This window comes from Falco punctatus (assembly GCF_963210335.1).
Source record: "Falco punctatus genome assembly, chromosome: 5".
NCBI lineage: Eukaryota > Metazoa > Chordata > Aves > Falconiformes > Falconidae > Falco > Falco punctatus.
The window spans coordinates 9,571,750-9,860,107 of record NC_137584.1 but is presented as its reverse complement, the minus strand read 5'-3'; the positions used below and the strand labels follow the sequence as shown (position 1 = coordinate 9,860,107).

Here is a 288,358-nt window from a genome sequence, read left to right as displayed (position 1 = left end):
TTCCAATGCTTTTCTGACTGTACACATCTCCATATGCCCAACATCAGCGGTAAATAAACAGCCAGCTTGCATCACACCTGAGACATGATGAGTGTCTTTTTCTTTTCTGTAGGTTTCCATTATTAATGAAGACCGAAAAGAAACACGGAGTCTTACAAACTTCTTGCACTTTTAGTACAGAGGAGGTGCTCCACTTACTATTGATAGCTCTTTGTCAAGTGTGATACCAAACAGGGAGTTCAGTGCTGGAGCTGTTATTACTCACAGAAACTTAAGATAAGATTTTTTAATGTGGGCAGCTAACTTTTTAGATCCCCACTTCTTCACTTTTTCAAACACAGCTCTAGATTAATTACCAGCAATGCTAGTCCAGTCCTGCACTGAGTGGGATGAAGAGCAGGAGCTTATCCCTTAGCACATTGCAGAAACAGTTCCAAACTTTTCAGTTTCTTACCGATGCCGTGAGCTGGAAAAATCAATCTCTGAGCTAACATACAGATGAGCACAGCAAGCAATTTATTTTTCTGTAGTGCTTTTGTAATAAGAGAAGATTCATAGGAACAAAAAAATTTTAAACTGGATAAGAGATTAAACAGTTCGAGCAAACGATTATTCACCAGGGAGTACCTGGGTGACAGGAATAAGTACCTTACACCTGTCCTGGCCATAGCATGCAAACCACACTGCCTAAGAAGGTCTTAATAGTTTTTAGCTTGCAGCCATTACATTCAGGTGTTTCAGGGTGAAGACCAGGATTAAACTTAACTGGGACTTGTCTTTCAGCTCCTCACTTGGTGTAATTGCTCTTTTTCTTGTTGTAATGGCAGCCTAAGAAACCACTATTGGAAAAAGACTTAATCAGGAAAGACAACATGGAACAGCCCATAAGGCTTGATTAATTTCAGCAGCTGAGAGTATTATTTGTGTTCACTCTTTGAACTGGCTGCAGTATGAATGGCAATGGGGGAAGAGAGACAAACTCTGTTGTGTCACCTCAAAGGAGCTCCAGCTACTCCACTTCCCCAGACAGGTGGCATGACTAACCCAGTAAAGGAAAGGCAGAAGGTGGGGAAAAATGTTGCTCAGAGGCAGCATCAGTCACACAGATGTGACTGTAACTCAGACTGGGGACATAAATTAAGAAGCATGAATGATAAATGCTTCCCTTTTAGGATTCTCTTAAAGATTCGTTTCTTCCTTGCCAGTGATTCATTGGTTTCGACCTTGATTCTCAGGTTATCTTAATAAGCATCTGAAAAACTTTTATTCGGTAATAAAAGGAAATAAGGCTTGAAGTCTCATTTAATAAATCATATTTGACATTCAAAATATGCTGAAGTATCAGGCTTGGTTTTGCAGCAGCTTTTGGAAGAAAACATGTCCTGTGGATCATGCAGCTTCTGCTTCACACTCTCGGAGCTCATCTCAATCAAATTTCTGAGGGCCTGAGAAACAAGTGTGATGGCTGTCACAGACCTTATGGCCATTGTCCACACCTTGTCCCCTTCCCTTTCTTCTGCTGCCCTGTGCACATCCCGGCCTTGTGACAGGAAGAGTGGATTCATTCTTCAGCATTTAGCCACAAGCCTCCGTATCACAGATCACAGATGGATTAAGCATATTTGATCTACCCTCTATGCAAATTAAATTCTGAAGAATTTAAATTTAATAACAAAAATAATCTAAATTCTGTAGAATTTAAACTCCCTTTTAACTAAACCTAGGCCAGAGCTATAACGTAGCTCCACGGAGGCAAATAGAGAGGGAGCTACTCTGATCTATGCATGTTCCAGCCTGGCCCGGTGTATCCTCTTTTTTGCAGGACACACTTTCAGGAGTAACTATACAACTGGCAAAATAACGTAAGTCGGTACAGCTTGTACCAAACCCTACTCTTGTTGCCCTGCTGAGCCACAGAAGGTCTCAGAGAAAAATAAAGTACTTCAGTAGCTGTTGTTTTCCCAGTCGACCCAGTCACACCTCAACACCAGCAGTAACTTCGGAGATTCATTTGCTTTGATGAAAGTTCCCATGGCAGAAAGGAAATTTTAAAAGACTGGAAAGATAGCTCTTGTTATTCATCTGCATGAATATTACTTGTTTGTTAAGAGTGAAATACCTACACAGAAACTACTGTTTATCAGGGCACAAGTCTGAGGCAACCGGGGTGGTTTAGTCTGGAGAAAAGGAGCCTCAGGGGAGACCTTACTGCCACCTCTGCAGCCGCCTGACAGGAGGCTGTGTGCAGGTGGGGGTCGGTCTCTTCAACAGAACAAGAGGAAAAGGCCTCAAGTTGCACCAGGGGAGGTGTAGATTAGATATTCGGGAAAAAACCTTCACAGAAAGGTTGACAAGCATTGGAACTGGCTGCCCAGGGAGTCAGTGGAAGCACCATCCCTGGAAGTGTTTAAAACACTTGTAGGTGCTGTGCTCAGTGACGTGGTTTAGTGGTGGACTTGGCGGTCCTGGGTTATCAGTTGGACTTTATAATCTTAAAGGTCTTTTCCAACTTAAATGATTCCACGATTTTGCCAAAAGTTGTGAGAACATTTCCAGCTGTGAAGGATCGCGCAGAACCTCCACTTGCCTAAATACCTCAGAAAACCCATGTGTAATACATTTTTATTGGCAATAATGTCGGTATGGCCTAGCAGGTGTTTCAGCTCTTCCACTCATATCCCGTGTCTTTCCCTGGCCACTTCAGTACCTTGAGGCATTCCTGCACCAACTTCTCCTCATGACACTACATAGTCAGCACTTCCATCATCCAAGATTAAGCATACAAACTCAAAAATGCTCTGTTGCAAGACAAGTGGGGGGGGGGGGGGGGGGGGGGGAAGGGGGGGGCATTTATAAGGATGTATTTGGATGTATTTTCCAATTTATTCAATTACTCAGACGGAGTTGCCATAGTCATTACCAAGGTCAGGAATTCTTACAGGTATTTTCTGCAGGTATTTAAAAAGGGAAGAAGCTGCTATATGAAACAAGAATTTATAAATGTTGCCTTTCTTGGAATGAAAACCCAGTTACTTGTAGAAGACCATGTTTTGATTTTTTCTCCTCGAGAGTCAGAGGTTGATTGATAATGTGGCAATATTTGTCCCATCAAGGCCAAAATAATTAGCAATAGCATCTCAGTTGTATGAAAAGGTCAAAATGCAGCGAGCTATGCAGCCCCAAGAACTTTTAGGGATTACATTTCCAACATGATAACCCAATAGTGATGCTAAGGTCCAGGAGCAACAGTGAGAGTGAAGTCTTGAGGTGAGAAGCATCCAACTGGCACAGCTTGATGGTGGCAATGACAGTGACAATGCAGTGACAGCAGGTCCATAATCAGTCCAGCACCCACACTTGGTACTCTCAGGGAAAACAGCAGGGTTAAAAAATGACAATTCAGCTTCCACACAGCAAAATGCTGCTTATTCATAGCACCTCCAGGCAAGTACCCATCTGCTGCACAGGGATCAGGGTGCACACAGACCTGTGCACCTGCCGTTCCCCCTCTCTGCTATAGGCCAATCCAGCCACTTTGCATAGGTTTAGGTCTTATAACTCCAGTTTTGGACCAGGTAGAACTAATCTGAACTGGAATTTGTTACCTACATTTTTTTTCAAAGTGGAGCTATACATTAAGCAATAAAAATTGTCTTTTAGATCCATTTCCTCGAGATTACAGCCATACCATGCCTATAAACATATATACCGCATTTATAATGCCAATTTAACAATGTCTTCCTGTTCTGTCATTCCACAAATGCTTCTGCCACAATGGGTAAAATTCAGTAATATTTCCATGTTGGTAATCAAAGGTGCAAAAATAACCCACAGAAAATATAACATTTCAGATCTCTTAAACTATCTGGAGTGTACAACTGTATGTATTGCTTCTGGGATTCCAACTGGTTGTGTTCTCAAATAAACATGTGGATACTCCCATCCTTTTAAAAAAACTTTCTGAAAACATCAAGACCCAGAAAAACCCTTGTAAGTTTATGTTTTGAACTGAAGTTCCAGCTAAACACCAAGGTGGAACTCTGCAAACTTTGTGGAAACTGTCATATCGCTATAAAGAGCTCTCAAAATCAAACTGATTTATCACATCAAAAACCTGAGCAGCCTTAAAAATATGCATTGGTACTTTGTTGACATTTTTTAAAATGTTAGCTGATTTCAGAGTACTATGAACACAGAATATTAAACACCAAAATTCCCTGTAAAGCTGCTTACTCTTTAAAAAGTAGAGGGTTAAAATTTACTCATTTTAGAAGAAGTATTGCATGGGGGTTTGTTTTTTAATAAATATCCAAAATGACTACCTACCACAGGCGCTATAAATATTTTTCTTTATGGATTTGTGGTAGAAATTTAAAATGCATCCTGTACTGGAGGAGCCAGAAAAATAGCTATGAAGCCATAGATAGGAGTAACTCTTCACCAGCAACACCAGTGTCCACAATGACTTTGAGAATCCATAGGATCTGATCTTCTTTCTGTTAGGTCATATTTGCATCACATTAATGCTACCGATGGAAGTAAGGGAAAACACAGTCTTTAATAGCTTGTTAATACACTGTGGTGGTGAGTTGTATTTTCTTTCTCCTGTTCTTAATAGATATGCTCTCAGACATCTCTGAGATGCAGACCACATCCTGAAAGCAATACCAGGCTCCACTCATCGCATCACAGACTCAGGATGAACAGGATTGAGCTCTTAGTGTTGAGGTATTTTTAGATAAGATCAAAAAACATAACAAGGAATATAGTTAGATCATCCTGTTATTTCTCAAAGCTGGACCATGGCTTCTCAGGACAAAATTAATTGGGACGGAACAACAGAGCAGCAGAACAGAAGAGGGCCAGGTTAAAGGAGGGGGCTCAGTGCATTTTGTGTGTGAGACAGGTAGAGGACAGGGATCTCTCTCCTCTCATCAACTGAAAAATCTCATCTAGGCTACAGACTCCATTTTCCTAGCAGGAGTCTTTGCCTCCTTAGCCCTCATGTCTCCTTCAAGAGCAAGTCTGGTTCCTCAAGGCTCCAGCCCCGGCAAAGTCATCAGCAGGATGCTGTCTTTCCTTTGTCATCACCATTTTAGCACCACTTACAGCCCGTTACCACAAACAGCTGCCTGTCTGCCTATGCTTAAATTGGTCCCACTGTTTTGATTTACTGTGTATACTGGGACTGTCAAACAACAGAGTGGTAATGGGTGGCCAGGGAATAAAAGAAAAGATAATCCCTTATTGTTAGCATGAATAAGAAGAAAAAATAGCTCAGCATGTTTTTATCTGTGTTTATAAAAAGTAAACCTGTAAGTGAGTATAAGCCAAGTTTGGCAAGTAGTGAGTTTTCTGATTAGGAATTTCTCTGAAGTAATCACAGTGAACCAAAAAGGAATACTTATATGCAGGCAGCCAGGTAGCACAGAGACCACAAAGAGAGCCTCAGACATGAACCAGCCTGGTTTCAGCAACACGGAGCTCTGTGGGTATCACTTCACCCTCCCAAATAAAAGGAGACCACAGTGACATGTGCCCTGCCATCGTCTACCTGCTTCAAGTATTTTGGTCCCTTGGTGCAAGCTCTGCAGGCTAACTGCACACCAGGCTGCCGACAGCCACAGCGGCGTACATGGGGACCACTCCTAGTAAAACATCAGTGGGCATTTGCCTCCCTGTCAACATCAGGAGCCTGATAGCAAAAGCACTCGAGTTGTGGGAAATTTAGCTTCCACCTTCTGCTCCACCTAGTTCATATCAAATATTGGGGTACAGCTCTGCCACCTCCCAGAGAGGATCGCACCAAGCAGCAGGCTTCTCTTCCTCCCTCTGCACTACTGTCTATAAAGTGATGTATAAATTGTGTATAAGCACTAATCTGAGCAGGCATGGGGACCCTCGGTGTAGTCTCAGCCCAGAACTTGCAATCAGGTTACAAGTTCTGGCCTGACCTCTGCCTAACCATAATAAAATTGGTACTTTTTTCTCCACCCTATCAGTGAGTAACAGGAAGGAAGCTTGCATTGCACCAGAGCAGAAGGTCAGCAGTAACACAAGGGGAACAAAGGGTGTTCCATTTCTCTTTCTGCTTTCCATCAGGCTCTGTGTTTACCCCTCAGCAGGGGTGAACACACAACTTTTATCACATCTTGAGCCAGCTGGACAAAACCAGTCATGCAACATCCACCAGAGAGCTTGCAGCACAAAGTGACAAGTGATGTCAATGGGCCTCTGTGATGCTGGTGCTAAAGTAACAGCTGGCAGATCTTACTCCTTTTTGGTGAAAGAAGAGTCATAAATGTGAAAGAGCTATTGCTTGAAAAGTTGCAGAAAAAGCTACATTCATCCGTGAGTTTGCATCCAAAATCTCAGGACACAAAATGGGAATGTTAGCACATAAAATCTGCAGAGCAAACCCATGATCTCTCTCCATCTCTAGCTGAAACAAGCTCTGTGTGAAGCCAGCCAAGCCCAAGTGCTTGCTAGCATTTTTCAATATGTCAGATCTCTTGGCTGCTGCTTCTGGGATCAGTCTTAGGGGCATCTGAACTCCAAGCACCAGCTGGGCTGCCACTGCTAGTCTGGCCGTTTTCTGTTGAGATAGTAGTGCCAAGGAAGTTGGTTGTATGGTTTGGAGCTGAGTGAGTTCTCAGTCACAAATATCTTCTGCATTGCTGTTGTTTACCCCAGTTTTCAGATCAAAAACTTCACGTAGGTCATATTCAGTCTCCTCCCATTCTATTATGCCATGAGACTTGCCAGTAAGCTCTGTTTGTTAAACAAAGCTGACTGACATTTCTGAAAACTTTTCTTAATGGACCAGCTTCATCATCATAACCTCAGCAGCTGGATGCACAAAGCTCAGAGGGATTTGGGAGCAGTGATCAAGCTACTCGTTCTCTTCTGCAGAAATCCTTCCATCTTTCTCGTTCCCAGAATGTCAATATCCCTTCTGCTACTGCATTAAGCAACACACTGGTTGGTGTTTGTTCACCCTTACTCCAGGCAGAAGGCAAAACTGTGGGGCTAATGCGATTATTAACTGTGCATGTAGAGCACATAATAGACCTCACATGAGGACAAGGAAAAAGCTAGCAAAGGAGCTGTTCCCTCCGCAGGCGCTAAAGCGCTAACGGAACCGTGCTCCCACCTACATTTCATTTGTTATGTTCACAGTCTTTCAAATCAGCTTAAGCCCAAGCTTGAGAGGCACTTTTAAAGAAAAGGCTCAAGATTTTGGTAAAGATTTGGTATATAGAAGAAGTCACAGTGAAGATACTGGACCTCCCCACAATGTGCTAAGCCAGTATGTTTGTTAAATCACTACAGCAAGAACCCTTGAGTCTGCAGTCTGCAGGAAAGAAAAAAAAAAAGGCTTATTGAGGTCAATAGGAGTGTTCTTCTACTGTCAAACCATGGTTCAAATTTGGCTTCTCAAATGGGACAGATGCAAGTATAACTTAGATTAAGATTAGGCACTAAGGATATATTGTAGGCACTATCTAGCCTTACAGTAACTCCTTCTAGTTCCACTCTAGCAGATAAATAATGAATGATTTTCGTGTTTTGATAAATCCATGGTATAGCCATTTATTTTCCTCCAGAGCCTGAATCTATAGCCATGGATGCACATCAGCACCAGGCGGCTGAGACTACTGTCACCACATTGATAGTTACCCCAAAACCCCAATTACTGAAATACCTAGGAGTTTCAGCATTGCATTTAATGGGGGAAGTTTTAGATCTCATAACACAGAAAATTGTTACTAGAACAATGTAAAAAGGTAAATTTAAATATAAACCTCAGTAAAAAAAAAAAAAAATCAAGTGAGGCCGATAAACAATTCTTAGAAGAAGGAAAAAACACCTATCAGCCATTAAGAGAAAAAAGTTTAAAATTATGTGGTTTTTTGCTATATATATATTTGAATTAATCATTCATTATACAAAAGCCCAAGAAGTAAATAGCATGCTTGCTAAACTGCTGCACCATTGATTTCTGAACAGCCTCAAGTCATGGCCACCTTCACCTTTGAATCACCTATTGAAATAACTGATATGACAAATATAGGGACATCATTCCACATTCAGAATTGTGCTTCACTTAGCATTTAAATGAGTTATGTTTCTGTTCTTGAGGTGCCTGAGTTTACTTTCTGTTTCACTTTATATAGATGCTATTGAATTTTCCTAGAGGGGCTGTATTCAAAGAAGTGAAAGATAGCATCACACAGATATCTCTGTTACCATGCTTCTGAAACACACAAAAAAATTAAGCACATGATTGAGTAGAATACCCCTGGGAAACAAACTATAGATCCCTTCTGACTTAATGTTTGATTGCACTTAATACTTCAGGGGCAACTCTGCCAGAAACAACAGTCCGCACTTTGCTGTGTCAGCTTTTGTCCGCAGAACTGAGCCAGCCTCAGATCAGAGCTGCAGAGCAGGAAGACCTCTTTCCCCAGGGTGTCCCCCCAAGGCATTTGGTCTTTCATTGCCCATCAGCCTCAGAGTTGACTGATGGCTCTTTGGGAGCATTAAGCCATTCGCTTCATCCTAGCTGAGAAGCAAAGGAATTAAATGAGCAGAGTACCAAGGTGGAGGGAAGGAAGAGGGAACTGAGTCAGAGTTAAAAGTGACTCTGCTCTGCAAAAAGAGCTCCCAGAAAGGTCCCAGGCAATTTGGAAGTTTTAAGTTCTCCTCAGGGGAAAAGGGAAGCTGAGCTGAAGTTATGATTCTCACCAGGAAGCTTTGCTGTGCATGTATCATAGGTGTGGAAAAACTGGTGGGATGTTCACACTTATTTAACGCTGAGTGAAAGGCTGCAGGAGCTCATTCAGCAGCTACCTTGTGAACTTCAAGGAAGGAAGAATCAGACAAAAAATGTTCTTTTCCTTCTCTCTGATTGTCAGATCTTTTCTCATTCCATCTTTGATGGGATGGGCATGAGGCTGTGGTTGCTACTGTTTGTGATATCCAACCTAATGATTCAAACTGAAGCATAGGAGAAATTTTTGCTTATCCCATACAGAGATAGTTCTGTTACCAACTACCAGCTGACACCATAAATGACAACACTTTGTTTCTAGTTTAGGCAGCTTCTGACTTTACCTAATGTTTGGAGTTAGAAGAATTAAGAGCAAAGGTTTGCTTGCCACTAGTCAGTAAGTGAGCAACTCACCTTCTGGTCTAGAATATTCACCACATTTTACTAAAGCTATGGAAAAAGTAACTGTTCTATTAGGAATATACAGGTCACAGTTGAGATTCACAGATAATATTCATCATTTCAGGACTCAGGATAGCAAGGCAAGCGGCTACCATTTGATGCTGTACCGCTGAAAGATTTATGTACCAAATAAAACTTCTGCACATTTACTGCAGCTATGTACATACAAAAGAATTCAGTTATGTTTCCAACCAGTATCTCGTGCTCCATGTTTTGGACAATAAACTTTCCTTTCTGTCTATTAGCAGCTTTTTATTCCAAGAAAAACCAATTCTGAGTAAGGTTCTTTTGAATAATTCACTGTGAATGAATCTGACACATTTAGCCATTATCCTGTTAAAGGAAAAATTCACACAGACGTGGGTACCACTGGGCTTGTTTTAGTCACAACTCAGAGTTGGGCCACCATTCCAGTGAGTGGCAGAGGACAAAGGGATACAGCACAGCTTATATACACTTATCGAACCATTACTCAATGTCCAAAGTTTTTAGAAGTTTCCTTTGGTCTTGTCAGTTCTGCGAATCCATCACCTGACTCTGTCCCAGCTGATTCACCTATTCGGTTCCAGTCTCTGCCTGGGTTCCAAGGTCCTCCTCGGATCATGATCTTCTTTCTGCTGCTTTAACTCACACAATCCTTCAAACACACTTAGTCTTTGAACAAGCAAATCCTATTCACATGTACTAGCTTTTCTAATAATACCTGGGTTTCTGAGAGCACCTGTGTACAGTTTTTCTATTCTCCTACTGATTAACTTGACTAAGTTTTAAACCGGCCTTGGATTAGGGATATACAAGGGACAAGACCTGGTTCTGCCATTTACCAGCTTCAGCACTTAAAATTTCTTAATTCAAAATACATTTTCTTTAACAATCCTCTTTGCAAACAATCCTGTCTTGTATGAAAGTGTCAGTCATCCCTGAAAATAAGAGGAGAAACCTAATACATAAAGAAATGTCTGCTTCAGGTAATCTATAAATAAGTAGCTAATCTCTTTTTGGCATGTGACTGGCTACATCTCACGTCATACTGTTTCCTCTCCTCAGACAGATCTTTTCAGAGATTCAAGCATAACAACAGTGGACAAATAGGAACCATCTAAAACCGACCAGCATTTTTGTTCTTCTGCAGCTACAACTTTTTCAACACAAATGTAAGTATTCAGGCATAGAAAAGATGTTTTTTTGCAAACACCCTTTCACTGAAATGTTTAGTAAAGAAATACTTTGTATGAGCAACCATTTGAAATTCTAAGAGATGGTCACAGTATTTTCCCTACACTTCTACTACTGAGCATTTTAAATTGCTACCATATTAGCCTGTGCATTTGCATCTCTGCTCCTGTGTAATAAGGTAGGAAAGGATGTCAGGTGTCTTTTCAGTCTGATCAATAGGCTGCTAGTGCTGAGAAGTGACAAGGGTGCAAGTATGTGCCATGCCAAGGAGAGTGCTGAACTCCTCAAGTCCCTGCACTCTCATCCTGATGAACCATGAAGGAACCTAATACATATTTAAGATGCAAAAAACACTTATATGTGGAGCTTTCTTGGCTAAGCCTTCTCAATGCATCCAGGTTTCAAAATACTACAGAAAACACACCTTGACTCCAAGAATTTAAGAGATGATTTATCTCTTCCAGTGCATGTTTTGCTAGGCTCAGACAAAGTGTTCTAAAATTTTTGGATGTTTAATTTAGGGTGCTATGATGAACTGAATACTATCAGCCACTTACCAGTTTGAGTAGTGTTGAATGGCCTTTATTATGTTCTGCTGTCCTCTACATTCAAGCATCATCTTCTTTTACAGAAGTCCTTTTACTCTATAAAGTGGGGAAAGACAATATGTTTTCAAAACTTTTTCAGAACACACAAGTCAGGTGCCTTTAACACAATCATACTATTTTTAAAACTGCTGATTTTAGAAAGGATGAGCAATTCTCCATTTTCTTTCTAGGGTGATTGACATGTTCATTTTCACTCACATGCATGTGAACTTTGATAAGCATTATGATATAACAATACTTTCCCACATTACAGCAGCACTTTCACATGGGAATAAATGCAGTACTTTGCTTAAAATACTAATAATTACACTGTAGCTAAAAGGTAAGCAGCATTAGTACCTGATATAGCATTGCTGCTGCATGTTATTGAACAGCCACTTAACCACTGTTATGTTTGACAACTGTAGGCTATAATTATATGTTACTTCAAAATGTTTCTTTTGCAAAGTGCCACTACAAAAAGTCTTTTTTTATTATTTTACAAAGACTAAAACAGCTCAAAAAAAAAAAAAAAAAAAGTGCCCTGCTGAGCTGAATGCTGCATTACAATCAAGAGTAAATCTGTCATTAATTGAATGATTATACAGGGGTTGAATTTAGAGAGGATACCTAATGTCCGTTTTTCACCATTCTCCAAGTGGATGTGGTGGGACAAAGAAAACAGGATACGAAGAGGGAGGCAGCAGGCTCTGCAGGGATAAGCTCAGGGCTGGAGGCAGAAGAGACAGGCTGTAATTCAAACCCTCCCACTAAATCCCCGTACGCCTTTGGAGAAAGTTTAACCTCACTGCTCCGACTTCGACATTTCTGGAATGGAAAGAAAAGCTCCTTCTTAGAAAGATGTTAGGAGGAAGAGCTGACTAATCCTGCACTTGCACAATCACCCACTTTTCCCAGTTTCAACCCCAAAATGTAGTTTGTGAATCATTTGAGTCAGGACTGCCTGCAGACTTTACCCATAGCTTTGAGCACCAGCCTGTTTGCATGACGTTTTGCCCAGGGCCAAGCTTGCTCTGCCTCCCTTCCCAGTGACGGTGTTGCAGGCCAGCTGTGCCAGTTCTCCTTCCTCTCAGCCTAAAGAACCCTAGAGACAGAGCTTATCTGCATTCGGCATTTGCTAATGATGAACAAAAATAGAGGAGGCTTTCTGGATACTATGTAAACCCACTGGTAGAGCTCAGAAAAACAAAGTCTAAACATGTTATTGTGAATTTCCCTGATCTTTCACTCCAGACCTCTTGCTGCAGGGCTATTTGCAGGTTTTCTTCACCATCTGGTATCAACCATTGTGTCCGCTGGTTTCCAGAATCTCTGGCTCCCCCTGATGCTGAGCGCAGCTAGTGCCTGTGACAAAACATTGGACTAAATGTCCTGCTTTTATCCAGAAACAGAATTTTTGTGACCCCTCCTAGAAGTAAAATGATAGCAATATCTAAGTTCTTAAGGCACTGAATTACAGCCTTGCTTACAGACACACACAGCCTGGAGCCCACGAACTAACTAGACTACCCATAAACAAAGAGTACCAGTCTCATGTTTATTTGATTGGAAAGCCCTCACCAAGAATACAACACAATAAACTTCAGGTCTTAGAAACCAGGTTATTATGTAGCAGCACTCCCTCTTATTGTACATCCTAATTGAGTTTAACATCACGCTGCATTGCTATAGAGAAAGACATTGACAAATTTTATTTTGCTACAGAATACTCAGAAACATATCTGCAAGATCACAACTAGATTACCCTCTTGACAGCAGTGATAAATGATTGTCATTTTCATCCTCTAAAGAACTTTTAAAGTAATAAACTAGTGATCCTAGTGCTCCAGTAAATAAGTGCACATTTTGTTAGCCCTCTGTCAAAGCCAACAAAACAGCCACACTGTGATTGCCTTTACTAGAGACACAGCCAAGCAGGAAACACAACTGCACTGGTTGCCACTTTACAGGCCACATCTGTCCTAGGAAATTTAATTAGTTATATGTTTTCTAGACACTCTGACACTGAGGCCAATTGGTACAGAATACCTTGTTACCATGCTATATAATTCTCTTTCCCTTATAAACAAGGTGGCAGCATCCAAACTGCTTATTGGGAATGACTTAGGCTAATTCCCAAGTGACACCCGGGGATGGTTCAGAAGACTTATACTTGCCTCAGCCTAAACCCATTCAAAGGACCATTATGACAATTTAAGAATACAGACAATCACAAAACCATAGAAATATTGTTTGAAGATGACTTAATCCAACTTCTTGCTTGAAACTGGACCATGGCCATCACTAGTTCAGGTCTGCCGTGTCTTTGTCCAGCCACGTCTTGCAAAGATCCAAGGTTGGAGATCTGACAGTGCCTATGAGCCACTTCACTATGCTTCTGGTGAAGCAATTTTTCTTACAGTCCAACCTGATCTTCTGAACCACAGCCTATGGCTGTTTCCCCTTGCTGTACTGTCTGGAACTATTGGTAAGAGTTAATTGGTGGCTGTAACATGATTTCTCTTACCTATCTATTTATTGTAAGAACTAAGAAGGAGCTCTGGGCCTGGGCTTCAGAAGATGGATGGGGAAGAGATGGAGCCACGGCAGAAAAATGTGCACAAATTGGAGAAGGAGGTGCCTTGAAAAGGAGCCCAAAATACCTCACCTTCAAAAACCTCCCTCTGAAAACACCACCTAGAGTGACTGCAACCACTGGAGATTTGAATAGAGATGCCTCTCAGACTATGCTATGGTCTTCTCAAAGCACACCTACAAGCCTGTCAACATATTGCTTGCCCTTCTCCCATCTTTGGTGCAGGAGGTCTTATGTCAGGAGAGAAAAGTTGGGGAAAAAAAGTTTGTCAGTATCAGAGCCAGCAACTGCAACAACTCCAGAACAAACTGCAAGCTACTGTTTAGACTGGCAAAGCTGTGCATTTGATGTTGCCCAGTAGATTTGACTGACAGATTATGGAACATTGGCAGATTATGGAGCACGACTGAGGCTGCCGTGCAAACCAATGGTGGCAAAACTATTACAAAACAGAGTGTAGTTTCATGGCAGTCAGGTATGTCCACAGGGAGACACAAGTCAGGATGCACAGATTTGCCAGGTTCAGGGCATAGATGGTGTTAACAGTTTCTCCATCAGTCACGGGTTTTGGCATTAACCCTTTTAGCTCAGAGCTTTTTTCATGCATATGAACTATTGCATCAAATTGACAAGATGAAGAAGAGAGGTAGGACAGAGCATGCAGTGAGAGGCTGCTGGTACACACTGCTGCAAAGCGTGCCAGCATTGCTGAGAGGAAAGAATAAATCACAGTGCTGTCTGGCATGGAGCCTGCTATGGTAGAAATACTCCTTCCCTGCCATGCCGAGAGGTGAGTACCAAATGTTGAGTCAGTTCCTGGTCTTCATATTCAGCATTTTGGCTTGAAACTGTTCCAGACTCTGCGACTTCAGGTTCAGGAGTCTCACATGCATCTGCAGCCCTCCTGCCCATACTGAACAGGGAGTTCTCAGAGTCTGCTGGCACCGGGTGTGCCACCACCTCTCCTCTGCAGCTCCTCCTCCAAGCAAACCCAATACACTCCAAACTGCACCAGTCCCCCCTGTGCCTATCCATCAGTCATCATCTCAAAGAAGATTTTGACACCTTAGAACAGAGGAGGGGGAGAAAGCGGGGGGGGGTGGGGGGTGCGGGGGGGTGGAACCCTGTGAAAATAAGGGGTCAGCAAGTCAATGTTTTTAAGAGCACTGGTGAAATGTGCTGTTGCTGCTCTTCTCTGTGAGATGTTTACACTACAAAGTATCAGTCACTACTGTCAAGCCTTAGGTAAACATGTCAAATTTCCCCATATGTATATACTCAGTTACTATATGAATGCACTTTGATATTGTGCAAGTCCCTCTAAATTTAGCTCAACCTGGATAATTCAAAAAATATATAACAGGAAAAGTAACATCTCATCACCCTAAATTCCTTTAAAAAAAACCTTATATCTGCAATCTGACATTGGTGCTCTTGCTGCAAGCTAATTCTACACATCAGTCAGTTGGGCATCAGAAATAATGCCATGTGATTTGTAGAATTAAACACTATAGTACATTTCATTTTGACAATACCTTATAAATACTCTTTGGATATTTCAGGCCCAGTGGAGACTCACAAATAATCTGACAAATACAGAGGAAAGGTTCATAGGAGATTTTTTTCCCAGCCCTTTGGGAACATAAGGAAGAGACAGCCATCAGCTTTTAACCTGAATTTACCTTGTTCTGCCCAGCCGCATCAATAAGCTACCTGATTTCAGCCCAATGCTAGCATGAATGATACCAGCCTCATATCTTGCAATAATCAGATTCACCCACAGAATGCTGAACTCAGATGACACAATACTCACAGCCATGTCTTAATCCAAAATAATTTATAAAAAAAAAAAAAAAAAGAAGCTATTGGTTTGGTTTTCTTTTCTCTTATTTCTAGAAAACCTGTCCATCAAATTTCAGCTGCTGCTCAGTGTTGTCTTCACCACGGGATGAGCAGCACAACATGGGAGGTGTCATTCGTCTGTCATTTCTAGACTGTATTACAGATGTTATGTGATTACAGGAGATCAAGTGGGTGAAATCCTGTTCCATTTCCCTGGAGGCTGCGGATCATCCTTATATAAGTTGTCACAGCTTCTAAGTTCTTCTCCTGCTTCTGGCTTTCCTCCTGTGCTGTACATGAACATTCCGTGTCCCCGGGATGAGGCTGCCCAGGGGTACCTTGTGCAAGGACACTGTGCTGGCATATGTCCCCTGCAGCCATAAGACATCAGGGGGAACAATTTGTGGTTTGTTGTCCAGATTCAGATTTCAGACATCTTGCACAGTGTTTCCAACACTGCAGAAATTCAGTGAGATTCTGGTGCTCTGCAGGTTCTCAGCAAGCCTTTATTAAGCCTATTCAAAAAACACCTTTAAGCATGACAAATCTGAGCCAAGGAAAAACAAAAGCCAAACAGAAAAACTGTTTCTCCCTTCATGAGCTCTCACTAGGAGCAGTTTCAGTTGTTCATGAAGTCATCCCAACAGAAGACAGAGAACACTAAGCTTTGGAAACCGGTCCAGCTCATCGCCTGAAATCCAGATATGTCCAGTGCCCATGGCCACCTGTACAGCTCCTGGCCCTGCTCCTCAGCTCACTTTCTTTTTCCAGTTGCATGGTGTAAGCCAACAAGCAACTTAAATTGGGGTAGATGCAGGTAATAGCCTGTGTCTCCCCACAACACACTCACATGTGTTTGCCTCCTGGTAAAACTAACCTGTCCCACAGCAGGTGGCAGGGATGTGGCCCTAATTTTGGGACAGTTCTCACATTGCTGTACCTGCCCTGAGTCCAACCAGCCCTGGCAGCAGATCACTGGGACCCTTTGCATAACTCCATCTGCGTGTAAATCACAGCCACCTACTGACATCTGCCCAGCTTGAACTAGCCAAGGGCAATTAAATCTGTGCAAAAAACAGAAACAAGGAAAGAAATAACAGCCTTTACACAAAACAGTAAATTTGAACTTGATCAAAGAACCATTAGTATGAAATCATTTCCACAGGAGTTATCTGAATTTGGGTCTGAAAAGACAGTAGGACCAGCCTGACAGACACCCATTTATGAAGGATGACACCTTTTTTACATATACATATATAAATACTTATATTTAATAATTAGCATAGCACCACAGAAGCAGTCTCAAGTGGAAAGTCATCATTGTTTAACTAATTTCTTGAAAAAAGTCCTTTCTGAAGCATACGAAAAAAAACAAGGAATACGAGGAAATGAGGAATATGGGTACGAGGAAATGAGGAATATGGGTACTTCATATTCTTTCTCCCCCAACATCAATTAGAGGATAATCCTGCCCATTCCCTTTAGTATCTGTTATGGACCCGCAGCCATATTCATTTTTGCCTAGTCCCTTTTCGAAGCTGCTGATACCTTCTGCCTGCATTAACTCCCACAGCAATGGGTTCCAGGTTACTACTCACTACATAAAAACACCATTTCTCTTATGTGCTTCAGACTGGTTGCTCATCAGTTTCAATGTCTTCCCCTAGTTCTTGTATTGAAGGAGAATAACAGTTCTGCATTCACCTTAACCACCACCTCCCTGATTTTGTAAACCTCAGCCATATGCCCCAAGACCTCCCCAAACCGAAGTCACAAGCTAGTCTGCAGCTTCTTCATCCCCTTACTCATTTTAGTGACCTCCCCTGTACTTTTTTTAAAGCCCACACTGTCCTTTTGGAGATGCAAACATGAAAACTGCCCACAGTACTCAAATTATAGGTGCTTAAAGATTCTGTATAGCTGCAAAAAGAGGGTTTTCCTTTTGGAGTCAGTACCTGATGATACTCAGTCTTTTAGGGTAAGACAGGAAGGGTCCTTTCTTCTGTCTTCATACCTACAACAGAAAACTTGAAAACAGCTCTGTAAGTCTTAATTACTCATTCTACAATTTTTTTGTGTGTGTTTCATGATCTAGAAGCACATAAGGTGTAGTGTCTTTTAGCAGTACCTGTTTGTTGCCACTTTACAGGAATCTATCCTGCTTAGGAGTTTCTGAGGAGTTTCTGAACCCCTGTCACCCTGAATCAAACTGAAGTTTGGAAATAAAGCTTGTCTTCTTGTCCTGTGTTTTCACCACATTTGTGGTTATTTAGGCTAATATGCTTGACTTTGCAAATTAAATGATCTAAGAAACATGGCTCAGTAGACAGGTGGTAGCCTAGCGTGCCTCAACAACCCAGCCCCTCTGGCTCCAAACCTGGCCACATTTGGAGAGCTTGTCAGTGACAGAGAAAAGAATTAGTCACTTGCTATGCTTTACACACAGCCCATCGTGCAAAGAAACAGTCATCTTTTGTATTTTTGGCTCTAAAATGTTCAGATTCCTTTGAGCTAAACCTAAGATGTACTGAATAAGTATTTCTAGCTGATGCCTTTGTTGCACAGGAAGAAAAATTCAAGAAAACTAAAAGCATGTCAAAAAAGATTTAAGGGGTTGTATGTATGCATATATGCATGAATATGCAAATTCAAGGGGTGCAAAACTTTGAAAATGTGGATTTTAAGACCGCATTTTGCTTTGCAGCAAAAATATTTGTGTTTGCAGGTCCAAAAGGATGCGCATCATTGAAAGTCACAGTAGCAATGAGAAGCCTAGGATCAACAATGGATCAGCCTTGAAGGAAAATAAAGTTATTCTCAAGCAAATGAAACAGTTAAGCTAGCATTTGATGTACAAATCTTCGAAGGTGTTTTTTCTTTCCTTCAGATTCCACCATAATTGGAGAACTAGGCATTAAAACCCACAATACACATTTCTATTCCTATCTAATCTTTTGAGAAATTAGTTAAGCAATGATGGCTTTTCACTTGAGACTGCTTCTGTAGTGCTACATGAGTTATCAAATATATGTAGGCATGGAGCATTCCCCCCCATAAATATTGATACTGAAGTCAGGGTGAAAAAAATTGCCGGTTTGTGCCTTGTGTTTCGTAAACAAATGCATTCACACTTGCCTCACGATTCTTGTTTTGCACTCTGTGGCTGAAGGCCAGGTATAAATAAGTTAATCAGATTATTAACTTGGCCTGCACTATGAATTACAACTGCACACAGCAAGCAGAACATCTGAAACTTGCCCTTCTGACCTGCAGAACGGCTAGAGAATTGGCACAGAAACTCAGAGGCAGGGGTACACTTTACGAGAGCTTTGAAAGTCAGCCAACACAGCAGTGCAGAGCACATACCTGAATCCAGTCAAGTCAAAATATTTTATCAGAAGCCCCTCAGGAAAGGCCTTCACTCCTCCTCTGACCTTTATCTCTTAGATGGGAACTGTCTCCAATCACTGATCCCTTTGATCTGTAAGAAGCAGCCATGACTATCATCATAGAAATAATGGAAGTATCACCTGGTGTGTCAGATGCTTTTGGTGAAGGCAAAGTAAGGGAGGATGTTTCAGGCAATTATGCATTGTCAAAACATAATGAACATGTTTGAAAAGCAGACCTGAAAATAAGGCACTTGAAATAAGCCTGCCAAAAGAGTCAAAGGTTTAGTCTGAATTAATCATATTTGGCATCCCAGCAGCAAGACCGGCACATGGACTTGCTCAACCTGTAGCTGTGGGCTTAGTAGTGGCACCTGAACAAAAGCTGCAAGAGAATGGAGTGTGGTGCTGGGACTGACCACTCTGTCATCATAGAGAAAATGCAACAGGTGGACTGAACAATACAGCAAAACGGTCGTGATAATACACCACCCATTCAGCAGGTGGAGAAGAAGTAATACAGAGAAGACCAAGGAAGTCCAGAGTGTTCCTTCTCAGTACTTGGTCACTGGTCAACATGCAAGAGGGCTTAGCCACAGGGTCTTCTGCATCTCCTGTCCTCCTTCCTTGCTGCAGGGTGAGTGCTGGGAAGCAGTCATGGTGCAGCAGGTGCTTGGCATACAGCTTGCCACTTTGCCAGTGGAAAAGGAAGTTACAGTTTGGTCCACACTGGTGGAAGTACTTATTTGCAAAGAGGGGCAGGAGCTAAAACTGGAGTCTAGAAGCATCTCATGGAGTCTGGAGATCATTAAAGCGTGAGGGAAGACAAAATGGCTGTGAAGAATAATGGAACATTATTACAGCACATTTCAGCTTATTTTGTCTTTTCTTTCTGTGTGCAAGTTCTGAAAGACTTTACACTCTATGCTAGTCAAAATCACAGGACCTTGAGTGTCTGATTTACCACAGAGCCAAAACACAAGTTCAGTAGTCTTAAATGATAACTTTCAATTAGTTTGAAACTGAAGTAGGTTAGACTCCAGCTTTAAATAGTTTGCCATATACAAGCAAATATATAAGTGATTTACTGTGTATTGCTTTTATGATATAGCGCAATAGTTGTGCATAGCACTTCGATATATTAAGTGAACAGTTCCTGCCTTATAATTTCATGCTGTAAAATGAAATATGTGTATATATAAATAAATATATGTATGCGTATACTTTTAAACACATAGATTCTAGTGCTGACAGCACAGAAGTAATGAAGTTGGTTTCCCACCTGCTTAAAACAGCTGTCAGCTTTGGCTGGTCTGAAAAAATCAAGAAAAATGCTGAAAAATCAGAGGCAAATTGACGACAAACCGGAATCTACACTGGAGGAAGCAAATATGCCAGCTGAAAAGAATAGTTTCTGAATTCTTGTGAATGAGTTGCTAAATACAATCTTAGTCAATTAACAAGCCATTCTTCAGTTGCACAACAGAGAGCACAGTCACAGCTTGCCTTGGCCCTCACATTACGGTGCAGTCTGTTTCCCAACACACTGCACGTGCAAACACACATGGTTTCTATCAGCTGCCTTCACTAAATGAATACAAATAGGCAAAGACACCAAAAAGGCCAGGGGAACCTGATCAGAAATTAATAGCTTAGGTCAAGTTACCTTCCAGCTTTCTTTCCAACATGCAATACAGGAAATTTATGTATTCCCTCACAGAAGAAAATTGCCTTTGATGGGTGAAATACACTCTATGGCCTGGTTGATTGCCTCCTAGCTGGACTCTTATTACGCTATTGTGAAGAATAGCCCAGTCCTGGGTTCCTCCTACAAGTCCCTTTGCACCAGAAGTGTGTGGTGGGCTGTTTGCCCCATTAGAACCATAGCATCATCTAGGTTGGAAAAGACCCTTAAGATCATTGAGTCCAACCATTAACCTAACACTGCCAAGTCCACCATTAAACCAAGTCCCCTTGCAAACTCCCTGAGTAGCTGCACCTCCTCTGACACCACAAAATGGGCAGACCTACAATCAGTATTTCTTCTGGGATGAGAACATCTGTGGTAGTTCACGTCCTCCTTCTAATGGATGAGCAAACTTCACACCACTCACCCAGGCCAGTCCTTCAGGGAGCAGCTCAGATCCTTTCTCTGGATCACAATATCCCATATCCCACGATGTGACTGTGACTCTATCCTGGTATGTTCCCAAGAGACAAGCTTAGCAAGCCCACTGCAAGGGCCAGGGAGAGCAAGACTTCTTTAGAGAGTCTTCTCAGAGTTTTCAAGGTTTTGGCCAGAGGTAGGACCCTCTGCTGTTCACAGTCTGGTAGAGCAAAGGAAAGATCAAACTAAAGTAGATTTGCCCTCTGACAGCTGTCAGACTTTTCAACATCTCCAAGCTATGCAGCAGTTGAACAGAAGTTTTCAGAAGGCTAGTATGGATGTAAACATCTAATTATGATCAACACTTCTGAGCATTTCATCTCTGTATCCTCAGATCACGTTCTTATTTCAGAGAGGTATGTGCTAGGTTTCACAACAAACAAACTGATGTCTAGTAGGAACTTTTCTTTTAAAATTAAGAACTCATGAAAGGAGGAGGACACGGCATAAACAATTTAGTAGCAACAAAGGAGTAAAGAGAATAAAAATTAAAAGTTCTGTTCAAGGTTCTCATCCTGCAGACCTGTACAAATGTAAACAACAAGCAACCTGAATCAAAATTAATTCCAGACTTATTGAAGGCCAGCACCTGGGCAGTCCTCAGAAGATGCCATTTAGAGGAAAATGTAACGTTCAGGAAATGCTAGTCTTTTCAAAGGAAGACTTCATCTCCCACCTAGCCTAACATTAATTGGACTTTCCTAATGAGGTCATGCCCAACAGTCCATAACCTTCTATCCTCAATATAGTTTAAACGTTCATTTGTATTTCAGTTCTGGCAGTGCCACAGAAACTTCTGCAAGCCTTTAACCCAAACTTGTGAACAGTTTTACAGTATAATTGTACCCATATGTTGTTCAGAACATGCTGGTAATACTTTTAAAACAAAATATGGAGTCCATACAGTTTTTGACATAATATGTGGCTATGCAACAGGCAATGTACAAGTTCCAAACTTCTGTCTGCTGGATTTTTAAGAGATACAGAGAAGAAAGCTAATAGATATGTATTTTAGGTTTTAAAAGGACTCCAATTCATAGACACATGAGAGAGGAGTTCAGGATTGCAGAATGGAAAAGAAATGTAAGTTCTGCCAGATTCCCTTAATGTAAGTAAAAACTAAATATCCTTTTGAAGACTAGAGGACTTCCCTGACCTCTGGATGCCTAACTACAAAAGCGTTTGGTTAATCAGTTATGTTGCACTTTTCTACTCAGCCGCATAATGATTCCTGTGCTTAGCAGAACAAATGGAGTATTTGCACTGCTTGAGACAGCACAAGCAGCAGGCTCACAAGCATGCAGGACTGATCCCTGTCTTACATATTCCTGTCACTATATCAAAAAAAAAAAAGATGCAGGAGAGACCCTGCACACTGAGCTTACTGCTTTGACATAATTTCTTATTCAGCAACTCTTGTAAGGTATATGAAGTGAGTTCCAGTAACTCACTTCCCTCTGATTCCTGAGCTTTTCCAAACTAGCCTTTTCAACAGGTTTTTCTCAGCAGCAAATCTGGATTTAGGCTTAGAAAATTAATTTAGTACCTGAATTATGAATGACAAGGCCAAGGATTACTGCATTAGCAGCAGTTCTAGCAGACAGTCTACCTACAAAGAAAGCATGTTGACATAAAGGGGAGAAAGGCGCAGTTCCTAACCTGCAGCTTCCCACTGAGGTTGAAGGCTGGTTAAGGCAAAGCTTAGGCTAAGTTTCTTCTACAGGTGCTTCTGAATGATGATTCAGAGAACCTAAATTAGGCTCCAGGTTTGAATTACCTTCAGAGGATGCTCATTGCTCCACCTAACACAGCTGGAGTTTTGGGAGACTGTCCTCCTAAACCTCACACCTGGGCATGACTCCTCAGTCTGGTAGTTGTAAAGAGCTCCAGCAGTTTCAATCATTCTCCACACGTGCTTTGCTTGGGTCTAGGGCAGTACTGTACTAGTACTACAGACAGTACTCCTTTCTCTAATGTGGGGAAGGAAAACACTCTTTGGCTCAGTAATTTGGACCCATGTATTTTATGCTGTTCATAATCTCTCTTGCCTCCCCGGAAACAGTGGAATTCCAAAGAAACTGAACTTCATTAATAAAGCCAGAATATTTTTTTCAGAACTGTCACTGGAGTGCATGCAGTAGGAATTGCAAATCATCTGTTACATGTCAGGAGATCTTGCCAAAATATTTTCAAAAATAATCATTTCATGGTGCCTGATTAAGGAACACAGTTTGAACATCCCTTTCCAAACACATGCTGTGCCTTTTTAGATATATTTTTTCAGCCAACTGACACGAGCTCCTCAGCTCTTCTAAGAAACTTCTCTACGCAAAATTATCCACCCTTTCTTCATTGGGCATGTGCACTTATTGCGTACGTATTAGCTCTACCAATCTGTGTGCATGACGCAATGCAGTGCCACACAGAGCAACCCAGACCAGTTCCAAAGAAATCGGAGAGATGCCCAGAGCTGCAATAGCTTGTTCTTTCCTCAAGATTAAGGCATGCAGCCTTGCAAGTGTCCTCAACGCTTTGCACCAGGGCTGCCACTCTGGCTGTGGTTCCCAAAGTAGATTATTCATTAAATCCTGTTGCATACATACCCTCTCCCCCTAAATTTCAAAGCAATGTTTTTTCTTGGGTGGAAACAAAATAGGTGGGAGCTGCCAGAATTCTGCAAAAAATATTAGGTCGATACTCATTTTGAGAAAGTGGTGAGACAAGAAATCCCATGGAAACAGCCTCCATTTAAATGTGGTAACTGGTGTCTCTATGCCCCTGGGGTAGTGAAAGCTTCTTCCTTTCCCACATTTAGAGGCTCAGATGAGGGAGCCAGGCAGTGACATGATACTTGGAGCTGTGCTGCAAGAAGGAAATGTGATAGTGAGGCATAAATTAACACTAGAGTGAATAACATTAAATTATATTGAGAAATACTAACTTTAGCAGGCTGAAAGTTTAAGGCTGACATTTAGTCTAAGCTAGGAAGCTCCCTCTTACGCAGGGACGGTTGGGTTCCTTAAAGCTTAATACTCATCTCAAAGTAAGTTTCTAAAGTAAATGCAATGAATCACTGCCTATCTCTACATCAGCTAGAAAAAGAGCCTAGAAGCTACCAAAGCTGGTAGCAGATGTCTAAGGGGCTGGAGTTACACAAGATGGACATACTGGGGGAGACAAGCTCCATAGATCGACTATTCTCTTTTTCTTCCCTGATAAGGACTGCCACATCTTTCAGATCTCTATAACATGGGTTCTCCTCTAAGACCCAAGACAGAGAAAAAGTCTGCCTACAGGTACCCTTCTGCACTGGAAAGCATCACACCTAAAGTCACTTCTTATTCAAAAGCCTTTCACTGAAGCTTCCTTCTGTCTTCTCTCGAGATGTGGACTGGACAAAGATTATATTTTATTTTCTATTTGCTTCCACCTGATTTCTATTCCCCACTGGTAAAATTTTACAACAAGGCCATTAATCAAATCAAAATTTAAATAAAAATCCAATTGCATTATCTTTTATTGTTTGTACTATTGCTCTCATAATGCTGAATAACTTTAATGATGTGCTTGTGTGCCACCAAAGGATACATTAAAAAACATCTCATGCGTGGAACTTCTTGTTTCACATTGAGCCTAGGACAGATTTTGCTGGATTAGGTATGGTCTGGTCTATTTTATTGCAGAATATTTCAATTTATTTTTTTTTATTTGCTAGAAAGGTTACTGATAAACAATTATTTTATGCAGAATACCAAACAACTATAGCCTTATACGTATCTATATAACCCAGTTATTAACACATTCATGAGGCAGGTAGAACACTTATGCATATCAATCTTTTTGCCAGTAATTTATACATTTTGAACAGCAGTGTTGCATTTTTCAATGCAAAGTCTAATTCTAAGGACTAACATCTCGTATCAGTGCCGACAGAATTTTGACAGTCTGGTCCTTTTACCTCTTTGCTTTCATCCACTTCTACATTCCTTTTGTCTTTCTGTTTGATACTATTAGCACTGAGATCAATCACAAAATTCCTGCTGAGAGCAGAAGGAGATGCTATCTTTGTGATGTCTAAATCCAATATTTGTCACCATTCTTCTCTAGACACCAGATGCAAGGAGGTGTCTGCTCTTCTAACTTGTCACTTTTAGACCTTTCACTGTTTAGGTCTTTTCATCTTTTCAAACAAAGAAGATAAGAATATAAACATGAAAAACTTTTCAAATAATGCTAACTTTTATTAATATCCTAGAATTTTTGTACAGTTTCTTTTTTACTCCAGATGCGTACATACAAGGTCGCATTATCGGTTTAGCTATACAAACTCCACAAGACAGAAGGTCAATTTCTCTATGGTTTTCACAAGAGCTGAGCAAGCGAAGTTCATGTTCCCTGGATATCTGTGGGTTTTCAGAGCGTATAAAATGCATCAACATAAAAATACATCAATATGGCTATAAAAAGATATCCAATTTCAACCCCTCAGTTGAGGAAAACCAACTTGAAGATTTGCTGATTTTAATTTGGTCTATCTCAAAACTCTTTCTGCCAAACAGCTCCTTTGTTACGATACTATGATGATTCCTCTTGAGAAATAGATTTCTCATAGTCTTCACACAGGACAGAAAAAATTACATTTTTTTCCTTTTAATACCAGCTCACTAGTAAAAGGGAAGTAATTAACAATCATGTATTCTTATACCATTTTTTACTGTTAAAGATGGCATGGTACACGTACAATTGCTTATCTCACTAAACATACTTGGAAAATCATTTTAATAATGAATACTTGCCACTGGGAGTTGGTTTTAACCCAGTTAAGAATGATAGTGGATGAAAGAGCAGCAATGTAAATACCATTTTAATCAAAACAACAGTTATAACTGACCTCTGCTATTTCACTGCTGCCATCCTCTTCCATGATATAGAAAAATAAGACTATTTCTCTGGTATTCTCACACCTAAATTTCAAGACCATCACTTCTAAAAGATAAAACAGAAATCTTTTCATTTGCTATTTTTTAAGTCAGCATTAACTCTCATTGTAAAACTGATGCTGCAGGAAATATGAAATTTTAAGCTGTCTTTTCTGTTGAACTAGTAAATTAGCACACAGTCCACTGAAGTCTTAAGTTCCTATGTTACCAGAGTTTAAGATACTTCTGAACATGGCAATCCATTTGTATGCATCCAAACAGCCCCATCTTCCAGGTACATAATCTCATTTTGCAGAGTTAAACAGAGGTTTTCTACAGATTTTGTTAGGTTTACTTAGACCAGGACTTCTGTTGCATCCAAACAAATGTCAAAGAACCAGCCATGAAGCTGGTCTATGGATATGAATTTGATATAATTTGGATCACTGGAGGACTTTCCAGGAGACTGGAAAATTGCTAAGTGTACACCATTATCCCAAAGAGTAATCAGAAATAGAGGAATAATGTGATACTCAGCAAAAAGATGGGATCATTTAGGAATATATCAAACAATCTAAAACTAGAAGCAGAAGTAATGCCCGTCAAGATGGTTTTAAGGTAAACAGCTCTTTATTAAAACCAGTTTTACTTCTCTGATGACTTACAAGATTGTAGATAGAAGTAATTACATAGACACAATATGTTTACATTTTATTATTGTCTGTGATTTACTATTATCTTCAGAGGGAAAAAAAAAAAAAACCACGATTCAGAGGGTCACTTACAACTCATTCACAAAGTCCAAGCACAGAAGATAAAGAAAGAGAAGACTGAAAGAGACTTTAAGATGTCATTTAGTCCATCCCCTGCCCAAATGCGTCGCTGTCCCAAAGTCTTTCCTGAAAGAGGTTTGTCAAACTTGTTTTTAAAACCTTTCATGATGGAGATTCCTTCAGATCTTCCACGTCATTTCTATCCAAGTATTCTCAGTCTTTTCCACAAGAGCAGATATCACCACTCTTCACCTCAGAGATCTTTTCAGTCTGTACATTTCTTTTTCTTGAATCTGGAACTTCAGCCATGTGAAATGAAACCACAGGGTTACACCAGACACAGTGTGCTTCCCTAGGAGGGACAGATGGATGAGGGGGCTAAAATGAAGACCACAATCCACAGGGAGTGTGTGGCTTTGTGTAGCACTGTCCTATCAAGATCAGCTTTATCAATTACAAATGTTCAAAGACTATAAGGCACACAAAAGACCTTATTTTATAAGTTGTGTTGGAATTCGGGCCTTAAAAAAATTAAACACTGGATTATTTTTGCTTACATTCTAATTTACCTTTGGAGTAAATCTGAGTCATGACTTCGAGTTTTTCACTGCAACCACTAAAACTAATAACTGCTTGTGGGTTGTTTTTTTTCTTTCTAAAATAAGGGAGTCATCCCCTGTAATGACTTTTTTCCAGGAGCAAAGGCTTCGACTGAAAAACCACTGCATAATTTGAAAACTATTGCTCCTCATGAAAGAGCTACCGATTTTGAAATGCAGTGCAGCTTTCCAGAAATAAGTGGGAAGCTGGAACTACATGGACATTTTATCAGACAGCATGAAAGAAAACAATAGCATCTCACACTTCTTAGCAGACGTGGGGGAGCACAGGCATCACTTGGCAGCTGAGGGACTGAAACAGCTTCCTGCGTTTCAGGGCTATCCGTTGCCTGGAGCTGCTCCAAATGTCACGGTTATTCACCAGCAGTCTGGGACCTGAGGATTTTCTAATATATCCTGGCCACCAGAAATCCAGGAACAAAGATGTGGACAGAGAGAGCCAATATCTCAGAAACAAGGGTGTATATTAAGCTCTCATCTCTATGCCTAGGGATCTCAGAAAGAGTTGGATTAAAAACAAATGGGAAGACCTCAGGAGCTCCTGCGGAAACACACAACATTTCAAAGCTTATAAAAAAGAAGACATTTAGTTGGCTGTCTATATTACTAGTTACATGTTCATACCCCTTCAAAAGAAACCAACCTCTAAACCTAACCTAATGGTCTTTTTAGTATACATAGTTTCTGAGTGTTTCTATTGTTTTACTAAATGGAACATGAGGTTTGACCAAAGCTACTGAATGGGGGGTACTGCATGAGAGTGGGGGGCGTTGTACAATTGTCACCTCCTGTGGTGATGCATCTCACTACCTTCCCTGGGGGCTTTATGATCTCAGGAATTCCTGTTAGGCCTTAGCCTCCACGTAATGAGTTGGGCAGTTAGGTGTCCCTTGACCATCCTAGCAGCTCTCACACAGCTGAAGTGGGCAACTGCACTGGCTATACCAGAAACATCCCTCATCTGTGCAATAACAACACCTGCTAGCCTTGGAGGATTCCTTATCTGGAATATAACACCCCTTACAAGCCTGAAAACGCTCTTCATTATGGCTCCAAGTGGTACAGTACCAGTGTCAGTGGAATTCTGAGAAAAAAAATCATTAATTACTAACTCGGATCGCAGCCAAGACATAAAATTGCTGATGACTAAAGAGACAATCATCTCCAAACATATAAATGAAGGTCCTAAGTGAGGCCCTTGGATCTCTCCTAGACCGCAGCGATCTGTGAAGAGCATCTCCCTCTGAGTGGGACATCTCTCAGAACTTGCAAACTCCCAAGTTTGCAATACTAGGGGGACTGCCACCAAAAGCTGATGACAGGACCTGGGCTGATATTCCTGCTTCTCGAGGCTCAATGCTCTGCCCATTGAGAAATTCAAAGACATGCTATGTGACTACTTCACTGAAGTCGAGGTGAATTTTTAATATGTATACCTTTGTAAATATACCTCTACACTTCTATTCCTTTGTGTCTGCATGTATGTGTGTGTGAACTGATTTAGTAACTTCATAATAAGTATATTACCAATTTTGAATCCACAGTTAAGACACTTTTACAAGTTAAGTAAATTTTATTTGAATCCCTTTGTAAACGATAAATTAGTCAATGATTTAAGTGCTGCTGAAATTCTATGATCAGCCTTAAACTGTGAATATTCCTTATATCCTTTAAATATAAACCGTTGTCCGAATCTGAAACTAAGACTGGATCTAGCCATATCTAAGCTCTATTAAGAGTTCAGGAAGCAAAGGGGTCCATTCTGAACCTTTTGACTCAATGAGAGGGTATCCCTTACTCTTTTACATTTTTTAGTCTCTATGTAAATCATTTCAGCTTAATTTTAATTTGATTCTTCTTTGTGTGATTTGTCTATGTAGTAAGTAATAGAGTGAACTTTGCCATTGAAGTCCTACAAATTCTGATTAAAACTTTTGCACTCATACAAGTATTCTGAAAGCAACTTACCCTAAACTACTCATTCATAACAACCCCCAGCAGCTCTACAGCACTGAGTTTCATACAAAGTCACCACGTGGGATGACTAGGAAGAGGGCAGTCACTGAGCTATTGCATTGTGGCTGTGCATGGTTTAATTCAGTTTGACTGCCGCATCAAAAATGCAGCTCATGAGAGATGATGATGACAGGCTTATGCAATTCAATACTTTCAACTACAGTTTATTAGCTTGGATGGAATCTAGTAGGGAATAAGACATTTTATCCTTTAGAATATATGGAAATAAAAGAGAAATACTGTCAGATTGCAACCATACAGTTTTTGTGACCAGTCTGGGGAGACTCCCACCTATTTAAAATGTTAATACTTTTTTTAGAGCTCTCAGCAATGCTAGTGACCAAAATATTGGAAAATGGCTCCTAGGACATAAAAAGGGCAAGGTGGACTGGTTTGTATATTATTCCAGTGCTGTGGGCATTTAGCAGCCTCCTGAAGTAATTAATTATGATGGGGAATCACTTCCTGAAGTAATTAATTATGATGGGGAACCTCAAATTCTTAAACAAGCAAATGATTAACCTCTCATCAGCTGTCCTTGGAGTGCCAGGCTTCTCCCGGTTTTCCTACGGAGCCCCACTCTCCCAGAACACAAATACATGCACACGCTGTTAGCATGACATGATTGCCACAGAACTGATTTTAAAAAGCAACATGCAACGCAGCCCACAGCAAATACTAGGAGACAGTGGGGGAAAAATCAGCCCTAGTTGAAGCCACTAATGTTAGCGAGTTCTTGATACAACACATTTGCTGAAACCGTCCACAATCAATTACCAAGACAGAAATGGGAGTGTGGAAAGCAACGGCCTTTAAATAACAGAGTGCTGATACACTTAAAACAATTCCTTACCTTTCTTCCTATGGGACAGAACCTCTTCAAAAAGGCTATATACAATTAACACTATATTTCTTACGGGATCCTGGGGGATTCTTTAACAATTATTGATCACTTTTCATACTGTGGCAGAGTCCTGGTTAAATAAAATGCCTTTAAGGAATAGAAGGGTTGATACAAAATATACCTAACATCTCCCATTCAACAAAAAGCTTGTTTAAAGAAGAACTGCTAGTGAAAGCAATGAGATGCACACAGGCAATGTCAGATTGCTCTGGCACTAACTCATGTTTGCTGTGGTTCCAGCCTCAGGGAAAAGCCCTCAAGATTTAGGAGCATTATTGAGATTTTTGGAAATGCCATGCTAGCATTTCACACCAGCTTGTTTTCCCAAGTCTCATTTTCTATAGCTAAAGCCGGAGAGATTGTGAAAGAGCGTATCTATCCCGGCCACTCGTGATGCCACCTGTTGTCCAGTTCTGCCTCCATGCATGGAGTGACACCTGGCCAAGCCCCACATTTCAGCCACTCACCAGAGTATTCCCTTGGGACTACTGACCGCTGCACAACCTAGATTCACACAACTCATTTTTCTTCCCATCACACAGCTTCTGTCATGCATCAGTTGAAACCAGTGTGCAAAACAAAGACCAAAGAAAGAAAAATATTGAGGCTTAAATTTAAATCTGTAAACAATTGCCAAGAAATCAGGCTGACTATGCAGAGTGGATAACCTTAGAAGTATGATGCCTTGTGTTCACTTCTTTGAGTTACATCTTGCTTTAATAACCTGGCAAACCAAAATATGAAGGAGATACTGGCAAATTAACAGGTTATTTAATATTAAATTAACTGATAACTAATATGATAACTGCTCCTTTTCAGATACTACTTCTCTTTATAAGCAAATTCTTTGAATTTTCAGAATATATAATATTTCCAACCCTAAACAGTTCTCTTTCATCATTCAGCAGACAGGCCAAGTGCCTTGGAGCACAAGAGCAGGAAACCAGCACTACAGAATTCCCTCTCAGAAGACATTTAAATTTTATGTAATAAGCAAGGCCTATGACAAAAGTAAGTGTAATGTAATGTAATTGTATCATTTCTCAAAGTTTTGCATAATGACTTTCTGTTTCTAAATAATACTTCATTATTGGGAGTAGGAGAATGTAATTGTTCTCTGGGTGCTGCTGTTAGCTCCTAAGGGTACGATCAATCCTGCCGAGACATATAATTCATGCACTGTTTGCTTCTGATGCAGCTACATTTACGAAGGCAATGTAGTGATTAGACTCCTCCAGAATAAATGTGTCTATAAATCCCTGTATTGCAAATATTCACAACAGCTACATCCAGTAAAGGACCTGGGCCACTGGCATGAGGCTGAGGTAGAACTAACAGACCTCCAACCACATTTAAAATATAAAGAATAAAATCCCTTCCCAGCTATTGCTTAACCCTGGACACATTTATAAGCACAAGGCACCCTCCTATCTAACTCTAGTCCATTCAATGCCTGAGGTGCTGCTCTGGCTCCTGCTCAGCAGGAACTGTCTGAGCTTCTCGAACCCTCTTCCCACTTGAGGAAAACCAGAGTCACGACGTTAAATATCCTCTGCCATGATTCTGGAAAGATAGAATCTGATAAGCATTTAGCACAGCATGAGCAGAGTTAGATGCCTTCACAAAAAGCATCCGATGACACTCATAAAAAAAAACTGGCTATTTTAGCAGTCAGCAGGTGCTCATGAGGGAAGATCACTCTCTGCAGCACTTGAAGCCAGAGAGGAATAGTGCCCTCAGCTACCTCAGGCTAAACATGATCCTAAGTAATGATCCAGGTACAAACAGAAATTACACAAACTGAACAAAGGCTAAGATTCATCTCTCCAAATTAAGACATCTGCATTGGGGCTAGCTGGAGAAAGATGAGTGTTTCAGGGCATAATTAATCTCATTTAAGGAATGTACCTAAAACTCATTATGTGCATCACTCCTTGGGATTGTTTTTCCCACACTGACTATAAAGGGAGAACTAAAAAGCTAAATCAGATACAAATGTATGCACTGCAGACTGCTAAATTTAGCTGAAATCAGTCTTGAACCAAACGTTTATTAATAATTTAACTAACAGAAACATGGATAAAAGTGAGTCAGTGCATTGTTTTAATATTATTTATGTTACGTTGGACTATGCAGAGAGCAGAAAGATTAAACAGAGATTGAAAAGGCATAAATCTTTCCTAACCATGGAGAAAATCTTATTTATGTATGTCCTTGTACACAATAATACCATCTTGATTTTCATCACATAAACCATTAATATACAGAAACTAAATTCTGAAGTCAGTAACTTAAAGAGAGTGGGAGCTTTGATAAATCTATAGGACTCCTGTAACAGTCCAAAGAGATTTTCACACGTGGCTCTGTAACCACTACAATTTTTATTGGGTTCCACGAACACTGTGAAGGAAACTTCCCAGGACACGAAGTTTGTTTCAGTACATTTCCAGATCAGTCTTGAAGAAGACTGGTATTATTTACCTTACAGAAAGGCTGATTCTCGGAGCTTTCTTCCCATTTGCAGCCAAGGGGTATAGTGCTTACAACCATACTGAGTCGCTCTTTCCACAATGGCCTGTTTCCGACATGTACGTGATTTAAGAAAAGGCGGCACATTTCCAGTATTCATGCAGTATCTAGTAGCATGGAACCTCAATCCCACATTCTCAGAACTGAAACTTAAATTTTCTGCTGGATGTTGTGGGAATTTTATACTTCAAAAGCAAATGAGAACAACATATCTACTTTAAAGAAGCACAGTATCATTGTCCCATACACAACTCCTTGTTGACAGCAGTCTTCAATTTGGAATATGTCCTCACCCACCCCATGAGTCTCACTAATACATCTTTTGCCGTCTTTGGCACATGGTCTGCCTTCTAGGAAAGCATCATTGTCTTCTGAGTGTTCAATGACCTGATACCTCAGACAGGCACATGTTGTAATTTTCATCCAAATGACCTATTTAAGGAGAGCCAAAGATGATAACAACCACAATGTCCCAGAGAAAAAAAGGCAAGAGAAACAACAAAAATCAAGGGAAACAGTCAGTAAATACCCAACTGGGTTTTGCAGTACTTATTAGAAGAAATAAAAAAGAAATCATTAATTGAAAGAAAGCAGGACTCAGAGACCAGCACTCAGTTCATCTGTTTCATCTCTGCTTTTTCCCTGAGCACAAGCCAGCTGTGACATAACTAATGTTGACTGTGTTGCCTATGGTCTTTTTTAATTACTCATATTTTAAGATTCATCTTTTCATTACCTATTTTCCCATATTAACCACAGTTTTCTACCTGTTTTTGTTTTTTTTTACTTTCATCTGCTATCTCCTCTTAAATTTAATTTTGTTAGTGGTTTTTTTTTCCTGCTCCAGCTAAGCACCACTTCATTTAGGTGTGTGCTCTTACATGTGCCCACAGCCCAAGTGGTCTCTCCAGCGTGAGAAGAATTTGATTTCACAGCAGAGGCAGACCAGGCTCACTGTTGGTGGAAGAATGGGAGATGTCAGCAGCAAGAATAAGCCTGTGGGCTTCAGGCAAGACCTTGGCACCTCTCAAAAAGCAGGAGTAGACGACTGTCCGAGCAGGAGGTGGGAATAAGCTAACAAAACTAGTCATAGAATCATAGAATCATTTAGGTCAAAGGTCAAAAGACCATTGAGATCATCAAGTCTAGCCATTAAATTAGCACTGCCAAGTCCACCACTAAACTGTGTCCCTAAGCACTGCATCTACACATTTTTAAACACCTCCAGGGATGGTGATTCCACCACCTCCCTGGGCAGCCTGTCCCAGTGCTTGACCACCCTTTCCATGAAGAATTTTTTCATAATACCCAATCTAAACCTCTCCTGGCACAATCTGAGGCTGTTTCGCCTTGTCCTGTCACTTGTTACTTGGGAGAAGAGACTGACACCCACCTGCCCACAGCCTCCTGTCAGGTTGTTGTAGAGAGCAACAAGGTCTCCCCTGAGCTGCCTCCTCTCCAGACTAAACACCCCCAGTTCCCTCAGCTGCTTCTCGTAGAACTTGTGCTCCAGACCCTTCCCCAGCCCCGTTGCCCTTCTCTGGACATGCTCCAGCACCTCAATGTCTGTCTTGCAGTGAGGGGCCCAAACCTGAACCCAGGATTCGAGGTGGGGCCTCACCAGTGCCCAGTACAGGGGGACAGTCACTGCCCTGGTCCTGCTGGCCACACTGTTGCTGATACAAGCCAGGATGCTGTTGGCTCCTTGGCCACCTGGGCACACCGATGGCTCATGTTCAGCTGGCTGACAGCCAGCACCCCCAGGTCATTTTCTGCCAGCCTAGTCCTACCTAGAAAGGCATAGACAGAGCAGGCATCTTGCCTATCCACCGTCAGACAAGATCTTCTCTTTCTGCTTGCTGTCCCTTTGCCTTTCCTGCCCCCTGAGGGTGCACCACCAGCTGAATCTCTCTGGTAGGGTCACCAAGAACACTACTTTCTCCCTAATCACAGCTGTCAAGTGCCACACTGAGCTTTGCTCTCCATTTCCCACACTCACGGCCACATAGGGCACTACCTTGGGCCCCACACCAGCCCACCCTGGGGTAGGTAGGGTATAGGAGGTATATAGTCAGCCCCCATGCCACCTTGGGAATAACTAGGCACAAGGCACCTGAGGAGCCGGCACAGCCAGCTCAGCTATTCATTTCACAGGAGGGTGGGATGCTCCTGTGCAGCCTTCAGTGCTGTCATGGCCCTGATGCATATCAAGACTTCTCCCCTTCTCTTCTTGATGTCTCACAGCCACTCTAGCTTTAAACTAAACTCCTCCACACCCAGCCATAACCTTCTCCCAGCTCCAAACATCAGTGGCACATTTGCAAAAAATTACCCAGGGAGGAGGAGGACTTAATGTATTTGACTCCCAGTTTGGCAAACTGGGCCCACTGAAAGCTCTGAGAAGTTTGCAGTAGTTATGTTGAGAGTCACCACCCACCAGCAGAAATGTAAACAAACACACTTATACAGCACTCGATAATCAAATGGCGGTAATAATTGCTCTCACCCAGCAGACAATAAAAACTAAAGATCTTGGGGGAAGACTTGTGATCCCCCAAGCTGTACTCAGTGGCGTACCCTCAAGCGTCTCGCAAACCCAACCACAGGAAGGGTAATTGCGCTGTGCTTGTCCAGATAAACGTGCTGCAGCCCCAAGCAGCACTCTGAAGATTTAGCCTCTGAGCTCCCAGGCAGTTATTGTCACTCCCCTGAAGGACAGGGAAAAGTCACGCTGGTGTCTGCAGTCCTTCCACTATCAGCAATGTACAGCAACTCCAGTACCACACCAGATGCAGACAGGGTATTTAATATAAATAAGAACCACAAAGAGACTTGAAACTTTGTCAGCCTTCCCTGTCTCTCTGTATTGTGGGACTGCAGCCTGAAGGAAGCTGAGGGTTTAACTACAGCAGGCCAGGCCCAGCCTTGAAGAAGACAGGCCAGGAGTCTTCCCCAGGTCCCTTCCATCCCTGTTTCCTATGATGGCTGACTGGCCAAAGTACAGCAACTCCTAAATGCGTGTCTAACTTCAGACTCTAACCTCTAAAAAAGCCCAATTTAAAGTAGATAAGGAAATAATATTAGCCTTCCTGTTAACTGGAATATGTCCCCCACTTTAAAAAGAAGAAAAGATCTATTCACTTAACACTTCAATGACATTCCTAAGCCAAGTTCAGACGCTACATGAGTTACACTGTTTCCTTAAAAGTTATAGCGCTCGTGCTTTTCACTAAAATTTGGTATTACTTTGTATTTTCACTGGGATTTTTTATTTCTAGATCTCAAGGCCCTTGGCAAAGGTAAATAACTGCAAAATAAACCTTTGAAGGAGCTCAGTCCTAGCAGCTATGTGTTGTATGAGAAATTGGTTATGAATGTATAATTTAGGGCTTCAAGCAAAATTTTAAAGCCAGGTATAAATTAAGGATCTAGTACTGCTCTCACTGAAGTCTGTTAGAACATGACTGGACTCTAAATGACCACTGGAGGTTACTGTTTCCCCACAGAAATTCAGTGAGTCAAGCATTATGCTAATTCTTTTCAATTATTGAAGACAGGCATCCTTAATATCAACATCTGCAAATTGCTCCCACGTATGGCAAGCTGTGTTGAGTACATTTTGGGGTGGCAGAAAGTCGGGGGCAGGAGGGGAGGGTATTTGATCATGCAAGCATAGAGATGCAGTTGGTGAAAGATTTCTTGCTGATTATTATTGTTGTTATTAGTATACGTATTATCCCAGGACCTAGAAACCCAGCGTTGACTAAGTTTCTGCCATGTGAAGTGCTCTACAGATTGGAAATGCTGCTGTAGCCACCCACAGCCTTAACAAAGAGGCAACAGGCCATTACAGGCAGATAAGAACCCATCAGACAATATTGGTTGGTGTGATAGACAACAACATCCACACACCAGCAACCTCACCATCGCCACATCCTAGCAGAAATTACAGACATGGAGGGCTATTTTAAGGGTAGATCCAAGGGGAGGTAATAAAGCTGTTTTGCACGTGTTTACACAAGTTACTCTGCAGTGCGTTGGACAGCATGGGCTTTGTTGGTATACCCCTGAAAACCAGTCAGCAGGTAATCTTGACTTTCTGGGCATCTGGGGGCGGTGGCCAACATCTTTAACATGAATGAGAGATGCCAGGCTGGCTAATATGACTGATTAACTCTGTTTTCAGATGTTAGTCACTGTGGGTACCTTGTATTACTGCTTTAATATGCCACTTCATCTCAGAGGTTGTGAGAAGGCGGTTATTTTATGATAGATGTAGCATCAGTCTCCTTTACCCATATGACTTCCGTTCAGAGCTTGCTCAAATTCTTCTGTGCAGCACTGAAGAGCTTTAAATACTTGATCCAAATTGGGGACAATAACTGCTTTTTTCTGCCTCACTTGTTCAAAGGCAAGCTCTGGGAGTCAGGTGCTGCCTTTTAATATCCATTTGTGCAACATCAGTATGACAGATCTGGACAAAGGCCCCTAGAAACTTAGTACAAGTAGTAGAAACAATAATGAGGTGATTCTACCTCTCAAAATATCTTCAAACTGTAGACACAGACCATAAGTTGTGTCAGGAAGAGCCTAATGGCGGTTTACCTACAAAAACCTGATCTTCTTCCTTAATATTGGCAGCCAGAGGCATCTAATGACATGTTAGAGGCAGCGCAACGAAAGAAGATCAATGTGACACAAAAAGGAAAAAAAAACAACCCAGTGGTGTGTGGAGAAAGTGTTCAGTCAAGCACAGGGGAAGCAGCTGCTTTGTCATCTGTAAGACTCTGTAAAATACCACAATCTGAAAAGAATAAAATAATTATAAAAATAGCACTCCATTTTCCTTTCTTTAAAGATTTGTCACCCTCACCATTTTCTCTTCTGCAAAGTTCTCCTTAACATCAAAGCCTTTTAACTTTAATATTAAAGTGACATATCACTTTTTTCCGCTTTCCTTCTGTTTGAGGAGGTGGGAGGTGTGGGTATCTGAACATTTTCTTTCATTGTTGGATTTATTTTCTTCAGTCTAAAACTGGTTTTGAAATTGTAAGCAGGTTTATAAGCTCTGGTACAATTTCAACAACGTTCTGTTTATTTAATAAAAATTAAAAATTCTGTGATTTAAATCTCTGTCATACTGTGCAAGGGCATTAACATACTATTCACAGCCGTTTCATTGAAAGCCTTTCTGCAGGTAAAGCAGGACTAGGCACAAAAGGAATCTCACCTTCCAAGGTGTTGGGACTGGTTGTCTCCCAGACACCTTCCCCCAGCACGGACTGACATCCTCAGTTTGGTAGTAGGATACAAAGAATATTTCTCCTTCTAGTTGTCACTTTGAATCTGGGTGAGTTTGGCAGTCAGTAGTAACCATCACCTCTTAAACAGGTACTGGATAAACACTGAAGGCCAGACTCTGGTTCGTATGAACCATTTTGTAAATCTTCTACCAGGACCTGAGTGGAAACCGTAACAGGTGAGTTCATATTTAAGGTCAATTCACCACTAAAGCACCGTTCAAGTCCTCACCCAGAAACCAAGGAAAATTATCCTGATGCAATGAGCAGTGCAAATGGCCCAGTGAATAAACTGTCCCCACTGGCAAATAGAAAACAAATGGCTTAACGAGGAGTATTTTTTATTAAAGGCAGAAAGACCAAATGCCTCTAACTGGCAGATAAACAGGGTAAAAATAAGCCATTCTCAAAGCATAAGTGTGATTTATAGTCTTTTCTTTCAGGGAGAGAACAGGCATGCCAGCTGGCTGCCTTTCCCCTTCTCTGCCAGCATTCACCGATAATGTGAGATATTACAGCTTTTCAATACCCCATCTCAGCTGAGCAGGCTGGTTGCACGTGGCTCCATCATCCACCACCTCCCATCGGTACTTTCCACTCCACAACCATGCGAGTGTGTTACCTGCACAGCATGGGGACACCTCTCCTCCTGCTTTTCTGGGTGGTAAAAAGGACTCAGCTTCAAGATGCCAGTTCTGCTTGCTCCTTTCTGAGCAGCCCATGAAATAAAGCAGATGTCACCCACCTCTGAGAGCAAAGACAGCTGGCAAATGGCCCTCAGAGCAGTAGGACATGCTGATGGCTTTCCCATGTCTCAAGAAAAGCAACCTCTGGGAGGGAGGCGAAGAGGAAGCAGGTGGGGGTGAAGGGAGAAATGGCACGTGGGAGTCAGTCCCCTGGCAGGACTGAGAACAAACAATCACATCCAGATGCCCAAGCAGAGTCACGATGCTGAAACTTGAAAGGAAACAAGAAAACTCAATTAGTGTCATACTTTTTCATTTTTGCAGGTCTGGGAGTTCCCAGGGGAGTGAAAATGCAGCCTACACAAAGCCTAAACAATATTGTGTTTTATCAAGGGCAGAATAAAAAATAATTTAAGGATTCCTTGTTTCCAAGGGGAAAATCATCCCTCCCTGGTACTACAAGTACATCTCAATAAAAAATGCTGTAACCGATAAAAGCTCATGCAAAATTTTGAAGAAATGATCCCCAAGATCCTTAAATATTGACTTTATAGGACTTAGTTCATTTATTTGCTGCAGAGAAATGTAAGGCTGATGGAGACAGGACTGGCAGGTTCTGAACCAGCTCTTGTAACACTAAAGAGTTCTCTAGAGTAAATAGCATCATTATCAATAAAAATGACATTTCATTTACTGCAGTTTTTGTAAGAACACCTATTCTGTTCACAGAAATTTGCTGTTGATTGGAAAAGCCAGCAGTTTTCAAAGTAGTAACAGAAATTACTTGCCCTTCTCTGTCCCTAGCATTTACTTGCCCCCTTTCATTTAGCTGCCTTGATAGCAAAATTGATTTAACTAAATTACTGCTCAGGCAGACACAGTAATAATATATTTATATGTGATATCAACTAATACATCTTGTATGTGCTTATACAGATTTAAATACATTTATACTTCTCCCACAATCACTGAGTAGAGGCAAGACTTCTGAATAAACAATAGCTATAGAAAGCATGCAAAATAGTTGGTAAACTTTCATATCAGCTTCATTTGATTGTTAAAGTTCAGATGAAAAACGTCTTCCAGGCTAATAACAGCCAGGAAAGATTTTAAGGTAAAAAATGGTGTTTTGATGATGGATTTATTTTAACTCCAGAGCTAGACAAATTTCAGACAGTTCCAAAATGACACATTCAGTGGTTCCACTTTGACTGCAACCATTACAACATTGCTTGATCCTGTCTCTCTTCTTCTAGAGATAATTTCTTTTTTTTTTTCCCCAAGCAGAACAAAAAAAAAAAAGCCTGTCTGCCTTTTTGTTCCACCTTCAGACAGCACTAAGGCAGTGGGGAATTGGCTTACAATGATGTGAAATAATCAATACACAGATTAATATATTACAGCAGAGCTGGCAATTATCAGTTGATAATGAAACTGTCAAGGGTTATCTAAGACGGAAACATTTCCGGCCAGGCAGTCCAGAGTAATCCATAACTTTTGATTATCTTGTCACCAAAGAGTTTAATATGTATCCAATATCACATTAAACTTAGATTGTAAAACAGAGGCCATATGTCAAAGCATCCTTAAAAAATTTCGTATTGAAATTTTTATAACATCTTGACAAATTATGCAGTTAATTTGGTCATATTTTCTTAAAACTGACAGCAGTGGCTGTTTGAAGCTCTAAGTGTGGAGTAACCATTCTGATCAAGATGAAAGGAGGAGCAGAGAACACAACTCACCCATTCCAGAGAATGGTTTTTCCAATTGCAATCAAAGATATCTAAGACTTCTTTGTAGAGCAGGTGAGAAACTTTTCAATTAATGGTTCCCACATACCCAGTGGCAAATCTTGACTTGCTAAAACCTTTTGTAGAAAAGACTTAGCTCTGATATATTTCTTCATATTAAAAAAAAAAAAAAAAAAAGGAAATGCAAGTTTTCAAACTGTACAGTTTTGAGAAAAAAGTAACAATTTGTGTATTCAAAGTATATTGTTTTGAAAACTAAGCAAAAAAAAGAAAAACGTTTTCACCTGAGTTATGTATTCTAAAGATTTGTAATCACAAACATTTGAAATTTTAATTTTGCATTGTAGCCAAAGGGAATATTTTTGAAACTTGAAAATTCTCCCACTTGCCTTTTCCTTTTTTTTTTCCACTCTGTCAATTAAGTTTTGAATAGTTTGGTTCAATGGGCATAGAAGTCACAGGTGGAGACCACTGTCAGTGTGATGGTTTGACACAGTCTCATCTTTTTTCTCCAAAATGAGTTTTCAGCAAAATAAATAAAATTTCAAAAGACAGTGAAGCTATGCCATCTATTTTTTCTCATCAGCTTTGAACATGTTATTTACCTTTTCTAACATACGGCCTGTTTCCTATCTCTATTTTGATCTCTTCAGGTTTGTTAAAAAAGCTTGGCTATAAAAATACTACATGAGAAAAGTCAAATATCTGAGTAAAAGCTAAACTCAGCTCATCAGTAAGTTGCTGCACAGGAGTCACAATGCTCCTCTTGCTGAATCATTTCCATGAGCAACATGTTGCAAACTTACCATTAATATCTTGACACAGAAGAAAGTAATTACTGTAGCATTTTAAAGACACAAAACTATGGAAATTGTAGATATTAAATGTTATTATCTTACTAAATCTGAGAGCATGCAGGTTTAAGGTTTGTCCAGTGCGAACCAGAGACGTGTCCCCATAAACCTGATATAGTACAGCTTTACTGCCACCTTTTTCCAAAGCACAAGTTAGGAATCTTATTACAGGAAGCACGTAAATTCATAGCTTCCTTCACTCACTTATCAAAGAATAAAGCAAGTCTTACTCTTTAACATCTTCTGCCATTTGGGAGAACACTGGCAGCCAGTAGATTTTAATCTGAGTTTTCCAGGAAGAAGACACTTACTTGATCTCTTTTGATACAGCTTTTAGTGGAAATAGATGTTATGACAACAAAATCACTTGGTTTTATCTTTGAATGATGCCTTGAAAAAGATGTGATGTTAAAGTTTTATTTCTTAGCTAAGAGGAAAAAAACAAAAAATAATGGGACTATTATTCCATAGTCAATCTGAGTCTAACTGTTACCTTCCTCTCTGGGTTATGACTTTCAGTTCTACCACCAATAAATTTCAGGTTTATTGTGGTTACAGTTGGGAACCTCACCCCTGTTATGGCTATTATCTCAATCTCACAATCCATTTGATACAACCTAATCCATTAGTAGTTATTTTCCCACTTAGGGCCACAGCCATTATTTCCCCCCTGATATGTGGACAGACATAAAAACAGACAGCAAAGAAAACACAGGCGATAGACTCCACATTGCAGAGGTCACAGTCAGAAGTTTTCTATGTAATAAGTAGCATCAACAAAACCTAAATTAATCATTACTGACAGTGCAATAAATAAATACAAGGTTCAAACACAACAATGACAAACTGGGAGTAAAGAATAATTCAATGTTTCTCCAGGGAGTGAGAATTTAAATGCCTAGCTCTGTGTGCAGCACAGCTGATGAAACTTGGTTTCCTGCAGATCCGTATCTCAGGAGTGTGCTCTCCTCTGGACTCTCTGATGCCTAAGCAACATGATTCCACATCAGCTTCTGCCCTGACGGGCATGAACCTTCTGCCTTCTCTGCCTGACCAACTACCTTCACAAAGCTTGTAGGGGTTTATTATTTTTCTTATATTTTTACCTTTCTGGTAAATTTGGATGAAATCAGCTCACGTGTTCAAAAGTTTGGGGCCAGTGTTGGCAGCACTGTGGACAACTGATCAACAGCCAGACAGACAAACGCACCATGTTTTCAGAATTCTCATTCACTCAGAAAAAAACAAGCTAAAACAAAAACCTGTCCTTGAATCAAAAATTGGACACATCTGTTACTTGCAGCATTAAATGAAGAGGGGGGCTGGGGGAAGAGACAAGCAATGAAGTGGGACTACACATAAAATGATCAAGAAGGGTCTCAGAGAGAGACAAAGACTGATAGAGATGCGATAGAGATTAGATACAGATATGGAAAAAGGGAACTAAATTCTGAGAAGACAAAGGTTGCAGTAGGAGAGGAAGAGGGTGATGAGGAAGGTAAGCTGGCTGATAAGGAGCTCAGGACCCTGTCTGGCCATCCTTGTCACAGCCTCCATCACGCCACCTTTCTTCTGATTTGACTTCAGTGCTACAAAGAGGCTACAAACCTGTCAATATCCAGAAAACAGAGCTCACAGATATCACTATACGGAACCCAGTGTGGGTCAGAAAATTACCCAAGGACAGACCGAAGCTCAAAATTGAGATATGGGAAGGGTCGTAGGAGTTATTTGTTTTTCCTGTTGTTTGCACCTGACACCTTCCAACTCGTGCTGCTTTTGATCTATTTGTGGGATGGGGAATGACTTACATGTCAGAGAAAGAGGAGAGGGAGGGAAATCCTCCACTTTCTTAAAAAACTGCAGAGCAGGAACAGCATGCCTGCGGAGGCAGAGAGCAGGAGAGCTGCTTAGCTGTGTGACATGCCATAGGAGGATACTGAGAGGGGACGGCCAGAAAACAGCAAGGGAACCACACCTGAGAGTTGGAAAAGAGGAAAAGTCCTACATCTAACGGAAAAAAAGCCCTGCCATGAGAAAACCCATTCCTTGGAAATGACAGCAGGAGTCTGCTTTCCGGCAGCCTGAAAGCAAAACTCTGACACGATCACCCCAGAAATGGTCTGAATCACATTTGCTGAGAGCAAAGGAAGAAGTCTCAGGCACAATAGGTGCTGCTTATCCCTGAGCTCTTCTGTGACTCATCTCTTGGTACAATTTTTATCTGAATGATTCTCAGAAAACTTCTGAAGCTCACTAATGAAAAAAAAAAAAAAAAAAATGAAAAGAAGCAATGGCATTTGCCATTCAAATAACATCTCTCTTTCTTTGAGCTATTCCATGCAAGAAAAGACAGAGTGAGCTATCCACTTTCACTTACTGATAAACTAATATGAGTGAAGAAAGTAACAAATTATTTTTATAAGCATCCATTCATTTGGAGTAATGGACTTTCTATGCAGGATATAAGTGTGTTTGAATGCTACCACGACTCACAGTGAGGTTAGAAGCACTGCCTCCCAGGCTGTGGTCCTCCAGAGTTTCTCTCTGGCTACTGCACTGTTCTGACCTGTGTTTGTTGCACTTGAATCAGAACAAAAGGGGAAAGTTGTGGAGGACTGGTAAATGACTGCCTCAAATCTAGCTTGTGTTAGTGTCCAGCTGCTGGCCTGTATGAAATTAATTTATCTACATAACATCTCATTATCTCTTTAATACTTAAGCTCAATCTTGTCTAGCTGGGTGTTTGAATAACATGTAAATCTGAGTACCACCCTCGTTAGAAATGGGTCAAACTAGTGCCAGATTCTGTATCACATTAAGTTTTCAGCAGGTTGAATTTTATGGCACAAATCTAGACTGGCTTCATTAGTACTTTGTAGCAGATGAGTAATTCTCTTCTACAGTGAGTCCTGATAAGCCACATCCAAATATAGGAGCCCCATTTCCACTCAGACAGAAATGTTGAATTCAGCCTGTTCTCCCATGGAGAGGGAGCATAAGAAAAAGCCCCTGCTTTCACTGTGTGATTGCTGTGGTGACAAAAAAAGCGTCCATAAACCCTTCAGCAGCCTCAGCAGACACAGGTGAAGGTAAAAAAGGCTAGATGTGAGCTCAAGCAGATCTCCTGGCTTTGCTCACAGAAAGGAATGAATGCAGTACTTACGTCTGTGTCCTCAATGATAGGTAGGCACCTGCCTTGAACTGGACTCAGCAGAAGCTACGCAGATATTTATTTACCTTTGAGACTCTAACCCCTAAAGCTGTACTCAAGAGATCCTGTAAATCAGATAAAAACACAAACCCTATTTAAAAAAACAAACAAACAAACAAAAACAACCCCAAAACCAAAAAAACACACCAAACTCCTACCTGTTCCATCCATCTGTAACCAAAATTCACTACCCTTGACCTTAAAGTCAAGGCTTTAACAGGGATTTGTAGATTGAACTAAATTAACTTTTCTTCTTCTGATGTAATCCAATGAGAACGGTGTCATTTGGTTCTGTGCAGCACACAGGTACTCCGAAAGAGTTTTTAACAGAGCTGAGAAATCAGGCTTAGCCACACAGTGTTTTCCCCTCTTAAAGTACATAAAAAACTTTGGCCTGGGTTGAGGCTTGGTGAGCTGCTGCAGACTTGCACCTCCTCAGTCCTCTGCTTGCCAGGACTGACAGCACCAACCTCCCCAGGTCACTCCCCCAACGGCAACCTGCCCCACATTATCCTGAAAAACATTCCCAGGACACACGCTGAGCAAGGAATTGTATTGCACAGTCATGTCTCGTTTACACACAGCAGCTGTCCAGAAAACTTGAGGCAACTTCTGGAGGAGTGAGCCCTTTTGTGGTTGGGTGTATGACAAACCTCTCAAGCTTTAATTTCATCCTGCTCCCAGTGCTGTGAGGCTCTGAACTTCATCAGAAAATATGCTTATTAATGACTCAGCTTTGGGAACTCCAACTGATTTAAAGGAGAAAATGTACCCTTTGAAAAAGATCTGATGGGAATCTTCTCTTTCAAATCTCTCCTCAAGGCCTGCTTTTGCTGTGACATCCATCAGCTAAATAATGATCCTTCCGCGTTAACAGCAGTCAGGGACAATCCACATTCCTCATTAAAGGTGTTCTCTAATGATTCAGAAACAGCATGCTGGGCCCACAGATAATTTATATCATCTTGTGATATCATCCTCACCTTCTTTTCTTCCTTACTGCCTCCTTCCTCTTTAAACTTCTTTGTTATGTTTTTTACAAGATCCTGTCCTCCTCTAGTGCTAGGGCAGCATGAGATGCTAGTCAGATGGCACTAATCCTGCAACTGAAATTCTGCATTGATATCTTTGGAGGTTATCTATATATACATACTTATATGCATGTATAAATGCTCACAGGCGAGTGTGTATATACATATTCATATATGTATGTACACACACCTCCACACACACCCACTCCGTTCTCAGAAAAATTACCTGGAGCTTCCTACAGCAGAGCTTCCAAACACAAAATGATTCACACTTAATTTACATTTTAAAATCTTAAAAATCAAAAGTAAACAAGCCAAAATTCTCTTAAGTAAATTTTTAATGCCTGATGGGAAGAATATTTGGTTTTCAAAGGATATGAATTAGTTCCCTTAAATATATGTAATTACACTACTTGAGAAATGAAATATACTTAGCAGGATCAAATAAGAGATTACATCTGTCAGAAGAGCTCTCTTTAAGGAAAATGTTCAAACACAAAACTTTTAATACTTTTTTCTATTGGAAGTCATACAAGATAAAACCCAACGTGTCATTGTTCTAAGTGAATTTTAAGTTACAGAATCACTTCTTGGTTTACTACCTCTACATACATTGAAGAATTGCTTACAACATGAAAGATGTTTTCCAATAAAGTGGTAGGTAAAGCATGACAAGCTAAGCTGAAAATTGCTTTGGGCTATTAGTGCTAGGGACAGGGGTTGTTTATTGCTGTGGATGACAGCTAGCCCTCTTTAAAATCAGTTAGAGCTCAGCAACCATGACTTCATCCAGGCCACTATGCTGGGACACAAACTGGGGTCTCTGATTATGTGGCTTGAGTACTTCAACCAGTAACTGGTGCACAGAAAAATTAAACATAAGCAACAGTGAAATATCAGCTCATTACCACATTTGGGACAGAAATCTTTTGGTGTCCAGGCAAGTTCGCATGAGCAGGTATGGATGGATTCTGGCCTCATTGATGCAGGTGACTCTAATAAAGGCACTGGTGTAGCTGAGAGCAGCTTTACTGGTTACGCAGCAGCTCTCAGTTCACTCACGAGCACAACACGCTGTTCCACTGGCTGCTTCCTACATAGAACCCAATGCAGTTGAGACTACAAACTTCTCCATTTGGATGCCCAACTTCACATGCTTCTTTAAGAGGCTGTCAGTGACTTTTCTCTGGTGCTGAGTACCATCTGCTGAGATTCATGCTTTGGCCACGAACAGAAAGGACAGAGCAGTGCAGCCCCAGCCCCATTAAGACCCCAGGTGGCTGCTCCCTAGGCTCCTGGTCCCAGCTTTGAACGCAGTACCACTCTTCCTCCCCACATGAAAGCTCTTTAGAGCTTTCACATCCAGCTGAATGCTACACCGATGGCAGATTATTTAGTAAGAGCAGCGGAGTGTGCCTGAGAAGCATACAGTCTGGGGGTTACAACAGAGATTTAGAAAGTCTTTCCAACTGCCTGCTCACAGCCCCGCACATGTCAGAGAAGCCTTACTGCTCACCACTTCCAAAGCCACCCCGGCACCCAGGGACTTTGCCCACCTATAGCACTTTCAGCCACCTGCCAGAAACCAGGAGGGAGGTAAAAGTAGGTGCAGTGGTTTGATACTATATGGAAGTTCCCTCAACAAAGCTGAATTCCCTAAAGCCTGAAAAAAAACCCACAAGTGAGTTTCACACTGTGCAGATAACATGAAGCTGTCTCCTACAGGACAGACCTCTGTTCTGTGCTGCTCCTCAGACTCCTAAATAGCATTTCCCTTATCAGGTAACAAGAAGCATTCTCAAAATTCACCATTATCGCAGTCCATGTGAAAGAATATCAAGGTCAGCAACAGCCTCTTTGTAAAGCTTGTAAAGTTATCCTAAACAGAACACTATACCATAAATCAGAATATTATACTAAAATCTTTGCTGCTGGAAAGCACCCAGATATCTTACTATATACATTAGATCTCAGAACTGATCTGAAGGTGAGGATTACTCGTCATCTTCTGTAAATCAGTTTAAAAAATCAGTTGTACCCAGTAAAAGGGCTTTTTTATTAGAAGACCTCGATTGTCACATAGATGGAGCAGGTGCTCAGAAGATGGTAGTTAAGCTGCTGTAGCTGAGACAATGTCATTGTCAGCTCCTGTTTCAAGCCATTTGTGGTATTCTGGAAAACACTATCAAAAGTACATAGCAGAAATTGTTGCAATATATTCAAAGATAAATAAAAACTGGAGCAGCTGCACCAAGCTGATGATTTAAAAGGTGTGGTGACACAGGTCGAGGCGGATGGAAAAACACTATAGCCCCATGGCTGGGTTCAAACAAAATGGCCAAAGTGGCGTTTATTATCTTTACATATTGCTTATGTATCTTAGATAGTACATGTGTCAGATGCTGATAGGCTTTCTGTCTTCTTCTTCTTGCTTGCTATTTGCTGTTGCTGTATGTGCCCTATGCTGTGGTTCTAAGTTCCAGTTTTTCACATCGTGTTTACATACTTGACATTTCTGTGGCTGTCTTAAAGGTACACAACTAAGTCTTTAAAGTCAACTAACTCATTTTCAGACCCCTACAAAAATATATAAAAGCTATAGAAGTCAAGCGTTAGGGAGTTAAAGTCTGGGGAGAAGCTTGTAAAAGCTGTATAGAGAAAGATCAAAGCTCACTTCTTTCCATCTGCCTTTATTCTAGTTGTCTCCTTGCTTCTTAGGCCAGGCAGTGTATTTGTGGCTGAATCTCCTGGCTAAGCTGTGGATTTTCTTAAAGAAAATGTCCCTGAATAAAATCTGAGCTGGCATCTTGGACTTCCTGCACCATAAGTCACCCAAATGCCCATTTCCATCTCTAATGACACAGAAAATAGATGCTATCCAGTAAACTAGTTACCACTGTTGCTGAACTGCAGACCAACTCCAAGTTTACATGCCTGTACTAAATATTTTGAAAAATAAAAGAGTTCAAATACTCTGTTATAATATAGTAGAAAAGCTCCTGACCAGAATTTAGACAAGCTTATTAAACCAGACTTGACATGCCTCCAGAACAACATAAACCAAGTGATATTACAAAATATGTTCTGAAAAATCACTAACAGAAATTACTTCAAAATTACATTATCAGTGCATTTAGGTTGTAACTCTACTCAAACTAAATTAGGTCCCATTGAATAGAATGGCATAGATTCACCACCTTCATCTTTTATTTGCTATCTGCTAGAGGTTGGGTATTTATTTTTAATAATCTACAGAAGGGGGCAGATGTTAGTACTGGTAACTAGCAGGCTTTCCATATATCCTAACGCCCATAATTCAGCTTCAGTACTGCTTAAGTATTGCTTATACTGTCAAAAAAAAACCCCAACTAACCAAACAAATAAACTGCCTCTGTTCTACGAACAAATTCACCTGCGGGTGAGCCAGCTTCCAACTCTTTACACCATAAGGAGGAAGAACCATCTCCTGGTCACTCAAAAGGAAAACCTCACAGATTCTCCTTTGCAAGAGGGGAATTTGATTGGTATTAGGTATTCATGAGTCACACAGACTCTCACAAAATTCTTTCACTACTATCTTGCAGTAAAGCTACGTCCCCAGAGTGCATCTGCCTGCCAAAGGAGTAAGCCATAGGAAAAGGATTTATTTTATCTCCATTTAAATACTCATGTACAATTAAATAAATATGTGCCAAGCTCTGCTGCAACCGAGTACGCAGGAAAAGCAGCACAGTGCTCCCTGGGCACATATTGCTACAGAGATGGTGAACAGCAAGCCAGAGCTGGGTTCACTGAAGTCCCTTAAACTGGGACAGGGATGAACCTGAAGTGTCCTGAAGAAGTCCCTGGGGTTCACCAGTCACCACCCTGGCTATCCTTTGTGTAGCTTATTTCACAAGGTATTCAGTTGGGGGGGGGGGGGGGGGGGAGGGAATCTATCAACTTGCAAAATCTGATTAAAGAAATCTAAAGAAAACTAAAGTTTCCACGTACCCTCTCTAAGAAAAAAAAAATGCAATAAATGCCTACCATTTGGTGCAATGCAGTGTAATCCAAGGGCAAGAACTTTTGTTCTTCAGAATTATTTTTATAATGTCCCTTCTGCCAGGAATGATTTAAGAGCTTTCAGATAAAGGGATGAATTTAATCAGAGGCAGAGAGATCACCTCGAGTCTCCCTTTAGCTTCTTGAATAAAACACTCTCCCCAGCGCTCTCCAGTCTCTCACTGCTACACTCAGAAGTGTGACTTTAAAGCAAAGAAAATAATTTGTGTCTTAGTCTGAAGAATGTCTTTAAAAAATCAGGAGAGTAAACATAATTCCATTCAGTAGAGATGAGTTTGTCGACTGAGCTTTTGACAGCTTTAAAAGTGAAACTACCTTACAACAAGTGCATCCAATCTACTCCTCTGAACAGCTATTACTACATAGCACCACCATGCCAGCAGCAAGTGAGAACAAATAGTACCCCACATTTCAAAAATTGAAGGCTGTCATATCATTTTAGGTGGTTTGCGTGTAGGAATTGCTACTTGCCATTGCCAATGGCTAATTGCAATTCGTATTTGCATGTAGGAATCCTCTCTCTAAAACTAACTTACACTTCTTCCAAGGCTAGATACAGAAGAGTATAACCTAAAAACTTAAACAAAGCCAATTTCAAAGGGATTTCAACACAAATTTCCCTCTCTGGATAGGGGAGATCCCTGCCAAGTCTCACCCACCAGGCAATTCCTTCTCCAGTTCTCAGTAAACTCAAACTTGGTAAATCTATCAGTTCTTATTAAGCTCAAATAAATAGGCAAAGGAGAACTGGAGCTCAGAAATCATCTGCAGTTCCCTCCTTCAGCCAACAGAAGCAGCTGCTACAAGCGTATGTGAATGGGATCTTCTCTCATTGTAACACTTCTGCATAGTTCCAGTGAGCAAAAGGAATCCTAAATATTGCAGGCTCCCAGCCATGAGTCACCCAAAAAAGCACTATGCTGGGTGGCCAGGGGCTGGGCGTGCACAAGTCCCTTGGATAAGAGCAAGGATGAACGTGATGTGTCTGTCCTGTGCAAGCTCCTGGGGTTCATCAAGCACCTCTAGCTATTCTTCATGTAGCTTATTTTGAACACTGAGATATTCTTTTCTGATCTACCAGGATTTTTTCACTCGGAGGTGCTTGATCTGGAAGGATATTTTGTACAAGTCTCCATAGTCATCCTACTTCTTACATACAAACAGCAGAGGAGCAGCATTGTTGGGTTAAGCTCTGATAAGGAAGGCCTCCGTTCACACAGCACTTATGTTTCCTGACAGTTTACGTTAAAGAGAGAGGAACTCGGACTGGCACGTGTTCAGCAAGTACTGGCCGGAGGACTGGAGAAATGGAGATTCATCTTATAAGGGGACCCTGTGACAGGACGTGATTGTGCTACAAATACTTCAGAGGGAAGACACAAGAGAAGAATTTTCCAAGCTCACAGACAGTGTTGGCATATGAAGAAAATGGTTACTAAGAAATGAGATTTCCAGCCATCTGGAGACCAAAGTTCTGGCACAGATTTCCAGGAAAAAAATACTAGGAACAAAATGAAAACCAAGTTTCCAAGATAGGGCTGGATGTATTTACAAAAGGGGATTATTTGGCATGGTTTCTCAGAAGAAAATCCACCTCAGTACTATACCTGCTGCTCCCAAGTTAGGAACAACCTACAAACATTTCCAGGGAATCAGAGCACCTAAAGGTTGCTCAGGTAAACTGTTGGTCATGTCAGCCTTCTCCTATGAGGTGCAATAAAGCATTATATGCAAACAGTGCAACATACTTAAGAAAAAAATGTATCTGAACTATTTAAGCATGAAGAAGCAGACAAAATGAAATCTTCAAATGTTCTTTTAGGGGAAAGAGCTATCTACAGTGCACAGCACACTGAAGGGCAAGGAATGCAATTAGTGTTTGCTGCTGTATTTCAGAAGTCCTCAGCCATTTCTTCTTAGCGCGTAATTTACATATTAGTACTGGAAATGCCCTTTGTTTGTCCATTGCATTATCGCTCTTCACTAAGCAGGTGTCATTAATACATATAAATAAGGAGCTTCCACCTGTCTGCTGGGAAACACAGCCAGAAATTATTTACTAAGGGGTCATATTCAGTCTGTTTCATACTATAATGACATCTATCCTTCCTCTGCCAAGCAGGCAGAAAAAATCCTGACAGCAGAGCTTGTACTGCTTACTGCATGCTGGGTAATAAAACACAAGACTTTTTGCTACGAGACCAACATACAGATATGCTGGAATTGTGCCCACGTGCCTCCTCAAGACATCACCTTGTACTTATGTTCTTTAGAAAGAACAAAAGTTAAAACTCAGCTTTTAAGAAAATCAAGGCTTGGGGGGCAAAAAGAAAGTCCAAGACAGTGACAGAAGCAGAAGCACTGGCGAAGCCTGATGGCAAGGTTGGGCGATGGCTCAGCAGAGCCACAACCTCCTGCTGGCAGAAGATCTGAGTCACAGCAGCCACCTGAGTCCTTGGCACAGGCCAGGCTTTGGTCACTCAGTCAACAGTGAAGAACAGGGTTAACTCCATGTAATCAACAGAGTGGATACAAGCATGAAGATTTTAAGACACTTGTCAGACTAAAGGTCCATTTGTGCCCGTAGCCAGTCTCTGGCAGAATCTATCAGCAGATGCTACTGCCAGGAAACATGGCACACAAAGCCCTGTTGACCACAGCTGATCTTCCCAGCAAGCAGGTGTTTGAGGCTGCTCTCTGCCAGAGTTTGTTCTTGATGGCCTTTCTTCTCCAAATCCATCTAATTCGCTCAACACATTTCTACTTTCACATCTGACACATCATACGGCAATGAGTTCCAGAGCTGTATTACAGGCTGTGTGGAAAAGTATTTTTTCTTGCTTGTTTTCAGCCAGATGTCGAACAGCACCATTACACTGCCCATGCTGCACAGGCTGTGAGAGGCAGGGAGTGATCATCCCCAACTGAACTGCACCCGGTGCATCTCAGTAGTCTCTTTCCCAGGCTAAAAGCCATTACTCATTTGATCTCTCCACATGCAGAAGCCATTTCGGGTCTCTGGTTAACCTTATTGTCCCTCTATATCTTTTCTAGCTCTACCGTATCTTTTTGAGATTAAGGGATCAAAAATGAGCTCCCTATTCAACATCCCATATATGTAACAGTGACAAAGTGATGATTTATCATTCATTCCTTTCCTTATAACTTCTAACATTCTATTTGCCTTTCAATTATCATCGATCATTATAATGGAGTTTTTTAAAGAATTATGTATAACTTCAAATTGTTATGGCTAGTAGGAAAATTATCATTTTGCACATATATTTGGGATTGGCTTTCCGAAGTACATTACATAAAGTATATGGTCCCCAGACTTCATCTGCTGTCTTTATTGTACAGTCAATTAATACCAAGAAATCCTACTAAAGCTCTTTGCAGCTGGTCTGAGTTCTGGCTATTCTGAAATATTCTGTCCCATCAAGCAGCAGTTGTCACCACATCACACACTCCCTTTCTCAGATCATTTATGAATATGCTAAACAGCATAGAGTCTGGGACTGTGGACGCTCCTCTCTGTTGTGAAATACAGGTCATTTACCTGTACCCTGTGGCTTCTTTCATGTAACCAATTATTGTTAGGTGACACCTTAATCTCACCAAGAGCTTTTGGTGAAAAGTATTGTTGAAAGTTGTTTGGAGATTTGTTAACTGCATCACCCTTACTCACATGTTCTTCAAAGAACTAGAATAAATTTGTGAGGAACAACTTCAGTCTAGGAAATCTTCTCTGACTCTTCTCCCTTATGTTGTATTTCACTTCTCTACTCTTTTCTGTCATTTGTTACAGCTTCCAATAATTTGTCCAGTACAAAAGTAGGAGCTACCGTCCTGTGGTTCCTTGAATTCTCTCTGAAGCCTTTTGATAAAAACTGGTGTTACATTTGCCACTTCCCAACCAGCTGAAAAAAAAAATTTAAACAACGGGGTGGAAGCAACAATTAATTTTTCAGCAAATTCAGCCCTGAGTTCAATGGGTACATACCGGGCTCATGCTGCCTGATGTCATCAGTCTGATTCTGCTCTTTCCACTGCCTTCTGTAAACACTCTTCTGGTGTCAGTTTATATTGAGAGAGTTCCTCAGACGTGCTTCCTACAAAGGAAGGCTTTATGATAGGACATCTTTCCCAATGAATGTCCATTAAAAGAATTCCTTTTAAGCTTAGTCCCCTGTTTTCACTGGGTTCCCTGTAATTCCCTTCTGCTGAGTTTGAGATGACAGTATCTTCATTTAAAATCAGCTACTCTAGTTCATACCTCTTCATTTTTAGAGTTCTATTACTGGTAGAAAAGTACTCATATTCATATGGGGTTTTCCAGTACATATGAAACAGATTGAGCTGCTTATTCCTGTGTCTTATGCTTAAATATATTTTAATTCTTTTAATAATAAGCAGTGAAAACAAGGATCTTACTTGGCCACACATGATCAGTTACACAGCCTCATGTTTTACAGTGTCCTATACCTAAGTGTAGGAAATACTCCATCACAGATCTTACAACCTCAGTGACAAAAGATAACAGCACAAAGAATAAATTCAAGACAGTTAGCACTTTTACCCTTCTGTAAATTAGTTGCTCCTCCCTCCAAAATAAACTGAATTTAAATTAGAAGGCTAGACTACATTATTTAGGCACAGTCTTAAATGCGGAAGGAAGATTTATGCTCCTGCTCTGGGTTTATCTTAGGTCTCTGAACACACAGCACATGTTCAATGTTGTATTTATATTGCCACATGCTGTGATTTGTCCTGCCTGAGAGACTTCAGGGAATATGCCCTCTGCTCATCTGCTCATCTGCAGTATTTAAGCTGCCATTTGTACAGTGAATCAGTAGAAGGGAATGAAAGCAATAAACCATCCTTTCCTTCTAAAACCACACCAAACACCTTGGCTGAAATTAACACCACCATTTCAGTGCTCACTTACATAAAGGAAACACAGTGTTATTTCTCTCCAATGGTACTTTTTCTTTCACAGATATCAACATCGGATATTGCTTTGATGATGAAGCTGACAAATGATCTCTATTCACAATTCAGCATCCCCAAATATTTGTCAGCAGCACTTCCTTCTCATTACTTGTAAGTAATTATTTTCCAGCAGCGTTATGTCTAGACCTATTAACTCTAACGTCAGTCTTATCCAGGCCTTTAAAAAAAACATGATGATGAGCTTTTCAGACGTATTTACGAGTATCTATTGAGAAACTTCTGGATCTAAACAGGCCTACATTGATATTTTACTTGATATATTGCTGTATAATACAAAGCATTTTTAATGTCCCCCACAAGAAGTCCATGTGGGACTGTTGATTCCGAGCTGCCTGCGGCGCACAACCACCAAGCTGCTTAACCACCTGGGCACCACCCAGGTATCAACAACCCACAACTACTGTTCTGCTCCTCTCTTACCCTGCACACACCCAAGCAACTGACAACAGCAGTGGGGGAAAAAAGCCTGTATAGGCACACATATATATACATGTATATGTATATGGCTCTTGCAACCCAACAACTAACATGCTGCTTGCAGGTTTGGCCTGAGCTGAATGAAGCCCTGAAGAAGATTTTCTCGATTATTACAGAGAAAACCTGTCTTGAAAGCAAGCACGGTCTGGTCACAGCTAATAACTAGTGTGTGCCTGCGTGCTTCCCAGGCAGCTCACAGGGAAAACCACAAAACAGCAGCACAACGCCAACATGAACATCAGCAAGTTTATATAGAAAGAGTGCAGTCACTTGGCATCATGAGGACACAGGTTCAAGTGCTCACTTCACCTGATGTGGGTCAGAGACATGCCGTGGGCCATACACATACCATGGTATAGTGGGCACCTCTGCTACCCAGCTGCTGGTATTTGGGAAGGAGAATCTCCTTTGCTTTATGAAGAACGCTGGTGTAACTGAGATAAACCTCCATGGGAAAGGCCAAAGGTGGGGAGAAGAAGGGCACCCATTCTCAGGGTCCCATCCTGCAGCAGCACAGGCCGACAACTGAGCTTACAAAGTTTTGAGAGGCCACAAAGTTACCACACTGACCAGCGCTGGCGAAGCAGCAGTACCAAGATGTCACACTTCAGTAAATTCTCCTGCAGATGTGGGCACCTTTTTGTGACTTACCTCAGTACAAAAGCTGCCAAAATCTATGAATCTTTCCAGCTATTCATCCCAGTGGAACTACTTAACACAATTAAAGACTAATTGCATGAGAATAGATTGCTTGATGAGGTTCTTAGACTTGCATGTTTCTGGTCAAGTCATCAACTGATGTAAATTAGCACAGCTTCAAAGAAATTAATTAAGTGATGCTGAAGGTCTGGTTCCTACTGTTTGTGTGTTTTAGAGGGAAGGTAATACAGGAAAAGAGATTTTGTATGAGAAAAATCTATCTCTACTAATATATTAGAATTCTTGTCAGCAGACTAATAGGTAAAGTAGGCTAGCAAGGTATAATTTATTTGGATTTTCATTAAATTATTTTTAAGGCTATTAAGGAAACTAATTAGTCATGGGTTAAATGTCAAACCTCTGTCCTGCGATTTGAAACTGATTAAAAGATACAAAGGTAGATAATTTAGGCATGAAAATGGTGAGAATTTTAAAAGTAGCTGTAGAGGGCCAGTATTTAAGTTATTACTAAAGAATCAGGAGATTATTTGGATGACACAAAAATGTTGCATCAAGTCTGAAAGAGGTTTGAGGAGTCAAAAAGGATGCCAGTAAATAAGCAGATAGTTATCATTTCTAAGACAAGGCGACACTGGAACACCCTACTCTTAGCATGAGCAAGCACTGTTACCAGCTGTTCTGTTGTTAATATACCTGAAGAGCAGCTTAAGCAATTTAAAACGAGACTCAGCTGCAAAGTAGAAAAGCCCATCTCCTTTCACAGAAAACATCAGTTTGTGTGGTCACTGCTAAAGCACAAGTCAACACTAGAATATCTCTCCTATGAAGAAAGGCTGACAGAGCTGGTGTTGTTCAGCCTGGAGAAGAGAAGGCTCTGGGGAGACCTTATTGCAGCCTTTCAGCACTTAAAGGAGGCTTATAAAAAAGATGGAGAAAGACTTTTTACCAGGGCCTGTAGTGATAGGACAAGAGGTAATGGGTTTAAACTGAAAGAGGGTAGATTTAGATTGGTTATAAGGAAGAAATTTTGTCCAATGAGGGTGGTGAGGCACTAGAACAGGTTGCCCAGAGAAGTTGTGGATGCCCCATCCCTGGAAGTACTTAAGGTCAGGTTGGATGGGGCTTTGAGCAACCTGATGTAGTGAAAGATGTCCCTGCCCATGGCAAGGGGAGTGGATCTTTAAGGTGATCTTTAAGGTCCCAACAAACCTCACAACAAATAGTGATGCTATAAACACTGTCATCTTGGCTTGTTTTACTTTTTAATACACAGCTGCTACCCAGGTGTTTATTCTGATAGTGTTATGTCATTATTATGCCTCTGCAGTGGTACCCTGCTGGCAAGCAGCAAAGAGACGAGTTTGCAGGGAACCATCTGAGCTAGGAGTCAGGAACGGGTCCTGTGACACACTGACTGCAGTGCATAGTGACGTCTCCTCACAAGCAGATTTCCACACAGGGGACATCCAGGTGCTTGGGTCAGAAGGAAGTCACAGTACTTTCTAGCCAGGTCCTCATGATATGGAGAAATAGTGCAAAATAGGGACAATAAACACCGATTGTGATTGTATATGTCTGCTAAAGGAGTGTAGGTGTGGTGATTGGTCACGTAACGATATAATTTTAAGGAAATACCTACTCTTCTTCATCTAACAAAGGGGTTATTTATAAAAAGGATGAAAAACATTCCAATGTTATCTAGAGATCTCCTCGCTAAAAAAAAACAGATGATCGACAAGGACATGAATTAGCTGCAAACTTGCAAGATCAGCACATTCCAGGCAAAGGACTGATAAGCTAATTAACATACAAAGTGAGAGTATGCGGGGTTTAGGTAATGAGTATGTATAGGTGTCAGTTGAACATTCATTTGTTTTATTGTATAAATGTGAGATGGTTCGTCACTTCGGGCATGCGCGCTTGTGGAGGAGCAATCCCCCGTGCATCTGTGCGCAATAAACATACCTACTTTATAACTTTCGAGTTATAGAGTTTAATTCCGCACGTCACTCAGACTGAAGATACAGGAGGCCCAAATGCATGTCCCAAAAGTAACAGTGCAAAAGGCAGTACTGGACATTTCACAGATAAGCTATTGTGGGAAAAGCTACAGAACTTAAATTATACATGAGTTACAAGTACGAAACCTCAAGTTTCTCCTTTATTTATAACTGAGCTGTAGGTAAGGATCAGGCTGTGCCTGTATGCCCACCCAGTCATGCCCAGAAGTATGCATTTGGTCAGTGACTTCCTGGGTGGTCCGTGAACTTCCCAGGTAGTCATCCACATAGATGAGATACTGGACTGGCTTTAGACAAGGGACTGACTTGAAACTGGGTGACTGACTGAACTCCCAGCACCTTCACAGTTAGGTGTTCAAGTGACTGCTGCAGAAGCCCTCCAGCTGGGGCTTTTGGACACTTCTAGAAGCAGAATTGCAAGTTCCAGGCAGCTCCTGCTCTGCCTAGTCCAATCTGTGTGCTTAATTGGACTTAAAACACTTAAAATTGTTGCTTAGTCTCCTGGATGGGGTGGCTCCATGACTACCAGGCTGTTCCTGGTGCAGAGGGATTGTACTGTCCATATGGTGAGTAATTAATAAAAACTGTTCCTGCAGATGCAGAAATGGCTAAATAGGACAGTCTCCTGTACATTGTTAAGATAACAGTGATGGATGATGCATGTGCTGGAGTGGTCATGTAGGACCGTGGCCAGCTGGGTTAGAAGAACTGAGCAGAACTGCAGTCCAGAGTCTCAGCCCATCCAGCTGAAGGCACTGTTGCAAAGACCTTTGCAGCACAGATCCCTGTCACCACTGGGCAACAACCAGCTCCTGTTTGAGAGACATCATTCTCCATGACAGCATTACCCTAATGCAAGATCCCAATAAATTAGGGAACTTTTTAACCAACTCTGTGAGTGTCTGTGCAACACAACAATACTGCTTGTCATGTTGACACCTTTTTTGTAGCTATTTATACACCAACTATAACCTTGCTCATTAATTCAGAGGTGACAACTCAATCAAATGGATTGGCCACTAAAAGTTTTCAGCTTATTCTATTTATGCTGGGCCACACTGTAACAGTATTTTCAACTCCTCACATTTTGCTTTGTTTTATTCCCTTCCAGGAACTGGTATCTCCCACTCTTACAAGAGGTAGAATACTCCAGAAAAAAAGTTGGTTTCGTTTGGTTCCAAAACCATAAATATAATAAAATTGACTGCCACATCCCAAATATATCATTAGAGCTAATGCAAGCCCACCACCAGGACACCCACAACTCCTATCTGAGATATTGTTAAGCCTTGCCGGTGTTCTCCAGAGGAACACTCCCAGCATTGCTGCTGAGAGCTTCATGTGCCCTCAGCTAGAAAAAAGAAGCAAAGTTACAAGCCAAGTGCTTGTTTCAAATCAGCCCTTGTGTAGGTCTTGAGTTTTTCTTTCCTTCCTTCCTTCCTTTTTTCTTTTTCTTTCTTTCCTTCTTCCTTTCTTCCCTTTCTTGCTTTTCTTTCATTTCTTTCCTTTCTTTCCTTCTTTCTTCCTTTTTTTCCCTTTCTTCCCTTCCTCCCTTCTTCCTTCCTCCCTTCCTCTACCTCTCTCTGCTATAAAATCTCTGTGGCCTGAACCAAAACCATTGTGCATCAGTTCAGGGAAACCCTTTGCAGCTGCAGGTGTTGATCTGGGAGAAGCAGTTGAGTGTAAAGGCAAACAATAGTTCTTTCAGCAAATTTTCTCATCACTATTTTACACTTTGGGCACAACGGCTTCAGAAGATGGAGTCTTGCATACAGCACTTACACACAAAAATTTGCTCCCACTGACCTTGAGGCATGTGTATCTGCAGGACATGTATGGCATATAATAACAGCAGTGCTGGGGGAAGTTCAGTTCAGCCAGTCACAGCTTACACATAGGTAAATGCATTTTATTAACTGTAAGTTTTCATTTTCTCTCATGGGTTCACAGGAGTCTCATATGACATTTTTCTAAGGAGAAAATGGAACTGAATAATCTTTAAAGAAAGGAACACCATATAGCTCACGATTAATTCGACTCTATAATATGCAGAACACAGGCCTGAAAGCCAATTTAAAATCTTCAACATAAGATCAAAAACCACTACAAAAGGATGCAAGTATTTTTAAAGAGGAATGTTCTCTTCAGGAGTCAAACTACTTCACAAGTTGACAGCTTTCTCTGTTCATACCCAGTAGCTTCTCTTTGAAGCAACTTTTCACATTGAGATCTGATGGAATAACTCAACATTACAAAACAGGAAAGCACTATTAATTACGCTTATTATCTTGAGGGTTACAAAAATACTGTCACAGACACAGATCTCAAGATACGCAAAACCTAAAAAAAATTACTAGTCCCTGACTTACAGAGATTACAGCTGATATATAAGAGAGCAAGTGGACAAAAATACACAGGAAAACAATGGAATAATAAGGGGAAAAAATCTATTAATTAGCATCCTGTTTCATGGGGTCATATATAAAGAAATAGCAGGTCAACCAAGTATTTGTAAAATTTCCCTCTTAAAGCAAAGTGTGGTTACATTTGGGCAGGGACATTGGAAATGGGATGCATGTGCTGTCAGTGCCTGCCAAATGCAGCCTCATCATCTGGGAACAGCTGAAGATGGAGAAGGAAGTAAAATCCCAAATTTAATCAACATCTACAAAACAAAAAGCACTGGTAAGTAAATCAGATGACTGAACCATGTGAGTATAAACATACAGTCAGCCAGTGAGGGATATCAGCAGAAGAAAACTCTTGGCGTTTTAACATCACTGTAATCTTGCATGCATTAGGTGTATTAACTTAGCTACACTGGAAACTGCAAACACATAGCAAACCGAAAGCTCAAGTTCTCCCTAAAATCAGATAAGAAGCAGTGTTTAGACTTCTCATTAGGCTGCCACACAGAAGTGAATTCATACAAAATTTGTATCGCATCCACGTATACATTTCTCTTGCTTGTTTGTACCCACTGCAGAGCACTCTGTGTATGACAGAACTTCCCAAGCAACAGGTGCTTTGCAGCCAACTCACAAAATACGATCCTAAGTTTGTGCAGAATGTGTGGTGAAATCATGGTCTTATTTCTTCGGTATTAGTTAACAACTGTCTAGAACAAAACACATGCTTGTGGTTGTTCATGACATCTATCATACCATAAGCCCTGCTCTGTGGATAAGTCAAAGGCACGAAGTCATCAAGAGACCCGTAGCAGCTATTTAGATGTTGGATAAGAAAATTTTCACACTCATCAGTTAAAAATATAAAGACAAAAATGTAAAGGAAGAGTAGTTTTTTTGACAGATAAAAAAAATGGAAACAATTGTCTGAACTTTACTTTTGTTTCTAGCACTTCTTCCTTTAGTTAAACATTAGGCTTGCGAATTTTTTTTTTTTTTTTTTAAAGGGTGCTGGTGCTTCAGAATAAAGGCATGATCTGGGGCTATCTCCATAACTCATTTGATGGTTGGAACTGAACCTTATCAGATCAGCTGCCCAGACATGGCCTTGGAAATATGGGTCCTGCGAAAGACAGCATACCTTTATCCAGGTCCAATGGCGTGATTTATTTGCTGCTTGGAAGGAAGGAATTGTTCAGTGACGCTATTGCAGTCCGACTGTGTGACACCACGTGGTACTAGGAATAAATAGAGATGAAAAACAGCACCATGAATGGAAGAACAGCTAAAAGCTTCAGCAGACACACTGAAAAAAGAGGGAGAAAAGATGTGGAAGACATCTATATAGCATCTATCTCCAAGTAACATGTGCCAGAAGAATGGAAGGATTGTCAAAGGAGAAGTTTAATTCTGGCAATCTTCAGTTGTGAAGTAGTGGAAGCGTTCCACAAGTTTTCAGTTCATTTCAGCAGATGAAACTACAGCGCGAAGGAACTCTGCCTTCTGTGCAAAAGTGACACTCCTGGCTGGCTGGCCCCAGGCTGGACACCCCAGGGGTGGGCAAGCTGGTTTGCTCTTTCCCAGGACCCCTGTCCTACAGAAACGTCTTAATGATTAAGTCAGTCCAATTCAATTTCAGACAACCTTTAAAAGAAATGTAAATAGCAGCCTTTTTCCTTCTGCCCCTCTGCCTTCTCCTCCCTTTCTTTCACATGTGCCAGAGCACTGATGCCTTGCTGTCTGGGACACTCACCTACGCGGTGGGAGGTGGTTTGAAGGTTTGAATCCTTTCAGGCGGAGAAGGGAATGGAGTTGCATCCCACGCAGAGTACTCTGCCCCCCTCAGAATTACACAATAAAGATTATATGTAAAGAAGACACTACTTTTTTTGTTTTGTTTTGTTTTGTTTTCTGGTTATGTCTTACAGGAGATGACTGCTGCTGCACTTCCGAAGAAAATTTCTGCGGCAAACAACTTACTCCAGCCTGTCTGGAGGGAGGCACCTTCCTGGAGGCACAGGTCAGATGGCTGTGAGTCCAGGCAAGGATGAAGATGTGAGACAGAAGCTTATATTCCCAGTTGCTCCTCATAGTGATTAGAGACAACTTTCCCCTCCGGGTGCTGGCCCTGAATCCCTCGTGAGGCATCCACCCCCCGGCAGGCAGAGGACCGGCACTGTAAGGCCCTCCAGTGTGGATCCCTGTGTGGCAGTAGGAACCTTAAAGCTGTGCTATACACAGAGACCCTCGGCTCTCCAGCACCCAGATCTGTTGAGGGACCAAGGCTCATGTCACTGCATTGTGTCCCCTGGAGAACCCCTCAGGCTGGCATTGACAGACGAGCAGAGCATACAGAAACCTACGTTACTGCTGCTGGTGCCACATGGGGATTGAAAGGATTTCCGTCACCGCTGGGGCCAAGCAGTTTAACATTCTTTGTGAGGTCTGTGTTTTCTTTCCTAAAAAATATTAGGATACTGACATTTGATGCTCCCTGATTTGCATAGAACTAAACTACACTGTGTGGTAATTTTTGCTTTGTTTTCTTACATATTATCTCTGTTGTTGCCCTAGTCTTTTGAGCTTTTCCATCTGTGCCCTGAGCATTAAAGAACTCACTGGGATGCCACTTATCTTCATCTTTTTTTGACATTTTTAATATACGAAGTTCCCTGCATAGTAACAGGTTCAGTATTGTTTAAAAACAGCAGGAGAAAAACCCAATTAAATTTGCAGTTTTCCATAGAGCATAGCACAGACACAACATGCCTGCCAGTTGACTTGCTCTGTCCCAGCCTGTACAGGACATATCTATGAGATTTTTCCCTGTGAGCACAACATCTCCCATTCCCTAAAATTCTGCTACCTTTCTGCTGAGAAATCTAAATAAAACATCTCCATAATGGCTTTCTTCACCTCAAATATATATACTGAATTTACATGAAGGTCTAACGCTTCAGAAGGGTTTCCAGACTTCTGAAAGCCACGTATGCTTTCCATGGCAGCTCTGTTGTACATACACAGTCACTGCTTACCACATTGTTCAGGCTATTTCTTTGTGTAACTCCTCCATACATACGTAATCATTTAATTTTCACACATGCAGGAAGAAGACTGGACAGACATTTATTTTCACAGAACTGCACTCCTCCTTTGAGATCCCATCTGCACTTCAAAATCAATTATATTAAGTAACTACTAGTGTGATTTACAGTGAACCCAAACTGATTTATAGCAGGCCTAGAGTGCAATATGTTTCCCACCACTTCAGCTGTCCACAAGCTCAACACAGGGTAAGGAAGTCTTCTCCATTCCCTCCATACTCAAAAGAGTATTTTTTCATATAGGTGTCTTTCTGTTCAGTGATTCATCAGCACCTCCTGTTTCAGGATGGGCTGAGTCATTTTCTGGCTGTCTCTCTGTCCACTGATTAACAACCTAGATCACTTTCTTACTAAACAGCTAACTTCAAAGCAAATAACATTAGGACAGATTAATCTCACCCCCAATTAAATCATTGTTCTTCAATTTAGGTACCGTTTCTGTGTCAGGAATCACACTACAACATAAATCCTAGGGAACCTGAGTAAAGCAATACTCCTCTGAGAGTCAAGAGTCCAAGTCCTAGGTGTTAAACTGTATTCCGACAATATTTATGTACTGATAACTAGAAAGCAATTAGATGAAATGTGTAAATAGTGATAGCAGTGACACCTTTCTGCGAGACTGTGGTTCTTACCACTACCCCACAGTGTCACGTCCTTTTTCCCCCGTGTCCCTGGAAGCTTCCATTCCAGTGGTCCAGCTGCACTGGAACAACTGCAGACAGCATTTGCTTAGAGTGGTTACTGAGCCAGCAGAAAGGCACCTTCCATTTTGCCTAGCTGAGAGCTGAATTATTATAAAAAGGAAAAGCATCTCTAATTACTCACCAATAAGAACATTAGTTTCCTATCCAAAGGCTCATCACCTGGTATCCATGAAATAGTTTTAGGCGGCAAATCCCACTTTCATCTAAGCATCAAGAGGATAGGGACACAGTGAGACAGTTCTCTTTGCACAGGCTGTTTCACTGTATCCCCACGGGCTGTCTATTGCTAACACCAATCATAGATGTCTCAGGGTTCCTATTACATTCAGAAGGAAATTAAGTACTTGCCATGAGCTTACAAACTGTATTTCCAGAACAGTTGCTTGACATTGGGTCCAGTGTAAACATAATACAGAATCTGGGTGCTTGGCCTGTTCCTGAATTGCTGAATATCACTTCCCTAGGAGTCTGGAGACACCTTGTGTGGAGATCACAGATAGGTACTGATGATCCCTTTTGCAGACAGTAATTGCAAAATCCATGAAGGAAGCCATAGCGACCATATTTTCAATGGATTGACTTTTATTGTTAGATACAACATTTCTTTAGATGCATTATCATGTAGGCAACTTACTGATCCTTGGATTTTTAAAGAGAAATTTCCTTTGGCCACGCTGAAGAAAAAGCATAAGCATCCAAATTGATATGGATTTGCTCACTGCCCTGCAATAGATTCATACCATATAAGTGAATTTCTTTGCTTTTTAACTTAGCATCACTATTAGAAAAGGAGTTTGGAGGGTCTGTTGACTGGAGATCTGTTGGCAGAGGGAGGAAAAATCATTTTAATCCCTCCTTCAGACAGCCTACAGGCAAAGATTCATGAGAGAGACTTAGAAAACGGTGGTAATAAACCCTCCCAACAACCAGGTGTTAGCTCATTGCAGTACAAAGGGAGATTAAGGCATAAAATAACCTTTAATATGGGTAACATCCGAGGATCCTGCTGCATCAGACACAAGGTTTTCCTCCACTCTGCCTGGTAGGCAGCACCATTCAGCACAGTGGTACCTATAGCATCAGCCTAGCCTGTTCACTGGAAACAGCGAGATCATATCATCATTACCATAACCTAGATATTCTGCTCCTCAGCAAAAACGGCTCCTGCATCGTCCCAGCTATTCTGCTCAGGAAACTGCAGTCTTTCACCCAGGCTATCTAGCACATCACTGCTTTGTGCCCCGCGCACAGACCCTGAGCGTTGTGGGACATACAGGCAGTCATAACGGAAGGAGAAAGGACACCATCCCAGAACAAGCTGTCAGCCCACCACAAAATCTCTTAGCCAACAGAAGAGAACAAGAAGTCCTGAAAAAGCTGTGCAAATCTTCCTGGAGGTATCTCCTGAACAGGCAAAGGCAGAACCAGCCAGGATTGCTTGCTGTAAATGACACAGTGCCTTACCGAGTTTTCCTTACTTGGACTTCCTCTTGCTCCTGCAAACTTGATATAATATCACCTTTATTAAACCACAGCACAGCTCAAGAATAAAATAGACCAAACACATAAACCTTTATTCAAACATCTGAATTTGACAATCTACAAATGAATACCATAAAGTATCTGAAATCAGGCACACCCACGTGGACATCGAGAAATCCCCACAGAGCAGCATTCCTCAACCTACAGTCCATAAAGGTAAAATATACATTACCAAAGAAAAAAGGATGTTTTCCATATTACGCATTCAAAAGATGAGAATTGCGTTTCAAAGGCCTGAATGCGCTCCTAGCACAAGGGAACACAGCTCCTCTCACCTTCAGAAAGTGAAACATGCATTTATGCCGAAACCTTTCTTCTATGAAGCTGCTGCTGGAGTTATATCAAACATTTGACTAAGGACACGAAAGCACATGAACCCCCATTCAATATTTGGGTGATGATGTGTGCTCACACAAATTGTATCCAGCAAACTCACTCCCAGCTTTTTTAAATGACAAGAAAAATGATGTGTGTGGGGAATTTTATAACTTTAATATTCAGAAACCTTGTTTTGCAACTTTTACTCCCAGTTATTAACCCTTACAAACCAGGTGTATTTGCATTAGTCTGAGATCCAAAATTGAGCCACCAGAGCTGGTCTTATATCTACCTCACCTGCATTAAACCACATTGCACCTGCATTAAACTAATGCCTCAGCATAACAGAGGGCCTAAAATTCTGAACAGATCAAAATTATATATATAATAGATTTTTTTAACGTATATATTCATATTTAATAACATAGTTACTGAGATTAATGAACAGCACACTTTATTTAACATGTTTGCTGAATTACTGGGGTTTATAAACCATCCAGGATCAGTTTCACTCTGTGTATTCACATTATTATTAAACTACGCAACTGCATTTCCCTTTGTGCTGGGGGTATGTGTGAGGTCTGTGTTTGAATCACGTTGTATTTGTGGTCCAAATCCATGAAGACACAGACACAAAGACAACCAGCCACAGTCGTTCTCCTTCAAACTATTTAAATCCTTTCACTGGGCACAACATGAACTACAGATTGTAGCTATACCAAAGGTAGTGTGGAAAAACCGCCCAGGAATAGATATAATTGTTTTACATACAATTATATCTAGCTTCTTTATTAAACCTAAGGAAGAAAATGTGTATGTAATTTGCAGAGTTAAGTTTCAGAAATATGTTCTTTTTTCCTTTATATTTCTCAAGTCTCAGAAAGTGCATGGATTATGGGAAACGCCTGCTCACTGAGATGAATCGGTAGCAAAAAACAACTTAAGAGAGAAGGGAAAAGATTATTTCTTCTTAATGACACATGAAACAGGATTTTAATTTTTCTCTGGCATTCTTGCTTTTGGCTGTTTCATTGTTGTACACAGATATGTTTATAAGCAACAAAGAATCATGTCAAGTTTATTCAGAACTGAGTTTATTATTCAAGCTAATCTTAAAGCTTTGGAGGTATTGGTGCAAGGATTCAAAAAGGATAATGAAAAACTGTTTTGATGATTGCCAGTCAAAATATTTTTGAAGACCAAAAATCTAGGCATTTTCTTAAGACAACAAAACAGATACAGAAAAATTTACCTTAATAAATTTTAACACTAAAGCATTCCCACAAATGCTTAAAATTCTGGCTAACCCAACAGAGAATTTCACTGAAAAGAAACGAACTTATTTTTATATTTGGCAAATGTTTTCACTAATAAGCATTTTGATTAATTAATAATAATATTTTTAAATATTTTAAAATACACATTGGACTATTTTATTGTTATATGTATTTTGTTTTCACACTTTGCTGACAGTCCATATCAACTTCAGGAAGAAGCATGGCTTCTCATGGCTTCAACAGGCATACTCTGTGCTGGGTAAAAAGTGGCTGGATGGCCGAGCCCAAAGAGTGGTGGTGAACGGAGTTACCTCCAGCTGGCGGCTGGTCACAAGTGGTGTTCCCCAGGGCTCAGCACTGGGGCCAGGCCTGTCTGATGTCTTCATCGATGATCTGGGCAAGGGGATCGAGTGCACCCTCAGTGAGTTTGCAGATGACACCAAGTTGGGGGGGAGTGTTGGTCTGCTTGAGGGCAGGAAGGCTCTGCAGGGGGGTCTGGACAGGCTGGACTGATGGACCAAGGCCAGTTCTATGAGGTTCAGCAAGGCTCAGGGCCGGGTCCTGCACCTGGGTGACCACAACCCCACACAGCACTACAGGCTTGGGGAAGAGCGGCTGGAAAGCTGCCTGGTGGGAAAGGACCTGGGGGTGCTGGTCAAAAATTGGCTAAACATGAGCCATCGGTGTGCCCAGGTGGCCAGGAGGGCAACAGCATCCTGGTTTGTGTCAGCAACAGTGTGGCCAGCAGGACCAGGGCAGTGACTGTCCCCCTGTACTGGGCACTGGTGGGGCCCCACCTCGAACCCTGGGTTCAGGTTTGGGCCCCTCACTGCCAGACAGACACTGAGGTGCTGGAGCGTGTCCAGAGAAGGGCAACGGGGCTGGGGAAGGGTCTGGAGCACAAGTTCTATGGGGAGCAGCTGAGGGAACTGGGGGTGTTTAGTCTGGAGAGGAGGAGGCTCAGGAGAGACCTTGTTGCTCTCTACAACTACTTGACAGGAGGCTGTGGACAGGTGGGTGTCAGTCTCTTCTCCCAAGTAACAAGTGACAGACAGCACACGAGGAAACAGCCTCAAATTGTGCCACGGAGGTTTAGATTGGGAATTAGGAAAAATTTCTGCCCTGAAAGGGTGGTCAAGCACTGGGACAGGCTGCCCAGGGAGGTGGTGGAATCACCACCGCTGGCAGTGTTTAAAAAACACGTAGATGCAGTGCTTAGGGACATGGTTTAGTGGCGGACTTGGCAGTCCTGGGTTAACGGTCGGACTTGATGATTTCAAAGGTCTTTTCCAACCTCAGTGATTCTATGATTCTGTGATTCTATGTCTGTACAATCGTACCAAATGCCTTACTGTATTTTTTTATAATACCCATAATTGCAGAATCAAACATTAAACATGCAACTAAAATAAAAGTAGTATTTCTCTTTGTCACAGAGCTGACCTTTTCTTAATAGATAGTACAGGTAGAATTTAATTTCACTTCCTGTAACAAAAGTGACTTTAATTTACATATCTGATTCTCGAGAAGAATCTGTCTCCATATATATTTAAACAGCTGCCGACTTCAACCTACATTATGTCCCACCATAATGTTCACAGTTATTTCATGAGCAGATCTATTTAATTTTTTTTTGCAGTGATTTCTTCTCTTTTCTTGCCTCACTGTAACACTTTGTTCTCTCACAGAGGGGGGTGGGGAAGACAGAGAGAAAAAAGTAGCTAAACCAAAGTCTGTATGTCAAGTGATGATCATTCCCAAAACAGATCATGTATGTCTTATCAGAGATGACTCCATTTGGACTGCTAATTTCATGAGAATTTTTGTTTGCAGTGAACCAGAATGTGTCACTTGAATGAAAAGATATGGTCCGCTAAAAAGAACAGAATTTCTATTCTGATCAAATATTTCGAAACTGTGTACAAAATCATAAATTAATTCAATACCGAAGTCTAAATTTTCAAAAGCATCTAAAGACTAACTATCTTAGTAGCCTAAATATATTTTCTAATTGAATTTATAAGCTTAAATGTCACAGACTACCAATGAGGCTGAGGGTCCAGTATGAAGATTTTGGTCCTTAAAAATGCAGTATTATGGAAAACCTCACTATGTAACTGCACATATTTTTAGAAGCCAAGTATTTTTAATAATCCAGCTGGTAGTAAAAAAATCTTCTTTGAAAATGTGAGAAAAATTAACTCAGACAAACTTAGTAACCAAGCTGTCTGAACAAATTAGGTCCCAGTTTTTCTCCATCATGCAGTAAATAGAGGGTATGTTTTGTTTTGAAGTGCCTTCCTTCAGCATGAATGACATAACTATACCCTGCTCTTTACAATAATATGAGGAAAGAAAATAAATTATTTCTGTATGTATTCTCCTGAATAAACACTGGGCCAGATTTCTAAAGATTTTCTAATTTCTAATTTAGAAATAAAAAGATTTCTAAAACTTTGTCAGCCTTTTATTTCAACAGGCATGCATTACTTGGACACCACCTTTAATCCAGTCTCAAGAGCAACAGATGTGATATAGGAAAATCATATCTGAATTCATGCTAACTTATTGTTAGAAAGGGTGGAAGGAATAATACGAGATATTTAAACTATTCAGGAGGAAAACAGAGGTGCTGTTGACCTTTGAGCTGTATTCTCACTGCAAGTAATCCAACTAAGGATTTTATTCAGCTGGAGTTATTACTCTTGAATCAGAAAATCCTGATTTTTCAGAGAAAGGAGAATGTATCTCAGGTAAAATTAATAGCTACCTGTTTCCTAGCTTAGACTTTCTAGAAGCATAGTATAGACATACTAGAGTACCAGAAGGTGCCTTTTCAAGCCAGCAGACCTACCTGCAATACTGTCTTAATGGCTAGGAGGAGGAAAAGGGACAGAGCGAGGAGGAGCAGTAGCAACAGCTACTTCTACAGATTCCCTTGACAGGGGTTTTCTGACTTTATCATCTAGAAGTCAGCTGCCTAAATGTCACCTAGTCCCCTGGGCTCCTTTGTAGTCAAAGGAGAGAAAGGCACCTCCAGAAGGCAATTCAACTCATCCTGAAGTAGATATCTAAGACAGGTTCAATGAATCACAATCTCATTTCTTTCTTATTCCATGAAGGGAATGTGACAAGTAACTTTTAGATGCCTGAGTTTGGTAGGATGAATCCTGCCCTACTGTCATTTTTTCATTCCACTCTGAAACTTCAATTGTGGATTTTCTTCACCTTTGTGGTCTTTGGTTCTTGGTTCCCTTTCTTGACACTGCTGCCAGCCTTCACGATGCCTGACCTGCCCTCACTCACTGGCCTGAGCTAAACCCACTGGAAGATCCTCCTTGCTGTGAATGATCTTTGGATCAGACCTTAAGGGAAAAGTAGTACAAGAGCAAAGGTGCTCATGAAGATTATCACAAAACAGCCAGCTGGTTTACTCCACTCTCTGAGGGAAAAGTTCTCCCTCGAATCTCCAATGTATTGATTAGCCCACTTCAGAAGGTTAGCAGCTTTTTGATCTCATACATAACGATGTGTCGTCATAAATAATTTGATAAACTGCACCAAAATTGCTCCACTTGGTTGTCGTTCACCTCTAGCCAGTAGAAAGACCAAGGAGAGAGAGGTGCAAGACTCTCAGAAATTTGAATTGCAAGAGTCTTTCTGCAACAGTCAGATGAAAAATAGAACCTTCAGCCTGAATTCTAGAATTCCCTCTATACTGGAATTAATTAGGATTTTATTAGATTTGGGAAATATGTAAAGATGTTGTTGTTTGAATGTGTCCATACTTGTCATCGAGACAAAATCATATGACTAATTAAGTGATATTTTCCCCTCTCCTGACAAGAGCATCAGCTGAGCATACAAACAGTCAACTGTTTCTATTATCACACAACAATATCATAAGAAAGCAACTGTAGCAGAGGCTGTGTTCAGTGCCAATGTATGAAAATTTTCTCAAATTTTCCACCCTAAGATTAATGGCAAAGATTCCTTACTGAAATAAAAAATAGTTTGTGCTGTGCATCAAAATAACTCGTATCGTTCAGAACTGTGGGGAAGAGAAGCCTGAAGATAAAACAATCTGGAAAACCTGCTATCACCAAACAGAAGCTGTCAATCATGGTGCTGTACTAAACATTACAAAAAAGGCAAAAAATTGGACCCTTTGAGAGACCATCCGTTCTCTCTGCATATATGAGAAAAACAAAGCCGTTATACAGATAATTTACAATTTCCTTTCATTAACAGAATTATCATTGGAAGGCAGCTTTTATCAGAACATGAATCTGAAATCTGGAAATTTGTAAGTTATGGTCAAAAGTGGCCCACAGCTGAAGTGAATGGGTAAAGATGGGTAAACAATAAAATCCTCAAAAACTATGGAAGCCAACCCGAGAGCATCCAACTCTGCAGATTCAAAAGGCTAAGAATAGGAATAAAAGGGGTTTATTGCACTTGAATTTGCAAAAACTTACCATATCAATAATAATAATAATAATAATAATAATAATAATAATAATTTTGTGTAGAAAACCCATCTACAGTTTAAAATAATTTCTAAGCAGACTGAAGGAAAAAAAATCACACTTTTAGTTCAGGTATATCTATCTACCAATGCATACGCTCCTATCCATCTATCTATATGAATCTATGTGAGTTAATCACACCAAGGTGAACTTCATTAAATCAAATTTTGATGTTCTTTACATAATTGAATCAAAACCCAGGGGTCTTTATCACTTTCTTATCAGAATTAACAGGATACAGCCACAGTAAAATGTACCATTATTGTAATTTTGTTATTATGCAGTGCCATGTGTTTATTATTATAATGTAAAATACCATAAATATGCAAATCTCTCAGTCCAACATGGCATTTAACACCAAATAAAAAATATTAGCAAAAGGAACTGGAAGTAATAAGTTACTTCTAAAGTTACTTTGTCTTTCTCACAAATGCAAAGTAAATGGATGATTTTAAATCTCAGACTGGACTCCATTTTTTCTACCAGTACTCTTGTAATGAACGTTTAAGTTTTAAACCTAGTCAAATAACTGTGAAGTGTTTCTTATGGTGTATTCATTGCCTTTAATTTTCTACTAATACATGTATAACTGTTAGACTACTCAGTTGCATTTTTAATATGAAGGTTCATTTTTTAGTGCAATATTGTGTCACTCCACGACATGTAGTTGAGTTTAAAAAGTCGTGTGGCTTTTGTCAATAGAATAGTCCATGTCCTTTACAATAGATTCCGTCATCCCAGGACAGTTCATCTAGTTTGAATCCGTGTCTCCAACTATGTCCCATAGCAACTGTTTAGAGAAAAGACAAAAATACAGGGCATTAATAGAGTGATTTCTCCATGCTACACCTCCCAAGCAACCAGCAGAGTGCTTGCAACTCTGCAGGAGGTCATATCCAGACCCTGTCCTCCATTAATTTATCATAAAAGGAGTTATTAACCAATTTATTAATCCATTTAACCTAGTGTAAATGTAGATAACAGGTGTGATGGATTCCATACGTTTTGTTCAACATACACTTAATTCATGTTAATACGGCACACCTCTAGAGAATGACTGGGTCACATGAATTTGTTTGGAGAAGGAGACTGATCCAGCACTGGTATGACACTGAGGGGCAGTAGACTGCAGCATGGAAGAACATGAAAGAAGAAAGGAGAAAGGAGGAGAAGGAGAATGAGAATGAAAATGAGAACAAGAATGAGAATGAGACAAGACCAAGAAGGAACAAGAGAATAACGCTCAGGAAGGGAAGCGTACCGCACAGCCGAAAGACTCAGGGCAAGTCTATGTTAGGGTGTTAATTTAGGCAGGAGTGTGCTTTTGAAGAAAATCTCAATTGTCACCACCTGGTATGCTTTGGTTTGCATCGTGGAGTGGTCTCCAAGCGTATTAACTAGATTCCTTTTGGGTAAAAATAAATTGGAAGATGCCCTCCAATACTTCAAAACCCAACCTCAAAGCAGTATTCAACCTAGAGGACCACACCAGACTTAGTTCAAAGTACCGATACATAGTGTGGGCAGAAGGTCCTCAGCAGCAACTGCTCTGCTCCACAAATGCAGCTAGTAGCTCCCACCACTTGCCTATAAAGATGTAGCCTGAAAAACACGCCAGTGAAGCAGAGGCTGGCACAGCCACCCCTCAAAAGTGACAGAGTGACCAGAAAGGGCTCTACAGACTGTGCTACAACCCGTTATGCCTCTGAGTTGACTGAAACTATGCTTGGAAGCCAGGACCTACCTTCAACACCTCATTGGGCAAGGGGAGATTTTTTTCTTAAGATATTTTTCTACTCTGCTTCACCTAGTCACTTTATTTTTATTTTTATTTTTTTTTAAAAGACCAGTTCATCTACTTTTATTCTCAAAAAACTGTCTTTTTTAAGCTTACTATATGGAAATATTCTCAGCAGATCCCTTCTGGATCTCTGGCCAGTTTCAGATCCCACTACAAAAAATTACAAAGATACTTTCAAACAACGGATCATACAGGCCAATACTCATAATATTTATGACTGCAATCCCAAGCATACAGGAGCTGAAGCCCTCCTTTTTATCACTGAAATGAGAGTATAACCCATGCTTACACTTGGCCTGTGGATTGTTGCTAGTCTTCCCTCAGGACACCGGGATGACGCTTACTACAGCCATACGCGTGACTGGCATTACTGATATAGAGCCCACAGATGGTGCATCATGGTCTACAATGCAGAGAAGCTGTCTGTGCCACACATGATCAAACACTGTACTGAAAAACATACAATAAAAGACCCACTTGACCTTCCCAGAAACATCATTGTTCAAAAAACGTTGCAATAATACCAATGGACTTTTGCTTTTTATTTCCTGAAATGTTAAACTCTTGACTGGAAGGAATCAGGTACATATGTATTACAGTGAAACAAAATCTTATACTTCAAAGATGAAAATATTCGTATCTGATGGTAATCGGCCTCCAGGCTTACGCACCAAGGCCTTCAGGGAGCAAGACAAGTCCACATCATCTTTCTAAATGCCAGTTTTGTGGTTTGACCTCTGGCTTAGATATCAGATAAAAATCACACGTAACCACCTAACTCCATAGCAATTACATTAGCACAGATGCTGAAAAGAAGCATTCTGTTGTGTGTAAGTCATCATGAAGTTAGAGAAACACAAAAACTTCTTACACATCCACTCTTCCCTGCTAAAACAAAGCTTAGGTAATATATTGCCAGTCACTTTAGAAACTATTTCTTGCTCATTGTTATTTTATGTTCATTTGTTTGATCACATAAAGCCTTTTTTGGTAAGTGATAAGTGCATTTATAAGGCACTTTCAGATCTAAGGATGAAAAGCACTAGCTAAAAACACTATCATCATTTCCACTGCAAAGGATTCAGAAAATCTTTTTTGTTTGAGAGGAACGTGAAGCGTACCCTGGGGCTATAGAACGTAGCTTTAAATACTAACATAAAGTCATTACTGAAAATGTCAACACAGATCTAATGAAATCATTGACACTGAGAAATTACACACCTAATATTTTGTAAGTAGCCCATACAGTCTTTTTTTTTAGCAATGCTTAAATTGGAGAAAACCTAAGTCTCCAGAAATACAGCCCTCTCTTTTCCTCTAGCTTCTTTTCACATAGTTATCACAAACAGCAATTATATTCATATTCAAAACTCATTTCTCTGGCCAAGAAAAGGCAGCCATGTGTCTTCAGGTCATAACCCTGGCCTGAAAGGTTACGAGAAGACCCTAGAGCCTAAGTGCCACTGGAGCACCTAACAAAACTCTCCCCAGAGCTTACCAGCTCTACCCTCCTCGGGCTAAGCACAGCACCTAGGCTTTGGCTAGATCTGCCACCACAGGTCTAGGCCCACTATCACCAGTCCTCCGTGCTGGAGTTTAGCAGTGGATGATCTTAACAGCCTCTTGTTCACATTGCCTATGCTCCTCTAGGAAGGCTGTGAAGTTGTGTGTGCATTTACTGATGTGGTTGTTTCAAACTACTCTGTTCCCGTCAGCACATGATGCCATATTTGGCTAAATTTGCTAAATTTGGCTAAATTAGCTAAAATGCTAAATTTGGAGACATTCTCATACAGCACAGATTAAAAAAGTATGAGCAGTGAATTTCAAGCACTTTCACACAGATGGCAATGCAGTGCAAAATACTATTTCATTTTCCCACACTCAGATAAGAAAGTATAAATGTCAAATAAACTGGAGGTTTTCCTCTGAGGAAAAGAAAAAAGAAAAAAAAAAAAAAGTTAGAAACTAGTACCTAGATGGAGCTCAGCAACCCCCATTTTGTCACTTGTTATATAATCGTTGTATTGCAAGCCAGTGGGTTGATTCACTGGAATGTGCCACTCCAAACCACATTATTTTGCAATCTCTTACTGCCATCTTATGCCATTTTTGGTCACTGCACAACCCACAACATACTAAAAATTATCAGAGAAATGCTTCCCCACATGGAGCATTTCCTTTTGTGTTTGTCATCGTATCAGCTCATTATCATCTGGCCCTCATTTCTGTGCCTCCTGAACACTGAATTCTCTTTGAAGTTGATGAGAACTGAGAACCCTCAGCACCTTTGAGGATTGTGTTAGAAAGGCTAATAAGAACCTCTCCCCTTCAAAACTATTTCTTCAGTTGCTCATTGCTTTTCAAACATGTGGCTTGATTCTCATTTGCACTGATGGACTCCACGTTTCCCATTCCACTACTGTGCAGGGACTACAAAGTAAATGTAGATAGGCCTGTAGTTTTTCTTCTGTAAAAGAGATGCCCATAAATGGTGGAAACAAATTCACAGTATATATACATTATTCACGCAAAAATAATTTGCAAAAATTGCTGATTTAAACAGCATTAAATGACTGAACACCAAAGGGAGTGAGGCACAGGAAAAAAATAGTGGTCCATAATGAGCTTTGCTTCTAAAATAGGATGGGAAGGGTGGGGAGGAGGGTATCTTGCAAAAACTACTCTAAATAACATTTTGGACTTCTATGGGTGTCTTCTTTCTTGAATTCCACATCAAATTTCCCATTTATGAGTAAATGAACACTGTTGGGAACCTTACCGCTTTACCAGCAAAGCATGAAAATTCAACCTAAACTCTAAGAGTTAAAGTGTTTTTTCTCCTTTTTTGGTCCCATCAACTCTAACAAATTTTCCACTAGCCGAGACATTTCCCCAGCACTGTCTGTGACAACCACTCCATTTCAGTTCTGCTCTAGACATTGATGAGAGTTTAGTAAAGTATCTTGTGGCTGACATATTAGAGCAAGCAGATTAATCTCTCTTCCATTCCCTTCTCCCACTCAGTTGTGGTTTTGCTGTTCTTGTTGCTGCACTGATGAAAATTAAAATAGAGCTCAGCTTCTCAATACAGCCAACATAAACAAACCTTCCAAATTCTCCAAACCAGCAAATTCTACAATCACATTTTATGCCACATAAACTCTGTTTTCGTAACGTTCATTGATTTCAACCATTCCCATCTATTGTAGTTCCAAAGCACAATGTTGCAAGACAACGAATGTATTGATTTTTCAATATGTGCTACAATAACTGCTTTTAAACACACTTCAGCGATCACTCCCAATGACAATGCAATCAAATGAGAGTAACGTATACACTGCAAAGCATTTCATTGTTTGGCTTTCCGCAGTGCTGGAGCAATTCCTGTATCTCAATAATACATTTACAGGAGAATCAACTAATGCAGTGAACCCTACCATCAAAAGGTAGAATTATCTTCTATGCTCAGTTTCCTAAGAGACTAATGTTACCCAAAAAAGGACAAATTGATGTGATGTTCTCCACTCTCAGATGTCATCTGGTCCTTGTCACAAGCCTCTGCTCTGTGGCATGCTCCAGTGTGGGAAATTCTAAAGAGTTATAAGTCACCACTTTCTGCTTACTTGCAAGCAGAATGAGTGCAGAATCTAACCTTGAAAACTCCCAAAACATGCCAGATTGGTGTAAACAGAACCATATGGTTAATTTTACAATTATCTATTTTCCTTAGTGTTTGTATAACTCCCTGTGGTCTGTAATTTTAAACATAAGAGACCTAATTCACCATTTCAGGTGCAGAACATGGCCCCCACTGTAAAAAAGGGATACTAGAGTCATACTCAAGGTCACTAAAAATATTCATGCCTTTTTTTTTTTTCCAAACCTAAACCTAGCTGATTTAAGATCTTATTACTAGAAAATATTTTTTAAAATATATATTTATTTATTTTATTATTTATTTTTAAAAGAGGAAGAGTAAATATAGAGAAAAGTGGTGTGGATTAACAAGGCCAACCTGTTTCTCACTGATAACACTGGTCTCCTGAAAACTGCAGGTAAGTACAGTTAGCAGATGCTAAGTTCAGCTAATATGAAATTAGAAAAAAATACCTAAATTTTTATGCAAAATGTGGTATCATAGTATCATAAAACCATAGAATGGTTTGGGTTAGAAGGAACCTTGAAAGGTCATCTAGTCCAACCCCCCCAGCAATGAGCAGGAACATCTTCAAGTAGATCAGGTTGCTCAGAGCCCCGTCCAGCCTGACCTTGAATGTTTCCGGGGATGGGTTATCTATCAGTGTTTCACCACCTTCATTGTAAAAAATTCTTTTTTTTTAGGTCTAGTCTGAAGCTACCCTCCTTTAGTTTAAAACCATTACCCCTTGTCCTGTCACTACAGACCCTACTAAAAAGTCTGTCCTCATCTTTCTTATAAGCCCCCTTTAAGTACTGGGAGGCTGCTGTAAGGTCTCCCCGGAGCCTTCTCTTCTCCAGTCTGAAGAACCCCAACTCTCTCAGCCTGATATGACATATATGACATATTTATATGTGCTACAGGGACAGAGATTATACTGAGGGGAATTGAACTTCAAGCTAGGTCCTAAAACATTACAGTACAGAGACCTACAATAAAATAACTTTCCAGCTTAACTTCAATAGCAAGCAAACACATACTTTAAATCAAAGATCATGCATTTGTAAGGCTGAAGAGTATTCTACGCATCCCTACGTATGTGTAAGTGCCCATGGAAATTTTTGATTAAAAAGTTTCATAGTACAGAGGGAAAAAAAAAAAAAAAAAGTCTCTCTATTGCACTTTAAAAAATACTATTTTATTTTTTGGGAAAAAAAAAACCAAAACCAAACACTCAAGTCTTTTCCTATGACCTTGCAAGGCTTTTGAGTTGATCCTGAATATTTGTTATTTTACGTAAGAGTTTTTAAATGTTAGTCCTTAAGGGCTACTAACTACAATGCCAGTCTGCTCCACTTCACAGCTACTTCACAACTCCTTAAAAGTTTCTTTACAAATTAGTTGCCTCTACTTCTGAACTAATGTTACACTTAATAGTAACATTGCACATCTCCAGATGTCCAAGCATGCTCACAAATGTTCTCCTGAGATACAGTTTTCAGATAAAAGACCTCTATATTGCTAGAACTATTGCCATTATACCATCTGCTTTGCCAGCTCTTCTTCTGTCATCCCTTCTTCTGGCAGTTGCTATGCATTATCCTACCGTCTCTGCAGGTCTTACCTGTTCCAATTTTTTCTCTGGCACTCAGCCTTTTTTGATTAGGGAGCCTCCAGAGCTCTTCAAAAGCATTTTTATAGGCAATTTTTCCTGTGAACATCTCTTGGCTGACCTTTGAACTGTGATTTGGCTTTTCTCCTTCTGTATCACTTACATTTCCTCTAACCCAGTTGCTGTTGCAATTGCAGTGGCTATTCTAAGACTATGTTATTGAAATATAATTTCTTTAAATCTCAGTTACTAAGCAATCTACTCTGTGCATTTAGTTACTCATTCCCAAGTTACACATTACACTACTTCTACTGTTTCAAACCCTAGAAAAGTCTTTTCCACTAACCAAAAATAAGATCAGGAGACATAGTTCCCAACTTTTCCCCCCATTGACAGTTGCACGGTTTGAGGACGGGTCAGTAGGCTGCCTGATCAAGGTGTTCCAGTGACAGTAACTGCTGTAACAAGCATTTGCACTTGGGAGCAATCCAAGTGTCTGCCTGTGCCAAAAGTCTGCTGTGGACTTAGGAACAAAAAACACCTTAGACACCCTTTGACAACAGGAACACCATCACCTCTTCATTCGCGTTGTGTAGGGTGGTACTTGGGGCAGATGCTCAGGCCGGGAGCTGTGGTCACTTGCAGAGAGCCTGTCAGTTCAGGGAGAAAAGCTTTTGGTGGCAGGCACCTAACCCTTGCATTTAGAAACCATGCTGAACTGTCTTTTCTGCCAAAGAAATCGCCTCCAACAATATACACAAAAAACATACAGGAAGATAAGTATTAGGCAGTGAACACTGGTATTATCACTCTACAGCGTTTCATTCCAAACTGCACCACTGGATATAGTCTGAGCACTATTCTAAGTCTTTAACACTCAGCTTAACTTTTCATAGGGAACAGGGTTAGGGTTTCTAGGGAAACCTCTTTTGTGGAAGGACATGAAGAAGAGAGTGGTAACATGGCAAATTTAGTCCTCCAAGAAATTCCAGAAATGTGGGGGGAATCTGTAAAAGGTAGAGGTGAAAAAAGATAAGGTAGAGGCTTGGATTGAGTAGAGTGAGCTGGGAAGCAAACCCCACAGGATATAGTCAAAACCCAGGGTCTTCAAAGGCAAGAATTTGAACTCTCATCATGGAAAATCTGAGGGATAACAAATGAAAGCTTGCCAAAAATAGAAAGAAAACATCGATTTCTGTTGACAGTTCCAGTAACAACTTATGTATGGGGAAAAAAGCCTTGGGAGAAAAGTTAGGGAGACATTTCTAACAGTTTCACTTACCCTTTTAAGGTTGTCACTGTGTCACTATCTGCTTCTTTCTAACGTTCATTCCCCTGAGTACATGAAAGCACACGCTTGCTGTCAGCTGCCCTGGTCTGAGCCTCCCACCTCTGCTTCTTCTCATCCAAATTCTTGCATGTCACATTTCAGCTAGTTTCTGAATTAGCTACTCCCGTAGCTATGCTTACCTCTCTTGCTTACAGCATCTGCAGCTTAATCTTTGGATGCGTACATTTAAAGCAAGTATCTGTTAAATGCACCTTTACAGTTGTTTTGTATGTTTATCGTTTCAGATCAATGGACATAATTAACAACAAAGTCATTAAGAAGATCCATAACAAAACCAAAGTTGCACCTTGCTGCAAATATTTAAATGATGCAATGTCACATACTGCAATTTTTTTTCTTTTAAAGAAGATGAAGATCATCCAATGACCGGCCTAGGTTTACAGTGATCAGTTCTTTACCTTTTCCTCCACCAACTGTGTAATAGAAAGATCTCATCTATGAAAAACTATTAATTGATAGTTTGGGAATGAAAGACTAAGGAAAGGAAATCTTCAGTCTGTGTATAGTCAAACTATTGATTTCCTTGATACAGGAGATTCAAATTATACAGTCAAGTCTAATAATAACCGCCTGGGTAATGTTATGAAAGCTAACATTTGTTGCATTGCATACCCGATTGACCTCGTGCTTCGAGACATTAAACTGTAATTTGCCCTGTTGAAAATTCCATGTCATGTTGTGACACTGGGATAGGTTCAGTATAGTTAAATAAATAAATAACATCTAAGGGAAAGAGTATTTTATATTTTTTTAAAAAAAAATCTAATTCAAGCTTAGATAGACATTTTTTAAGCATTGATTTTTCAGTCATCTATTTTCCATTGTGTAATTTCCATTACATTAACAAAAATGTGAGCAAGCAGACAAATTCCAGGAATAGGATGGATAAAAGCTGCCCTGAGGAAAAAACAGCCCTGGGCCCACACACTTAAGAGTTTAAGGCTTATTGACAAATCAGATCATACCCACAAGCAAAGAATAGGGTCTAAGAACCTAGCCCCAGAAAGAAATCCACTTGGAATGAAAACTCCTTTCCATGGCATTTTGAAGCTGGGACAATGGTCTCTGCAATCGGTTGTGAGAGAGGGAAGTGAAAGAGGTGGCGCATGGGGAACCCTGTCTGAAATTAAGGGACCATTCATTAGCAGTTCCTAAGCACAGCTCCTTATGCTTGGGGAAAGAGGGAGACCACAGTCTCTTAAAGCAGTGTTTCTCCGTTGTTGCTGATTATAATTAAGTCTGAATCAGTGCATTCCTTGAATCTCCTGGCAAAAAGGATATAAGCAAACAAGAGACACTGAGGACATCTAAGGCGCCAGGAAGCGAAAAATATCTCTAATATCAGAGGGTCTTTTTATAAATGGGTAGCCTAAAATCTGCTAAGGACTGCTTGAAAAAAATAGACTTCTTAATTTCTAGCCTCTTCTAATCTGCATTTTCTGGTAATCTAGGTGGCATGTAAATTCACCTTTGTTTTAGCAGTTGAAATAATTAATAAATAGCTGCCCAAGAACAGCAAGAGGCTCTCCATAACAAAGTCTTTCCATCAAGACAACTCAGTCTTTTAAAACTCTCTCAACTTCTAAACTCTGAAAGTTGTATGGCCTCTTATGGAGGTCAGGACACAGGGATTTCTTTTGGTAGTAAAATCCAGTATTCTGTAATTCTCCCCAATTATACGGCTGCCTCCACAAAGCTCCTTTAAAGTGTTCCTGATGAACATGTAATTGCTGTAATTGCCAGGTTCCTGGTGGTGAAATTACAGAGGTATACTGCCTTGCTAAAGAGGAGTATTTGTGGCCAGTCAACATTAAGATGTTTAACAGTGCTTATATATGAGAAGTATACATCTGTGTTCATTCACAGTTATTGTGAACTTCTAAGAAAATATAAAATCATAGACCGGAGAAAATATATATTATTTCCTTCATAACTCATGAAAGCTCAGATGACATTTTAACTAACAAATGGAGACTTAGTATTAAAATTGTTAAGCATGTAAATTTTAATTAAGAGATGCTTATAGTATCTTAAATTACGCTTTAATTATCAGATTCTACAGAATTACGATCTTTAAGCTATGAATTTATTTATAATTTTTTATATATTGCTTCTTTTGACACATATTTTTTTAGCAAAGATTTACTGCTTACAGAGAGTAATTCCAGGCCATTTCCTCACAAATGCAATACTGAAGACTACTTCAAGGACTCATTTAGCTTTTCTGTAATGTTCGTACTCTTGAACAGGGACTGTGACTTTTTTCACTTTTAGGTGCTGCTGAGCACAGAACATGAGATATTTCAGTGACATCTAGCACAGAAACCAGTTTTAAATCTTATTTCTACTAGTCTTAACCTAACTTTCTCTGACAGCATTATTAATATCAGTATGTTCCATGATTCAGTTGTGAAGAACCACAGTATCTTAACTAATTTCAGTAGCAACTGTATTAAGTTCTTTACAGTTTTACAAAAATGGTCAATAACAATGTTCTGATGGTTTTTGTACTGTTGGCTTTCAACCAGTACATTAAATCAACGTCAATAGGTAGCTGCAGTCAGAAAACGATTTCATTGCTCACATTATATGTTAAAGTTGACTTAGAAGAACAGAGTAAAAAAATCTCCACTTTTATTAACAGGACCAATTTAAAACTAGAAGTCCGATCACATCTGCACCCAGCCAGAGTCAGTGGTTTTGTACAGTTACCTCTAACATCACTCTATCTTGTTCAGGAGGAAGCCTGAGAGGAAAAGAATCTGTGAGATGCTGAGCTGTTTAAAGGAAAATAAGATGTGATGAATCCATCCATATTCTCCAGCAATACTGCCACTTCCCATACTTGGGCTGCAAATTCTGCTCATTGGAGTGTGTCTTTCAGCAAGCAATATCTAGAGCAGAGACTCACTGATTAACCTCCTGAGCTATGGAAATTGTTAACAGCCCTTGGAAATTCTGTAGGCAAGGTCAGAGTGAGAAGACTGGAGACATTGCTCTTTCTCTATAGACCTCTATGTTGTTACAGGGAAAACCTCGTTTTTGCTTTAAAATTCTCATCGATCTCACCTTCTGTGAGCTCTAGTATGTTCCCCTCAAGCCTCAGCAAGTCTCAGTTATTCTTACTAGTCCATGAGTGGAAAAAAGCCTCCTAAGGACACATATTTCCTTAAAACAGACTTCACAGAAATCATTTAAGTTCCACATTAGCTCCACCTTACCCAGTAAATTTTGACCTTGTAAATAAAACACCAGCAAGGGCACGGCTACTAGATTTGTTCTCTCTTTCTTCCATGCATGTTTCTTCTTAAAAAATTTAAAAAATTCAAGTAAAACTTTAGAACTCCTTGGTGATCATTATTAAGAATTCAGTAATTTAGAACTCTGACAAATTAGATTTAGATTTTGAGGAAGGATTTTCTATTTGCTCAGCTAACCTTCTCAATTTTGAGTCTCACATGGGTTTGAAAAGGTAGCAAATCTGGCTTATGGTGAGTATTTATTTGCCCTACAGAGTGGTTGTGAATGCCATGCAAGAAGTGGGTGACTGACCGACTTTGCCTAACAACGTTGTAAGGAATAACCAGGCAATACATAGATATGAATAGGGCGTCCATTCATTAAATGTTTTACAGTACGTCAGCATCTGAGACACATGACAGAAAGACACCAGTCACTATGGCTACTGCTAATTGTCCTTTCACAAAAAAGAAGCTTTAACAGATTTCTGCCTCACACACATTCCAAACCCCAGAAATCTTACCTCGCTAAATAAATCCAGCTCCATTGCTACAAATCATAAGCAATGTAGCACTTTACTGCTACCAAACAGAAATAGAACCAAACATAAAACCATCTGTTTCCTAAGGAAAAAAAAAAAAAAAACCACCAACAAATCCCACACACAATTTAGCACCTCCTCCATCTCTTCGCAGTCTGTAGTTAAGTCTTCAATATTTTAATTCAGCTGTAAGTTAGCAGAATGATATTCACAATTGAATTAGCTTTTCCAACTCTGAAACAGCAGTTTATTCCACCATTTTAAAAAATACCTCCTGGTCAAACTGTAAGTCAGAAAAAGCTTATTTTGGCTTTATATTCAAATTCTGAGTGACAGACTCTCAATATACTTAAACTGGAGCTTTGCAAATTGCCCTTAAAGAGTGCAAAGTAAATTCAATAACTTTAGCTATTTTTTATCCTTAGTGTATGATGTTCTTATAGCACATGCTAATTACTCAATAACATTTGACCTTGTTTCATAGAGAAGTATTTTTCCATAGATTAATTTGCGTCTAAGGTAATTTTATAACTGGCCTTAGAAAAGGTCTTCCAGGATTCACCCAATTAAGCTCATAATTATGATATCTTTTTGAAATATTTCTGTTTCACTGTTCCCAGAAAGTCAAAGATCATAAAGCATTGATTCATGAAGTGTATAACACATAGGAGATTTCATTGTATTTACATATATGCATGTAGCCACTCCAACAGATTTTGTTTGATACAGGCTGTCTTTCAATAAAAGGCAAATCACTTTTAATAAACAGCTAAATCAGAATAGTCTTGAACAAACAAAAACAACCTGGAGAGTACACAATTTGGCTTCATTACATTATCCAACACTTTAAAAGTTGTATTGATGACCTCCTGACAAGCAGCATTAAAAATGTGGAGGGTCTCTATTAATACTGTTACATATTTAAGGAAATCCTCTGTAAACATATTGGCTAAACTAAAAAGAGTACATACTGCTGCAACAGACTACTTTCAAAAGCATTTTTAACTCCCTATTTACTGAAAAAAAATATTTCTGAGGAATATACATTTATAATTGCCTCTACTAATTTTCCTTTTATATTTTATTTCCTAAAGTCAGCAGTGCCCAGAGTTTATTCATGTAAGCTCTCAAATTGATTTACGTTAAGTGACTAAGCACCATATTTCTGGATTCTGTTACAAGCTTCTTCTGTGTCTTCTCATATCACTTTGATCAGTTACACTCAAAATTTTAGGTGTGTCTACTTTTGGTTATTCATGCTGAGAAACACGGAGTGTCATCTCCAGAGGTAATGAATACCTATCAGGTTCAATCCATTTAATTTGAAGCTTTAAGTATTCAACAAATATGGAGAGAAAAACAGATTCAAAGGCAGAAGACTCAAAAAGTCATGAGGCATGCAGAAGTCATAGATACCTCTTAAGGCAGATGCGATATTAATGATGGGAAAGGAAGTTTGTACAGAAACTCCCTAATGATGGGACATGAAGCACGCATCACACCAAGCAGATTAATGAGGGGGAAAAAAGACAGGGCTTCAAATCACTTAATGTTTCTTTTTCCTGCCACCTCCAAGGAATTTGCATCTGACTTGTAAAATCAGGTCTTGATGTCTTTACATGTCATGTTTTTACCTAGAAGGAGATATAGCAGTATTTATCTGTACCATGTCACGCAGACTTTCTGATGTCTGCAACATGAATTCTGAAGGCTGCAAGACCTTGTATAAGCATACAGTATCATCAGCTTGAAGCCTCAGTGCCAGATTCCAGATTTCAGGTAATCAAAACATGTAACTGTTGTAACATGTTTACAAAACATGTAAACAGTGATGATGTATCCAGAGTCCTTTCCAAAAATCCTCATACAAATAAGACCTGACATACAGAGCTAGTCACTGAGCTAGCCATTTCAGTCACTCGGACAGGCTGGAGAACTGAAGTGAGAGGCATCTCGTGAAGTTCAGCAAGTGGAAATGCCAGACCCTGTGTCTGGGGAGGAACAAACCCATGCACTAGTGCACGCTATGGCCTGACTGGCTAGGAAGCAGAAAAGGACTTGGGGGTACTGACAAACAACAAGCAGATCATGCGCCCACATGGCAAAGCTGGCCAACAGCATCCTGGCCTGGATTAGAAGCGTTGCCAGCAGGTCAAGGGAGGTGATCCTTCCCCTTCTTTCAGCACTGGTGAGGCACACCTATAGTGCTGTGTCCTGTTCTGGGCTTCCCAGTACACAGGAGATATGGACATACTGGAGAGAGTTCAACAAAAAGCCATACAGATGATGAAGGGACCAAGGCATCTCTCCTGTGAGGATGGGCTGAGAGAGCTGGGACTGTATAGCCTGGAGAAAAGAAGGCTTAGGGGGAATCTTATCAAGGTATATAAATGCCCGATGGGAAGGAAAGAAGACAGGGGAGTCAGGCTCTTCTCAGTGGTGCCCAGTGACAGGATAGGACACAGACTAAAACACATGATAACTCCATATGAACAGAACAAAACTCTTACGGTGAGTGCAGTCAAACACTGGCATGGGCTGTCCAGAGAAGTTCTGGAGTCTCCATCCTTTGAAACATCAAAACTCAAGCGAACATGGTCCTGGGCAATCTGCTCTGGCTGACCCTGCTTGGGCCAGGAGCTGGAGCCCCTCTCAAGAGGTCTCCTCTCACCTCAAGCAACCTGTGATTCCCAGAGAAGCCGAACTGCAACCCTCTGCAGAGGGCATCGTTAGCAGGACCTGGCCAGCAGACATTAGCAAAGCCAACATGAGTGCTCCAAGACCCCTCCACAGAGGACCAGCAGCACTGACCTTAGAATGGGTTTTAACCACCCCTGCCACCAGCGGAAGCCACGCTGCAGCCCTCCCTCCGCAGCCAGCCACTACAGCCCTCCTCCTCACACCCGCAGGTTGGGCCAGACGTTAACATAATGGAAATATATGATAATAGGTCAAAAACGGTAGAAAAGGGACTGCTTTTCCTCAGACGACGCGCACCCACACCCCGCCTGGCCCAGCCGCCCGCCCCAGCCCCGTTCCGGCGCCGCCGCAGCCGCGCCCTCGGGGCCCGCCACGGCCGCGAGCAGCCTCGCTCTGGCAGCCGGGCGGTGGCGGTAGGGAGCTGAAGGGGGGCGTCACGTGGGCGCCTCCCAGGGTGCAACGGGCGCGCCGGCGTTGGTTGCTATGGTGCCCGGGGGGCCCGCCGCCATGGCGCTGCCCGCGCCGCCCCCCGCCCGCGTCTTCGCGGAGCTCGTCCCGGCCCCGGCAGAGGCCCCGGCCCCGGCGGGACGCAGCGGCCCACCGGCGCTGTCCGGGCGGGAGGTGCACGTAAGCGGCAGCGCGGAGCTGAGCGCTGGGCCGGACCGGGCGCGGGTGTCGCTGCGGCTGGGCAGCCGGAAAGGGGCGGCCGGGGCGGCGCGGAGCAGCGTGGCCCGCCGGCTGGAGTACATCGCCCAGAGCGCCCGCCAGCGCGGCGTCCCGGTGAGAGCCGCTGCCCCGCCTGCAGCGCCGGGCGCGGGGTCCTCTGTGGGGCCGGGCGCCGAGCGGGAAGGCGAGCGGAGGAGCGGGCGGGGCAGCTCCCCTCAGCTGCGGGGGGCGGCCGGCACCGCCCGGTCGGCGGGGGGCGGCCTGCGGGGTGAGGTGCCTTCCTGCGGCCGCGGGAGCAGGGGCGGCCGGGCGGGGCCGCCCGAGGGGACGGGCGCCTGCAGAGGGGCCCCGGCACCGCTGCGAGGGGCGCTGCGTCCCCCGGCCGGGCCGGCGGGAGGCAGGAGTGACGGGGTTTGGGCCTCCGGGCCTCCGCCCTGGGAATGCAGCGGCCGCTGCGGCACCGCTGTGGAACCCTGCCTGACTTCGGGAGGTTGCGGCTTTGCCAGCCTTGGCAGAAAAGGTGGAATGGAGTTCCTCGGGCTGACCCAAGGGTTGCTTGTTTTGCGTCTGAAAACCCTGCTTCGACTGTTTCAACCGTTCATGTAATACAGCATCCTCACGTGATGGAACTGAGCAGGGGTACACAGCAGCATAACTTAACCTATACATGTGTGTGTCAGTATAACTATGTCCTTACCATAGCTTAGTGACAAATGCCAACAGACCTTCTTCCTCTCTTTTTTTTCTTGTTCCACTTGGAGAGGTATGAAAAAACGTGAGATGTGATCAAGATAGCTGAAGTGACGGGAGCCCCTTGTGGCCTCAGAAAGTTCCTTTACCATAACAAGGTTTTTTTGGCCTCAAGAAGTCATTTTATGATGGTGAGAAAAGCATTGTCCTACCTTTAAGGTCTTGTCTACATTGTAAATGCTCCATAAGGGTGATACTTCTTCTAGCAATTGTTCTGCTGATGCTTTTTGGATTTTATAAAACAGTTTTAGACGGCGTTCCACACCTAGGACTCTTGAAAAGAGACCAAAGCTGATCTTTGGTGGAATAAGTGGTTGCTTTTGAAAAGTTACTTACCACTGAAGTTCCCTTGAAGTTTGTGCCTTTTTAGTGTGTTCACAAATGAGCTGGAAAGAAGGGAGATGACAGAGTTTGCTATCAACACTAAATTACTCAATGTAGTAAAAAAGGAGAAACTGCAGAAGGGTTTCATGATACTGCATGATGTTACAGTGCAATTCAGTGTTAGTAAGTGCAAAGTAAGAAAGTAAGCTACTTGGTGTAAACAGTAATGTGGGCATGCAACGTCACTGTAAGCACATCTCAAATGCTGCATGCATTTGAAGATAGGTGCTGACTCCAACTTTTTTTCCCCCCACAAAAAAGGATGTACGGTTTTCTTCTAGAACTGATAGTGATGATATCTCTGTTTCTGTAGTAGCTAAATAAAGCATTTGTTCAGGAATAAAGAAGGCAATAAAAAAGACCCCTTAACCCCTGGTTTAAAGTCTCATATTGCAGTTATGGGACTAGATGGCAAGGACACATGGAGGCTGCTGGATATGTGGGCTAGGTCCATGATCCTGCTCCCTATGTTTTTCCTGAATGCAGGGCTGGGTGTGTGCTTGTCACAGGGAGCACGATTCCATGGCCATCAGAATGACTTGTTCAGTCAGAAATGATGCATTTTTGTATGGGATTACAGGTTGAATGCCTTCAGTTTCTATTAAGTGAGTTAACAGGATTTTAAAGTCTTGTGGATTTTAAGAAGAGGAACGGGAGAAGAGAAGGCAACTGCTCATACATTTATTTTTATTAGTAGAGGAGACAATAAGCTTTGTACCCCATATTATGGTGAGCTATCATATCAGGGGGTATTTTCATCCTGACTACAATTAAAATAGCTCTTCAGAATGTGGATAGATTAGATAAGGTAGTTACAGATATTTACCCTACTGTGAATCTGAATAACCAACTTCCAGTTTTAGCATGAGCTTTATTGAATTAGGATAGTATGGAGCATTTGACATGGTGATGGCACACAAAAGGAGTAGGCAGGATGTTAAGTAAGTGAGCATGCGTTAGATGGGCTGTGCATGCTGCTCCAGGGTAGAAAAAAATAATTGCAAAATGAAGTATGACCTGAACAGACAAATGGTTTTATTTGGCTATATGCAGCTGGTTCTGAACTGTAATGGGAGCAAGTAAGCGGCGGTGGTGTAACCTAGGTGGAGAGTGGACTGTCTTTATGATGTGAGAGCATTCAGTGTCTTATTATAATAATTTCATAGTAATCTTTTGCTGTTTCAGAGGTGCCGTGCATTGGAGAATGGAGATGTTCTTTCTACTTATTTGAGGGACTGTGAAATGCTGCTTAAGTTGTGGGTTTCTCAGTGTTAGCAAAGTGTTAGCTCTGGGGAACTCTGGAAAAAAAAAAAAGTAACTTCATGTTGTTTTTCTCAGAGTAGTTCCCTGCGGTATAATTTTTAGTGCTTTGTTCCATCCAATTTTAAATCACTCCACTGCTGGAGCTTTTATTTGCCTTGTGGCTTTTCTACTAACAACTCTCACTGCTGACAATTTGTTCTTAACTGCATTTGCTAACATCACTTGTAGCTAACACCATTCTAGGCCACTGTAAAATTAATAACTCTTCACAATCTCCATATGGTTCTAGTTGTTGCAAGCTTATCTAAGGCCTCTTTAGAAATCAGCTGCCTAGTCTATATATTTATTTTTAATTAATCTGTAGAATAATTTCCTTAACCCTTGTTGTTGCTATTGTAGGAAGTCTGTGAGATCAGAAGTGTGTAACCTTTGCAGCAGCAGGAGCTTGCATTAGCAGCTTGTCAGGATGCCTGGGGGCAACACCTAATTTCCATATATATTTACACAGGATTTTAATCAGAAATAGATGCACATAGTAGCATTTATTTATAGAGTGCTGTAAGTATATGCAGCACTTCAGAGCACAGACTCTGCTTTGAAGGCTGCAGGGAAAGTAAAAGCAATGGGGAAACCAATCTCTTACTTGGTCCAGCTGCTCAAAAGTAATGTTTTTTTCTTTTTCTCTAGAAGAAAACTGGCTTTATATTTACCACCCATGATTTATTTGGGGAGTGGTGTGATGATGACACTTGTTTTCTTTAATCACTGTATCTAACAATTGGCATTGGCCATCTTGTTTAAAAATAACAGTGATAATATTTGTCATACTGATCAGCGTGTCATTTAACAAACTATATCCAGTGATCTCTGGCTTAGAGTTTGTACTGGGATATGTAATTTGATATATGTGCAATATTCTCCATAATTCAAAACTGTTATTTAGGAGTCACAGTTACGGATGCACATCCATACAGTTGGTGAAAAAGAGATTTTTACGTTTTGCTCACTCAGTTGCAAAATCTTGCAATTTCAATATATCCTTGAATAAGAAAGGCAGAAACCTGCGTAAGTCCTCATGGTTTTTAGACTGCCACATATTTTAAGAAATACCCCCAAAGCATCCTTACAGTTGCTGAGTACAAATCTGCTTTTTACCTTTCTTAAAATAACTGTTATGTATACTTCTGTTATTTCTTGAATGTATGTTAAGCAGCAGAAACTTCCTTACTGTAGATTTTTAGGTCATTGTTCTGTTCCTCTCATACCAAACAGAACAGGCAGAGTGAGGCGATGAAAGGCTGGAGCAGAGGTACCCGATGCCCAGCTGGGGTGTGCACTGACTGTAGGTGCTGATCATCCTTAACTGTCTGGGGATGCTACGATGGATAGACTGTTAGGAGATATGACCATATACCAAGACTCTCATTAACCATTTATTTAGTACTAAGAACAAAAAAGCTATATTCAGGTGGAAGAAGCTAATTCTTTTTGTTGTTGGAATATACTTTCCTTAATGTGAAGTTATATTGGCTATATCAGTGCAAATGTACAAGTAAATAGTAAGGTAGGTTTCCAGGTGTCTCCAGATTTTTTTACTTGTAACTACACATACCAGTGTAACTTATGACAACAGTGCATAAGTGTACATTTCCAAACTATAAACACTTTCCCTTACTAAGGCTGGTCTGGTGTTGCATAAAAAGGTCTCAGTTTTGTTAACTGCGTAACCAGGAGCAGAACATAAAACTTCATCGGCAGATAGGCTTTTCTCATACCGTATTGTTATATAGCTGTCTCCTTGAAGTGTGCTTTTGCAACTTACCTCTTTAGTTTTCTCCCTGTTCTCTTCTGGGGAAAGCAGCAGTCACTCCTGTAAACAGTGATGGTGTTGTGAGGGTGGCCACAACGGTTCTGTGAAGAAGATATGGTTCAGGAGTAGTAGATAGGTAGGAGGAAGGGATATATTGTTGAAAAGAAGGAAAATATAAGGCAAAGCACAGTTCTAGACTTGATATTATAAGCCCAATGAGATATTGATTGTCTTTTGCATTTTTTTTTTTTTTTTAGAGTACCTGCAGCAGTGATCGATGGTTTATGTCACTGTTGGCTCAGAAAATAGGCTATATAAGCAGAATGGAGGTGCGATTCTGTTAAGAACTGCTCAATGGCTTCTGGAGTAATTGAGTTATCACATAATGATAATATTATATTCATTTAATTTTCCTACTGTGATTCTTGGCCCACAGATTTAGAAAGTGGAGAAAGTTATTCCAGAAGTCCAGAATACCTGACATATCAGAAGTGTAGCTTTGCTGAAGTCACACTTGAAACTATTTTTCCTGTGGATATTGCAATCAAATGGATAGTTCCTCAGCCAAAATATGAACGCTAGACATACACAGTAGGAAAAAAAGACTTTTGCTTTTGATGTAGTTGAAGTCTGGATTCCAGTTTAAAATTCTCTTGTCACCTACCTGTCTTTTCCATTATCTTTGTCTAAACACACTCCCAAACAGGAACAAAGTATCTAACAGAAGATGTATCACAGGAGGCCACCTTGTTATGAATTCAGCAATTATTTCGTCCATTTATCTTCAATAACACATACAGCTACTGTCAAATCCGGTGAGATAAAAATCAGCTATGAGGGAAATTTTAGAATATGTGGCACAAAATGACCTTTCACTCCTATTGCATTGATCTTGCAATAGCTCCCGGAGCCACTGGGTGGCACTGTCCTTAAATACACAGGAACCTTGTGGAGGGCAAAATCAAATTGGAATACTTGGATCCACTCGGCATGAAAGAGAACTTTTTTAAAAAGGATTCACGAGTGGGGACAAGGGAAAGCAAACACATTTTTTTCTATGTTTACTCTAAAGCATAGTTATTTCTGTAAAATATGAATTGTAGAAGAAAGCTTTTCTGTGTGGTTATTTCTATAAGATATGTAAGAGCTCTAGAAAAAAAATATCTTTCTTGCCAGTTGCAATTGGATTCTATCATAAATAGTAAGATTTGCTCCATTTTGTAAATTAAATGAGTTGCTGGTGCTGGACTGACTTGATCGCTCTTTGGAAAACCTCAGCCACCCATGCTGCTGAAGTACCTCAAACCTATGACTGTAAAAGGGGAAATACAGTTTTTAGTGACTAACTGGCCCTGGTCCTCGCACTTACCAGAAGAGATTATCCAAAAATAGGACTGTTGTGCTTGAATTTGAGTACTGCCAATCAATCATAAAATTGAAATGTCAAAATTTGTTTCTTGTAGCCTGCTGTGCAATGGTAATTATGGATCTAATTTCCATATGATATTTTAAAAGGAAAATGCTTCTCATGATTAATGTAATTTATATAAAACTGATGCATGCGTGCTACATGATAAACTTGGAGATTTGAGTCTCTGTAGGAAATATTCTGACCTAAAGCATCTTTTGAAATGTGTCAATACTGAAGGAAAATACTGTTTTCTGATGCAAATACATTTAGTAAATAAAAAACTTTTTCAGTAATTAGAAGGGTTAGTATGTGCTTCCCTACAGTTTCTGTGTATTAAATGCAAAGATACATTTACAATTGTAAACTGGGGTGTGTGTGTGTGTGTTATAGTAATTTTGCAATAAATTGTTAATCCAAATTGTTTACCAAAGAGGGGAAGTGGGTGAAAGAAATGTGGTTGTTAGACTGCTAGCAAGCTGGTCAAATATTCAGATGTAACTGGAGTTATTCTGTATCTTAGTTCAGTAGCTTATATACGAGTCTTACAGGATTTGCTAGTGCTCTGTGTAGCCATCATGTTGAATAATGTAGCTGCTGTTAATGCAACAGTGTCACTGGTGGCATAGCCTCTTTTAAGGGTCACCATTGTGCCAGAACAACCACTGCTCGGTCATTGTTCACATCACCTTGCTACAAGCCACTACTGTTAAAATATCTTAACATAAGGGCCTGAAAAGCACTTTTCACATACTAACTTTCTGGAAACAATTGAAGCATCTAGTTTTTTGAACCAGGTGAATTTACAGTTACACACTGAGACACACAGCTTCTAGCTAGCAGTCACTTGTAAGACCTAATTGTTCTCTTCAAGTGAATAGCAGTGAAATTACATTATAGAGCTACTGTATAATTTACTTTAAAAAATGTCAAGAATTCTTCAACATCCAGCTAGTTTTTAACTGAAGAGGTTAGCTTAGAAAATTCCTAATTTCTGTTGCTAAGTCATAAGTAATAAGCCAAAACAGTTCAACTTTCACAGGACAAAATGTACATACATTTCCAACAGATGTTTAATTTCTGTCTTTTAAGATATTCTTGTACTTTGTTTTAGGAAGAAAATATGACTGTAACAGAGGATTTTAGTAGAGTAGAAAATACTTACCAAATGGAAGCAGAGGTATGTATTCAAATTAACCAAAAATAATAACAAATAAAAAAAACAAAACAAAGAAATGTAGCAAGGACCAATGAAAATTTGCATACTGTCTTTCCTCCTGCTGAGGAGTAGGTGCTCTCTTCATTAAAGGCAGCATAGTCCAAAGAAACTATTGGAGGACTGCAGTTTAAAGCAGAGTTCAGCGGCAGTCTTCTGTTGTGTGCAGATCTTGTGTTCTGCTACTGTAATATAGAAAGAATTCTTTTCTTCTAAGATGGATGTGTGCTTTTTAAATGTCACACGATGCTGCAGAAGGGAATATTTGCTTCTGGAGCTCCTCAGTTGTCATTCTGTGGCAGTATAAGCAAGCCCAAGATTCTGCACTCTCCTGCACCCATAACCCTTCCTGTCTTCTACTTCTTGCAAGGAGTTGTACTTAGGTGGATAGGTCAGTTCAGAAAGCTGCTCCAGTTAATAACTTCTTGTCTTTCCAGATTAGCTTTTATTTTTTCCATTATTTTAGCTCCTTGAACTGGAGGCAATGCAAGGCAGAGGACAAGACTGGATGGGAGACAACAGTGCTGTGGCAGCCCTAATCTAGATCTGCTTAAGCCACAGCTGAACAGCACCTGGACTTTGGTCTATTCTACATGACTCTGCCATCAGCTTGCTGCAAGTAAAGCAAAGCTAATTGTTTCCTAGGTAATTGACTTGGAATTCTGTAGGTAAAAAGTGCTGCTAAATAATGTGGGAATAATCCTATTTACTTCAGAAGCAGCTTAAGGGAGTATATTTTTGCACCTTTGTGCTATAGTAGGAAATAAATGTGCTGGAAACATTCACTGAGGGAAATGTTGTGTTTTCAGCCAGTGGATCTTTTTAGAGCATCAAACTTTAATCACTGCCCAGCAAATTTACAGATTCTTACTAAGTAAACTTGGAAGCCTGTCATAAACTGGTAACTGTTTCATAGAACTGTTATTTACAGTCTCCTAAAACAGGGTTCAGCCTCTTCAGTTTGCTTGCTTTAAGGCATATTCTGATCTAAATAAAACTAATAAACACAGGAATAATTCCGAATTTGGAGAACAAAATTTGGGTTTCAAAATGAGTCTTAAAATACTTAAATAGTATGTATCAATGTCATGTTTTGAGTGACTTTAACTTCGTAATGTAGACGCCTATTAAATAACCATGTTTTTTAGATGAGCTGCACTTAACAATTAATAAAATTATATTGAATTATCATTTAGGCTACAGACAAGCTTAAGGTTACAACTTCAGTCTTAAGTGGTAACTTAACCAATCATCTCCCTTCTGCTATTAATTTCAACGTACAACGTTGAAAGCCAATTACATAGATTTAGTGTTCATTTGTAGGCAGCTTGGACCAGCTGTAATTGCTGTTTAAAAATGGTATGGTTGCCTAGGACCTGAGTGTCAGAACTTGAAAAATCTAGCCATAGTACTGCTGTTTTGGCTGCCCTGTGCACTTAAGTTGGTTGCTCTTTATGCGGAGATTAGTTTCTCCTTGCTTCTCCCTTTATGTATGTACTTGTTTCATTAGTGCAGCTTCATAAACCAATGAAGTTCCATTGACCAGCATGTTTGCATACTTCAGCAATATAAATTAATTTAAAATTAACTTCTGCTTACTTCTTCACTAAAGAATTTGCCGTTATATTTGTATTATAAATGAAATCATGGAAGTCACGCATTATTTCATTCTGCAAACTCTTTGTACCATTTGTGTACTGTAAGAGTTTTTAGAGAACAGAAGAAATTCCCAGACAAATAGCTATTTTGAGGGTATAATTAAGAATTCAGGATATGCTTTCAGCTGTAAGGAGATAAACTTTAATTCATTTTATAACAAAGGAAAACATGCAGAACAAGGAAGTTGTGTATGAGATCACAAAGCTCTAATATCTTAATCATAATAAGTCATTTATTGCATGACTGTTTCATGGGATGAAGATTGTTGGTTTTGTGTATTTCTTAATACACCTGCCTCCTTATAAAGCATAACTTCTTGTCCTTTACAGCCTTATTCAAACCTCGTAATGTCCATAAGTGGTTTTGTATACCCACATATTACTTTTTCCACACTTTTTAACCTTAATCATAATTGAAGAAATTGAAACACAGCTTTGCATTTTAATGCTCAGGTATCCTCTGTAAATGTAAGTGGAATTTATTAGATAGCTCTCTAAATGAAGACTGATTTTTAGGAGGAAAATTCAAAGTTAGTTGGTTTCTGCCCCTGAGGGTACCTGATTACTTGCTGCTGCTTTAACAAAGTTCCTGAGTGCCCAGAACTGCCCCAGCCTGAGCAGCTTATCTCTTGCTTAAGACCCACAGTTCTTTTGTTTGGTCATTCTTTTGTTTCATCCCCTTGGGGGAGGTAATCTTGTAAACACAGCAATCTGGAAAACAGTATGACAGTGCTCATAGTGAGACTTTCAACTTTCCACAAAATACAACTATGACAGTTTCCTGGCAAAACAGCACAAGAAGATGTATGCTTTTTATATATGGCAAGAACTCCCACTGAAGAAAGAAATCTAGGTTTAGTTTCATCTTCAGTCTTTCAGAAAGTGATCCAGTCCCCAAGTTACCGGTAAAGGGCATGCAGGCTTGGTACAGTTTTGCACAACAGGCATGACCCTTTGTCCGTGTAGAAGATGGAATTGCCCTGCCACTCCATCTCGGTTAGTTTTGAAGGCCTTAAGCCCAGTTTTGGCTCAGCTGTGTGAAGAGCTACTGAGTCAGTGCAAGGATTCAAGCCAGGATGAGGTTGAGGCTACCAAGGGTAGCAAGGCGTGGGCGTTAATTGCTCTGTGATAACTGTCAATATCCATTTTTTTGCCTTACCCTGTGTATGAAGTAGCCCCCTCATCTCTCACTGAGAGATTCAACTTCCTTGAATTATCTCATTTTCCACAAGGTAACTCTATGGTATGCACAGAGGAAGCTACTGCACTGCAGCTGACGTGCACTAACTTGGATTTCTGTACCATATACCTTCACTCGGATGGATTGCTGCATGGACTGCAGCAATCACAGGGCTGACTGAAAGTCACAGGGGTTGGCGGTGGAATTTTCTTTACCACAGCTTTTTTAATTCCCTTCCTATTGAACCTGTATTATTTTGCAAAAAGAAAAGAGTCAGGGATAGGCGAGAAGGGGAGCCTGACTTGGCGATGGCACTGTACCGGGAAGTGAAGATGAGGGTTTAGTTCTTCTAGAAAGGATTTAGGACCCAAGATTCCTGATTCCTGAATGCCGCAGCAGCTCGGCATCATTGCTTCACTCCTGGCAGCTGCACTATGCCACAGAAAAAGACTGGCTCCTGCCTGGAAAGCTGCTGCCTGGCTGGGGAAGGCCCTAGGGCTCTGGATCCAGGGCTGGTAGTGATGCCTGCTTTGTAGCACTTGGGAAAGCACCTGAAAACCTGATGCATCTCTATTTAATGCTTATTGCCAGAGCCACAGACAACTAGATGTTCAAATCGTTTTTAATCCAAGTCTGAAGTGACCAGTTCTCTGTAGGCACTGAAGTCAATCTGTTCAGCCAACACAGTGAGCCCACTGCAAGCTGGACTGGGCTAGGCTTCATTTAATCTAATAGTTTAGGTTTCTTGAACCTGATATTTGGAATTAAAATGTAATTTTCCTTCCTGCACAATGTTTTCCACATAATTTTGCTTGGGCTTATGCATAATTACCATCTAGTAATCTAAAAAAGGAAAAACGAGGATGCATCTAGTCACATGTTCCAAAGAGCACATTCATTCTTCAAATTGTCTACATACCAAGAATGCCGAACTTCCTCACAAAAGAGCATTTCTTAATCCTCAATTTTAAACCATTTTTGTGAACTTCTTTCTGTTGCAAACCTAATGATAGTCTCTAGGGCTATATAAAAGTGTTCTAAGTAAATAAATGTTGGAATTATATACAGGACTAGTAAGTTTTATGAGCTTGTACGTTATCTGGCTTTATACTGATTTAAATACAAGTGTTGAATCATAGGGGGAAAATGAAAAAAATTACCTGTGTGATGTCTGTGTTCACTCCCAGGTCTGTATTGTATTCAGCGATTTTGGAAAAATGCAGAATGTTTGCAATCTACTCATTGAAAAGTTAGGAACCTCTGTTACCATCAGTCCACCTCATTTCTACCATACACCAGAAGCCATAGACACCCTTCGGTAAGTTCTCTCGCACCACAGATTTTACAGCCTCAGATAACAGTTGATACAAATACATTATTTATACTGTTTGTAATGGGAGCAAATAGGTTTTTTCATACCTATTAAAATTCATGTTCAAAGATTTCAGTATTTGTTTTAAATATAAATTAACGCTGTTCAGCCCAGAAGATAGAGCTTGTGTCCCTGTGCAGAATGTAATAAAAAATATTTTCCCAGTGATTTCCATTGGAAGTATAATTTGCTGTGAATGTTAGGTCAACAGAATTTGACTTTGGTTACATCAGCACATGTAGATTTAATTTGTATTTATTCATGCAGGTACAAGCATGTTACCTAAGTACCCTTGCCAATTCCCATTACTCTTAGCTGCTGACATGATCTGAAAAGAACCACGTACAGTGCTTGCTCAGCATTGAAACATGCTGCTTTGAAGCTCACAGTCTTGATATTTTAGGCATTAGCTATTCAAAGTCCTGCTTTTCCCATTGACATTAGTGGAAGGAAGAGGGAAATCTAATCTTGGCTTGGGTTTTGCCTCTTTAAAGGAAAGAATTACGCCTGGTCCAAGAAACAAGCTCAACTAGCTGCTGCTAACAGTTCTAGAGATGTCAGAAGTGTATCTCCAAGTTATCTATGCAGGAGTCTGGAAATAGACAAGTGATTTCCAGTGATCAGACCAGGTTAAACAGGTGCCAGTATGCTTTACAGCTGGGCCACCCAAACGCCTGGAGCAGAGGGTGAACTCTGGCTCAGCATCACATGCCGGATGCCTGCAACATGTAGGTGTTAGAAATGCTTGGTCGTAGCTGATGAGGATGCTGACATTTTTTCCACACGCTCCCCCCTCAAACTCCTAAACAATCACTCAGCAGCTGGGGGAAGGCGATGTATGCAGTTACAAAAGCTGAGGCATTAAAAAAAAAAAAAAAAACGCTTGGCAGGGAATACTTGTACATCAGTTGGCCCTGCTTGTTATTGTGCTGCTGTTTCTACCTCTCAGCCGTCGAGTATGTGTCACTGCTGTTGGAAACACGCGGCAGAAAGCTCAAGAAGTCTGTCGACTGTTTGGCCAGTCATTGGGAAAACCTTTATTAATAAGAGAAGAAGAAACAAAAGAATGGGGAGGCCACATAGACAGGCATCTGTTGAGCTCCCCAGATTCAATGACTCTGCAGGAAAGAATCCAGAATGCTACTGCTTATGCTTCTTGTAAAGTGTTTGCTGTCTTTGAGATAAAGGGAAAAGAAAACAGAAGAAACAAGTTCTTGTAGAAACTCTCAAATCCTACACATTTTCTTAATAAAGTTTTTATGCCTGCTTTGGTTTTTTTTTGTTGTTGTTTTTACTTTATTCTTATGGTAGCAAGTAGAGTTAAGAGAGAACATCAAGAATGAAATTTGTGTAGTGAGCCAAAGTAGGTTTCTTGATGTATCTGTCCATGTGCAAAAACTTAGATTAACTCTTCCTTTGCATGTACCATTTGAAAGCAGTGCAATGCGTGTTTTTGTAGAGAGAGCTATCAAAGTATTGAAGGATTTACTTATAACAGCTCTCCCCAGAAATATTTTAGTTCCTGTTGGCCTTTATTTAGCTCTATTCCCTAAAATTAAGGTTACAATTAATTGTAAGTACAGTTCTTAACTGTTTAGTTTCTTCCTCTGCCCTCTGTAAAAGGGCAAGATGTTTGATGTGCAGAACCTTTGCTATTCCTTGCTGAAGCCAGGCTATATTTAAACCAAATGTGGAAGGAATTTAATGCCTGCCCTGAGTTACAGTAAACTGAATGTGCAGTATGTTTGCTTATAATGAAATGAATTACTCAAAACATGCTTAGCAATGTTTTATTTCATCATAGAAAAAAAGGTACATGAGTTTTATCCTGGTATCTGTTTGCTCAAGTTTAAAAAGGAAGTATGTTTTCTAAATGTACTTTACATGTACAAACACTTAAGTACATCAGTCATGAGGCTAGATATTTTTCCCAGCCATGGCTGCATAATGTATTTTGATCCACCATATCCACTGAAATAGGCTTTCCTATCAGGGTGATGCACCTGAGACAGTATTTCAAGTTGAATAAGCACCAGAATTAGCAATTAATACAAACTGATATTTAAAAGAATCATTAAAAGTCACTACAGTTAATTTTTTGAAAGCTCCCGATTAGTTTTTAAGAGCGTTTTATACATAGAGATACTTCAGTGGGATTTTCTATGTACCTTAACCTAATTTATGTCAGCATTCCTCAAAGTACTCCACAAATCTTGAACATACCTCATGAGGTATGACACACTAGACCTATACTGGCATTGATGTTTTAAAATCAGCACTGTTTCTTACTGAAGTACTTGCCACCCATTTGTTGCTGATAGACCATTTTTGTTTTTCCAACTGGATCAGTTACCTAATCCAATTAGGCAGCAGGAACAGTAAAGAAGCAGTCAGAGAAATGGTGAAGACACACAAAGTTGATGGCCTTAGGTACCACAACGTTCAGCTTGAAGATGCAGATCCACAAAGGGCAGTCCCACTTACGTGCCTTGTCATGATGCAGAAAGCCTGCAGTGAGTGGGTTAGAACTGGCAACTGTGAAAGGGTTAGGACAAGTGTAAACATTTTCTCATCAGTCTCAACTCTTCAGGAAATTACTTTGCCTATTGTGATATAGGAAAGGCTGAGTGAAGGCAATCCACAGACCTTCTTTTGATCTTGAGGTATAGGCATGACTCACCATTTGTAACTAATCTCAACTAGACAGTTTTCAAATACCTGATTGTGTGAGCCTGTAACCATCGGTTCCCCTAATAAACTGCAGGGAGAATACCAGAAGCAAACTGGTATTAAAAGGCTAGTTTACACAACGTAAATGTTTAAGGTGAGGTATCTGTTTCTCCCCATGGACTATAAAGGTAACTGTTGGTAGCCAGCTGACTGACATAGTAGAAGGCGCATTTTTCAGACACATAAGTTAGAGTGGTCAAAACCCAATTTTAAATACTTGTGATGCTTATCTGGGACAGCATAGTTCCTGCTCCTAGGTTCAGGCACGTTAGCACATTTTATATTACAACCAGTGGCTAAAACAGAAACAAGGACTGGAACTAAGGCTTCTCCCAGAGAAAAGAGGCAAGGGTGTCATACTGTTCGGCCCCACTGATTGAGAGGATCCTTTATGTGCAATGGCACAGTTCCAAGAGAGAGCATGGAGAGTCTTCAGGCCAGCCTAACTTAGACAAGTCCTTGTGGGGTTCTCCTGAAAGGCAAAAGATGCCAATTGAATCTCCTCTGTTTGACTAGACCAAGCATCTCCTGTTAGATGAACGGTTCAGCTACTTGCTGTTACTTTCAATACAGATACTGCCACTATCCACAATTTAAAAGGCATCCACAATAGAATCATAGAATCATTTAGGTTGCAAAGGACCTTTGACATCAAGTCCAACCATTAACACAGGACTACCAAACCACATCGCTAAGCACCACATCTACACATCTTTTGAACAGCTCCAGGAATGGTGATTCCACCACCTCCCTGGGCAGCCCGTTACAAGTGCAGGACCTGGCACTGAACCTTGTCGAACCTCATACAGTTGGCTTGGCCCATCAGTCCAGCCTGACCAAATCCTTCTGCAGAGCCTTCCTGCCCTCAAGCAGATCGATAACTGCCCTCCAGCTTGGTGTTGTCTGCAAACTCACCGAGGGTGCACTCGATCCCCTCATCCAGATCATTGATAAAGACATTAAACAGGACTGGCCCCAGTGCTGAGCCCTGGGGAACACCGCTTGTGACCAGCCGCCAGCTGGAGGTAACTCCATTTACTACCACTCTTTGGGCAACCATCCAGCATTTAATGCAGTGTAGAGCAGTACTGTCCAAGCCATAAGCAGCCAGTTTTTCCAGGAGAATGCTGTGGGAGATGGTGTCAAAGGCTTTACTAAGGTCCAGGTAGACAACATCCACAGCCTTTCCCTCATCCACTAAGCAGGTCACCTTGTTTTAGAAGATCAGGTCAGTCAAGCAGGACCTGCCTTTCATAAACCCCAGCTGGCTGGGCCTGATCCCCTGGATGTCTTGCATGTGCTGTGTGATGGCGCTCGGGATGACCTGGTCCATAACCTTCCCCAGCACTGAGGTCAGGCTGACAGGGCTGTAGTTGCCTGGATCCTGCCCTTCTTGTAGATGGATGTCAGTCTGCTGGGACCTCCCTCGTTAGCCAGGACTGTTTGTAAATGATGGGGAATGGCTTGGTGAGCTCTTCCACCAGCTCTCTCAGTACCTTTGGGTGGATCCTATTGGGTCCCATAGACTTGTGCATGTCTTAAGTGGAGCAGCAGGTTTCCTCCTGGACTGTGGGGTCTTCGTCCTGCTCCTCCTTGTCACTGTCTTCCAGCTCAGGGGGCTGAGTACCCTGAGGGTAACTGGTCTTGCTGGTAAAGACTGAAGCAAAGAAGGCAATAAGTACCTGTCTTTTCCTCATCCTTTGTGGCAATGTTCCCCCACCCCCCTATCCAATAAAGAATGGAGATCGTCCTTGGCCCTCCTTTTGTTTCTGATATATTTGTTAAAACATTTTTTGTTACCTCTGAAGGCAATGGCCAACTTAAGTTCTAGCTGCGCTTTTGCCTTTCTAATTTCCTCACCGCATAACCTCACTACATCCTTATAGTCCCCCTGAGTTGGAGGACAGTACAATAGCACTGGATCCCTTGCAGAAAGCCATTTGTATGTGGCATACATGCTTGAAGGCTGTTTTCTGGATTAGTCTCTGACTAGTTTAAGAATGAGGTGCACCTTGCATAAACTAGAAGTCAAAACCTACCCAGACCATGATAAGCAAATCAGAATTTTTGGCTCCCACAGAGTTCTGTCTCCAGAGAGGAGACATTCAGTCTGGGCAGCAGCTGAGCAGGAGCTGTTTGAAACGCAGGTTTTTCAGAGTGGAATTGAAAAACCAATACACTTTGCTAGATTCAGCAGAGATTAAATGACTTGGATAGGCCAGTGAAATCCTAAAACAAAAGTCCATGTCTGCAGCAGCCTGCACATAACAGATGCCAAGTCTCTAAAACACTTACAAAATTAGGCAGTTGGATATTCTGAAGTAGGCAGTGCCTGGGTTTGGTCATTTACTGTCTTCCAAAACACATACTTGGAAGTACAGCAGTAATTTGTTTATCTGCTTTCTCTACTAGTTTTCACTAACTTTGCAAAATAGATGGTATCTATTAAGTCAAAGGTCAGCTAACTTCTAAATACAGGATAACAAACAAGTTGCAACTGAATCAAAAATAAATACTACCTCTAATCCCATAATAATTGCTATCTCTTCCTCAGGAATGTAAGCTGTAGATTTGCCAAATCCATTTGCTTTGTTAATTAGAATTCCACAGCTAAGACTGTCTTTTAGACCCTGCAAAAAGAGAAGGAAAACAAATAGCCTCAAGGGGGGATGATGACTAAAGATTACATTATATAATCAGTTAACTCTCACTAGGCTTAGAGAACCTAAATGCACTCAATCTATACATACAGCAAGTTCATTTTTATGATCTTACCAACATCAGTTTGGAAAATTAAATATAAAACAATCAAAACTGTAACACATGAAGTTCTTGGCACATCCGAAACATTTTTTGAGAGTCACGATTTTAATTAACCTTTTCTCCCATAGATCTTGCACAAAACATGACTTGGAATATCCCCGCTTCTTGTATAGAGGTTCCACAACAATTTGTTAGTCACCCTTCTTCCGTCACAAGCAGCAACAGAACACCAGAGAGAAACAGGCAAATTCAGAACACAATACCACCTCTGACAATCTTGGTCTCGATCCTGGACAGAGCTAAGGCAACTTTTATGTATATATAAAAATCTTCCAGCCAAGAAAGAAGTGTAGCTTCTTTTTTACAGTGCCTATCAAAACAAATCATGGTCCAGGGTTCTGCCATGCTCACTATTATCCATAAACGTTCCTGCCCAAGGTAGCCCACAATCTAAACACAAAGTAGCGATGGATGGATGAATACAGACAGATAACTGGAGTTTATGAAGCAGTTAGTATTGATCAATGTGACAGGCAGTGGCCTCTGCTCAGCAATTTAGTAAAGAACTGAAAGTCAGAGAAAGGCAAGGAAAAGTTGGGCTGAAAGCCTGGCTAATGCTGAGAGAGAATTTGCAAGGACCAAGCTTAGTAATTGCCTTGTAAAGGTCAGAAGGCATTTTGCATAGCTGACACATGTAACATGATAAGCAAAGGCAAGTTAAAAAAAAACAAAAACAAAAGACACACACTTAAACCACATGTCATCACTATTGAAATTAGAATAATAAAGATGAACACAAGGTCACTAGGAGAACAGAACAATATACGGTACATAAAAAGAATCAGAATGCCTGATGGGAAATTCATGGGTGTTCAGTTGGTGACAATACTGAGAGGAGAAAAGCAAGCAAGGATGCAGGTGTTTTAGAAGCTGAAGCTGAGTGGCAGGTGGATAAAATTACAGCGGGGAAGGAACAAAATGCACAAAACAGGATTGAATGTCTGCTCACAGCTGAACATGAATTCTCTGCTACAGGCAGAGTTTCTAATTTTTTCTCATTTTCAGTCCTCTTTGACTAAATGATTAGTGCCTTCCTGCCACTTAAGCAGCATGTCAGCAGCCAACCCACAGGGTATGCAGCACTGTATTATCAGACCAGCACTGTCAACAAAGATTTAGCATCTGATTTTTACATACAAGGATTTAGGCTAGAGAATTTCAAAAGCTTCAAGAATTCTAACTAAAATACGTTTTTAAATAGATTTACATTCCAGGTATACAGACGCCCCAAAACATTGCTTTCTAACTGAAACTGATTAAACACGGAGGATTACTTGCATTTCTTAGGTGCGATGAAGATTATACCATTTAGGGATGATCAAAGATTTAACAGCCTCTCACCTTTAGTAACACACCATGACAAATCCATCCAAACAGTACAGGTTGACACTGCTACTTTAAATACAACACTGCGTATTAAAAGTGAGTAATTTTAATTCGAGACATGTCTGGTACAACCCTGACCAGCGAAGCTTAACTCATCAGTGGTGCAAAAACAAAGCTCTGATGGGAGAGCAGCACAGAAACAAAGGAGGTACCACTCAGCTGCACAGGTGATACGGGATTCTTCAGTATTTTCCATTAGGTTAGCAGGCAGTCTGTCTGTAGTGTTTCTGAGGGGTTTTTTAACCTGAGTTATTCTGTGTATGTATTAATAAAGCAAGATTATAATAAATTCAAACCTGGTTTGCTGGAGGATATTTGTGTTGTAGCCATTTTTCTGGAGAGTTAGCTTTGATGTCCCATCCAACAATGATTCCTGCATAGCCAAATCTTTTGTTACCTATTACTTGTCCCACACTGATCTGAATATATTCAGGCTCTGGACTGTGAACATGAATTGATTCTAAAAGAAAGAGACTTAGCAAAGTGTTTGATCAAGTGCATTAAATGTTTAAACAGAAAATCTTCTGACTTCTGGTAGGAGAGAACTGGCAGTTAGATTAACAGGTGTGAAGTAAACAAGGGAACAGGTACTTTGCTTTTTCCCTCAGAATATTACTATGATCTCTGACAAAGCAGCATCCACTAAGGAAGGCATTTTTCTATTTGTATGCCTTCGATATGACATAGAGGTCTTAACAGAGTTTTGGAAAGCACAAACACGTGTACATACTGACAATTACTTAAGGCTTACATACAGTATTTTACAGTGCTTAAGTATGCTAACTAATTTTGCCAACAGTTTTTTCCAGTTTAGGTCACAGAATTCTTCTATTCAGTCTGATTGCAGGGAATTTTTTTCCAGCAGACTGAAAAACTCTTGCTTTCTCCTTTTATCAAGTTGATCTACGTCAGTTCATTTGAATCAGGTAAAAGCCATATGACTGTTTCATATAGCATAGGCACTCAGATCTCTTCAATAAAATAGATACACACGTACAGTATATCATATTGATACTGTTACACAACACAGGGTGAAAAGGTCTTGGGTTTTACATTTTCTGTTTTGCTTACTGAACATTATCAATAATGTTGAGAAAGCAGGAAAAAAAAAAAGACTACCATTTACAAAGTAAGTATGGAAATCCACTATGAAAGACCTTCTGACCTTATAGACAACAATATCACAAGCAAAATCCAAAAAAACACCTGCAAAACAAAAATGGGTTTCTGCTTCACTGTTGCCACTTGGAATTTTCTCTGTCAAAGCAATTCCTAAAATGTAAAACTAATAACCCGACATTCAAACAAGTTCTTTAGAAACTAAGTTTTAGGATAACTGACCTTCTGATTACTACTATTTTAAGCATTCGTATGAAAAGAGGGATACTGCAAAGCTTTTGATACAAAATTCTTCAAAATTTGAAGCCCAGATAAGAGGTTTCCATTAAAAGCACTTTTAAGGTATACACAAGACAAAGGGATTTGTTCCAACAGAAGAGTATGAATCTAATTTCTTTGGATGTGTAACTCTACAGTTGCATTAGAATTTTTATATCAGAGGAAACCTATTTATTTTATACAGGTGAGCAAATATTATTCTGAACTCTAACAGAGTGATTCTTCAGTATCTTTTGTAAAATCCTTACATATTGGTTAACACTGGTATGGCCAAGGTATCTGGCAATGAGTCCCAGCTTAAAGCTGCAGTAAGTGTAGCTTTTCCTTCTGCACTGCACTGAATTTCATCTGAATGTAAAGGGTGAAGGCTAGGAGAAGGACATCTTTAGAAAGGGGAAATGGCCTCTGTTTTTCATTGCTCTTGCAAATATGTGTAAAGAAACTAAGCAAACCGAACATTTACTGGGGGCGAGCTTTCAGATATTCCTTCTGCTGGCAACGTAACAGGAGTAGTCTATGAACAGATGTATTTGGGTTAACATTCTCCATCCGTACCAGTCAGCGGCCCATTGATGCCAAAGAACTATAGGTTGGCCTAGTCTCCTTCCTCTTTTATGGTGTTCACCGCCTTCCCTCTTTGAGTCTTACTCCCTTCAGCCTGCCTGGAAGAAAGTAAGAGCAGGTTCCACAGCTGTGCAAAGAATACTTCTTTAACAGCTCTTGGTTTTGCTCAAATCTGTAGGAAGACTTAAGGCTGACAGATACCTTTTAATGCAAACAGGAATGGGCAAATATCCTGACTTGTCAGATTACATTGTTGAAAACAGCAGCTAATAATGGTAGGTTTGGAAGCTCTCAAATGTCACTGTATTTTTAGGATAACCAATTCTTTATACTGTAAGGCACTCAGAAGACATATCAGCTCAAACTGTATACAGATAATCAAAGGATCGTTTGGTCTTTGAAGGGTTTATCTTTAGATATTCCTGGAGCTTTCCACAAAGTTGCAAAGCAATTTATAGTGAGTCTGAGAAACGCAGTTTCTGTTTCCCTTCATACACCATTACCCTGGGTTTTCTTGGGGGCAAAACTAAGTCTGAACCTTCCACAGTTCAGAGGGCCTGAGACCCTCAATTGTTGTACATGGATCAACAATAAAGGATATTTGAAGGTCCAGACAAGGTAAAACCTTTGCAGTATTTCTACTGTACAAGAATTAAATCTCACAAACAAGCCCTTTAACCTTCCCAAACAAGTCCAAGCAACAGTCTTCTTAAATTGTCATATACGTAAATGGATGTAATTTTACCTTTTCTAGACCAGCTCATTGTCAAATGTTCAATAATCGAGTTTTCCCTTCTTCCTAAACCCGCAAGTTTCCTGTCTGTGTTTTCCAGTTCAAGTTTTCTTGAACTACCACAGACAGCGTAAGATGTCCATCCCATGTTGTAGGATCTGATCCCACAAACATGTAGCTCCTCACAATCATTAATATGGTGAATTGTCCTGACTTCACAATCAGATAAATTTGAAGTAGAGGATAACATGTATAGAATTACTGCCATGATTTACATTTAGTTTTGCATGGAGTTCAAATTGCATGTTTGTGTAGAATATAGGCACACGGTTTTCTTAAAACTGGTAGAAAGTCCCAAATAATTCTCAACAAGCAAATGAGAGACACTTCATCTTCATTACTTAGTGTACCCCTACAGCATACCTTCCTGTTAAGAATAAATTTCAGACATGGCCTCAAGTGTAGACAGTATGTAACACCCTGCCTTGTCTTTGATAGCCACAGCTTTAAACGATCTGCACACATATCCAGACTCAATTAAGATTTCGTAAAGCTGCTCCAAGAGGCAATTATTCATTAGTAGTAAAAATTATCATCGCGTTGTTTTAAAAACCTTCTCTAGTATTTTTATATTCTTTTTATTATTTAAAACTTTAAGGCTTTGCTTCTGTAGCAAACAGGAAAAAAAGACTCAGTGACCAAGAACAAGTTCTCACGATTAATATCAAGACTGCAAATGAATATTCTTTCAATCATCACTTGTACCAGTAAACTGTATGTAACTTTTGGAAAATGTCATTTTTCATTACAAGGTTGCTTACTTTCTGTATTCGGACCATAGGAATTGCTAAATTGCAACAGATTCTGCAGTTTCAACTGTTACTTGAGAATAGCGAGCATGAGATGTCAAAAACGGTGCATGTAATCAAAAGACTACAGCCTAAACATTTCTGCATAACTCTAAACAGTTAGTAGTTGACTCAAACCATGAAACCTGAAAATTATTTAAATCTGGGTCTTTATGCACAAAGTCAGACTTAGCTCTGTTTTCGTCAGGCCAGTCTTTTGCTCTCATTACATCACGTATTTGAGATCTACAGATGAACCATACAACCAACATGCTACACAGGCTGCACTGCTAAAACTAAGCCACCGAAGTCTCTCTTCGCATGGTTCACCTTCAAGATACCAACATTTGGCAATGGTTACCACTATCAAACATTTAGACCTGATGCAGTATTCTCCACTTTAGATTTGGAATAGATGCGTGCAACCCTGTCAATACATAACTTTTTAATTCAGATAAAAAACAGCACTACTTACTTCATTTTGTGACTGCCTTAAGTGATTTACTAGTAATGAATCTTTGTTGGTTAAGAACTCTGTACTGACTCACACTATGCAAAAAAAAAATCTATCTCAACAGCAAGCGTCAAAAGGTAATGGAAAGTTAGAAATAATCTTACTAATCAAACATTTCATTTCTCCCTTTTTAAAGGGACATAACCCATAGCAACATATATCATAATGTCCAAAAGCAGAATGAAATTAAGGCAAAGTGGAGCCCTCGTGCAGATTATACACAGGTTTTTATGTGAAGAAAACAATTGGTGGTTGTTCAAATTTTGAAGGACATCTTTAAACGACTAAATACAGTCACATTAAGGCACAAAAAGGTATGTTGTTTTCATGTAGGAATGGCCAACGCGTCCCACCCACACTCCATCTTTCCAGGACAACGTGTTGTTGCAGATGAGAATGAACTCCCTTATCAATAAATACAGCAGGGAAGCAGAGACTTACAACTTTTCTGTTATTTGGATGCACTGCGCAGAGTCTGTTCCGTACCACTGGGATATGAAATATTGTGCAGGAAGCACAGACAGCAGCACGCAGATCCGCAGAGCTGCAGCTGCATTGATGTGAGGCATTCCAACAGGTTTCTTCAAAGAAACTTCCTGCTCTCCACTCTGAAAATAGGAAGAAAAGAAAAAAAGGAGAGACAAAAAACATAGCCATCAACTTGGCTAGCCGTGTAGTACTTAAAAGCTTCCTTCAGGTTGTTCTGTTGGTTCACAAGATGACATACGATCTGTACACGCACATTTCAATTACAGCCAGAGCACACATAAATTAGGCCAAACTGCATTAAAGTTGAGCATACTTATGCAAACTAATAGAATACTAAAGAAGGCAGCTTCACAAGACAAAACAAAAACCTGGATAAGTGTTATACAGACATCTCTTTCATCTGGAAATAAAAAAAAAAAAAAAAAAAAAGGAGGAAGCAGGAAGTTGTATGGGTCCAATTTGCAATAAAATGCTGCTTTCCATGAACAAAATTCATCATGCTGCTTTATTGTGCAATTAAGCTTATTAAACATGTCTAACGTATCAGATTGATATCTATTTAGATTCGGTGATTATTGCACATATGAGAGGACTGAAGGATTTTTCTTTCAGACCAAAGGCACGCGTAACATCATACTAAGGCAATAACAAAGCGTGCCACAGTCCCACCACTAGACTAGAAGAGGATTTGACTCCACCATTCATTCCGACAGGCACCTGCCATACCTGACCAAAGCATCAAGATATTAATTCCTCTTCCCTCCTTGACCATCAAATTAAGATACTGACCTTCAGCTAAGGAGCACACTGGCTGTCTTTCTACATCTACAAGGGTTTTTCAAAACAGAACTAAGACCTGCTGAAATTTGAGAGTTGTATCTTTTACACAAACACCCTCAGAGCGTACAGGGTTACTGCAGCGTGCAGCCCGTCACCTACAGCCACCCCTCTCTGTCCTGTAGCAGCTACTACAGCCACTGCTCTCTAGTAGAGCACTCAGCTTGCAAGCACAAGCAATCGTCTCCATTGTTTCTGAATCCCTTCTAGTTCCTGCTATCCTAGTTTACATAGTTTACAAGGTAATTTGGGTGATGTAATAAATACAGTACCTGTGTATGCAGTAAATTAATTTGTGAAAACTGCCTAGCAAAGGTAGCAGAGATCACAAGGCAGTTATGAAGGAGGCCCGAAGAATATTGCCAGGAATATGAAAAAATCTGTGTGTGCAACGAAGCATTAACACAAGCTTCATTTCTCCCTTCTGCGTTACCTGCTTTAGCGCCAACAGCAAAGAAAAAACCCTCCTCCCAATTTTAAACGTTATCAGTAGCTGTACACCAGGAGTACTTGCTGTTTACCCGTGCATAACGTGGGGTCAGGTACCACTCCGACACAGCAGCCATCCGCACCCGGCGGGGATGGGGAGCGGGGCGGCCCCGCGGAGCGATGCGCTGTGCCCCAGGCCAGCCCTGACCCCGGCCCTGACCCCAAACCGGCCCTGAGCCCAGCCCTGAGCCCAGCCCAGCCCCCACCGCAGCCCCCACCCCAGCCCTGCGCGCGTCCCTCCTGCTTCCGAGCGCGCAGCGCGCCGGGAGGATGCGGCAGCCTGGGTAGATGAGGCAGCCTGGATCAAAGCTGAAACCCCACGGAATCAAAATACTTTTGCGCATACGCTGAAGTACCCGCAACCCCCTCAGAAAGGGGCTGCGCCTTCACCCCCGCCGGGAGCCGAGCGCACGGCCGAGCCGCAGCCCGCCCCGTGCCGGCAGCGCCCATCGCAGCCGGGGGAAGCCGCCGAGCCCGCGGGCCGGTAATCCCAGCACAGAGCCGGGGGCGCGAAGCCGACCAGCGGGCAGGTGAGGCGGCGGGGCGGGCTGCCCGCTCCCAGGGGTCGGCGCGGCCCGGGACAGCCCCGCAGCCCTCCCGCCCTCAGCCCTCGCCCCGGCGCCGCCACGCTCCCGGCCCCGCCGCACCGCGCGGGCAGCCCCTCGGCGGGGCGGCGCGTCCCACTCCCCGAGCGGCGGCGGGCGGGGGCGGGGCCGAGCGCGGGGGGCGGCGCGGGGGGCGGGGCGGGGGGCGGGGCGGCGGCAGGTAGCTGTGCCGGCGGCCATCTTGTGGCGCTGAGGGGAGCGGCGGGACGGGCCGCGGGCGCCAGCAGCGCCGTAACGCCTCAAACCGGGCCCAGGGCGCCGAGGCTGCCGCCTGGGCGAGGGTGTCCCCCCTTCAGCCGGACTGGGGGCCGTCCTCCCCGTCCGTGGGTGGGGGCGGGCGTTCTCATTCTCAAAGCGCAACGAAAGAAACACCTGGGTGGACTTTGCACCCTTATCCTTTTAAAGGAGATTATCAAGAAAGAAACAAGAAGTGTGTGTGCTCGCAGGTTAAGTAAATGATATTTGAAACTCCCTTACTTATGTCTTTTTTTTTTTTTTCCTCTGAAGATGGTCAAGCACCTTTAACCTAATTCTCTAGTGCGAAGTTCACAGAAAAGGCATCACATTTTAACATAAACTCTTAACCCAGCCTCACAGCTTACCTCTAGCCACCCAACTGGTATTTCAGAGAGCGCTTACAAGTGGTCCCTGGGTCTGGTTTTGTCCCAGATGGATGAAGGTGTAGCTGAAACAACAGGCCCCTGCGTAGTTTTGAGAGCAGAGCCCTCCCTCCGGGCCTGTGGCTGCCCACCTGTTGCACCAGGGTCGAAGCCTGTCAGTGAGTCTCCTCTTTGTCAGGGATTTCTTTGGTGTAAATTCAAGGGCAATCAGATTTGTTGATGACACCCAAATGGGAGCGGGAGCAGGCAGGAGAGGCTCGAACTGCAAACGACCCAGAGACGTTAAAGCAATAGGGACGTTACAGGCAACAGGAGAAACTCAGCAGCAGCAAGACGTTGAGTCCTACTGAGCAACAGGAGATGTTCTAGCGTCTCTTCTCAATTATCAAGCACATCTCTGTAAAGGGCAGTACCATGGGGAAAAAAAAGGGGGAAATGTTACTCAACAAGGTATGGTTCAATAGCGTTGCTTATTTTTCATTTTTTTTTTTCAGTAACATGTCAAAAGTTACACTTTTCAAATGGAAAACTTCAGAAAATACTTTCTCCTGTAGGCACAAGCCAAAAGCAAAAATGGCTCAGAAACAATTTGAAAAATGCAGGAACTACAGCATGTGATGATACAGACTCCTGCTTTCTGCTGTGGATAAAATCAACAACATACAGGACAAATAGCGGCCCACTATGCAATATTATTAGCCAGCTGACAAGTCATTATGTCTCTTCTTCATTGACAAAGCCTGTAGTGATAGACAAGGGGTAAACTAAAAGAGGGTAGATTTAGTCTACATATAAGGAAAACTTTTTTTTTTTTTTTTGCGATGAGGGTGGTGAAGCACTGGAATGGGTTGCCCAGGCAGGTGATAGATGCCCCATCCCTGGAAGTGTTCAATTCAGGTTGGACGGGGCTCTGAGCAACCTGATCTAGTTGAAGATGTCCCTGCTCATTGCAGGGGGGGTTGGACTGGACGACCTGTAAAGGTCCAAAGGTCCCTTCCAACCCAAACCATCGTATAATTCTGTAGTCAAGGAAAATCATGTAGCATCTCCTACACTTGTGTCAGACAGAGCAGAGGAGTGGAGTGGTGTTGGCTTTTAAGCAGAGCACGTTGGCTGGAATACTTTGACTTGTTGCTTGAGAGCTGTCTCGAGCAGTGGTTTTGAGCCCGGGGCCCATGAAAAGCATGCGTATCAGGAGTTTACATGCAGCATCCTGGGGCATGCAGGGAGACAAGGATAATCCATTTTTCTAGTGCATAAAGTACTTTGAAGTCCTGTGCCTTGGCTAGGCAGAAGCTAAAGAAAAAACATCGGGATTTGGCACTACTGCTTTCCCTTCTCCATTGCTTGTGTTGCCACTTGATGTTCTTCCTTTCTCCTGTCATCTCAGGGTCTCCCCGGTGCCCTTTTTGCCCTGGGGACTGACTGACTTTGTCAATTTTAAGGCTGTACAAAGTTGATGAGGGGTTGGCAAAAATTACAGTAGCGATTTCAAGACAGCACTGGTGGAAAGTAAATCATGTGGGAACTAAGCGGCCAGGCTTGAGGTTTTGTTTGTTGAAGGATTTAAACCTGTGCAACATGTCAGGTATGCCCAGTTGAAAATTCACATAACTACTGACCTAGACAAGAAATACAAATTTAATCTAAGAAAAAGATATTTTTAAAACTTAACTAATCAAGTTGTTTCTCTATAGATAAAATATAGTAGAAATATAGTAGGAATAGATTTAGTTGGTAATTTAACTGTTATTCTTCAACCCAATTAAAATTTCATTATAGGGGGAACATAACAGGTTGTGTTTTCTGAAGGTGTTTAGGAATAGCCTGTCACAAAGGCCTCACAAACCATGGCCACATCAATGCAAGAGAAGGTGCCTGTTTATCCCCTACCTTGCCACTGCAATAACAGAAGAATAACTTTAGGACCTAAATAGGAAAAATGGAAAGAATTTATTTTTTTCTAGGAGCCCCACTTCCCTTCCAGCCCAGACAGCATCAAAAGGCAAAGCAACTTTGAATAATAGAAATGAAAAGACAGAAGGACAGAAAAGCACTTGGTGTCTGGAGAGCCTTCCTTCAAGTAAGTGCTTGGTGCCCAGACTGTAGTGAACAAAGTTTCTAGCATTTAAATGGGCTAGCTAGGTCTGAAGGTAACAACTCTTTGAGGAAGAAGCAATGGAGAGGTTGAGGTGGTACTTTGGCCGTTACTTGAATAGAGAGAATTTCCTGCAAGACAGCATATTCCTACCTGGTGGTCGAAAGGTTATCTGTGCAGTGGGAGAGTCTCTCCATACATTCATTACATGAAAAAGGTTTAAAGTTATCAGTGAGCTGGTGAGGAAGTTCCTCAAAAAGGAGCATTTGCAATTACTTTGCATTCTATCTGGCTCACATTCGAATTCTCTGCAGTCATCTTCTGGGCAATGAGGGTCTGTCCAGCAGGGAAGGAGCAAGGCTCCCACTATACATGTGCTTGTCTACTTTTTCCCTTAAGGAACAGGCACATCACCTCGTGTCATGGGCTGAACTGTGAAAAAACACCTGTGACCTGACAGCGTCAGTGGGGTGTCAGGTGGTTGGAAAGCAACGTAAATCCACACACTTTTCTGGGAATGTTACATGAAGTGGTGCTGAACTAGGTTTTTCTCCCTCAAGTCTTTATCTGTTCTGGGCAATGGTATGTTAAGATTGCTAAAGTCAACCTTTTTATTGTCCTGGACTAAATATGTAACTTCTCAAAAATTAGAAAACTTTTTCTTACCTTCCCCCCCCCCCCCCGCCTCCCCCATCATGGGAACAAAACACATCCTGTACCATCATAAAGATCAGATGCTGTTTTGCAGGATTCTTGTGCAGAGAAAGACTGAGGAAAACAAAATTACAATAATTTGCTGGAATAGAAACCAATCAAGTTAAAAAAAAAAAAAAAAAAAAGGCAAACCAAAACCCACCAAACCCAAACTTGTGACTCAGTGACAGCAATTCCAGCCTTACCGCTCTAGAGGCACCAGAAGCCAAGCCAGTATTGCATTTACCGTCCCTCCAGTCTCGCTTCTCTGCTGCCTGCAGTTCACAGTTGCAATTCCTGGCCAAGTTTTACAGGTTAGGCACGATACCAATTGAGCAGCAAAACAGTTTTTATGAAGACAGAGCTACAGCTTTTCTGGTGGAAGATCAAGTTCCAAAAACAGGAAGAGATATTTAAAGTATGCATTCCACACAGGCTTAGCCCCAGTAGAACAACAGTTGTCTAAAAATGCTCCAGCTGCAGCACGTAGGGAAGCTAAATCAGGGCGGATGGACAGAGCTGTGGCTGCAGCTGGAGATGAGCCTTTAGGCTTTGCTGCTGTCTCACCTTGAGTGCCTCCGTTCAGCTCTACTTCATGTAATTTTTCACCCATAAGAAGACACAAGCCAGGTAATAAAGGAGCAGAGGCTTAAGGATGCTCTTTGCATTAGTAGAATTGAAATCACATGTGCCAGAAATGTCTGGGTAATGTAATTGCTAGTGGGCCTGGCACCCAGCTGTGTCCCAAGATGTTGGCAGTTTGCTTGATTGTCATTACAGCGACACAAAGTGCAAGCTTAATGTGCTTACTCTTCACCTTTTCTTCAGCCAGCCCCGTCCCTACATCTGCCGCTTTCCCTTTTTTGTCCCGCTAGCTGGTAGGGCTGGTCTGAAGCACTTGCCCACCGATGTGAGTTGCAACCATTCTGAGATGCAGTCAATGCTGTGATTTGGTCATCTGTCAACCTTAAGGTAAAAATATTCCTGCATCCTGTCTTGCCTCTTTCTTCCTCACTTCTAGGGTTTGCATCTCAAAAAATTATTAGCTTAGATTTAAAACTCAGATATAACGTTAAGCCACGCTGAGACACTTGGATTTCTGTGGTGCCTAAGTGGGTATGAGGAATTAAGACCACTTAGAAAAATGAGCGTCGGCACCAGAGAGCTTTCAGACTGGAGCTGGCTCTCTGTTAGCTTAAGGTATGCGAAGTAAGGAACCTTTCTAGATGCCTTGTGGTCCACAGCAATTTCCTATTTGCCCCACACAGCCCACCACAAGGAGAATGGATTCTTTGCAGCCACCGTGCCTGCTTTTGCATCTCACCAGCCCCGGCTGCAGTAGAGGGACCTAACCACTCACTCCTTTGGGTGAAACCTCGGGAGCCACATAAATAGCTGGTCTCAAGGTGCGACTCAAGCAACATACTACTGAACATTAAGACATCTTCCAGAAATACAAAGTAAATCAAATTGCAAGATGCTTCTGTTACAAAGCAGGTTGCTCCCCATGTGCTTGAGCGGAGGTTTGTGGTTCAAGACCCAGACAGGAACCAACCCTGTGTGCTCTGCTGTGACAGAGCAGGTGGGCAGAGGAAAGGCCGAGATCCGCCTCATTCACTGGAGAAGCACGAGGCCTTGGTACTGGTCTGACTAAACGGATCTTCACGGTCTGATTTGCACTGGGATTCTCGACAGGATCGCAGTGGTTTCCCTTTTTACCAGGCAGCGGTTACTGCAGCAGGAGCGCTCCCCAACTCTCATGCCACAGCCGGGCCACCATGCAGCCAGTCACGCAAGAGCCCCAGGCAGGGCAAGCCCGGGCCAAGAGGCAGCCCGAACGCAACCCTGTGGTTAGTGCAGCCTGCTGGGGGGGAGAGACCTCTTCCCAAACCACTTCTGTTTCATCCTGGAGAAGCCAACACAAAACGTGTGAAGAAGTTTTGAGCACCAGCTTCACCTGCCACTAACTGGTAACTCAGACAAACACCTCTGAGGGCTGCAGTGGTTAAATATTAAATGTCTCACATTTTCCTAAGGAAAGCACGTTCTTAAAAATTCAAGGTGGAGAAGCCTGTGCAGTACAGTCTGGATAAGATCTTCCCAAAGATAAATGCCGGATGTTTTTCAAGCCCAGGGTTTTCACTGTCGCTCTGTCCCTGAAGAACTCTGGAGTTCTGTGCTGCTGAATTTCATGCAAGTTTAACCAGATACACTTGCATATCACAGCACACACCAGCCCCAGAGACTTTGTACAGACTCTTCTCTCCCCCAGAAGAGAGGCACACACAACACACCCGCTCTGCAAGGTCAGGAAGGCGTCGGCGGTCAGAACTGCTTCTGGCTTGAGCAGGCTCAAACTGAGCTCAGTGTTCCACAGAAGACCACAAAAGTGGGGCTGTGAGTGCCCTAAAAAGCGAGGGCAGCTTCAGTCTTTGCTAAAGCAGGTTGTGTCAGTGGTGTAAGAAACTCGTACAAAAATGACTTTGCCCCATTGCCTAATGACATTTTGGGTCCCAGAGTCCTGGACTTGGATGGGACCAGCTGCAACACTGCTGTACTGTGATCTCTTTAAGGAAGTAAAAGTCCTTAAAGGTCTTTTAGTTCCTAAAGGTTTTGATTTATTAGAATACCAGAGAAGAGAAAAGAAAAATCAGAAGTTTTCCTGATGTGTAAAGGGACCCTCAGGCCAACTGCTCACGAAGCAGATGGGGTTTGGATGTTTTGAACAGCTAGGGGTAGAATGACAGATGTCAAGAGCTACCATCCATTTGGGGTGCTTGGAGTTGGGGGCAGATCCCAAGTTTAGGAAACCATTTATTAAATAGATGCAGAAATTTTCTTGCATGCGAAGATTCACATGTTTTCCACCATTCTTTTTTTCCATGCAGAAACAAGAACTTCCAGATGTACAAAAGATCCAAGTTTCTCTTCCTTGATAAGACAGGCATCTTTTCACAGAGCTGTGAAATGGGGATTACCAAGCTGTAGAGAACTAGGAAAACTGGTTTCTGTCCTTTAAAAATTCTAAAGAGCCTCTTTTATGAAGATGGATTTCTCCATAGACCTGAGAGAATCAAATCACATGCACAGAGGGAAACTGGAATTCTCAACAGGTCTGTGAAACCTGAATAAGGGAAATGTTACTCAGCGCACTGTGTTTCTGCCATGAGTCTTCTCTGACAGTAACAGTTGCCGAAGGAGGAGAGAGGAGGCTTAACAGGGAGTCAAGGGCACCAAGACAAGCGCAAAATTAAGGTCCAAAGCTCACAAGAAGTTTTATAAGAATGTAAGTTTTGTAAAAAGGCTAGTGACAATGCTACGCAGACTGAAGCATTTTCTCGGGACACTTACAAAGCCAGAGGAGAATTACAACTTGATAAATTAGCGTGTAAGAAAAAAAACAACACACCACCCTGTCCCCAAAAGACAATTTCAGGTGATCTACCTTTCTTAAGACAAAGCTTCTATGACTTTTCCAATCACTTTTCTAAATAATTAAACCTCTTATTTCCCTTATAACTTTATCAGAAGAGGTTAGTATTAACACACATTTTACAACCTCAAACCCTTAACAACCAATTAAACAGAACAAAAGTTCTGAATACTAGATTTTTAATCCTTCCCAAAGTACTTGTACTTGTTCAGATTAACCGATGTCAGTGAAAGACTGCAACAGTAGAGTGCACGTACACTCAGCTTTTCGTGTTGAGATTCTAGTTGGGTAAAAAATACGTGTTGGTATGATCACTGAAATGTGACTGTTTTAAGTAATTTTGTTCTGTGAACATTCTCAAGTTAAAACCTTGGTGAATGGGAAGGTTTTGACAGCTGTATTCCATTTCTGAGCAGTTCACAGAAGCTTACACCGCACTCCTGAATAATAAAGAGAATTCAAATTTTGAATCAGGGTGCTTGAATATGAAAAAAATAACCCCACTAGACTTCTCCTCTGTAGAATGTAAATAAAGAAATTCTTTCTAGTGTTTTAGCCATAATCTAACTAGTTTTGCACTTTAAGTTACAGTCTTTATTATTTTGAATATCCTTGTTCAAAGTAAAATTCAGAGACCTGTGACAAAGGACAAGTTAAGTTAATGTCAACTTAACTTGTTAACTTGTTAACTTGATAAGGCTGGCAGGCCCTTGAATATTAACATTCAGTTTGAACTCCTACCTTCAGGAATACGCCTCTGCAGAAATTCCGTGCTGAATGATTACTTGCCCTTGCACTTGTTTCCTCTTTCTCCTGTGTTTGTGGTTTGTCTGGTTTTGGTTTTCCCCCCACCGATGTGCCTACAAGCTAAAGTCAAGTGAGAGGCAGAGGGGACCAAGTTTAGGTAAAAACTTTCCATTTCAGAGACAAGACAAGGAAGCACAAAGGAAGTCTGTATGGCTGATACCAGATTGGAAACAGCATTCCTGAATTCTCTGCCCTCTCCTCCTTTCAGGACACACAGATAATTTCAGTGGGCGAGAGAGTATTCATAAATCCTCACTACACTCCTATAAAAGAGTCAATTAAGCCTGTTGTGAATATTATCTAACACAAGATTTCTGTGAGCTAGAAAAAACATCTGACATTCTGGGCTTTGAGTTTCCTGTCCACATTAGTAAAACCCTCAAAAATTCTATTTTGCATACCAATTTTGTATACAAAACCTCAATTATCATTGTTTAAACTCCAGTCACCTTCTATGTTGCTTTGCTTGTTTTAGTTCTCTGGCACTTGCTTTATTTTTCACATGTACTTCAAACAGAAACAGTGATTAATTTTTAAGCCATTACAATTTGCTCAAGTCTTTGGGAAAAATGACAAATGCTCTTTTGCAAAGCTCACATTGACTACCAGAGCAGGAAAGAACACAGGTTTTGGTACAAGAACTTTTCACTTTGAAAACAAAATGGTCACCTTCAGCCGTCATACATAATTTCCTTCATTTAACGAGCACTATGAACTAACAGGAGTAAATGGTATTAACAAGGTAATGAAGCATTAGTCCTGGCACAGTCAGCATCTGCCAGACACCAACATTTCACAGCATCTGTCAATCCCAAGCAGTTCCTACGCAAAGTAAAATAACCACAGTAGGCCTCAAAAAGACACCTCACTCACACACGAGTGAGAACTGCCATACAACGGCACTTTAAGGACCCTGTACAAAGTTCCACAGAAAAAGATCTTTTCAAAACAAAAGTAATCATGAACTGCTTAAGACTATTCACAGTAACAAAAATAAAACCCCGGACCTGGGGTGGCTTGTTTTTGGAAGAGCGCACCATTACTGCTGGAATACGGTAATACTGAAGATGCATGTACAAACAGAACTACCACCTCTAGTACTACGCAGAAACAGGGAAGGAAATGCGTTGCATTTCGAGTATTTTAGAATTATTTCTCTCCAAGCAAACACGCCGATTACTAGAACTCACACAGATACTCTTGACACAACGGATTTTTCCTCGTATGCCAAAACATCTCTTGCTTTTGCCAGACTCCGTAGGGGACACGTCTGGAAAGCTACTGGGAACTCAATTTGTTCTGCTATGACCGTTTCCCGATCCCACTACTCAGCAGCACACATACCTGCATCTGTGAGGTGAGTTAAGGGTTTCTTCTCTCTCTCCCCTGTGATTTCAGGTAAGGTACGTAAGGAGGAAAAGATCATCTGATAAAGCAAGTAACACATGAAATTAAACAGGATCGACACGGTGCAGTATTTGAAACAGCAAACGCTTCTTTTGTTTTCTATCTTATTGAGCAGAAACACGTAGATATAAACAAACCAAATGCACACCACTGGGAAAACACATCCCGTCACTGCCTTTTCTGTGCATCACCCATTCAGGGCAACCAGACTGCAGACCTGGACCTCTACATGCAGGGAGGCGGGGGGCTTCGCTCGGCTTAGCTGCTTTTAGCTTCTGCTAGAGTTGTTGGGAAGCAGAGATTTCCACATAAACTGGACGCAGCTCTGGTACAAACAGCTGTCACCTGAACAGGGGTGGCTCCTTGGAGGATGAGGGGCACCCTGCTGCACAGGTGACAGTGAGCTAAGAGAACTGGCAACGTGGCGTCTTCAGTGCCACATGCTAGTGCCTTTACACTGCCTCCAGAACTGCGGGTTTCTGTGAAAAACCCTACAAAATAGCAAATTTTGAGCTCTATCAAGCTGTGATATCAAGGTTGTAGTTCCGCCTGTTCCCTCGTAATACACTATATACCATACTACCATGTAAAGCTATACCATATTCCACGAGGAATCAAAATGAGCCAATTTTAGGCTGTTTCGAAGAACGCATTAGCACTTGTCCCATAAACCGGTACATTACTAGATAGAAACACACACTGTTGGACAGCTTAGAAAAACATGTTTTCTATTTATTTAAAAATAAGTTTGTAGTTACTACATTGCAGTGACAGTAATTCTTACACATACATTCTAGTTTGTATAAAAGGATTCAAAGTATTATGCATCAAAACTAACATAGAAAGTGTCCACATAACAGTAAAGAAATTTCCAATCCATATGTACAAAAAGAAAGGGCACTGTTATCCTGGTGAGATACTTCAGGTTATAACATGATAATCTAGATTTCTGGAAGGAAAAAAACCTTGATAAAGCTAAAGAATTATAGTTTTCAAAACTGTTACTCATTACATACAACAGATTCGTGTTTTACATAATTCTGTACAAAATAAGCGTAATTTTAAATCTGAAAATGTGTCAGTTTCAAAATTAACCTTTCTAGGTTATTTCCTTGAAGTTGAGCTCCGTTCTATACATATTTAAACATTATGACAGAATTTAATTCACACAAGATCATTATCCAGTTGTCCACCACACTTCTGCGGTTTCAGTATGGTCCAAAAATGTAACTTCTGTACGGTCTCCGTGTACTAGCAAACCAACACACACAGCTGTAAGCACAGAGCAGGACACGTACGTCATACAGGCATGTGTACACGATAGGTACTCCAGATTTCTTTCTACTCCTAATTTGTACGACCTCGTTCTTGGTTCTTTCAGGGTAGAAATTCATAGTATAGTACTACCTTCCCTCCCTAAAATATATTGTTTGCATTATTTGAAGTTAATTTCCTGATGTATTTATCTGCATTAAAAGGATCCAAATGACTACTTGCCTCACTACCTACCTCCTAAAAGCTAAATTTATTCACCTTTATTTTATTGCAGCATATAAGGTTTCTCTATAGAGTGCCTCGAGGCTGTTATAACCTTGGGAAAAGGAGAGGAAAAAAAAAGCAGCTAATAATTTTTTTTCTGCCATTTAAGATGTCTTTTAATCTAGTCTTTCTGGTGTGTTTCCTCCTCTAACACACTGTAAAAATGACACAGTGAATTCCCACATTAAAATTAGCAAAAATGCAAGTGCACCTAGAGATTAGCTCTAGTTTAAAAGCTACCTGTTATTTCCTCCAGACACAGCAGAAAGTGTACAAGCCGTATTCCCGATTCAAAAACAGGAAACTCTGTAAGCTGTCAATACCAGATTTGTTATTGGAAACACATTGTCAAGCCTTGGCCAATTTTATGAAATTGAATACACTTTCCTCTGCATATGAACAAGGATGTATATACAGCAATTTACAGCGGAAAACTAACAGCCCTTTTATTGGTTGAATATCTAGGTCCCCTTGGAAACCAATCTGTTATAAGTACTGCAGGGATAAAAGAAAATATATAATAATTTTACACAGTTAATTTGTCTTCATTAGGTAGTAAACAGAAAATGAGCTTTTGCTGTTTCTAAGGTGACTCTACCATCTGTACCACAGCACATCTGTAGCACTGTTCCAGTTGTATTTCACTTCTTGTTAAACACTCAACTCTTAAACAACAACAAACAAACCCACCCCCACCCCCTCAAAAAAAAACCAAAACCCCAAACCTTTGAAAAAACACTGTGGATAAAATATACTACTTTAGAGTAAGGTAAGGACTTGGGACACAATGTAACTATTGTGGTATGGCTGTATCTTGATTGACCAACAATACGTTAAAATTATCTCAGCAAGATTTGCATGCTTCAAATCAAATGCGAATGCTGATGAAAGCGAGCTTAGGAACTTCTAACCTCCCATCTACTACGGAAGTGCAGGGTGAAAGGGTCCCGTCCAGTTAAGCCTATTGCTTTTATAGAACCAGCCAACCATTTAACATGTGCCTAAATTCAAATTACACGCTAAAGCATTTACTTGTAGTCCTTGATCCGACAAATGTGAGCAAAAAGATTTAACAATGTGGTGTAAAAATTGTAACAAGCTTGAAGTTACTGAATGGACAGACTATTTTTTGTTTTACATAGTCGTTTTTTTGGTAAGACAAAAGCCTCTGGGCACAGAATCAGAACTGGTCCTTGAAAAAATATTTGTACAGCAATACAGTAAGTTGTCTCTATACTACAATTTATTTTTTTATAGATATTAATATTATCCTACGTGCTGCATCAGGGTCCTTTATCAATTAAGAGTTTTACAAATATTAAGCCATAGTAATATTTAACTCAACCAACTCAATCTTACAAGTCTATCAACAGACTGGTCACATGTACAAACCGGACACTGTACAAATAAACATATGTAAATCTATATCACAGCAGTCAAATCACTGGAGGAAGACATTTTTCCGTAAAGTTGTATCACCGGTCATTGCCGAGTGACAAAGAGCTCTAGTTCAATATTGACAATAATGAACACTACAGTGGTAAAATTTAAGTTCAGTTCCCAGGGAACACACTAACAACAGAAACAAAGCGGTTAGAGAGTTGTTAAGTATGTAGGCACAGGTACAATGATTTCCGTCAAACATTTAGAGCACACTGGTATCACAGAAACAGAACTTATTTCCTCATCGGCAGTTAGGGAACACACTGCTATTAAGATACCACTCAGCGGTATATACCAATTTTAACGTTTCCCAGTATAGAGTAGAAATACCAGAACCGTATCCTCATATCCATGTCAAATAGAAATGAAGTTAATGACTTAAACTGTGTTAATTGCTGCCAGGTCTGTAAGATTGTTTGCGTGTATATGACTATGAACCTATGTTATTTACAATGCAAATGTGAAACAAGCACATGAGATTTTGATACTCCATTTTCTGAACCAGTTGTTAGGTATTTGCGATGGCATTATAAAACATGCATATAACTACAGTTCTTAAATTATTTCAGAACACTGACCAATAGTTTATTGCTCACATTAAAAAACTTAAGACTTTGTAATCAAAAGCTCTTTTTCTGTGTTGATACAGTATATTACAACAACCTCTAATAATACCTTTTTCCCCGACCAAAATGCACAGTCTGATGGTGACTAAAGTCTCATAAATAAAGTTGGCAACCTAGTGAAATTAAATTATAAAAATATAACTTTTAAATAAATCTGGTATTAATTTCTAATAATTTTCTAGCGTTGCTTCTATAAAAAAATTTGACCCAAATTATCCACTATTTATTTTAAAAGGAAAAACATTAATGTGTCTAATACGAATTAAAAAATTACTGGCTAAAGTCACCGATATTACTGGGTGGGAAGCAGTACCCATGTTCTGCAAGTAAGGCCTTCTATTCTCATAAAATTAAGATGTACAATTTTCTACTTACTGTTAAGGGAACACATATTATTTCAGGCTCCGAAACTTACATACAAGGTATTTTTGATATATAAATATATACACAAACATGCCATATAAAACATTATTACAAATGGAGTAAATACAGAAGTTCAATTTTAGGTATAATCTATTTCATATATTACAATGCAGATAACATCAGGAAATTACACATTTTCAAATGATTGCCTTCATCAGTGAGACTTGACAAAATTAACAAGTAGAATCAATTAGCTGTGAATTGTGAAGCTGCATTGCAACTGCACAACCGTAGCTTGTTATCTTATCTCATGTTTAGTGACACTGTTTTAACTGAATGATAAAGAAGTATTTGTTAGAAAAAAATAAATATATCAACAAATGAAATGCAAACTAATCCCTGCTCCCCAAATTCATATCCATAACAATTCAAAAAGGATCTGGAAAACATTTTCATCATTTTTTGTAGCAAAATGCATAATGAAAACTAGGTATGGTGGATACTAATTTGCTCTCCACAGTAGCATATTTTTATTCCCCTTGGTGCCAAATACCAATGTTTTGTGTTCAAAAATTTAAGCTTTTTTTGGTAACAGAAAATAAAGTGTGAAGAATCAGACTTCAAATAAGTATACAGAATCTGTGCAAATTTAAGGTCTTAATTCTGTATGCCCTCCCTTCCAGATATTGCAGATGATGTTTGTAAAAAAACCCAACCAAACACAAAACCAAAAACCAAACAAACACCACCCCACCCCATCCCAGAGTTATTATTAACTAAGGGTGTACAGATTTGAGGTTTCATTTCAGGTTTATTTTTTCAACTAAGTTAGGTCACACACACACACACACACACACAAAACCAAAACAAAAAAAAAAAACAACAAACAAAAAACCCCCAGAACTTTCACACTATCCAAACCTGCAAAATAATGTAAACCCACAAAATTTTGGTTACATTTTTGTACCATACCAGATCTCAGAAAATATGACTACTTCCGTATTTTTTTCCTTAAAACTGGACAATACTTTTTTTTAAGTGATAGAAAATGGTATTAAAGTTTGTTTGCAAAGGTATAAAATAACTAAATGTACCATAAACAAATAAATAACTGCTTTTCTTTTCCAGAGCAGTACATATAACAATACATTCCCCTAAGTCATATAGTTATCATTTACAATAGACAACTTAATTTTACTAAGGATGCAAGAAATAATAGAATACAAGGCACAATCATTAAATGGAATTTTTCTTTAGGGTGTATATTGACTTATGTCAGCGTGATATACCATAAAAAGTGCAGAAAAACACAATGTGCAATGAGACCACTGTATAAAACATGATTGCATAAAAAGTGATTTGGCCTTTTAACCTTAATAATTGAAAATAACCAATCTTCCCCTTAAAATTAAACTATAAAGTATGACATTTTAAAATTTATTTTCAATTCTAGTGCTATCTAAAAAATCCTGAAAAAAATTTATACCTGGGTAATATTTTATATGTATGTGTTTATGTATATACTAATATATACACATACACTCTTCTTTGTAGGTCATTTTAGCCTCTTAAGCATGTCTAAAGTTGTAGAAACAACAATCAATCTGGATCAGAAAGTAAACATCATCATTCCATACCTGTCCTGTAATTTCCTTGAATCCTTTAACCAATTATACATTTTGTCTAAAACATCTCTGTCAAAGGACCCCACCAGTGCATTATTTTCTACCAAAAGTACCAAAAAGGATACATTTCAGAACAATGTTAACAACTTACTATTTAAAACAATACACAGCTTTTATCACTGCAAATGGTATGCTGTACTGACACTCAAAAAGAAAAAAAGGCTTTCCACTGCACTGATTCTCAGTCTTTGGCACAATAAACAGAGATTTAGTGATTGATACAAGAATCAAGGTCTGAAAAATTAGACATTAGTCAAACTTTTTCCAATGTGGATATATATATATATTTTGTTTACATTTTTGCTATGTTTGGCAGAACTTGGATAAACCAACAGCCTGTGCTAGGCTCCTTTTGCAGTTGAATGTTCCATCACAACTGAAATTAAGCGTTTTGAGATTTAAGTTTGGTATTTCTGTATTTAACAGAAATGTAAGTGAATTACTGCCACTGTTTGCCAAAATCTGCCTTCCTAGGCAAGTTGACTTTACAATCAAAGTGTACCTTGCTTGGTCAAAAATAAGACTTCCGTTTTCAGTTTGTGGCATTAAAAGTTCTATCACCTTTTTTTTTAATTGTGTAGAGATACTACGCACTACTAAAACAGAGTAGTTCTCAACTCTGTACGTCAGTCAGAAATTGCTTCAATTACTCTCAACTGTGAACAAAATGACTGTTGAAATGCATAACCTATTTGGAGGGCAATAAATAGCAAAAGTTTAAAATATATATTTCTTTCAAAGAATGTTCTTTCAGTTTATTTTTTGCTAGATTTTTCTCCCCAAATCAGAACATATTCTTCTAACCCATAATAGCAGCAGGGAAGCAGAAGTCTGTTCTGCTGTTCCTTAACTGTACCTGCTTCATAGCATTCTGAAGTAAAACCCTTGGTAAAAATCACCAACCGATTAAATTAGCTTTTGCTTTTTCAGTCAACTTTCGGACTCTGCCTCGGCTAGATGTTCCAAAAGTTAAGGAGGTGTCTTCAAACAATAGCTGCCGTTGCTCTTCCTCAGAGTCATCTTCATTGTAAAAGGCTGTCCTCCTACCCTGGTTTCTAGTTCTCATGTGAGGCTCAGAATCTTTAAGCTCTTCAGACCCCTCCTCCATAGGCTCATCTATCTTTTTCCTCCTGCTTCTTGTTTGCATTTTTACATTTGCAGGAACTAAGAGGTCCGAGCCTGGCTGATGGGTCTTTATCTTCCTTTTTGGCTTTCTACCCCCACGGCCTTTTTTTTGTAACAAGTCTTCCTTCATATTATTTTCAGAAAGAGAATTGCATGCGGTAGAAGCAGAGGCTTCTTCTGGTATATCCCTTGCAGTCTGGACTGTATTCTGCTCTGCAACCTTTTGCTGTTCAACAATTTGTAGCTTTTTTGGTTTTCGGCCTCTTTTCTTGTGCACCACTTCACAGCTACTGTTAGTCGTCTCCACCTTCGGTTTCCGTCCGGGACCTCTTTTAACTGGAGGTTTCAAAGGCTGTCCCCCATGTCCGTTTACCTGGACGCTTCCTGATGCCAAAGCGTTATTCTTGCAATCTGCTGTAAAGAAATGAGAATAGATACCACATAACAGATTTGCATTTACATTAATTTTCACACTGCCTTAATAAAACTCTCACTAAAATATCTGAACGGATTCACAGTGATTGCCAACCTGTCAAAATCTAAGAAGCCCAAAGTAGAGCTCAAAAAGCTTCATTCCAGTATGCAATAAGGACTAATTTCTAGTTGAGTTTAGCTCAAGGTAGCTTGAAGGGGGGGGGGGGGGAAGAAAAAAGAAAAAAAAAAGAAGAGGAGGCAGGGGGAAAGAAAGAAGAGAGGGAAAAAGGGAAGAGCTCAAGTGTTTTTATTCACTTATATGCCACCAGTGGACAAAACCTCCGATTTGGTATCAGCAGCAGCAAAAAAAAGCAGCTCAAGAAGCACTGCTGCAAGGATCAGGAATGCTTCACAGCAGGTCTTCTCTGGAGAAATCAAAAAGTTTCTTTCAGCCTGAGGTCACATCCCTTATGGCTAGCTCATTAGACCGCGGTTGTTTCAACAATAAGTGAGGAAAAGGGTAGAAATGTGGGAGACTTTAACAACGAGGTCTGCTATTTGTACATGCTTCTGACATAAACAGATGCAGGATACGAGGTATTTGCTTGGAGACTTTTACGGGCTAAGTGAGAGGTACTCAACTGCCTCCGTGGGACACGCCACGTGGAGATGTTCTGACACCACAGCCCTGGCCTAAAACGTGACCAGTAAGAGACTCATAGCCAGCTCGACAGTCCATCCAGTCCTTTGACGGAACACTCATGGACAGCTCCTGCTGCGTTCAAGTGTGCCCTATCGCGCACTACAAGCGCAGGCCTCTACTGTCGTGTCACTGGACGTGCAGGAGAGACAGGATCACGTCAACAACCCTCAGATACCTCTGACATGACCAAACATCCAGTTTGTGGGTTTTACATGTTACATTTTATGTAACAGGTGCCTATTTAGCCATGCAATGTGGTAACAGCTGAGAAAAGCTTGAAAGGAATGGACAGATGATTTAATTTATTAGACCACAAGGTGCTTTTTCAGAAGTAAGAGAGAACAAATAATCCTCAAGGAGATGAGAAGTACAAGCAAGGAGTAACCAGATTAATTATGAGAGACCAATTTGCAGACCACTGTTTCTCCACCTTCATAGAAAAGATGTTTAGCGGATCTAGCTGCTTCACAGCAGCTTCGCAACAGTTCAAAGCTCCTTCATAAACAGGAAAGCGTTTATGACTAGATCTTATTTCAGTCTCCACAGAAGCTTTGAGTTTTAAGGCATCCAGGCATCAAAACACCAGGCAAGTTCCCATCAGAAGATTATGTGAAACTAGGTCTGGTCAATCCATACAAATATACTAAACACAAACAAGTAAACACTGCACAGTTCTATTTTGCTGAGGCAAAAAATGAAAGAACAAAAGGTGCAGCTGGGATGCTCTGATCTTTATGCTCATGGTTGTGCAGAGTGTCATTACACTCAGCATTCACTGACCCAAATATAACCCACATCAGTTTTATTAGGTAAATCCCACAGGGTTTGAAGTGTGACCCCGCAGAAGTCTATACTGGAATCTGAGCACTCATAACATGACCCTTGTAATAATTTAAATGAAGGTACAGATACGTTAACATATCAAAATTGGCTAGACAACACAGTTATCACCCCATGGAGATGGTGATAAAAGAATACTCAAAACAATTTATCAAGAAGGAAACTAACTGTGACTGAGCTGTTCCGTTAGCCTTCCCTATTCCACTAAATCATACTGCATACTGTTTCCCCACTCCCAAATTATGACAACTGAAGTGCAACACAACAGCCGCAACACCAATAACTGGGGGTAGGAAGTTCCAAAGAAACTCTGTACCTTGTTGATTAACAGTGGAAGATTTTACTTTGCGCTTGATTTGTTTCTCTTTCTCAGGATTTTCTCTTGTGGAGTTATTCCTAGTGTTATGACTGTAATCAGACTGACTAGGGATTGATACAATATTCTGGTTCTTGGAATGTTTGGTTGAATTCTCCAGTACTAGAAGGACAAAAAGAAAAAAAAATATCAAGTTAAATACTTTATACCACATTCAATCTTATCTGGCTAAAAAGGAAGTCACGTTCTACTACAATCAATTTAAATCAGCGATCTAGAAGTGAGAAAGCTTCCTGGATAAAACAACATAGCCTGACTTGTTCAGTTTTCCTCTGAAGAACCGCAAAGGCACAGCAGCTTGAACACAGAACCAGTCTTAACTGAGACAAGTTTGTTCAGATTTCCAAAAAGCTACTTTTATGTTTAAAAACATTCACAGCTTAAAAAAAAACCAAAACCAATGAAAAATCCCCAACTTGCCTGACTTTCCTGACCCTGCAGTAGTAGTAGACTTTGTAATTAAAGGCTTTATTGTTAAAGGCTTTGCTCCTGAAGAAGTAGATGGTTGCTCTGTAACAGCCACATCTGTTACCCCCCTATTGCTTCTAGTCCGCACAAGGGAAGAGGTTTCAGCTGCTTTTCCATTCATCTGAGGTGGAGCGTGTCTCGGCGCTGTTGACCGTGCAGGTGCAGAACACGAAGAGGTGGCAGAAGTTTCTGCCTTCAGATGAGGTTTTATTAATCTCCTCTTCCTTTCAGGGCTGCAAAAGGAGTAACAATTTGCATCCTGGAATGCCACTTTTTAATTTTACAAGAATAAATAAAATTAAGTGCTAGCGTCTGAGACCGTGGGAGCAAAACTATTATCATCTCTGCATGAAGTATGTTAAAAATATGACATTTGCTGTGGAAATTCATCTAGTTGTGAGCCTCTGAGAAGTGAAACTTCACAATCAATGCCACAGTTATTTGACAAAGCGTGATGCAATCACTATCCTAACGATGCTGCTTTACTGTACATGTTTAAGAGTTATTTGAATTTTAAGCACTTACACTAGGACAGCTCTAAGTAAAGTTTAAAACTCTTCCACATCATAGGAACTTGCATGTCAAAGCTATATCACTCTGCAATATAGGGAATAGTAAAGGAAGTATTAAGAAAAAAAAACCACACTATGTTCTGCTGTTTAGGTATGTCAAACTTACGCAGCATTTCATGAATACTGTAACGGAATTAAATGTACCTGGATGCCACACTACTGGAAACTGAGCTGCTTCTACTTCTTTTTTTCCTTCGTTTCTTTATTGTATTTCTTTTATGAAAGCGTAGGGCAGATTTATAATCCGATAAAATAGAACTTATGTGTTCTTCAAAGAAAGCAGAAAGGCGCAAGCTCATGCTGTAAATCTAAAAAAGACACACAAATTTTATATTTTTCCAAAGCATCATTTTTACTTTTCATTGAGCAACAGCTAGGAAAGTAAGGACAGTCTGCCTCAACAGATTTCCACTAATCCAATGTGTAGGTTTACTTTTAACTATTTTCATGGTTTTGAAAAGTTTATACGCAACCTTCAGTTGTAATATAAGGAAAAAAATAGAAAAGCCACCTAAGGTCAAGAAATATAATTTACTTCTGTATTAAGTTGCATTCTTACATCTTGTATTTGAACATCAGTCTATTCCTCTTATGGATGAACCGATACTACTGTTAAATTGGTTGCAATAGGTACAATAAATGTACCAGAATTATGCAGGTGCACTTCCCCTCCCCCTGCCCCTCTAGCCTTGGATGATTTATAGAGACTCAGCCTCAGTTTACATGACAACTAGTTACATCAGCACAGTTGCTATTAATTCTGGAAATAAAAAACACAGAAGTGAACTGTCTATAGATACTTTCAGAGGGGACACAGCACCTTCTTAGTGTATGAAATACAAAGACAATATTAAACAGTTTAAACTATCAGAGTGCCACAACAGTGTTACAGATGCCGCGTGCATTACTCAAGAGGACATCCAAAGAAATTTCACAAGAAAAATATGTAAAAAGCTATATAAAAATATACGTCTAATGTGCCAAGGAAAAAACAAGCTGACAGGTTTAGGATTAATCTTCAAGTAAGCATCAGTGATGTAAAGTAAGATGCTAAATATATCACTGAATGACAAGTCAGAGTAAAAACATCAACGTTCAACAGCTCTGCTTTACATGCACTGAAAGTACATAGGTTTCGGGGTATTAAAATTCTTCATGCCAGAACCTTCCACTTCTACGTAAAATAAAAGAGAACTACAAGTTTACTACTATACCAGCACATTTGGAAGAAACATGAAAAATTACAAAAATGACAGAAGAATCTGTGAAATCAATCACACAGAGCGAAGATACTCTCAAGCATTCTATCTTGGTTTGAGGAATCCCATCAAACCATGGAATGGGTTGGGTTGGGTTGGAAGGGATTTTCAGGATCATCTAGTTCCAACCCCCCTGCCATGGACAGGGACACAGAGATCAAGAAGAGAAAGAAGAACCACAGGAGAATCCAGACCTGCCCCAAAAGCCCTGCCCTTTGATGCAACTGAAAGACGAGAGACTGATTCTTAGGTAGCCCCAAAAGGTAGTGGGACAGTCTATTACTGACCGAGGAGAGATCAAGCACTGGTCAGTCCTTCTTGCTAGTCACCTACTAAGGAATTTGGCTGTATGTTTTAAGACAGTAAAGTCCTGACGATTAATTTGCTACTTAGAACAGCCAAACATAAAAGCTATTAATAATTCGAGTCTAACAACTTACGAAAGAAAAGCTACGCAGAAGCCTTGAACACGCTTAAGTATACGTTTATAACTTTCACTGCTAACAGATACTGCGCCTGCAAGTCAATTTGAGAGAAAATATTATTAACTCTAAACCACTGGCAGGGCGTTTCAGTAGCAGCTCAGTAAGAATGGCTTTGCAGGCTCATGCTTCACGTAAACAGTTCTGTTTCTCAGAAACCCCAAATGCTTCATTACAATCTCACTGCATACTGGTGAATAGCACAGAATTTCATTACCCTCTGCTCTCTCCACCTTGGTATTTCAGCTTTGGGCAGCCTTCAGAGTGGAAGTGTGTTGTGTTGCGTGTGTGTTTGAAAATCTAGTTTCTCAGTTAAATTCCACTATTGTACCCACAATCATGTTTCTACAGATGTCTCCTTTAACGTGGCTCTCCCTTTAGGTCCACTTTCAAATATTATCTTTGAAACACACTCGCACACATCAGACCTTTAGGCATTTAAACAGCATACATTCCTTTCCTTTAAAATACAAAGCTATACTACTTTCTCAGAAATATTAATATTTGAATATAAGAAATAATTTATTTTTAAGTAATCAATCACACGGTTTCTGTCCTTTATTTTCCAGATATAAGTATTCTTTCAGATAACAAAAAGAAGAAACTAAGTCTTACCCTTGATCTTTTACTTGGTGTATAGGCCTTGGAATTGCTGAAAATAAGTCTCACATCCTTACATAACTCCATCGGTGACTCATAGTTGCCGGCTTCCAGTGTTTCTCTAACAGTAGCAAAATCCATAGGAGTGTCAATAATATCTCTATAATCCTGTTAAGAAATAGCAAAACAACGTATTACAGATCTTTTTCCCAAGTCTTAATGTAACATTTTCATTATGATATATTTGAAAAACCTGTTTAAATCAAATGTCCTCTTTAAATAGGTATGGAAGACTGCTTAAGACATTTTGCTTTTTTCTACTCATACATGACACAACTCCTCATAGACACAGTCAACAGGATTGAAGTCTGAAAGTAAGTGATGATAACCATGATAAAGTGTGACTACAAGCTTTCTGGGTGATTTAACAGCTCAAACTTGTTACTAAGACTAATAATGATTTTACAAATTAGCTTTAAATTATGAAGTTTGGGTATTTGAATATGATGAGAGGCTTAGCACATCCCTGATGAAACTCGAGCAGTTTCCCAAATGGACGTCTGACAATTTAGGGAAGTAATATTAAAATACTCAAAACTTCACAGGCTTCAACAGGACCCTGTTCAAGCCCATGACAGTACTTTTTTTCTAGGCTATGGAAAAAACAGAGGAAGTTCTGCTGCCTGAAGTTTCAATTAAAAGAGTTGGAAAAATGGTCACAGTTATAAAAAAAAAAAAAAGCCAACCACTTAAGAACTAGATTATAACTGGCCTTCCTGTTCCAAAATACTTACTGGATATTCAAGTAGGTCCACTGGTTGTCGGAACGGTTCTGAGTCTTCGCACTGAAAAATGAGATTTAGCAGCTCCTGACATTGCTTCTTCCATGACTGAATGTCATATGACTGAGCTCTATTACGTAGCCGCCGCTTTGGCTGATGATCCTGAAATGACAATATTGTCTGTCAGCAAAAAACTAGCTGTTTTTACAGAATCTACTGGAAAAGGGACCCTGCAGGATATAAATTCAAATTAATGAATTCAGAACATGCAGCAGCACACATAAATGCTTTTACCTTGAAGAGCTCAACAGAACACATCACTAAGTTCAAAACTTGCCAAAAGCTGACATTACAGGATTAATAAAAACAATTTTCAGTTTTACATTCCTTTGTTTACAAATGCATTTCCAAGTATTTATAGCGTTATAAACCATTAAAAAAAAAATTACCTTTCTTTTTCTAGTGGAAGTTCCTGGCACGTTTGTATCTTTCTCTTCTTCCTTTGAGCAAGATAATGAGTCGCATAAAAAGGTTAAAAAAATATAAGCATACATGAGTAGGTGAGTTCTTTTACACTTCACTTATAAGTTGAGTCTTTACAGTTCTATCCCTGTCCCTCTGGGAAGCATTTCAAGTGACAGTCAGTTTTGAGAACCTCTCAGAAGTTTAAGAAGTTATCTAAATTCCCCAGCAAACAGTTAAAGCTCACTGCACTGAAGGGGAAGAGGCTGGATTTTTACCCAGCTTCCCAGCTGACAAAAAGAAACATTTCATTGACAGAAAAGTACACCCTGCTCCCTTACAGTGACTGAAAACAGCACTTTCGTATCTAGTAGGACAGACAGAGGTCCTCTTTCCCCAGCCTATCAATTCCAGTATCCAAGACACAACCGCTTACCTCCTCAGAGTCAGACAACACTTTCTTCTTCATTGCATTGTATAACGGGATTATGTCATAGCAACTCTGGTCTCTGTGTAAGAAGAAACACACGCTAACATTTATTTTCCATCTTCACCTATGGAATCAACTATTATTTTTCCAAGGATAAGGAAAATGTTTATGAAACCATTCCCAAATAAAACAATAAAGTGTTTAGTTCTATATGAATGCTAAAAGGATGGTAGTAATAAGAAAAGCTAATCTTCTGTTCAAAAAGCTGTAAAAATATTATCTGCACTCTAAAATATAGAGCATTTAATAGCGTCACTGTTTTAAAATTAAAAATTATAATCTTTTACTACGAATTTATTAGCATTAGAAAAATCTAATACTATACCACATAAAGGGTTCTGGGGCCCATCTAGCTCTGTAAGAAACACTTAGTGGATTTAGTGTACAAGAAAGCGATTTAATACATTAGTACCCACAACGCAAGACACTTGAAATGTAACGTTTATTTGTGTAAGGACTAACACTGTTGTTGTATAAACCTACATAATTATATCTGCAAAATAAACACTGATTTTCAATTGTATAACACAGCAAACCCCTACACAAAAGGAAGTCCAAAGGTTTTCTACTACGTAGCAATGCGAACCACCAGAAAAAAGGAATAAAGACTCAGCAACTCTACAGTGGAATTGTAATCCATAAATAACAGGCTACTGTGCTTATCACTGGAGCAGCTGGGGAGAAGGTAAGACAAGGTCAAGCAACACACACCTCACCCCTCATTTTCTGCTTTTTAGAAGACTGAGGTAATTTAGGTAACTAAGGCTCAGTCGTCTCTGAGCCTTAGATTCTCAGAGGCATCTAGACACTTCACTCTTGCTAGAACCATGAAGTTTGCCTTCCATGGTCTAGGTCTTCTACCCTGCAGCTAGAACCCTAAAAATCCCAAAGCCAAAAAAACCAAAACCCATCAAAACCCTCTGGGATTTATATGCATTCCTAGTTCACTTAAGTGAGTATATTAATAGACACAAGCTATAGGCCATTATTAAATAAGAATATCCATGTGTTGCGCTAATTTAGCTAAGCCAATTAAAAGCAGACACTTTGAAAAACCCTGAGCTGCTTAATTAATCAGAAAGAGAGACACGCAGGGCAAAGATGTTAAAGAGCAGTTAGTAACAGAGAAGCCCCTTTAGATACATGCCTGTTCCTAAAGGTATATTTCACCAAAACTTTTAACATCTGAAGAAGTTAAGTATTTTTCACTGTCCAGCCAGTACCAGCAATCACAGGTACTGAAGGTATCAAAGACTTAGGTATGGAGTCAAAGTCCTAGATTTCCAAATACATAATGCAATTCCAACGTTCTTAAGAATACACAAAATAAAAAACAAGATTCAATTCAACACTAAATTAGAGAAACTAAATCACTAAAAATGTTATTTTTGTTAAACTAATGAAGTATCTTGCTGTTTCTAAAAGGTGGGAACAGCAGCATTCCCTGTGTACAAGTAAATCGAAGTAATGGACACAGTAAAGTCTTTGTACAAACTTTGGGTCTGCAGATGTGTCAACTGACTCAAATCTGAAACATTTCTCACTGACTTTTTCTACAGACAATAATAAAAAAGAACATTTGAAAGACAACTACTGTTTCTGTCAGCCACAAAGCTTCCGGTTTAGATTTTGCATATCAAACACCATTTTCAATCACATTATAAAGACTTCAGAATTAAATGCCCACAATTATGTTAACACAGGCAGTATTCAAACTCAGAATTAGAATTCCTAACTTACCTATAAATATATCTATCACTTCATGAAGATACTCAGACCCATTTTTATCATTTAGCAGAAAGTCTCTAAATAAAATGCCATGCCAATCTATGCCAATCAACATATTGTAAAATTTCATCTTGTTTTGCAAACTTATTTCTTCATCAACATTAGCTTTCTTCCTTTCTGCCCCAACAGCAGACAGCAGGTTTATTCAAGCTGCAAAACTACGTCACTTTAAAATTCAGATCTGAAAAGGCTAAATACCTTGGTTAGAGACAGGAATAACAACAGACCTACTAAGCAACTCACTTTATGAAGTGTAGCAGAAGATCTGTGACAAATTTGGCAGATTTGACAATAGGACTTCCAGGTTCATTAAATGTGCGAGTATTATGTTCTATGTACCGGACTTCCCACATTAATGAAGAAAGGCGCCTGTATATGAAAGGAGGGACGGGGGGGGAGAACACGACTTCATTTCCAGCAATGTCTATGAAACAGGAGAAAAAGCCTTACATTCTTCTTCCAATGTACTACCCCATTGACCATTTTTTTACATCACATCAGAAAACACGCACACATCAATATGTTGCCCTACGCGACCAGCAGAAGGGAGCTTCCTTGGGCTTCCTGCTCTTATGTCCTGCAGTAACTTATACAAAAGGGTTTAAGGATACACAGCTGACACTCCTTGGGATAATTCAGCTGTGACACTTCAGCTTTTATTATTCCTTAACCCACCCTGTACCACCTCTGAAGTTACAGCTGAGGATTAACAAAATAGTTATAAAGATTTATTAAAAGCATACATTTTTCTGACAGATAGACAACGACCAGATTTCCTCACGCAGATCTGATTTAATCACCTAACTATAGAATAGTCACATTATGAAAAATTATGCACAAAAGCTAAAATAACTGAAAAAATCAGATCCAGATCTAAAACAAAAAAAAAAAAAAAAAAGAGATAAAGATAATAAATACTATTTCATATAAAAACTGTGACAGCACAGAAGTCACAAATGCAGTCTTTCATTTTCCTACCAGCAAAACATTATGTACAAATGTTTTGCAAAGTTAAGCCGGGGATCATTTTAACAAGTGTAGTGTAGAATAACTGTTTAGATGCAATTTAATCATGTTTATGGCCCCAGCATTTAGATCTATACAATGCCAGCGGTGACTGGGAACGCCCATACTTTTTGTCTTGTTTTGCATATTTTAAAAACACACAGGCATGCTAAGACTCCTGGTTCAGAAGAGAAAAAAAAGTATGTTTTAAGGTAAGCCTCATGAAAAGCTACCAAAATCACAAGTGATCTGAACAATCTTTCCTGCAGGAGGTAAAAAAAAAATAATTCACTGGAAACCACAACACAAAGTGGCTGCTTATTACCTAACCAGGCCTTGGCAATACCACAAACTAATAAAACCAGGTTTACTGGAAAAGTATACTGATTATCTAAAATAACCGCCTAACTTTTTTAACAAGAGGAACAATCCAGCAAAACATCCTCATCACTTCTGATTGCAAAGCAGTACATTACAGAAGTGAAAGCTGGTTTAACTTTTATCACACAATAAACATGGAACAATAAATGTGCATTACTGCATTATGATGTATAAATGGCTTTTTTGAAAATGAAAAAGTGATTTTTCATTTAGAATTCAGTCTTCAGTTAGTACGCATAAAGTCCTACAAATTAACTTTGAAATTTGGCCCAAAACAAAACGTTAGCCCTGTTTATTCAAAAGAAGTAGAAGTAATTTAAAGGAGCATACTCCTAACACTGATATTTACTGCAAAAAAATACAGCAATTACAATCATAGTTTAGGAAAATGTCGGAACAGTGTCAAAAAGTTTAAACTTATTTTTATTGCTATCCAACAATTTAGAATTTCAAGACCAGTAATTTTAGAAACTCTCTTCTGTGTAGCTTCTGAAGTGGTAATGCAAAATTTATTTATTTTTTAAAAGCACAGTAGGATAAATACACTTAATATATTTCTAAGGTTCCTCTTACTAAAAAAAACAGACTTAAAAAAAGAAAATAAGTGGAAACTTAATTCTTTTGACTAAGAGTCATTTTACTGACCTAGTCTCTGGTCCTGCAGTTTGAATCTCACATGGAACAAGCCATTTGCATAAGCAGGAATCTGAATGCCACGTAATTCTAAAATACATTTTGGAGATGTTCAATCCTTTTAAAAGTTTTACAAAAAGGAAGCCTAGCTCAAGGATAGAAGATGAGAGCACACACCTGTACCCATCTCCTAACTGGGTATTTATTACAAAACAAAGAGCTACCAAAAACTACGGTCAGCAGTATTTCACAGCAAGAACTGAGACTTGGATCTAACCTGTAAAATCTGCTTTCCAGTCTTTGTTTAATGGTACTGAGGTCTGTGGGATACGCCACAACAGTGCAATACATGGGGTAAGCCTGAAGATCCACAGGTGCCACGAATGCAGAAGCAATATCTAGACAGAATGAAAAAAAAACCCAAAATCGGTTATATACCACAAAAGCCCCTTAGCAGTTTCAAGATTCATCCCCTGCAACATATGCTCATGTTTGAAATGCATAGCACCTTCCCAAAACCACCACCAACTAGATATTCCAAACAATTTGTGATACTCTACATGTAAGTGCTTGCTGAGTTGCAAGTACAGTCACTGCAGCGACTACCCATTCTGTTGCGCATGAAACACCACATTCCTCAGATATGCAAAATATACACCTTTGAAAAGCAGATTCAAATGTATGAATTATACATATATGAAGATGTGCAATTCAGTATCATTATTTACAACACAGGGTCATTTAATTTGGTTTTGTACTGCCACTCTCCCATCTTCAAACAAAGCAATGCATTAAAATTCTTACCACGTAAGTTACAGGACTATTTCAATCTCATTAAGATATGGGGAAAGTCCACACTCCACATAAAAGTGAAACACAATCTCCTGTCCCTACCGAACTGTAAAGGAGCCTTCTAAGACCAATCCACCATAATGTTAGAAGACTGCTGAGCAACTTAAATCTCTGCACCTACACAAACTAGTTTTTGGTTTTTTTTTCCTTCCTGTGCTTAGAAGTCTGAGTGCTTAGGCACATCATTCTAACATTTCATAACTCAGGGGAAAATACTGGAATACAAAAAGACAAAAAAAACCTTTAATGTCTCTCTCAAAAGCTTTTAAGAACAGGAAATACGCTGTTGCTAAACAGACTGCTCCTCTTCTAAAAGCTGTTTACTTATGAATGTTCCAGCAACTGCTACTTTGTACCGATACGCACGACATATGCTATAGTTAAATCCCAAACTAAGCAGTATGCCATACAACATAATGCAAAATGTAAAACCATTACTCTTAGACAACACAGTGAAAATAACTAAAATTTCATTTCCTCACAAGCTTTTTAAAATGTAATTCTGTAAGCTGGATTACTGAACTGTATAGATACTTCCTTCCTTCTGGAAGCAATAGGAAGCTGCTTACGCAGCATGACACTGAAGAAGCCATAATGTGGGACACGTCAGTACCAGAAATATTTCGAGTGTTAAAGAGTTTTCTGGCTTTTTAAAAACGTGTCTTACCTTGCTTTATTTAAAAAAATCAGTTTAAAAAAAAAAACTGTCTGTGACAAATTATATATATAATTTATGACCATTGTTACCCCAGAATTTGAGTGCTGACTTAACACAGTTTGCTCATCACAAAATATACAAAAGACCTGAGATTCAGCTTGCGTTTCACTGATGGACCTCCACCTCAGACACCCATCTTTGATCATGTAAATGTGGCAGTGATGTGTTAAACGTTTTAACAATTACCTTTTCAGAAGCTGCCTGTGAAGAGCAATTGCTCTACAACCAAATAGCAAGTGCCTTTTCATACGTTAATAAACTACTTTTTCCTCAATATTTTGCACAACTATGGCAACGTGGGGGAGAAAACGAGAATTAGAAAAGGCAATTAGAAAAGGGGAAATCTACACATAGTTATCCATTCTCTAAGTATGTAAGATGCCCCCCTCCATCGGCCTGTAATATACTTAATATTCTGTTCATCATAACGTTTGCAGTTTTAGCCCCCACAAGTCATTCTGGGGGCTAAAGTAAAAAATTAAGTACTTGGTTTTAGCATGTAAAACACAAACCCCTAGCACATATATGTCAAATTATCTACCAAAACTGAACAGTTGAGAACAGGAGAAAATTTAGGTTTTATATGAACTCACTGAGAAAGTTTTGTTCCAGCTAATCAAAAGGTAAAAGATGTGTTTTATCACATTCGGTTTTGTAATTTCAGAAGTACAGATGAGCATAGTCGGAAAAATATAACAGGAAAACATTTCCCATATTATTCAGGATTTACCTAGAGTCATGAGCTGGTTTATCCCTGCAATAACTCTGTCACACTCCTCGTCTCGGGTCCTGGAACCCCACTCTCCATCCAGAGGTTTGTAGAGCAGCGTTCTACGTTCGTCATCTGTTAAAGGAACACTAGTTCCCAGTTCTTCTGGAAATACAGCTAGAATGTAACACGAAAACTAAATAAAACATAAATCTTTGTATCTTGTGTAATACATATACCCATAATTCAAAGATGTGTAACATCATTTTACTAACCAAAACAAATGCATAGTTCTTGATTTGCTCAAAGACATTTTGGACACATCCAGTATCATTTCTGTATATTGTTATATGTTAAATTTAAATCCTCACAATGTAGTTTGGTGTACAAGTCTTCCAAGAAACAAGATTTACCTTCTTCCGAATAGCTAATTGTAGAATTTATTTTAGAACCAACTAAGACACTCCTTTACCCCAGTTAGTTTGTGTTTTGGGGTGGTTTAGTTGGGGTTTTTTTGTTTATTTGTTCTTGGCTTTTTGTGTGTGTGATTGTGGTTTTTGTGGTTGCCTTTTTTTTTTTTTTTTTTTAAAACCCCAAATTCTTGGTAATATATAGTTTTGGTAACGGATGGTCAATGATTTTCAGATGGAGCTTAAATGACTTTGATATTGATGCTAAAACACTCTCCAGGCAGTGGTTCCATCTTGTCACGGTTTGTGGCACGTGAGGTCAAATGCCAAAACCAGAGCTCCTGAGCAAGCAAATTAAAAGTGCCATCACCCTAGCATTCTTCAGGACCAAGCAATTTTGCCAATTTGTAATGTAACAGCAGATTTTCAGTGTACAATGCAAAATGCTCCTCTTTAAAAAAAAAGTTAAAGGAAAGTGTAAAAGAAGTTGGTATTTGTGGATACAGCAAAAAATAAAAGCAACAGGTTCAAGTTTGGTTACCTACCTATTTTAATTATTTTAGTCATGTTATCACTTTAGTGTCCGTATTTTACTTATGAAGAGATACCCATTAAAAGATGGGTTGAACTGAACTGAAATGTTGAACACACTTACAACTTAAAAGAATTAATGATACATGGTTACTTATGAGTGACAATGTTACTGAGCGTTTCCTAGAAAACACAAGGAAAAAATGCTGGTTCTACTTCAAAAAAAACACCTAAGTGAGACCAGAAGAAATACCGCATTCTTGTCTATGAACCGTGCCCAAGCTTTGCTGTCCACTCTGCAGTAGGTCTATCTGCCACACGTGCTGGGCCAGACACGGAGTAAATCCTACTATTACCAAACTACCTCACAGGCACATGTTGCATCTTCAATGCACCGAACACCTGCAGGCGTGCTGACAGGGCTCAGAGCAGCCAGCTTCCTCAGGCTGAGGTTTATCCTCAATCCTCCCTAACTGTACAAAAAGTTAACTTTAACCGTACAGCATCTGTTACAAGTTTTTCTAACACTTCTGCCTACTTCTAACGTACACTTAGTTTGTCTAAGTATACTGTACGTTTTTCACAGTTCTTTTATCTTGATCTGCTTTTAGTTTAATAATTGATTTAAAAATGTTCTTCAAATGCGACTGGTTTGTGGGCCTTTCCCCTATTCCCCAAGAGAAACAGGATTATTTAAGGTAAAACCATACAACTTTTTCTTTTTTTCTTCTGTAAATATAATCTTAAAGCAAATTATGTTATTAATGTACCATACCATTACTTGGTATCAGCTCCATGTCCCAAGGGCTCATCTTCTCAGTATCACCGTTGTCCCAGCTTAAAAATAACCACATTTAAATTATCTACTAATACTGCTTCAACCACGTGATTATTTAATGTTCGTAACACACATAACTTATATACCACACAGTATTATAATAAACTCGACAGTGAGATGCATGACTGAATTTAATGAAAGCAAATTGCTCAGTCATACTTCAAATGAAATAACTAATGAAAATAAAAGATTGAAGATAAATTTGCTAACCAGACATTGTAGCACTGAAATAAGCTATCAGGATAATCAGGCTGAAGAGGTTCCTGGCTTTCAATTGTTCCAAACCACCAAGCATCATCTATCACTGACCTGAAACGATCACCTAGGTGAGAACATAAAATAATTTTGTCAATACAAGGCACCTTACTCCTCTCAAGAAAAGCAGATTTTACATACCTTTGGCTTGATCTTGAATACAGAAATCCTTTTGAACACTTGTAGCATCAACAGGCAAACATGAGTCATACTTAGTTTAAAAAAAATATTAAATTATTTCTGAAGGCTGCTTTTGAACCAAAATAAAAGTTAACATGGCATTAAAAAAAATTATCAATAATTTCCAAATCTATCTATATATTCTTTATATATGAGTTTATTTCTTAATTTCACATGAAAGGTAAGACACTTCCATGTTATAACATTAGGATTCAAATCTGCTTGCATTAAACACTACATGCTACCTTAAAACAACTGAGCACCATGACACTTTTGTATGGAGAGTATTTTACATGCTGCTGAGCTCCTCCTCCTTAGTTTCTGAAGGACTTTCTCAGCTACCCGAATGTAACTCAGAGGCTCATTCCCTTTACTATGCATGCAATCTGACTGATAAAAAAATAAAATTTATTAAAGCTTCTTCAAAAGGTTAGCAAAGTAATTTACTATGCCTTTAAATAGTTCCACTACTGCAAAGTGTTCACCTAGCTGAGAAAAAAGGTCAGAAGCATTATTAAAAATAAATTACACATGAGAGTATGTGTATTACATGCCACCTTAAAGTCTAACATTTTCGATAACATGCCACAGAATTTAGAAACAATTTTTAATGGAGTATTCAGTTCACTCAATACAAGAAAAAATGTAACTGAAGTCTGATATTCCAAGAACTGCATGTTTTTGCTTTCATGGATTTGAATATACACACACTTTCTCAACTGCTGCAATGTTTGTTCTATTTCAATATATCCACATTCTGGCCAAATGCTTCCTGCAGTTGTCTGAATTAATAGGAAGTAAATACATTCTCAAAAATGTTCTGCTTTCTTTACTGCACTTTTTTTAAAAAAAGTTAACGGATTGCAAGTAATTCCAGCACAATTACTTCTAGCACAAAAACTTCCATTAATAATCCTAATTGTGTTGAGCGTAATTGAACCAAGTATACAAGAAATATCTGAAATACAAGTCCAAAAATTTAAATAAGGGCCAATACTTTATTTTAAAGGACTAAATTATCCTGAAGCGCTCTTAAAGCACAGTCTCCCAGTATGGCATTCCCAAGTGATCAGTTTTACAAGGGTATGTGAGTGGGTACAAATGTGAGTGACTTCATGGGCTGAGCATTAAGCAGGTCAAAACCACTTAAAGGAGCGTATACTGGCAGCCACTTCCAATTTCTCAAGAGCCACAGTGTTCCTATGGACAGAATGCTAAAGCAGAAAACATTATTGAAAAAGCCCACAGAACAATTGCCTGAACCACCCTTTTCTAATGTGCTCTGTTACTTCATCTATGCAGACAGTAGACCAAAAATTCTTAGAGAAGGATTTAGCATAATTTTCTAGAACTGTGTATCACCAGATAACACTAGCTTGATGAAAATGTAAAATGTATGTTGAACTTGAAGTGGCTGCTGTGTAAGAGACAGGTATGTGCACCTAAGACATACAGCTAAAGCTGCAGGAATCCCACTGGAATAGCTTTTAGCCCAAGTATTAATTTTGTAGCTGAACAGTAAGACAAAAATATGCAATAAATAGTATCAGAGTAGAAATAAGAATCTGTCACTTCTCAAACTTTATAAATTTGTTCTTTCTGAAAGGATTCATATATTAATATACATTTAACACGAAGTGATGCAAATATCATAGATAAGTAACTTCCCTAAAACAAAAAACCTGAACCAAACAACAAAAACTCCACAAAAAACCCCATGAAAACACCAAGGATTGTTATTGGTTAAAAGATCAATGTTTTAATGATTTAAAGTGGAGTCAGAAAATTTAATATCCAGTAGCTCTCCAAATAGTAGCTATAAAAATATTGATTTGCAGGCTAAGTGCCAGAAATCACAAAGGAATAAAAAAAAATAATAGTAACAGTAGTCCTGAGAAGACAAACCAGCAACTGCATGACATGAAAAAATATACCAGCTTGTTGTTGATGAAGAGCTATGGTGAAAGCTCAGACGACCTGAGCATGTCAGACAAATCTTGGGGATTTCAGATTCGTATGGTTAAATACTCAGGAACAGTTTCATGTACAGTTTCTAAGGCATTTCTCCTTACCCTGGCAGAAAATATGATCAATTTTCAAAGAACACTGTTATATTGTGATCCCCACTGCAACAAAACTGTGCATGATTTGTCCCAGGTACCTAAGCATACACCAGTAATATATCCAAAGTATCAACTTAGCGGGGTAGCACTCTGGCAGGCACCTGGAAGAGCTGTTAAGAGCTCCAAGAGCAGCGTCTCTGCTATTTCTGCTTTAGCATCTCATGCAGTCCCAAAGGAGGACAGTGTTTCACCATCCAAAAGAGGAATTGAAGAATGAAGTCTAACACACACTTGTCAGTTACAGGCTGGCATTAGACACTATTGTCCTGAAACTCACGTTATTTACATTGAAGGCTTGATAAAAGGTTCTGGCACTTTCAACACCTTTTGCGTAGCTCCGACTCTTTCCACACTGCAAGTTTCTCGAAGTACAGTTACCAGCCCAGGAAGGAGATGATAACCTGCGCTCAGTCTTAAAAGCAGCGAGGGTAACATTACAAAGTCCCTCTACTCCTGGATCTCTGTCATGATGGCTGACAGACGACTTCTGGCTAGGCTGTTCACGGACAAGGTACAGCAGTCATTCTGCTGCCGTGATCTTGTAGGAAAACATGTTTGGCATGGCAAAGGAGGACAAGACCACAGATCCATAACTACCAGGAAGGAGCAAAGCTTGGTGACATATTAGTAGATGAGGACTAATCTTGTCTCTTAAGGAATCTTTAAACTGAAATCATCTTTAAAGAAGAAATGGAGGTTTACATTTCCTATTGAATCAGAAGCCTAAGGTCTTTACCGAATTCCCTACAGAATTGAAGACTAGCTGTCTTTTTGGACAACATAACAAAGTGCGATATCGAACTTATTAATTTATACATCTACTGTTAAGGCACACATCCCAAGCAAGGGTATCATGATACATCAAAGGACAGGAAACCAACTCATCTTTCCTGGCAGAAAAGTCAGGTAAGAAACAATAAACATGGTTTTTAACATCCAGCTGTGCTACTTCTTCAGGTGACTTAGTTACAATGAACTTAGGAGAGGACAGCACTTTGAAAGCAACAAATACAGACTAAGGAGGCAGTATATTTGCAGAAATGTATGTTGTATCAGTTGTTCCCTCAAGGCAATCAGATACACATCATGTTTTTGCATTGAAATCCTCCATTCTCCTATATGCCTGAAGTGGCAAGAAATGCTGGCAAGTCAACTGTGTACATGCGAGCCACAGCTCCTGATGGAAGAACCGCAGGAATCGAGCTGGTACAGTTAATCACTGTTACATTACAGAAAGAGTATTTAACATTGAGACATGCTTTAAAAAAAAAAAAAAGGAAGGCTATCCATTTCATTTTCAGGAGCATGTCACTTCACAAAACCCACTGAGATACTGGAAAGGACTTAATGGTGCCTATCATTCTGCAAACATGGCATCACATACCAATTTCTCTCTTAGGGGAACAGTGCTCATCCTGAATTCTGAAGCATCAGTAACACTTACTTAATCTTCTAAGTTTCAGGGACGATCTAAGGCTGTTCTTATGAATGAGAACATACGTATTTCTTAACCTCTTGAAACAAACCACCATATTAGAGGATCATTTTGTCATAATGCAGCTTTCTCTCCCCCTAATCAAGATTTCATTGCTGAGAGGCAATCGTTGTTATCATATGGAAAACATGACTAGGAAATAGATCTGACTGGAGGACATTCCTGTCATGGACACTCTCTGATATCCAGAATTTCAAAATAAGTAAGCACAGGGCAAAGTAAAATGAATCAGATAACACTTCCACATCATGCAGCAGTGAATTATAATTATATACACTTCAATGAAGGTAAACCATATGGGGTTTAGAACAGAATTCAAACAAGTCTAAAGAGATGGGAAGGACATTCTCTTGGTACAATCCAGAGATCAAAAATTTCAAATGGCGGGGAAAGTTCTTCCTTATTTCCAGCAGAAATTCATGGGAAAAAAATCTAGTAGCAATGCAGTTGTAAGAGGGCCTTCAGTCAAAACCAAAAAAAAAAAAAAAAAAAAAAAGACAAGCAATATATAGGCTACAATAAGTTATCAGTTACCAATAAACACCGTATTTCTAAAAAGTATTCTTTTCCTCTCTGCAAACATATAACTGAGAATTTTCTTTGCACTTTTTTTTACAGATAATATTGTTTGCTGGCTGTAGCTTCAAAGCAGAACTCCACATCTAGTGGACAGAGGTTATGATCAGATTTCAGCATAGTATTAGGATTTATTTACCGTAACCTATTCTTAATAAGTTCTCAGGAAAATAAGTAGACACTTAAACAACAAAAAAACCACACCACCACGCCCCCTGCCACAACTCACCTATATTCCATCGTCTATGTTTTGCATCATCAAACTGCTGCCTCAAAACTAGGAAATCTATGACATCTGGCATATCATGGTACCTAATTACAACAGAACACACAACTATTAAGCGGTAAAACAGCAAAAGCATAAAGTTGAGCACTTACATAAAAAAATTAACACTCCGAATTCAACACTTCAAAAGCAAAACTTTCAACCTCACCCCCTGCAAGGAAGCCCCCAATTTGAATATAATATTGATTTCCTTACTTCATGGTGAATGATCCTCCAGTTAGTTTACCCGTATCAGGGTCAAGAAAAGCTAGTTTAAGACAGCAGAGAGTAGGCAATCCTACTTCATACTTAATCCCAACAATTTTCATTAGCTCTTGCTCCTGGAATAAACAAAACGTTATATACCACCACTGAAGTTAAGCTGATAATAATAACTTTCTAAAACATGAAAATATGGGTATACTGAAAAGACATGTCAAAGTTCAGTACCCAAAAATTAATCTTTCAAAACAAGCTATTATTTCACAATGTAACTTGTCTGAAAAATATTTTTCTATGAACTGTAACCACCTCACCTGCTCAAGCAGATGCAAAAAGGAGTACAGTTTAAGGTCTGATTTCATTTGACTGTTACACTAAGTTAATATTTTAAGATCAGGAGGAAAAGCTAAGAGCACAACATTAGAAACATACTGTATCAAGAATCTTCTTTCAGTTTAGTTTTCAAATTTTCAGTATTAAGGTATAAACAAAAATGAAAAAGAAGTCATACCCGTAATTCCATTTTATGCCATGGTTGTTTCTTGGGATTAATACTATATATTTTGTTCTTCTTGGCCATTACCACATATGCTTCATGACCTTGTCGGAAATAGTAGACCTAAAAGTGAAATGTGACAGTTAGAGACTTCAATGAGCTGTAATGCTAGCATATCACCACCATGCAGTGTATGTCCTTTCTATTTTATCATTAACTTTTGCCCACTCTTAAGAACCAGTTACTTTTGCAGGAAACCAAAAATTAAACAGTGAACAGTTAAAGCAGGTATAATAGAAACATTTCCAGAAAAAGTAGGAAAGATTTAGAACAATTTTCCCTATGAGCAAAATATCCTAAATCACTCATATGAGACCAAAATCAGATCAGTAATAACATCTACTTATCATCACACTATAGAACAATTCAATGTTCTCCACATATATATACACACGCACATCTATACAGTAACATGAATTCCACTAATACACCTGGTTATTCATCACTATAGGACACACCTAAAAAGACAATGAAGTTTATCTCTAAATTCTCTGACTTATCATATCTTTTTGGAAAAAAAAAAATCCATTCTAGAGGAAAATTCAGCTGTTGTTACTGTCCTGGTAAGTTCTTGGTGTTCGGTCCCACACCACCACCAAACAAACAGTCTAAAAGACATGAGCAAACTGCAAATAGACATTTCAAGTGCTTATTAAAAATTTTCAAATCCTTCCACTATAAATTCCCATGGTTCAGACATCTAGAGTCTATTAGTTTTATTTTGATCCTGTTATATATGATACCATGTGGATGAATGGTTTTGTTATAAACCATCACTGTAATGAAGTAGTAAGCTGAAAACCTTAAACATATATTCAAGGAATGCATCTGAAATGTGAAACATTCCTTGAACTAATCAGAACAAAGACCTGATAAACAGCTGTATTCTAGGTATGACGCATTCCAAATAAATGAACCCTCTTAAAAGCGGCCAAAGCAGTAAACATGGGGTTTCCATCAAGTAGGATGAGGGAACAACAGCTTAAATATAAAGGCCTAGCAAAAAAAGCAGAGTGAAAAGCCCTCAGTAAGTTTTAAAATACATTTATAAAATTAAACACACTAATATTTATATTTCCACATGCTTTCCAAAACCGTTTTTTTTATAAAATATTATGAACAAATGTCTGTCAAATTTCTACATTAACAGTTACTGAGCTTTCTTAATGTCACATGGCAATTATTTTATTTTATTTTTAAATGAAGGACTCAGTACCATAATTTTTTTATGTTTAGGCTACTGAGAGACAGATCTAAAATAATGCAAGTTTAAATTACACTTGCAACGTTGTCATAATTGTTTCCTGTACCTTCCAGTGAATCAAAACAAAAAAATCCACTCAGTGACACAGGCTACACACAATTCCTCCTATGCTAACTGCTTCTGCTGAACCTCTGTGTAAACTCAACCCACTGTTTACAGACGTGAAACATTTTTATTTTGTAAATGGCTCTAAGCATTGCATCTTCTGTCAGAAGAACAAATTAGAAAGATATATGTGGAAAAAATAATTTATGCCTTTTCCCAGGAAATTATCTTTTTAATCTTGATAAATTCCTGCTTCTGCATGTTGTAGTTAGTACCCAGACAAAAACTGTTCTTTATTGTCTTAATGGCAGAATACTCCAATGAGTATGTACTGTATTTTGATAATCAGACAGGGAAGTTGCAGTCCCATCTCTCTGGTATGTTTCCGCTGTTCCTTAAGACGCATGACAAAGGTCTGTAAATAGCAGTATTCAGAAAGGGAAAAGGGATGGTATGTGCTATTCTTATGCACCGAGTGTAACTAAATAGAACACTACTGTTTCTTCTTGTTTGCACAGCTGTAAGAGAACAAATTTGAAATATCTCTCCTCCCAAATCTTTATAAAACGTACCAACCATCCACCAAAATGTCCAAAGGCTACACAAGACCTCTTCTCATCACATTTTTCTAATTAAACTGATCTATTTCTGTGGATCTCAAAAGTATCTTTCTAGATGAACAGGTTCTTTTCACATCTTAAGCAAATCTGGGGAGGGCAAGTATCAGAGATGGAATTTTTAGACAGAGTAGTGTGATTACAAACGTAGTCTCTATTGGTGCAACTACTCCTACCTTCTAGGCACAGGACAGAAAATTTCCTCTTCACCAATATAAAAAAAGCATTTTTCACAAAAGGATACAGCCTACTTAGATATTCCTAGTACACACTGCACATGCTATTCAGCAGGTGCCAAATCAAATACACCAGTTTATCTTACTAAACTGACACAATGTTAAAGTCTCCTGAGCAATATGGTAGAGATAAATCCTTGGCTGCTTCACTGTATCCAGATGGTATCAGGCACCAAATATATTTATTTGGACTTGATCTTTTGAACAGTATCCAAAACATGCTTTCTGGAGGGTATAAATACCTAACCATTTTCTCCAGTTGCAACTCTCAACTTGAAGTGCTCCTTCACTCCCTCATGAGCAAAGCTGATGTCATTTTTGCATAGCTGTGCTGTGAACTGCATCAGCGAAGTGATCCAGTAAAAACAGAACTGCTTGCACACGCAACCTCTGCTCCTGATCAAGTTTTGAAGGTGGTGCCTACAAACGGCTCTAGCTCAGGTCCAAATTTAATCAACTTTGCCACCATATCAAGGATTTCTCCAACTGCATTCTGAAGGTATGAGCAACACACTGCTCCCTGAAGAGCCAACAGACTGCACGTTACAGCATAAGCCAGCTATTTCCTCTTATTTAACCTGAGGAGATTTTAGGAAACATGCACAGACTCTCATTTTCAAGACTGCCTTCTATCTGATACTCCGTATTCACACAATTCACTGTAACGTTCACATGCTATATATTCCAAAGTAGGAATTGGTGGGTGTTCTTTTGTTATTGTATTTCAAGACATCTGGGCCACGTTTCCAGAGTGTTTACAGTCTAGTTCATATAAAATACACATATGCAAAACTTCTCATTGTTTCCCGTTGTGAGAGATCAGCAGAAGTTTTCTGACATCAGAAACACAAGTGAAAAGGACAGTTCTTCAGAACAAATAAGTTTCAAAAAAACCAAAAACCAAACACACACAAAAAAACACTCTCTCCCCCCAAGCTTTAATTCCTGGATTTTACTTCAATCTCCAAACTGAAGTTTTGCAGACAACTTAAATTCATATTTGATTTCTTACCTATTCTTCAGCGTACAAGATGCTCTACAACTAAGGACTATTTTCACTAGATAAAGTGTCTCACATGGCTTGTATACACATGTCATAAGGAAATTAACAAAACAAACGTAGTACAAGAAGGAACGTTACTGCAACAACATGGAATTAAAAGGAAGTCAAAGCAACACTGTGCAGAATATATTTTAAGTATGGGAAAGGCTAAAGGAAGTGAAAGCAAATTTTAGCCAGATCAATATTTTGAAGAAAATGCAACACATTCTGCTACTAAATCTCTGGAAAAAAATGCACAGATGAAAAAAGGCAAAAACAAGCTGAAAGAAGCAAGAACGCAGAGGGAAAAGCTACAATACCTCATCCCCCATCTGTGGCACAAATGGGCACCGACGAGGAACAGTGTCTGTAATCCATGCTGAAGGCAGCCATTCTTCCAGTGTCAAACCGTTTTCTGCCAGAACTCCTACAGCCAGCCTCTGAAGAAAATACATACAGAAGATTAATAGGAATAAACTAACATGTGAGGAAGCCTTGTATTTCGGGAAGCGTTTTATCAAAATCAATTGCCATTTCTTAAGTATATTTAATGTAAAAAGGAAATTATTACTAGTGTGAAGATAAATCTTACTTAACTGCTCACAGTAACACCAAGAACAAAACCATTAATAATCTGAAAAGCTAAGTGTTTTTTTTAGTTTGATGGGGTTTTTTTTAGTTTGTTGGTTTGGGGTGTGTGTGTGCATGTCTTCTAAGAAAGACTGAATTTATTAACACACTAATAACTACGCCTCATGCCCAAAAAGATAAAACTGAAATATGCCGTTTGATTTAACCAAATTCACATGGTTGCCTTGGCCCAAAGACACTACAACTATACAGCTGCCTCCAACCAAGGAATGCCACAAAATGAGGGGGAAGAGATTAACAAACATAAACAGAGGTAAAGCACGTGGAAATGACCTGGACTGGGTACATCCAGGTTACCTACTTTTGCATTTACTATAACTTGCTGTGGAACTGCATTTGCAGACTGCACATCCACATCACATATTTGTAAGTAACGAAGCTCACTGCAGTTGCCGGTCTTAGGTACATCACTGCATGTTTGTGTCTAATACGACAGATAAAGCTGGCTTCTGTACAACCACTCAAGCAAGGTTGCTTTGAAATTATCACCAGAATCTTGCGCACGTACAGAAAGCAACTCGACAGTTGTACAGAAATCCACTCCATATAGCCACTGATGGAAAAGACTCTGCATCCCGAGACTGCAAATGGGATGCTCCAAGTGTAAAGCCATTGTACAAATTCAACTTTGTTTCTGCTTTTTTTCAAAAATGGGAACTACTTTGAGCACACCACTGGAGCACCAGTGGGCACCGCACGAAAAAGCACACACACAGTTAAGAACAAAGAAACAAACAAACAAACAAAAAATCAAAACAGAATCTCTCCATTGCGATAAATCACTAACACAGAAGTACCTTGTGGATTCTGAGGTTCAGGCAGGTCTGTCTTGTGAAAAACTGATGCACTGCATCAGAGCAAAATCTGTCTAGCTTATCGGTGAATTATGGGAAGGTAGGAAGAAACAGCCTTTAAACAGAACATCTTCCCTTGTTGTAACTTCACACATTAATCATCAGTTTAAGACCCTCTGGAAGCCAAGCCTGAACTCAGCTGATCGTCAGGACGAGACTAGTCCCAGTGACTTTGTCTAGCCATTTCTGAAACTCTACTAAACCCTTTAGTAATTAGTTCCACAACCTGATCACATGCTCAGGCGGTTTGGGGTTATTGTTTGCTTTCAGAGGGTGGGGGTGGAATGCAGAAAGGGCTTTTTTTGGAGCTTTGTCAGTGTCATTGGGTGTTAGTACTCAGCATAACAAAGTAAGGAAAGGAATCATTCTGCATTTATTCATTTTTCTAAACTATTCATAGTTTTATAAAAGCTTTTTTATGATACCTCCTCCAAACTCTCTCTCTTTTAAGAATCAGCTTCTTTGTGGCTGCCCCAAAGAAAATATTCTGTACCCTTTGATCTTCCTGGCTGCTCCTTTCTTGCCCTTCTTCACTGCTGTACCATTTTTTAGATTGATTTTTTGGTGGAGGAGGGTTAGAAACGTAAGTACTGTTCAAGATCTTGACAGCCTATGCATTAATAGAGAAGAATGAAATTCTTTCTCTGCTCCCTTAATTCCTGAGGTTCTGTGCCTGGCTACAAAGATCGTCAAAACATCTTTCCTCAATGGAAAGCCGTAATTTTCATTCAGGTTCAGAAATCAGGAAGAACTTTTTACCAGTAAGGACTGAAGCTCTCTGCCCAGTAAGGAAGTAGAATCTCCACCACAATAAACTCCGAAGACAAACATGTCAAGAATGACAGGTATAATTAATCCTACCTAGGGGCAGAGGGAGGATGGATGATTTTCTGACATGCCTTCCAGCCCAATATTTTCTTGTGATTCAAGAAAGGAACAGGTCATCTTTAAAATGTGAAATATCTAAATCTGCTATTTTTGTAATTGAAGATCTCCTGCACCTTGATAACTGAAACCAAAATGGATGCAAGATTCCCAAAACACTCAGTGCAGCTTTAATCTAAGTGGAAATACTAGACTGTCAGCCAGTCTTATATTTTATAATAAAAAGCTAATGTAGAGATTTCAACCGCTGAAACGCCCTCCACCATGTATCTTCCTGATTTCCTACCTTCTTCTGGTTTAAAACTGTGTAAACACCAAGACACTATTAGTACTGACACTACAACCAATGACTGCCTACAACAAACAAAATGCCTAATCAAAGCGTAAACACTACCACCTAACATCCTGCCTATTATAGCAAAGATTCACAGCAAAGCTGATACTATGCCAACCTGCACATTAAAACAGCTATTTTGTCAGTCTACCTTCTAATGAGAGCCAAAACACTGAAATAACAAGCTTAAGAAATGCTGAAGACTTCTGATCTTATAAATAAAACAAATACAGTTATTTAGTTACTTAGATGGTACTGCAAAAATAGAAGCTACGAGCTTATAAACGCAATCTATCTGATAGACTGCTTCTGGTCTCTGTAAAGAAAGAATGAAGAAACAAAAGTTCTCTGATCTAACACTTAATTAAAAACAAAACCAAACCAAACCCCCCAAACCACACTGAAAATAACAGAAGTCACTGAAAATTTCCATGTACTGATCTAAACTGGAATAACATGGTTATATTAGAAAGCAAATAAAACACAGACAACAACTAAACCCTGATCAAGTGAAATTCCCCTTGATGGAAGTATAGCAGCAAGCATAATGCAAATATACACACGGAACTGATACAAATGAACGACACGATTGTGCAGACCTAAACGAAACTGCAATTAAGCAGGGAGACAGCACAGCTGAAGAAATACAGGCACGTGTTATACCCATACTCAACACACATTCATAGAAGGGAAGTTTCTGGTCTGAGAAAAGTTGGGTGTTAATGGCATTAAAAGTGTTCCTTAAGAGAAACACATCTTATTTAGAATGCGTATCATTACAGCAATTATTATTTGACTTACAAGAGTCAGTAATTACCATTTATGATGGGTAAAAGTCATGATGTTTTCAAATTAGACAACATTAAGTTGCATACGCAACTGAATCATTCATCTAAATCTTTCTAAGACAGCAGGAGCGAGCATTCCTGTAATAGGCAAGGAACATCTAACCTTTTGTTTTCTCTCTTTGGGTTTCCTCTTCTTTGGTGATGTTGATGGTCCATCTTTCTCCTCCATCCCTTTCTTCTTTTCCTTTTTAATCTGCTTCTTTTGTTTTTCAGGTCCTTCTTCATCCTCTGAACTACTTTCTGCTTTCTTTGTTTTAATTTTAGGAATTTTCTTTGGTGGTTGCAAATTGATTCCTGCATCTGCCGTCCAGTCAGAATAATCACTAGAGTAGTCACTACACAGGATGTAACAACGAAAAAAGAAATTCAAAACCAAAAGTTAACAAGCAATTCAGATTTAATTGGATTATATAATACAATCCAATACAAGATTACAGTCCAGATGACTACAATATTTTAATAGTTAAAACCAATGCCTGAAACCCTATATTCTATCTACAATTTAAATGGTAATAAAACAAAAGCCTTGATATCACCCAGTTTAGCAAGAAGCTTAACTCCTAGCATCACCAGAAGTAAATACACTGTTCCCTTAGTCAATTCCAGATGAGAAACTAACATTAAGAGTCTGGATACTGTTCTCAGGGCTTCTGGTTTTGAACAGCTTTGAAGAAAAGTTAGCAACGAAAAAAACCTGCTAAAGAAACAAAGGATGGGTTGAAGCTACCTCAATCTTTGCTCTCTAATTTCAAACCAAGGGTCAGCAGAGACAATCACACAGCTCAGACTGACAGTCACAATAAATTGCCACCACATGCCTAAAGCATGCACGTGCCTGTAAAACCGAATCGGAAACAATTCTGCTTCCAGCAAACAAGGATGAAACCTTCCCTAAATTTCAATTAGTAAGGTAGCTGAAAATTAACTTCCATCTCTTCTTCTAAACATGTACAAATTTTAATTATTCATTAACTGTTTATGGAGAAGATTGTTTACGATTTATCAGCAGGACTTTTCTTTGTAAGCTATACTGTCACTTACCTAGAACTGCCATCACTGTGCCATGCTCTTTCGTCATCTTCTGACGTTCCACCACTGGCAACAACTACTTCCCCTTCCTAACAAGGCAGGTGGGCAGGGGTGGTGTGCAGAGGGGGAGGCAGGGAAAAAGAAAGCATTTTCTTTGGAACTCAAAAAAGTTATAATACATGATAACGATTCTTCTAGGCTTTGTATGTGTTATAAACATATAGCACTATGAAAGCTTTATATTATTAAAAAGGCGTTTTAGTTTGCAGATACTTTAATGGACTTAATTAAATGAAAAGAAGTAAGAAACACTATGCATGGGCAGATGCACAGTGTAGAGCAATATTTTTATAACATATAGCCAGGGGAGACTTAAGTGCTTCTCAACCTCCATGTAAAAAGGCTAGCTTATCTTTTGAAAATTATTTCCAGTCCTTTTAATGTAGTATTCCCATATCTTTTAAATCAATATGAAACAAAACCCCAGTACAAACTTCATATACTCTTACTAATCTTTACTGTAGCTACAGAAGCACAGAACGGTTGAGGGTGGAAGGGACCCCTGGAGACCGTATTATCCAACCTCCCTGGTCAGGCAGGGCCACCTACAATCAGTGACCAAACTGCTACGCCATGTCAACCATACTGATTAGGCTGGTAAATATAGGGTAGATTTATGCAGATTTATTTAGATACTGCACACACATACTTTGCAAAATGCCCTTACAAACAAGCATTTCTCCCTCTTATCAATTACTTTTTAGTCAAAACTAAACACATAAACAGCATGTCAAAATGTAATTCAACATCATTCTTTTAAAGTGGCAAAAGAAAAACCACAACAAAAAATGCAACATGAGTTTCTCCTAGAAACAATGTTGAATTAGCTGACTAGAAACAATGTTCATTTAGCTGAAGCAGGAGCTTAGCAAGTAGAAACGGAATATATAAGATTGCCTCATGAATAAGGATCTTACATCTGAGGAACTATGTCCATTTTCTAACTCCTCAGCAGGCCTTGCTGTTTCTTCTACTGCATATCTCGTACGGTAGTTGTGCTGATTAGCTTGCTGTTTTCTTGAGTCACTAGTGTCTAGTAAATGATCGTGAGAATGATTCTGCGAAGACACAACAGTCAAAATACATCATTTTTTAGTATACGTTTTGTTAATACACAGACATCGTTGTCTTTAATAACAGACTTCAGGAAGCAATTTTTGCAGTAGCAAAAAGATGCAAGTTTCAACATCACAAAATTCAAAACAAGCCGCAAGTCCAAAACTAAAAGAGCTGCTGAAGAAAACACTCCACATGCATAGTTGAATATATGGACCAAGCAGTTCAGTATATTCTGAAAACAAATAAAAACATATTTCTGGATATAACAGAATTTTTTAATCTTTGACTATTTAAACTCTTAATTCTCTACAAGGTACACATCAGTTAACTACTGATAGGCTGCCAAGAGCTTGTAACAGCTCAAAATTACACTAAACATGGCCACCAGAGGAAAGGGGACTCTTACAGAGAACGCCAGACTGTGTTATTTTGGGACTGAGGGGTCAGATCTGTTAGAAGAGAGATCCATACAGTAATATATCCCTTAGCATACTGAGATGACTGTCTCCATAAAGCCCTTTAAATGGTACAATGATGCACAAAGAGTTCAAATGAATGAGTCAGTTGGAAAGAATGTGAGTTCTTGTGACGCTCAGGAGAATGAAGTCTGCAATTAAGAAACACTTCACACTCCAGCATTAAGACATTTTGTTCCTCCTGTAGAATATACGTAAAGCAAACATTTTCTCTCAACACGAAGTGTCTAATCCTGTATTAGTCCCCAGCCCCCAGCAAAAAATCAAGAGCTATGATCTCAGTTTTCTGTGTTTTGTGCTAATTTTTCTGGTTTGCGTATTCAAACTTTAGCCTAGCTCAGATCCCATGAAATAGTTTCTGGACACATTCGCAGGTGCCACAGAAAGAGGTACACTTCCCCAGTGCTCTCTTTTTTCCATAAAGGAAACCTCAGATATCTAATAGTTGCTGATACGGTTGAAGAAACAGTCTGGGAGATGAAGAAAGCAGAACTGGAACAAACCACAGAAAAATATTAATATCATCAGAGCCTTCTAGTAGGGCAGACTGCTTGTACCTATTCCTCTTGGATTTTCTTCCTTTGCAGGAAAGAGATGATCTTTCCTGTCATGTATAATGAAATTTGGTTCATGGGGTTAAATTTTTTCTCATTAAGGAAAAAAAAAACCAACACAACACACTTTTTGGTGGAAACTGCTAAAACTTGGCTAAGCAGCAGTAGGCAAGATTTGGTTTTCCTTACCACAATTTTCCTTAAAGTGCAGAACTCTGATAGCTAGAGCTTTTCTCCTGTCCTGCCTGTTAGAAGAAACACACCTTTTTCAGCCGTGACTGCAACGGTTCAGTAGGGCAGGCCAGCACGCTGCTCTGTACAACTGCATTACAGTTCTCGCCAAAGCACACAGGACCAACACGAACTGCTCTATGCTCTGTCTAGTAAGCGCTGTGTTTCTGTTGTTCTGACCAGTCATTTCAAGGTGGGGAAGCTACCACTGACAGCACTGCTACCAGAGAAACCTCTTGGGAAACTGCTCAGCAACTGGTATCTTAACATTACCCAAGGCTTTCGAGACCTGAGGCATTCCTTCCTCTGGATTCAAACTGGCAGCACATACCGGACCTCAAGCTGCTCTGACCTGACCAGAACAGCTCTGAGGCAGCCCTAGGACTAGCAGCTGAGCCCGGCACATAGCCTTCTGTGCCTCAGCCTTCTGGGGCTGCTCGCTTCTGGTCAAGCTCTCAAGATTCATTGCTGAAGCAGAGAGGTCACAAAAGCCAGCGTTACAGCAACTCTTCTGCTACTGAAATGCGACTGTCTTGTAAAGCCCATCTGCCTCTTAGCATCATACGAAACATGGTATGAGGAAGCATGGACAACAGAATGGAAACACGTAAGCCCAGTGAAACAAATTTGTCAAATACCCTTCACAATAATGAGGATGTATTTTGCAGAAGCTATATTACAGTCCAACTGTAATGCTTGTGTCTTTTCTCTATAAACAGAAGTCCTAAAAATTCACATCCCCATTTCTACTCAGAGGTGAGATTTCTCAAATGGTTATTATAAATGTAGCTTTTCCCTATTTACACCAGAATTTCAAGCAATCTGGTCTGGTGGAAGGTGTTCCTGCCCATGGCAGGGGGTTGGAACTAGATGATCTTTAAGGCCCCTTCCAACCCAAACCATTCTATGATTACTAAGGATCCTTAGAAAACTGAAGGGCTTTGCATTACTCTTTGGGTTTGGAAAGTGTTAACTCTCTTTTGGCAGTTCAAAGCTTGTGAACAAAAAAACACCCCACGACCACCACAACCACCACTCATTCCCCTACAAAACAATTAAAACAATTTTTTTTTTTTCACAGAAGCAAGGAACACCACTGTAAAACTACTGGGCCATAGTGATGCCAAAGGGTAACAAACTACTTTGGGAAAGATGCAATGCCAAAACAAGAATGAATGGAAAAAAGCCAAAAACAAAATCACAAGTAGTTATCCATAAGTAACAGAATGACAGAATGATTAGAGTTGGAAGGGACCTCTGGATGTCATCTCTGACCTCACTGCTCAAGCAGGGACCAGAAAATGGACCATGAGGTATGTATCTTCCAGATCTTGCAAAAAAATATATTTTATCATCACTCCTATTCAACACAGCTTTGCCAAAATCTGATGAGAAGCTGCAGGTCGGGCAGATCTTTATTTACCTGGGGTGGGGTGGAGTCAAGTGTGAAGGTTTGACTAAAAAGATGAAGTATTATAAACTTTTTCTGACAGAGTGGAATCTATCTATATCATGTTCAACAACAACTGAGGAAACACAGCTGATGGTCTTTGTCCCCATCCCCAACATATATCCCTAAAGAAAGAGCTTGAAATCGGACTCTCAGCTGTAATGGGAGGCTTAGAAATAAAGCAGAGATAACCTATGGTTTGATGTTCAATCCTCACTTTCTCTCTTTCTTGATACACTTTGATGAACAGTCACGTATGCTGACAAGTGCCTTGTACCATATCCACAGCTTCCAGTTAGTATCAGCACATCTATAGATACATTAGAAATTACAGCTGCTGTCAGAACAGTTTTTCTGCAAAATACAAACAATGGCATTTCCTGCATTTGAGAGGAATAGATACAAACATGTAATACGGACACTGCTGAGGGTCTTTGTAACACCATTTGTGAAAGATGAAGTGGAAACTCAGTGGTATCCTGACAACTCAGACCACTGCATTCTGCTGTCTTTATGACCCCGACTTCACTGGGAAGCACAACTTTGCTGTGCTTTCACACAGGACGGCAGCAATTTTGGAAAGCTTTGGCTGTAGAAATTTCATAGGATTTCTTCATCAGCAGCATCTACTCTTTATCTGAACATTGTTCCTCCTTCCTTAAGGTAACAGAAATTAGCCTCTACTACAAAGTTAAACAGGGGCAGGACACAAGCATACGCCCAGTATCACAACCCCAACATTAAACAGATGCTCACAGCTTCTTTAAAGACAAAGAAAGGAAAATTTGGCTTTTTTGTCTGCACATGCTTTTCACAACATTACATTTGAAATGTTATGCTGAAAAAAAATCAATCTGTCAAGTAGCCTATAACTGTTTTTATGCTTGAGTAGATACACTATTTAAATTCTTCAGCCCAATATTTACCTCTGAACTTAAGCCTGTCCTTATTCAGTTTCAGTTCTTATTTTTCTGGAGGGAAACTTTTGCCTTACCAAGGTCATTAATACATGCCTTTGTCCAAATTTAACGTTCTTCAATGATCATGAGTTCTCCCCAGACATAAGTACAACACATCCCCCAAGCTGCTAGTGTATAACACAGTTTTTATTTCACGGACTGGTTGAAGTTGGAAGGGACCTCTGGAAGTCATCTTGTCCAACCCTCTGCTCAAGCAGGGCCACCTAGAGCCAGCTGCCCAGGACCATGCCCAGACAACTTCTGAGTATCTCCAAGGTTGGAGACTCCACAGCCTGAGCACCCTGTGCCAGAGCTCAGTCACCCTCACAGCGAAGTACTTCTTTACGTTCAGGCAAAACCTCCTTTGTTTCAGCAGTTTGTGTCCACTGCCTCTAGTCTTGTCATTTTCTCTTTGGGTAAAGAGCATCCTTCCATATTCTTCTCAAGCCTGGAGCAGTGCTTGTCATTACTGTTTTTACTCTTACCACACACAAACACACAGATTTAAGATATGAGTGAGAACTGTTCCAAAAGCAGTGAAGATAACGGACACTAAGTACTCAGTACTAGTCTCTCGGGGTTTAGATTATTTTCCTCTTTAACATCTTGCCAATTTACCTGGAAGTAGCATTTAAGTAACACGTAAGTGGAAAAATTACTAATTTTGAGGAACACAATGAAGCTACCTTCAAAAAAAACCAATGCACACATTTCTTCTCACTGCTTTCTGTTAGTTTACAATACAGTCGCACCTGTCCCAACAGAGGCCTATGCTTACTTTTGTCCATTGATAACAATCTCCAATCTTAACTCTTTGAAATTACTGCTTATAATTTCCAGTAATTAGAAATATTTCCTTTTTTGTCTTTTTTACTAGATCACACACCACTTTAACCCTCTAGCATACAGAAATTTCACACTATTTAATATTTATTAAAATACTCTGTAATCCCAGTAGTTTAATAAACTAATACTCTTAATTACTTGGACTGGGAACATTTATCTAAACATGTTGTTTATCTCACTTCTCATCTCTGGCACGCTCCTGAAACAAAAACCATCTGAAATACACTTCCACTTTGAACATGCAAAAATTACAATGCCACAGTCTATTCTTTGTCACTGAGGTTTTTTGTTTTTTTTGTTGTGGGTTTTTTTTAAGCATTTCTGTTTAATAATCAGAGAAAACCCTATCCCTCACTAATGACTTTGAAAGTCAAACTGAGGTCTTCATTTGACATGCAGACCAGCGATACTGAATACTATTCAGGTCAAAATACCCAAGCTTTTGGGTTCTCCCACACAACTCTGTTAGCCCCTCAAGCAATCATGGACGAACACTTCTCAGTATGACCTGTGTCAAATAAATGTAGGTTTCCTAACTTTAAATATCAGAATGCTTACATGACTTCTTCCATCTAAGTTGCAGATATTGTTAAAGAAAAGACTGAGCTGTAATAATTCTGTACTACTTTTAACACACCCTGTAATGACCATGGACTAAAAATTAGTAACAGCACTTTGGAATCTCCTCAAAAAGTAATTACAGGTGCCCTGTGTTCTTCCTTACCAACCTACACTTTATTTAGCTTGTAATCCAAAATGCTAACATTTGCTTCTGCCCTCCTTTTCATTTTAATTCTGTATTTTTGACTCTTTTCAGTTAGAACAGAAGAAAATATTATCGTTATTATATGATCAGAAGTGATAAATTTCGTAAGTTTATACAAAAATTAGCATTTCCTACTGTTATGAATAAAACCGAATTTGCATATGAGGAAAAGGTTTTAATACAAGCCCTGTTTACTCTGTTTCCAGACCAGCTGACAGTAGAGTACAATGACACACTTTCTAGAATTCTTGATGCTTTAATCTTAGGTCTACAGATCACTAGAACACAAAGTTTTCCCCTGTATTTTGTTTGAGGATTTCCCCATCTCCTCTAGATCATAAATTCTCTCATTAAACCCTTAAGAATTCACTATACAACACAAAATAACTGCATTCTCACAACACTACTGTAACATAAATTACAAGGTATCAGTATCAAAACCAATTACATGCTCTCAAGAAAAGGAAGTTTTACACAGTACTTTCCAGTTCTATCTTCAACTGAACACAGCTTGTGTTTAAAGCCACACAGTCACTATAAAGAACAGCAACAGAAGAGCTGCTATAATTCAGTTACTAATTTCTATTTTAAAAACCACTAAATATATCACACAACAGTTTCTGGAATGCAGTCAGCCTTACTTCTCTTCCCAGGCATTTATTTGATTTTATTATGGACACTACAGAAGATGACAATTCCAACTCACCATTCTTATTGCTCAGACACTACTGAACAAAAGTGTTGCTGATGCTAACCATAAGCAACAACAAAGATCTCTGCAATCTGAGCAGTTTATTTAACTGGCAGATTCGATCACTTGGGATCAAGCACCCTTTTCTTCTTACAAATGTGCTTATTTAAAGCCCATTTGATACCTACTCATTTTTTAAACCCTCTGAGATTTATCTCAAGGGATCTGAATTAATGTACTTCTCAACAACCCAAGTACTTAAAAAAGAGACACACATATGGAAGAATATGAGGTTTTTGTGCTGAGATGACATAAAAAAGTATCCTGTCGGGTTTAAGAAGGATTTATTTAAATGTTCTGAAAGCATTACTGAATTCAGCAGTGATTTCTATTGGAAGTTTAACTGACATACTCAAGTGCAGAGACCATGACTGTCTGCTTTTGCTGTATTTCATTGGGATGAAGGTGGGAAATAACTAAAGGATTTACCAAGTTACCTCTCCCTCACATTCTGGGCATCAGAATCCATATCACAGACCCTCGATGGACTGAGATAAACAAAGGACACATTCTCTGGGTAAATAGGAAAATCTTTCTTCAGTTTCATATAAGCTAGCTGTTGATCTGAAGGATTTTAAGAGCATAAAATCCACAATGAAAATATGAGTCTCAAAAGGACCCAGTGCTACCTGTAAAGTTTGAAGACTAAAAATTCCTCCTCTGAGAAAAATTTTCGAAAACATCCATATTAAGTTTCTTTGTTCAAAGATGTAATAAAAGTAATTGCTGAAACCAAAATGCTGGACCAACTAGCCTACTCTGCTATTTTTATGTCCTAGTGGTATTTTAGGAAAACTGTAACCCAATTAGAAATGTAAGGGTAAATTGGTAGGAACTCACATTTTCAGGAAGGATGCTTTGACAAGGCTGTAGCTAAAGGAAACCGCTGCCCCCTACACCCTCAAAACAAAAAACCAACCCTTGAGCAGTGCATTTAAATAAAGTAAATGAAAGTCTATAATTCAACACTAAAATACATCCTCCCAAGACAAGAAATGTTAACATCTGAATTTGTGAGGCCCATCTTCTATTATTCCCAAGAGAAAAATAGGAGTTACCAAGATTTCTGATGTCCTGGTTATTTCATTAATGAGCCCTGTCATGACCACCTCCAAAACTCTAAGTGGCATAGAGTTTCTTCCCTCTATGTATGAGAACTGGAGATATACTGAAAAAAATACTTGTTCACTTTATCTGGGCAAACATACTTGATGTTGGTGACTGCAGCATTGAAATTAGCATTCCAGTACCATTTCTTAAGATAGCGATGCACACAATTTCAAGACAAGAAAGAGATTTAAAAAAAACCCTAAGAAATTTAATAAAGAAATTGAAAATTATTAGGGAACTGTTTGGGGGTGGGGGAGCATTTACCTCACTTCTTTTGAAAGTGTTACTTTGCTCAAGTATAAAAAAAGAAGCAAAACAGAAACCTCCAATTTAGTATCAAATAGAAACTTGCCTATCTCAAATGTATTCTTCCTACTGCATATAAATTAATCAATCATTATTAAAAATACACAAGCACTACTAAGCACCTGAAATTTGCTTATTTCAGATTGCTTTCGATCTTGGTTCCCTTCCTCCACAAGAAAGTAAATAATAAACAGCACAGGCATTAAGTATGGTATTCTGATAAAGTTAATAACTGCAGTCTTTTGTACACTTTTTCTAAATACTTCATTTCTTCATTTTTCCACCTTGAACCTCGTAAGTGATTTTTACTTTTTAGTGGACAGTTTGCCGGCATTCTTGAAGGCCTGTTACTTTACTAAGCTTCTGATTGAGGGTCGAACAGTCTCATCTAGAATAAGCATACTGCAAAACCCAAAGCATGGGTTCTCCTCTACAGTTGCTTAAAATTTACTTCCTTTATTACAAATTATAGTTATTTAGCTAGAAAAGCACAGATGAGCATGTGAGATGCATAGACAAAACTGATTTCTAACACGCAAGATATAACCCAATTTTTTTTAATACAGAATATGCAACCTTCACATTTTCTTACCAGGAAACATCAAGTCAATTATGACAATTTCATTACAACCCATTCCATTCCCTTCTTCTTCACCTACCCTGTTTTATTCTTTTCTGGAATATGTACTTCAGCTCTAGCAAAAAGCATGACTTAAAAATGCCCAGTATGATTATTAGGGTACCATAAGAGAAAATACCCAATTCTGTATTTGGAGATTGATTTAAACACGTTAAAGTTAATAACTGTGACTTGAGTTTTAACTGAACCTTTCCACGGAATAGTATATCAAACAGCAGACAGGAGTAGCAGGATGTATTGATAAACAATGACAGGCTCCCTACAACTAATCATGTCCCTAACACCAGATTTGCAGGGCTTCTCACTTAGCGGATTCTAAAACCAATCTCCGTTGTTTATTCAGAACACTGTGAAACATCAGTACAGACACGCTTCCTTGTTCTGGAGAGGTAAACAATTCCTGTACCCCTGGTTTTAAAATTCAAAACTGAGAAAAGGAATGTAGATTTACAGGGCCTAACACACTGAGTTAAATTTTACACTACTTTGTGTGATAAGGTGTAAGTGACTATTTACCTTAGCGAAAGTAGGTATTTTGTTTTCTCTTTGAATGTGACTCGTTACATGTTTTCTTTTCTCTTCCGATCGATACACCCTTACTTCTTCTTCTCCCTTTGCTGTTCTCCATTCTTCCTGCCTACTGAAAAAACGAAAATTGAGATGTTAACCTTAAAGCAAAATACAACTGAGAAGATCTATTTCAAATCAAGGAATAAATGTTCAACATTTATAACATTCTTTGAAGAACAGTTCTTCTCCTTACAGTCTAAGATTAACAAACTAAGATTTCCATCTTATTTCAGAAAGCTGGAGGAGTTCATGGTTGATTGTGGTTAGTAGGGTTTTTTGACTTAATGGATGTAAATATTCATCACAGGAGTCAATTACTGAACAAAATAAAGTTCCAGTTTGGAAATCAAAATTCATCTCAGGTACCTAATAGATTAGGTCAGTGTCCCAGCCATAAAAGGCCATATAATGACAAGAACAAATGGACCTAAAACACACTGTAACTCTTATCCTGCAAGCCAGAAAACACCGAGGCAGCTAGATCCCATTGCATATACAAGTCAAATGGTCAGTTTTTATTCACAATACTTCTGTAATTCCAAGATTTTTCAAGTTACATGCAAACAGCTGATTTCAAACTGAAACTGATATTTACAAGAAATTGAGACCACAGTATAGATAAATACCACACAAATAGTTCTACGACAGTATAAATTCCAAACCAGTTCAATTTAAGTAAGTTCACCAAACTAAAATTCACTGTAAACTTGGCCTGTGTTTACCTGGCCACACCAGAAGACAGTTCAGGCACTACAACTCTTCGACTCCAAGCCACAAGGTCCCGCTCAGTGGCTATTTCACTTCTTGGTGCGTTGCTATGCATCTGACGCACACCTTCAATTTGTCCACTACGTCTTAATCCTATATTTGGTGGTGAATGTACTTCTGAGGTAGAACTTACAGATCCTAAAAAGTCAAAAAGTAGTATTTGTACTTGATCTGAAATTCTAAGGGAACCATTCAAAAAGAAGGACTCAAAATGAAAGGAAACTAAGAAAAAAAAAATTACTTAACCTATTACTTCAAAAGAAATTAAATATTAACTGAATTTAACTACTCCAGCAGCTTCTATAGTCACCACAACACACACTTAAACAGCTACTGGGATGCAGTACTGTTTAAAAATTCACATTGAAAAAGAGCAGATGTATCAACAATCTGAAGTGAAACAAATGTTTCACTGGTTTGCTTTTGTTTAAAAATGCATTTGAAAATATTTATGCGAAGCTGACTTGCTGCTGCATTCCAGATCTGTATTATAAAACAGTGAGCAATCTCACTGAACCAGTGTATTCCTTGAACAGTCTTCTACCTTGAAAAAAAGTGAAGCCACAACACTGGAAATTGGGAATCCAAGCTGTGAAATTTACAGACAAGAACCTGAAATGGTCAAAAGATTAAAAAACCCAAACAAACCAAAGCAAACCCACCAAGTCCTTCCTCTTTTCTTCCTCCTATTTCCTCATTTGACACAATTCAGATTTCAACCAAATAGATGGCCAACTGCAGACTAAACAGTAGGGCATTTACTTCTAAAGGGAACAGTTGCTACAAGTTCCCTGACTGAGCAGACAATAACTTTAATAGATAAATTTGTAATGTCAAGAATCCTGAGACTTCGCAGAAAGATAAAAAAAGAGATGAGAAAGCTCTATTATGTCCTGTAGTTTCACATCTCCTTTTTAATAGTTCAACAAAATGCACAAATCATGCACAACAATGTGAGTTTTCCAAGTCTTGGCTACAATGCCCATTGCCCAGTAACCTACCTCTGCTTATCCGGGTGGTACTACTGGTTCCCGCCTCTCCAGAACGTCTCTGGTCCTGCTCTTGCTGAAGTCTTTGAATCATGCTATCCAACGGACTGATCTCTTGATTTGCTTGTTGACTAAGAACTTGATTCAATCCTGTGAAGTGAAATATACAAGGGAACAACACACAAACGTTGATTTGAAGAATCAGATGTTACAAACAGTTCGCTGAAGTTTTAGCTTTGAAATTTAAAAATACAGCATAAACACATGTGTGAGCATGGGCTAATGCATATTTTTGTAACAGCCGTTTTTTAAACAGGATTTTTTTTTCTTAATATCTTGAGAGCATTGTATTCGCTGAAGCAGGGTCAAGATGATTACATGTCACTCCTAATAAAAGTTTACATTTGATCAAGTGTCGGCAAGTCACACAAGCATGATACAAGTGTTGTTTGTCAGCTCAGTCAATGTAAATTGTTCAAATGCATGCTTAGCCTGCCCCAAATACATTACAAAATACTTTAGCATAAGCGCCAACAGAAGAACTACATCAAGAAGGTCTAACTGAATTAGAAAAGCATTATCTATACTGAAGAACACTAAGCAGCAAAAATGCTTGATGGAGCTCCATGTAGGCGTCAAGATGACAAAGGTTAAGTAATGCTAATTTTCTTTGGTATGTAAAACAGCCAAGAAACCCCCTCTGGGTAGGCCTCTTGAACAAAAGACAGGAAATAGTTCTCACCGAAATGACTGTAAGGTGACAGTGTTTCTGTGCAGCAAGCAAAATACACGGCATGTAAGCATGAGCAACACAAAACCTCTTTTCATACTCACAATGGTGACAAAAAATTAAGAGATGTATGGAGAAAAAGGCAAGGGTTACAGGACTGGTTTGAAAAAGAAGTCAGGTACCTCCACATGGAATAGTTAGATGGTGGAGTGGTGGGAAGCTCTGATCAAGAGAAGCAGAACTTGCAAAACTTTGTAATGAGTGATGACTATGTTCAAAGAAACAAGCTACAGAAATTATTTTTCCAGCATGATTCCAAAGAGATATCACAGTATAAACTGCACTTTGCAAGATCAAAGAGAAGATATTACAGTAATTGTGCTATGAAATGAAGAGCTTTGATTATGTGGCTAGACGGAAGCAGCTCTCTTAATAGATGATGGCATGCAGAAAGAGCATAAAAGATTTAAGATAGTGCTCTTAGGGTTTCAAGGTTATTGTAGTCAAAGTCAACTTCGCTAAAGCAGCAGAAGCTTCAAATCATGGTATGAGCTCTGGTATAACCACAGCTGGATGTTTTCTGACTCATGTAATGAGACAGTCCCGATTTGTTTGGTGACCTCACGAGCAGACATACTGCCTACTGAAAACAATGAGAAATACTACAAATAACCCAAGAATGATCTTAAATAAGGAAATTGCTACCTAAACTAAATGAATGGGGTTTTATATATCTAGATTGTGACATTTTGCCTTGGCAAGTAAGAGCAAGATTTTTAAACAATGAAATAATAAAGACACTGGTATGTATTTGATTTTTGCAAAATATCTGGTTTAAAGGAGCTTCATGTACACCTAAGCAGTAAACCAAGCATGACTATCTGTATTTCCCCTACTCTTATAAGCCCCTACAGAAAACTTGACAAGAAATAAATTGTCAGTTCTCTGAGGGAGATCTATCAAATCCCACAATAAAGTTTCAGAAAGAAATGGAGCTTCCTTAGTGGAAGGGAACACAAATACATGACCACAGTTTAGCTCTGCATAAGACTGAATATATTGTTCCTAAACTGTAAAGAGGTAGAAAAATATCTTCCCTCTATAATCTCTCTGGCTCTCTGCCAGCCTGGTTGATGGCTTCCTGCTATTAAACAAAATGCTATGGACATCTTCCTCCTACAGGTAATCATGTGTCATGCGGCCACACCATTAAATTAAATATTGTTGGGTCTGTGTGCAGAGTCTGACTTGTTGCAAGATATTATATTGGAGAATATGTCCAGGACATTTTCTAATTTGGAGAATTTCATAATGTCATAGATCCATGCTGTAACTGCAACAACAAAGTAAAATCGCATCCTTCCTTGGAAACTGAATTTAGCTTCAAGCCACTAGCTAGAAAGTTAAAGATAAAGCACAGTATACATTCACCAGAAAGATTTTTCTTCTTCTTCTTACAGTTCCTTCTCAGGTAGCATTTCTTCCTACAATTTTGGAGGAAATATAGAAATGCTCCTTAAAAATTATTGTGTAAGTATTCGGTGGCTGATAATCCTCAGGTCTACAAATGAGGATTAAGAGATCTACTGGTAACTGCACTGTCAGTTAACCCTATTGGAACATCTGACACATCACAGGCTTAAGTATGGTGTATGTATAAGCTACCGTTCACAGGCACAGTCGGTTTTTCCCAGTTTTCAAGAATATCCAAATACTTAACAATTCTTATCTTGAAAACATTTAAAGCTACTATCACCAGTTACTGTTTGCTCATTTATACTAATATTGAACTAGTGACACAAAACAAGTAGGCATCGTTTTTACACCCCCACCCACGGTGGGCCACATCCAGGCAGCTCCCAACAGCCTACCATTAGCCCAACATACGCACATTCCTCCCATGTTGTAAGCATGGAGAATACAACTTTCAAGGAACTTCCTAGATTTTGCATCCTCAGCAACTCTTTAGAGTTCTCTAATCAAACTATCAAAGCTTAAGCTGAATGACTGCTTTCATTTAAATAGGAAGAGGATTTTGCATGTTCCAGGCGTCCTCCCATTTTTCTCTTCTTGTAGGTATTACACATTCCAAGTGATCTGTGGAAGATCAGTCTGTTTCCTAGGTTTTCTGAAGTAGGAAGTCTCACTCCAAAGAGATCACCCGAAAGCTCACTCAGCATCTGTTCCAATAATTAAATGAGCTCCAAGCCAACTGGTATTGTTGCACCAACTAGTACCAATTTGGTCAATGACAATACTATTAAGTGAAAACGTCACAATCAATCAGTGCCAAGGACATCGCAATTCTTCCACACTACATGAACTACTATGCCCAGAAATGAAGAAAAAGGACGAAGCAAGAGGGAAAGTGTAGAACACCTGGAAGTAACTAGATAGGCTACTGTGTAGTGAAGTGAAATTTTCCATACCTGAAGATGTCACTCCCATCTGAGGAATAAGCTGTTCCTCCCTGCAGTTCTCACGACCAGGAACTAGTCTTTGATACCTTGCAGGATGAGGGTTGCCATCCACATCAACCAAAAATGGGGGAGGCATAAGGTGTGGAGCCTGCTGTGTCTGTTCATCCAGGACAAAGTTGTTGGCATCACGGATAAGGGGCCGATAATCACTATGAAAGAACATCTGATCTGCTATCTGTAAACAAAGTTATTTTGTAATTTTTTTAAGAACCTATTACAAAAAAGCATACAGAAGATAACTGCCAAAAGTACTTTTAACAATGTTACTTGTGGTCACTTTTGCAAAAACAAGGTTATAAAGTGATCTGTTTATCTCAGTTTAATGGGGAAAATTTAATGACTATGATTTTTCCCCCCCCCCCCAGTACTACTTTTCTTTATTATAATGCAAGGAGAATAATCCACATGTTTGAGGGTCGGGAGCATTTAAAGACCAGGGGAATGGGGCAATATTTAATTACTTGCAGACATTTGACCAAACATAGCATGGGCTTATTAAATAATTCACAAATTTTCTTCTATACTCTGAATATATTAATATATATTCTGGTAACAAAAACTGTGTCACAGACTTATGAGCTATGGGTGCAGGAACAAGAGGAGTAGGAAATATTTATCGCAGAATGTTATTGCCAAATGTTTTAACAGCAGCAGCCAAACATATATATTCCTATTACAATGCTAGATACATGAAAAAGTTCCAGTAGATAAAGCTGATCTAAAGTTGAATTCTTCAGGCTTAAAGTTGTCTTTATTATTTCAGTCCACCTGCTCATAATTTATTCTAGATGACTTTCCACAGACGCTCAAGACTGAGGAATTCCTTTATCCAAATAGTATGTGAAAGGGCTTAAGTTCCATCTCTCACTGGCACATGCACCTCAGTGTCATGCAATCAGAAAGGTACTGAACCACAAGGCAAAAAAGAGAAAGAGAACCAAAGACAAGCTGACATGACTACTACGCATCCCAACACTACCTACTTACTGGCAAGCAAACCCCTTGGCAGCTGATGTACTCAGTTTTAACTTTGAACTGAAAATATAGTCATAAAATCATCATTCATGCAGATTAGATTTCCAGTGCAATATAAAAACGATTAAACAATTGACTCAAGGCATAGATATCTCCAAAAAGTCTTGTCTTGGTGTTAAGAGACAGGTATCGGGAGCACGGACAGAGGAATGCCTAATTGTTGTAGAATTTACATTTCTGAAGAGCATGCTCTAACATGACCAATCCATAACAAGTTTGCAGTAACTTGTGATGCAGAAATCAGTAAGGCAGAGGTTATACCACCTACTCAGAGGCCTGGGCTCTCAGTGACAAAGGTCTCCTGTCCTGGACATGAGAAGAATAGGAAGGAAAGATGACAGCAAACATCTATCAATTACAATATCACAAAGTGCCTACATGTGGCCACATGAGGTAGATAATTTTTTTTAAAAAACTACTAGGTAACATGGTATCTGTACCACACAAAAATTCAGAGAAGTAACAACTGCAAGAAATTGGAAAGATGTATGGAAAGATGCAATAGCAATGATTTAACTCCAGGGATTCAAATGGTTACCCTTACGAAGTATGTATGGACAAGGTCACGTCCCACTGCAGTAAGAAACCCCGACTGGGTGAAGTCTTGTTGCCAGATTCTCTGTTAAGAGAGGCTGAATGAGAAAGATAAAAGTACTTTTGTGTGTCTGAATGACAGAATCAACGCCTGTTCAGCAACTTTGATCCTTCAGCTCAAATAGCTCAAAATGATAAAGGCATAGGTCCTAGAAGGACTTAAAATTTTCCCTAGAATCGTAACAGTAGAGTGTCCAGTACTTTCTTTCACCTACTGTAAATTTTCCTATTAAGTATTTCTCACACTGAGAAAGAAGATATTTCAATAGCATGATCATACAGACTCTGAGTTTTAATGTGCTGTGATTTGGTTGTATGTTTTTGTCTGCATCCCAGGTTTTGTAAGCAAAGGGAACATCTGAAAATTCTTTTTGAGATTCACTGACCTCTACCAGAATAGTCTCTGGTGCAGTATCATGATGGAGTGTGCAATTACCCTTTTTGTACTCTGTACTGCAATCAGATGTGGTAGAGAGAATAAACAACAATTTTCTACTCCACAAGGGAAGAATGGCATTTCATGGAAAACCCAGGCTCAGACCAGCTCTCAGATACAAGACTGGAATGTCCCTACTGGAACCTGGGGGTAGCAACCTTGTCCTCAGGCTATTGCAAGTCCTGAGAAAAATCAGAAGATTAGATGTTTCAAAGAACCTTAAATGGTTATGTTCAGTAGACACCCAGTTACAAGTAGTAACAACCAGACCTACTTCTTGATATACTATTAGAGATCAGTTTCATGACAATAAGAAGATACGACACCACCATGAGGATGAGTCCTCTGAACACATGGCTTCACAAACCCAGCCGGCAAAAGCTGTCCACAGGATCTGAGCTCTACAAATAAGACTCTCCTTCAGTAACTACACTGCACATTCAAAATCCTGTTTCTCCAAAGGGGCACACCTACACAAATGCAGAGATTTTCCCCACTACTGCACTAATCCACCACACAAGAGCTGTGAACTTGCAACAAAGAGCTGTGGTTTGGGCAGTTCTCAGGGACAAAAGCCTTTGCAAACTCAGAGATCTGGTCCAATCTAAGAAATACAATCAACAGAAAGGTACCCTCACGCTTTAGGACAGTTAGGCATTCCTGGACAAGTTTCCACGTAAGCATGAACTTCTGAAACGCACAAGCATTGTTGACAGTGAGCTCAGCTCATCTCCAATGATCTTCACACACAGAGAAATTTCAGCTGAGCTTGGCTCGAGGCCCCCTTAACTGGGTCAAATAACAAAGGAGCCCTAAAAAAGCAGCAAATGTAGTCTTCCCACACACACACTGAAGAATTACTTCACAAAAACATTTACCATCAAAAAAAGAAAGAAAGAAAAAAAAAGAAAACAAACCAAACACACCCCATCACCTTCATTGTGGCCAAGATCACACTGGGGAAAGAAAAGCCTGCCCAGTGGTTCCAGTCAAGCAGGAAACACAGATACTACCTGAACAAAACATGCAAACCATACACGTGGAAAACCAAGAGCTTGCTCTCTCAGCACATCTAACACCATCTCAAGCTGTAATCATTGTCCTGACTGCAATTCACAAATACAGCAATACAGGACAGGTTACCATACCCCTTTTTTCTGTACAAGTAATTCCCTGAGACAGATGGAAACCACTTTAAAGCCAAAAAACTGCAGCTCCTACCAGAGCATATTCTCGCAAGGTGTCTGAAAATAAACCCAAGTATTAGGGCAGTGGTGGTGGGGAAGGACAGAAAAAAAGAACACCTATTCTCCAGCACCTACCTACCTACCTGTAGTTACATTCTTCTATAGATCACGTCAGACAAAAATAAAAGAAGAGATGGAACCAGACAAGAAAGAGATCAGAAACTTCCAAACTGAGTTTTCTGAGAGCTGAAGACTGAGATTAAAGAGGTAACAAATGCAAATCCTAATTGCTCCCATTTCTTCTATGGTCAAGAATGCCAAGATTACCACTGGCACAGTAACTGCTGGAGAGGATCATTTTAAATCACCCAGTAAGTGACTAATTTTAAACATAATCTTTTCTCAGAGGCTGCAGCAACAATCCCAAGAGAACAAAGGGTCTGTAGAAATCAAGAAGTGAAAAGCAATTATTTTCATTCTTCAAACAGATCTAATCCTTCACAAGGTAAATTATCAAATGGCTGCGTATTAGAAACTCCTGGTGTATCACAGTAAAGAGGGGAAGGCTCAACATTTCTGAGTGGCAGAGGTCTATACACTTCCAAAATGACTGGAGAAATAAAACCTGGATTAATCAATGGACACAGTGAGAAAAATGTTTCTATTACAAAAGACTTTAAGGTCTGGAATACTAAAAACTCTGAAAGACAAAGACCTTTAAAATTACCTAATAATCCTGGTTTTCCTTGTTGCGGTGCCTCTGCTCATTTGTTTTCTTTGGAATGAAAGGGGAAATGCACAGCTAGCAATAGCTGCAAGACAGCAACAGCAGCCAAGTACCAAGTACTTCAAATCATAGTTGAGAGACAAGGAGAAAAATATAATCCTCAATATGCAAATACTGCTGTAACTAGCATCAAATAAAGAGCTGGAAGACTAAAAAAAAAAAAAAAAAAAAAATTTAAACTCCTTTTGCTCTCCCTCCTTCAGGACCCTCTGTGTTGCTATTTGCCAAAATGCTTTCAAGACCAGCTTGAGTCCAAAGATCCAAAGCAGAAGGCAAGATCCAGAAGCCAGCACTTCACCAATAAAGTTCCAGTATCAGCTAACAGAAGCAGAAAAGAAAATCCTGGAGAAGATATGTCTGCTTAAGTCTTAGAAAGAGGGAGAAGAGACACACCACACCTCCTGCCTTGGTGGTAAAAGAACTAGGACCTTGTGGGCACTCCAAACCTGATAACCTGTATAGTTCATAGGGCATGTTCCTCCACAGAGAACAAACATAACACCACATATCTATACACTCATGAGGGTCTGTGGCAAGACAACCATGCTTAGAATACATAATGTAGACTATGACATTAGAATAAAGATGTAATATTTTAATCACCCAATATTGGTGGAACATTGCTGTGTAAGCACCACAGCATCCATGACAGGAGAACTTCATTAGCAGACATAAAATCGTACCACTAGAACATACAGTACATTTGTTGCAAATGTCTCCCAGACTATGCATTGTTTAAAAACAGATAGCAGGAATTAGGTTTTATTACACCTCTCCCACTTTTTCTGGTTTCTAACTAAGACCAAAAAAAGAATTTTAAACCAAAATGTTTAACTCTTGTTTCAATTCCACTGCAGTTTATTCACATTATTCATGTGGACCCATTAGTAGACACTTTCAGCCTTGTCACTTAAGAAAATAGACAGTGACTGGGTAACTTTTTAAATGTTTTGGGTGCTTTGTTTTGTTTTTTTTAAGATTGTTTTTAACTTCCCATTTAGACAGTATCTTAATAGCATGTTTCCATAGTTTACAACAATACAGTGAAAGTAAGCTCAATGTCAACAACAAGAATCTGAAACATTTCATATTAATGGCTCAATATTGTGTTAAGACACACCCTCTTGAAATGAAGCTCTGAAGGAAAGTTTGCATGAATGCATTCAACACAGACAAACATTTTGATTTTCATCTTGCACTGTACCTTGTCATATTTGCTACTGGAACCAAAGCCAAAAATCAGAAGGTGACCGTGAGAATCAGTACATGCAAAATGCTGTCCATCAGGAGAGCACTTGCAGTCAAAAACTGCACCATGTCCTTGTCCTTCAATCTGAAATACATCAACATACAAAATAATTAAGTTATCAGAAATAAATAAATTTCAATTATGATTCTCAAAACTGTGGTGCTGATGTTGAAATTTATTGTAAAATCTGTAAGACAGTATACTGCTAGATAGAAGTTACTTTAAAACAGTTTACTTTTTAGCTATTCACTTCTCAGTGAATTTTGTAATAATGCTCATGAAAGATGCCAAATTGATAGTAGAAACTGACAGACTTTATCCACAAAGCAGGCACAGTATAGGAAGTGAAAATAAAAGCTTCCCCTTGAACGACCTGCTAATGAGCCTAACCAGAGAGCTGGGTCCAGTTCAGGGCTTAGTCACTACACCCTTTCAATCCTCTGCCTTTTTGCTAAGCTAGCCCAGTAGCATTGGCTGCTGTGGTGTTTCAGAACACCTGCCTGCTAGAAAACGCACTGACATAAGGCAACCCACATTACACAACTTAGCAACTGCCTGTTTCTGTAATTCCTACTCCTAATTTATTGGAGTGGGGGAGGTGTAGTTTTGTGTAAAAACTCCACTTTTTAAAGGAGAACTGCAAAGATTTTAAAAAAGGAATTTTTACCTGATACTCATTTTCTGTTTTCCAGTTCCATTAAGCCAGAACAAATGGGTTTTTGTTTTTCCCTGCAACCTGTCAATCAAGCAGAGGTGACCAATCACCACTCTGAATTTTCACGTCTTCAGCACCTCTTCAGAAAGCCCCTTTCTATTCTCCCCAGCAAAGCACTTTTGCATTTTCTTTAAAGAGACACCAAACAAAATTCTTCCCCTAGCTGTGGCAGGTCTATATACCGCCAGAAAAAACAATGGTATTCAGCCTGCAGACAGTAGCACTATGCACTTCTGCAGCACCTTCCAGAGGCCATCAGCATTATTTTAAAATGTTAACGAACCAAGCCTCAAAAAAACTGTGAAGTAGGTACTGTTCTCACTATCTTACAGGCTGAGCCAAAGGCAAGAAGTCTAAATCTTTTGCCCACGGTCTTACAACACACCCGCACCCCTGCACACACCCCCCAGTGGTAGAGGCTGCTACACCTATTACCATGCTCTCAGGTATTTGATAAAGGTCTTTCTTACTGCAAGTACTTTCCATAAAAGTCAAATGAGTTTCTGGGTTAGCAAAAGAGGAAGATAAACGAATCCAAGTTTTATGTTCTATTTTGACCATCACTCCAGAAGAAATGAACAGAAGCATCCTATAGAAAGAGATGGAAAATAAAAACAGAGCTTCAAGCGAGTGACACTAACATCACAACAGCTAGGAATGCAGAATTAATTTTGGTTAAGCAAGATCCAACAACCAAGGCAAAGTTACAACTTTGTGCTGCTTTTTTTAATGTAGAAGGCTCACCGTATTAAAGGGAGACAGTTTGGGGAGGTAGGTGGAAAGGGGAAGGAAATTCAGCCCAAGAATAAGCTTTGCAGATGTGTAATAAAAACCTGGAAAAGGAGTATTTACACAGAGATTTCTAGTCCCTTTCCCTTTTTCCAACAAAGGAAACATTAAAGTATCAAGCTTCCTAACATCCAAGTCCTTCATAAATAGAATTTCTGGGTTCTACTAGACCCTAAGATTTGAAGACTTTTTGTTTTACAAGGAAAAAAAGCCATGTCGTAGGAAGAACTATTTGCTAACCATGGCGAGAGGGGAAAAAAATGAACAGAAGGAAAAAAATTAAGACTAACAAGATGATGGGTTTTTTTAATCTTTCCCAGCAAGAAATGGTTTGGATGGACTACTTTTAAGAATCCCCTGGGAATTACAAGCGTCAGTTGGATGACGCTCCCTTCTTATGTAAAGGAAACAAATAGTGATTGATTATTCAGCGATTAATGCGGTGCAAATAGTTTTACTCTGTAAGTGGCCAGAAACTGGTCTAGAAAATGCTTTTGGAAAGGACAGCATTAAGGCCTTTTACTACAGCCCCTCAAGTCCTATGTACAATTACTAGGAAATAAAGATCCTTAATATTCTAAGAACAAAAATTACTGTTGGGGATAAGCTTCCAAGATATAATTACTATTACAAATTAAAGAACAAAGCCTGCCAGAGTGTGCTATACCCAGTAGACTTTTTCTTTAAACAAAAATATTTTGGGATTAATGAACGACACTTTACAATGGAATTTCTTCAATAATAAAGCTAACACAGAGGAGTTGGTCATTTGGAACAGAAACTTAAGATGCAAAAGGGGAAGCGGCAGTAAATCCATGAAGCGTAACTTCAGAAAGCTAGATAAAGGACTTGAGCAAGAAGGAAGCTGCTTTCCCCACCCCATCGCTTTTAAATCAAAGATGCAAGAAATATATGAAGACTGTACCCCAAAGAAGATAAAATGGTTACTTTGTCTGGAACCTTCCCCTGCTGAATAATGGGATACCAATGGTGAAGAGACATTCACGAGAACAGAAAAGGTACTGGTCAATTAAGAGCTGTCCCAACAAAGGGCCGCAAAGAGTGAACATACTAAGACACTGCTGTAGCAAAGCAAGCAGCAAGGATTCTTTGGCCACAAACAGGGAAGAACCAGTGATGCTATACAATGAGGACTAAGTTAAGATTACTTTCAGCCTCAACCCCAAGAATTAAGCTATTTGCCCATATTTTCACTAGCAAGGGAACAGGTGGACATTGTACATCACAAAGGGAGGAATGTTGATAGAACAGAATGAAAAAGGGAAGTTACTCTTTTCCTCTCAGTTTTGAAGACAGCTTATTGTTCTCCCCCAAACCAGGGAGAACAGAGCAGTGAAACTAGTACAGAAAGTAACATGCCTTAGATCCATACAAAAACAGAGTAGTACCACCTACAGAGAGAGAACTAAATAGTAAGCCTTTCTGACCTGTTCTCAATAGGTAGCATAGAAGACTTAAACCCTAGTTTTTAAGAAAAGTAAAGGACACGGGAGAGAAAAAAAAAAAAGGGGGAGGGGTGGGTGGGAAACCAAGTAAAATGAAAACTAATCAAGAGTAGAGAGTACCAGACAAACTCAGCAACTTTCCTCAGTAAAGTAACTGGGTTTTTTATACCAAGAAAATAATAGTTCATTCAAACTAGCTAGATTTCATAGCCATGACATGGCACTGAAAACAGTTCAAATGGAACAGACTGTGATTACTAGGAGAAAATGCAGAGTAGGTACACTTGTTAAGCAGAGGATAACCGTTACTAGTTTTGGGAAGACATACAGAGCTAAAAGGATGTTACCAGTGAAGTTCCTCAAGCCAGGCCTTTCTGTTAGTGACATCGGGGGGGGGGGGGGGGGGGGGGAAGAGCCCATTGATGAAATGAACATTAGGAAATCATCCACTGAAAACAGATTTGGAACACAGCACAAATTATATTGACTGAAGCAATTAAAAGCCAACAGGATGAAATGCAATAGCCCGTGAATCTAGTAAGATTATTAGAAAAAACTTACTAACACACTTACTGCCAGAAAAAATAATGGAACTCAAGTCTACACACAGTAACACTGTGCATTTCTATCACGCCTTCCAACACAAGTTGTCAGCACTGTTTAAAAAGCCAATGAACCAAGTCTCTACTAGCCTGAGGTAGGTAACATTCTCTCTCATCCTTCACATTAAGGGACTGAGGCATTAGTTGCAAACACAGGAAGAAAGATCACTGTGTATTCATTGCAATGTGTCACATGTAATGCAACAACAACAACAAAAACTATAATCCTAAAATATACCAGAAGTTTATCCAGAAGAGAAAGAGAAAGCACATACATGCTAGGCAAACAGACAACAGTAAGAACAAACTCTTCCAAAGCAATACACGTATTTTTTGCTTCCCACCTTCAAGATAAGTAAATGCTAACTGGAACAGCTAACAGAGAAATGTTTCCACTCATCATCATAATGGAAAACCTAAGAACTCTGGTTCTTCACATGGACACTAAGGGAAGAGGACTACTTTGCACACCTATACAGAAAAGACCTTTAGCAGGAAAAGAACTACTTTACTTTTAAATGCATAGGAACAAACAAAAATTAGTTACAAGCAACATTCAAGTCTGAAAACTAAAATTTAATGCTATCAATCACAACAATGGTATGCTAGAACAACCTTCTAGAACTACCAAAAAAGCAAAGTTAATTAGCTGTTACTACAACATTTAACCTTTTTCACAAGTGAGGAAACTACATCATAGCTGCTTAAGTCAGATCAGTCTCCAAGTATTCTGAAATTCCTTTGCAGGTTTATGTTCTCCTTTGCTTTAAGGAACAATCTCCAATGACAGCCTGCTTCCATGGTAAGTCAAAAAATATCTACAGACCTTCTGCAAAGTTAGAAGGGGTTGCTGCAGATTTGTAGGAGTGGAAAGAACACTTGAATTTTTAAGCCAGTTTAAAAAAAAAAAAAAAAAAAAGGAGAAAAAAAAAAAATCAAAAGGGCTTCTACACTGCTTCCAGAACAGTAACAAAGGATCAAGTGGTAGGAAGAGGACAAGAAGTAATTACATTAAGAGTAAATACTAAAAATGTTTCTATCTTCTCACCACCCAAGTAAGTTATCCATTCAGGAATGTTGTACTTGCCTTGAAAAATAAACGTATCAATGAAAAGATCTGACAGATCACCCACCCTACAGATGCCTGAAGGCTATATAAAAAGCATTTACAGATATTTTTTTAAGATTTTTTTTTTCTTAATTAACAACCTGCTAACTCAGTACTTGGCCTACTAGAGCGTTATGCTGGCTTTGCTTTTCAGGATCTGCTCTTCTATACTATTCAAAGGTGGAACCTCTCAAAAATTTCAAAAACATTTCAGTAGGGCTACACACTGACTGATTAAAAAATAACACCTCTATAATCTTATTCTAAGTCATTCTGTATTCAGATGACTACAAAACCTGATCTAAAAATACAATCCCATATGATCCCAGCAAAACTGGAAGTCTCTTCAGACTTTATTAACGCCACAACATAAGAAATAAAAGTTTTTAAATCTTTAGTTAATACTGGAGATGACAATACTTTGTCCATATGAGCAATCAGTATGCCTTTTGGACTTTAGTCAAAAAAAAATCACCTCATATGGCAGAAAATCCATGCACAGAGCATTCTGCTGATCTGTCCTAGACTGAGTCTGATCTTCCATGTACTTCTTACAGGGATTCCAATTTTTTGTCATGTCATTAAAACTAATCAAGTAGTTGCCAACAAAGATCTAGGTAGGCCATGCAGGTTTATTGATTAACAAAAAGAAAATAATGTTTTAAGCAATACGGTATCAATGTTTTAAGCAATATGATAATGCCGTTAGAGCTTCAGAGTTTGTAAGTTTGCACTGGAAACAGAAGTAGCATTAGAAAGTAAGGAACTGCATCACAGACATCAGTGAAAGACCTGACCTCTGAAAATGGGGCAAGAAAAACATTAAGATACACAGACATAAGGAGGCATTAACATAGGAATTGCCTGTAATGAAGTGTCCACTCAAAGGTAAAAATAAAGGCCAGAGTAAACAACCAGCTCTCTGAAGGAGCAGGAGAACACAGAAAAATCCCGACTACAACTTAGTAGCCTCTGCTTGATTGACAATTTGCAGGAAGAAACCCTTTTGACCTGAATCAGTTGATGCTGTGACACTGACAGTAAATTCTAAGCAAAACAAGGACTAAACTGTACTAAAAAACATTCAAACAGTTATTAACAAGGGATGTGTGTCCCCAGATTCATAAAACCTAGACATCATTGCCATTACAAAATACGTTGCTACTATAACCTCCATGGGGTTTCCCAATTTTTCTCACTGATTTACATAAAAACCTAAGATGTAGGAAGAGGGCAGAGAGACTGGGCAAGGAAACAACCAACATCACCGCATCCAGGTGGTCCGATTCTTGAACTGTAGTGCAGACTCTCCATTAACTTCAAGTAGGGTCACCATTACACTCTACAATTTCCACTGTAGAAATCAGGAAAACTCTTACGCGCTGCCTGAAGTTGGCCTTTTTATGGTCAAGTTTTGTATATGACAATTTTAGTCACCGCTTATGCTAATTGCTTCAAATAAATCTACAATATATCCAAGGCTCACAAACCTAAGACAGTCTTTCTATAAAAAAAAATTTCAAGAGATACATTGTCAGAAAGTTGTGTGAAATGTCTAAGCTTGAAAGAGGACCATGCAATGCAACGACCACATACCCTATAAAAATAAATAAGGGACCACGTGGAAAAAAAGGCATAGAACCAGGAATAGTACCAGATAATTTTACATTAATGAGACAAGCAGCTAGCTACAAGACTTGGGGACATAACAAGCAGTTTCAGCAATCTTGTCCTTATATCTCAATGACTATGTGGCTTGAACTTTCAACCTTAACATCAACATGTGGGTTTTGAGTTGTTTGCTTTTTTGTTTGGTGGTTTTGGTGCTTTTTCTAACATAAAACATGTATCATCATTTACACAGATTAACTAGTATTTGGCTATGAAAAGGCATATATTCACCATGGTAACTTCACACAGCGAATGTAAAAAAATAGTATGAAAATATCTACTTGCTTCAAGCCTTCTCACTGGATGCGTGACAGTTTTTTTATTTCAAAAACAAGCTTAACGTTTTAAATGTAACTGCTGCTTTGTTGTGATACATATCACTACATTTCCAAGAAGCATAACCTGTTTCATTAAGACACCTATTTGAAATAGCAGCAGTGCTTTAGAGCTATACAACTATAACCATACCAGAAGAGGGTGACCTTACAAGGTAGGTTAGTATCTGCTTCTTGACTCTCTCTCTCTGCTACTCCGTTTGGTTTTCAAAGACAATCAAATGAAATAAAGGAATTTCAGAGAGCGCCTTCAAAACAAGCCTATCACATCCACTTTTTGTATCCTCAGCCCAAGGCTTCTCAAGAAAGAAGCAACCTGAAAAAGAAAACTAAGGACCAAAAAGAGTCACTTTTTTTTTCTTTACTATAGCACACTTGTAAGAGCTTGGGTCTGAACTTTTAAGACTGGTCAGAATATCAAGAGACCAAAAAATAAGTTTGTGAGTATTCACAAGCACATTCTATTCTTTTGATCACATGAAAGCATTACGTGCTTTTTCACTGTATGAAAAGTTGTAACACAGACTAATGAAAATTACTGCAGCAGAGTAAGTAAATAAGGTTTTAATGATCATCACATGATCCTTCCAACACATCTTTTCTTCTGCCTAGTTTTTCTAGTGGAAACGTAGAAATATGGTCATGCTGTAATCCTTGAAGTCTGAAAAGCAGATGCTGGACTCTACCTTCTCAAGTACAGAGATAGAGATCTTTCAGTGAAGTAAAATTTTTGTTCTTCAGAATACCTAGACATAACCACTACAGCTTTTCAAAAATGTCTGTTAATCTTCATTTTCATGACTGCCTTGCTTCAGGTACCTAATACAGATAGATGTACAGAGATCTAAAATTAAGGAAATCTAAAATTAACTGATAACAAATTTTAAAGTAACAATATATAGTCCTTTCTCCAAAAATAAAGTAACACTGAGAAAAGCATCATTATGTGCTTGAAAACAACGTAAACAAGCTGTGGTATTTCTTCCCTTTTCAGATATTTTCTCTTTAATTTGTGGTTAAAATTAAGTTGTTTGCTAAGTAGCTGGTCTCAACTCTTGCTAAGAAATTCTGGCCAGCTTTGTCAAGTACAGTTCTGCATTTTTATATTTCAGATAAAAGCCCTGTCCCATTAATTTTGAAAATTCATTAGAGGAGCCAACCCAAGCTCCTGGTCAAGTTAGTAAGACAGTGTAAGACATTCAATGCTGTGCAAAAGAAGTCATCAATTCTACAGCTATAACGTTTGCAATTTGATTAACATTTTTACCCTCCTGCAAGGCTACAAGTTTGGGATTTTTTTTTCTTTTGAAGATTATTAACTTCTGCAGTATTTTGCTAAGTCCAACCAAGAATACATAAGCAAAAGATCAGCCTACAGGTTTGTTAGCTACACTGTTAAAATAGCTTATGCCTGTTGGTACTATACATTCAACAACACTTTATACTCAAGGACTTCGAAAAGTTTTTCAATATAAAAAACTTTACAATTGCTGTTCTCCTGTTAAGGTTTACATTTAAGTTTTGATGTCCAATATAATTTTGCACATATTGCAATCTGATGCAGTATAATGCTAAGCCAAAAAAACTTCATCTTGCTGAAAAGTTCCTTAACTATTTACATAAGGTTCCAGGTAAGATGTCCTTTAATCTCTGAACTCCAAAAAGTTTTGTCCCTGTTTTTCTTTTAGCTGTCACAAATTTTCTTTAGAAGAAAAAAGAACAAAAAAGGAAATATGACTTTGTTTATGCAGTGAAATCCAGACTTGATCTTAGAATCTTAACCAATTTGCTTCTGGGCTGACAATTTTAAATTAAGTTGGACAAAATTACGTAATACTAAATTCTTATTTAAGTTGCAACTGCAGACCTTTAAATTATTAGAAAATTGACACTTTTCAATTCAGCTGCTTACACTGTACCTGTTTGAATGTATGGTTTTTAGAACAGATGGAAGAAACCAGGCTCATGACACTAGCTAAATCTTTTAAAAAGCTACTTAACATTTTGTGAAATAAACGGAGAAGTGTTTAAGTTCTTAGTGCATTTAAAAATTCATATTTATATTCGTATTTTAAAAGTTCACATTTAAGGTCTACGTTTCATCATCTGTTGCTAATTAACAAGCATATTGGAAAGAACACATGCAAGTTACAAGCTTCCTAGTTCTGGATACCATGCTTATTTACATAAACTGTAAGTAATGTATTTTACATGACAGTGTGGGACTATTCATCATGAGCTTCCAACAGAAAAGTGCCTAGAACTAAAGCAAACAGGTAGGATTCTGGTACAGAGATCTAAATGAAAATATGCCTCAGTTTAAAAAAAAAAAAATCACAGTTTTTTTCTAGTACACCTGAAAATCTGTAAGAAGCCTCATCCTACCTTACAGCAAGCAACTATCAAAGAAAACAGCTATCAAAGATGATGTTGTCCTTCCAGGTCACAATGAAAAAGCATGTCTTAGCCCCAGGATGAGAGTTTTTTTAAAAAAACAAGTGAAGAAATGAAACCATACCCCGTAACTTCTCCAACACCAATGCAACAGGCAGGCCAGCTTCTCCTTCAGGCTTTGCAGACTTTTTAAAGGTGCTTTATGGGGTTTTGTTTTTCTCTTTTTTTCTGATGGTTCCATAAAAGTGGGACAGAGGGCTTAAGAACAATACACACCAATTCAAGCAGTAACAGTTACACTGCTATCAGAAATCATCCATTATTTTTGAAGTACCAATCTGGTTTCCAGGGCAAGCAACATTTACTCAGTGACACAGATGAGAACAATGGTGTTTCTGAAAGAGATTAAAGCTTTTCCTTCACAAAGGTAACACAGTTGTCATTTCAAAGGAAGATTAAGGTGGGAGAGGAGGAGAACAGGTTTGGTGAGGAATTTTTTTTTCTTCCTCCCCCTCCAAAAGAATCAGAGGGTTGCTTCAAATCACTAGTTTACGGAGCTTGAGTTGTAATGAATTTCTGAAATATGCTTATGGTATTTCTATATGCTCTGATGAAATGTGCTTTGGCATTTAGGAAAAGACTCATCATCAAATTCACAACTGTTGGAGATATATAATGTGACCTTTAAGCGTCAAAGGCTTAGGTGGCTTAGCCTTTCAGCAAGTCAGATAAAGTCACAAAGGTAGGAGGATTTTGAGGTATTCAGATCTGTGAATTTCATACAAGATCGTAAAAACATTCTTTTTGTATCAGTATTTCAAACCATTCTTCAGAATATGATGAAAGGACTAAGGCCACCTTTGCACTGAGTTCAAAGTGGGCTCCAGAACTGCCACCCACCCACAGCACGTTGAAAAGAATGCTGCAGTGCGTGACAGTGCTCTGAAAGGCTGTCTTAGCACTAAGGTAAGGTCACAAATGAACTCTTCACAACCACTAGGAGGAACACACTAAGATTACAAGTAAGCAGAAGTCTGACCTTAACAGGCATTCAGGCACACAGGAGACCCCTGAAGCGCATGAATCCTGTCAGACCTAAGAAAGCCTAATCCTGGCTACAGCAAAGCCTGACTTTCAAAAGATGCGACTTGGAATTGACAGTCAATCCAGTAAAACCTAAGAGCAACACCTAGTTGTGAAAGATCTGTTGTTCTTCGTTTCCTGTGGGTTTGGTGTTTTTTTTTAAATCTGTCGACCAGAACCATTTTTTCTTTAAAGGCATCAGTATTCCTACTTGATTAATTTCTACATTACAGAAGAATTTCTTAAATGCCGTACAGGCTAGTCTTTATCAACTAATACACAAGCCTCCCAGTGCAACAAATTCAATGTCTACTTACAAAATCTGCTGAGTCAGGTATCAGATTCAGGCAAAGCAGTTACATTCAAAGATACACTACAAAAATCCAATATTCTACAGTGACGAAGATTGTAAAAATGCTTGTTCTCCCCGGTCTTTCATTCTTGCTACTGTAGTACAGTCTTCATACTTTCAATGGCATACTTTTAAGAAAACAAAGTCACTGTATGTTCCTGCAACTGTTCATAAAGCTATGCTGTAAACCAGAAGAGAGAGAGCGCACACACAGAGCTACAGGCCTGTACATATCCTGAAATCTTTTAGGAAACTTTTTTAAATTTTCTTCTACAGGGCAGCAACGTTCATACTGCAACATTAGCTTTACCACAGGAGAAATCTATACTCTTAAGGCTCCAGGCAGCATGCCTTTTGCAGTCTGAATCAGCAGAGCTCAGCCATATGAGGCACTACTCAATAAAATAAACTACCTAAGTCCTGAAAATAAAAATCAAGGGCAGCACCGTTATACGACAAACATGTTTGGGGTCAGACCTGAGGAACACCAGTAGTTAATGTCCAAATTGCAACACAACAAAAAACCAATCACCAATCCAAGCCAATCCCCATGCATCCACCTAACATTACCAGACACCTCCTTTTTGATCTGCAAGATTCTCAAGTGTCTGTATTTTTCTTTTACCCTTCATACATTCTCAGAATTGAAAAACTTCTGCTTAAAGCCTACAGGAACCATAAGTGTAAGGCTAAGCTGCAGCACATACCATCCAAGTGTCAATGCTGGCATTCCTAAAAAACCAAGTGTCAGGTCATTAAGTAGAAACGTTGTGAGAACACCTGAAAGAAAACAGATCCTATGACAACAACTGAGTGGGGTACAGACTTATAACCTAAGAAAGTACTAATTCTGCAAGTTCAAGAGCTTGCCTGAAGCTTGAAACCCAAGGTCATTTCTACGACTTTCTGATTTACCTAAAACATTATTTCCATACCCAAGAAAACCAGCCTAGCACGAGAGCCTAAAACCATAGGATACAGATGCATGCCTTTTCACAGTGGCATAACTTCATGAGAAAGTTGGGAAAAGGTCATGCCTAAACATTTATAGCTAGGATGCCCTCCTGGTTAAGCGGCAGATGTCGAACTGAACACCCCGCCACTGAGGGAAGAACAGAATCTAGGTCTTGTATTCCCAGCTCAATATTAGTTAAAGCAATCCCAAAAGATAAGTTCCACCGGCTCCCGAGTTGTCCTTTTAGGAAAGCAGGGACCAACCTCAGTTACAAAGTGCCTTACCACACAAGGGATGCAGACTGCAAAGCCTCATTGCAGCTTTGAGTAAGAAACTGCATTTCAAATATATCTCTATGTACATTATCATACAGTGGCTTTCACTGGACAGCCCACCAGGTTTTTTTTCCCTGGATCACCCACTAAGACACTTTAATCTCATACACTGCTCAGTAAATTGAGGATTTAGTAGGATACTCATTCTATGTTGGAAACTAAGGACTTTGGTCCCCAATAACTGAGGTGTCACAACAGTCAAGTCCTTTGGTGAATCTAGGCCCTGGGTAATGAACCACAATTTAAAAATTTACAAGGGTTTGTGCCATCTTTCTGTAGCAAAACCACTATTTTTGTGAAATATGTAAGATCTGAAACAGTTGGCTGCAGCAACCAGGTTTATTAGCCTGTTTCTTCAGAAGTCTGCTAAACGCTTATTTGTACCTGGGAAACACAGCATGTGAAACTGCCCTGGTATTACAACACCAAAGCCACAACCTCACTGATTCCTTGGGAAAATAGATACAACAATACACTGAAAACATTTTTTTCATTAGCAGCTGTGTAAAGACAGGACTGGCAGGGATATTACACAAAACAAATACCTTTATTTGCACATGCAATTTAAAACCATGTAAAGACTTATTTGCTGCATCTCAAAACTGCCTAAAAAGCTTTAACCCTCTCACACTCTTGATAGTTCTGTGGCACATTTCACCCTCTGGGGTAGTGAGTCTAGCTGACTCTAGTCACTGAATTCAGTCACTAAACACAAACCAGTTCTGAATGCCCATGAACTCAGACACTGAGATATGCAATACTTACAGGACTAGATCAAATGAAGTGAAGACTCCAGGTGAAAACATGAAATATATACAATATATACCTACTTACTGAGATTAAGCCCATGTGTGATGACAGTCACTTACGGGACTAAGTTTACTATTGATTATAAAGACCAAAATCTGGCACACAGACCAAAGATGCTTCAAATTTTGACTGTGCCAAGCGATTTAATAGTAAATCTTACGTTTAAAAACATGGGAGAGAATGTTCTACGGGACCACCACAGTCTTCTAGTGGCACCTATCTGTAACCAGCAAGGCACAAATAAACTGATTCCTCTATTTACATTAAATACATACCAAAAAGTGTATTTGGTTACTACAGCTTGGCAATTTCACATTCACTGACTGGATTAAAGGAATTAAGTTTCAAACTGACTGACGCTGTTTGCATCTCTCAAAATATATATGTGTGTGTGTGTGTACATATTTAATTTTTTTTTATGCTGACAACAAAGGAATTGGGGGGGCAGGGGGGAATAACTTAAAGATAACCAACTCTACCTTACAGATTGGCCACAAGGCTTTAGATGTACCAAGTACTGCATCTAGGATGGAAATACCTGACTGGACTATTATTAAGCTAAGAGTCGTCTAAGATTTTGCTAATTCAACCAACAACCCCAAGGTCAGCTATTTTTTTAAGAAGCTTTTGTTACAACAAAGTCATCCACTGCTAGTTCTGGTACCATAGACACTGTTTTGTCAGACAACAACAGCAGGAGGTTCTTGAATGCTAAAGCACACCTGTCATGTCATTCAACTCTCAGGTTTGGTTCCTCCAGATGATGTTTTCTGTCTGATCCAAAAGAACCCAATCTGTAAACATTTCCCCATCCACTGAATACAAATACAAATAATGTTTCTCAGAAGTATGAGATGACATGTTAAGCAAGTCAATGAAGGTAACAGCAGTTATCAGAATTTAATAGTAGCTAACCTAATGATGTTCCCAGTTGATATGCCAGTTAGGAAACTGGGAGAAGACTAGCTCTGTATGTATTCATGCCCTCCCATAGTAAACCAGAACACTTAACATTTGCAGCTGTGCAGAGGTGCCTACGCCATCAACTCTCATAGTCTAGAAGCATCTCCCCCCACCTCCCCTCAAGTCATTTAAGAAAACTTGTAATTTCCGCCCATGTCATTTGAAGCATCAGACATCGAAGACTGGCTGGTGAAATATTCAGAGACTGTAGAGAGATGCCTCTCTTGCATACCTGGCTCATGACTTATTCATTGGTTTGAGACAAACTGATTGCCAGATTTACAATTCTCCTCACCTCACACAGCAGGCAGACTTTCTCACATTTTTCTAGCATGAAACACTAGCTGCTGAGATCTTCTGTCTACACATTTCTCTGACTCCAAAGATCTTAAAAATGTATGTGATTTTTACCCTTTTTAGGTGTTTGTGTTGCCTTGCGCTCTTGAAATAAATATTTAAGTCTTTCAGGGGGCTGCCTGACATCACAGGCATCCATAGTTGAGATTCTGATAGCCCTTAAATGGACTTGCCTTAAAAAGAGCAGATGAGCTCAGTCTCTTCTGACCTTAAATTCCATGAAAACTATCAAACATCCATAGTAAGTAGGACTGGCAAAGACAACCTAACCATGCAAGGAGAACATACACCTCAACTGGTACAGTGAATAGCACTGTGTGACAAAGATTTGTACTCATAGCCCCAAGATGATTGTCTCAGATTCTTCCTAAGTTCAGTTACAGAAATCAATGCAGAGGGAACAATACAGAACCTACGTCAGTGCTGAAGGAATCTAGGCTGCTCTCTCCCCCATTAAGCTTGCCATAATTTCCTCAGAGACTTTATGAGCTGTATGGTACACTGCACATCTCAAAATCCTTCTTTAGGTTCAGAGTGACCTTTCTGGCTTGACTTCATTTCCAAATGCCCTTTTTTTGTGTGAGTACGTCTATAGCAGGTCTCCACTTCAGATGATCTTCTTTATGCTGCTCTCCAAGACTGCCATTCCACTACGGCTTAAAGTCTGGATGAAGCCCATATGCCTACTCTCTGCATTCTCAATGATTCTTCATATTCTACAAAGACTTTTGTAATTTTCTCCAGGAGACAAAAGTCTGAATTGCACAACACATTATTAATTTTTTGAGGAAAAAGATACGTACAAAGACCCACTTAATATTAAGAAACAGATGGAAATACCTGTTGCATCCATCTTCCAGAAGAATTAGTTTAGTGCAGAACAGACCAAATTTGAAACCTGCATGTGGAGAAGCTCTACACAGAAAGGCTGACAGTATGGGCCAAGGCAGCATACAACATTGCATGAGATCAGGTGACTCCTGAAGAGCTTTAGCCAGATTAAGAATTAGTAATGCAAAAATTAACGAAGTTCCACCTTGGTTCCCCAGGCAGGAAACAGAGCACTAAAGGAGGGTCTCTGTCACCCTGTCTCTTACGCATGATCTCTGACAATGTAAATTAACACTCCAATTTCATGTCAATGAAGCATATAGAAAGATGACACTATGAAATACAGCCAAAGAAACAACTTTTTACATTTTACAGATTTAATCTTTGCCCCACTAAACTGAATAGGAATTTCTCTTGACTTCACTGGATGCAGGATCTTGCCCTACACACATATGCATGCTTCAAGATGGCCTACATAAGAAGGTACTAAAAGCAAAAAGTTTAGAAAGATTGCTTTGGCTTATCTGCATAAAGCACAATAATTACCATGTTGAAGTAAGACCGGATTTTGACCCCTCTTGCCAAATCCCAAACTATGACATTTCCATCATGTCCAGCAGAGAAAAGAACTCTTGGATCAAATGGATGCGGTTCAAGTACAAACACTTCATCTTCATGTCCCTGAAATTAAAGATATAGCCAGATGAACCAGAGGATTGTCTGAAATACTTACCCAGGAATTCAATATGGTAACACTAGCAACTGTAACATTAACCTATGAAAGTGTCCAGCCAAGAACAATCACTTTGACCACATTTCTTTTTTTTTTTTTTTTTGCAGCAGTGTGTTATGCTCTTCTCTTTTCAGTTGCAATTTTAGCTTCCTAAGAAGTATGTCAAGTATGTCACCTTCACAAATATGTCCCCATACTTTCGCCATGATTTCAAAAGATCAGAGTCCACATTCAGTGGTTTCGGTCTTAATGCTCCACAGATTTAAATTTATTTAGGTGGAATAGCAGTTAGGGATTTAATTTAGACTCATAAAGAATCAAATATATAACTAAAAGTTAGATATCATCTCCAAAATTAATCCTACATTTTAAAGTTTTGCATGAAACATTTCCATATCTAGCAGAGCATCTAGCTGCCTAGAGTTACCTATTTTCTCAGTTTAAAAAAAGTATCAGACATTAGTAAAAAATATTGTTTGATTTATTCTACCTAGAAGACTATTTTTTTCGTACTCATGGCATGACTAGGTTGCAGAACTGTCTATCTGTGCCTGTTTAAACAGCGCACATTTATCCACTGATGATATTTCAAAACATTTCTCACATTAAATAAAGGTAAAAAGAAACAACTGTTTCCTTCTCTCCTTCAAGGAAGCACTTTAGGGAAAAGAAAGGCCAAAATTAGTTTCAGACATCTTGAACAGCAATGCTTATTTGCAACTTTAAAGCTTTGTTTGCTAATAAGCAGCTGTCAAGACATCTCTATTACAGTTCAATTATCCAGAAACGTTTATTAAGGGAGTTTTCAGACAGAAAAAAACATGTAAGGAAGAATGTATATATGAATTCTGCATTCAGGTTTGATAAATGAAGATGGAACACCTTACCATGAGAATATGAATGAGCTGGCCAGTGAAAGAATTCCAAACTTTCAGAGTCATATTATTTACTGCAGTTATAACAGAGTTGTCATGGCGGTCCCATGCCACCATGGTCACTTTCAGCTTTGTGATTTTATCTTCAACTCCTTGTAAACTTTGTCTAAAACAAAAGAATGAAAAGTTTCAAAGCAATCCTAATTTGCCAAAACATCTTTATGTCCCTAACAAGTGAACTTTTGAATTTTGCTTAATTATTAAAAATAGAAGCATTAAGTCTTCAATAAACTAGAGCAAAAAAGATGTTTTCCACTACGTTCACATACAACCACAAAAGAATTGTAAATACTTAAACAATGACTATAGGGTCCTCCTAATATCTTAAAAAATAGGCTGATCAGATCTTTTTCCAAAAAATGCCCTCTGATACATGGTCTAACCCAATTAAATTTGATAGCTACAGTATTTCTTGTGACACCTGAAGAGCAAAAATTGAAACTAGTCATTCAGTGAACAGTAATTTGTCCTGGAGAACATTTGCAATGAGTAGTTATAAAAATGGAGAGAAGTATTTTGATACATTTAAATGAGTTAAATTCTCAGGCTATATTTAGTACTATACCACCACTCTTTCCCATCACTAATAATAATAGTGCTTAATTTTGCATGTATTTTATGTTTATCCCTATGAAACCCAAAACCTAGCCATCTGTATTATTATCTATCCAAATACTCCAAAAATTACATTTTTGTCAGCGTGGTTTAAAGATGAGCCACCATCGAATTCTCTAGCACACCAATTTCTGGGGAAACATCAACCAAATGCAACAGTAGTATGTTACCACCACGCAGGCAGACAATACAGAATCTTCTACACAGTAAGCACTACAATACATTACACAATAGTATATATTGTACAACCCAATAATAGAAAATGTAGTTATAGCCAGATTCATTTCTAGATTCAATGCAGAACCCAGGAGGCTTTGTAAGCCGAATTCACTCTTTCCTTTCAGTGCAGCGATTTCATTTTCTTTGATAAAATTGTGCTTGCGCAGAAAAGATCAAATTTGGAACTGCACTTATCCCTCTAGTCAAAATGACAAAACAGAATTCAGCTAAGGTGCTTTACTGAAATGAGCAGTTCAGTTTCTCAAAGAAGCTCAGCATTTGTGACCACAATTGAGAAGAATCCATTCCTGTTCTTTCCCAGAATGAGTTCAAACGAACAGTTTTTACAGGGGGCATTTTCATGGGAGAGTAACTGAGCATTCTCAAAAGTATCAGTGTTTTATACACTCTTGTCCAACAGTTCTATATTCATGTTTTGTTGAATCTGCCCATAACTGGCAAGATACTCTCTGATCTAACTAATTTACAGTTTATTTAGTCTTCTCTTCCATTCGTCTCTTGATCTTTCAGACATCTGTCCGCAGGATTACTCCTGAAATAATTTTCTTTTTTTTTTCCTATTAAATATCATCCTTCAAACCACTCAGTATGATCAATACAGGGAAAAAGGTTTATCCTTTACACCCATTATAAATCTTTGTAATGTACATCAGTTGGAAAACATCTCCTCTGTGCCAAAATAAAAAGGTGCAAAAGCCACAATTCCTACCAAGTCATTCTCCACCTTCAAGCTTCTTTTGTTGCTTGTTTTAGTGTACAGAAGTACCTCATACCTATAAGATCTTTGTAAACTCTGAGGTTGTTTTAACAAATGAGAACCAGTTACAGAGCATGTGATTTATTTGCTCTGGCATGTGGTATAAAAGAACCTAATAACACTTTTCTGGGCATGAAGATTCCACAATATCTTTAAGTATTACTAAAATGCAAATAGTCTCAAGAACAGACCTGACCTGGTTTTCCTGCTCCAGAAATAAATACCTATGTAAAAAGCCATATAAATTTGACCTTTAATGTGTTTGGAGTATCTTTTATTCTTTTAATCTAATCAAAATACTAGTGGAGATATTACCAGGACAAGCTAGTTTTGCCCGCTGAATATGTAGTCAAATATTTGTTTTCATTGGACTTCAAAAGCTAGACAAGCATATTGTGCATTTAAGCAATAATAATTTAAGAAGGCCTTTTCCCCATGCCTTATTTTTCCTTTTTTTTTTTTTTATTTATTTTTAATAAGTCAGCAAATGGTATCTATAGCCTTCAAGTATCTATTTGACAGCAGAATATTTTACATCACTTACCCTGCTGGGCGAGTAGCCATATCTAACAAAATGCTTTTCCATTCCCTTCGCTTAAATTGCCAGATTCGTGCTGTTCCATCACGGCTTCCACTCACAAATCTAACAAAAGAGGAAAAAAGTTACTCAGAGAGCAAAGGCAAATCTGTACAGAAAAGATACTTGAAAATTGAAGTTCCAGAATTTAGAACTCAAAATAATAGGAAATTAGAAGAAACAGTGTCAGAATGCTGTATGACTGGTTTGAGGTGAAAAACACTTCTCATAACAGGCCTGCAAAAAGTGGAACCTGCTTCCCTATCCTGAGCCCCTTCCAAACCAACTGTACTTTGACCTTTGGTGCACCTTGCTGAGTTATGACACTGCTCTGGCACAGGGACACCATAACCCAATGAGCACTCTAAGAAACTCAATTCTATTGAGAGCAGCCCTGAGGAGATGGACTTAGGGGTGCTGGTGGACAAGAAGCTCAACATGACCCTGCAACATGCGTTTGCAGCCCATGATGTATCCTGGGTTGCATCAAAAGCATGGCCAGCAGGTTGTGAGAGATGATTCTCCCCCTCCACTCCACCCTTGTGAGACCCCACCTGGAGTGCCGCATCCAGCTCTGGTGCCCCCAACAGAAGAAGGACATGGACCTGTTGGACTGACTCCAGAGGAGGGCCACAAAGATGATCAGAGGGCTGGAGCACCTCTCCTGTGAAGACAGGCTGAGAGAGGGTTTTCAGCCTGGAGAAGAGAAGGCTCCAGGGAGACTTCATAGCCGCCTTCCAGTACCTCATGGGGGCCTACAGGAAACCTGGAGAGGGACTTTTACAAGGGCATGTAGTGATAGGACAAGGGGGAATGGCTTTAAACTGAAAGAGGGTATACTTAGATTAGATATTCAGGAGAAATTGTTTACTGTGAGGGTGGTGAGGCACTGGCACAGGCTGCCCAGAGCAGCTGTGGATGCCCCATCCCTGGGAGTGCTCAAGGCCAGGCTGGATGGGGCTGGGAGCAACCTGGTCTGGTGGAAGGTGTCCCTGCCCATGGCAGGGGGTTGGAACTAGATAATCTTTAAGGTCCCTTCCAACCCAAACCATTCCATGATTCTATGAAACTAACCCTGTCATGCCAGGTAAAGCTAGGGAAGAAATTTAAGGAGTAAAAATAGCTTGAAGGGCCAGCAGAGCCCTGCAAGAAGTACAGACATGATTTAAAACAAACAAAACCTACTCCAAATAAGCTAGCGCTGTCATGACGCTTATCTGGAGAAGTGTTTCCCAGCTTGAGATTCTCCCCCAATTTTTTCTTCCCCCTTTTTGGGATGCAGGTGTAGAAGGAGGAGAAAGAGGTAGGTGGAGCACAATGAAGCATGGTTTACAACTATTTGTATCATAATAAGTGTACATTAGAACATCAATTAAATGAAGTGTCAGAAACATCACAATAAACTGTTTTCTTTAGCACCCTTCAGATCCAACATCCACAACTTAAAGTGAAACATTAAAAAAAAAAAATAGGCCAAACAAAATATTGTTAGATCTAGTTAGGTAAGTTTTCCTGTATCCAGCAGACACTTAACTGAAAAAAGGTTTTACGTGTTTAAATGTATCTAAAAATGCACATATTTTATATGTGAATATATATACACATATATTTCTTAAGAAGAAATTTCAAGTATTTTTATGCTCCTTGATTTTGGCAAATTGAAGATACTTTAATCATCCATTACACTGAAAACAACTGTAAGACTGAAGAAGCAGTATTATTAAAAAAAAACCCAGTGAGAATCCAACAGTTATACATGACTTTACTGCATGAACCTCAAAAGAGAAAGCATTTTTTTTAATGTAACTAATACCAGAAACTGGTATTTAAAAAAATTCACAAGTCAAAAATTAGCTCTGAATAATAATTAAGTGCTTACCTGCTACTACTATTAGAAAACTGAATGCTGTCAACTTTGTCCTATATAAAACAGTAGAAAAATAAAAAAAAAATCAAATATGATTCCAAATTATCTGAATTATTATTTTAATCAAATACATATGTAATTTTTAAAAAGTATTTACAGTATGAAACTCCAACTCTGATATCTTCTCTGGCTGACCTGATCCAAAGAAATAAACCCTAATGATGTGATCTGTACTCCCAGTGGCCAAAAACATTCCACCTAAGAAAAACAAACAGGTAAGACTTAAGAAAAAAAGGACAATCAAATGTTATTACAGTATTTTTAAATGGCTGTAACATCAAATACTTAAATTTATTTCCTTAAATTTATAGCTGTAACTCATGTCAGCTATGACTGTAACTGACCTTTAAGTAAAAACAAGATTAAGAAACTTGAAAGTTTAACTGGACTTGAATTACCTCACATTTGCTGTCAGATAAATATGCATCTGCAAACATACCTCAAAGATTAGCTAACTACAGTAATTTGTTTGTGATTAAGTCCTTGGAAGGGGCTCAATCTTAACAAAACCTAAATGGAACTAGGACTCCAGTACACTTTCTGAAAATAAGGTCATTTTGACATTTCATCCCATTATTTATGTTACATTCTTCAATTGTCAACTCTGGAATCAACGAAATTCAGACCATGAAAACCTAGCAATGAACGCCTTGTCCTAATTCCTACAAATTCCACCTCAGATAAAGCTGACTCTCAGAATCACTCTGAGAAAAAGGTATACATCATGTTTTATAAGACATGCAGTCACAAGAGACACACTTTCAACATTTTATATTTAATTCTTTTAAAGAATTGCCGTATCACCAAGTGTTAATGCACAGATTCTGAATTTATATTTTAAGTATTTGGGGGGTTTTAATAGCTACTTTACCTCAATTACATCTTATTAACAAGAAACATGCTATAGTAACTGCATCACACTTCATTTTACTCTCCAAATGACTTCTTACGTTGATACAAGGGAGAAAAAGGGGGCAGGGGGTAAGACCTACCAGCACTAAAAGAAGAACAGATCATTTGGACTCCGGGCCGAGGGCGTTCTGTAAACTTCGCTGGCCTTGGACTACAAATAAAGAAACAGTTAAAATTACTTCCCAATAGGGCTTAAAAAAATAAGTATCTTAGAAATAAAGCACAGAAGGACAAAATTAATATGAAGGAACAGATGGCTGCCCATCCATAAACAATTTTATGTGACTGTGCTTCATGATCTGATCTTTAGGAAACTAAGACATCCAGATGGACTAAGTAATCCATGTATCAAGGAGAGTTGCATCACAACTTAAATCCCATTCCTCTCTCCCCTCTAACTTTGCTACATAAAACAACTCTCCTTAAGTCACTGGCAAAGCAGAACAGAAGACACTAGAGGCAGTTGCCCATGATGTTCAGTTTTAAACCACTGGGTGTACTGGAACTCTGGCTTTCTCCTGCAGCACACAGCTGCTTTTACAAGAGAGAAACAGAGCTTGGTGCTCTTTATAGAGCACGATACAAAAGAAATTTAAATAAATTCAGAGTTCTTCACAATATTAGAATATACTGGTTTCTTCAGAAGACACATATTCTTTGTGGGCTCATTTCAAATAGTACCCAAAGAATGTCAGAACAATAGCTAGAAGTCTAAGGAATTTTACTTTATGGCCTGTGCTTTCTTTTAAGCATTTCAAAAATTGATGCGCAAGCAGAACTAAAGCTTCAACAGATTTGGCACTTTAGAAGTGTATAAAACCAAAACATATCAGTTCTGGTTCTTCAATTATTACTTCAACTCTGCTCATGCACTGCAGCAACCTCAAACCAGTAGGTGGTCTTGCATAGTACGCCATCTGCAATCTTCACTCAAAGAATAAACTTACTAGAGAACAGCAGCATTACACCCACAAGTGTGATCACTAAAGATGTGTTTTAACATAGAAGAATGCATATTCATAACGTCTCCAAAATTTTCTCTTTTAAAAGCAAAATGGTCCATAGAATTCATTTCAGCTGAAGGCAGATGAGTAAGAGACCTTTCTTCACTTATCAGCTATTGCTATCTCAAAGAAAGCAGTAAGTATTAAACCTTAGTGGTGCCTATGCAAAGAATACCAGTTAGAAATCTTTCTCCAAATGGCCCTTTCAGTATAGGCTGCCTCTGTGAACTTTCCTCTACCAGTTTTAAGGTAACTCCCTGCAGACTCATGACAAGAAAACTTCACCACAGCATACACTAAACAAGACAAAGATCTAGTCTACGAAACAGTAGTAACCCTTTCTTAACTGAGATACTAACATAAAAAGAACTATCAGATTATTCAATATACAGCTTACATAATTTGGAGAAAGTGTAAATAGATAAATAGGCTGCTGTTTTCTTCCACTGTGGTTTGTGAACTCTGCCTTTGGAGTTAGGACAGCTGCAAAACAGAGCAAGTACGCACTTACATTCTAGTTTGGATAAAGTTAAATTCTCCAACTTATGTCTCTCTAATGTGTGTTATTGTAGGCATTAGGAGACATAAGATTACGGCACTCTTTTACAATACAGCAGACTCTGGTCTTTACAGAATTACCTGGGCAATCAGTATTTCTGGGAAGCAAGGAAAGGGGACAAAAAGCATAAGTTCTTGCAACATATAGAAACCAAGCTAATTGCTTCACTTTACAAACACTCTCAATCCAGTTACAACGTGGCTGGAAGGCACAAGGATACCTTCACAAGTATTTCACAGAGAGGTCCAGAAAAGCCCTGGTACACAATTTTCCTCCTGGAGGAGACCTGTGTTAAGTTCAACACGAAACCAGAAATGAGAGGGGCTGCAATCAAAAAATAACCTGCACTCTAAGCAGCAGACAAAGAAGCAAGTTGGTCTATGCACCCCTACTAAGGGACACACTCACCCATATAAACATCTCAAGTTCATCTTCTTCCAAATGCAGCAACAGTGCAGGAATGGTTACCTAATCCAAGCCCTGCAGACTGACCTCACTCTAGACATGTAGTGGACTCACGTGAAACTTCTTCCCAGAAAACATGATGTGATATAACCTTTCCAAATTAAGTCTTTGTTCACAAGCTAATGGACAAGGTTCAGCATATCTGAATTCTGACATATAACCAGCCCCTTGAACATCAATCAAGTGCCTTCTGCTTAAGAAAGCAGGTGGGAAGTATCACACCACAGTGATGCTAATTGAGAAATCAACATCTTGTCCAAAACAGGACTGTCAAAATCACCAGCATGTGGTTTTCCTATGTTTCTTTCCTCCTTTTAAAATTATGAGGGAAAAAATAGAAAAGAAGAAAAGCAGTGTAGTAAGCTCCTCTACACAAATCTGTGAGACTGTTCTGCTGCCTTGTTCATATGGTCTGCCAGTAACAGACTAACACTGGAAGCCTATGATCCAAACACGGCAGAAGAATAACAAGAAAACTCAACATCTTTCTCGGAGAAGATAAATAGACAAATATTTCGCACTGCAACTAATTTAACTTTGATGCATCAATCACTTATAATTTCTCCTCTAAACTTAAATTCTTCAATTTCTGATCAACCAAGGCCGATCTTGTCCCTTCTCCCTACTGTCAATGGATACAGAATCTGACTCTTGCATCTTCTATCACCATCCAGAACAGTAACAGGAGACTAAGGGGAAAGTCCTGATTGCCTAAATTTCTAATTGCTTTCCCATCTTGTGGGCCACATTCCTTGACTTCCTTGCCTGCAGCAACAACCAACCTTACTGTTCATCTAATTAGAAACCAAATTAACCTACCTGGAATGTTACTGCTTTTAGTCATACATGGTAACTGCCTGGTCAGAAATCTTTTCACTGAAAGAAGAACAGCACACAGGAGGCTCTTCTAGTACTGAAGAACATGCTTCCACACTAGTCACAGAAGCGCGTGAACAAGGCTGATTTGAACTACTCTCCTTTGAACAGTATGAGAAATTTGAGGTCAGCAGTGTCAATGTCTGTGTTTCATCCTATAGCACCAAATCTACTGTAATGTGTCCTTTTGCAGTTTTATCAAAACAGAGCTCTTATCACCAAGCATCTCGTGTCTGGGCCGTATGCATGACCCAGACAGTGAACATGCCTCAATTACAAGGTTATCAAAAAATTGGGAGACTAATGTGGGAAGCCTCTTATTTCAGAGATACTATTAATATTGCAGCAGAGCTGCTGGCAAAGCTGAATACAAGGATTTTTGCGATCTAAGAATGAAGCTAACATTTGCAGAGAGAAAAAAACCAAACAGAAAACAGGACTGGGATAGGGCACTAGACATTAGAAGGCTTAAAGGATGTCAAAGTCCATTTGAATGACAAATAACTACAGTTTTCAGGTAGCGAGTTTTCCAATTTTTCATGATCTGCTGAGATAAATAAATTGCTCTGTCATATTTTGATCTTGTAAGTGGGGAATAAAGAACATTTTCAAGTTTCCTCATCTCCCGAAGAAGATGACAGGGAAAGATTCTCTTCAGAGGCAGTTCATCCCAGGAGGGACTAAGTCCAACTTCAGTTAAAGACAAGGAGTTGATTCAGTAGCCTTAACCATCCAAGCTGGGTTCCATGAAAACAGTTTGCAGTGTAGTTAAGAACAAAACTATTTTTAATTTGAGAGCACACTGAACACAGTAGTGTATTCAAACATTGCCTTTCCCGTATTTCATGAAAAAGTTCAGCAAAGTACTTACTGCTGGCACTGCCAATCATCTTGAAACTACAATCAACCACATGATCATCATGAGGCTGCCCAACAGCTCATAATCTTAACTCAGTGCCAGACGATTCAAGTAGTGCCAAGTATAAAAAGTAGGGGGTGGGGTACAAACACGGGGTTTTTTCTTCTTTTAAGCAGCTGACATTTCAAGACTTCACTACCGGTTTCCATTTAAAGTATTGGATGATTTAGTAACACACTTTCATCGCTGATGGCAATTGTATTCTTAAAGGGCAGGCTGCAGTCAAGCTCAGGAGAGTCAACTGTTAACTTAAGCATGTGACAGCACCCTTCACCTGTAACTGCTCGGATCTTTGGATCTTGAAAGCTCCCATTTCTCCTTCTTGGGGAGTGATGCCAGTAACCAAGATGTAGTGCAGCAAGGTCAGACCCTAAATATCTGTGGTAAGAGATCTTTTCTCTGCAGCTTTGCTCCATTTCAGAGTTACTGAACAGAAGCAAGCCTGTATTTTTTACTATAGTGATAAAAGTTCAAACTTCCCACCCCACCAGTTATTCTCTTTTCCAGATGGTCTACACAACATGTTTTTGAAAACAAAACCTCACAAAGGGTCTTAAGAAAAAAATTAACAGGAATCTTTCTTTCCTTTGATGCCGTTATATCGCTGACACTCCTTTTCCTCCAGCACATTACTGAATGGATGTGGAGGGGATCTGCCATGTTTCCATAGTTCTGGAAGCAGATCTAAAGGTATAAGGAAGCACAATCACCTCACCAAAAACTGTTACGACAACGTACACCAAGAAGCACTGTCCATACAACGCAGCCTCCCTGTGTATTATTACACTGGACTCTTAGTTTCCCATTAAACTTTTCCAGTAAACTAAAAGTTTACTGGAATAAGCAAGACAATCTCAGTCAGAAAAGTTTACAGTTCAACGCATGAAGTAAAATTTCCTGTAACTAACAAATTCCCCTGAATTAGTATACTGTTCAATTCAGGAAGAGCTACATTAAGGCTTTTCTGGCTGTCCAACTATTTTGATATCCCAAGTGGCATACAGTTACGTTCCAGTCCCAAAAGACATACCTGTTTATTTACACTTTACCAGATTTTTATCAAGTTTTAGCTTATATCAAAAAGCATCAGTTACTTCTAACACCTAACAGCATTACTAAGATCAAACAAAAATTTAAGACCAGTATCTTGCCTCCAAAGTAGCTAAAACTGGTTGTGTAAGAGCAGAAACCGTACACTGTAATGCCTTTTAGTATCTTCATATAATGCATAATACCCTGTGGCATGGAGTTTCATAACTTAACTGCATGTTTTGCAAAGAACCATCTCCTTCCAATTTGGAATTGGCTACTGAATACCCAACAAGCAATTACTCATTATACGCCCTCCTTAAGACACTCATGACTGTACATGCCTTATCTTCATGCATTCGTCTTTTTCCAGACTGAAGAAACGCAGCATAAAGGGTTCCTTTGTCTTCTCAAACACAACATATAAAATCCTTCCAGAAGGGAAAGTAAGGATGGTACAAATTCCAGTCTCAAAATTTACTCTGCACTCCATCATTAAGCAGCACTGGCATGACTTGGGTTACCAGACCACTTCCTTGCTATGCTGCATGAGACAGCTGAGCTAACCTGTTTTCTCTGCACCACTATCTGATCACATCTGCTGTGACTACTTATATATTGAAAGCATTACTCAAAAAACTTTTATAAATTTAATATTTGGTGAGTGTATCTTACTGAAAATTTTTATTCTACATTTACCTATCACCATGGAAAGGAATTAGTTGAAAATCCCCTACCATAACTGATGCCAGCTTTCTCAGTCCCTAAATTTTACTTCAAGACAAATCCCCTCCAACTCCATGATTCATCCAAACATTCATGACTTCTAAACACTGATCTCCCGACCTTATATAGTATAACTCACTTAACTCTCATGGATTCCACTATTCTCCAATGGCAGAATTTGCTTCAAAATTCCATTCCATAAACTCAATCTTTATTTAGGAAAGTGAGGGAAAAAAAAGAAAGGAAAAAAGTGAAAGAGAAACATTGTGGGCTCAAAAGTTTTACAACTTGGGCAGATTAAGATTTCACCTTGTCAACAAGAGCTCAGACTTAAGAGACCTCATGAAAAATAAGGTGGTGGCAACTCCACTCCTTCACACATTAAAAGTAAGCATGTAAGCCATCTCCCCCTTTTCTCAGCAAGGAGGAGTCTTACTTTGATTACAGCAAGCACCAGGCAGCAGAGGATTAACAGCCTGAGAAGCAGCTTCATCTACAGTATCAAGAAAGAGCCAAAATGCCTAGAGACCACCACAATAGCTAAGGTCCAGACAACCAGAGAAGTACCTAGGCAAACCCAAGCCCTGCATAACCCTGGCACACTGCAAGGAAGAGGTTCTAACAGCAATTACCAAAACTACAAGAAAACAGAAACCTACCTGGCCAGGAGAATATATCCATAAGAACACATCTCATCCCCAGAGTGGAACCGCTAATGATTACTGAAACAACTATTTCCAATATTAAGCTACAGCTGTTTTGTGATAAAGGAAAAGAAGGAGCAAAAAGCATTTGAAAGCTATTGAACAAGTTCATTTTTAAAAAAACTTCTCTCTATTTGAGGGCACTGACAACATTTTTAATATCTTATACTTTGAAGGCAGTACTTCAGGCTCAACTTCAGCCACCGATACACAGCTCCCCAAGAATTCCCCAAGAATTCTGCCTCCTACCACATTACAGTAAAGAGCAACTACAAAAAGGTAATAGAGACAAGGAAAACCATCAAAACCACCCTATTCTAATTTATACTAGGACATTACCATATCCTAAAACCCCCTGGATCTTCATGTCTAAATTACAATCATTTTATCAACATAAATTTTTTGGGACTAAGAGATAAAAACAGAACCAAAAAGCACCAACTTTGACATTATATTTTTTAAAAAAATAACTTTTTTACTCAATTAACAAACTGCAACAAAACTAGGTATATAGGTATACAGTTACTTGCTTCAACCCACAAAATGTTGTATTATCAACTCAGTCTTTAAAAGATAAGCAAGCAAGCTATGGCTACATCAGAAATAGATCACACCCAATAATCACACAGTGAACCAGACAGTGAGAAGTTTTGTCTTAGTCAAATTTTTCTCCAACATTTGTACATCATTCTTAATTACAAAAAAAAAATTATAAAATCAACAAATAAAATAGCAACCAACTTTATTTTAAGGGTGCCAGCATCCCACAGCCAAAAGCATATTGTTCCATCTGCCCCGGTTGAAGATAAGTATCTCTTTGAGCCACTGCACAGTGGAGAGAACTGGGGTGGGGAAGAGAAAAAAAAGAAAAGCTCTGCTGTTAATCTGTTCCAGATGTGCTAAGAAGTTCCTCAAGTCATTGACTTCTCACAAAAAAAAAAAAAAAAAAATCAAGTATCGAACCATACTTAAGAAAACTAAATTGCAATGAAGACCAAAATAACACAATGCTGCTCAGAGTCACTCTCTTCCTTCAGAACAACCCTCCTGGGTTACTTGGCAAAGCACTCTGGATTCTCCCTCCCCACAACCCAAGTTGTGCAACAGCATGCAACGTGAAACAGAAATAAACCAAAGTATTCAGCAGTGACTGCAGTTCTTGCTCAGTGGACCTGCAGTCAGAATCACAGCCTGGAAAGGAACGATACTTCAAAACAGAACTGCCCATGTGCATCATGCAATTTTTTTGAACAAGGATTATGTCTGGCATGTTTCAAGGGTCACGCATTTTGACAATAAACACGTGTTATTTCACAATGCATACTGTGAAAATTCCTTCTCACTTCACAGGCACGCATTTTTATTACACAGAACATTCCTGGGTGGTTCCTTTTTCAGTCAAATTATGTACTTTATTGCTCAGGTGAGTTTGCAAAGCAAAAACCTACCTGCAATGATGTTATAGATGCACTGTGGCCCTGCAGAACTGCTAAGGGTGCACAAGTTCGAAGGCACCAAACTCTGATCATTTTATCACAGCTTCCAGCAGCTATCATGGTGTTTTCGTAGTTCACTGCCATGTCAGATATTTCAGCTGCATGCCCTCTCAGGGTAGCCAACAACCTTCCATCATCTGTTGCCCAGATTTTTACAAGGCAATCATCTGATCCCTGGAAGGTAGAAATTTCAACCATACCATTAGCTGTTGATGTTACAGTTAACTAACACAATGAACTGAAAAACAGAACTAGTAGCATGTGCAGGTAAGTATCATATGACATGCCCTCCCGTCCCCGGCTTTTAACACTTTTCCACACTGCATTCAAAACACAGGATTACATTAATTCTCAACAGTATATACAAAGCATGATGTGTTTGTAATACAGATCACAAATCCTCCAGCAAGTTGGATTTATGCTCTTCAGTAAGACACTTTTCCCAAAAACTCTAGCACAAACCAGAGTTGCAACATTAAAATGAAAATTTACATTAAACATTAAAATGAATCATGAATTGGTACAGTGTTTGCCATTTAGCATTATACCCACTTACGTTCCTTATCTTCGTGCCCTATCAGCATTAGCAGTATACGTAGCACAGTAACAATGAGGTAAAGAGCCTGCATGAACAGCTATTCCGTTAAGTCGAAGTACTATAAATCTGCTTTGATACTCACATGAACAATCACCAAAATGATCACTCTTTCTCAACAAACTTCAGAGGCTTCACCTATTCATATTCAACTCACATTTAGCTGGTCTTCCCACATCACTGTAACAGCTGCTTGCCTGTATACAACAAACTCACAGCCCTAGCAAAAATTTCCAGACTCAGTCCTTCATTTTTTCATTGCATTCCTGCACCTCCCTGAAAGTCTGAGTATCTTTGCACCTCACTCAGCACAATAATATTTGAACACTGCACAAAGGCACTGACAGCTGAGATTTGCTGGAAATATTTCATTAATTTGCTTAGGTTCAGAAGCAATACAAAGCTGGATGTTGGATTTTAACATCTGGAGCACTTATCTGGTACTGGACACACAGAGGTGCTGCAGCAAGTTACAAAGTGACACCACTGTTATAAAATTTCATCTGTTTTTTCCTCTTTCATCTATTTACAGTGTCTTTGCACAAGTTTACCTAGCATTTATTCTTTGAAGACAGTCAGAAGGCAGGGCAATACTTTCCTCCACCTTTTATAAAAATTGTATCCATTCGGTACAGGCACAAACAGCCAGATTTTTAAAAGACTGGTAAGCATTCAGTGAACGTAAGCATCTAACAACCGAAAGTCTCAAAAAATATTTAGAGGCTACCACTACTATTTTCAACATTTCAACAAAAGCAGCTTTTGTAAACAAGCGACACATATTTTCCCTACTTAGTACACTCCTTAGTCTACATTCACATAACTACAGAAATCCCACACTGCCACAGCTCCATTCAGCTACTGTTCTGGGCAGCCCAGTCCCAGGACTCCAACACCCAGCTTGGGAAGTGCTCACTGACACACACACTATATGTGACATAGAGCTGTCCCACCAGTGCTAGGCAAATGCTCCAGGAAACACTTTCAAAAGAAACCCAGATACATACTGCAGCTATTGGAATGCATAAAATGATTCAGAAAGCTTTTTTTTTCCTCTCCTTTTTTTAATAAATGCTGACTAGCCTGTTCACATTATGTTAATACTGACGAACAATTTATTTTCTTAACTTCTTTTATGTTACTGCTATAAAAAAAAAAAAAAAAAAAACCAAAACAACAGTCCTCTAATTTAAAAGGTAGCTAAATTTTACTCATTACATTAGTTCAGATTTAAAGCTAGTACCCGGGAAGAGGGGAACAGCATACCTGCAGTTACCTAACAATTATACATCCATTCTCATTTGTAACAACACCCTGCAAACCAGTCGACTTTCTCAGGCTTATTTGTTGTTTAGTGAACAAGTTGTTTATGGCTCACAGCCAGTTACCCACAGCAGTTTCACTCTTCCTTTATTATTTATATCAATTCTGACAAGACACTTATCTCTTTAACACAAGAGACAACTATAGCCCCGGTTTTTTAAACACTAAAAAGAAAGCTGACTGTATTTACGTACATTGACAGGGCACATGTTTCTACAGATCACAAATGCAGGTTGCTTCTCTACAGAAGCAACACATCTTCAGCATCAGCAAAAAGGCTACTTTGGAGCATTAGTAACATTTTAACCCAGCAGAACATTTTGCAGGGGGACTCCAGACACGTGAAATCAAGGTAACTTAAAACTTTACTGTGTCATTGATTTCTGGAGTACCTTGGTAGGTAATTTTGATTTACCAGTTATCATGCTTTTGCTTTTCCTCAGGTGGGCATGACTTTAAGGCCATAACTTGTCTTTCTTCCCAACCCTTCAACAGGTGCAGCCATGAATGCAGAGATGTGGGCAAGACAACTTCTCCCATGCTTCCACCTTAGAATAAACTTCCGAGCCTCCAATTAAGGTTGTCAAACAAATTCTGACATTGCATACTCATTTTAAACAAGTACTTCTATTAAGAGAAGGTCCCTCTTCCCTCAAACAGAAAAGTACAATTTGAGATTTCAGATTTCTCTTTGGTCCTCCATGGACACCAAGTGTGAGCAATAAGCGTTACAGAAGAGCACGGCTCTTAAATATTTAGCCTCAATACTCAACAAAGGACCGCTCCCTTGTGCAGTCTTGGTTAGTTATAGCAAGCCAACAGCTAGTTTCTACTTCAAAAACTTGGTCATAAGAGTGTCTGTTGCAGGGACATGTCTATTTGACAAAAGAGATAGTAAGGCAGCTTGTTAATAATTGTATTTTCTGCCTCTTGGGTAAGGAGAGCAATGGTACATATACTATCTCTACTTGCACATAAAACTTCCATGCTGAGATTCTGTGGTACATGCCTACCTTCTCTTAGCTGCTAAACTGCTACAGTGCCAGCCCAGGGAAAACCACCGAAGCCTGCAGAGTTGAACAGCGACAGACAGACAGAACCAGAGAATCACTGAGGTGGGAAGGGACCTCTGGAGATCACCTAGTCCACTCCCCCTGCTCAAGTAGGGTCAGCTAGACTAGGTCACACAGGATGATGTATCAACAATGCCTGTAACCTTTTGTATATTTACTGAAGGTACTCAATGTCCCATCACCAAGGACCTTACAGAGAACATTAAAAAGTACTGGCTTCAGCACCACACCCTGTGGTACCCCTAGTGACTGTCCTCCAGCTGGGCTCTGTGCTGCTAATCACAACCCTTCAAACCTGGCCATTTTCAGTCTCACTGTCCACTTATGCAACCTGTACTTCATCAGTTTGCCAGTAAGGATGCTACGGGAGACAGCACTGAAAGCCTTGCTGCAGTCAGGAAAAACAACATCTACTACTGTCCCTCATCCAACTTAGTCATTTGATCATATAAGGTTATCAAGTTGGACAGGAACGACTTCCCCTTCGTAGATCAATGCTGATCACGTTCTTACTGTTAATATGGTTGGAAATAGCTTTAAGGAGGGTTTACTCCATCACCTTCTTAGGTGACAGATGAAAATGAATGGTCTGTACTTCCCTGGAACAACCCTCTTGCCCTTCTTGAAGACAGGAGTGACATTTACTCTCTTCCAGTCCACAGGAACCTCTCCTGATCATCATGGCCTCTCAAAGATAATTGAGAATGGCCTCACAGTGTCACCTGCCAGTGTCTCTCATCAGGTCCCAACATGGTGTCATGGTTTAACCCCAGCCAGCAACTAAGCACCACATGGCTGCTCGCTTACTCCCCCCCCGTGGTGGGGTAGGGGAGAGAATCAGAAGAATAAAAGTGAGAAAACTCATGGGTTGAGATAAAAGACAATTTAATAAAATAAAGCAAAAGCCACACATGCAAGCAAAGCAAAACAAGGAATTCTTTCACTAGTTCCCATGGGCAGGCAGGTGTTCAGCCATCTCCAGGAAAGCAGGGCTCCATCACACATGACAATTACTTGGGAAGACAAATGGCATCACTGTGAATGTCCCCCCTTTCCTCCTCCTTCCCCCAGCTTTATATGCTCAACATGACATCCTGTGGTATGGAATATCCCTTTGGTCAGTTGGGATCAGCTGTCCCAGCTCTGTTCCCTCCAAACTCCTTATGCATCCCTGCAGCCTCACTCACTGGTGGGATGCGGTGAGAAGTAGAAAAGGCCTTGACATCATGTAAGTGCTGCTCACCAGTAATGGAAACAGCCCCTGTATTATCAACACTGCTTCCAGAACAAATCCAAAACATAGCCCTCCATACTAGCTACTACGAAGACAATTAAATCTATCCCAGCCCAAATCAGCGCACATGGATATGCGGATCGCTAGTTCATTTAAATATTCCCTAGCCTGATTCCCCTCCACCAAGGACAAGTCTGCCTTGCTCCACACTTTCCCTCTGGTCTCAAGGACTTGGGACTCCTTAAGACAAGTCTGGCACTAAAGACCGAGGCAAAGACGACAGTCAAGCATCTCATCTTTTTCCATGTCCTCTGTCACCAGGTCTCCTGCCCGACTCATCTGCAGGACCACATCTTCCATTGTCTTCCCTTTGCTGCCCATATACTTCCAGCAGCCATTTGTGTTGCTCTTCACAACCCTTGACAGATTCAATTCCAGGCTGTCTTCAGCTTTCCTAACCCCATCGCTGAACTTCCAGAGAGTGGCTCTGTATTTCTCCCAAGTTATTTGTCCCTGCTTTCACCTCTTGCATGCTTCTTTTTTGTGTTTGTTTTGTCAGGACCTCACTGCTTATCCACACAGGCCTCCTGCCACCTCTGCTTGTTTTCCTGCACATTAGAATGGATCATTCCTCAGTCTGGAAGAGATGACACTTAAAAACAGCCAATCGTCCTGGACCCCTCCTCTCTCCCCCCAACCATATCCCACAGGATTCTTCCAAGCAGGTCCTCAGACAGGTCAAAATCTGCTCCTCTGAAGTCCAGGGTTGTGATCCTGCTTTTTGCCTCATTCCTTCCTCACAGGATCCTGTCCTCCGTCACCTCATGGTCACTGTAGTTAAGACAGCCCTTGGCTTTTACATCCAAAAACAATTCTTCACTGTTTGTAACTAACAGATCCAGCGAGTGTCTTCTGTTGTCAGCTCCCCAGTGACCTGCGCCAGGAAGCTGTCATCAGGGCATGACTGCAGAAACTTCCTGGATTGCCTGCATGCTGCCGCATCCCCCATCTAACAGATACCAGGGTGGTTCAAGTCCACCAGGAGGACTAGCAGAGGCTTTTGCCAGTTGCCTGAAGAAGGCCTCATCTACTTCTTCCTGATCAGGAAACCTGTAGCAGACAGCCACCCCAATGTCACCCACATTGATGGGCCCTTTAACCCACCCATGAGCTCTCTCAGCTGGCTCATCACCTGTCCCCAGGCAGAGCTCCATGCATTCCTGCTACTCTCCCACATGAAGGACAACTCCCACTCCTTGCCATCCTGGCCAGCCCCTCCTAAAGAGTCTGTACCCATCCACAGCAGCACCGCAGTCCTGTGAGCTATTCAATGCCACTTCACTTCTTTGATCCCAGTAAGACTGTACCCCTGCAACTACCCACAGAATTCCAATTTCTCCTGCTTTTCTCCACATAGTCAGGCTGATTTCTCAAAGCGTGAAAGCTTTCCCCATAATACACTCCACGATCTACGTGCGTACACTTTGGGGTGGGCCCTCTTCAGCCCTTTTTGTTGTTTTCAGGGGCTTTACCATCTATATCGCCTCACATTCTTTGCTTACCCACCTAGTCCACTGCTTCTTCATGTGACTGTGACTTCTTGTCTCCCTCCCACATCTCTCCTACTCTAACACTCTCCTCACCAGGCTGGTCACCCTTTTGAGAAAGTTTACCCCGTATTTGCTTCTTATTCTCCTTTTCACAACCCACAGTATCCACAACAAAAAAAACCTTCCCTCTGCCCTGCCCTCTCTTAGCACCTCGACAAGTCAGAAACCATCAAAGCCCTTGATAAAGTGGTTCTAATGGTAAGTTACTCTGTTAATGCAGTTAAAGGATCCAAAGAAAAAAATAGACAAAACTGCATGATAATTGGATCCCCCCTTTGTTTTTACACTAGGAGTTCTAAACCTCAAGCATGCCATTGCACCTTACTAACAGGCATCACTTTCCAAAGCTCTGGACAGCACCACAACTCTTTCCTGAGCATTAATCTTCAATTTTTCCAATTTCCTTGGGGAGTTACCATAAAAATAAATAAATTGGAGCATTCTAGCAGCAACTATGAAACAGATTCTGTAATTTCTCTTGAATTCATCTAAGCTAGGGCTTTGGTAGTCATTTTAACCACAACACAGCAAAGTAAGTATGTATTAATCCAATTATTCAGCTTGAACCTCAGAAGTCCTCCTGAATTACCTTAGAACTTCTTCAAAGTGTATCCTCGCAAACTAATAAGCATGTGCAGTCTTTGGTCTTTGCCCCATCATTTTAGACTGCATGAATATGAAAACCAAGTGTTCGATACTCTAACTTCTGTTATTCTTTTTCTATTAAAAATTTTATCAAACCCTTGAAATGACCATTTCCTTCTAGATCTTTTTTTTTCTTCAGACCCATTGAACTAAGACTCATTAAATGAATAACAATATTAAACAAATAACGCAGTGTTATTTGTTAAAAAAAACTTAAATTATTAGCTCAGTCACTGAATGTTTTTGACAGTCATACACACACAGGTTAGTTTCACTTATAGCTTGATTTAATTCACTTCTACTAAGTTGCTGAGAAGCTAAAGGAAAAAGAAAGGAAAAAAATTTGGTAAACAAGTTCTGTAATGCGTACTTTCAAATCAATTCCAATGAACAAGTTAACATGCCTTTTCAACAGAACTAGCAAACTTGCTGTTTAGGGCTTTATAAGCAGTTTAGAGAAAAAAAGGGTCCCTTTTTTCTTCTAAACTTTGCTTATAAAGTTCTAAGCAGATTCCATTTTAATCTCTTTCCTTCCTTAAACATACGAGCACTGTATAAAGCGCTCAGATTTGGGTTCCCCCCCCATGTTAACTCAGTAAACTATTTCACTAATTGTTCCTGTGTTTCCAGATTCAAATTTGCACTTGTGTTACCTAACACATCAAAAAGGTTCAAACTTTACATCTACTTGATACAATTTCTATCTGAATAACAGTATCAGCTCATTCCATCCTACTGTTACCACAATGCGAGACTTAAAAGTATGAAGAAGCTTGTGCATTCTCCTCCAAAGTGCAGTTACCACCAAAAAAACCCCAAGCAGCACATAGGGCGGGCGGCGCATGCGTGTGTGAAACAGAATTGCTCAAAAAGAGACACCTGAAAGTAGAAGGGAATAGGGAACCCAGAACTTCCAAAATACTAGAGGGTTGAAATCGCTCAAATGTGGATTAATCTCTTTCTCAAAGCAGTACACACATGAAAATAGAACTAAGCCATTAATATTAATTGCATCATAGTTGAGAAACATCAAACCCATTTTTCTTGGAGCTGCACAACTTAAAAAACCCCCAAAACCAACTCTGTCTACAGAGCTATACATATTACACAAAACATGCTTCTGCAATTCTCACGTTGTACAGATCAATATTATGAATAAGCTACTGACTTCTCAGTAAGCTTACAGCCTGCAGCCATTTTACTGGATGAACAGATAGTTCAAAGCATTAAAAAAAAAAAAAAAAAAAGAAAGAAAAAAAGTAGTTGTCAACCAATAAACCAAACCCTGCATTATGAGACCCCTAAAATGCTGCTTCAGAATGTAACTGATGGAGAGCAACCTGCTCATAGACAACTAAAAGGTGTAAAATGGTCAGAAAGAGAAGAACAGCTAGTTCTGGAACCTAATGCCACCTGGTGGGTTTAGTAACAGCAAACCAAGGAAAGGTGATCACTAAAAAACAAGCCTGCTCCCTACCAGTTGTCTACAGTATCGCTATAGAGGCATGTGTTGTACCTCTCCATTGCAGAAAAAAATTAGACTGTTAGCAAATCTCAACAAGGAAAAAAGGAAGGGAAAAAAAGGAAAAAGAAAAGACCAAGTTAAAACTGTAAATTCTGTAGCATCTTGGCAAGATAACAGTATTAAAATCCAAATAAATTCATGGAATTCTATCTGAACTGAATGTGACAATTCACAACTCTTAAAATACTCTTGCAGTTCTGCTAGCAAAGGCACCAGCTTACACCACAGCTCATGTTTTCAAGGTTGCATCTACAACTGCTATGAATTATGTGCCTATAAAAAAGCATTTTCTCAGAAGTGAATCCCAGAACAAGTTCAGCACCAAGACAGAACTGATGATAGCATTGCCAAGGTAGAGTAAAAGTGCTTCACTTTCCTACAATTACACACATTTGTGGGCTGAAGTGAAACTGCAAAGAAATTTACCAATTAATCTTGGGTTGGAAATCTTATGCAGAGTACTACACAACACTTCATTATTCCCTAGAAGGAGCAATGTCAGAGAAGACAGGAAGATAAAGGCGGGGGACACGGAGTTGGCCATCCTCCTTTGCAGTCAGAAAGGTAAGCAGTGCAGGAACCAGAGAAGACAATGCTTTTTTCTATTACTCTGTGTGGGTTCTGCAAGTCACATTTTTCAAGAGATCCAGAATACAAAGTCTCAAAAATAATTAGGTTTTCTTCAATGATGGCCAATAGGCTGTGTCTTTGCAAGTAAAGATGCCTTTAATTGTAATTAATTAAAAAAATCTGAATTACCAAGAAAACACAATTTGTGTATTAAAATATTTTTATATATCTGGGGGAAAAAAAAGGGTAAGAGGTTGATCTTCAGAAATCTCTTGTGAAATCCGTAAAACGATACAAATAGAATCAGTCATTGCATGACCTTGTGGTGGACTGACCCTGGCTGGATGCCAGGTGCCCAAAGCCAGACAGGCAACAGATAACATAATGAAAGGTTTGTGGGTCAAGATAAGGACAGGGAGAGATCACTCACCAATTACTGTCACAGGCAAAACAGGCTCGACTTGGGGAAATTAGTTTATTACCAATCAAATCAAACTAGTGGAGTGAGAAAAACACTCATCTAAATCTTAAAACACCTCCCCCCACCTCTCCCTTCTTCCTGGACTTAACTTCACAACTTCACTCCTGATTATCTCCACCCCACCACCACCCCAGCGGCACAGGGGGACACGGAGTAACGGAGCGTTTCATTCAGTTCATCACACATTGTCTCTGCCATTCTTTTGCCCTCAGGGGGAGGACGTTTCACAATCTTCCCCTGTTCCAGTGTGGGGTCCTTCCCACAGGAAAGAGTCCTTCATAAACTGCTCCAGTGTCAGTCCCTTCCATGGGGTGCAGACCTTCAGGAACAGACTGCTCCAGCACGGGGTCACAGGTCCTGTCAGCAAACCTGCTCCCGTGCGGGCTCCTCTCCATGGTCCTGCCAGGAGCCTGCTCCAGCACAGACTTCTCATGGGGTCACAGCCTCCTTCAGGCACATCCATGTGCTCTGGTGTGGGGTCCTCCACAGGCTGCACGTGGATATCTGCTCCACCGTGGATTTCCATGAGCTGCAGGGGACAGCCTGTCTCACCATGGTCTTCACCATGGGCTGCAGAGAATTCTGCTCCAGCAACTGGAACATCTCCTCCCCCTCCTTCCTCACTGACCTTGGTGTCTGCAGACTTGTTGGTCTCACATAGTCTTGCTCCTCTCTTCAGCTGCAACTGCTGTTACACAGCAACTACTTCCCCTTCTTAAGTATGTTATCCCAGAGGTGCTACCACCATTCACTGATGGGCTTAGACTTGGCCAGTGACAGGTTCATCTTGGAGCCGGCTGGCATTAGCTTCATCAGACATGGGGGAAGCTTCTAGCAGCTTCTCATAAAAGTCACCCCTGTAGCCACCCCCGCTACCAAAACCTGGCCATGCAAACCCAATACAGATCTACTAACTAGCTAGCAGGAAAACTGCATAACATCCTGTTTTCACTGCCTTTAGGCAAACTTCTTCCAAAAAGCATCTTCTTCCTAGCAAAGATAACATCTTCCAGAAGAAAATGACTCAAAAATGTGCTGAGACCACTTTCTTTTCCTTTTAATTCGAAGCAGAATATAAACAGAACTTGAATTTAGAGGCTTTCAATCCTTCAAAGGTCAGGAGGAAAAGGAAACAGTTACAATGCATCTTCTAGAACCAATTTTAAACCTAAACCAACCTCTTACCTAGCTAATGTCACAGAATGCTGGAGGCTGTAGAGTAAAAACAGAACAAGAATGATTCCCTATCAATGCATGCAAATTTACACGCCAGCAACAGATGTGTCTGGAATGAAGTTTTTTATCAGGAATTCTTAGTTCTATTTACTACACTAGAGACTTTAGAAATTGCAGTGGTCTAGATTGAAAAGAATTGGCACCATTTCATTATACAGACACAACTGCAAGGCAGTTCATGACTGTTTATCCACTGACTACATCACACCAGCTACAGCAACTTGGGATTTTACTGGAATGTGGAATACAACCCATTGGTTTTCCATTTGCCAACAACCACTGAAACATCTAAACAAACAACACTGGATTTACCTGAGAATGCAGAGGTAAGAAGCTCTGCCCCAGGCTCCCCAAAATGAAAATTCACTAGTCACAATTAATTTATATGGCCACTCTATTTAACATTAGTTTGAAGTAACCATGATCTCAACTGAGACCTTCTTCAAGCAATCATACCAGGACACCAGTGCATCTGTCAGCAAAGGACTGCCAACAAAGCCCTGGGGTTGCAGAAGCAGTGTTGCTCCCCCCATTTTAATTCACGTTCTTCTGCTTTTCTTTTGGAAACAAACTGCTGCTACTGTCAAGACAATTCATCTCTTTACTCATTTTTAAAATCAGACTGCAAAAAGCAAGCAAATGTGCAAAAAGGAGTGATCACTGCAGATGCACCCAAGAGGAAGTTTAGTTAACCTCTGGAAAAGGAAAGGTTTTAGGAACATGGGAAAGTTTTAGGAAAATGAATAATCAGGAGACCTTAACAAGGAGTTCTACACACTTCATCTACAAAGCACAAACAAGTTTTTACTTAGAGGTGAACAGGGTGAGCACAGGTGATTTTTATACTTGGTACACATAAAAATCTCTAATCCATTCTGCTGTATCACATATAGAACAAACTCACAAGAGAGCTCTTTTCCTGATAGGTTAATCATGCATAAACTACAGGTCATAAGAATTTAATGCCTATGACTGTTGAGGGACTTTGCTTGTCAATGACGGCTAAAGTAGTACAAAAGAAGTCTGCTATGCCTGAAGTAAACAAACAGGTGTTCAAAACGCTACAAGTGTCCCATTCCTGCAACCACACATGCTTCCATGCAACAAAGCAAAACGTATGTGAGTGAAAGGGCAAATTATATTTACAACCACCTTGAAAGAATTTTACAAGTTAGGATTGCAATACATGAAGTAGAACTGAACCGTAATTCAAACAATGCAGGTAGAAGTATCTACCATGTCAGAAAGGACACAGCCAAGCTCCTGGATCCACAAAAGGTATCAATTACATCCAGTATTTGTGGCAAGGAAATAAATGCAGCCAAACTGTCCCAGACTGGCATGAGGTATGTATTCATGAGATGTTTGGCTCTACTAAAATTGACTACTTGCCAAGGAATTGAAATTACACTCACATCTATCTGGTTTTGTAATTTCCATTCCTTGGGAAACCTGCAATTTCAGTCCTGACTTCAGACATCTATCCAACATTACTTTTTTAACAACAAAACAAAGGCAAATAGTTAAAAACATTAAGAACACCGGTACAAAAACATTCCTGGGAACTCATGAAGACAATTCCTTGTGACCCAACATATATTACAATACATCACGTGAATTTTCAGCTTTCTAATTCCTTCAACATGATGTACCAAATCTAAGTGTATCATCAGGCTGTTAAACTTAGTAGTCATGCTTTAAATTTTAATAAAGTTAAGATAAAATAGTCAAATAATCTTTAATTACACATTGATTGTCCTGCCCGACTTCCTAATGAAATTCTGTGTTGGTGGTCCATTCTTTTGCTTATGTTTTTTCTAGAAAACACAAGTGCAGAGGAAAGAATCTACATAGGGCAATTCCCTTTGACTGAAAATAACCTCAGTTTTCTGACTGAACCACACAGACCAGCAATCACCATCACATCCAGCCTTAAGACATGTAAGCCAAAACTATTTTTAACATGCAAACATGGTTATTAAAAAGCACATGAGCATTAACAGTAATAAAGCATGTATGCGCTCTTGATACATAAGATCAGTATATTTAGTTTTTAGAAACAATTAGGTGACTTGCTATCTGTACTTTAAAAAAAAAAATAAAAAAAATAAAGATCTTGTACTTACAGTAAATATTCGCCTGCCAGTCCGATCAAAAGTTACACAGTATACAGAAGACAAGTGTCCTAAAATTCGTTTGTGCATCTTCATGTGTTGATAGACTGCAGTTGGAACAAGGCGTTCAAGTCTGTACTTTCCATTTAGTTTTCTGGAAAATAGGGTATCCACTACCAAACAGGGAAAGAAAAAAGGAGACACAGCATTTATATTGGGTTCATAAACTAAAACACTTCTCCAAGAAGGAAAGTTTATGTCAATACTGTACCACCTGCTATATGAACAACTTACTACAGTAATTGCCTCATTCTGCCATAAATTAGGGAAAAATACATACAAAAGTAGCCTACAATATAGATGAGCAAAAATATGTCAAACTAAAGCAGAGCAAAAAGATGCAATACAACTTTCAAGCCCAAATGTATGCTTCTCACTTTATACCTAGTGAGAGAAATTCAGGAAGACTGAGGCAGCTTCCATGGAGGACTAAACTACCTCACATTTAACAAGCATTGCTATTAACTGAAGAGCAGCAAACATACAAACCTTCTCCAATGCAACTTGGTTTTTTGTAGTCTACAGTTAAACATTTATCCACCACTTGCAAGACAGTAGTATTTTTAAGGATATTGCTACCCACTACAGCTAAACAAACAAAAAAATGCCAAACAAAAATTTACATACAAATTTACCCAAATCTTACAGAAAATTCTGAATTTGACTAACAGAATCTTGTTCAAAGAGTCTGCAGTAATTTTTTTCCAAGTTTAAAAGACAAGAAGGTCCAGGAGCAGAAATCTACTTTAATAAAATGGATATCTTTCATCAAGAACTAAAGCTCCATGTTAATAATTTTAAACTGCTACTCATGCAACAACAAAGCAACAGAGTATAATGCTTACATGCATGGATACGTAGACATTAGTCAAACAGTTCCCCATATCATTATTAGATCAAAGAATGGCAACGGTGATACATTTTATATTTCACAGAATTGTGATAAAGCAGGTAATATAATCAGATCTCAAATTTCTGAATACATGAAAAGTAAAACCATAGATGCCCAGCAATGCCCAGAGCACTACATACACATGAAAACCAAGAACTATCAGTACCAAAAGAGGCAGTTAATACTTTCATTACTGCTCTGGTTAACCATTCTTTATATGTGACCAAGGTTACATCTGTACTAGTGAATTGAGCAGGACCAGGGCAGGGGTCTGGGCACTAAATCACAGTCACTCCTTGGGATCAACCGTGAAGCAGCTACAAATGTCTCCAATTGCTTGGGTTTGGCCCAGACCAATCAGACACTGGCTCACAAGTCAGTACAGGTCAAACTACATTAAATATGCAAACTGGTTTGTAGCTACTCTATAAGGAGCAAAAGTACTCAGTGGTATGGATAAATGCCAAGCCCACTGGCCTCAGGCCGTAAGAACAGCCCTGAAACTTTTCAGTTAACTGCCTATGCAGCCCAAGGATTCAAGGAAATTTTCCCAGGTCAAGATTCTTTGTGAATGAGCAGGATCATCAGCTGTGGAGTGAGGCACTTGTAGTCAATTCACCACTACTGCCTTAAGGCTCTGCCATATCCTCTTCACCCTACTGTTACACAAGAAAAAGAGGCAGTTGCATGTGCTTTATGACAAAGATTTTCCTTGCCAACAGTCTACTTTAGAACCACAGGAAACCAAGACTAGTTCAGTCACAAGATAAATCTAGTTTTGGTTTCTGACAGATCACCCTACAGTTAAAAAAACACCAAAAAAACCCAACCAAAAAAAAATTCTCAAAAAAACCAAACCACCCCCCTCCCACCACCAAAAAAAACCAACAAACCAAACACACGCATACACACAAATAGAATAAGGAAGGTCTTTGTCACAACAATAAAGTGAGCTTGCACGATATCTCAACCTACCCAGAAGTTGCCTTTTGTTTGATTTTAATGTAAGATGGAAATGGTAGTTGGAAATCAGCTTCTAGCAATGCCTTCACATGAAACCACAGCTCACAAGAAGGGGAAAAAAGCTTAACTCCAAAGTTTATTTTGCAAAGATGTTCTGTCAATATATCAAAACTGTAAGCAGACTCTTCAGGATAAAACAACTGATAACTTCATATAAGCATGTAATTTTTAATATACATCTGAATTTATGAAAATTTTTGAAGTACTTTTAAAGTACTTGAAAGAAATTTCAAGTTTGGGATTTATTATTTGAGTTTTGGGGTTTTTTTTTAAATCACTGAAGAAGGGTAAGTTTACCAGAATCTAAGACAGTATTTCTGATGATACTTTTGCTGATGTGTAGTAGTAATGGGCAACTTGCTCCTAGTTCACACATCCCTGGGAAACTCGGCAGGTGAAATGCCCCTTGTCCAGTAACAATCAACCTACTGAAGGAAATAAGAGGCAACGCTGTGATACTGGAAACAAGATGACTGGGATCTATTGCACTCTTTGGCCTTGATTAAAATTTGAAACATAAAAAAAAAAATAATTCTAAAACTGGTAAAAAAAGAAGGTGACTTAAGTGATTTGACATGGAAAAAAACAGCATTATAAATTGACATTATATGGGAAGAAAATTTTTAACTAAGATCATGCAATGCAGAGGGGGAGAATCAACCTCCCACAGGTTTGAACACTGTCCATAAACACACGATTTTTAAAAGATTTCTTCAAAATGTTTTTCTTGTTGGTTTTAAACAAAATTTTCACATCCGCCACAGTTCTTCAGTATATCCTTCTATTTAACTACATTTCTATTTACTCTTATTGACTTTGCCAAGTGATCCAGCTTGATTTCTCCAGCTGACCTATTCCCACTTTTTATTCCAAACACTGAAAACTCCAATGTGTCACCTGCACACTTTGCTAGCACAATAGCCTTCATTTTTTCCTCCACAGTACAGGTAAAAATCAAAAATAGCTGTGTCTCAAAAATAAATTCCTGCAGCTGAACAATAAAATTGGTTTTTCTGGTGCAAGCCAAGGTGAGAAAGGCTACCAACTGTTAATAATAATGACATTGTACTAATTATAGGTCTTTGCTTTTGTAACAATTGTTAGCCATACCTATCTTCAACACTTGTCAGGCCTTATGTGGTCTCTAATCTATTTTTGCTTGGTTTTAACTGGATTTGGGGAAAAAGTGAATTTAGATCCCCTCTGACACCAAGTCTAACATCTCTCCTTTTAGACATACTAGCGGGTTTCTGTCTCTCGTTAAATTTTGCTTGCCTCACACGAATGAGTCAGTATGAGCAAAGGTGTTAATCACAGGACGTGTGATAAGGTGTAACAGTTAAACAGCTGCAGTGGGAGCCACAAACCATACATAATATGCAAGGGAAGAAGGATGAGACTATCTCAGGAAGGGTTAGAGAGCACTGGCTGGGCCTTACAGCAAGTCAACCAACAAGAAGAGAAGAGTTTGGAAAGAGGAGAACAACAGAATAGAGGTTGCCTGCTCCTTGCTGGAAGGGCAATGTGAAGTCGACACTACACAGGAAGAACTCCCATCTAGTGCCTGGCCAACTAAGGATATTGCTATTAACTTACGCTTTACATGCCTGTCTACTACTCACACTTAAGTTCCTGCTTTAAAAATAATTAAAAAAAAATTAAAACAAACATAAAAAGCAGATGTTACTAAATGGCTGTTGTGCAACACAGGATGACAATTTATCACTTCCAAATGACATTTTGGTTTCAAAATCAGCATTCTTCATATTTAATGAAGCTAACTGATCAGCAGAAACCAATGCCTGAGAAAGCCGCCTACTTTGTTAATGTTTTGAACATTGAAAAAAACTCTTTGCCACAAATTTTAAGTTGCTATCAATTGTTTACCAGCTGGTTCCAAACAAAATTAATCAGCTTCTGTTTTTTAGATAACAGGGCTCATCTTCATACAACACGACCAGCTTCAAAGATTGAAACGGTCTGCTATCACAGAATGGTTCAAGTGGGAAGGAACCTCTAGGGATCAGCTAGTCCAGCCCCCCTGCTCAAGCAGGGTCAGCTACAGCAGGTTACTCAGGGCTATGTCCAGCAAGGACAGAAAATTCACAACTTCTCTGGGCAACCCATGGCAGTGCTTTAATCACCTCTAAAAAGTGTTTTCTTCCATTTAAATTGAAGATCCTCTATTAAAGTTTGTGTTCGTGGCCTCTGTCCTGTCAGGAGGTACCAATGAGAAGAGCCTGCCTGCCTCCATCACACCCTCCCATTTATACCCATTGATAACACGCCCCCGTGCTTTCTCTTCTGAAACCTAAACAATCCCAGTGCTTTTGTATTCTCCTTGTATGACAAGATACCTCAATCCCTGCATCATTTTACTAGTCCTCTGCTAAACTAGTTCCAGTCTGTTCATGTCTGTCTTGTTCTAAGGAGCCCAGAGCCAGACCCAGCGCTCCAGGTGTGATCTCACCTGCACTGAGGGGAAGGAGCATCTTTGACTTAGCGACAATGCACTGCCTCCAGCAGCCCAGAATGCTGCTTGGTTTGTGTGTGCAAGGCCACATTGCAGACTTGAACATCTGACATGTTCAACACCAGAACAGCCAGCTTGTTCTCTGCAAAGCTGCTTTCCAGCCCATCAGTCCCCAGTGTCCACTGGTGCATGAGGTTATTCTTCCCCAGGGGCAAGACTTTTGCACTTTTCATTGTGGAAATTTATTAGATTCCTGTTAACTCGTTTCTCCAGCCTGTCGAGGTCCCCCTGAATGGCAGCACAGACCATTTGATCTATCAATCACTCCCAGTTTTGCATTGTCTGCAAAACTTGGTGTTTCATCATCCAAGTTACTAATGAAGATGTTGAATAATACTGGCTCTAGTATCAGCCCCTGGCGTACACCATTAGTGACTGGCCCTCATGCCAGTCACTGGAATTCATTCTGCTGGTCACAAGCCTTTGAGCCCAGCACTTCTGCCCATACCAGTTTGTTAGTGAGAATGTTACGGGAGCCGTATTACAAAGCCTTGCTGAAGTGAACAACATTTACTACTGTCCCCCCATCCTCCAAGCCACTTATCTCATTTAAATGGCTGCCAGGCTAGTCAGGCATGACTTCTTCATAGATCGATACCAGCTACTCTCAGCCACATTCTTGCCCTTCATGTTGGTTTTCAGGAGTACTTGCTTCATCACTTGCCCAAGGACTGAGGTGAGGAGGGCCCACCTCTAGTTCAGCAGTCTCCTTGTTGCCCTGCTTCAAGACAGGAGTGACATTTGTTGTCTTCCAGTCCTCAAGAAGCTCCCCTGACCACCATGAACATTTCAACAATAATCGAGTGACCTTGCAATGACATCAGCCAGCACCCTCAGCACCCAGCAGTAAATCCTACCAGGGTCTATGGACTTAGGTGTGTAGTTTGTTCGAACATTCCCTGACCTAATCCTCCTCCATCAAGGGAAAAGTCTTCCTTGCCCCAGACCTTGTCCCTGGTCACCAGGGCCTGAAATTTTTGAAGGCTGGTATTACCAGCGAAGACCTAGGCCAAGAGGGCATTGAATACCTCAGCTTTTCCAGGTCTTTTGTCACCAGGTCCCCTGCCCCATTCAGCAGCAGGCCCTATTGTTCCTTATCTGCTGACAGCCATGTAAAAGCCCTTTTTGTGTTCCTTCATGTTCCTCACTAGATTTAATGCCAGAAGAACTCTGAAGTTTGTTACTGCAGAATCACAGAATGGTTGCAGCTGGAAGGGACCTCTGAAAATTACCTAGTCTAATAATTCTCCTTTGAAAGCAGGGTCAAATATAACAACTTGCTCAGGACCTTTTACTAGAGTTAAGAAAAAAGAAATAAAGAAAGTGGGGTAGGGTGAGAAACATGGGATTCTTTACCCAAACCTTAAGCTCTAAAGGTAAGAGTTTAATTCATTTTTCTGTAAAGGCCACTCAGGAACCTACACTGTGAATCGAGAGTTGGGCTTTTAAGACAACTTGATGAAATGGAACTGTTAAAACCTTAATCTGGAAAAACATACATCTCTGAGTCAAGATCACTCTATTTGTTTGGCTTCCTTCAGAACAATTTAAAAATCAAATACATATGTAAAGCTGATGAAGGTAAAGGGGTTGGAGTTTTCAGCAGAACTTAAAGAATATAGATTTTCTCACACTCAAAAAGCATGCAACAGGCATCAACAGAATGCCTTCAAAGTTTTAGAATGTCTCTCACCCCCCACCCAAAACGGAACAAGCAGTTCAAAGAAAAACAGCAATGTGTAAAATGAAGACAAATTTTGGGGTCTGAAACACATGGCAGTATTAGCTATGATGATCAGCCTCCTCCCCTCCCCGGCCTTGGCTTTCTTATTTTAGTTTTATCAAAGCGACCAATACCATCACGTTATTGACAGGGTCCTGGAATGTGAAATATACCTTAAAGATGGGGGATAGTAATCTACTTTATCCACTAGTCAGTGATAAATCTGATTTAATTTTGTACCAATTGTAAGTTACAATTTTAAAAAGCACATGTAAAAATCATTATGGCTTATCTTTCATTTTCTTCCTTTCTGGAGTCACGTTTAACTCATGGAAGTTCTATTCTGAAGAACAGATTCCACCTTTGTTCCCCTTCCATTCACACAAAATAAAGCCAGATTTAGAAGACACCTGGAAGGACACCTAAAGAATATACTTCACTTACAACTCTTACCCATACTGAATCAAGTTTTATTAACTTGAAAGGCTAGAAATGCCTTTAATGAGTGCCAAGGCATTCAGAGCTGTAAAAAATAAGCTTTTTGAATAAAAAGAGACTGCTAGACTCCTTTCACTCCTCAAGCTAGTACAACTAAATGTATCAAGCACTCAGTTTTGGGTTGTTGAGGGCTTTTTCCCTTTCTGTAATGATGTCCAAGATCAAAAAAGCAACTTCAATTTACTTCTACCTTCCTACCATTTTTCTGTTTAACTTCTAAACATTGTGCAGTACTTCAAGTCTTCTGGCTTACAGATGACTGTCAACCAAGTGAGTGGTTAAGCTAGCAATATGACCAACCCAGAACTTGCCTCTAGGCATTTAATGAAAGTAAATGTATACTGACTTTTTACTGGAGCATTTCTGAAAATATAAAAATTCTATGTACATCTATAACTTCACATATAATATTAATTTGCCCAATGAAACTAACTGCCAACCCTAACAAATTCACAGAGATTGGAGGTGAGATGTTTCTAGAGGCAGAAGGTAAAAACAAATGAAACTATACAATCTCAAGCATTTCCAAACTGTTCCCTGACTTCAATGCAATCCCACCTGCTTCCACTATATATTTACTCAGTATTTTATTCAAAGTGTAAGTTCTGTAAGACTTCTATAGCTCATTTGCTCTTGCACAGCAAGTCATTTACTTTAGCATAATTCGCTTTAGACTTGAATAAACATGTAAAACAAGATGTTACTTTTACGCAGTTCCTTTAACACAAGGTGGTCTTTCAGGTTTTTTACTACAATTAGCAGATAATAGTTTGACAAAGTACTCTTAGGTTAGCTTTTAGGCCTAAAGTACTTACTATATTCCTAAAAAGGGACATCTACACCACTGTCAGAACCCCAAGTTCTCTCTACAGCCAAACCAGCAGCATCATTTAATAAAGAAGTTGTGAGAGAGGTGCAAAAAGCCTCAGAACTTTTCTCCAAGCAGACTACTGAGCAAGACCATGAAATACTATTTTTGAAAGGCAGATATACACACTGCCCAGGAAAAACATTCTTTGTCGTCTGGGGCGAACAGCCAGTCCCACCTCAGGTCGCCACACCTGAGCGGTCAGCCTCCCTGAGAGCTTTGAGCTCAAAGCTCCCAAAGCTTTATGCTTTGCTTCTGTGCTTCTTTTAGCAATTCCTGAAAATTACTGAGAGTTCTTCTTCTGTTTCTGCAACCAAGAATACCTTTAGCAAAACAAATCAGCATATGACATAGCTCTTTTTGTTTTTAATTAAGCACTCAGCAACATTTTATACGATATGTTGCACAAGTGAGAGCAATTGGGGAAAGATTATTCTGTATTCAAGTTTTTTTTCCTCTTTATTACGTTCTACAGATATTCTGTAGTTTTCTGGAAAAGTACATATTTGTACAGATGTTATTTTAATTGTCATAAACCAGCTATGTCGAAGGCTGTTGGCACAACATACACAAAAACATAACTCTAAGGAATATCTCATCAGCATCATAATAGCATTGATTCATCAGGCTAGGAAATTAAAGAATATTCCTGTACATTCACTGAAAAGTAAATTATGTTTTGCTGCACACAATAGAAAGACTTCAGAACCTTTTCTGTTCCTCAAGCATTAGTGGGTTCTCCACCTGAAGTACATACAGGCTGAAGAATAATACGTTCCAATTTTTTTTTGTTGGGCAAATACAGCCTTCCCAGGGGAAAAAATGGAAAAGTTATTTAAAGAAAGGAAACAAAATCTTCTAGTTGAATTTATAAAAGTAGTGTAATTCCAGTTCATGATTTCACTGAGAGGATTAGACTAGAATAAATCAAAAACAAATGATTTAAACACACAGCTCTGAAACAGGTATCAAAAAAATCCAAATACACCTCACAGCTGAAAACATTCAGCTACCAGCACTTATCTCAATGTTTGGAAAAGGAAATTATTGGTCATGAAAAAAAGTGGTATGTTGAAATAACTGTAATTTTGCAAATATTCAGAGCTCTGCAAAAGATTCAATAAAAACATTTATTTAGAAAGCCTTACTTGTTCTTCCCTAAAACGAGTCTGAAAGTTATTTTTCTTAACATTTAATTCCACTACCATGGCAACTCTACAACTTTCTTTGAACTCCAGCTGCCACGGATTTCATACACTGCGCTCTTTCCCTTTAAAAAGTATACACATGGAGCAAGCTACAGTACGATGCAGAACAGTCCTCTTCCATTCTGATTTGCCTAGCATGTTTTAAAACGCATTCCCAAGTAAATAAAAGGTAAGGCAACTAAAGAAATCTTAGCTATTAGAAAGCTCAGTCCTCCAGCCACCTTGCTGAATCAGCTGCTAATCTAGCCCATGATTTTCCAAGTTTACAGTCCTCAAGCGAATGCACAGCCACTCAAGAAGAATTATTCTATTCAGCAACAGGCATTTTCTCCCTCACATCTAGAGCACAACACAGAAACAACTCCCGACACAAATACCAAAATAGCAGCTCTAACCAAAAACCACACTGAATGAATACAGGTGATACATGAGGATTTAAGTGAACCACCTCTGACCAATACACATATTACCTGAGGAGGTTCTGAAAAACTTAGCTCTAAACACCCAGCAAGACCTTCCTATATTCCACACATCTACAGAAATATCACGGAAAGGGTGCAAACTGTGCTTTAAAATGAAAGAACTACTACACCACCACCAAATACCTTGCCATCTGACCAAGTCAAAATTGGCTGTACTCAATGTAAGAGCTTCTTAGCTGCAGCATGCTTCTGCTTCAGCTGTTAAGAGAACTCTCTGGGTGAAGTGTAGTGGTATGCACTTTGAGATTTGATTCTGAGTTTCTTCAACATTAGAAATAATATAAATAGCCCAAATTAAGCTCTCTCAATTATGTATTCTATGTATATTTACATATATATCTATCTGCCAATTCATGCAAAACTTACAGGCTACCAACGGTCTCCAAAAGGAGTTTAAGAGATTGAAAAACTGTAATGGCAAATTACCACATTAAAAATGCCTCTGTCCCAAAAAGCACCTGCCTATATATTTGTACATTGTTACTCACTAGTTCCCCAATGTATCATCAGTCTTCTTTTTTTTTTTTTTTTTTTTTTTTTGTCAAGACAGAAGCAGCTGCACCTGATCAGGAGCCAATCAATTGGATATTCCCTGCCCACTGTCAACCAACACTTCACATCTATCTGCAACTACCATACTGGTATAAACCACTACTGGTTTGGTATAATCCACAGTGGTAATTTTAATCATTCATCCTTCTTTGGACACCAGCAGAGAAAGATGAAAAGACAAGTGATTTTGCACATTTTCCTATCCATAATGAAAGAAAAAGGGTAGTCCTTCGTAAAGGATCTCCTGAAGTATCACACATGTCTGTTCTTCCAGCAATTAAAAAACGCATGTATCTTCTTGTTAAAAGGTTGAGAAACAAAGAACATGTTTTTGTGACCATACAAGTGCTTTAAAGTAACAAAGAAAATAAGAAAAAGAACACCTCTGACCTCCAGCTTCCCGGTTTTTCAATGGTACAGAAAGCACATGCATGCTTCATGATACAGCACAGCAAACTAAAGCACAGCTACAAAATTAGTGAATGAACCAGAGAGCAGAAAGAGTAACTTCTACAAGACACTCAAACCTTTCCAAACAAAACTATTACCAGGCTATGTGATTTACTCTCCCCAACAATGGCTGCATGCCATGCTGTCCTGGTGTGAAGTTATTACATAGGACTAATTATTTATCTACTGACAGCTTTATTACCTCTTTAAGAAAAAAGATGTTTTATTTGAATGTATTCACTGTTGAAATATATTTTATTCCATTTCATACTTCAGAGACAAAGTTAGCTTCAGAACAGAACTAGTGCATGAATTTACAATACACATTTTTTCCCCACACACAAACTGGTAAATATGACAACAAAACATCTTAATGAAAATAAAGGTAAGGTATATGACACAAACAAGGACAAATATAACCAGAACTGCTACTTAGCTCTCATCATCACAATAATTCATCACCCTGGAAGCTGGGTATTACAATGGCAGTGCCAGAATAAAATTGACTTACCTATACTAGGTGGACTACCATAATTTACAGGGGACTCTGGAGGCCTCCCACAATGTAGTGCAGCAAGAGCAGATCCCTTCCATACAACATGTTTGCAACCTGTTTTAAAAAAATTACACAAAAATTGTAGGCAAGCATTTTTTCATGTGAAAACACAAAAAAGGCATATCAAGAACTCTAAAAATTCTTATAAAATGTTCATACTTTTGTTTGTACGAAGCAAAGACTGTCTGCCAGCTCCTAATAAGGTCTGCACTCCAGGGACACTTTGGGGAATTTCTTGCTCTAGAAGTGGTCCAAGTCGATGGCATATTTGAAGCAAGTGATCAGGTGCCAAATGTCTGTAGTATTTCACCTATTATATGAAAAGAGCAAACAAAATAAAGAACATAATATTTCTGAAGAAGTACTGTTTTTTTTCCCCCAGATCGTTACACAAATTCGGAAGAAAACCATACTATATTAATGATAAAAACAAATCATGACCTTTAAGTACAATAATTCATTCCAGCTGTTCCTAATTAAGTATTCTATTCAGCACATGCCATTTTGTACAAAGAACGTTTTAAAATAATAAATTAAAAGGGAGGATAGAAACTGTTTTCTTCAGTTCTTGTACAGGATTTAGCATGTAGTACTTTCATCCTTCACAGAACCTGAAATAAGTCTTCACAGTTTAACTTTGCAGAATTAAAAAAAAAAAAAAAACAAAAAAGTACTGCAGTAAAAGCTTGTGATGTTTTGTTATTCCGCAACTAGAGAAGGTTGGAACTGACATTTTAGACAGAATGATGCTTCTGTATTACACCCAATTAACAAGAATATATACCTCCTCCTTCATCAAACATGCTCCTATCTTGCTGACACACCGTAATCACTTCATGTATTCTAGCAGTTTGCTAACATAAAGAGCGCTGCTGTCTGAAACCAAGGCTCTGGAAAAGCCTTGCTTACACCATTAATTCCCACCACCACTCACACAATCTTCCTAGTGAAGGAGGAAAAATTTTCTCTTTCACTCCTGTCATGGTTTGACCCTGGCCAGCAGCTCAGCACCACACAGCCGCTCACTCAGTGGGATGGAGGAGAAAACCAGAAGGATAAAAAAGCAAAAACTTGTGGGTTGAAATAAAGCCAGTTTAATAGGTAAAGCGAAAGCTGCAAGGCAAACAAAGCAAATTAAGGCATTCATTGACTGATTCCCATCAACAGGCAAACGTTTAGCTGTCTCCAGGAAAGCAGGGCTTTCCTTCTGTGAATTAGGCTACATTTGTAGGCGGCCTTGCAGGCTCTATGGATTTGACTGCCTAAAAGTTAAATTACTTATAAAATTCACACAAGTTAAACAAATGCTTTTCTTTTTAAAAATATTAAAATCTGTTGGTTTTTTAATAGTTACAGTTGATTGTACAGATCAACCAATTTAAAATTACTAAATCAAATGTCATCAGATAGGCACCCTGTTAGAAGAGTAGCAGAAAATAATCTGCTGAATTCAGAACTTGCTATTCTGATTCATTTTTCTTATCAGTAACATGCAAACAAAATTTGCTTTTTTCTACTTAAAAATCACAGTCAAAGTATGTCCTTGAGAGCCCTAAAATATCAGAACAGCCGTAAGAAGCGACAAAGCTATGTAGTTTCTGCCATCAACAGCCCTGATCCCTTTCCTTAGCTTTTGTTCTCCACTCCTGTCAACAGCAGTGTAAAAACTTAACAAATACCACAATCCGTATAATTCTATCTCAAACCAGACTTCACATCTGCAGAATCTGAACTTGTCTCTCAAAGGTTAATAATCACTGGGTTTTTTTTGTTTAACCCCAAGAACTACATGTGCAATAGTTGTCATTTTCTCCTGCTCAAGACCCTTCAGTTTTACAAATCCTCACAAACGCACAAAATCTAAAGTAAATGAAGCAAATCAGCTTTGACATATTACAAAACTACAGCTAGCTGACATCTTGAGTCATACTCCTGATGATTTGTCATAAGCCATGTGTTCACTTTTTTATTTTAGCAGAAATTAGGTAGACTGAATTCCTCATGCAGTTTTTTTAAGCAAATGTTTTGAAAAAGTAGATCTATTTGTAATATTCTTGATCATACCTATTAAAGATCTTATCTTAATTAATACCAGACACCCATACTATAGTCTTTCCTCATTTAAGTCCATTTGTGCAAAACCAGCTATTTATGACCAGTTATGCCATAGTTTTGTGATGCTTCTGTACAGCATTTATCTGAATAATCATTCAACTAAGCAGCATTCACAAGCAGCTCATTAACAAACTGGTTCAACAACACTAAGTGAGCTGTATGCTTAAAAATAAAAAAAAAATAAAAAAAAAAGGTGACAGTGGCCATCTAAACACTTGTCAGTTCCAGGAAGTTTATTAAAACTATTTCACAAAACATACACAGTCAACATTTGGCTCTCATTTTCCTAAATAAGGCTAAAGCACACACAAGAAACTTTTAAATATAAAAAAGTAAGCTTCATTTCACTGTAAATATAGGGAAAACCCTCTTATTTTATTATAGATTGTATTTGGACTCACTTCTCTTTTCATCCTTCTATAAAGAAATAAATGGTGGAATTTAAATAATTTGCTAAAACCAAGCTATTTAAGTTTTCTCTGGGTGAAGTACTTTCTCCTCTATCAGAAAAAATAAAATTATTTCAATAATATTGATAGAATAGTTCCAGTTGAAAGGGACCTACAACAATCACCTAATTTAGTCCAACTGCCTGACCGCTTCAGGGCTGACCAAAAGTTAAAGCATGGTATTAACGGCATTGCCCAAATGCCTCAAACACTGACAGGCTCAGAAACAAAGAAAGTAATAGAAATTCACCTTAGTCCCGAATCCTCCCTTTTGAAAAGGGGGGTGGGGGGTGGGGGGAAATAAATAAAATTTGCAGAAAAGAGAACCAATGTGTCGGCAACAACACAAGAAAGGACGAGGTAAGAAAGATTATTTAATACATCAAACAACAGAGTGGCTTGAAAGCTAAAATTATTCAGATTGTTCTAAGATGCAGTCTACCAGGGGACAATTCTTGCCCTGACAAACTGTAAAAAGAAGCTAAAAACAACATCAAATATACCTACCACCCTGTGTCTTCCTCCTAAAATGAATAATAACAAAATAAACCCTGTCATGAGTACAGGGCTCAAGTCAGATTTAAGTGTCAATTGAAAAAAAGTATTTTTTTTTAAAAAGGACACTTCACAAGTTTTGTCAGAAACAGAAAAGCTCATTACAACTCAACAGAATGATAGAAATTTGTCTTGCCATCAAGAGAAAAGTAAGAGCAAAAGGAAAAAAAAAAAAACACAAACCAACCCCAAACATGTATAGGTATTTAAAATTCAACCAGCTCTCAACGAAAAGTGAAAACTGGACTCTACAAACAGCAATTTTAAAATTTCATGTCAAAACTGTGACGTCAAACAATATATAAACAGCACAGATTTTTTCCTCTGCCAGTCTCACCTAGCTGAAATTCTAGCTGGTTTCTTTCCTCCTCCTATTAGGCTTCCTTTGCAACATCTAATTCTGCTCTTTTCTTCCAACAGAAATGCACAGAAAATACACTTTTCTAAGTATAATAATGAACTCTCTTTTTGCTCTAATAGACTTTTCACATTAAGACACGTTAATAACATTTCTTAAACATTACTGTAATAAAAATCAGAAGTCTCTTAGCAAGTACAAAATTTTCAGATCTTAAGCAAGAATAGTATTTTCTAGAAAATAAGCAGCAGTATTACCTTCAACTACACCCTTTACCTACTACACCCAACTTTACTTACTCCAAACAAACAGCATGGGAATATAAAAAAATGCAGCTACACAGCTAATTTGGACTAACATTCAAATCTTTATTACCTCTGAAATAGACCTGAAGTGCTTATATTTTCATTCTGCATGACTCTGCAGAATAATTCAGCATCAGAATCACAACGAATGCATCAACAGAATTATGATTTGACCTAGACTCTTTAGTTAAATCTGTAATACATAATGCAGTTATTTGCTGCCAGTGTTTTAGACATCAAGTAAAATATGACCCTATTCCAGATTCTGCTCTAAGCACTATGCATACTGAAATGTTCTCCGAAGTATAGTTGTTAGTGTTTTTTTTTCCCCCCATGCTAACAGTTAACATGCTTAACTGTAAGTTTGCCTGTAAATATCTTTCCAAAAAATACATTTCCACACAAGGACATTTATCAACAAAATCTAAGCCACGTACATTTCAAGATGCAAGAGCTCAATCCTACTACCCAGCAACTACCCCAGCTTTAACTATTCTGCTACATAACGTGTTACCCAAAACAAGCTCCAAATTGAATTACAGTAACTGTAACCCTCATTCTAACTAAGTACACTGTTCCACCAGCCACTGCCTGATCACTTTAAAATTAGGAATTGCAATGAAGTGCAATTACTTTTCTCTAAAGCAGTTCTTTTTGAGGGGGTGGGGGGGTGGGTATGCGCATGTGATGAACAACAGGGAGCAGAGAACCAGAGAATTAACAATTTTTCCTAAGCATGTTTATTTCTCACGTACGTTCTAATTATGCTCGAGCTAAAATTATACAGATACTTAGCCACTATTTTCTATAGGAATCCTTACTATTTTGACGTAAGATTACTTTTGCTGTAATGAAATAGACCTAAATCAACCATCCCAAGAACATACTAGTTTTTCAACTACCTAATGTTTTTAATAGGTGTGAGGCCAGAGCAGATAAACCTTAGTATCAGACTGCTGCAAGCTTACTACTTAACTTACCACATGAGAAGGTATGAATAGCATTTTCAGCCTTATGGACCAACACATTCAACTGTAACTATTGCTGTTAGATTACCTGTACCTATTTGCCTATCTTAAACTCATTCGTAATTTTTTTTTTTTTTTTGGGGGGGGGGTGTCTTGTTTTGGGTTTGTTTTTTTTTCAAATAAAAGGTACACCCTAGAAACTTGATACTGCTATTTAGCCCATCACTCATCAGTGTTTTTTACTCTCAGTTTGAAAGAACTAGCACAAAACAGTTGACTTAGCCAATCCTCTAGATTATCCATGGAACAAACAAAAGGTGTGGTACTTCACACAATGAAGAAGAGTCCCTCCTCATCAAAATATCATAGTTTGAACAGAGAGGCTCTAACATCAACTAAGTTCCCAGCTATGGGAATAATCTGTAGAAAACAAATGCTCATCTTTTAGAATTAAAAGGAAATCATTTAAGTTGACACACGTCCAATAGAAGCACTGATAATGAGACCAAAAAGACAGCTAAGGATTCACAATCATTTCACAGGTTTTCTCATCTCCAGTGCCAAGTCTTTCAGACTCCCTTCCAAACAACTGCAGAGACTTTTCCCAAAATACTGTAAAGAAAAACTAGATAATGATGCAGCTCTCAGATTCAAAACAAGTTTTATTTTTGCTCCCTATTTCTTTAAATACCTTTACAGCACAAGAACCCCTGAAGAAACAAACCACTCATCTGGTTACTTATTAAGAAACAGAATTATTAAACAGTAACCACAATCCTGCCAAAAAAACTTTACTATGTTAGGTATTGTAGAACAAGATACAGCGTCAGTGTACTTAGTGTCCCAGTCCCACAAGATATTCTTTGTAACTTTGGTTATACAAAGCTACATGAAAAGAAAGAACAGTGGAATGGCCTGAACATAGTGTTTCATCATTTTCACTTTAAATCAATCCCATTTAATAACTGTGGACAGGGGAAGAGGAAGGGACAAATGTTAGCAAAATAGTAATAAACAGTTCCTGAGAACGAGGCATACTGTCTACTAAACCAGTTACACCATCCCCCTATTTGATGTGAATCCCCTGCCTTCTCTCTCCTCAACCACCATCAACATGAATAAAAATCTAATTCACCAGAAAATGGTAGTTATGTGAATATTTTGGATAAGAAAGAAAATTAACACAATGGTTCTGATCATATACACTATGATGCCTGCACCCTGGAAGACTTCTAAAAAACCCCAAAACAACCCCACACCTAAAAAAAACCCCAAAACTAATCAAACAAAAAAAAAATCCCAACCACCCTCTACGTTGGCTTTAAATTGGTGTGGTGAATCTTAACAGTTGGCTTCATCCAGTTCAAGTACACTTTGCTCCCAAAAGGGGCAACCCCAACACGTTCCCCCAAGACTTCCATGTGCACTCCCATCATCTCCCTCATGGTAGTGGCAGGACGCATGTTGCTGCACACAGGAGAACTAAACCTTCTGAAAATTATTTCTGTACTGTTCATTTTTCAGACAGTTCAGCTCCCTTACCCAACCAACCACGCATTTGTTTGAGCACTTGTGCTTACACAAAGGATGCAGCAGAAATGCATAGCTTTCATCCACAGCATACAATTAGCGCAGCTACACAGAGAGTGAAACTGCAGCATGAAAAAAACAATTACCCTGGAGTCAAATGATGCACTATACCTTATTTGTGCATCAAGGCCCTAACAAAGGTGTTTTAAAGCCTAACTACACAATACTTAAACAACATCTTTAACTACAAACAATTCACAGGGCTGCCCTGCTCTTCTAAAGGGATCTGTTAAAATTTAATTTCTGTCCATCATGAGAAATCCTCAGTCTTTCAAGAAGAGAAAAACAGAAGACTTACAATTAATAAGCTTTCACAACTAATGCAAATGAATACAAAACATCCTAAGATCTGTTACTGAAAATTCCCACAATCCTTGGCACAACTAGGTTGAAGGTGGCCTAGCAGGAACTTGATTCTCAAACAGTCTTTGGTTATAGCACCAACAAAAGTCTTAATACCGATCATATAGAACTGGGATTGGCATTCTGAAATAAAAGGGTACACTCCCAAAGGAAGATTCAAGTGGTTTATACCACAAATGGTGACTGTAGAAAAACGTAATATAGAAATATTTGAATTAAAAAAAACAAATCACTTAAGAATATAAAACATAGTATAATAGCATTTCTGAACTCATGTTTTTTTCCTGTAACATCACAAGCATACACAGCACGGTGCTCATAAGAAAATGAAGCATTTACTTTTACTGACCAAACACAAAAATGAAGGTAATTTACAACATGAAAAATCACATCTGATTTAACATTATTTGCACAAACCAAGTTACAGAAATAAAAAATGTAAGGTTGTGAATTTTGGTCTAATAACAGAAACCCTAATAAGAATTCCTAAATAGATGTTTTCAAAATGAGGACAAAACCAGGAACACCATCATCTCTTGAAAAGATACCTGTCTAAACAGATATATAATAAAATGCATGATTTTGCCAACAACAGAACAGAAGCCTAGGATTAAATTCCATCCTGTTACACAGAGCCTTTAGTCCCTCCCAGAGTAGCAGTCAGATATATAACGCTGCATTTACTGGTATTTTTATTTCTTAGCTTTTCTCCTTTCAGTCCCTTCTGTGAAGTTTAGTGAAAGCTCAAGGCATTCAAGTTTGAGAAGTGGCACCAAAACATGGCAAAGCACGCAGTCTTCAGAAAGAAGAGTCAGCATCCTAAAGCTAGGATATTTTTTTAAATTAAAAAAATAATAAAAAAACAACAAAGAAACAGAAAGCTAGCCCGTCATTGGCCTCTATCTTAAAACCCAGAGGTTCTTTGGTTCGAGATACATGAGTTTTTGCCTAATGAAACAAGACATTGTGAAAAACACCTTTCCTATGAAATGTAACTGTCACCCTGCCATGCCAGCTTTCACAGGCCTAAAATGTCAAGCAATACAAAGTTCACAGATCTTTGACAACTGAAGCAAGAACAGACAGAGAGAATGGAGAGAAACATCAAGACCAAAGTAACCAGTTTTTTCCCCCTCTCCCCCCCCCCCAACACCTAGGTAAGGACAAAGTGGAAAAGGGCATATAAGCATTTATCAGGAAGTCTAAGAAAAGGAACAAGAGACTAGGAAAAGAGAAAGGACCTAGTCAGACATCTCATCTCCAAATATACATATCCAGGATCAAGTCCAAATTCTGAGGAAGTACATCTTATGTCATTACATACCTATTATGACTAAATTAGTCTTTACCTGCATTCCAACAAAAAAAAGTGCTTCTTGGAAAGAAGGGTCTGAACAAACTTACTTCTTATCAAGCCTTCATACTTCAACCTTTAAAAATGTCTTTTTCCTCACCTTCTCTCTCTTCACATCCTTGTATATCCTATGTAGAAGAAACCCAAATCCATTCTACACTAAGACTGCACCTCCAATTCTTTATAGTTTATAGGACAAATGAGAAAGGTTTGTGGTTTTACCAGGTAACTTCTGACCACTGAAACAGTTAATACAGATGTAACATATCATGCAAAAACATCAGCACTTTGAAATTCCCAGCTGAATTTCTTGATGATCTTTGATTTCAGGAAAATTGAAAGTATTGGTATGTATGAGTATGCTTTCAACAAGTCAACTGTTATCAACTCTTCCACGCCACATGCATTAAAATGTCTGGGCCAATCCACCTCTTGATCCAGAGAAAATCAAAGCAGTAAGTACTACAATAAATACCTATGCTTCATACTATAATATTAACAATGTAATTAAAACAATGTATATATCAACAAACTTAACTGGACACATTACAGATTGGAACTGTTCCATCTTCTTTTGTGTGAGCTCAAACGTTATCCACATTTCTAAGTCTCAGAAGTACTGGAGTTCAGAAATAACTGTAACCAACCAGAAAGCCTGAAAGGAAATCTCGCTTTTATGAACATTACAAGCACGGCTCACTCTTCCTCTGAAATCCTATTCAGAAATTCAGACTAAATTATACAACACTATATATATATATATATATATATAAACAATGCTAGCAACAAGTTGCTAACAGACAGAATTCAGACATCTTAATTGCTGTTTTCCCAACTACTGTAGTTCACAACACATTAAGAAAAAAAAAAAAAATCCTGGCCCCTCTCTGCTAGCAAGAGCCACACCACAGCAACTAATACTTTTTTTAATCACCGATATACACCATCTACACCTGAGATGAAAAGCATGCCCAGGGAGATTTAAAAAGAGGGCAAAAAAACCCCCCAAAACCACATAACTGAATTTTATGACATGAAATTGACAAGTCCAGTTATTCCCACACCCCAGATACGTTGTATATAAAAACCGCCAAGCCACATACCGCACCTTCCCAACACACACGGGCACACACCGACCCAGGAAGGCCACCCCAAACCAAACCCCAAACCCTCCATCCAGATCCCAACCCAGGCTAACAGCACTGCGAGGAGAGAACCGCCTCAGCACAGCGACCAAGGGCCCGATCCCCCGGTCACCCACGCCCGCTGCCCCACAGCCGGCCACCGCCGGGCCACCGCGGGCGGGCAGCGGGAGCCACCGGGGGCCGGAGCAGCGCGGAGCGGGGCCATTGTGTGCGCGGGCGGCGCGGCAGAGAGCGCCCCCGCCCGGCCGGCTCCGCAGCCGCCTGCCTGCCGCCCGCGCTGGCCCCGCCCCGCGCTGCTCCCGCCCGCCCGCACCACGGCCATGACGTACCTCAGCTCCCAGCCCGGCGAGGCCGGGGCTCTCGCATTAGGGCGCTTGTTGTTATTTACCCCGCGCCGCCGGCCCCGCTCCGGTGGCACCGGCGAGCCCCGCGTCTGCCCTCAGGGCCGAGAGCGGGATAGAGGAGGAAGGCGCCGAGATGGTTGTGTTTTTTTAAAAACATAAAAATAATCGCTAAAGGGTGGGTGGTTTTTTTTTTTTTTCTCCTTAAGTTGGCTTTTTTTTTTTTTTGCGGGAAATTCAATTTTTTTATTGGGCTGCTCAGGGAGAGTGAGGAGAAAAAAAAATAAAAACTTTGCCCGGCACACCGCGGTCGGCCCCGGCCGCCCGTCTTACCAGGTTCTCGTAGCTCCGGGGATGCTCCTTGCCCGTCCAGTCCGTACGCTTGGGCAGCAGCTAAGGGAGGGAAGAGAGGGCACCCCGTGAGCGACTCCCCTCCCCCGAAGAGCCCCCCAGCAGCGCCCGGGATGGGGCGGGGGAAGCGGGAGAGAGCGAGGGAAGGGGGAGGGAGGCCGCAGGCGGGGCGAGCGCCGGGTGCGCGGCGCCGCTTACCTCTTTCTCCGCCACTTCTCGGATCAGGACCTGCAGCAACAACAAAAGGGGGGGTGGGTAAGAGACGGGGGCCGGTTTAAAAAAAAAAAAGGCGAAAGGGAGAGAGAGGGGACAAGGCTGCGAGCTTGCCGCCCGATCCGCCGCCCTGCCCGGCCGCCCCCTCCCCGCCAGGCCCGGCGGCGCCATCCATCCATCCCTACCTGAGCCGCTTGCTGGCAGGGTCCGTCCTCCAAAAAGCGAGCGATGAGGAAGTAGAGCTCTGAGGGGAAAGGAGAGGCGGTGAGGGCTGGCGCTCGCCCCTTCCCCGCGGGCTTTTCTTTCTTCCCCCTCCCCGCCGCCCCTCTCCGGCTCCCGCCCGGCTTCCGCCGCCCCGCACGGCGGCTCCCCCGGCACTCACCCGCTCGCAGCTCCGCCGTGTGCCTGCTGCCGCCGTCCCCGGACATGGCGAGGCGAAAAACGAGGAGGGGAGGGGGGGAAGGGGGGGGGGGCTCGGGCCGCGCTCCGCGGCAGCGTCGGGTCCCAGCGAAACGCGTCCGCCCGCCCGGTAGCTGTCACTGTTCGTTCACCAGGAAGAGTCTCGGCTCCACCATTCAACCCACGGGCAGGAGGAGGAAACAACAACTCACAGCAACCCGCCGCCAACGCCGCCGCCGCTGCCGCCGCCGCCGCCGCCGCCAGCCAGCGCGAGCGAGCGCGATCCCTCCGCCCGGAGAAAGAGTCCCCTCCTCCTCCTCCGCGCCCCCCTCCTCAGCCCTCCCGGCCCCTCGCGCCGCGCGCGCCGCCCCTCCCCCCCCCCTCCCGCGCCCCTCAGTCCCCGGCGCCCGGCGGCGAGGGCGGCCAGGCGGGGAAAGGGGGGAGCCGCGTTCTCCTGCCCCCTCTCCCGCCCCGCCGCCGCCGCGGCAGCCGCTGGTGCTGCCCAGCTGAGGGGAGAAGGGACGAGGGCGAGCACTACGTGTTTATTAGCGGGCGGGCTCAGGCAGAAGATGTCGGAGCGGCAGAGGCGGGGTGGGCGGGAAGGCGGCGGGCTGGCGGCTGAAAGGCGCTTTCTCTGCGAGGTGCGGGCGGCCGGAGCGCGGAGGGATACGACGCACGGGGAGGAGGGGCTGCGGAGGGGCAGCGGCTATTCGCGGCGGCGGCGGCGGGGAGGCTGGAAGTTACCGAGTTTCAGTGTCGCAGAAATGGGAAGCGAGTGAAGCCAAAATGCCCCTGGGGAGCGCGGCCCCGCTGGTGAGGCGGGCTGACGAAGCCCGGCCCTCCCCCTTTCTCTCCCTCCCTCGGCCGCTCGCCGCGGCTCCCTCATCCCCCGTGGGCAGGCCCCTCCCGGGCGCGGGGCTCCGGCGGCCCCGGGCTCCCTCAGACCCCGTCGGGGGCCTCGGGGCGCCGCGGCTCTGGCTCTGCGCGTAAGTGCCGCTGTCGGGCGCTGGTGGCTCTTCCTCGTGTCGCACCGTGCCCGGGTTCCTGCCGGGGGTTTGGAGCCGGGAGGAAGCCCCAGGGAACCCCAAACAACACGAAACGCGCTGTTCTTCGCTGTCTGGCCGGGCTGCCTCGGCAGCTCCGCCTGGGTCTGCCTGGCTGCTTGTAGCCGTCGCCACGGGGGCGGAGGGCGAAGGGCTTGCAGGGTGCGCGGCTTGAGAACTTTCCTTTAAAAAAAAAAAAACAAACCCAACCCAAACATCTAATAACGATTTTATTCATTGTTCTTGCAGCCAGGCACATCAGACAAGTGGGACTGACGAATCTTCCGGCTGCTGAGCGCGATGGCAAGAGGAGGAGTGTTGTCAACGCGAGGACAAGCGAGGGATGGCGATGCCTGCAACCTATGGCTGAACCGCAGGTAATTCACTAGCGGATCAATAACGTACCGAAGGTTCCTGAAAGGCTGCGACATTGTACGGAGTCTGATTAGCGGATAAATAACTTATTTATTTAATGGTTACTAGCTCGACGATACCGAATAAACGTGCTAGTTTGTGCTGTAACTGTTCATTGTGCTGCTTACAGTAAAAAAAAGGCAAAGAAAATAAAACCAAAGCAAATGTCCACTGATAAATGCCTTTAAAAAAAAATCTATCCGATGAGGAAGGGGGTTAAAAGGGCATAATTACTTGTCTAAAGACTGGTTTGCAGTGCATCTGTGCTTTTTCAGGTCGAGTTGGGGCCTTGCAAGAACAAACATGTTTCTGGACAATAAGAATGAATTTAGTAGGGATCGAAGTAAATGGGGGAAGCTGACATTTTTTAATACTTAACATTGCCCCAATTATTAACTAGTGTAACTTGTGAGCAAAACCAAAAGTATGTTTGCGATGATATAGAAACTAGACAAAGAATGTGTAGTGTGTAAAGACCCTGAAGCTCTCAACTATATAACTTCTAACAAAATTCAATTTAAACCATATTTCTGTGCAGCTGAGGGGAGGCCGAGTTGAGCATTTTTATACGTATGTTTCCAAGGCCCGTGAGCTTGGTGTACAAGCCTCCTGCTTGAGCTTTGTGCTTGACAGGGTGAGAAAGCTTGCTGCAGCTACCCTTCTGCTTTATTGCATAAACGTAACCATGAAAGGTTAGAGAACGGAGGCTAAAATGTCATGTATTTCCATAAAGTCATATTACAAAAAGTGATAAAAATTAGGTTTATATAGCAGACAGCTAGTTGCTATGCATTTTGACATACAATTATCAAATGTCCTAAAAAAATCATTAAAATCATAATCTAGCAAGTGGTGTGTAATCGATCATTAGGGTAAATGTATTTTGTAGTATAGATTTTTATCAAAGTAATAAAATTGTCCATACTAGATTTGATCACTTAATCTGTAGCTGTGCTCACTTTATATATTTAAAAATGTACGGGTGTCTCCCTTTTCCCAGTTTTTAGAACAATAACCACTCTGTTTCAGCTTTATTTTAAATCCATGCTTCACATAACTGAAATGGCAATGAAATCATATCTACCATCTAATAAAGATTTTTAAAGTAAAGTGACTTGAGTCTTTTCTTAGCAATGTAAAGTATGTATTGTAATATCTCTCGTAGGTGGTTCTCACAACAAAGGGCTACATGGATAATGTGATTAACGTTTTACTTTCCCTTGATGTTTACATAAAGGAAAGTATACTTATGTATGATATCACTAAATCTATAAAGCAAGGAATAGAGAAATTTTAACAGTTAAAGAGTCTGAAAGTAGAGGAAAACTCTCCTGAATATATTGAACTTCCCCATCCTTTTGGCAACTCATAACTTTTTCTGGTGCGGTTTAAAATACAGCCCACAGAATCAAAATATTTTGGTGTTTTGACAGTAAAATAAAGATAGTGTTTTATTCAATTTTTGTAGAGCACCAAGCAAAATGGAATCCCAGTCTGTGACTTGAGCCTGAGCATCACAGCACTGCAAATAATATTTAATAAACAGCTTTTACAAACATACATTCCACTTGTTTTTACAGATGAAATCCGATGGGGCTTCTTGTTTATTTGTGGCTTAAGGTGGAAGTCACACGAGCCACAAGATGCAGAATTATTATTGTTTGGTGATGCATGTTAGAATGAGTCTTAAGAATTCCTGCAGCAGTAAACAAATACTCCAGTAATTTTTCAGAGATATTCTAACAGTGGTTTTTTTCCCTATTGCAGTTAAATTGAGGATGTGTTTGTTACGTACACAAGTGGAGAAGAATATCCTTGTCTCGGAATTTTTACTGTCTTGATTGTTTTGCTTTCAAATAATGCCTTTTCTTTCGTGTGATCTTGTCATCTTACATTATCCTTAAGTAAAAAAGTACATCAGTTCTGCTTTGTCGCTGAGATTTAATGTTTTTTAGGAGGTATTTCTACTCTGAAAGGTCTGCGTTTAAAAAAAAAAAAAGTAGCAATGAAATTATTTTCCTTTTTCAGCTCTAATAACTGTTAGAGTTAAAAAGAAAATCTCTGATTATTTTAATCCAGTGATTTTACTGTTTTAACATCTGACAGCTTTACGTATTCTTTTTGCAAATAATGGGTCCTGTTATTTTATTTTGTGACTTTCAAAAGTGAACATTCATACATGTTCACTAAAATAATTTTATAAAAAATCAAGAACAAAGTTTACTAGATTTTGCTGTTAATGAAGTTGAAACATAAAACTTAGTCAGCTATGGACTGATCCCAAGGGTTGTTTGGTTTGGGGTTCTTTCCCCGTCCCCCCCATACCTTGGCCTTATATATAAAGATATGTTCGAATTCTCTTGAACTACTCGTTACTTTTGACAGACAAGGATGTAGTATCTTTGGTTTCTTCGTGTTTTTTCTGTATCTTAATAGTTTTGGAGGTTTTTTACTGATCTTTTTTCCTGTCATAATTGTTCATATCAGTTATCAGTGTGGTTTAATAGCCTGCAACCAGAAAATGTGTTACTTGAAACTTAATGGTGGCAGTTCCTAACATGAAAGTCCTTTCTGCTTCTTGTGAAATTTGCTCTTTTCATTTTCTTTCTAGACAAAGGAAAGCATTTAGGGTTTGTAAATTGTCAAGCTGAACAATGTAGCTAAATATTTGAAGCACGATGTTGGCGGAGGGAGGTTGGTTGAGAGCACCATAAAGCATCAGCTAAGCTTTCCTCAGGTTTTGTTGCTTGGTTGGGATTTTGGTTTAGTTTTTCTTTTTTGGTGGAGTTTTGTCGCCTCAAGTGAGAATTATCACCACCAGTTCCTTGCCTTTTTGTGACTGTTGATTCTTACTCTTGAAACCAACCACTAATCTTAAAAGGGCAAGAAGTGAGCAATGGTACTTAGGAGGCCAGCCAACTTTTTTTATTATTACCGTGTATATTAAGTATCTGCAGAAAGAACCAAGTGTGCCAAAATCCAATAATACTATGAGTAAATTCCTTCTGCAGTTTTAAACAATAACATAAAATTTAACTAAATGGCTTCACATCAGAATTCTTCTAAATACTCGTTCATGCCTCATGCCAGGAATAGATCCTTTCTGCACCCTGAACTTTCAACTAAGGAGTTCCTTACAGAGTGCTTAGCCGCTGTGCATTCTGCCCGCATCAGATATAAAATAGTGGACTGCATGTTCTTTTCTTTACCGTTATTTCCTTTTTCAGTGCATGAATTACCATAGAAGATGGATGTCTGCCCACTCCAACCAAAACACACTATTTCACCTTTTGCTTCCTTCTTCCTGTTGCTGAAAAGTAGCATAGAATTAGTTATCTGTATTACGCAAACCACCATCAGCACTGACAAATTAACTTTTCATAAAAGCACACAAATACATTAACCTGATAAGCATGTTTCTTACGTGTTCTCTCATGCAGCTAGAAGAGTAAAGCAAAATCAAGTCACTTATGAAGACATCATTCATTTTTGTTTAAAAAGAAACAGTGAATCTACTGTCGAGCTTCTGAAACTAGATCTATATGTCATTTATATTTTGAGCAGTAAATGAGTTTGAATTTCATCCAGTGACCCTAAAAACCTCTTTAGGGTTGTTACCTAAATAAATATGAATTACACCAACCATGACATTCTTCCAGTTTCACTATTCTGTCTTTTGAGTACAAAAAACTTCCCTTATGAAGAGAAACTAGGAATTAGGCCTACGTAATTCCTACTGAATAAAGGAATTCTCCCGTTTTATGGTGGGGGTTTGTTTGGGTTTGGCTTTGTTTTGTTTTAAAGCAATTTAATTTGTGCTCCTGTATTTTATGAAAGACCTTCCATTTTTACTGGATCAGTTTGACAGTACAACTTTCTATGCTGAATACATTCCCTAATTATCCAGAGAATTTTGAGAAAATGATTAAACTGCTGTACTTAATTGTTTGCTATTGGGCTTTTCTTCACGGAGAATCTTGGATAATTGCCATGTTCGGTTTCACGTCCATTTGATGTCTCCAAAGTTTTCTGAGAATTGTAAGGATTACGGGGAGAGGGGGTGGGGGTGGTTAAGTGGAGCTTTCAATAAAATGAATGCACAGGGTGTATTTTAGAGGAGAGCTGCTCCATAATGAAAGTAGGAGTAGAAAAAAAAAAGTTTACTGCATTGCTTTGTATATTGACAATTATTTTCTTAGATTATTACTTTGAGAAAACTTTTGAAAAAGTTTGCTGCTACTATACTTACTAGAAAGGTATTCAATATGCTAAGGCAATTTTTGTTGAGCAGGACTCTTAAAATAAGGTGTAGCATTGATTCTTTCACTGGTTTCATATTAGTGTTCTAAGTCTAAAGTGACGGATTTTATTTGTGTTGATAAATTATTAAGTTTATTAAGACATGATTTAAGTGTCCTTCAGTGACTATTTATCTTTCTGTTTCTCTAAATGAAAATCTAGATTTCTGTTTAACCGAGTTTGAGGGCCATTTGTGATTAAGGCTTTGGATTTGATTTTTTTTGAATTACAATAGTAGCCTGTTAGAAATGCAACTTTTTAAAATACAGATGAGGGGTTCTTTGACTCTTCAGAATGCAGCTGGTTATCAGCAGCTTCGGTATAGACTTGGAACTCCCCTGAAGTTAATACAGTGGACTATTAAAGATCTACATCTGTGTAATAACTTGAGAGATTCTGTCATATTGTTATCCTTATGGGCTTCTAAACCAATATAAGAATAAAAAAGCTCTATTTGATAGCTGGTAGTAAATCTTTTTTAAAAAAACAAAACCCCAAACATTCTATTTATTACATATTCAACATTGAGAATATGGTAATTTTTTTCTAGAACTCTTAATATGAAGCCAGTGAAACAAAACAATGACACATCTTTTGTTGGAATACTGCACTGACTCTTTCATCTTACCTCCAAAGATTTAGAGTTCAGAAATATATGAGGAAAATAGTTAGGGTGAAGAAAAAATACTCTAGGAAAAGGATTAAAGACCAAGGTAAGGGAATAAAATATTTGGAGGAGGCAATACTTAAGTATGGCATACAGAATTTCTCTGCTTCAGAGAAGATAAAGCAGGATCTTCTTTAAATTCTAGGACATAGTTCAAGAACTGAAATAGTTGAAAGATTTCAAATTAAAAATTATGGTTTTCCCCATCAGGAAATATAGCCATCCTTCACTTTTGCCTCAGAAATTGCTAAAGCAAGGATTTTAGCAGTCTTCAGAAGAGCTGAACACTTCTATAGGTAACATCATCCAGTGACAGTATACATATGTAATTAGAAAGATCATCAGTGTGATCCAACACAGCTGCGCTATGTTGCTAGCTTTAAGACAATCCTTAGTTTTTCCTGAGTGTTTCCTTCTAGTGTTGTTTGATTTCATTTAGAGCTGCAAAGTATTTTTATTTCTACATAGCTGAAATACCTGCTTTCCCAAAAATAGTAATGATGTAGTGCAAGAGGTACCAATATTTGCACTTAAAGATTTTAGTGCTGTTAGCATTGAACCATTTGGCTGACAGTGCCTACTTTGTGTAGCATATATGATTTGTCAATCATCCGTGAAATACACATCACTGAGATTCTGATCTCCGTTTATTGTTCAGTCTTCTGAGAAAATACTGGGCTTCTGATCCCAATTTCTCAATATTTTGTATTCATCTATAGAATCTACTTAATGCCTTGAAAGGATTATTTATATTTTTCATTTGCCCAGGTAAACTGTAGAAGAGTTTTGGTGTGCCAGGTAGGCATGGTGTACTAATTGAGATATTAATTGGGTAAGGTAAACTGCTAATTGACTCAATCTCTTGATTTTACAGGTTTTAAGAGTACCAGAGAGAGGAATTGTGATTGGACCACAAATGACCCTTGCATATACGTGATGCTGGTTAAGGGTTTTTTTGTTTGCTTCCTTGTTTTTAACGTAATACTAACGTAAGATGGAGATTGGCACGTGTGCTTCCCTTTTCCCAGGTGAGGACCTACCACAAGATTAAAAGATTGTGATCACTGTAGCTCAACTAATGTGCAGTTTTCCCATGCAAAGTGGAGCAGCTTATTTAACAGGGGCTAAGAAGAACCCTCTTTCAAGGATATTTACCAAGGTGGCTAGCTCGTTCTCTTCAGAAGTACAAAATACTATTTTCTCTTCCCTGTGGAAGAGTTGTAATGGAAGTTGGATCCCCTTGTGCACCAGAGCAGATGAAAGCTACAAAGTCGTTGGATGGAAGGCAGAACCACCACTCTGCTTGGGACCTAGTTTGGTAAGCATGCTCTGGAAATGCTCCTTGAACGGGATGTGCAAGCGAGACAAGGAGATTTGTGGATTATGGGCTAATCACAGCAGGCAGCTTTGGGCATACTCAGAAGTCTTTTAGATGCCCAGAAACTTCTACTGTTGGGGAATTAAATATCTACATTTTTAATAGTAAAATAATGTGAATGTTATTTTATAATTACTGTTACACACATTCTCACCCAGCTTTGGGTCAGCTCATCACTAATGGGTGTTCTTGCAACAAGCTGTGGAGCGTTAACACACTACTAGTTTCTGCACGCGTGCATTTTATTAATGCTCAGACTTCCAAGATCAAATAAAAATTTGAACTTGATCTTTCAGATCAAGTTTACTACTAATTGCCTCTTGGCAGGCCCTTCAGCACTGAGTAACACTAAAACTTAATCAACTAACGTAAAGAAAAATGATGTCTTACAAAGATGAGATTGAGCATTTAAAGAAATACACAGGTATTTATTTTTTAACATAGTTCTAATTTTAGAGTTGTTTATTCTGGCTATAATAAAGCTACGTTTATTTAGTCCATATATTCAGGTTTTTTTGTATATATGTTTGAAAGTGCTGTAAAAGAGAAATGACTGTGTAGGATTCATTGACCTTTTCACCTAAATACAACTACAGTTTGAATCGCCTAGTTAAAATATAAGTCACGACAAACCTGTATGTCAGCATTTGAGGAGTTGGGACCCTTCAAAATCCTTCTGTAAAAATACCAAGGTCCTTTTTGTTTGTATGCAAGTTATTTTTGTTCTTAAGAAGCAGTTTGAGACATGTTTTAAGTTTTATCTGTTAGAAATGGAAGCTAAGGTTTTCACACTTTACTTTCTTCTAGATCTGAGCAATAAAGAACAATACCAAATTCCCACACTTTGAGAAATAAAAATAGAAAACATTATTTCTCCCATGTAGTCTAATACAATTTATAAAAATCATAGGGTTTGAAAAGAACAAGGGCAGTTTCTGTTGAGCTGCAAGAGGAATTATCCACACGAAATCTAGGTAACATTGAAAATAAAATACCGAGGTTTTAAAAGAAAGAATCACATGGATCCTGTTAATCACAATTTCATCAGGACTTAATCTTTGTATCTCAAAGCTCAAATTTCAGGATGTAGTTACATTTCAGAGAATTCTAGAAAATCTGTTTTGTACGAACAGAAAAGAGAGTTGCATAATGAATTACCAAACATGCTTCCTGCAGAGCCTGCTGGTTGTCAGGTGTTTCTCGTTTTCGTTTTGCTGTTTTAAGGGATGAACAAGGAGTGTAGAGAGAAAATGAGAAAGTAGCAGATGAACTAGCGGAAGTCCGGGGTAAGTCACCTATGCTAAAGGAAAGCCATTTAAAATTGGAAAAAATAAAAAAATTGGACAGTCCCTTAGGAAAATGTTAGGTCAGCTGTCTATTCTTCAGCTAAATGCCCCAGTTAAGGAAGAATGGATTTATACCAGAGTTCTGAGTCAGTAACTTAAAATCACAGAGGTTCCCCCTGAACTTCTAGTATTGACCTTTCTGGTTACCATAAACATTACAGCAGGTTCTCAAACCCCAGCAGGACATTCCTTTTGCCAGATCGGCAAACTGGTAAGAACAGGCAAGGAGAAGGCTGAGGCACTCAACTTTTTTGCCTCAGTCTTCCCTGGCAACTTCTTTTCCTACATCTCTCAGTTGGATGGACTGCAAGATGGGGACTAGGGGAGCGAAGTCACTTCCACTGTAAGAGAAGATTGGATATGTGACCACCTGAGGAAGTTGAACATACTCTGTTCTATTGAGACCCCCGCCTGCAGTACTGCATTCAGCTCTGGAGTCCTCAGCACAGGAAAGACACGGACCTGTTGGAGAGGGTCCAGAGGAGGGCCACAGAGATGATCAGAGGGATGGAGCACTGCTCCTGTAAGGACAGATGGAGAGCTGTGTTTGTTCAGCCTGGAGAAGAGAAGGTTCTGAGGAGACATTACAGTCTTTCAATACTTAAAGGGAGCTTGTAAGTCGGGGACAGACTTTTTAGTAGGGCCTGCTGCGATAGGACAAGGGCTAATGGCTTTAAACTGAAAGAGGGTAGGTTTAGACTAGATAAAAGGAAGAGATTTTTTTTTTTTATGATGAGGGTGGTGAAACACTGGAACAGGTTGCCCAGAGAGGTGGTAGGTGTCCCGTCCCCAGAAACATTCAAGGTCAGGCTCGATGGGGCTCTGAGCAACCTGGTCTAGTTGAAGACGTTCCTGCTTGTTGCAGAGGGGTTGGACTAGATGACCTTTAGAAATCCCTTCCAGCCCGAACCACTCTATGATGATTCTACGATGATGGTGGTGCTCTTCCTCAGACCCTGCACAGCAGTTGCTCACAGTCTTAACAACATAGGCAGCTGATTTCAAATGCCCAGACCTGAGCCCTGGTGCTGCTTAAGTTGTTACTTAAAACTTATTTTCGAAGTAGTCGGGAAGTAATTCACCTACCTACCTCATCCCATTTAAAAACAAAACACTACATGCTGCTTAAATTCTAACAACATAGTGGCACCTCTGCTTTGTTTTTTTTCCATTCAAAGTCCTTTTCTTTTGAAGTCCTCTACAAGTGCTAGCGAAACAGTCCAAATTATAAGTCCTAAGTCCCCTTTATTTGGGTCTTTTAATCTAAACTAAGTAATTAACATTCAAGTAAAATTAGAAAAACACTCAACTGAAACTCTGATTTACAGTCTGCCACTCCCTGTGTATCCAAGATTTCATCAGATCGAGTCTAGCTCTGAAATGTGTTGTTCCCATATACTCCCAACCCTGATTTTTGTCTTGAAATTTTTCAGCAGCCAGCGTCCTTGAATTTTTCTCCTTCCAGGAGAGTGATGTGTATGCCTCTCGGTTCACTGGCTGTTGGGTGTTTCTAATAGCGTAGGACTCTCTGTAGGAGGCCAGGTCACGGCATACTTGGAGGCAACAAAATTTTGAATTCCAGTATACAGAAGGTAAGGAGTACTTGTATTCCTCAGTTTTGAATGTTACCCATACCAGTAAACTGAAGATTAGTAGTGCCCACACTATTTCTGAGGCCAACTGCCTCATGCTGATGGCCATGTCCATATTATTAAACTTTTTTAACCACCAAAACAGGGTGGCTGCACCTGCATTGCCAGCTGGGGTTGAGCTAACCCCTGACCCATGCCAAGGGTTGCTTGGGAGAGCGCTGCTTGGCCTGCAGCGGGTGCAGGGACCCTGCTGACCACAGTCTAACAGTGTAAGCAGTGGGCTTCAAGCCCTCAGCTCTGCACCCTGGCACCTTTTAATTTGTTAGCATAGTCACAGCCTTTGCAACAAACAAAACCACAGGCTGCCATTGTGCTTTACTTCTAAAAAAATCACATGTCTTTTTAGTGAAGTATAGTATATGAAATATGGCGTATGTCCAATGCAGATATCCTTTGTTAGGAAGTTCTAGAGGCCAAGATAAATCCTATCTGGTTTGTAACAAACCCTAATACATCTCCATTTTTGCTCAGCCTTGGAATTATTTGATTTTTCATTCTGTCCAGCAAATAACGATAAAACTCTGAAATGCTTATAATGATCATAAAAGCTTCTCAGGGCCACATGAAAGACCAATTAAGGAAGAGCTGATGTGGAAAGAACACCTGGAAAATAGAAAGTACAAAGTTGCTGAGAAGTTGAAACAATGTAATATTAAATGGCGGTAAACATACATTAACGCCTGTCAGGGAGATCCAGGGTTCGTCTCAAACATCTACAGTGTTCTAAACTCTAACCAGTCGTTACAGGTAGTCAAGAGCCGGTTGCAGTTGTTTGCAACAAATGTATTTAAAAGTGCTTGAGGGATACTGCCATCAAAGGATTTGTCAGACTGTACTAGGAACAGGAAGGCTCGTGCATGAAAAGCACTGAAAAGAATCCTGAAATGGGATTTGGGCATAAAGCTTCTTGCTATCTTGTTCTTACCTGGTGAAAATAGGGCTACTGGGAGGGGAGGGGGGATCACCCAGTTTTGAAAAAAAATAATATATAACTGAGCCCTTTATTCACGGTCCAATAACATAAAAGGTATCAATCTGCTAAACATGACAGATGCACCGTCGTAAAGAGATATGTGATACCAAACACATTGTCTAACTGCTTCCCAAAATAAAGGAGACAGTTGGTATCTTCCATGCTTGTTGATATAAAACGAGGCTATTTTTATTAGTGATAAACTGAATCAGTCATGGCATTTTGTAAGAATGCAACATTTGTGCTGCTGGCTGCTTTCTACATATTATTTCATGTGTTTCAAGATCTATAGACCTCAAGCACCAACCAATGCTAATACTGAAGCATTCATCAGATGAGTGTTATGGTTTTCACTTAAAAGACCCAGCATTTAAAAAATAAGTTGACACCCCTGTGATCATGCAAGTGTGAACGGGACAGTGCCTTGAGAGCCAGAGAAACCTAGTATCAGCTGCTTAAAACTTGGGCGGCAGCGATCCCCCTTGCAGTTTCATCACAGAGGGTGACATCTACTTGTAAATACAATTTCAGTTTTTGCTAGCCTTTGGGATACCTTTACAACTATGTTCAACTGCTGCTGTAATTGGCACTTGCAACTCGACGATTAAAGTCAGCTTCATACACTTCCCATAGTCCTAACAGCATCTCCACTACCAGAGAGCCAACCGCCTCTTGTAATTAATCCCCATTAACATTATCCACATCCACTATCTTTGACTAATTATTGCCAGCTTTCTGACTCACTGTGGTCGTTGAACAGAACCAGCTGCCAGAAGTCACAACCAAATCTATCCTCTTGGAAGCACGCCCTTTCTCTGCTACTCGGCGTCGGAATAACCTGCAGCAGTCACATCGTTCCCTGCGATGAACTACCGCTAACGCACATGTTGTGAATTCATGGCCTACACCTCACCTCTGGCTGCTGAGGCCAAGCAACCCTCATCTGGTGCGTGGCCACTTAACAAAGAAGTCTCACAGTAGTAGTAGAGGTGCCGAGCTCATGAGGCCTTCTCCGGGCTCTCTACCTTGATGTGCAATCTTCCATCTCACCTCAGAGGTTGGTTCTGCTGTCACTGAGGTGGACACTAGACTTCTCAGCAGCATCTTGATGCCAGACTGCTTATCCCATCTGATCACCTCCATGGCAAAAAAAAAAGGCATCAAAATTTTTATCTTCTACCCTCATTTTAAGATGAGCTGAAACGTTGATGTAGACTTTAATTCCCATCATGGAGGATGCTCTCTTGCTGGCTTTGGAAGGGAGTCTCAGCTCACTGAACCCTCTCACCATGAACCCACACTTGGCTGGAGACTCACAAAAGTTATTTTTAAATTGGTTATAATACATTTATAAATCTGTGTAATATGCTGTGGTAAACTTTTAATAAAAAGGTTCTGGACTCTGTCTCCCAGAATTACCATAGTTTAAATTTTCATATACCTAGTTTCCTTGGGAGGTGAAGCAGGCAAAGCTTCCGCAAAAACTCCGTAAACTCATCAGCACAACTTGTAGTTATCCTACAGGTGGAAATTTGGCACTGATACATAAATGATACTTAAGGGCAAAAATGCCCTCAAGGAAGTAGACGAGAAATGTATCCCAGAGAGGAGGGGAAAAAAAAAAAAAATAAAAAAAAAAAGTACCTTCAGTAACTCATACCAACTTTTGTTGATAAAAGACCTGGGGAGGCCCCGTGAAATACTCTAGTGACATTCAAGGCTCGCTTACACATGCAAAGAATTTTACTATGTTTCTGTCTTGTACCTGTTCCCAGAAAAATGTTTCTCCCATGTTATGCAAGATCTCTTACTCCACACCCACCCAGGTTACAGGGGCAGACTTCTTCCCCTCTTACCATTTGCCCCTCTCCCAGCTTGTCTTCAACAGAACATTGCTTTGAAATCACCGCAGAGTGCTCACACATCTCCTCTCCCACATCCAGCCACGAGGGACCCTTCTTCCAACCCCATCCTGGGACAAGCCACAGCTCCCACAGTAGAACCACTCCCCTGCTTTGGGGAATAATGTGCAGCCACCTTTAAAACGACTGTGAACAGAATCACAACAATTCTCCAGACCCACCACGCCTTATTCTCAATTATTCTACGTTCCACTGACATACATACATCAGTTTCTTAGTCTACAATAGAAACAAATCCCTTAATGTTAAAGAGTTCACATCTTATTTTTTATTCACATCTTATTCACATCAACCTTCTTATAGAATATTCCTGATATCTGTAACATCAGAAATCAGGAGGGGGTTGGTTTGAAGAAATTGGCCCTTATATTTTATTCTGATTCTTCTATAGAAATCTTTCCTCCTGTACTGGGCACTGGTGAGGCCCCACCTCGAACCCTGGGTTCAGGTTTGGGCCCCTCACTGCCAGACAGACATTGAGGTGCTGGAGTGTGTCCAGAGAAGGGCAACGGGGCTGGGGAAGGGTCTGGAGCACAAGTTCTATGGGGAGCAGCTGAGGGAACCGGGGGTGTTTAGCCTGGAGGAGACTCAGGGGGGGAAAAGCTTATCGCTCTCTACAACAACCTGACAGGAGGCTGTAGGCAGGCGGGTGTCAGTCTTTTCTCCCCAGTAACAAGTGACAGGACAAAAGGAAACAGCCTCAAGTTACACCAGAGGAGGCTTAGATTGGGTATTAGGAAAAATTTCTTCTCAGAAAGGGTGGTCAAACGTTAGAACAGGCTGCCCAGGGAGGCGGTGGAATCACCATCCCTGGCAGTGTTTTAAGAACCCATAGATGCAGTGCTTAGGGACACAGTGTAACGATGGACTTGGCAGTCCTGGGTTTATGGTTTGGACCTGCTGATCTCAAAGGTCTTCTCCAACCTAAATAACTCCATTCTATTCTCTGTAAGGCATTCCAGACAAAAGTTCTTGTTCTACAACCTTTATTTTGTGAGGAACTAGTGACATTTTATATTCATTTTGGAAATAAGACTGAGGACTTTGACAAGATCACTACTTCCAGGTGCTGTATTGTCATCTTATATGGCTTTCCACAAAATTGTTCATTATTAGAAGATTCGTATCAGACAGCTCAGTACCTGAAAACCTCCAATACAAATTAAGTTTTTAGAGGCCCCAAGCCTGAAATTTGTTTCTAAATGAGAATCAAAACAGTGATAAAACAATTCCTACAAGTTATACTACTGTAACTTAAATGCAATACTAAAATCAAGCACAATGGCCTCATGCACTTGTTTCTTTTTTAAGCGTAAATTCTAATTATTAGCTTTGTCCTTATCTTAGCAGGCATGCAAATATGCTTTTCCATTCACATCTGGAAAAATTAAAAATTAGTATCAATAGACAAATTTAAAGTGCAATGTTAGTTAAGCCATTTTTCACCAGAAATCATTTATAGCAGCTTTGAAAGTGCTTACAGGAATTTTGCGGCACCAGTCAAAACACTTGTTAGTCTCTCCCTGTTACATACTAACTACTTTGTTGCTAATACCATGGTTCATCACAAAGGGAGCAATATATCAAAGTACTCTACTTTGATCTCCATTTTCTATAGGAAAGCTGTAATTATTTCATTCTGATTATAAATACAGAATTGGACCTTACAGAAGGCAATTGGCAATTTGGCAAGGCAATCTGGCTATACCTAGCCAACTAAGAGCTTTACAGTAAGTTCAGAGTTTCTGAATAAAACAAAAAGTATGCTTATTACAGAGAACAGCATTAGAAAATCCTTACCTTTACAAAAAAATAATGGCACTGAACATTCTGGTACATCTCCTAATCATTATGTACGCAGCAATTTAACCAGCAGTGAAAGCATTCAAGTTTTCCTACAAACAGAATAATAATAAAACCTTAAGCTAGGAAGAGAGAGCTCTTGCCACTGAACTTGCTCACAGACAAGTCTCCTGTATCTTTTCATGCTTTGATCCAAGTGTAAAAGTTTACTTATTAAATTTAAATTGACATAGTGGGCTAAAGTGTTGCTTTAAATCTGGTACCAGTCAGCTGCCCAACACTATTCCAGATACAATGGCAGAAGTGAAAATACTGGTCTAGCAAGGCAGCCAGGTCAAAAGCAATTTATTCAGAAGAGACAGACTCCTTCACATTTCATGTTATTTCGCCCTTTCTCATTTGATGACACCTAACCTTTACAGAATCCAGAGTGGCCACTCATTTCTCAGTTGTATAATCTCCTTAGGGTTATATAAATTTGGTATAATTTCAGTAGAAACTTCATCAACATTTTGGCTGTTGAGACTTGCTGTCATGATGTATACCTTAGGATTGCAGAACTGCTTTGATTTAAAACCACATTCTCCCTTGAACTTTTAAGTGATCGTATTTTCCCCTTCTAAAACTACATTAAAAAAAAATAATCACAAAACTGAACATACAAAAAACCAAAAAAATTTCTCCTATTCCACTAGAAATTTAACTCTTACATGTTTGTTATTTATTCTAATAAGGGATCTTTATTTGCTTGATATTCCTTTCCCCTTTCCTCCCCCATTTATCAACAGACTGAATAACTCTCAGACTTTCAAGAGTTGAGCATAATGTAGCAAAACAACTTAATCTTCACTGCTGTTTAGCATTAAGGATTAATTTACCATTAGTATTCCCCTTAAATGCCTGCATCTCATCTGCATGGTTCTCCATTCAGAAAAAGCTGCCTTTGCCATCTGAAGAGACAAAATACCAAGTGTAACCTTGTGCTGGCGTATGCAATTAGCCCAAGGTCAGTCAAGGACAGGGAATCAGCAGGAAGTAACAACCCAGAGAAGTTACAGAAAGCTAAGGGAATGTGGACCTTTAACTACGCCAGTGACTTTTTTTGATGACTCATTGTCTTGTTTCTGAGGTACCTGCCTTATTTAAACTTACAAACAGTCCACCCTTCCCAATTGTTTGGTTTTTGGTTTGGTTGCGTTTGGTTTTTTTCAAATGTACCTTGAACTGCCCATCTGTTACATCCCATAAATGACAAATACCATTCTCGGGGATGTCTGCAAACCTCGTGTTCCAAGTGGGAAGCAGCCAGTCATTAAATACTGATGATGCAAGTTTCTTCATGGCTGAGATGCAGCACTGGCACTGTCAAGTGCCACTTCAATATGAAAATACTTACATACTTCCTGAAGGTGCTCTGCAGATCACCAGCTGTCCACCAAGACTAGCTACGTATGTCTGAATGCGCAACCATCTGAACTTTAAAAGGTGTTCTACAACTTGATACAGTGCTTTGAAAATTTCTTGGAAAACATGACACAGGAAAAACATTGGAAAGCATCACATGTACACAGCACTTTTGAAAAAACAGAAATGTTAAGCGAATCAGCAGGACGGTGTGTTTCACTAAGCTTCACCCAAGCAGATTTTACGTTGTTAAATGTTTCTAACAGAACTCTGGCACTGAGCTGAATCTCCTAATCTGGTCAAGCCAACAGAAGAGTTTTGTGCCAAAATTACTAGTTTGGGATACTGTGCGATTAGTTTAAGGACCGAACTTCTGGTCACCTTTTAGGCATTTAGTAAAAGGAGCTCTCTGAATATAAGCCTGTTCAGAGACATGTCAGTGTCTTGCGATGCTCATGCCCAAGGGTCATCTCAAGAACTCCGACTGTCTATATGGGATTAGGGAACTAATCTCTCAGTTATCCATACAAAATGATAAGAGTACTCAAAATCCCAACTTACAGGAACGATAAACCCGTAAATTGACAAATGCTTAAAAATAGAGACGATCCTGTGAAAAAGTTCAGACTGTTAAGTTCTGCAAGACCATAGTGTCTAAATTAAACTTCCAACAAGGCCCATCAGAAAGCAAATCAGAAGTACTGTGCAGGAGGACTACCAAGTACATATCACCGAGTAACAACAGATTACAAGTTTTACTGTTTAACAATAGCAACAAGTTTTGTTACATCCCTCTGCCTTCCATCACCAAAAGCAGAGAATGAGTTTAAAATTTCTTCCAAAACTCGGTTCATGATGCAGAGAGAGAGAGAACAGCTGCCTCTTATTTGGCTGTAGCAAGCCTATCACGAAAGCACGAGTGGCATTTATGTCAATGCAGCTCTTAACTACTTTTCTAGTTAGCATATAGGGTTTTGGTAATCAATCTTCAATTTTTAAATATAGAGAGGCTTGGCTTCTTTTCTAATTTAAAAAGGCAACTAAGGATTTCTTCCCAAAGAATAAATAGAAGGCTAGGTCAGGCAATAGTAATTTTTTTATTGACTTAAACAAGCAAAAGATATCCTGAGACACGATGGCCGCCACTTGAGCAATACAAATCAACGGTACTGAAGAACAGGAAACATCTTTTCTCTCACCCCTCCCATCCCAGAAGTAACTACAGAAATACCAGGGCCCCTAGAGAAAAGAGGAGAAAAAATTATAAAAGGTGCTCAGAATGAGCTCCAGAGTTGAATCATGGACACTAAAAAAATCATTAGGTAATCTACCATATCACCACAATCACCTCAAAAATAACTTTTATCGTTCCATTTCTACTGGGTACCAAATATATAGCGCTGTTTAACAGCAATTTCAATGTATTAACAACTGTCCTCAGCTGAAGCAGAACAGCAATTACTATTTATATTAAATCTGAGGCTACAGATAGAAAGAAAGGTTTCCACGGAGTACAACGCAAGTTAATGAAAAGGGAGTGTATCCTTGAGAAACAAGGCTACTTTTAAGTTACTGTACGTCTCTATCAATCAAGCAATTCATTCTTTATTGATAGCTTATTACAGATACAATATCCTCATATATTATGGCAACTCTACTCACCCTGTGACAGTCTATCTGAAGAATGTTATCTATGAAGAATGTATCTATAAGTTCCTCAAGTTGTGGGCCACTGAAAATCCCAGCCTGCTACTCCTGTGTGTGTATTTTTTGATCAGACATCAGCAAAAAAGCAAACAGACTGCATGCAAAATAACAGTTGTTAAATCATTTATATTTTCAACTATTACAGGGAAGAGTGAGTAAGGCATTCCTTGAGAGTCAGAGAAAACATTAGGAGGCTGTAGTTTTGCAGGCAAGGAGACCTTTTATTTTAATCCATTAAAAGAACCCAAAATAGTCAGCAGGTGGCCACATCTATCCATGTTTCATTAAAATCACATAAACCCTAAGTACAAAAGCACCACTGATTATTGCTCTAGAAAAACTGCATGGAAAATGCAAATACGCACAGTAAAAACATCACTATATGCACAAGACTTAATTTCTTAAAGCAAGTGTATGGAATGCTGATCCAATTTTACACATACCTTGCAATATTAACTTGATATTTATATTACTTGGCAACAATGGGAATTTCTAAAAGCACTGTTATGAGAAGGGAAATGTTCATATACAGTTTAATATGTCAACTATCATAGTCCTAAAAAAATTAGCATTTACAAAATACTTGATAAAAATATCTTTTAAAACTTGTCCAAGAGGTACATAAAATCAACCCAAAATTTTCATGATATTTCATTCATTCTTGTCACCTACAGATTCAGTTTTCTGAGCCTGTGGAGAAGAAAGAAATAAATTAATTACTATAGTAAATTGCCATTACATACCTAAATACCCATACTACCCCCTTAATCCTTTGATTTCTTATTTGCAACAGCTCAGTTCCAAACCTACATCCTTATTATATTTACGCAACCAAAACAGGTACATTCACACACTTTTCTTAAATTATTGGTCCCAGCTTTCCAAAAGCAATACAAGCCTTACCTGTCAGCTTCCATTGTTCATACTGAAAAGCACCACATTACTATCTGTTTCTATTCACTGCACACATGCTGAATGCTCTACCGTACCCTTAACTTTCACTGTTTCAATCTGCCCTTTTACTGACAGTGTGCTGGGTGGGGCACCTCTGGATGTTGAAACACTAACAGTTGAGCGAGAGATGCGAATCTGCAATAACATTATGGGCAATAAAAAGAAACATTATGAACATGCTATCAATGTCTGAAAGGCTGAATAATTAAACACTGATTTAATCAGCAGGAGGTATGTGTGGAAAGTACCTCTTCAGCTTTATTTTCACCATTTTCAGATGGTGTAGTACCTTCCTTTGCAGCTTCTTGCTTTTCATCCTTCTTCCCTTTAGCACCTTTGTTGGCCTTTGTTCCAGGTTCCTTCTGACAGAAGATTAAGAACACAGGCATAGACACTGTATGAGTAGCCAGCACCCTACATCTTTATCAAAAAACCTTCACGTGAACTAAAAAACACACCTTGTCATGTGCTGCACTGAAACAGAAAACAAGCTAAAGGCTACCTGGAAAATGTATACCCACAAAAGTTATACAGGGAATCTCAATTTCTAGAAAATGCTGATGTCTGCTTCTTTATTGTTTCTGCTATTTTACAGGGATACAAAACCCTCAGACTATTCTGGTAGAGCTGAGCTGTATTATACAGAGGTACACACAAGATATCTGTATGAACAAATCCAATTACACTATATTGAAAGCTTATTCAGCCCAGCACAAACAACACACTGTTTGTGTAACAGCACTACACTTTCGATTAACATTAAATATTAAATTAGATTTTAAAAATTAAGCATTTTTGCTGGCTGTCCTTTTGTTAGTTTGATAACATCTGTGATGTTCATTCCATGTCAATGAAAGAATCAACCAACACACTAGGGAGGCAAACGCTGATAAAATTCCATCTGCAACAACACAAAGCAGCGAATTTATCAAAAGGAACTATTCTAACAGCTACAGTTTCATCTGGAGACTTGCTCTTAAACAATTCATGTGTTGAAGTCTACCCTTTTTTTTTTTAATCCTTGCTCTACCTACATATTTCTATTTGTGATCTAAGGCTAGTAGAGACATAGGTTAAGAATTTTAAGTGCAATAGGATAAAAAATGTAAATGGTATTTAATTGAATATTCTACATTCGTATTTAAAGTAGTTCTGATAAATATAGTGATCTTCCATGTGATCATTTGCTCCAAATTCTCCATACAAAATGGCAATAGCGGCTGCGAACAGGGACACGGCAGTCAGACCCCCTTCACTACCTTTGGGCAGCAATCCCCCTGCAGGCGCAGGGCAGCGAGGAGGGAGTGCCAGCAATCCTAGTTCCAGGGCAGCCTGAACTACTCCCTGCACCCTTCAGCTTCAATGCTACACAGCAGCCGCAGTGCTTAACTGAGAAGCTTATTGGTGGTGCGAGTATAGTCCCAACTCCTCACCTCACAGGAAGCAGCTAAGGACTTAACTTATAAAACCACAATCTGCAAGCTTTTAGCACGAAAAATTATCTCAAATCTGTACCGACTTTGGTTGTTTACTAGCAGGTTCAGAGTACTTGCTTGCTGCTTGCTGTTTATAAGACCAAGATTAATATACTCCTTAAAATGTGATTCAGTTAGTCTGGAAAAAAGCAGACTCCTGTATCACAAAGTTACTTAGAATAATGTTGTAAAGCCTTCTAGGTTGCTGGAAATAAGCTTCAAACACCTCTCATGCAGCTTAGACTGACTCCATAACAATGAGCTCATTTCACATGTACGTGAAGCTATAGAAGCTACCATATTCCCTTCTTTATTAATACTCTTTTTAGGAGGGGAGCAAGATGGACTCAGCAAGACCTCATTGGTAATTTCATTCAATAAATCATAAAGTGTTCAAAGTCATAGATTTTTACTTTCACACACGCAGACCTTGTGTCCTGATACTTGCCCAACTGAGGTATCAATAAAAGGACTTGAAAAATGTAAGCACGAGGAGTGCTAGATTCAGTTTCCAGCATGAGTTTTTTTTCCGATAAAGCAAATGGTCTTATTTAACATTGCCCTTGGGCACAAATACATCTACAGTTTCTGAAGTACATTATTTATATGCAGAAATCCTGAAAAGGTATTTCAGACACTAATAAGATTTTAATTTGACTGTAACTGGCCTAGAAAACCCAAACCATTCAATTTAAATATATTTAATTTCACCTTTAATTATAATTGTGCATTGTCAGCAACAGCCAGTATTCAAGAACAGATAAGAGTTTCTCACTATGAAATGAAGACACGGAAACAGGATGGCACAGAGTAATCTCAAATCCTACTGTAGAAACTGCTAGGTCTCAGGTAGAGCTTACTCAACCAAACCTGTACATTTCAGGAAAGGTGCAGGAAAGGTAAAGGTTCTTCTTAAACTAGGAATCTACTACAAACTTAACATGGTCTGCATATCAAACAGGCAAGACATTTTGTTTGGGCCAGTAATGAGGCCAAGACAGGGTGGAACAGAGAGAAAAGAATGATCTAATTTGTTTTTTTTCCAGGGGGGTGGGGTGGCATGGAGCTGCAGGGAGGACAGGGGAGCCAACGCGCTGTGAACTGAACTGTTTGCAAGGCAAAGGAGGAGTATACTTGCTTACTATTGGCTACAATGATGGCAACTAAAAAGAAGAGTATTTACCTTCGTGGTTTTCCTTGGTTTGGGTTCAGGTTTTGGTGGAGCAGGTTTCTATAAAACATTTTTAGTTGCATAATGTGTTAGACATAATACCAGAAGCCAGGCAGCCACCTCCACACCCCAGCTTTCCCAGACCCCACACTTTCCCTTACTTCCAGCTTGTAAGCATGCACCTAGAAAAAGACTGAAAAACCTTAATGCAGAAATGCACCCCACCGTTGTACACACCCATTTTCATTAGCTCAATCATCTAGCAGTCAAAGCAATTTGGGGGTCATTCTAAGAGTTAAACACGGAGATCAGCAGTAACTTAAAAAAAAAAAAAAAAAAAAAGTCAGACTTTCTAACAGAGAAAAGGAACTAAAAACCAAATACTAGTAGTGGCATCAAATGAAGTCCTTGAAGGACAGCTCGTTCTCCTTCCCAGAGTACTTGCATTTCCACAACTAACATCAGCCTGCAAAATGATACAAAGTCAATACTACACAAAACAGCTTTGAACTGAGGTGGGGAAATACATCTTTTACCAGAAAAACCTGAAACCAAGAAAACACAGATAACTTTAGCTCTAGAGTTCTTAAATATCCCTCAGCAAGAATAAAAATTGAATCAAGTGAAATATAACAAAACTGTTTGGTGTGAGAAACTGTATGTGTCTAGAATCTAAAGTATATACCAGGAGGTGTTACACATACTTACAGCTGACAATCTTGCTGATCGTCTTGTGGGCTACAGAAGAAGAAAAAAAAAAAAAGGAGAAAAAATTTTATAGGCTTACAGCAAACAGTATCCAAAGCAACATAACATCAGTCATTTCATGGCAACAGCATAAAATATGCCCCTACCAAAATACATCTCTACTGCCAAATACAATTCACATCTTCCTCACCTTGGACAATCAAACTTTTAAAGGGACAAAGTGATGTGAAAATTAGTAATACAAACTCTTCAGGAATTGTAACATCTAAATCTTCATATGGTTAAATGTTTTGTTGGGTTTTTTTCCCCCCACTATTTTACAAGTACTTCTGAGTCCCTTGCTGCTGTATGAAATGTTCACAAATACAACAAGCTTGACTACCTGTGTATAGGACACTGAACCTTTCTCATAAATACTTAGAAAGATGTTTCTATAATCTAGCAGATGCTATAGCAGGTAAAACACCATCTGTTTAACAGCAGAATAAAGCTAACATCCTTCCCTAGAGAATATCAGTGCTAAAATTCCAAAACATGAAACTAAGTCCTTCTACTTCCTCAGTTCCCCACACGCTCAATCCAAGAGTCACAGGTGCACAAAGACTGCTGCAGGATGAGAGGGAAAAATTATTTCTTCTATTTAAACACAATTGTCAAAAAGGAAAGAAGAAAGTCTGATATTCTGCTTTCCTCCACCTTTACTGCTTCAGCACACCTTCCTTATTAAATTTCATTTCACTCTGTTTTTTGTCATGAATTTATTACTGAAGATAAGTCTTAGAAATAGTTATAAGCTCATTAGTATGTTCGGAATATTTTTGTATTCATCAAAACAGATGAACCCATGACTCAGTAACACAGCATGGTTATCAAACAGAGTTAAAGTTTGGTCTAGGTCTTAAAACTGGAATCACACTTGTAGCCAAAATAAAGGAACAACTCAACTGCAACAAATATCTAATGCAACACAGCTTAAAAAGCGAATCAAAAATACCTTCTTAATGAGATAGTAAGCATTTAACTTGAGCTGAAAAAAACATGGCTCCACACATCTTGCAACAGGAAAAAGCTGTTGATAGTATCTGAAGAATGCAGCAATTTGTATTCATTGGAGCAATTTAAGTATTCTTAGTGGAAAGCAGCAGTGTTCAGAGCTGCATCCAGCAAAATATAAGTCTTGTCAAAAATCACCCAAAGACATTTTCAGCTGTCAAATATTTATGCATCATAAAAAAAAAAAAGTAAACCTCTTTTCCTGGCGATTTAGAATATCAACTGCTTGTTAAGCAGCCTCGCACTATTCTGCAACAGGTTAAATAAAGCATTTCACTTGGTCAAGGAACTCCTACCTCAAGATACCTTCTTTTACAAATCTATTTCCTTAACTGATTCTTTCTGTCCCTCAGCATTTGGGAATGGGAATGTTTTGTTAGCATCTACTTTTTGAAGGATAGTATGTTGGTTTAAATAAATTATAATTCTCTCCCACATACCCCAACTGTTCCTGTTACATGACTGGTTTCATAGAAGGCTTATATTCCCATAAGAAAGTCAGCATAAACCCTCAGCTCTTTAAAATGCCTGATGCTTAAGTCATTTCAATTCTCATTCAGAGTTTGTATGTATTTTGTGTTATCTGATTATTAGGAGGCAACTGCAGTCAAGTCAATAAAGGCCACATTTTAATGTGCTTTTGGAACCTCTGTCCCTCTCCAAACAGCTGTACGAACCCAAAAGCTAGCAGCTCACCACCAGCCTGTTTGACACCGGCCCACTAGCAAACATACATGGAAAGAGTCTACGAAACAGAGCAGACACAGAACAACACTGCACTTTTCTACCATGCCAGCTTCTGGCAATTTGAAGTTACAAACTTTCCAACCTGGATATTATATCCATATCATATGTTTAATAGTCCCCAAGGGTCATTTTCGCCATAAATTTGTCCAATAGCCTAGTGAACCCATTTACACTTTCAGTTTCCGTAACATCCTGTGGCAATGAATTCCATAATGTAGTGTGGAAAAGAAAAAGCAAACCCTTTCCCCTGCTGTCTTTCCTTTAAACTTCTTGCCTCTTACAAGATTCCTCGTTTTCAGGTTTCACAAGTAATAATTATCTAACAGCCTTTCACTGTGTTATGAATGTTTTTATCACACTTGTTATATTAAAAGTCAAGAATCCTAGAAAATCTGGGTGGTTTGGGGCTTTTTTGGTGGTTTTTTTTTTGTTGTTTTTTTTTTTTTAAGCTGCTTTGCATCCTCTGTTTGTCCCACTATACTTGGTATCCTTTTAATTCTGTCGTGGCCACTTTGAGGAAGAGCCAGGAAAACTTCCTTTAGTAGTCCCACATCTGGGAGAACTAAAAATTAATCTTGTGATACACTGATGTTTCACACAGTCCTCTAGTATTTCTTCCTATATATATTCTAGTTACCTTTTGGTTAGAACTGACATATTCTAGTAACTAATCACTGTGATTTCACAATCTCTCCCCTGATTAACAGTTTGGTGACCATCACTGCGTCTTCCCCTCCAACATGTGTATTAATTTGTATTTCTCCATACTGAATTTCTATTGATATTGTATCACCTAGTTATCAGTTACTTAACAGCTTTCTCAGTCTCTCTCACTTCTGACTACCCTGACATTTTTTTGTAAACTTCAGCAAACTGTCATTTCTCTAGTACCAAATCATTAATGAACACATTCAACAACACAAGCCCAAACACAAATCCTTCCAATACTCCGCTGTTAAATCTCCTCCACTGAGATTTAATAAGAAAATTAACTACTTCTTCCCCTTCTTCGATGTTTATCTGTTACGAAATCTTAGGAAGATCTCCCATTTGATCCATGGTAGCTTAGTTTCTTTACAAACCTGCTTGGGGAGCCTTACAAAAAATGTGTTCTTTACATGCAAGTACACCTGTTGTCTTGTACAAATTGCTGGAAGTATGGCTTCTCTCTGCAAAATCCATGTTAACTCTCCCATTAGACATTTATCCATATATACTTTAAAAAAAAAAAAATAAAAAAACCAACCCTACTTTTGCAAGTTAGACTCACAGGCTTTATTTTCCAGAATCTTTTATCTAAAGTCCTGGGAGCATTTCATCACCTTCAGTTACTCTGGCACTGAGGCCAATGCAGTAAATTACAGTTTGGCAACTGCTGGTGAATACTGTCTTCTAGTTCTCGCTCACAGTCAATTAAAGAATGTCCTCCAGACTCTACACCCCATGAGAAAAGGCTACACTCTGAGAACCTTCCTCAGAATTCTCTGTAGCAGGAGTTTCATTACTGGTTTTCAGCCTTACATTTGCCATGCTGAAGGTTTGTTCCTTTCCTCATTATTCTCCACCAATATCAAAAACACCTTTCAAAAATAAAACATTTACCTTATTTTGCTGTTATGCCATTCCATTTTGGTGTTACGGCGGGTTTTATTTGGGTTTTTTTTTGTTTCATTTTGGGGTGTTGTTTGGTGTTTTGGTGGGGTTTTCTGGGGGGTGAGGGGTTGCAGGGAAGTGGGAGCTTTTGAAAAATAATATGCATTTCTGCTAGCCTCTAGCATGGTGTACCACAAAGCCCCTCTGCCACCTGAAACCTTTAAAACTTTTAGATGCTGCCTTTAATAGGCTCATTTTTTAAAACAAAATCCCTTTCTTGGTATCAGATCTTACCATAGCAGAGTTTATTTGGACTTGCACTCCTGCAAGGATGATGAGCCTGAATATATTATAGCCACAATTACAGACCAGTTCTCTGACAACTGTCTTTTTAACTAGCTCCTACATACTACTGAGCACCAACTAAAGAGCTGATTATCCTTTTACTGGTCCTTTGATTTACTCCTCCAGGAAGCAAGCATTTATAGTTTTAACTTTTTTGTCTTTGCAATGCCGTCCTGTGCCTTTTACCAAATCTCTGAAGCGTAACTGAAATCTCCGTTAACACCATTTCTATCCTCAGATCCTCTCTGATCTCCCTTAACATCCATTGCCACTTTTATTATTGTGGTCAGATGATACCTGGCACAATTTCTACACTATGTATTTCCCATTTACACATGGCTTGGCAATCCATAAAGGATTCTGCTGTACTTATTGATACAATTAATCTAGAGAAATATTAAAAGATACATAACAGAAAGCCATTCAACCACTAATGCAACTTAGCTGTCAATGCTGTATAATTTGTGCCTCAGTGCCACAGTGCCACAGTCCCAAAAAGTTTCTGAGTTACCCATTATAAAAATGTCCTCATTTAAAGCCAGATAGTCTAACTTGCCCAAATTTAGATTTGCAGCTTTGGTATTTTGGCTTGACCGCCTGTTTTCATAGGCATGAATTTAACAGGGCTTTATTTCTGAAGACCGCTCTTTTTACCTGCTCAGATGCAAATTTTTATGGCTTCTGTGCTAGCGCCCACCCTCCACCCCAATAGGGAGCTCTGACTTCACCCTGTGTACTCTCAAGAAGTACTTGCCGGTCTCCCCTCTGATCCTCTGATGATGTCGTGGTTTAACCCCAGCCAGCTTGTACCACACAGTTGCTTGCTCACTTCTCCCTGCCTTCAAAACTCCCAGCCAAACCCGGGACAGGTGTTTAGTTTAGAATAATTCAGAAGATTTCTGGAATGCCATTCACATAAGCCTGTTTCAGTTCAGACTGAAGCTACGCTTCTTATGTAAATTCTACTTATTCCAAGAGTTCCCACAGTTTCTAATCTAATCCTACAACTATTTTCTTCATTCACACACTAAGAGCTACAGGTGTATCCAATTAGACAATTTTAATTTGCTGTTTCTGTTGGTGTTTTTTTTCCCTGTACCATCAACAGCCACTATTATCTCACCTTTACTGAAGCCTACTCTAAGAGCTCTCATATTAGAGTCGGGGGCTCGCTCCTGAGAGCCTATGTATTTCTGTAAGCTTCTTGGTCTTTCTTCTTTATTCAAGGAATCAGGTCTCAAAATTTTTAGGGAAAGGAACTTTTACTTTTCTGGCTCTTGAAGAAATAATATTTGAGATAAAAACATTCACTCAGAGCAAAGGAGATTACATTTTTACTATGATTTAGTCAGCCTTTTCATACGTCATGAAAAAAACTAATTTGTCTTCTAGGAAATTCCATAGGAAGATAGTGAAGTACCAAAATCTATTCCCCTCAGACCCCCTTTTTACTCTACCAGTTTTTTTCAAGAGCTTATTGTAAACTTTACCAGTTCGAAATATTTTGACATTTCCAGTGTACCATCTTTTTCTCAAACACTGAGCAACCAGCTTCTCAATTCAGAAAGCGTAAAAATTCATTAGACTATTTTTCCTGTTCAAATATGCTCAAAGATTTACAAGAGCAGCAATTAATTGTTAATTCATTTGAATATTCACCCATTCTTTTCAAGGTCCTGATTTAACTCTGTCTGCCACAAAAGATGACAATCTAAAAAAAATGAATCCTCATAATTCGCTACCTGTTTTTAAAATTCACATTAAGGGCTGTGACAAACAAACTAGCACACTTTACTGCAGAGGTCAAGGTATCACCAGCTGTCTCTTTTTGCCTTCTCTGACAGAAGTTACTGTGCCCTTAAAACAAATGCAGACAATAGAAACACACGAATGTGTCAGCTGCTCCATTTTAGAGCCTGGTATCTTAATTCAAGACACCCTTCCACCAGTCACTTAAGCTAAGAATAGTTTTGAAGTAGACTGGCTGAGGTGTGCACATTAACCCTCTTCTGCCAACCTGCTAGAGACAGAGCAACAGTTTTAGGCAGTAACAACCTACACTGTTGCTACAAGACCCACCAGAGCTTGTCTATCAAAGCTCTAAGTTTTTCTGAAATTTATTTTGCATACTAGTAAGTTGTATGAATCCTTAGTACACCAAAAACAAATTATGCCCAATAAGCTACAGATGTGGTTTACTGTCATTACTCCCACTGAAAACACCTCGCTAGAGGTGCCAGAACAATGCATAGTCTTTTGATATGCAGGACTGCAGATTGCCAGTAATTATTTATAATTACATGCCAAAATAAATTTTAAAATAAAATAAAATACTTGCCTCTTGTTTAGTTACTTTTGCTGCATCCTTGCCTTCAGCACCCTCTGGAGACTGAAAGAAAATATCAAGTCAGTGTTTTTATTACAGACTTAAAAGCATCCAGGCAACAGCTAAGCAAGGATTATGGTGAAGATTCTTCTTTCCATACATTGCTGCAATTTAAAGAAGCCTGGCAAATTTATGTTAATATTTACAAGCAGCATTATACCAAAGCCATTCTAGATTTTCTAAGGAAGAACACAAGGACTGATCATCACCAGGTACATACATATCGCAGCATCCCTCCCGTGGTCCCTCTAGCCAATTAAGTAAAGCATCCGCAGACACCGGTGGGAGCTCCATCTAATCAGCAGCTGGTAGCACAACAGTATGAACTGGAAATCTGAGGTTTGTTCTACCAGGGCTTTTGAAATCCCTGAGAAATTTAACACGTTTCTTCCCAAACATGAACTTAACAAGTAATGAGATGTGATGAGGATGAACCAAAAAGCATGCCATTACTGAAATGAGTGATTTCTTTACCTCATTTACTCCTTTTGTGCCTCAGGCTCACTCAGCTGGAAGCTTTAATGGTATCTTTCCCTCACCTCATCTCCTCCATCAAAACAGCAAAAGTCAGTAAAACACCAAGACATTGACAAGGAAGCTAGGGACAAACAAGTTTCTTCACAACAACTAAGTATCAACCTGATTACTCTAACACTGGTCTTCCAGAGGTACTAGAGAAAGGTTAGTTAAACCAGCTGGAGGGGGGAGTGGAACGTGGGCAGGTGAGTAAAATAAAAAAGTCAAGCTTCTGTCTTTTGTTTACAACTCAGGATGTATTACTTCAAATTTTGAAAATTCTTGGGTTTTCACCTAGGAGCAAGGGATTCATGGAAAAACAGTGAGCAGCAGCAGTTAGAGGAGAACTACAAGAACAACATGTGTTTCAAAAAGGCATTTAAACAGGCAGCAGAGAAGGCAAATCACGAAAGAGGCAGACTAGTTATCATTTCCCTTTCTATTTCAGTCCTAACACAAACCTCCCCCCAGATTTTGACACTGAATATCTCCAAGTTATACAGTTATGGACTGGAGCAGAGAGAAAGACCACCTAGTTAGCAGCAGTTGACCACTACCGGCATGGGGCTCTAACGTACTTACAGAAAGACACCTCCCAGCAGAGAATAAAACGTGGCTTGTTACTGTGCAATCTTCTGACAGAAAGGAAGCATGCCACAGAAGCAGGTGGTTTAAAAAGCAGGTGAGGACTGATCATCTAGGTAGCTAGAAAACAGCAGGAAGTTAAGCAGCACCGCACAGCACAGATAGAGCAACTCGGAATGCCAAGTCAGGCATCCAAAATGGAGTCTGACTACTCCCTATGTCACCGCAGCCCCACCAGCTGCCTGCAGGATTGATTCAGGTTTGCACTCCTAAAAGCCTTTCAGTTTGGTTACTGAAGAGTTGCTACAGCATCATGGTGTGACGCTGGGAGCATCACAAAAACAAGTAGTTCCATCGTCACTGTCAGTAATGAAGTCTTGTTTCCTACAGCTTCCCTCTTCAGCTCACAGCACAGTATATGCTCTGGGTATAGCTCTTCTGTAGTCCATGAGTTCATAACATCTGTTTCTCATATATGAATTTTCTCAAGTGTAACAAACTTGCACTGCACCCTTTCCCGGGGAGGCAACTCAAAATAGCATCCTTCTTGTCCTGGGCAACTATTTATACAGAAGTTCTCTCAGATTTTATAATCTTTTCCTCACAGTGGCCACGAGGCTCAAGACTTACAGGGCAAGGTCAGAAAGTTGGCATGATTCATTGCTTTCAGAAGCCAGGCTAAAAATCTCACGATAAACTAAATGAAGTTGACTGACTGACTGACACTCCACAATCGGGCTGTTTTACCCTGCTTCACTTTCAGGAACCACAAAGCTTTGAAAAAGGACTAAATCATATCGTAAGATGGCACTGCCACATGCCAACAGCCTCACAGTAATTGCCCAGGAGCAAACTCTCACCCTGCAATACCGCACAATTAACGCACAGTAGTTTACCCCACTCTCTTTAGCGCTAATGAAACACAAGTCACCTGCATTTCTGATAGACAGGGCAGCCTGATTTTACATGCCAACATTATTGCTTGACAACAGATTTTAAAAACTGCTCACAAGGCTAACCGCAGGGGGGGGAAATTACATTATAGTACTCTTAATGCAACCACAACTACTATATACTACTATATTACACAACATACTTCAATCAAGTTAGCTAATTAGGCCAGCATTCCCTCTCAAGTTAGAAAATCCAACAGCAATTCTGAAGGCCACAGAACTTTCTCCATGGAGGGACACGCATGGTAATAATCTCAGAGGTGTGAAGAAGCAGCAAAGGGTTCTGACATGCTCTCATTTCCATTTCAGACCCGCTCCCTCCTCTGCAATCACTGCAAGTCCAGGCATTTGGAGTCTGCCCTCAGCAGCCTCCCAGGGCCTTGGCTCCCCGGTACGCTGGCAGAGCTGCGTGGGAGGCCACGTCATGAATAAGGTAATTGATCCAGCTGAAAAATAGCCTGCTGCTTAAACAAATTTATAATTATAAATATAAATACAAATTATATAGTCTTCCCTGCTCCAGCAGAATCACTTCACCGCACAGCTGCACAAACAATTCAGCCAGTACAACAGACAATACTAAAGTGGCATGGGCCGGTTGCAAGCAGCCTGGGACTCTAAGCTGACAGACACACCAGAAAAATGTGTATGTCAGATACGGCCACAGTTAAAAGAGGAACAGAAACTTATTTCCCCCTCTGTGAGTCCTGCTCAGGCATTCCACTGAGTCCAGGCTGATGTGAATCTTCGTGCATCAAGTTTTTGCAGCACTTTTTTTCCTAGGGACCAGAGAGATGCATACATGAATGGATCTGAGCCAAGCACAGTTCCCAAGAACTCGGCATGCCACAACCAGTGACTGTCTGTACTAGTATCTGGAAGTTACAGGACTTCTATGTAGATACCACCAAAACCTTGAAGTCCTTGTCCCTAACTCTTCCACAGGAACCCTTCCCCCATCTTTTGTTCTGGTGACAAACTACTGAAGGACCTCTGGTTTCAGAGCAAGCAGATGTAGTAAGTAACCCATCCCCTTGGCACATTCTTCCACATGATGTAATGCTATGGCTCCCCACATTTCACATGACACCCCAGCCACGTTAAAATGCACCCTGGATACTGTGCCTTGTATCGTAAACTAGTCAGGAGCAGGACTGTCCATACTGCAAGTTTTGTGCAGCAAAATCAAAGATCACTGCAAGGACTAAATCACTTGACAAGGGCAGTACTCCAATTTCAGTAATTCTTCAACAGTACTCCATCATATGCCTATATTATACTCATAAAGTAGTCCCTATAGGCCTGCTGTGCCTGATTCTGTATGGATGCCTACAAGTGACAAGACAGATAAAATAAAAAAACAAAGAAGGAAACAGATAATAGTGGTTGTGGGATTTTTCCCCGATCACACCGAGGTACACAGAAGGAAAGAAGCTGACTAGCTAACTCTGAGTATGCTTTTGACATTTAAACTAATAACAAGTTTTAGGTTCGGATGACCCCACGCTGCATCTCATCGCAAGTAGCCCTACATACTGGCAATAAAATTAAGCTGTAAATTAAGCTGTAGCTAGGCTTTGTAAGATCCATCAGAGCTGCATAACTTTCACACTACAAGATTAACCTGAAAGGTTCCATGCAAGGTTCCCTGTGTCTACTGGCAATCAGCTATTTTAAAATTTGCATTTTCCCCACCCCTTTTTAATGACAACCTAGAAAATTATTTTGAGAGGACTGGAAAAGACAAAGTAATATTAACAGATAATAGAAAACATAAAAAAAAATAATCAAAGTAATATTAAAATTGTACACACAGTTCTTGCATTGCACCAGTTGTGACGTATATGTAAGAACTGGTGTTCCCACACACCAGGACAGTATTGCAGTTACTATTAAGTTGGAAACAGAAAACTAGGTAACTAATGTTTTAAGGAAACATTTAATAGAACATACAGGCAAATTTCCTCTTTTTATTGTTCTTAAAGCTGAGTTACCTGGTAGAGATGTACCACAAAAGAAAATTAAAAGCTTCAATTTTTCTAATCAAAACCCTGCAACATAAGCAGGATGTAATGAATGCAGTAACACAAAGTAGTGAAGTTATTGATATCAATTTGAAACATCCAGAGGCACATGTTAACCAGAAGCAGCAGTGACCAGCTTCTGCATAAGTATTTTATTTGTACTTAAATGAATGGATTGTAATATTACACAGGAGTACATTAAAAAGCATGAAGAATGAGAAAACACGTATGTGAGAAATAGCAGTCAGTACAGAAGGTTGCTTATAAAATCAAATGGATCGTTCATTCTCTGAAGGATCTTATTACCAACTGAAACTCAACACCTTGGCTCTGATGCGACAGAAGTTAATCCTTTCATACCCACATGAAAAAAAAACAAAACAAAACAAAACAAAAACAAACCAACCAACAACCAACCAAAAAAGCAGATGCCAAATTCATTTTAACCACCACGTTAAGAAAGGCAGGAAGCCTTAACTGCCCCAGCACTTGCGCATTCTCTATAGCATTTCCTCCCTTCTTTGCAAGCTGTTTTGTTCAGCCACATCTTGATACGCTGCCTGCAATGGGATTTGCCTGTAGATACTTTCCTGGCTCACTGTTCTAGCTGCAGTTTCCCTGATGTAATGCTTTGGTCATTCCTCCAACAACTTTCTTTTTTCATCAACCAAAATATGATAAAAGCTTGCAATAAAACCAGAGCGCAAGAAAAGATGTATCACGTCCTAAGCCTTTTTCAGGGTTTACTGCACTATTCCTAAAATTTTTCCTCTCCTCATTTCCCTTTGAGTAGGACTCTGCATTAGACTAAATTTAATTCAATAAATTGTTTCCCCACACATGCTAGATCTTCTAATTATTTGTCTTCAGAGCAGCTCTGAATTTTGTGACAGTTCATAAATGTAATTAGAATACTGTTTATTTCTTGTTTTACATTAATGAAGACTATGCGTTGAGTAATTTAACACCAACCAACTCCTGCAACAACCTTCTAACCATTGTTTCCTCATTTAGCTCCTCCAGCATCTTTTGTTAATCTTTGTTTATAGCTGCTACTTTGATCTGTTTTCAGCAGATAGAACAGTGCTCAGTGCCAAGCCAATGTGAATGAACTTTACAAGTAAAATTAATTCTCCCTAATAAATACTTTAAGTAATCATGTATTCCTACTACTACACTCCATTTATTTTTTTCTACCAAAAGCCTGATCCTGGATGGGGGAAAAACATATACATGCCACTAATTTAAAAAACGAGTGATTCTGCCAGGACCATCAATGAAGTGCAGAATAAATCTGGAGAGTGGCTGTATTTTTTTAATACTTATCCAAAATTATATCTGTCTTGCTCTCTTCCAAAAAATCCAAGGGCGTGGGGTGGGGTTTTTTGTATATACTCTGTGTGTGTGTGTGTATATATATACACACACATGTACATATATTTTTCACAAAAAAAACCCAAAACAAAATACCCAACCAAAAAAACCACACCTGCTTAAATATTTTAATCTTTTCTGTTAAGAATTACTACAATGAAATATTATACAATCTCATTTTTAGAACTTAAATCCCTTCATCTTACATCTATTAAGAGCAGATTATTTAATGTTCTAATTCTTTGGGGGAGAATGTCAAGATCATAAAGTTCTGAAAAGACAAATAGTACTGAAAAGTTTATATCTAAAGACAAGCGTTACAATCCCCTGGTATTAATATGCAATTGGGTGGGTGGGGGAATAATCAGGGAAAAGACTTCCTAATCAAAGTCTCCATTTCTGCTTAGAGATTCAAGCCAAACAGAGCAATTGGTTAACATCCACTGCATTTTCAAGGAATATATAAGAAAAGAATGCAAACACCCTGGTTATAAAAAAAACAAACAAACACAGAAGGTTCAGAAAATGCATTTTATTAAATTCCTTAACAGGTAACTTCTGTGAGCTTTATGCTCTTCCAGACAAGACAGAAGAGACAGAAACCAAGTTAGGCCTGGGGTATTTCTAGATAACCAAATCCAGACAGAATAAATGCTTTTCCAAAAGAGGAAATTCCTTCATTGTAGATTGAGGTTTTGCTATTCCCACTGAAAAGAGGTCAAAGATTGACCAATATAATTTAAAACACATTTATATTTGATGGAATTTGTTAAAAGTCTCACAACTGGTTTGGCTTTTGTTTTTCCTTTCAAGTTTGTCTTCCCTGTAGTCAGTTTTTTTAACATGACATCCTCTACCTATACCAGAGTGAAGAAGGAAGAGCAGTTTCTAGCAGCTCTGATTTAAAAAAAACAGCATTGTAATTTAAAATTAGGCAGACTGTTCCTTTTTCAGACAGTGAAGTAATCAGCTGCATTTTGAAAAACCCAGATCAGCCATGGGAGCAGTAAGCACAACACATCTGAAATTTTTCAGTTTCCCCTGAACACCAAACATGAGAATTCAACTAGGAAGTAAGGCAATTCTTGTCTCAATATTTGCTTAACAATTTTACTGCCACCATAAAATAAAAAGGCAGATTCAAAAAATACAATGGATGAAATCCAATCCCCAATAACATTATTTCTCTGACCTTTCAAAGCTGATGCAAGTTCTGCAAGTGAGATGAAGCTGATCCAACTCCTCCAAGTCTACATTCAGAGGCAGTTTTTAAAACCTCAAAGATTAAGTTCCAAAATATGTATCTAAATAGAACTGATCAGATCTGCAAGCAAAATTAGCACAAAGTACTTCTGAAAGAAATATGGAAAAAAATTATCTACTTAGAGATTAAATTTAGACAACTACTTTCTGTAACGACTAATTCCTGAAAATAGCCACCTCTGACAAAGAAAAGTACTTTGAATGACTGAAAAAAGGTGTATAATTCCTCCCTTCCCTGAGGCTGTAACTGTGATAAAGCCACAATAATCTAGAAAAAAATCTTTTTTATTGTTGTTTCAACTAACTGGTGCTACAGAACACCAGACCTCTGAGATTATGATAGCAGGTCCACGAGTAAGAGGTAGGTACCAAAAGCACAGCTGATACAAATGCCTTAGATACACCAACCTCTTACATCCTGGTAATAATTCCAGCTGGACTTAACAGGAGTATTGCTCTACAACAATAACCAGAACACAGAGCTTCATAGTCAACCTAAATGCAGTTTCAAGAGAAGAAAAAAGTAAAATGTCTCCAAGAGGGTGCAGGTGGGATAAGGAAGAAATGATGCGGCAGAGATAAAGGATGTTTTCCTACTGGGAACAGAGCACTGACACTTCTCAACTCTGCTTGAGAGGAAAAAAAAACCACTACAGAGGTAAAAATGTCATTAGACACTTGATTTCCAACTATGGAAGCACTCTGCTACCACTAACTGTGCTAGCATTAGGACAACAGAGAAAGCTAGGTGGGAAGAGCAAACACACCCAACAGCCCCAACAAAGCCGGTGTTGATGGGTACATATGCGAATTCTTTTGTGCAGACAGATCCCAACATTCCTAGGGACACAGCATTTCATATTTGCAGCTTTCACTGTTACTGAGCACACCCACTCTTCACTACGGGAAGACAGGAGCTGTATCTCCAAGTTACGGGAATAATTAATTGAAAATTGGTAATTTCCAAAGACACCAAGGGGAAAAAAAGCAAAACAAAAAACCCCAAGTTGAATGCCTCCCCCTCCCCGTTATGGTGCAAAGACACAATCTGACCACTGACTTGTTCTGATTATTCTAACGAAGTAAAGAATCTCCTCTATACACTCTAAGTTAGGGACAATCAAACAAAGGCTGACTAAGGCTGCCCTCTGATGAATGCCTGGCTGCCAAAAGCAGTTCTGCCCTTCCCCACTGTACCATTCTTGCCAATAAGCCAGCTTAACTCTTTGTGCCAAGGTATGGGAAACTAGATCATCAGACAGGTCTGGCCAAAAACTACCTCAAACATGTCCGATATCCAACAGGTTAAATGACAGTAACGTCAGGAATGAGTATCCGGAATTGCTTCTTTTGGCCTGTCATGTCAGCTTGAAGTATCTGTTGAATGACTGTCCAAACTGAAGTCCCACACTGCCAATTTGGCCAACAGTAAAACTGGTATAAGAGCATCTTACTTCTGCATACAGCCAGTTGCTCATTTGCAACTCATACACCCTTCTAACAGGTTACCACACATTCATTCTGCCACTGTGCAGCATCTCTAAATTGTATTGTTAAAATTATCCAGTATATATATATTAAAAAAAAAAGTTTCAAAAGCACGATAAAACCTGCTAAGTAAAAAAGCATTAAGAGGATTATAGCCTGAAATGCAAGTCCAGCACATGACAACACCTTTTTGGCTACTGGACCATGGGATAAACCACTGTGCTAGCATACTGCAGGTAAACCCAGAAAACAGATGGTGGCCATCACGATCCTGTGATGTGCTAATTTCCAAAAGAAACCTCTGGATCTGGTTTACTTACAGTCTGCACAGAAGACAATATTACAATCAAGTCAAGCAAAATTCAGTTTCACACAATTTCTCAGAAACAATACAACTTGGAACATGCCAACTGCTCAGGTATAAAACAGCAGAGAAAGTGAAGTTTTTCAGGTAAGAAAAAAAGCAGCCTTAAACCAAAAAGCATGTACCTGGTACATTCCATTTACACACAGGACTTTTTTATTTTTTTAAACTTAACAACACTGATCCTCTTGAATACAAAATATTGTTACTCTCATTGGAGTGCTGAACTACTGTAAATAAAAAGATTACCAGCACTTGGTTAGTTTTGAACTCAGAGGTGATGACTTACAAAGGAGGTTGTATTACTGCCTACACCTCATCAGATATCATGCTTTAATGTGCCCAAGAAGCATTAAGAATTATTTTTAATTAACAATTCAGTTAAAACCTAAGAATTTTCAGATTACCCATTCATTAAGTGCAACTGTATTTCAGTGTGGTCTAAGACGACCATCAATTGCTAATGGGTCAGATTTTTACAGACTTGTATAAAATGACCAGAAACATTTTAGATCTATAAATCCTTGGTCAACAAGATTTAATCTCCATAACTCTAAAAAACAGTCGTAGCTAAAATTATGTAATTCACTCTAAGCTATTTTAAAGTGTATCTTCAATATAAAACATGAACAAATATTTGTTGCATGTATTTAATACCCCTGTAAACATAATTTACAGCAACACAGCACAGCAGCATTATTCAGGCATGTTTTTTCTTTTGTGTCACTCAGTGCTGCTACACTATATAATATCTAAGTGTACCACACACAGATAAAAAATTGTGATCTTTTCTGCTTAATTTTTCTATGATAGATGTAGAACCTTTGAGTCTGTCAGGTCACAAATATGTGCAATAGGCCAATTAAGCAGTTTTCAATTGCTTTAAATATGTCAAGGTTTAAAGTTCTCAACAGTTACAAATTCAGCACAAGTGGTACAGTTTCTAAAATTGCTAAGCGACAAAACATCCTTTTCCCTTGTATTAAAAAATTCCTGCAATCTTTTAAGATACTCTTGCACCTCTTTTGTTTGCCTTGCTTGAATGTTAAGAGCATCTCCACATAGCAATCATTTTACCTGTCCCTGCAAAGGATGCTGAAAGTGGAAGTCCACCTGGGAACTCTGCTTGCACGTTAGGCAGGAGTTCGTCAAAATCAGGGGTACCTCAGTGACACAGACGCAAAGGACATCTTCTGCTGTTGCCCAGCCTGTCTTCCAGTAGTTACTGAATAGTCTAGGATTGAACTATCGGGAAAAGTTGCAAGAAAAACTACCTGTTCAGAGCCCTGACTATTGGTTTTAGTCCTCATCTAGCATGAAAGGCAGAAGTCTGAAGAGAGGAGTAGGACAGAATGGGAGCGGGGAGAGGGCAGCAACCAAGTCATCTTCATCTGGTACTGACCCTTCTAATCTATAATCACCTCCAGAGTATGAAATAAAATACAGAACCTCCACCATTTCTACATCCCACTGCTAACAGAGTGCGCCCTGTTATTTGTGTTCTAGGATAAACTGAAGAGTGCCTCTGCTACAGACCAAGAGCTTCCAACCCCAGTGATGACACAAGCTATGGGGAAGGTGCAGGTCCTCACAACGATGTTGGAGCTTCTCTCCTGCCAAGTAGCTTCAAAATGAAGATAACCTAGCAGAAACACAGTTACATATGGTATGTTGAATTGACACGGACTGATACACAGGTGAAGTACCAAAACATGGAAAGGGACATGAAGTGGAACTGAACAGCACTAGAGGTACTTCATACAGCTGCATTATGAACACAGACTCACCTGCCCCTCTGCACAAGATCTGCACCTCATTCCACAGACCAAAGAGCAACAGTGGGATCACTCAGAACCACAGCAAGCTGAGCTGTCATCTGCAAGACCCCCAGCTTCATTAGTTGATTGGTGTTTGATCACATACAAGTCGCTCCAACAAAATTTTGGAGAACTGGTTACTATTGCAAGTTCCTCAGTCTCTACGTATGTGCCAAAAAGCAAGCAGACAAATTTCAAGAAGTAACAACAAATACACCACTCAAGAGTGCAGGAGGTGCTTATTAGGGGGAATTAAAAAAAAAAAAAAAGAAAAAAAAAAGAAAAATAAATCAGGACAGATGTCTTAGCCTGAGAATCCAAGATGAAGGCACCATTCCTACAACTCAGTCATTTATTTCTGTGCCCCATTTCCCTACCAGGGGATGAGGAACAACATTCCTCTTTGAATATTCATGACACTTCAGAAATGCCAAGTAAAAAACAGAATTCCACAAAGAGAACTGAGTTTAGGTCCTGACAAAAAAACGTAAGTAGAATTCAACAGCTCTAGGTCAGTACATGTAAGAACATGCATTTAACCCCTAGGATTAGAAAATACATTGATATCTGGTTGGCAAAATAACTAGTAAAAGTTCCACAAAAAAACTACCATGTGATCAGGTAACTAAATGCACTATGATAGGACAACGCTGGAATATGGCACCTTCTGACTTCCACTAAGAGAGCAGCATTTCAAGCAATATTCAGAGAGTTTGTTTTCCTGTAGTAAATATAACCAACTAGTCCCTCTGACTTTGAAGAAAGTGAATTTGCATAACGGAACAGGAACCTGCCACACATGTTCTCTATTACGTTTTCTTCACAGCATCAACTGTACTTCAGAAATTAACATTCCTGACTACAAGGTGGCAAATACCCTACTGAAATGGCTAATTAGACCATGATATTTTTATTTGCTCTGAAGCAACAGCAATATTCAAAGATGTTACACTTGGGGGGGGGGGGGCAGGGGGGAACATAACCGAAACAAAAAAAAGAAGAAAAAGATGCATTTAGTTCTCACATGTGATTCAACTCAAAGTATTTACAAAACAAAATGTGAGGTGCGGGTCACCTTGCATAGAGTCAGATTAAAGAATGAGTTGGGTCGTTTTGGAGCACAAACCCAACTAAATGACAGGCCTCCCATCCATTAGTGGGCAAGTCACCATTTGACGTATTAATATCCCTCAGAGATGGCGCACATTCTACTTAAAGGGGCAAGCACTGTTCATCTTTATGACAATCACATTAAAGCTGATATATGTATGCTTATACACATGGGTGTATGTGACTACACCATGATTCGCCTTGTCATCAGGTACGTACAGAACGGTTCTCCATCCTTTTACAACTAACATTGAGACATTTTTATTGGAGCTGCTTCAAGGTCAAAGAGTTTTCCAATACGACCCAAGAGCTAATTCCACCAAGACAAACAACAAAACAAAACATCCCAATCCATTTCCAGGCATTCATTGCTATCAATACCACAACAAGCATTCTGGTTTATTCCACATTGGCATGCCATTCTTCTCGTGAAAGGCCATGTTCACACTGCAACACGTTATTACAACAGACAAAGGGTGCAGAAATCTGACAGGAATCCAGAGGTCAACTCTTTTGTGGTTTTTGCATAGTATTTTACACCATCTCAACACAGTAAGTTTTTCCTTTTCCCCGCAACCCTCAAGCAGCGAGCACCGATATCCCACACCTTAGGCCACAGCCCTCTAAAGAAGGGAAGAGAGCCTATTTCTTTTTCCATAGTGTTCATAACGAACATCAAGGCCAGGGACTCATCAACTGACTTCAGTTTACTTTGAAATAAAAAATATGAGGGATTAAAAGAAAAGCAAACAAAAAGGACCAGTCAGTTTAGATAACCAAGGCATACAGAAAAACAGTTACAGGTGAATTCATGCTCTTTCTATAATATTATCTATATAGTACCCCTATAACTGTGAAAAATTCTCATTTTGACTTTTTACGTTTATTTTCTTATAAAACTTTCAGTGTTAGCAGCCTTTTTGTAAGTTAGAAATGTTAATAGAAGAATTGACTATTAGCTTCACGTGATGATTTTGTCTCCACGTGTAAGCCAACTGCGTAATTATTCAGCTACTGCTGTACCACTAACTTCTCACTCTGTGGATGTTATTCTGGAATAAAATTGACTGTTATAGACTACTTATGGCAAATCCACTTTTCTCAAAAAGCAAAGCCATTAATCACACACTTTTCCTGGAACCTGTGCTTCCCAAAACCCACACTTCATATATAATCTTAATATTTAAATGTTTACCCATACAATGCTAAGTAAACTAAACTGTGCCATTAAAATTCATGTCCATCGCTTTGATCCCATACGCAATGTTTTTATTACTTTTTTTATAATCTTCTAGAAAGAAGACATATTCTTGCAGACTTACTACTCAGGAGACAGTTTCTCTTAAACATTTTACAGCAGATCACAAAAACCTACAGGAGTGACTTTAACTCTACCACTCTTCAGAAGGACAGCCTGAAACCCCATATGTAATAACACAGAAGGGCAAAGGAAGCCAGGTAGGAAGCCTGCAAGGTTTCAAAAGTTGTGGAGAGTCCTACGGGTACAGGATAATTTTCAACTTTTTTCTGATGATAAGCAATGGCACTAAAAAAGCAGAGGCATGAGGCATACACAAGGGTGCAATGACAGATGAGCAAAAGGAAAAACTGCCTAACATTCACTAACTTCAAGCCGTGTTATCCCAATAAAGGCAATCGACTCCACAGCTGTATCCATTTTTGGAACTGGTATCAGGTTCTTAACTATGAATTAAATAATTCGGTAGCATACTTGACAATTTGACGTTCTGATACGTCCCATAATGGATAGGGAAAGGACAACAACTGAACACGCAGCTACCTGGAAGTCATCACCAACCCGCAACTTTATTAGAACAGGTGTGAGCCCCAGCGTAGATATGGTGTATCAGGAGGTCACAGGTGACAGCTGGGAAATCCCCCCAAACAGAAACCGCTTTGCTCTGGTTGACCTAGTTAAAATTAAAGGACTGCAGCTATGATTTTTTGTCATAGCACGTATCAGCGTCGAGTCCCTCGTTACACTCAACGAGCGCCCGCGGAAGGCTGCCAGCAGGTTCTCGCCGAGGACCCCCCGCAGGGCCTCGCCGGCCGCCCCCCGCCGGGCCCGGGCGGGCGCCCCCTCCGCCCCGCACCTCCCAGGGGAGGGGGCCGGCTGCCACCGGCCGCCCCACGCCGCCTTCTGCCAGCGCCGCAAGCGCCGCCCGCGGCCAGCACGCAGCCGGGGCTCCGGGTTCAAGCGGGAAACCGACGGGCAGGAAAAAAACCAGCGCTGCAGCACCGAGCCCGGCCGCCCAAGGGCCGCCCAAGTTTCTGTCCCTTGGGGAACGCGGTCTCGCAACCGGCCCCCGCCGGCGGCTCCCTCTCGAAGCGGCTGCCCGCCCCGAGAGCAAAACCCGGGCGGCGGCGGCGGCCCCTCGCCCCCGCCATGGCTCCGCCGGCCCGGCGGGGGGCGGCGGGGGCTGCGCGCGCTCCCTCAGGAGGCGCCTCCCCGCCCCGGCGCCCGCCCCCCGCCCCCGGGGGCCCTGCCCGGATGGGCGCCGGAGTTGGTACATACGGGTCTGCCGCGGGAGGCGAGGAGAAGGGTGTAGTTTGTTTTAAACATGGCTTGCCTCTCCCCTCCTCCCTGTTACCTCGGAGCCATCACCCGGGCACGGCGGGAGGTGGCGGCGGCGGGATCCGGCTGCCCCGGGCGGGGGCTGCCCCCTCCCCGCCGCTCCCCCCGCGGCGGCGGCGCCGGAGTTTGCAAGCAGGAAACTCCTCCCGCCGGGGGCCAGGGGCGAAGCCGCAGCTGCTGCAGCGCTTCTCCCCGGCGGCGGCGGCAGGAGTAGGAGGGAAGCGGAGTTGTGATAGCGACTTCACCCCCGGGGACGGGGGCGACGCCGCTCCGCGCGGCACCGGGAAAGTAAACAGGGGGCGGCGGCGGGGAGGGGTGGAGGGGGCTTGCAACAGGCAGCAAAATACCCGGGCTCGGGAGCGATCCGGCGGCTACGGAATGGCACGGCGGCGGGAGAGCAGCAGGCGCTCCCGGCCCCCCAGCGCGCGTTTCACCCGCCGGCCGCCGCTCGGGCCCCCACCCCTGCCCGGGGGCGGCGCGGAGGCAGGACCCGCCGCACGCCCAGGGCGCCTTACCTTTCTCTTCGGCATAATGTCCCTGCTCCGGGCCGCGAAAGTAAAGCGACGAAGGAAGCTCCGGCAGAAGCGCGGATCCGCCCGATGGTGGCGGCGGCGGCGGCGACACCGGCGTCGCTGGTGCCCGCAGCTCTGCCCGCGCCCGGTGCCCGCCGCGCCGCCCCCGGCGCCCCGGCAGCCCCCACCGCCAGCGCCCGCCTCGCCGACGGGGTGGGCAGAGCGGGGCAGCCCCGGCTCCTGATTGGCTGCCCGGCTGCGTCGCGCCCCCCTCTCCGACGGGAGCGGGCTAATCAGGGGCAGCCCGCGTGGGTCAGAGGCCGGGCGTGCGGGGCGAGGCGGGCGCGCGCGGGGACCGTTGGGGCCGGCGGCGGCCCCGCGCCTTGCGGGGAGCGGAGGCAGGGCTCGCCGCCCCGCGCCCGGAGGGGGGGCCGCGGCCTGGCGGTGGCCCACCCGCCCGCCCGCAGCTCCGTCCCGCCGCGCCGAGGGTCTTCCTTAACGGCTGGGAAGGCGAACCGGCGGTCTGGGCGCGTCGCGCGAGTTGCGTGCAGCGGACAGCATCCGCTCGAAAAGAACGCTCCAGCGCCCGGTGTACGGCTGAATTGTTCCAACCTGTTCAAGTTTCCCCTCATTTTCTCCTCCCACCAGTTCCGGTTTCTCCTCCTCGGCTGAAATCCGCTGCAGCCTTTCCCCATCGCGGCCGTTCTCCCTTCCCAGAGCCGGGGGTCTGTTTAGCCGGGTGAATCCGTTCATCCCCCGGTCATCTTCAACGTCAGGAAGCTGGTTTTCTTCAGGTCTCCTCTTCACGTACCCTGTTAAACCACTAGCAAGACAAACCCGTGCTGCTGAGAAAAGCTCCATTACAAGGTGGTGTAATCGGTTCTTCAGTGGAGTTCAAATGCCAGCAAATACCCTTCTTTAAGGTTTTAATGAGAAAAATAAAAGCGATCGACTTACCAGCTTGAAAATAAATAATCCTTCTTGAGCACCTGCGGAAGAAACAGAACTGAAACCAGCAGATTGCCAAGGGGTTGGCCACCTGCCTTTTAGCCAAGAGCTAGGCAGCTTAAGATGCACGCAAGGATGTGGCAGCCATAAGCCTGGTTTTCCTCTTTGTGTGAGGGTACTTGAACTTGTACCTCTTGTTCTCCCGTAGTGTTGTTTTGACAACAAACTACAGCACCTCTGAAGCAGGAGAGGTTACATTCTTCTGGATAGTGTTTCAACAGCTTTGTTGAATTTATATTAATTAATTTGTACTAATAATTCACCAGGGCAGGAACTCAGCTGGGTTTGCTCCCAGTTGTGTGTAAACCACCAAACTAGGAGTCACACCCACTTGTTTGCATGCTATTTCTGTATATTTAAGTAGTTTATACAAAGCGGTACAGTTCTACACAGAAAGGCTGAGAAACATGCACATCAGCAGGAGGTGCCTGGGCTAATCAAAAATTTAGTCCCACCTGACATAGTGTAATGCCTAGGTATTGATTAACATGGAAAGGAAACAAATTAGAATTACTCTATAGCTTAACCCTTCCCCATGTCTTTTTTCACCTGTTCCCCAGCATTTCTCCCACATGTCCTTAATCATCTATGGATGATGGCAGCAACCCTTACAGCTTCACTGTGGGCTGTCCACACAGGAAGAGAAAGCAGAGCTAGGCCTCCATTAATACAGATCACAGAATGGTCAGGGTTGGAAGGGACCTCTGGAGATCATCTAGTCCAAGTCCCTGCTAAAGCCGGTTCTCCTAGAGCAGTGGCACAGAAATGCATCCAGGCAGGTTTTGAATGTCTCCAGAGAATGAGACTCCACAATGTCTCTGGGCAGCCTGTTCCAGTGCTCTGTCACCCTCAGAAGTTTTTCCTCATATTCAGACGGTACTTCTTGCATTGCAGTTTGTACCTGTTGCCCCTTGTCCTGTCACTGGACACCACTGAAAGGAGCCTGGCCCCATCCTCTTGACACTCGCCCTTAAGATATTTATAGAGGGGGTCTTATCAATGTCTCAGTCTTCTCCAGGCTAAACAGGCTCTCTCAGCCTTTCCTCACAAGGGAGATGCTCCAGTCCCCTCAGCATCCTCATAGCCCCCCACTAGGCCCTCTCCAGCAGTTCCCTGTCTCCCTTGACTTGGGGAGCCCAGAACTGGACACAGCACCCCAGGTGTGTCCTCACCAGGGCAGAGCAGAGGGGGAGGATCACCTCCCTCAAAACCTCCCTCAACCTGCTGGCCACGCTGCTCCCGATGCCCCCCCGGGTACTACTGGACTTCCTGGTGCCACAGACACACAGCTGGCTCCTGGGCAGCTTGCTGTCCCCCAGAACCCCCAGGCCCTTCTCCGCAGAGCTGCCTTCCAGCAGGTCACCCCTGCCCTGTGCTGGTGCATGGGGTTGTCCCTCCCCAGGTGCAGGACCTTACACTTGCCTAACTTCATTGGGGTCCTCCCCTCCCAGCTCTCCAGCTTGTCCAGGTCCTGCTGAATGGCAGTGCAGCCTGCTAGTGTATCAGCCACTCCTCCCAGTATCATATCATCAGATAAATACTGTTGAGAGAAACAGCACACAACTGCAGTGATTTCTTCCTATGCCACCCAAAAATTTGAGTTAAGCCCACATCTAATTCCAAACAAAATAACTGTTGAGATGTGCAGCACAACATATTTAAAGTTCTGATTAGCTCTATGACTACCTTCCTCCTCATTCTATTATATTCCCGTTTCATCTTGTCCCTCTACTTTTAGACTTGTAGGATAATTCAGGTTAAGAGAGACCTCAAGAAGTCACCAAATACAACCCTCTGCTCAGTTAACAGCAAGCACCTGAGGGCCTTGTCAAGTTCAGAATATCTCTGCGAACAGAGATTCCATGATCTCCCCAGGCACCCTATGCCAACTCTTTGGTTCTTTCCCTGCTTATGCATAAGTTCAATTCTAAAACTGTCCCCACCTTCTTTCCATGGTCACTCCAGCTTCTTTAAACTCTCAGCTAGAAGGCAGCAACAACAGTTCTATGACAGCAGTAGGAGCCTGGGAACAGGCAGAGAGAAAGTTCAGTAGACTTGAAGCAGTAGTTTTTCCTGGCCTTGCAGGAAAGGGAGAAGCAATCCTGTTGACATTTCACTTCTAATTAGCTAAAACTAATGAGCAGTGCGATGGAAAAGCAAAATTTTAGCAGCATGATACTGGGAGAAAAAAACTGGTGGAGCTGGTCAAGTTATTTGCAGATGCCTTTTCTTCTCCATTGAACCGAAGTCAGGTTCAATGGAAACATTGTACCTCAGGATGAAATCACTCAGAAAAGTTGCTGCTCTGTAAACAGTCCATTTGGTTGCTTTCTCCACTCCCTCAGTATTTTCTGGGTCAGTACAGAATTGTTTTAGTCACTTATTGTCACTGCAAGTCCTGTCAGGTCTCTGGACAGTGGCAAGTTGTAGGGCAAATTCACCAAAACATGACAATAGCAGTAAGTTATTCTTCTATTACGCACATACTCAGCCCTCCTGTATCTGCGTTACACCCTCTCTGTAACAGAATTTGCGTTCAGACTGGCTGGCCTGCGGCTGCAGCCCTCAGTCAAAAAGCATGGTAACTGGTAGTTTCTACAGCTGTTGTCTTTTTCCGTCATACCTGACCTGCTGGTGGTGAAAGATGCCTCGTCTGAAAAACTCTGCCACTAACAAGTAAAATGCTGATGTTTCCAAAATGTAGGTTTCCAAATAGAAAATGAAAAAATGCTCTCTTCCAATATATGACAAAAAACTTCTGGACCATGTTTATTTGAACTTCACAACTGTTTCTATTTATAAGTAAACAGGGGATGCAAGTGTAACAGTACCACTTTTCTATAGTAACATTTAGGAATTACATGGATCAAAGTAATGATGCCTACATCACCTCTCATGTCCAAGAGATGACACTTGTAATATGGAGCCACCCAAACAGATAGCCTTGGAATTGTCAAAAGGGACATTATTGTGATCAGTTCCTTATAAAGGAATATGTGGCTATAGACCAATAATTCAAAGTGGTGGCAGTAAGGGGTTATGGATATACAAACTAGGAAATCAACACACTTCTAGTTAGTTCCAGTCTTTCAAACATAGGCATTCCAAAGTCTGGCAATTATTTTATAGTCATTATTAATATCTGGTGCTGTTTAGAAATCTGTTACTCCATAACTGTTACTTGTAAGCAAAAATAACCTATGGCAGTTACCTTTGAAAAGAAAACTGTCAAGCAGTTCAATCTGTATAAAGGAACTCCCATGACATTTTAATTTCAGAACAGCCTTATTGTTTATCTCCAAATAAGAAAAAAGTTCAAGCACTCCATAGTCACCACATTACTATCAAGGTTTCCAAGCTATCAAGCTTCTGTAACATGTCAGAGTTCTCAGCAAAGCTCCTCCTACCATTGTTTCAGGAACCTTGAACCACTACAACCACTTTAAACCTCCTGAACCTTCATTCAGTTGGGCTCTGCACAAATACTGTGGGGCACAGCACAAAACAGAGACATTTAGTAGCTAGCAACTACAAAACAGAAAGCAATGTCAACTTTGCTACCACACTAATAAATAAAAATGCCATCAGTTCCACATGCATATTAGAAAGGCAGTGGAATTTGGAAATCTAACAGTTCTCTTTTTTTTGCCATAAATATCTCCTGATTATTTGCAGAAATAGAGCAGCTGGTATACAGAGTTTCCGTAACAGTCAAAAGGAACACCACCAATGAAGTTTGGAGCAAAATTTGGCTAATACCATATACCTTGGAGAGCTTGGACTACTTCTGACACTTCCATGCTATGATCAGCCTATGAGTTGTTAATATTTAAGATAACAGAATCACAGAAAGGTTAAAGTGGGAAGGGACCTCTGAAGATAATTTAGTCCACCCTCTGCTCAAAGCAGGGTCGGCTACAGGACGTGGCTTAGAGCTGTGTCCAATTGGGTTTTGGATATCTTCAAGGATGGAGACTCCACAACCTCCCCGAGCAACCTGTTCCAGCTACTGAGCACCCTCACAGTAAGTGTTTTCCTACATTCAGAGGGAATGTCATGTAGTTCAGTTTGTGCCCATTGCCTCTTGTCCTGCCACTATCACTGGAAAGACCCTGGGTCCAGCTTCTTTACCCACGTGTACACATGCCTGATGGGAAGGACTAAGATCCTCCTGAGGCTTCTCTTCCCCCAGCTGAAGAGTCCCAGCCCCCTCAGCCTCACTGTGTACATCAGATGCTCCAATCCCTTAATCATCTTCACGGACCTTTGCTGGACTCTCTGGTATGTCCGTGTTTCTCTTGCACTGGATAGCCCAGAACTGGACATGG

General features: G+C 39.9%; 3 protein-coding genes and 3 long non-coding RNA genes across 14 annotated transcripts; 3 read left to right on the top strand and 3 right to left on the bottom strand.

Annotated features, from left to right (window-relative positions):
- Positions 1 to 86,762: 86,762 nt before the first annotated feature.
- IRAK1BP1 (interleukin 1 receptor associated kinase 1 binding protein 1) lies at positions 86,763 to 99,572 on the top strand. Of its 2 annotated transcripts, XM_080388136.1 has the most exons (4): positions 86,763 to 87,378; positions 93,994 to 94,059; positions 98,121 to 98,251; positions 99,255 to 99,572. In XM_080388136.1, exons 1-4 carry the CDS (start codon positions 87,082 to 87,084, stop codon positions 99,523 to 99,525), a joined length of 765 nt encoding a protein of 254 aa, XP_080244262.1. In that variant the 5' UTR covers positions 86,763 to 87,081; the 3' UTR covers positions 99,526 to 99,572. The 2 variants fall into 2 exon arrangements, with proteins under 2 accessions (XP_080244262.1, XP_080244263.1); XM_080388137.1 differs by lacking the exon at positions 93,994 to 94,059.
- Positions 99,573 to 99,696: 124 nt separating this feature from the next.
- Positions 99,697 to 111,306, bottom strand: LOC308064158. Its single transcript, XR_013928261.1, has 3 exons — positions 105,541 to 111,306; positions 103,555 to 103,665; positions 99,697 to 102,692 (listed from the first exon to the last, which is right to left on the bottom strand). It is a non-coding gene; the product is annotated as an uncharacterized lncRNA (long non-coding RNA).
- Positions 111,307 to 121,479: 10,173 nt separating this feature from the next.
- PHIP (PHIP subunit of CUL4-Ring ligase complex) lies at positions 121,480 to 240,010 on the bottom strand. 3 transcript variants are annotated; one of them, XM_080388125.1, is made up of 40 exons: positions 239,364 to 240,010; positions 239,167 to 239,225; positions 238,967 to 238,996; positions 238,751 to 238,810; positions 229,034 to 229,184; positions 228,830 to 228,928; positions 218,042 to 218,202; positions 205,576 to 205,797; positions 204,869 to 204,969; positions 197,926 to 197,996; positions 197,031 to 197,131; positions 196,886 to 196,926; positions 194,974 to 195,072; positions 192,770 to 192,923; positions 191,696 to 191,830; positions 176,339 to 176,467; positions 171,045 to 171,270; positions 167,898 to 168,035; positions 166,851 to 167,034; positions 166,075 to 166,198; positions 157,328 to 157,468; positions 156,363 to 156,439; positions 155,425 to 155,656; positions 152,070 to 152,189; positions 148,501 to 148,608; positions 147,984 to 148,108; positions 147,732 to 147,814; positions 143,084 to 143,195; positions 142,811 to 142,872; positions 141,116 to 141,271; positions 139,093 to 139,213; positions 137,040 to 137,165; positions 134,955 to 135,027; positions 134,506 to 134,556; positions 134,069 to 134,218; positions 133,290 to 133,442; positions 131,078 to 131,241; positions 130,314 to 130,594; positions 129,834 to 129,995; positions 121,480 to 127,974 (listed from the first exon to the last, which is right to left on the bottom strand). In XM_080388125.1, exons 1-40 carry the CDS (start codon positions 239,407 to 239,409, stop codon positions 127,331 to 127,333), a joined length of 5,472 nt encoding a protein of 1,823 aa, XP_080244251.1. In that variant the 5' UTR covers positions 239,410 to 240,010; the 3' UTR covers positions 121,480 to 127,330. The 3 variants fall into 3 exon arrangements, with proteins under 3 accessions (XP_080244251.1, XP_080244253.1, XP_080244252.1); XM_080388127.1 differs by having other exon boundaries at positions 121,480 to 127,971; XM_080388126.1 differs by lacking the exon at positions 176,339 to 176,467.
- A 17-nt stretch (positions 240,011 to 240,027) lies between these two features.
- On the top strand, positions 240,028 to 252,763 carry LOC308064156. 2 transcript variants are annotated; one of them, XR_013928258.1, is made up of 4 exons: positions 240,028 to 240,366; positions 240,673 to 240,800; positions 246,678 to 250,119; positions 251,913 to 252,763. It is a non-coding gene; the product is annotated as an uncharacterized lncRNA (long non-coding RNA). The 2 variants fall into 2 exon arrangements; XR_013928259.1 differs by having other exon boundaries at positions 246,678 to 252,763.
- Positions 252,764 to 257,359: 4,596 nt separating this feature from the next.
- HMGN3 (high mobility group nucleosomal binding domain 3) lies at positions 257,360 to 283,508 on the bottom strand. 5 transcript variants are annotated; one of them, XM_080388141.1, is made up of 6 exons: positions 282,451 to 282,563; positions 268,373 to 268,423; positions 262,297 to 262,326; positions 261,601 to 261,648; positions 259,191 to 259,301; positions 257,360 to 258,678 (listed from the first exon to the last, which is right to left on the bottom strand). In XM_080388141.1, the coding sequence occupies exons 1-6, from the start codon at positions 282,496 to 282,498 to the stop codon at positions 258,640 to 258,642; spliced, it is 327 nt and encodes a 108-aa protein (XP_080244267.1). In that variant the 5' UTR covers positions 282,499 to 282,563; the 3' UTR covers positions 257,360 to 258,639. The 5 variants fall into 5 exon arrangements, with proteins under 5 accessions (XP_080244267.1, XP_080244266.1, XP_080244268.1 ...); XM_080388140.1 differs by having other exon boundaries at positions 259,191 to 259,304; positions 282,451 to 282,513; XM_080388142.1 differs by lacking the exons at positions 257,360 to 258,678; positions 282,451 to 282,563 and adding exons at positions 258,685 to 259,077; positions 283,026 to 283,508 and having other exon boundaries at positions 259,191 to 259,304.
- On the top strand, positions 282,629 to 284,001 carry LOC308064157. The gene is made up of 2 exons (XR_013928260.1): positions 282,629 to 282,798; positions 283,671 to 284,001. It is a non-coding gene; the product is annotated as an uncharacterized lncRNA (long non-coding RNA).
- Positions 284,002 to 288,358: the final 4,357 nt, after the last annotated feature.

Bases quoted from the DNA above. Each gene is read 5' to 3' on its own strand.
- IRAK1BP1 (XM_080388136.1), top strand. From the start codon at position 87,082: ATGGTGCCCGGGGGGCCCGCCGCCATGGCGCTGCCCGCGCCGCCCCCC. The intron at 87,379-93,993 runs GTGAGAGCCGCT...ACTTTGTTTTAG, and splicing joins CCCGCCAGCGCGGCGTCCCG to GAAGAAAATATGACTGTAAC. The intron at 94,060-98,120 runs GTATGTATTCAA...GTTCACTCCCAG, and splicing joins CTTACCAAATGGAAGCAGAG to GTCTGTATTGTATTCAGCGA.
- PHIP (XM_080388125.1), bottom strand. From the start codon at position 239,409: ATGTCCGGGGACGGCGGCAGCAGGCACACGGCGGAGCTGCGAGCGG. The intron at 171,271-176,338 runs GTACAGTGCAAG...CTTTGTTTACAG, and splicing joins CCAGTAGCAAATATGACAAG to ATAGCAGATCAGATGTTCTT. The intron at 137,166-139,092 runs GTTAGATCCAAG...TTTCATATACAG, and splicing joins CTGGAAAGCAGATTTTACAG to GCGCCTTTCTTCATTAATGT.
- HMGN3 (XM_080388138.1), bottom strand. From the start codon at position 282,498: ATGTTTAAAACAAACTACACCCTTCTCCTCGCCTCCCGCGGCAGACCC. The intron at 262,327-268,372 runs GCAAGTATTTTA...CTTCTTCTGTAG, and splicing joins CAAAAGTAACTAAACAAGAG to CCCACAAGACGATCAGCAAG. The intron at 259,305-261,600 runs GTAAATACTCTT...ATCTTCTGTCAG, and splicing joins AACCAAGGAAAACCACGAAG to AAGGAACCTGGAACAAAGGC.